General features: G+C 41.1%; 1 protein-coding gene and 2 long non-coding RNA genes across 7 annotated transcripts; all 3 read right to left on the bottom strand.

Annotated features, from left to right (window-relative positions):
- Positions 1-15,278: 15,278 nt before the first annotated feature.
- LOC130931541 (uncharacterized) lies at positions 15,279-32,456 on the bottom strand. Its single transcript, XR_009067242.1, has 3 exons — positions 31,880-32,456; positions 29,203-29,319; positions 15,279-15,971 (listed from the first exon to the last, which is right to left on the bottom strand). It is a non-coding gene; the product is annotated as an uncharacterized LOC130931541 (long non-coding RNA).
- Positions 32,457-35,902: 3,446 nt separating this feature from the next.
- Positions 35,903-153,091, bottom strand: esrrb (estrogen-related receptor beta). 5 transcript variants are annotated; one of them, XM_057859224.1, is made up of 8 exons: positions 138,648-139,089; positions 135,927-135,995; positions 108,534-108,943; positions 89,867-89,983; positions 73,840-73,950; positions 73,360-73,521; positions 49,815-50,084; positions 35,903-39,683 (listed from the first exon to the last, which is right to left on the bottom strand). In XM_057859224.1, exons 1-8 carry the CDS (start codon positions 138,695-138,697, stop codon positions 39,439-39,441), a joined length of 1,434 nt encoding a protein of 477 aa, XP_057715207.1. In that variant the 5' UTR covers positions 138,698-139,089; the 3' UTR covers positions 35,903-39,438. The 5 variants fall into 5 exon arrangements, with proteins under 5 accessions (XP_057715207.1, XP_057715206.1, XP_057715209.1 ...); XM_057859223.1 differs by having other exon boundaries at positions 89,858-89,983; XM_057859226.1 differs by lacking the exons at positions 135,927-135,995; positions 138,648-139,089 and adding an exon at positions 152,991-153,091 and having other exon boundaries at positions 89,858-89,983.
- A 78,548-nt stretch (positions 153,092-231,639) lies between these two features.
- On the bottom strand, positions 231,640-266,091 carry LOC130931180 (uncharacterized). Its single transcript, XR_009067168.1, has 4 exons — positions 265,704-266,091; positions 264,319-264,514; positions 262,974-263,025; positions 231,640-231,831 (listed from the first exon to the last, which is right to left on the bottom strand). It is a non-coding gene; the product is annotated as an uncharacterized LOC130931180 (long non-coding RNA).
- Positions 266,092-288,358: the final 22,267 nt, after the last annotated feature.

A 288,358-nucleotide genomic window follows, 5' to 3' on the forward strand; every position in this document is an offset into this window, starting at 1 on the left:
TTGATCAAATCCAACACATAGAACAGATATGTCATCTTGAAAGGCAATTTAAAATAAAAATGCAATTGAGGACAACATGCTGAATAAGTGTACAGTATGATAATGTTACATCATACATGAACAACGAAATGCAAACGTTGCCGGTATGTTAACGTAACATATATTAAGAGCTATTCAGATAACTATAGCGTAAAGAACATGCTAACAAGTTTACCAAACCATCAGTGTTACTCCAAAACACCAAAATAACATGTGAAATGATATAATAATGTGTGAATAATTTCACACATAAATCGCTCCAGCCAAACTATGAAAAAAAACCTGCGACTCATAGTAAATGCGGTAATTAACCAAAAAAAAAAAAAAAAAAATTGAGCAAATGTGACACACAGAATGGCTTGCTAAAATTTGCTTAAATATATTGTTCTACATAAAGGACGTTAGCAAAGGTCGGCCCCCCACATTTTTACCACACCAAATCTGGCCCCCTTTGCAAAAAGTTTGGACACCCCTGCTTTAAAGGATATTATCAGCTTGTTGAAATACACTACTCCGATGTTACTGCAAAATTATTTGCAGGACGTTATAAGCATGATAAACTGCCCCCACGTTACTCATAAACATATTAGCTTTTCCATAGTTGGAGTATCTAAATAAACGTGTCAAAACGTAAGGTAGATTTGTTCGGCGGACCGCTAGCATCGATAGTCCCCGCCGTCGAGTTAAGCCGCTGTCGACAACGGGGAGGTTACTTCGCAAATGGACAGAACAACGGCTGCCTTCGCCGGTCTCGATGACGCGGGATGCTCCAGACATTCTGAGGGCAAAATCTAAATGCATTCGTAAAGATTGTCCTCAAAGAGGCAGCTCCGCACCGCCGTAAATCTCCACCTCATCCTCAATTCTCTCCCCGCTGACCGCCTCCGGCCTGTCGAGCTTCAGAGGAAGTGTGTGAAAATACAGCGAGGTGAAGCGTGCACAAATGTGCAGCTCAGAGAAAGTAGTCCCCCGTGACCGCATGTGCAGGACTACACGGTCGGAGACGGAGGGGGTCGCGCTGTGCCAAAGGATTTGTTTGTTCTCACACTGAAAACACTTGACCGCTTACGTACAATGAGAAAATATGCGTCCAGAGCCCGCTTTTCTTTTGGAGTTGACGTCAGATTGAAATCCAAATCTCTGAGAGCGTTTCTTTGCGGGGACAGCTGTCCGCTCCCATCCGGCGGAGACCACACAGACAGGGAAGGGAGAGCATTTTCAAAATGTCTCAGTTGCTTGATCACCCACGTCTATTTTTGATTCAAGTGAGTGATTTGCATAGAAAAGTTCATAAGCACGGAACATAAGGATATGGCCGTAAAAGCCGGCGATAAAATCTTTTTTTTTTTTTTTTTTAACTATGACAGAATATTAAAAGTGGCAGTAAATCCCGGCAAAGGCAGCGGGACCGCTAATCTCAGGCTCACTGTACACAGAGAATAAAACATCACCTGCACAGCCCTGACAGATAGGCCGGGCTCTCGCGCTCGCATCCCGGCCGCATTGTTAAGATTTAAGATAATGACACAATGACTTTCACATTGATGCCGACATTGAATCTTTTTTAAGAGGCCTCCCGCCGCGTCGGCAGTGAAAGAGTCGAATGTCGTTCCCCGACGTCGGGAAGAAATTGTTCGTAACGTGGGGCCCTCGCGCTTGTCTCAACTCATTTATTTCAGCCAAGGTCTACGGATATAAATAAAAGGAAATGTTACTGGCGCATTTCAACTCAGCGCCAGCCTTGAGAGCAGTAATGTAACCACATATCATCAAAAGTGCTGAATCTCCTTTTGTCAGCACACATGACGTGCAATTCCTCCAAACATATTCATGCCGCTCGCCATTCCGACAAATAAATAATCACACAGGGCTCGGGACGGACCTTTAACGTCAGCCTCTTCTCAGTGTCCGTCACACTGCCACAAATAAAGTCAAGTCCGAAGCACAAAAGTCGTACAATTTACAAGGTGTGGTTTTGTTTTTCTAGCTTTAGAAAACTGTTTAGAGCAGGGGTGTCCAAACTTTTTGCGAAGGGGGCCAGATTTGGTGTGGTAAAAACGTGGGGGGCCAACCTTGGCTGACGTCCTTTACGTAGAACAATATACTTAAGCAAATTTTAACAAGCCAATCTGTGTGTCACATTTGCTTTATTATTATTTTTTTAATGAATAGTTTCAACAATCTCGCAACCAGCCTTTGTAGCGTTCTCTTTCGACTCTCGGCCTCTTGCGAAATACTGCTGCTGTGAAATTAAACTAGCCTCAAGTTGCTTCAATTTCTTGCTATGTATCTTCCCGGTAATCTTGTTGTACATGTCAGCATGTCTTGTTTGGTAATATCAACTCACATTGAACTCTTTAAAAACAGCGACTGTCTCTTTGCAAATAAGGCAGACACAGTTGTTGAGTATTTTAGTGAAGAAATAGTCCAATTTCCACCTAGCAGTCACCTTTTTTTTGTTAATTGTCGCCATTTTAGAAAATTAGGAATAGAGTGTCACATGGGGTAATGTTGCTTAGAGTGCTGCTGCCTTTTAGTGGGTAAATGAGGAGCAACATTTAGTGTGTAAGCTACTTCATATGCTGGTAGCAGTACTGCTGACCAATTTATTAAGTCTGTGTGAGAGCCAGACGTTATTGATTTTACGACAGAGGCTGCGGGCCGCATTTGGCCCCCGGGCCGGACTTTGGACATGTCTGGTTTAGAGCTTGGGGAAAATAGAGGGAGTTTTAGTGAAATGTGTTTTAGTAATTGGGGAAAAACTATAACAGCAAACTTCAAATGCAAACTCTAACTAACAAGATGTATGTACACCTTCCTAAATACCGTAATTTTCTGACTATAAGCCGCTATTTTTTTCCCTCAGTTTGAATCCTGCGGTTTATAGTCCAGTGCAGCTTATTTGTTGATAAATTTGAGTTTATAGGTAACACTTTATTTGACAGCAAAACTTGACAATCTGTTCTTAGAAATGAAGGCTATTCCATAAGAGAAATTGCCAAGAAATGGAAGATTTCCTATAACGCTGTGTACCACTCCTTTCGGGGAGCAGCACAAACAAGATCTAACCAGAGTAGAAAGAGAAGCCGGAGGCCCCGCCGCACAACCGAGCAAGAAGACAAGTACATAAGAGTCTCTAGTTTGAGAAATAGATTCCTCGCAGGTCCTCATCTAGCAGCTTCATTAAATAGTACCCGTAAAACGCCAGTGTTAATGTCGACAGTGAAGAGACGACTCCGGGATGCAGGTTTTCAGGGCAGCGTGGCAAAGGAAAAAGCTTTATCTGAGACTGGATAATAAAAGGAAACAATTAATATGGGCGAAAGAACACAGACATTGGACAGAGGACTGGACTGAAAAAAAGTGTTATGGACAGACAAATCAAAATTTGAGGTGTTTGGATGAAAGAAAAGAACATTTGTGTCACACAAAACCACTGAAAAGATGCTAGAAGAGTACCTTACCTGATGTCATCTGTCAACAATGGTAAAGGTATTGTGATGGTCTGGGGTTTCTTTGGTGCTATTAAAATGGGAGATTTGTACAAGATCAACGGGATTTTAAATAAAGAAGGCTATCACTCCATTTTGCAACGCCCTGTGGACAACGCTTGATTTGACTCAATTTCATCCTACAACATCAAAGTGAATCAAAGCACGCCTCCAAATTATGCAAGAACTATTTAGGAAAGAAGAAAGCAGCTGATATTCTATCTGTAATGGAGTGGCCAGCACTGTCAACAGATCTCAAACCCACTGAGCTGATGCGGGCGCAGCTTGACCGTATGGTACCCAAGAAGTGCCCATCAAGCCAATCCAACTTGTGGGAGGTGCTTCTGGAAGCGTGAAGTTTCTCTTATCTTCTATCTTCTTCTTCATAATGATATTGACCGGACATGGGGCGTGGAGCTGAATAATAGGGGGCCTGCATTGTTGGCGTGGCCGTCAAAGCTGACCGAGTGGAAAAACAAAGAGCTTTTTTCATTGAAAATTCTTGTGAATAAATGCTTAAATCCCTGAACTATTTATAAATACGGACGTAAAACAGTCTCGATTCCTGGTTAAAAGCAAATTCGTGCAGTTAGCATGTATTTTACATAAATATGTCAAAGTACGATGCGACTATGTTGGTCAATGTGGCGGCCGCCATATGTATTATGTAATATCATTATGACTGAAACAGAAACAAACAGAAAGGTAAAATGATGCACCGAGCTGTCAGGTCCGCGAGAATGTGACGGAGCCCGCGAATAACGGTCCACTACCACCCAAACATCTCCTGTCGGACAGTCCATTCGGGGTTTCCCATTTACGCTCATGTCACCCAGGCCAGGTCACACTTTTTCCGCCACTGTCGTACACCCTCCTAAATACAATTCCAGAAGGAAACACCAAAATGAGACATAAATACTGAAATATATCTAAATTATTTGGACAACATTGTCGGGGGGAAAAGAGAGAAAGAGGATGTAGGCTGCCAGCCAGTCTACTTTTTACTGCTGAAGTGCCCTTGACTCAAGGGATCAAGTGGCCCTGGTTGTGATATTTGAATGTGATTGCAGTTTAACAGGTAGTCCATAGGTGGAGCTCTTCTCATTAGAATATACTGTACTGTACATTAAAAGGCTGCATTCCTGAGCAGCAACTGCCTTGAGCATTCTGTCTTTTTACCCTCTGGCTTTGTGCAGAAAGCAGAGATGGTTGAAGAAAGAAACGTTTTGCCTTTAAATTGCCACTCCCTCAGAAGTCTTGATGTCCATTTGTCTTTCTCTGCCTTTACTTAACAGCGCACGCACCCTGTAAGGGAACCATAAAGCAGCAGGTTCCCTGGAGCGGGATGACTTAATTGAGCTATCCTGGGAAATCTAATTACAATAATGCACTGAGGATTGCGGGCTATTCCCGCGACTGACACCTCTGCATTCGCAAGAGAACGGACAGAGGGTGAAGAGCGTGGCGGTGGAAAGAGGCCCGATGTGCAACAACTGTAAACATTTCATGGGAGATGTTTTAATCACAATTCATGGGCCAGTTAAAAAAAATGTAACAGCAGCACTGTGAGTGAGCTGCCCCGTCAGGTCAAACCTTTTGACGGTGTGTTATTTGATACAAAGAGAAAAGAGAATAAAGCAATGCATTTTCTGTCCTTATTCAACCTCTCAATTCCACCACTATTACAGTAATACGATAACAAATTACAATTTAACAACCTGCAACTATTCCAAATGCATCTGAAACACTTAAGAATCTGTATTTATTCATTAGGGGGTGGGGTGGCTCAGTGGTAGAGTAGTTGTCCCCCAACCCAGAGGTTGTGCGTTCGATTCTCTGCCCTTATGAAGTCGCCTAAGTATCCTTGAGCAAGATACTCAACCCCACATTGCTGCGTCACCAGTAGGTGGATGGCGATTTAGTGTAAAGCGCTTTGAGGGTTTGAAAGGTGGAAAAGCGCTATACAAGTATAACACCATTTACCATTAACGTGTTGAGGAATCTGACCTTTTTGCCAGATTGCCGGATTCACGCCAGCCGGACCGGCGAGACCACGAAAACCCGGCCAAAAGGCCAAACTCCGCGCGTTGTCCTTAATCTTAACTCCTTGCACTGACTCCAAAGGTCACATTCCTTCATATGACACAAAATTAATGCATGACTTTAAAGTGCCTGTGACACGAAAAAGCATGTTTATTTCATAATACACGCGGTATTTTATGCCCCTGAATGATGTGGGCCGCTTGGATGTGTGTGGAAGCGATCGCTATTTTTATTTAGTTTTTTGAATCCCGCGCCATGAAAATGAGTGACTTCCGGCTTCGGTCTTGCATTGAGGAGGAGGGCGCTGTGACGTGTACGGTAGAAGACGTCCTCTTCACGCTACAGTGTACTGTTGTGTATGAGGACGAAGGATTCAGCTGATTTTGCGGATTAATACGTTTATTTTTCGCATCACGCCAGCCAAACGGCTGCAGAAAAATCATTCTGTATGAGGGAGAGGCGTATGCACATTTTTGGAGTTTCAAAAGGTTCCCATTCACCGTGGATATTTACTGTGGGACCATCGGACTTATGAGGAAGTGAGTAAACATCTTGTTTTGTATTATGTCAAACACGAATACAGCGATTACAAAGTAAACACTACAAACTTCCTTTAAATGAAGGACTACTTACGTTTGATCATTGATAGGCATGTATAAAGCTCTCCTAATGCTAATTAGCAGCAGCACGTTAGCTGCACAACAAATCCAGCCACCCTCCTCCGGGGAACGAACTGTGAATTGCTCTCCGCCGGGCGGTTTGCCGATCCACTAAGACAATCGACAACCGGGTCGTCATGTCAAATAATCCAGGATAGTTATGTGTGATTTTCCACTTCGAAGACTTTGAAACATCACTCGGTTCGGGTTAGCATGTCGGCTAGCTGTCACGGCTTCTGGTTTGTTTACATTTTCCGAAGCCGGGGAAGGGAAATGACATACGTCCGATTTAGGTGTCATAAAATATCGTTCGGGAGGTGCGACAGTAAAGGTGAAGTCGACATTTTTGACCATTATGGAGTAATTTTGCCATGTCGTCCTGAATAAATGCATTTTTATTATTTCATATTCCATTCAGCACAAGACTGTTATTTGTCATGAACATGCCATTTATTTAGCAATTGGGGAGAATACTTGGATAAAAAGAATATCCTGTAAAAATATTGAAGTAAAGAGACAGAAAAAATGACATTTTGCCGCTCTCTTCGTCGCGTTTTCCTCGTTGTGAATAGTTCCCCCTCGATGGGCTGACTGGTCCTTCTCAAGCCATTTATATAGCTATTGGGGAAAATACTTGGATAAAAAGAATATCCTGTAAAAATATTGAAGTAAAGAGACAGAAACAATGACATTTTGCGGCTCTCTTCGTCGCGTTTTCCTCGTTCTGAATAATTCCCCCTCAATGGGCTGAATAGTAAAACTGATGAGCCCAGTCTACCGCTGACGTCATCCACCTGTTGGGGACGCTAAAGCCCTATAATGGTAGGCGTGGCTAACCGGCAGATTAAAAAACTAATTTCTCGTCATCTGTGCTTTTCTAAATTGTTGTATATCGTCGAATCGTCTCAAATATGATTCTAATTCACATAACAATGCCATTTAAGACTTTTTTTCTCGTGTCATATGCTCTTTAATTAAGCTTTCACATTAACAGTACTAAGAAAATTTATATACTAATGCAGGCTTGTCAGACTTTGCTGTAATAAGTTGCTTTAACCCGTCAGAGGGTGGGAATCAAAATTGTGACCTGATTGGTTTAAAATAAATATCGGCAACAAATTCTGATGCTGGAGGCCCTGAGCTGATTAGACTGATCTGAAACCTGACTTGACAAAAACAAACAAACTGGAAACGGAGTCCATTAGAGAAACACTACAAAATAAGAGAATGGATTCTTGGGAACCAATGAACATTTGTCAAATAAAAACCATATTAGAATTTAGGTTTGAGATGGAGATCAATTCTTGTGATAGCGTTAAATTAAGCAGAGTAGCTATGGCTTGTCCAGACAGCCAAACAGAGGAACGAAATAGTTTTATTATTTAGTAACGCTTTATTTGACAGTGGCATTATAAGCCTGTCATAAGACCGTCATAATTTTGACATGACACTGTCATGAGTAGGCATCTGCCAATAACCGGTTTCAAGGTATACCATGGTATGAAAACGTCACGGTTTCAAAACCGCAAAAGTTTTCCGTTACAACGTCCCTATGGTATTAGCTATTTTTATGTATCATAAATGCAGGTAGAAATCCCTTGCTTGCAGCTGCTCAGTGTGAGTGAGTCAGCTGTGCTACACTATGGCTGAAGGAGGTGCTGCTCAGTGTGAGTGAGTCAGCTGTGCTACACTATGGCTGAAGGAGGTGAAACTCCTGAATTTTTTCTCCCCATCGAAGAAAACGAAATCGCTGGTATGGGAATACTTCGGCTGCAGAAAAGTTACAGACGGCCGTGGCTTCGAGGAGGAAGGCCAAAGGACATGTTAAACATGTTTGTGGAGGGTGGCTGCTGAGGAGGCAATACCTCCAATATGATTTCGCATTTATACAAAATTAAAGGTTAGTAAACACTGTCATGAATGTTTCCCACCAGCTACGAGAGTTAATTCCAGTGTGTTTAGTGGTGGTAAAACGTGTTTTTTTTTCTCTCTGGCAACTGTCTGTGTTGAGAAAGAGAGTGTGTGTGTATAATGTAAACATGATACAAGTCATATATGCTTTTTATGGAAAATATTTCAATTATTTTTGTTCTGATGATAATAATGTTAAGCTGTGGCTGTGGGTTTACACTCACCTAGAGGACTGCATTTATTTTATTGAACATATTCATTTATTTTAACTTAAAATTATACTTTTGTCATAGACTTCATAATGTGTTGACAGAACACGGGGCACGAGGCTGATAAATAGCCTGCATTGTTGGCGAGGCCGTCAAAGTGGCCGAGTGGAATCACAAACAAAGTGCTTTTTCGTTCAAAATTCTTGCGAATAAATGCTTAAATCCCTTAATTCTTTATAGATATGGACATTTTTGGTTAAAAGCAAAAAAACAAAAAACGTGCAGTTAGCATTTATTGTACGTAAATGTGTTGAAGTACAATGCCAGTCTGTTAGTGAATGTAGCTAGCAGCCGCCTTATGTAAACAGAGCTTTCCTGGTGAAAATTCTTGTGAATAAATGCTTAAATCCCTGAATTCTTTATAGATATGGACGTAAAACAGTATCAAATCTTGGTTAAAAGCGAAAAAAGGTCCAGTTAGCATTTATTTTATGTAAATATTGCAAACTATGATGCCAATGCAGTAGCGGCTAATTTCTCTTTTTGATTTTTTTCACAACATTTCAAAATGCATGCATGGTACAAAAAATATAATAATTACCCTGAATCCTCGAACAAATCACTCCTGAGATAATCCTTCCCGTTTGTATGCGGTACGGCTTTCGTACTTTTTGAACCGAAATCCGGCGTTGGATCGCTGCGTGCGTGTTTGTGAATAGCTCTTCTTGATGTGGGTGGCCCCCTGCTAGAATGCGAGGCGCAGTGCATGACCGATCTGACCCGTCAATACCATTATGAAGTCTATGACTTTTGTTACAACTTGCTAATATGTTGTTGTTTTTTTTAAATCCTGTTCAATGGATTTTCTAAAAATCCATTAATCTCAAAGTAACTTTAGAGCTGTAATTCCAATACCGTGGCACCATGATATTTTTGCTTAAGGTTATCATACCGTCAGAATCTCATACCGGCACATGCCTAGTCTTCAGTGTTAATTAATGCTTATGACAGATGTCATTAAGTGTCATCCGGCAAATTATGTCACTTTTGATGAATGTAAAAGATCCCGACTGGAGATAAATGGAGTGAGTGACAAAATCCCGGGAGGCACTTAATGACATCTGTCATAAGCATTCATTAATGCTCATGACAGCGTCATGTCAAAATTATGACCGTCTTTTGACTTATGACGCGCCTGTCGAATAAAGTGTTACCGTTTTTTTTCACCGAGCCGTGTTTTCATTTTGCTTATAGCTCCTTCCAAAAACCTCCACGAAAAGGCGGACATGTAACAAAGAAAGACACTATAAGTGTGCAAAACACACTCAGTTTGCCATTGCACGTTGCAGCTGGGGAATAATCATTTGCACGTCAGCGTGCGGCGTTATTGAGCAAATCACTTCAATTCAAAGTGACATTTTGCAGTGTGTCACACAAACACACACACGCACTTGGTACACTTACTGGGATTTCTAACTGAATGTATCTGTCCTTTAATCTATGTCTATCTATAATGATATAAATGGAACTTTGTGTGTGTGCGTGTTCATTCCCTATGGACTCCAAAATGGCTCAGCAGATTTTGACGAAATAATCGATGTATAACCTCTGAATCGTAAACAAATCGTGAGGTGCCCCAAGATTCCCACCTCTACATTTCAAGCAGGCAGCGAAACGGCTAACGGCGCGGGCTCGTTATTAGCCTGCTAGCTTATTGAGCAGCATTCGCTCTCACTGATTGATTCTAACCTCTCTTGCCTCAGAATTATTGTGCAACCAGTGTTGTTAATCTTACATTAAAAAAGTAATTAATTACAGTTACAAATTACTTCTCCCAGAAAGTAATTGCGTCAGTAACTCAGTTACCTGAATGTAAAAGTAATCAGTTACTTGGTAAAGTAACTACTGATAATTTTCTTTTTCTTTTTTTTGTCAAAAAAAAAAAAAAAAAAAAAAAAAACAGTTCACACAATGCGAAGTTTAAAGGGTTTTTGGGACAATAGGCCCTCGCCCAATTCTTTACCCTAAATGTAACTAGACACTGGAGGATTGCGGATATTGCGATAACTAGATAGTAACCTTTGCTATGTGTGGAAGTCAATTAATGTTCTGAATCAACCGTTAAAGTTGTTAAAATTGCTCCCGTTTTGCATTAGTTCCCTTCTGTCTACTTTCGACATGTATAAGTTTTAAAACTGTTTCATCATTTAAAAACAGATTTAAGTCAAGATTTTGCCAATTTAGGAGCATTTTAGATAAAAGGTTACTTAGGTTCGCTAGGAAGGTTCTCTACAACAGAGCTTTCCTAAGAGGTCTACTGCTTTAAAATGGTGGCTGTTTACTAACGCATCTAGTTCTTTAGATATGTTGCCAATGCCACTGTGTCAGTGATCTGCATCTAGTTCTATAATATATGATTTCTACAGTAGCATTATGTGAGCGTAGTTTGTAGGCTATCGGCTACAGTCAGGTATTATTGGAGCCACCTAGCATAGCATTTGCAACGGCGTCCCCACTCCTGCTCTGCTCTCTCGCCTCCGTGAGTCCATCTCTCTCAGACTTGTTTCACGTCAACCAACATAGTAACGCAGTGTAACGCATGCCTTTCCCCTCTCAGTAACGGTAATGGCGCTGCCAAGATGAGAAAAGTAATTAATCAGATAACTCACTACTGAAAAAAAATAACGCCGTTTGTAACGCTGTTATATTCTAACGCCGTTATTAACAACACTGTGTGCAGCTATTGAGGTATTGATTTACTTTATAGCATTATTGTATGCTTTTTTGTCATTTATTTTATTTTCTAATTGTGTGTTCATAGTTTGACGGTGAGAAATTAATATACGTCAGTCGTATGAATTATGGTGTACCCTGCCCCGACCCAATCCCATCACGGTGCTGGGTAATGGCTCCCAGTCGGGGATCTGGCAGCCACAGTAATAGGGTGGTAGGTGGGTCCCACACTTTCTCTCGGGTGTGGCCTCCCCTCTGCCTGGGCTGCCGGCCGCGGGAGTGGGGGGAGGTCGGAGCTCCGATCTCGCGTCGCCCCACAGTGGCTCCTCGGCGTTCTCCTGCTTCCGCCTTCCCCTCTCTTCTCTGCCTGAGTATCCGCCCTGCGCTCCGTCACTGGCTGGACGCCGATGTATCAGCTGGACGTCGCCTGCTCTTGCGGGGGACCCTATCCTGGGCTTGGTGGGCCGCTGGGGGTCCCGTGGCGTGTTGTGCCGGTTGGGGGGGCTCTGGCTTGTGGGCCAGGTGGGTGGACCACGGTGGGGTTGGGGGTACGTCCTCTCTTACTATCCCTGATGGGGGCCCTGGGGACCACCCTGGATCCCGGGGGGAGGGGGGGGTGTCCATTGCTGGGCTGCGGGAGTAGGGATGGGCTGCGGTGCCCCGCATCCCCCTGTCTCCCTGGGCTGGCCGGGTGGGGGCCAAGGCCCTGGGTTGGCACCCACGCGCCGTGTCCGCTCATTGGCGTGGCTGTCGCGTGTTTGGTTCGTGTGCAGCTGGATGTGATTGGGCGTGCTCGGGTGGTGGGTCCCGGTGCCGGGTTTGGCGATGGGGCGGCGTAGGGTCGGTTGCCAACAGGCTTACACTCAAAAGGGATTCCCATGATTACTGGGTTCTAGATTACAGAGCTGATTTGTGTACACTCTACCCCTTTCTCCCTCCCTCCTCCCTCCCTCCGTCCCAATCACTTAGCTCATAGACTCGCCCACCTCCTTTCCCTTCTTTCCCTGGTCAACAGGCCCCCCACATGTTGTCAACCGGAAATACATCTAGCTGACGAAAGCACCAACATATTTGTAGTAAGTGGTAGGCGTTCAATGTATTTCTTGTTGTTGTTTGTGTTTCTTTTCTTTCTTTTCTTGTGTTTCTTTTCTTTCTGTTCCCCCATAATCTTTTCCTGTTCACTGCTTTGTCATAATAAATGAGGTATGTTGAATGATCACAATGGGAGTATATCATACTCTCAATGTGAAACATTAAAACAGGACAGGTTTAAAAAAAAAAAAAAAAAAAAAAAAAAAAAGATTATGGTGTGATCGGTGTTACTGGAGGGAAGTAATACCTATCTTCTTTTTTTTTTTTTTTTTACTTTATTAATATGACATAAAATACATGTTTAGGTAGTTATTTTGAGATTCAGGGGGTATTTAAGGGCAGTTAAAGGGTTAATTTCAACTTAGGCGGAAATTGGGGTTGCATCACCAGCGTTGGAACAAACTCGTTCGTAACCTGGCGACTACCCGTATTCTTTTGCCCGGATACTTTTTAAGTTTTACTGGATGACTACTTTTACTTGAGTAATATTTTAATAACGCTACTCTCACTTGAGTCAAATTTTTGGCTACTCTACCCACCTCTGCACAAATCCGAGTAATGCCGACCCATACTGCGAGTGACACCATATACTTAGGTAAGGACAAGAGAGTTTCGTTATCGTTCTAACATTAAGAATACTTTAATGTTAAGAATGCAACATTCGTCTGAGTGAGTTTTCTGTACACTGTGGACAGAAAGAATGTCTTATGCAGTCAATAAGAGCGCATTTGTGTGTTTGTGATTGAGAGCAAGGTCAAAGGGACACCGAGCAAGCTTGCCAATGGGGGAGCGCGGAACGACGAGACGGTGGGGGCTTGGCGTGGGGCTGCGCCCGTGCCCGAGGCCAAAGTCGCACAGACGGACACCATATTGAAATTAGCAAATGGACTGCATAGTGTTGCTTGCTGCCCCATTTGTGTTCGCCTCCTCTGGATGATATACACATGCGCCCAGCCAAGGGATGCCGCACTTTCAAAAGGGCAGCGATGTGTATGGGGGGGAGGGTCGTGGGGTAGCTGTGGGAGTACCTAACCTCCCTCCGTCCTAAAATGAAATGGGTAGGCTCTTATTTATTTACAGCATGTTTTGCACTCATCTCATAACACTGTAAATTACCTGCACGGTCAAGGCTTTACCCTCGCGCTGGAGAGTGAAGGGACACTAAAGCATTTGATCTATATGAAATTTCATTCAGGAATCACACGCGATCCGTCCATTTCCATATATCACATTTTACGAGTCGTATTTTAAATACAAATCAGGTGTATATGAATATAAATGTGTAAATTATGAGCAAGAGCATGTGAGTGTTATATGATGCACAATATGTCTGCGGGCCCGCGACAGTCGGAGCATCTCGCAAATATTTATGGGAGTTGTGCTATATATCTGGGAAAAGGATAAGGGATGTGTGATGTCCCTCAAGCAGTCTTTGGTGTCTGATCAGATATGGAAATTATAGTAACCCAATCTTACTGGTGTTATGACAACTAAGGTTGCCAACTGTCCCTTGAAAAATGGAACCGTCCCGCGTTCAGAAAAAAAACTACGCGTCACTTGTAAGCTAAATACGGGACGCCCTCTTTCCCGTATTATCATGAAAATCGAAAATGGTGTTTTATTTGTAGAACGAAAGAATACTGGTATGGCGCTTTAAAATATATACTAGTATACAGGGAAACACATTCACCAGCCTCTCCTGTTTTCTGACCAATGAGCTGACGGGAACAAAGAAAATCCAGCTTGTTCTTCTCTTGATTTTCACTATTTGTATTTCGTTTGCATTTCAACATTATATTTGGAGTGATCTTTCGCGAAACTGAGGGAAATTTGAACGCACCTTAATTGTTTAATGAATTAATAAACAAGTTTAACTCAGAGTTTATGTTTGCACTTTTTAAATGTTTTTTTTAAGTATTTTGTATTGTTGAAAAAAATGGGGAAAAAAATACACACAAAAAGCTCAGAACCTTAAGGGTAAATTATACCGTTTTAAATGTAGCATGACGGATGTTAACCCCTTAAGGTCCGGCTCAACAGGGCCAAGAACGATAAGTGGATCTTGCCACGTGGCATTTTTTTTGCCTGTGCCAAAATACATTTTGCCATGTGGTATTTTTTTGCATGGTGGCATTTTTTTTTTTTTTTGCCATGTGGCAAAATGGATTTTGCTTTGTGGCATTTTTAGCTATGTAGCATTTTTTTACCATGTGGCAAAATGGATCTTGACAGGTGGCATTTTTTCCCATTGTGGCTTTTTTTTTGCCATGTTGGTTTTGGTCTTGGTGCTATACTTGTTGTGACCGCCTCTGGCCGTTTAATAGTTAATTTTCTGAGAGTCTTCCAGTCAGCTGATCGTCGCCTCCACCAGCTGGCTGCTTCCCCTCCCACTATGACGAAAGCTGATCGACGCTGGACAGACCGACGACGTCGCCGCTGCTGATTGGCCACGAAAAAAGGCGCCAAATTCAAAAACCTGCCGCTGTCAACGCTCTGGGAGGTCGCATTTGACAGCATCCTGCCGTGGTCCTCCTCGCCAGCTGTTTGCTCGCCATTCACTCTCGTTTGCATTTGATCGCTAGTTTAATACTCCAGCTTTTTCGGTGAGGTCTTTTGTGTTTATTCGTTATTGGATCGTTTTTGTTCACCACTGTAAATAAGAGCACTGAAGCAAGTAGGGGTGAGTCGCCATTTATGTTCAACCTTTTTTCTCCTGTTTTGTATAGCGTAGGAAGTTAGGTTAGTGGCTGTCTTTTCTTTGTTCCTTTTACATGATCAGGGTTTAGTTTGCAGGTGGGGTTTATGTGTAGTTCCTTTTGTTTGTTGTTTTGGCCTGGGCTTACCCTGAAGTCACGCTTCTTCGGCATTCTGTATATAGTCATTGCGAGTTTGCTTATTGTAAATAAATTTGTGTCCACTCGTAAATTTGTGTGGCTTGTTTTATGCTACGTCCTTAGCGAGCCGTCCGTGGGACATAACACTTGTATAGCGCTTTTCCACCTTTCAGGGCTCTCAAAGCGCTTGGCAAAATGGATCTTGCCATGTGGCATTTTTTTGCCACGTGGCAAAATGGATTTTTCCATTTGGCATTTTTTGGCATGTGGCAAAATGGATTTCGCCATGTGGATTTTTTTTTTTTTTTTGCGTTGTGGCATTTTTTTTTTCTTTGCTATGTGGCAAAATGAATTTTGCCATGTGGCAAGATTGATTTTGACATTTGGCATTTTTTTGCCAGGTGATAAAATGGATTTTACCATGTGGCATTTTTTGGCATGTGGCAAAATGAATTTTGGTTTGTGGCATTAACTAATTTAGTTTACAGTATAATTGTAACAATCCCTTTTCATATACAAAAAAATGATTAAAGGTAATCGGGCCGGCTGGCTAGACCAATGAGGTGTCTCTTATTTATTTTTCAGGGAGTTGGCAGACCTAATGATGTGGCACACGATGAAAACAAGTTAAAAACAACATACACATAATTTTACATCTTCCAAACTGTGCTTGTCTTGTCTACCATATAAATGTGTGTGAACGCAAAGAGAATTCCATGAGAAGGAATTTTCCCCCGGGGCCGGAATGGCTGGTTTTAGCCGCGAGAGGCAGGGGCCTTCTCCATTATAGCCAGCGAGTGCATTTGTTTTAAGGCCAGTGGAGATTTCTAACCTTTGCTTGACACGCTGCAAAAGGTCAAGCCCATCTGCGGCTTCCCTACGGAGTTGAGCCGGACCATTTCCTCTGAGCACCTTTGGGCCTCGATAAAATCCTGCCGTGAAGGTATCTCAGTTGTGAGTCTGGAAGACATTCGGAAAAGTCCAACACAATTACGGAATGGTGATTTTAAAGAGGGTTTAATACACTATGGTTAGTTTTTGGTAGCGGTCGACCAATATGGGATTTTCCATGGCCGATACCAGTTTTAAAAAAAAATTAATTCACCCGATTTCCAATGTCTAAAGCCGATTTTGCAAGCGGATATTTGAAGCCGAGAGGCTTAAAAAAAAAAAAAAAAAAAAATTGATTATGAATGGTAATTGAAACACTCATATAATGTTCAATAGCGTACCGCAAGAATGATATTGTTAGACCGTGATGTCGCCATTGTAACGAGGAAGTGGGTCGTTATAGACAGGCCCTCGCATACAATCCACAATACAATTTCTGCTTGTTTTCTCCGGTAATCTTTCAAAAAGAACATGCCAATCAAACACTGCTGCTATGGAATTTGTAGAAACGACTCTAGACATTACGACATATGAAGGATGTTTTCTTCATATGTTTGCCGAAACCAAACACTGGGAGGAAAAACTGTGAAGAATGGATCAACTTGCACGGGCGTCCAAAAGACCAGTTTATTGCCAGCAAGGTGAAGCCATTCACATTTTTATATGCAGTAAACATTTTGTTGGGGGCCATGGTCCTTCAGAGGACGAAGAGGCAGGGGCGCTGCTGGGGATTTTGGGCCCCATGAAAAGATATCACTTTGGGCCCCATCACCAGTGCCGAAACACACACACATTTACAGTTTTAGAATGTTCTTCCACCAGTGAATTTGGCACCAGGGCCATCATTTTCGGACAGAATTGGTAGTTTTAGCTCAGTAAACATCTAATTCGTACACTATTTACATGCATCTAGCATGAGGGACAAACGAGAGCGTGCCCCCCCCACCCTCCTTAGCAACAGTTGCTAACATCATGAATATTAATGAGCGGAAGTGACGTGTAGCGTGCGGTACGCTATTGTAATTCTACTTGTCTAACAGTGGCCACTGGGTGGTGCAAAATCGTAATTGACAAAGATCATCACCAGAACACTTAACGTAACAGCTATTTTATTATACAGGTCGTCCGGACTTTCATTATTTTGACTTTACGACGCCAGAGTCTCGTCCGCCATTTTGTCTCCAGTCGTGTTTTTTAATAATGTTTACTTTTGTTTTGTGATGCAAGCTTTAATTTTGGCGCAGGAACACTTGACAACAAACAATTGGTGTTCAAACGTCCATCTACTCTGATCAATATGTAAATTTAGTAGATTATATTAGCCCAGTTTGCCTCACAAAAGTAGGGTGACCAAACGTCCTCTTTTGCCCGGACAAGTCCTACTTTCACGTAGTGTCCTCGTGGTCCGGGCGGGTTTTATAAATTCATAAAAATGTCCGGTTTTTATGATTTTATGATTTTTCACGGGACCAATTTGAAGAGAATCCCTCCGACCGCTGGGTGGCAGCAGTTGACATGTTTCCTACGAGAATGGAGGGAAGTAGTAGTTCTTCTTGTTTTTGTTGGCAGTTTACCCCTATCATGAGGCATTACCGCCATCTACTGGGTTGACGATTTGGCCACAATGCCTGAAGTTTTTTTTGTTTTTTTTAATGATAAATACGTATATAATGGCAACTGTTGACTTCTGTCGGAGCTTTGACTGTAAAATCCCGTTTGGTGTCGCATCGGCGCGCTGACGATGATTGTAAACTTTTATAGCAAAGTTTGATTTTTGCCTCAGCTAGCTATCAGTAAGCTAAACCGCGCTAGGCATTATGGGAAACTGCTACGTTTGGAAACATGCTGATTGAATAGTTTGTCAGTTTATTTCGGTTTTGGTTTGTGTGCAATCTAGAACATTGAATGAGAACATCAATTGAATGGGAATAACAATTTGTCAAGGACAATTGTCGTGATAGTAATTTATAAAAATGTTTAGTTGGCACATAGCCTACTGTGTGTATGTATATATATATATATATATATATTCATTCATTCATTCATTTTCCATGCCGCTTATTCCTCACGAGGGTCGCGGAGGTGCTGGAGCCTATCCCAGCTAACTTCGGGCAGTAGGCAGGGGACACCCTGAATTGGTTGCCAGCCAATCGCAGGGCACAAGGAGACACACAACCATTCACGCACACACTCACACCTATGGACAATTTAGAGTGTTCAATCAGCCTACCATGCATGTTTTTGGGATGTGGGAGGAAACCGGAGTTCCCGGAGGAAACCCACGCAGGCACGGGGAGAACATGCAAACTCCACACAGGAAGGCCGAAGCCCGGGATTGAACCCTTGATCTCAGAACTGTGAGGCAGACGTGCTATGTATATATATATATATATATATATATTTTTTTATTTTTTTTTTTTTATTTTTTTTTTTTAAAGTCATTATTTATTTTTTTTCAAACTGCATTTTTCCATCCAGAGTGAGGGGGCACACTTTAAATATATTAAAGTGATATAGGCATCTTTGAGTGAACTTTGAGTAAAATTCAAGTATCTTGAGGCCGGGCTGAGGCTGGGCTGAGTGTCCTCTTTTTTAGAAATCAAAATATGGTCACCCTACACAAAAGTCCACTGGCTTAATTGCTACGAATGCTAACATATTTACAATTCTCATAATAAATCACTCACATGTAACTCAACAAACTGTAGCTGTAAACCTAATTACAAATGCATACACAAATATATATTAGATGAAACGACTTACAGCCTTATGTGGGCCAAACCAGAGCGCACCTGTCCTTCATTGCCTGGGACGGCCAGACTGTTCTCCCTGTATTTTTTAAACACCAGGAAAACAGTCTGTGACCCAGCTCATCATTGGCCTCTCAAGCCTGAAGGAAAGTAACCGTGCAATCAGATTTGTTTATTTGCGTGACGTGTTAACAAGCAACGTCACTCTTGCGTGTCTGAGGTCGTCTCCACAACAGAACAGATGGCGAACGGGAGAGCCGAGATTATGTACCGATCCGCGGTAAATTCGGTTTCAAATGACTAAAAACACATCGAGTCGCTAAAACCAACAGTCTGTCTCGCGCTAGCCATGGTGAATAAACTCCTCCGCCCTCCTCGTATGTTTATTTCCTCGCGCAAGTTTCTTGTCGCTTTATCAACGTCACGTCCGCCCGTCGCTGATTTGTCCACTCCGCTGTCTGTTTGCTGTGGTTTCCTCCGCACTGGAAGTTTGATCCGCAGGACGGTCGCCAGACTCTATCGCTGGAACAGCATGTCTGGAGTTCCAGGCAACATTGAAACACTCATATAAGGTTCAATTGTTCTTCTACTTGTCTAACAATGGCCACTGGGTGGTGCAAAATCACAACTGACAAAGATCATCACTCAAACAGAACGAACAACGTAACAGCTATTTTATTGCTTATGGGTTTCATGATTTTGTCTTTACGATGCCGGAGACTCGTCCGCCATTTTGTCTCCAGTCGTTTTTTTTTTTTTTTTTTTTTTTTTTTTTTTTAATAATGTTGACTTTTTCTTTGTGTAATGCAAGCTTTTATTTAATTTTAATTAATTTTTATTTATAACGTCCATCTACTCTGATCAATATGCAAATTTAGTAGATTAAACGTATTTACAATTCTCATAGCAAATCACTCACATGTAACTCCACAAACTGTAGATGTAAACCTAATTACAAATGCATACACAAACATGTATTAGCTGAAATGACTTACAGCCTTATGTGGGCCAAACCAGAGCGCAGTTGTCCTTTATCCATGTCAGACAAGAGTCTGCTCCTCAGTCATTAGGGGACAGTCCAGCCAGACCCAACGTTGCCACCAGAGGGCAGCGTATCCTCAATCATTAAAGAAAACAGAATACTTTTGGGCTTTTCGATAGTTATTTTGGGTTATTTAAAGGGTTCATTCCGACTCACGCGGAAATCCAGTGTAAGAACGGAACTCGTTGACTACCTGTATTTTGTTAATTGTAATGTAAACCAGTTGAAAACGGATGAACTGTATGCGAGTCATAATGAATGCAACCACCTAAAATGAATAAAAAAAATAAAAAAAAATCAATGCCCATCAAAGCTGTCATTCTCTTATCTGAAGAAGTACTTGTGATTACAACTGCACTTGAGACAGTAATAAAAACTCCAAACATCAACTGTCCCCAAAAATCAGATAGCTGTGCACTCAGATGAAGCAATAGCCTAATAATGGAGCTGACTCCTTGGTAATAATGCTGCAATGAGCCTGTGTGGCTTTTTCTCCATTTGATGGACGTATCCACACTTATCAGTGCTCCTTATCTCCCTTCATTATTTCCAAAGCAGTGTTTAAATTGGAAAAGCCCATAAGAACGTGTAAATACATGGCAGAGGCAATAAAACATTGAGAGAAGACCCCTCCTCAAAACACACACACAGTGTTCTCTATGGTTGGAGGTAGATACATTGTGTTGATAGTTGGAAATATTTCTGCTACCTCACAGCTTCATCCCACAGATAAAGATACAGAGCGGCGAATAAATCTCAAAGCAAGGAATAAAAACGCTCACATGCAGTTAACGTTAGGGCTACCTGTGTGTCTTTGTGTGTTTATTACCCAGCGGCTTCAGTAAAAGTGAGCCCCAACACAGTTTTGGCTTAAAAGCAGTCATTTCTCAACAAGGTTGGAGAGGCTTTGCAGCCTCTGCTAGTGCATTTGTCTCTCCGAGGGCCTAATTGTTCTTGTGCTTTTAAGTCAAAACCAGTAAGATTTAAAGGGGAAGTTCAGAATTGTTGACATTAGGCTTCATTTTCGAGTTATCGGGGGTGGATTTAGCCGGTGGATTGGTTTCAACAAATCCTGTGCAGTTTGTTAGTTTTTCGTTAATAGCATGGCTCCGGAGTGGCATAGACTTCATAATGTATTGACGGGGGGCGGGGCCAATAAATAGGGCGCCTGCATTGTTGGCGAGGCCGTCAAAGCTGACCGAGTGGAATCACAGACAAAGAGCTTTTTTCAGTGAAAATTCTTGTGAATAAATGCTTAAATCCCCAAATTCTTTATCGATATGGACGTAAAACAGTCTCGATTCTTGGTTAAAAGCAAAAAAAAAAAAAGTGCAGTTAGCGTTTTTTTACATGAATATGTGGAAGTTCAATGCTAGTTTGTCATTGAATGTAGCTAGCGGCCGCCTGATTTAAACACAGCTTTTCCGGTGAAAATTCTTGTGAATAAATGCTTTAACCCCTGAATTCTTTAAGATATGGACATACAGAGGGGCAAAAAAGTATTTAGTCAACCACTAATTGTGTAAGTTCTCCCACTTGACAATATTAGAGAGGGTTGTAATTGTCAACATGGGTAAACCTCAACCGTGAGAGACAGAATGTGGGAAAAAAAAAAAAAAAAACAGAAAATCACATTGTTTGATTTTTAAAGAATTTATTTGCAAATGATGGTGGAAAATAAGTATTTGGTCATTACCAAAAGTTAATCTCAATACTTTGTTATGTACCCTTTGTTGGTAATAACGGTGGCCAAACCTTTTCTGTAACTCTTCACAAGCTTTTCACGCACTGTTGCTGGTATTTTGGCCCATTCCTCCATGCAGATCTCCTCTAGAGCAGTGATGTTTTGGGTCTGTCGTTGGGCAACACGGACTCTCAACTCCTTCCTCACCCCGTGGCATCAAAATGATAACAAGAACGGTGAGCAAAAATCCCAGAACCACACAGGGGGACCTAGTGAATGACCGACAGAGAGCTGGGACCACAGTAACAAAGGTAACACAGTAACACAATGCGCCGCCAGGGACTCAAATCCTGCACTGCCAGACGTGTCCCTCTGCTGAAGAAAGTACACGTCCAGGCCCGTCTGCGGTTCGCTAGAGAGCATTTGGATGATCCAGAAGAGGACTGAGAGAATGTGTTATGGTCAGATGAAACCAAAATATAACTTTTTGGTAGAAACACAGGTTCTCTTGTTTGGAGGAAAAAGAACCCACTGTGAAGCATGAAGGACGACTGATCTGTGTAAAGGAAAGAATGAATGGGGCCATGTATCGAGAGATTTTGAGTGAAAATCTCCTTCCGTCAGCAAGGGCATTGAAGATGAGACGTGGCCGGGTCTTTCAGCATGACAATGATCCCAAACACACAGCCAGGGCAACAAAGGAGTGGCTTCGTAAGAAGCATTTCAAGGTCCTGGAGTGGCCTAGCCAGTCTCCAGGTCTCAAACCCCTGGGAAAATCTGCGGAGGGAGTTGAAAGTCCGTGTTGCCAAACGACAGCCCCAAAACATCACTGCTCTAGTGGAGATCTCCATGGAGGAATGGGCCAAAATACCAGCAAGAGTGTGTGAAAAGCTTGTGAAGAGTTACAGAAAATGTTTGGCCTCCGTTATCGCCAACAAAGGGTACATAACAAAGTATTGAGATTAACTTTTGGTATTGACCAAATACTTATTTTCCACCATGGTTTGCAAATAAATTCTTTAAAAATCAGCTAATGTGATTTTCTGGATTTTTTTCCACATTTTGTCTCTCATTGTTGAGGTTTAACCATGCTGACAATTACAGGCCTCTCTAATATTTTCAAGTGGGAGAACTTGCACAATTAGTGGTTAACTAAATTCTTATTTGCCCCACTGTAAAACAGTTTCGATTCTTGTTTAAAAGCAAAAAAAAAAAAAAAAAAAAGGCAAATAGTGCACAAATAACGAGCTATATATATATTGTTTTTGGCGCCATTTTAAATTATACAAATTAGAAACTAGAATGTATCTTTAAAAAAAAAAATCTCATTTGCAGTGCGTGGCGGCGTGCGACTATCTTCTCCATGTAGGGGAAACACTGTGATCTATAAAGTGTGGAAAATGTTATTGTTGATGAAAATATACGGCAAGTCTGGTGTATTATTTTTTTCATAAACATTTTGACCTAATGGAAGTGGTCACCCCGCTCTGGAGCCCTGCAACTAACAAATAGCTAACAAACTGCACGGAATATGTTTATATCTACTCCAGCGACTAATGAAACCCCCGCTACCTCGGAAACTAAGCCTGTCATTAATTCTGAACTTCCCCTTTAATGATGTGCTTCGGCTAATAGTTTTTCATTTTTTAAAGCATCTCATCCAGATCGTCCCGTGACGCTTGGTTGGGAATTTCAGAGGTACTCGGTGAAGCTCATTGTCTCACCTTTCACTGTAACCGTAGTTGCGTAAGAGTCTGGTGAAAGTCCCGGAGTCGAGCGGGACAAAGGTCTGCTCGTGCGCGCCATTAGGTTTTTCAGGACGGCTGCTCAGCTGTGCATTAAGAGCCGCCGTGTAACCTGATAAATGCACTTAAAAAAGCGAAGATGGACAATGAGAGGGCGAAATCTCAGACGGCTTGCAGTCGCTGCGCCTGCGAGGCACTTTGACAGCCTATCGATCGGCCGGAGGGAGCCGCGGACCGGCTGGGTCAGAGGTGCGGGATGTACGGCTCGTGTGTACTGCTAGTGGAACAGGAACTCAATGGAATTTACTTTTAATGGATCAACATCTATTCTCTCATTGGTTACTAGGGATGTGACAAAATATCGAAATGATGATATATCGTGAGAATTTGTATGCCGAAAGATCGTCGATATGCTCCCGCCAAGAATCGACATATTATTTGAAAATGATGTCACTGTTTATGAGTGACACAACCAGATACTCTTATGATGCAGGCCAACATAAAACCAGGGGTTAATATGTGCCGGATCCTGACAGGAACGAGATCCGGCATCTCTTGATTTAGGCCTCCCTGTGTTCCGGGACTTATTTGGGCAGATCCGGCACCTCTCGTGTATAGAAAATAATAACAATATGTGGACCGGCGATTTCCGTGGCTCGTTCGTCATCGCTCCTACGTCCGGTTCTTCTTTCGGGGAGTTGAAAATATTAATAATATACAAATGTTTTTAAAGCATGTATTGTAATTGCCCTGAATGGGGGGAAAGAAGGAGAGGAGTCGTTGATGGCTCTCTCCACTTTATTGTGGCAACAATAAGAAAACAAACAAAAAACAGCGGACTGCTGCCACATTCGACCCTTAACTTTTGCTTCTCGCCCGTCTCCCTACCTCAAAGCTCTCGAGTCCCAGCATCTCTTAAAAGGGACAGTGCACAGTTACGGACATTTGAGTATGGAACAAAATAATAATATGCAAAAATTCATTTACAGAACAAATCACAAGAATTGCATTGTACGGTCCTCTCCAAGACCTACGGCTCAGTCCTGGCTATATAGCAAGCTAAACTTCCAAATGACGATGCAGGACATCAGTTTGATTTGCTGACTTTATTTTGCCATTGATCTTAAAATACTTTACAAATTGGTGCACGATAATTATTGGTACGATAATTATCGGTCCGATAATAGGAATTATGACGTCATCCCGATAAATCCAATAACATTTATAATAGGACCGATAATATGTACTATTCTAGCTTTGCAGTTTACACAATTGTATGGGAAATCAGCTGACCATTTGCGGGGCATTGCTCCCACCAGCTGGTCAGAATAATTCAATGCACCTATTTTTTGTTACAGTAATTTGGTTCAATCACTTACACATTGCGGTGTCTAGCGGTAGCATTGACAGTCGTGAATGCTTTCTGTTACGTTTCCGCCTCGGAAATATATGTAAGTATTTTATGTTTACTATTACATACGGATGTGCAAAATATGTTTACTTCTGTGATGAAGGGTCATATGTACAGAACTGCATAAGTTGTGTTATAGAAGTCAGCCAATGCTTTAGTAGCTCAAGCTAGTGTGCTATGCTATACATATAATAGTTGTGTATATAAGTGTATTGTGCAGTTTGTTGTATATTGAGTATTGAATATGTGTATTTTTCTGTTGTACTTTCACAATATTAAGATGAGTGTCTTTCCATAAAAGCAAGAAAAGACTAAGCCTTGTGGTTTATGGAAGTGCATTCATTCTTAGCTGGCTGTCGGGCAGTGCAGAAGTGAAACGCACTATTTTGTTCATGTCATTATGAAAAATCTGATGAGATCAAAGGCAAATCTATGTTGAATCCACCACTATTTTTTTTTTAAACCTCTAGGTGTTCAAAAACTCAGGTTACACATTTAAAAAATTATATATTTATTATCGGTTATCGATATCGGTATCGGCTTTGAGGAGCAGGAAGTTATCAATATCGGTTTTAAAAAAAATGGATATTGTGCACCCCTACAAAATGAAACAAGTAAACTTCGTCCACAATCACAAATATGTTCTCATCAATGTAAATAAATGATAATTAGCTGCTAATACAGCAAATACACAAACAGTATGCATTCGCTAGCATCCGCACATCGTTCAAACAACTACACAACTGGCTTTAAGTGTCCAATCGCAAGTGGGAAAAACACAACAACAATACAAAGGATGATACATACAGGCGTTGCCTCTGTAGATATCTTACAAGCATCAAAATTGCACGTAGGCTCGCAGCTGTATTTCCCTCTCTCACTAGTTCACTCACTCGCTCGGTTGCTTCGTATCTGCACGTCTACTTCTGGCGTGTGAGCGCGCGCTTCTTTGCGTGAGCAAGTGCAAGTGCGCCCCCACTTGAGCGTGAAAGCACTATAAACTAAAAGGCATGCATTTCAATATATGAATCAATGGCGTACCGCACGCAGGCTATTTTTAGACCGTGACGTCGCATCGTAAAGCGAGAGTAAAGCCGAAGTGGGACATTATAGACCCGCCCTCGCATAGACCCAACGTAAAAAGTGCTACTTTTCGCCGGTAATCTTTCAAAAACCAACATGCCGATCACGCATTGCTTTTTTGGAACTTGTAGAAACGACTCTAGACATTACGACCATGAAGGATGTTTTCTTCATACGTTCCCGGAAACCAAAAACTCGGGAGGAAAAAATGTGAAGACCGAATCAACTTGCGCGGACTTTAACACCAGCTCGGCGAATTCATTCACGTTTCATATGCAGTAAACATTATGTTGGGTTGGCATGGTCTTTCAGAGGACAATGAGGTAAGCCATTTTTATATTTTTAACTTATTTTTTTAGCGTAAGGTTGTGCCGTACTGCTTCTGTCTGACAATGAATGACCTGAAAAGAATTATAATGGTATCTGACTGCCACTGTTACCGTTTCTGTTATATTTATATATAAAAAAACAACTTTAGTAAGGGGGAGTGTAAATAAATTATAGGATTAAGATGTGTTATCAATGAAAAAATAAAAGTGTTCGTTGGCTGTCACTGAGTAGCATTTGCGATCGCTACACAAAGCTAACTAAATTACCCCCAAGAACGGTAAGAGACGTAGGACAACCAGAGGATATGTAAGAAAGACAGGGCTGATGGTAAAGGATAGCTTGTTGAAACGGGAGAATGTCATTGTCAGTCGCGTCGATAAAAAAGCTAAAGCTATGCTTAGGTCGGCTCGTTTTTTTTCGTCTTTTTCAGCCTTCGACACTAAAGCCATCTCTTTAACTGAATATTTTTATGTTCTTCCACATCTATGCCAGTCAATTTGGCACCAGGCACATCATTTTCGGAGAGAATTGGTAGGTTTAGCGCTGTAAACGTCTCCTTCGTACACAAGTTCCATTCATTTCCTATTAGGGACAAACGATGGCTTGTCCTTGGTTAGCAACGGTAGCTAATGTCATGAATATTAATGAGCGGAAGTGACGTGTTGCTTGCGGTACGCCATTATACAATCTAACTTATGTTGCCAAAGGCAGAACATGCATGTTGTTTCTAAAAATTTAATGTCATTTGAAAAAGTCGGAGATTTGTTGATGCACCGAAAAGCTGGACCAACAAATCACGCACCTGACATAAAGAAAAGAAAAAAAAACCTTGGAAATTTGCAGCATCCGTTTGATCCTGACTGCTTGCTAGCCAGAATCAAACTGTATTTCAATATGCCAAAAAGACAGTTGGATTTACTGTCTTTTTTCAAAAAGAAAGAAGATGGGTCAAAACAAGTCAGAAAAGCAACAACTGGCGATGAGGGCAGCTGCAGCGATCATGCTAACGGAGGAGGCATGCTAACGGAGGAGGCGAGCACCGCAGCAGCTAGCCAGGTTCAAGGACAGCCAGCCAAGCCAGGTCAGGAGGCTGCTACCGTGGCAGACGCCGGTCAGGTTCAGTGCCACCTGGAGTAGGGGCCAGCTACAGCGCCAGCAGTCAGTCAGGTGGACTAGCAACAGGCCAGTACCCTTATGGGAAATTTAGGTTTGGGCTGCACAATTTGTAATGCGGTGGAAACTTTGGGGCCAGAGAAGACGGAGGGGATGAAACTCGCAAAAGAATGGGTTTGTGTTATTTATTGTAATCTCTGATTTTTTTTTATTTTTATATTTTATACGTTAGACTGTACGTTACTGTAAGTCCCACCTGTAGTTATGTGGGCAATTGCCCGTGCTGTGCAGAGTATAGCCTAAATCAGACATGTCCAAAGTCCGGCCCGGGGGCCAAATGCGGCCCGTGATCAAATTTCATCCGGCCCCCAGCCTCTGTCATGAAATCAATAACGTCTGGCCGGCACACCGACTTAATAAATTGGTCAGCAGTACTGCTACCAGCATATGAAGTCGCTTACACACGAAATGCTGCTCCTCATTTACCCACTAAAAGGCACCAGCACTCTAAGCAACATTACCCTGTGTGACCCTTTACTCCCAATTTTCTAAAATGGCGACAATCAACAACAACAAAAGTTGACTGTGACGGCCGAGGCTTCAAGGATAGGTGGAAATTGGATTATTTCTTCACTAAAATACGCAACAACTGTGTCTGCCTCACTTTCAAAAAGACCGTCGCTGTTTTTAAAGAGTTCAATGGGAGGCGATATTACCAAACAAGTACGACAAGATTACAGAGAGGATACGTAGCGAGAAATCGAAGCAACTTGAAGGTAGTTTAATTCTACAGCAGCAGTATTTCGCACGAGCCCGAGAGTCGAAAGAAAACGCCACAAAGGCTAATTGCGAGTTTGTTGAAATTATTAATTAAAAAAGAATGATAAAGCAAATGTGACACACAGATAGGCTTGCTAAAACTGCTTAAATATATTGTTCTACGTAAAGCATGTCAGCCACGGTCGGCCCCCCACATTTTTCCCACACAAAATCTGGCCCCCTTTGCAAAGAGTTTGGACACCCCTGGCCTAAATAATTGTAAATTGTTGTCAAAACATTTATACCATGAATATAATCATTAAATTGAGGCTTGTAAGTCCCACAGCATGGCAAGTGGGCATTTGGCTGTTGTTTTCAGCACCATTTTCTGCGTATGTTCCGGGACTTGTGCCCGTCTCGTCATCCCTGCGCTGTCATATGTACTTTGCGTTCCGGCACCTTATGATTGACAAATTAAGCACTGCATAAAACGTCACACGTTGCGTACATGTGACTGAAACTATTGCATATTTTCGTCTTTTTCTGGTTTCGTCAGGAGAAAAGTGGCATTCGTCTCATGATGTTTTAGTCTCCCAAAACACGTTTTCGTCATTTAACAAAAAATGATTCGTTGACGAAATATTTTCGTTCTAGTCATCGTTGACGAAACAACGCTGGTGCGTACGTGTGTGAGAGTGAAGGTGTTAATGTGGCAGCAGCTCTCTCCTGGGCCTCGGCGTGCTCCGTTTTCAAGCGAAGTGTAATTTGAGCGCGGACTTGATGCAAAGTGTGTGCAGCAGCTCTGTTCAAAGCCAATCACTCACCCTGACGTGTAATCCTTTCCCTCAGCATCATCAGTGTTGCTTCAGGAATAATGAAACGCACTTAGACGACGCCCCGCGGCGAGCGGCGTCGCATTTCGATGAGGCGCTCGGAGGCCAACTGTAGGTGTTTGGACCCCTCGATGCGAGGTGAACGATTACCTCGCTGCACTGTATCTGGCAGCGAAGTATCAAAACCTGCTATGTAGTTTTTATTGAAAGAATAAAACAGCTCTTTATCCTCACTTAATGTGAACAAGAAATTGTATAGTTTGGGCCTCCGTTGTCTTTGTCCTCATCCTTAAACTATACATGATGTTTCCACGTTGGAGGATTATTACAATTTAATTGGCTCGCGAGACATTCTTTCAAAAAGGGAAATTGGCTCATATAATTATATAGAGAAGGGAATACTTCAACTCCCTGGAATATCAGCTTTCTGGAATAATACAGCCCTCCCCGTCTTCATCACAGCTAACATGTTTCCTGTGACGGATGCATTTGCAATGCCTCTGCCGCACTGGCTGATGGTCATAGTGCGGCTGCAATAAATGCCACTTACCGCCCCCCATGTCTGGTCTGCAGGGATGCGCGCTGTCTGTGCTGCTTTTTGTTCTCCTTCTTTGCTCAATTAGCACACCAGAAGATGAATGGTTACACAGGCTGAGTGGATCAAAAGCTGAAATGCAGTGCGCACAACGGTGCCATACATGAAAAGACAAAAAGAAATAATATGAATGAAACACACTAAACATCACGGAGATGCTGATTTTGAAGTGTACTGATTGCTACAGTCACTTTTCCTCTGACTAATCAATCAGGGGCTGAGAAAATGTCAGCGTAAATGCACGCCAGCTCTTCGGCCTTGTGAGGACGATTTTGAAATGCAGAAACATTGCTTAAACAGTTTAAGTTGAATCTAGTGCTGCAACGATTAATCGATTAACTCGAGTATTCGATTACAAAAAAAGGATTCAAATTAAATTTTGCTGCTTCAAGTATTCCCTTAGTTAAAGTGGCGTTGTATTGGTTTGTTTTGAAAGTGTTTGCATTTAGTTTTATTGATTTGGGTGGAAACACTGCCCTCTATTCTGCTTCATTTCATGTGGCTGAATCCAGCTACTCACTGTTAAGACCAACATAGATTAAAATTATTATTATTATTATTTTTTTTTTTTTATGCATTCGTGATTTAGTTTATAGGTATATTTAGTAGGGCTGTCAAATGATTAAAATTTTTAATCGAGTTAATTACAGCTTAAAAATTAATTAATCCCAATTCAAACCATCTATAAAATATGCCATATTTTTCTGTAAATTATTGTTGGAGTGGAAAGATAAGACTCAAGACGGATATATACATTCAACATACAGTACATAAGTACTGTATTTGTTTATTATAACAATAAATCAACAAGATGGCATTAACATTATTAACATTCCCTTAAAGCGATCCATGGATAGAAAGACTTGTAGTTCTTAAAAGATAAATGTTAGTACAAGTTATAGAAATGTTATATTAAAACCCCTCTTAATGTTTTCGTTTCATTAAAATTTGTAAAATTTTCTATCAAAAAATAAACTAGTAGCTCGCCAGTGTTGATGTCAATAATTACACCATGCTCACTCATTGTCCTGGAACCCATAAAATCATTTGGACCCAAGCGCCAGCAGAGGGCGCCAAACACCAAAAAACAAGTAACAAGCGGACATTACACTGCTGTCATTGTAATCTGTTTGAGCGGGGCATGTGCATTAATTGCGTCAAATATTTTCACGTGATTAATTTAAAAAATTAATTACCACCCGTTAACGCGATAATTTTGACAGCCCTAATATTTAGCCATTTTATTGTGGAAATATGTGTCTGAACCATTCGTTAGGAGCATCGAAGAAAAAAAAACGTTAACATATACTTAAGTTAGCTAATTGTTCTTTTGTTGTACATAGATCCTCATTTATTTATTTTCTTTAATACCGTTTGAGGCTCAGCTCAGGTATTTTAATTTTTTATGTTCCTTATCCGATGACTCGATTATTCGAAGTAACCAGTTTATCGATTAATCGACTACTAAAATAATCGATAGCTGCAGCCCTAGTTTAATCAGCCAAGAACTAAAGATTCTGAAGAATAGGCGATTGCTCGAAGACGTCAAGGGATGCTCAGCTTCCCACAAAATAAGTGATCAAATGCATACTGTTGTGTGCACATGTCATTGACTAAATATGCGTTTAGTGCCTCTCTAGTGTGGCTAACTATGCTGAGAGGTGGCTAACCTGAGTTACCTATCACAGTTCAACTATATTACTGTTATCTGTTATATATGGCGGAAAACACAGACAAGGCTGAAAAAGCACCCCTCTTTAAAATAAACTGTTGTATTTTAAGCCAAAGGAATATTTGCGTTAGAACAATATGTCTTTATGCGGCCATAGCAGTTTCATGGCGCATTAAGCCCCCAAACTATTTTCAATTTGTCCGTTTTACCCTGGAGACCCCCGTCTACAGACACTGCACAACCACTTTTATTTCAACCCAGCCAGAAAAAGAAGCCAAGTAATCATATTTATTATCTGAACTGTTCATTTTTAGCTTAGAATCATTCATTGATGTCCAATACTTAGTTGAAAAAAAAAAAGACTTTATAAAATTATTCGCTCACATATTCTAAACTTTTAAACAAATTACGTCACAATGAAAAAAATTGTGCCTGTTAATAGGTGACGGATATCTACCTCATAACTATCGCTTAATTGTATTATTTTTGTTACTGTCGCATTTTCCCCAATATTTTAGATGATAATCGATCCAAAAATTGAAAAGAAAAGAAAAGAAAAGACGTTTAAGAGGGTAAATATTTGAAAAGAAAATCTCTGTCAGTGATTTCTGCATTGCGATCCTTGTTATATTACCGTGTTTCACCCATAAAATCCCCATTCACATGCCATTCACAGCTGTCTTGACACTGGTGAGACATGACATGCTGCACAGTTTTTGGATTATTTTTATAGCTTATAGTATCAAAATGGCAGTAATAACACTTTGTGTAGTAAATTAGATGGAAAGTGGTTGTCAAATAATATCAGATAAATCAGTAAATTAATGTAGGCTTGTTTGATATTCATTTCCATCCAATTTAGGGTCCTGGTTTATTTTATGTCATTCAACACAAAATGTCTTCAAAAGAATGTGTGCAAATGTAAATTTAAAAATCAATTACATTGCAAAACTTTCTTACCTCAGGAGATGAAACCCAAGCAGTGACGGCAGTAAAGAAATCCAGTGACCACTTCGTCATCAGCAGCAAGTGGCTGTGCATAACTATTGTTTTTCCAGTGAACCTTATTTTTGTGACAATTATTGCATACAGCAAAGTCCTTGTTCACCTTACTTCCTTTCTTGTTAGTGTAATATCTAAAGTTTGTCCACACCTGTGATTTGTAGGACTATTTTCTCACTTTTCCCCTCCACCGTTCTCGCTAAACCGTTTTATTTTTTTCATCCCACTTGTAGTTTTCTCTTCTTCTCTAGTCGACCTGTGCGCACGTTACCTTCACCGCCACTCTTGAGCGCCCCTAATGGACCGCACAGGAATTGCTCAACAAACATTGAGCAGTAGATCATCCATACTCAATTGTATGGTCAATATGTCAAATAAAAGTATCGATACTTGGCGGGAGCATATCGATAACCAATTGGTTTGTAAAATATCGTGATATATCGCGGTAGCGAGATATTGTCAAACACTTATTCCCCATCAATAATAATCCACCTATACCTATCTTCTCACTACGATGACTAAGGTACTAAATCCTACAACCCATAGCAAAAAGTATGGAATCACCAGTCTCACTCAGACATTTGATCATGTAGAACAAACTCGGATAATAAGCTTGAAAAAATAATGAATTAATTCATAAGTGCAACTCTTTAGCATTTGAAAACACTAAAAGAAATGAACAAAAAACATTGTGGTGGTCAGAAAATGTTAATTTTATAGAGCAAGTGCAGGGAAATATATATGGAATCATGAGAAACAAACAAAGAAATAACAATCAAAAACCATCTCTAGTATTTAGTAGCACCACCTCTGGCTTTTATGACAGCTTGCAGTTTCTGAGGCATGGACTTGATGAGTGTTCTTCATCAGTTTGGTGCCAACTTGCTTTGATTGCAGTTGCTAGATCATCCTTGCAGGTCGGGAACATTTTTTTTTTCAATTTCCACCACAGTTTCTCAATAGGGTTGAGATCTGGGCTATTTGCAGGCCATGGCATTGACTGGACGATCCTTAACAGTTTTAGCTCTGTGGCATAATGCATTGTCATCTTGGAAATTGACATATTTTCAATTGAAGGGATAAGAAATATGTCAAATTTCAATGTAAACTTGTGCATTTACTGAAGATTTAACCACAGTGCCTTTGTCTGACATGCAGCCTTATATCATCAAGGGCTGGGGGAATTTTGATGTCTTCTTCAGGCAGTCATCTTTGCAAATCTCACTGGATTGGCACCAAACAAAAGTTCCAGCATCATCACCTTGTCGAGAGTCAAGAATCTGCATTACAAAAGGTGAACTAATTCATTATTTTTTTTCAAGCTTTTTATCTGAGTTTGTTCTACATGATAAAATGTCGGCGTGAGTGCTCGTCCGAGACTGGTGATTCCATACTTTTTGCTAGGGGTTGTATAATAAAAATAAACAACTTGCGGTCAACCTTGATGATGTTATGTGTAACATGCGCATCATTTGTCTGTCTTGGGAAAAGATGTACAAAAGAATGCTAGATTTCAGGGAAAATTTAATTCATTGATCCCTTACCTTACTGAAAATCAGAATGGACACAGATACTGACGACTGAATGACACCATTGCAAATGATATATACCACCGTAAATACTCAGAATTGCAGGAGCAGGGCCCTGTCTACAGTCCATCATCGAGAGACCAATTGTGACACAGCATTCAAAAGAAACAGAAAAACATAGCCGCTTAATAATCCTCATGGCAGGTGGGAGGGGCGGAGTCACACCCAGTGATGGCAAAGTCATATGATCGACATGAAGCATGCGTTACCTTTACAAACAGATCAGTGACAGTGAACGGGACGGTCAGTAATTACAGTTCCAAATATATTTGGCAGGAGCGCTGAGGGAGGATAAAAAACATGGCTCAGGTTAGATCACAGTCATGAAAGGATGCTGAATCAGAGAAATATTGACAACATGATAGTGAGGTAGTAGTCAGCAGGGCGCTGCATACTTTATTTCAATGGCAACCTACTGCATTGAAGGCTGATATATTTACACACTTAGCTTGTACTGTAAGACATTTTGATGGTAAAACAGTAAAACAGGACAGGATTAAAAAAACAAACTTTTTGGTGGCTACTCATCCACTACAAATGGTTATTTTTCCAGTTTGTTTTTGTAAAAGATTCCCGTGAAGTGCAGTTGCATTTAAATACGCACAAAGGTTTCTTGCCAGTGAAGCAAAGTCAATTTCATTCTTAATCTGATATACGGGTTACATGTGTTTGAGTAAAAGAACTTCTCTGAGTGAACTGCATGCTTTGAGCACGGTTTCAATCAGAAGTGGTCTCTGTTGTATCGTACGACAACGAGTGGACTAACAGTGTCACTACAATGAAGTCGGGATATTTATTTGCAATGGGCAGGGGGTCTAACTTCATAACCTAGACCCCAGGGTGCAGTGAAACCCGGCCGTTGCTATCGCGAGCACGGCAGCGCCCGTCTCGACTTCTTTGATCACAGTATCATATTTTTGTGACAGCGCCGCCGTTTATCGCATCCTTCAGTGGTGTAAAGCGGCACGTCTCACAAGTAAACCGACGGGAGTTGAGCGCAGAGCAGTGTTGTTTTTGGCAGCCCTTTTGAGTTTCGTCTTAGTCGTTTGGACGATAATACTTATTCGTCTTAGTCAAGGGCGTAGGTTTGGTCTCCATATTGGTAGGGTGGCTACAGTGCTGGCCAAAAGTGTTGGCACCCCTGCAATTCTGTCAGATAATGCTAAATTTCTCTCAGAAAATAATTGCAATTACAAATGCTTTGGTAGTAATCTCTTCATTTATTTTGCTTGCAATGAAAAAACAAAAGAATGAAAAGAATGTGAAAATGTGAAAAAAAGTTAAACCATCATAATTTTTCATGGGGTTGGGCCAAAATATTGAAACTGTGATATATTGTGATACTTTGTATCCCAAAAGGTTATCGATAGAGATGTCCCGATCACGTCATTTTCAAAGTATCGGAAACGGCAAAAAAATAACGGACATGCCTTTTTTTAATATATATACATATATATATATATATATATATATATATATATATATATATATATATATATATATATATATATATATTTTTTTTTTTTTAAATTAAATCGTTTTCTAATTGTATGTAACGTAACAGACATAATGTGTTACACTCATCCTTAGTTTTTAGTTTAAGCTTAAGGTAGGGTTATCAAATTTATCGCGTTAACGGCGAGATTTAATTTTTTTTTTTACATAATATTTAACGCAATTAACGCATGCGCTGCACGACCCACTCACGCATTGTCGCGTTCAATCTATAATGGCACCGTTTTACACATACAGTATATAGAGCTAAAAGGCGGCGTAAAGTGAGTAGCGTGAATTTTGGCAGCCTTTGCAGCCTTTTTTTAATTGGCTAAAGCTTTACAATCCCTCTCCCAACGATTAGAAATATCGTGGGAAGCAATGAGGGGAAGAGAAGTAGTAGTTGATCTTTTTCTTAACACCCTATGTAATTTCCCAACGCAGAGAAGATATATCAATTGGTACCACTACGCACAGTCATGGTTGCACTTCCCATCATGCATTTGGGCAGAACCGTTAAATGGCTACAGTATCATATCATTTACTGAAAGCTCAACAAATACACTAGATGGCAATATTTAGTCACAATATACATGGTCACATTTATCCTTTAAGAATTACAAGTCTTTCTATCTGTGGATCCCTCTCACAGAAGGAATGTTAACAATGTAAATGCCATCTTAAGGATCTAATGTCATAATAAACAAATACAGTACTTATGTACTGTATGCTGAATGTATATATTCATCCGAGTTTTCTTCATTTTTTGCTTAATGCATTGCCAAAATGTATATGATCGGGAAAAATTATCGGGAATGATTGGAACTGAATCGGGAGCAAAAAAAAAAAAAATCAATCGGATCGGGAAATATCGGGATCGGCAGATACTCAAGGATCGGCAGATACTCAAACTAAAACGATCGGGATCGGATCGGGAGCAAAAAAACATGATCAGAACAACCCTAGTTATCAATATGCTCCTGCCTCGAATCGAGGTATTGTTTTAAAAAGGTGTCAATGTTTAAAAAAAAAAAAAAAAAAAAGGAACCAACAAGGTGCTACCAAAATCTTCCACCATAATAGTGTCTGTTAACTCTACAGCTGCCATTGACGGTGCTCGACTCCAATCCATTTAGGCTGGGACGTGCCTTCATTCGAAACCAGAGCATTCACAGTCATTCTGTCCGATTTTCGGGGCATTTACAGGTCATTTTCTGTTCATTTTAAGGCATTTACAGGTCATTTCCTGTTGAGTTTGAGTCACTGCCTATTCATTTGGGTGATTCCCAGGTCACTTCCTGTTCTGTAACTCAAAATATACAGGAAGTGACCCATAAAATACCCCAAAATCAACAGGAAGTAACTGAAAATTAACAGGTAAATGACCTTAAAGGGCCCCAAATGACCTCATTGCCTGGCATTTGGCTCCCACTGACGACCATAGACGTTTAATCCGTTTGAAGTGGGAGGGATTTAAATGGATTGGACGTTTACTAGTAATGAACTCATTCCAATTCACAGCAGAAGCTTGTTTTTCTGTTCATTAGTTGTTTGTAGAATGATTTCCTGACCAATGTATAGATAATCGTTGTATCGGCATATCGTCAGATCATCGTTAACATGAGCTCTGTATTGCAAATCGTATCGTATCGTGAGGAACAAAGAGGTTCCCACTCCTAATTACACAAAACTCCAAAAATGGGCCGGACAAAAGTAATGGCACCCTTTGAAAAATCATGTGATGCTTCTCTAATTTGTGTAATTAACAGCACTTGTTACTTACCTGTGGCACTTAACAGTAGGTGGCAATAACTAAATCAGAATTGCAGCCAGTTAAAATGGATTAAAGATGACTCGACCTCTGTCCTGTGTCCTTGTGTGTACCACATTGAGCATGGAGAAAAGAAAGAAGACCAAAGAACTGTCAGAGGACTTGAGAAGCAAAATTGTGAGGAAGCATGGGCAATCTCAAGAATATAAGTCCATCTCCAAAGACCTGAATGTTCCTATGTCTACCGTGCGCAGTGTCATCAATAAGTGTAAAGCCCACGGCACTGTGGCTAACCTCCCTAGATGTGGACGGAAAAGAAACATTGACGAGGGATTTCCCCGAAATATTGCGCGGATGGTGGATAAAGAACCTCGACGAACATCCAAACAAGTTCAAGCTGTCCCGCCGTCCGAGGGTACAACAGTGTCAACCCATACAATCCGTTGACGTCTGAATGAAAAGGGACCCTACCCAGGAAGACCCCACTTCTGACCCAGAGACATAAAAAAGCCAGGCTGGAGTTTGCCAAAACTTATCTGAGAAAGCCAAAAATGTTTTTGGAGGAATGTTAGAGTTTTTGGGAAAAGAAATCAACGATTTTACAGGGGCTAAAACGAGGCCTTCGAAGAAAAGAACACGGTCCCCAAAGTCAAACATGGCTGATGTTTTGGGGTTGCTATGCTTCCTCTGGCACTGGACTGCTTGACCGTGTGCATGGCATTATGAAGACGACCAACAAATTTTGCAGCATAACGTAGGGCCCAGTGTGAGAAAGCTGGGTCTCCCTCAGAGGTCATGGGTCTTCCAGCAAGACAATGACCCAAAACACACTAGAAAATGGTTTGAGAGAAAGACTTCTAAAGTGGCCAGCAATGAGTCCAGACCTGATTCCTATAGAACACCTGTGGAAAGAACTGAAAATGGCACCCTTCAAATCTCAGAGACCTGGATTAGTTGGCCAAAGAAAAATGGTCTAGTATTGTAAGAAACTCATTGAAGCGGTTGTTCGCAGTTATTTTGTCTTAAGCTTGTGCTACCAAGTATTACACTGAGGGTACCAATACTTTTGCCCGGCCCATTTTTGGAGTTTTGTGTAAAATGATAATGATTTCATTTTTTTGTCCCCGTTGTTTTGTGTTTTTTCATTGCAAGCAAAAATAAATGAAGACATTACTCCCAAAGCATTTGTAATTGCAATCGTTTTCTGGGAAAAATGAAGCATTATCTGACATAATTGCAGAGCTGCTAATACTTTTGGCCAGCACTATATGTCGCATTTTCGTCTCAGCAAGCAAAAACTGGTATTCGTCCGGTTACGCTCTAGTCTCCCGAGCCATGTTTTTAGCTGGTCATCGTCATGAAAAAATTGTTCGTCGACGAAATATTTTCATTATCGACATTGTTGACGAAAACAACACTGGTGCAGACTAATGTGTAACGGCGTAATGGACGTGTTGCAAAAGGGAGGCTGAGATCTACTTCTCCCAGCAGGGATCACACCTTGTGGTGACACATCGTTGGCCTGCGCGGCGCATGCTGACACTTTGTTTCTTGCATAGCTCTGCCATCCCGCCCGCCGAGCGAGCCGCCGGGCGATTGTGTCATTCGGCACGGGCCGCCGTGTCAACGCGAGGGTCAAGAAGCGATCCGCCGCGCGGGCGACGACCTCTGGCAGCGTTAAATATAAAGCCGGTATGAAGTGTCCGCGCACCTGCCGTTCACCTCTATAAATGCCGACGGCTATTTAAAGACGGAAGGTGTCTAAGATGGCGAGAGCAGATGCTAGCCACCTTGCTCCCAGTGTGTGGGATGACTGTGCCGTGGCTTAAAGGGTTCCAAAATAGAGCGCTTTGACATATGGGCCTCTGATTGTTTGAATATGGAATCTCCTGGACTAGCGCCACTCGACAGAAAGCCTTTGATACCGACGATCGGCTTTCACCTGGAGCTTCCATTTCCACCGGCTTAAAAAGGACACGACACGGGGAAGGGTTTGCGCACGTGCGACGGATCCGAGCGAGCGGCGTGAAAAATGAAGGTTGAGCCTGGCGTTCCCGCACCATCATTTATTGCTGAGTCACTACAGAAGAAGACTACCAACTAGTGCAACTGCCTATGCTAGTTTGGTTAAACAAGCCTTCCCATTTGACCCACACTGCTCCCGAGAGGTACTGTACTGGATGTCCGAGGACATTTGAGGTGTTAACAGTTCACATTTAAGCAGTTTTTTTTTTTCCTCCCTTCCCCGCGAGTGAAGGGAGGGAGAAAATGGCCACCGATATCAACAGACTTTAAACTGTACACGCAGTCCTCCGATAATAAATATATACACACACCCCAGATGAAAACACATTGGAGAGAGGGTTGTTGTCGACACCTCCCGATTTTTCTGGCGTCTTAAGTAGCTAAAGGACACCTGGGAGTATGACCACCAACAATTAACAAAAGAAATTATTACTGTACATAGTATTTCTTATATATTTTAAATTATCATTCTTATATTTTATATTAATCACCAAGATTGCTTCTGGTTGTTTTTCTTTTCTTCTTCTTGTTTTGTTTTTTTTAAAGATGGTGTCCCAGTGTTGCAGGAAGAGGAAGCTGATGTCTCCCTCTCCCTTGAAGTCGTGCTTCCAAAAAGTCTCGCCGAGCAGCTCCAAGAATCAGACCTTGGCCTCCAGCATCTCCAGGAAGAGTTTGTGCATGGGAACCTTGCCCTGCACCTTGATGCTATAAAAGTGCTGCACGGCCTTGGTGGCCGTTTGCCGCAGCAAGGGCAGGGTCATGAGCAGTTTTCCCGCCCGCCGCGGGTCCTCCGGGTGCTGGCTGCTCTCGAAGTCCTGCAGGGCTTCGTGCAGAGCGTCCTGCAGCTTCTGGACAGCCTCCATATCCTCTATGTGCATGGAGTCTACGGAGGAGACCAGATTTAGCAAGAGATAGAAACAGATATGCTGATACAGTGGTATAAAAAAGGTATCTGAACCTTTTGTAATTTCTCAAATTTCTGCATAAAATCACCATCAAATGTGATCTGATCTTTGTCAAAATCACACAAATGAAAAAACAGTATCTGCTTTAACTAAGACCATCCAAACATTTATAGATTCTCATATTTTAGTGAGGATACCATGCAAACAATGACAGAAGGGTGGAAAAATAAGAAAGTGAACCATCGCGTTTAATACTTTGTGACCCCCTTTGGCAGCAATAACTTCGACCAGACGCTTCCTGTAGCTGCAGATCAGTCTGGCACATCACTCAGGTTCATTCTTCTCTACAAAACTGCTGTAGTTCAGTCAGATTCATGGGATGTCTGGCATGAATCGCTGTCTCTAGGTCATGCCGCAGCATCTCAATGGGGTTCAAGTCTGGACTTTGGCTAGGCCACTCCAGAATGAGTATTTTGTTCTTTTGAAACTATTCTGATGCTGATTTACTTATGAGTTTTGGATCATTGTCTTGTTGCAGCATCCATCCTCTTTTTAGCTTCGACTCTTTGACAGACGGCCTTAAGTTTTCCTATAAATCTTTTGAAATGTATTCTTCTATTAATGGTTGCAAGTTGTCCAGGCCCTGAAGTAGCAAAACAGCCCCAAATCATAATGCTCCCTCCGCCATGCTTCACGATGGGGATGAGGTGTTGATGTTGGTGAGCTGTTCCATTTTTCCTCCACACATGACGTTGTGTGTTACTTCCAAACAATTCAACTTTGGTTTCATCAGTCCACAAAATATTTTTGTCAAAACTTATGTGGAGTGTCCAAGTCCTTTTTTGCAAACATTAAACAAGCAACAATGTGGTTTTTTTAGACATTGGTTGCTTCCTCTGTGAAGTCCTTCCATGAACACCATTCTTGGCCATACTTTAACATATAGTTCAAATGTGCACAGATATATTGTACTGTGCCAGTGATTTCTGTAAGTATTTAGCAGACACTCTATGGTTCTTGTTTACCTCTCTAAGTATTCTGTGCTGAACTCATCTTTGGTGGATGGCCATTCATTGGGAGAGAAGCAAGAGTGCCATTTCCATTTGTAGACAACTTCTCTGACTGACATCCAGACTTTTAGGGACTGTTTTGTATCCCATCTTTATACAAATCAATAATCAGTCATCAGCCAGCTCTTTTGACCGAGCCATGAGGCACATCAGACAATACTTCTCATCAAGACAATTCTTACCAGGTGTGTGTTTTATAGTGGGCAAGGCAGGTTTAAACCACTCATCAGTGATTGGGCACACACCTGACTTTATTTGCTTGGTAAAAATTGGTTTCAATTGCTCTTTAAGTCTCCGTAGGCAAAGGGGTCACTTTATTTTTTTTCCCCTTATGTCATTGTTTGCATGCTATCCTCATTAAAATAGGAAAACCTAGAAATGTTTGGGTGGTTTTAGTGTGATTTTGACAAAGATCAGATCACATCTGATGGTGATTTTATACAGAAATAAGACAAATTCCAAAAGGCTCAGATACCTTTTCATACCACTGATATAAAAGGAAGGTGTGCGGATTTGTGAAAATGAAAGCTCATGATTGATACCGAGTGCTATCGGTGCAGCGAGGTGAGGTAAAGAACACGTTATCAGCGTATCTCAACCACGGACAGGACAAAGAATGGATCATAAAAAAACAACAACATGTGCTTTGTTTTATTTATTTCCTTTCTAACGCTTTGCGGTGCTGTGCAGCTTATTAAAACGGCCTTTGACCGCCCGCGCTGAAAATCAATGTTATTCCCCGTTACAATGGCGTGAATCGAGGGTTAATAGCAGACATTAAAAAAAGCCGTTTCGGAAAGGCCGACAACTATTAGTAGATAAAATGGTGGCTCCATTAGAGGACTTGGACGTCATGAGAAGTTTGCGAGTAATGTGACATTTTATTTTGCTGCCTCCTACATTTTTATATTATGATGGAAAAACTTAACATGAATGTATATTTTAAATTTATAACTGTCTAGTCTTTTTTATTATAATTAGGACCCGAGCACTAAGTGTGCGAGAGCTCTATTGTAATGCAAAGGATTATTAGGGCCCGAGCACCAACAGGCACGAGGCCCTATTGTTTTCCAAAGGATTATTATTCTTTTTTTTTTTTCATGGCAAATGAAAATGGCCAATTTGGAGGCCCGAACATGCACGAAAACTCACCAAAATTTGCACATTCATGTGACTTCCCATAAATTTCGATAATTTTGCAACGTGGCAAATGAAAATGGCCAATTTAACTCACCAAAATTTGCACATACATACAGTTTTGCGTAAATTTCCATAATTTTGCAATGTTGCGAAAACATGTAACAAAATGGCTTAGTGGCACCCCCTAGAATTTTTTAAATAGGCCTCTGCATTGCTGCTCCAAAAAACCCATATTCCAAACCCAACAGGGAATTGGGTATTTTGGATCGAATGTGAAATTTTTATCGATTTAAAAGGTGCGCATTTGACATCTTGTCGCTGAGGGAGTTAGTTGGATCGTCTTCAAAATTGGTGAGGCTGTTCAGGAGACATATGAGATCTTAAGTTTTCAAAATTGTGAGTTTTAGTTCTAGGGCCTGACCTGGGCGGGGTGCCAAACACCAAATTCAGAAAATGACTAATAACTCCCTGACACAACGTTCAATCTTTTCTGGCATGTATGTGAGGTATCCCAGCCTGAACACGACTGCATTGAAATATTACCAAATGGGCCTGGTGCCCCCTAGTGGGAACGGGAAACGCCCTTTTTTATGAGACAGGCTCCTCCTTTTCCTCGGAAAAAAAAAATCAATTGACCTCAAACCAGGGGAGCCTTAAGACATGTGTTCAGGTGCCTGATGAAAAATATTGAGGTTTGTTTGAAGCAGAGGGGTCCAAACAGGAAAGTGAAAATGACCGTCACTGTTTTGTCTCGCCACAAATTTTGAAAAGTCATAACTTGGCAGACATACAGCACATCTGTACCAAACATCCCGTGCTTGGTAAGAGTTGTACCCTGAAGGGTCCTGTACGGCTTATTTGTATTAATGCTACAGCGCCAACTAGTGGCAACAGAAAGTCACTCATTTTACTTATACATGTCCAGTTATTTTCAGGTTGGTCATTGTAGTTTCAAGACCTTTTGTAATACTACATTTAAGGCTCATGTCCACATGTCTTTGACGCTTTGTTTGTCATTAAAAGGAAGTATATTTTTTCAGGGCCTTAGGCAGCTTATAGAACCATGAAATTTGGCACACAAGAACATCAACAACCCAACTACATGAGCTTGTGACTCCCGCTTTCAGCTAACAAAGAATCTTGTAATTCTGATGCTGACCTCATTTTTGGTTTTTTTCCCCCTAGATCCTTTACTGCTTGCCTGCCAGAACGTCTGCCTGCCCGTTCACCTGTTCCATCACCAAAACTGCCAACCGGATTCTTCAGACACTATTTGCCACTCCCTCTAATCGTCAATAAACTCTTGTTACCACTGCCAGTTTGCCTCCCGGCGCTCTGCGTTTAGGTCCCCCGTTACCCAAAACATTAACAAATACAATATGTTGTTTACAGTCTAAAAATGGGTCATCTTTAATGTAGAGTTGCTTGTTCCAATTAAAATATTTTGTGAAAAAACAATGTAATTATGTGATTCTGCATTAGTATGTCAGCAATAATAAATGGCATGAAAAAGAAGTGTCGTCATTATTGCTTTTTTACAAATTAAACTCCAAATATAAAGTGGAAATGCAAACAAGACTGACAGAATACATAATATAGTACACATTTTGAAAATAAATTACACACTGAAGAACATGAAAACGCCATTTTGAACGTGTTTTTGACTTTTGCTTGACTCAAACCTCTTATTTCCCACACTCTTATATTTTCTTCCGTTTTCCTCATGGCAAACGACAGTCACTCCTTGACCAATGAGGAGTGGGATTGTTATTGTTCTGTCAGCTCATTGGGTAGAATGCTGGAGAGGCGGGTCAATGCATTCCCCTACATCAGTGGTGTCCAAACTATTCCACATAGGGCCGCAGTGGCTGCTGGATTTCATTCCTACACAACAAGACGACATCTTTTCACCAATCTGGTGTCTCACAAGTGTAATCAGTTGATTGCAGTCAGGTGCTGCTTGTTTTAGCACACACTTCATTGGTTAAACTGTCTGTGCTCGATTGGTAGGAACAAAAACCAGGACCCACAGTGGCCCTTGAGGACAGGTTTGGACACCCATGCCCTACATAAAGCACCATACAAGTATTCGTTCATACAACAAATAAAACAGTATTTTCTATTTTCATGATAATACGGGACAAAGATTCAATGTACCCTATTTACAAGTATTGTAACTTAACAGATACGCTAACTTCGGTTAGCCAGTCTATAGCATACTGCATTATATTAGTATTAAATGAGCTGACTTTTGTTCAATAAAATTGTGTGGTTATGTTGTACATTTTCAGGTTTAAAGATACAATCGTTCATTATATTTGAATTTATATCATTTTATTTTAAGTAAAACAGATGGAAGGAGGCACCTTTAACCTCTTATCTAGAGAACAGTTCAGTCAGAGAGTGAGAGGTCTAAAGAATACTTTTGTGTGGGTTCACTGTTCTCAAAAAAAGTCAGCTTTAATGCATAACTGACTTAATTCAAGCCAAATTTTTCATCGACCACCTGTTCAGTCTCGAGTTCACGGACGTGTTGAGTGCATCACGTTACACGCGTCTCTCTCATTGTCGCCTTTTGCTCTGTTGCTATCTGTTCTCCTCGCTAAGGGAGTCTCCGTGGCGGCGGCGGCGGCATCTCTCACTGGCTAAGCGACGTCTGACGCCCCAGAGGCGACGAGTCGTTGCCCGCCTCGCACGTTTCACCTTGGCGCCACGCGTTTGGCCACGTGGGGCCATAAAAAGGCAAAACAGATTTCAAAGTGGGCTCTGTATTCATTGACTGGAACCAGCGTATTCCCAAAACCTTGAGACATTTTTCACCGTGACGGCTTTCCAGCAGTGAAATGAAGTAGGTCGTTTAGAAAAGCGTGGGCAGGGGGAGGGAAAAGAGACGAGAACATAATTATCGTATGCTAGGTTTACACTGAAATAAAAAAAACTGAACGCTAATGAGTACAGTTGTCCCGATCACGTATTTTCTGAGTCAGCTGATTGTAAGGATCTGTCGATACAGAGTACTGATCCGATAGCATGGCAATTTATTAATATTTTTAAAAATAAAAAAACACACTCTTTTGACAATATGTCCATCTTGATTATTTTCTTTGTAGCCATTTAAAAAAAAAAACTTAAAAACGTATGTGCATCTTGATTATTTTCCTTGTAGCCATTTAAAAAAAAAACTTAAAAACGTTTCCCACTCAATTCCTATTCTAAAAATGTTGCATAGTCCAAAACAATACATTGTTTTCGTTCCTTTTGACAAGTTCTTTGTACTTATTCACTCATTTTCTGAGCTGAGTCTTGATACTCTTACTTTGTTGCTCTGTAGCCCTTGAATAAAAACAAATCTTAAAAACCTTTAGTCTTTTTCCACGCGATTCCCATCTTCTAAAAATGAGCCCGATTTCCGATCACGTGATTGGATCGGGGACATTCCTAATCGTTATACCTCTGGTGAGAGCGCATTGTTTCACTATAGCGAAATGAGACGAGTCATTGGCTAATTACGGGGTTTATCCCGCTCATCGTGGCGTCTCTGGGGTCAATGAGCAGTAAGCGGGGCTCAGCTGGCCGGGACCTCTGATTCTCTGCATGATGATAGGATGGTCTGTCTGAGGCCGAACCCCTTTTTGATCGACAACGATATGAGCGATCTTGTCGTCATAACATCCAGGGGAGACATTTTTCAATGTTCATTCTGTTGTTCTGAGATGAACCAGAAACTTTTATAATCATCCCAGCGACACTTGCTTTGTTAAAAACGACTCGCGAAGAATCGAGCTGGTGTTTTTGTTTGGAGACTGACTTCTGGCACTCTAATTTCTTTCCCCACTCGCAGCGGATGCCGCTGTGCCCCTCCACCGTCAAAAAACCCTCAAAGGCGGAAACACTTTGAGCTTCCCCTCAGTAAAAGACCAACAGCCGCCACTGATCCCTTCCAAGTTAGATTTTTTTTGGTACACCATTTAACTAGTATAAAAGTCAGACACATATTCCAGCAATGTTTAGAGGGAACCTCGGACTTAAAGACCTGTAAGCTCTAATAAGCCACAATTGTTCTCTTTTACTGAAATATGTTGTTAGAAACACATAAAATATTGCCATTGATTTAAAAATCTATAATATTTAGTACATGTTTTGACCTACGGAGGGCGGCATGTTTTACAGACGCTCTGGGTGATGACGTAGATTGTCACTGTCACTCGACGAATACTGCCGGGTTACTGCAATTCCTTCTACGTGGTGAGACATCCAACAACTGCGCTCATCGGTTGAAAGCGGCGAGTACTTACTATTTGAGTTTTTATTGAGTCTTTTATGACCTTTTCATTGCCTCATAATACTTTTTGCATGTGTTTCCCTCTTATACTTTTAATCATTGTTGCGTTAGCTATAAAGCAGATTGTTGATCTGTCAGTCAGGTAGCGTATTTAAACGGCCCTTATTTAATATAACAGCGTTAAAGTATTTTCTTAAGGCATCTTTAGTATGTTCTGTCTGTATGCATTTAAACAAAAGTTGAGAGCTCACGGTAGTACTTTGGGTGTCATATTCACCTGTTGTAGGACGTTTCGCCGGTGTAGCACATTTTGGCAGAACACCGGTTTTGTCCTACTCTCGTCTCATCCCGTCTTCCCTTTTCATTTTGCTTTTGCTGCTCGTTTTGTGTAATATCGACTATGCCGTCATTCTAATGAATGTTCCTCTCGGGTTCAAATTGAAAGGGTTGAACAGATGACATGTTTATGTCACTAGAATCATACTGTGGAAGCCCGGCAGCGTAACCATGGGATATGACCGCCATGCGACAACAATAGCGACCAACTGTTTTTACAAATTGTATAAAAACAAAAACATCAAGAGGGGTTTCAATATCAAAAATTATTTTAAATCATAATAACGTTTATCTTTTAAGAACTACAAGCCTTTAAAGATAAAAAACAGTGCTTTAACGTTGAATAGGGATTTTGCTTTAAACATATAATCATTGACGGGGGTTAAAATTCAATTGGAACATCCTGGGAAGAAAAGCTAACGGTGAAACAAAAAAAACAACAACAAAAAATGCTGGTTTAAGTATGAAGAAAGGTCTCCTTGACGTAAGTACTGAAAAGGTAAGAGCAAGCAGCATGTTGCGGGATGGACTTGAAAAACAACTTTGAAGAAACAATTTCCTCGCAATCCATCAATGAGCTTACGTCAATGTGATTGATAAACTGCTAATTACAAAATCGATGGCTATGAATTTTCACAACTGTCAGACAGAGGGGCTCCCAGGAGAATGATTTCCCAGAGACCGTCGCCGCCGACACCCTCCCCTTCTCACCTCGTGACCGACGCTCTGCTGTCTTAAAAGCAAATAGCTTGCATCAGCATTTTCATTTTTCAGCTCGGACAAAACAAGGGGGAGCGGCCCGGTGACCTGAGCGCGCATTGATCGGCGGGGGGAGCGCTCGAGCGGGCGGGTCCTGCCTCCTTAAAAGGAAGCTGTCAATAGCAGCGTGGCATCTTTGCATTGGAACAAACGAGCTCGATCGCGGCCTGATACTCATTCCATTCGACTTAACACATTTTATTGACAGCCACTGTGCTCCTAATGAAATGCTAAATTTATCTCCAGTGGCCGCTGTGCCCTGCAGCTACTGTTATGGAGATAGTGGAGGAGAAATACCACAACTCGCGAGCGGTGGAATTAAAAAGCTCCCTCCCTTCCTTTTTGCGCGCTGCCCTTATCTTCTCCCCATCTGTGCAGCTCGCGCAACAAACTAAAGGTTACACGCTAAAAGTCCTGGAAAAGTGAAAAATGTCATCTTCCAAACTGTTAGACAATACCTCACTTTTATTGTAGGGTCGACATGCTCAATTAAGGAAGGTGGCAAATATAACAAAACGCTAACAAGGTACCCCGAGATTCCGTACACTAAAAATTCATTTTACGAATTTTTTTTCCAGAGTGTTTTCCGAAAGATTATTTGTCATTCAAAAGATAATATTAACTGCAATAGAATATTCCACCTCGTAGCAATGCAATAATGTAACTATGTTTGACTATAAATGTAAACAAAGTAAAGCTGCAACAACTAATCGATTCATAATTTGTTGCCAACAAATTTGATCATCTATTTTTGCCGGCAGCTATGAGCACTCCCGTTTGGGTCTTTGTGTGTACAATGAGGCTGCACGCGTGCGCCCGTAAATAGAGCAAGAGAGAGAGAGAGAGTTCACCGCTACACTCAGCTTGGGTTGCTGAATCAATACTATTACAAAGTGTCAAGAGTTGGATTGTCTTTTGTGTTGTTAGATCCAGTGTGCCTCCCTTTAGGGGTCAGTTGTTGATGAAACATTAATACTTAGCACGGAACGCTTAGCTAGTTAGCGATGATGCATAGACTTCATAATGTATTGACAGGACACGGGGCCGATAAATAGGGGGCCTGTATTGTTGGCAAGGCCATCAAAGCTGACCAAGTGGAATCACAGACAATGACCTTTTTTCATTGAAAATTTTTGTGAATAATTGCTTAAATCCCCGAATTCCTTATAGATATGGATGTAAAACAGTCTCGATTCTTGGTTAAAAGCAAAAAAAAAAAAAACTGTGCAGTTAGTGTTTATTTTAAGTAAATATGTCAAAGTACAATGCTAGTCTGTTAGTCAACGGAGCTAGCAGCCGCCTTATGTAAACAGAGCTTTTCCGGTGAAAATTCTTGTGAATAAATGCTTAAATCTCTGAATTCTTTATAGGTATGGACGTAAAACACTCTCTATTCTTGGTTTAAAGCAAAAAAAAAAAAACCAAACAAAAAACATGCAGTTCGCATTTATTTTATGTAAATATGTCGAAGTACTATGCTAGTCTGTTAGTGAACGTAGCTAGCAGCCGCCTGATGTAAACAGAGCTTTTCCGGTGAAATTTTTTGTGAATAAATGCTTGAATCTCAGAATTCTTTATAGATATGGACATAAAACAGTCTAAATTCTTGGTAAAAGCAAAAAAACAAACAAAAAAATTTTGCAGTTAGAATTTTTTTACGTAAATACTGCGAACTATGATGCCAATGCAGTAGCATTGCAGGAGGCCATGGCACACATGGTAGCTGGACCGAAGGGTCAGCAGTTCGATTCCTGGCTACAACTGCCCACTGTCGAGGTGCCCTTGGGCAAGGCTCTTAACCCTAATTTGTTCCCAATGGGTTGGCAGCGCCTTGCATGGCAGCAGCACCATTGGTGTGTAAATGTGTGCATGAAAGGATAAATGTGTGCTAATGTAAAGTGCTTTGGGCATGATAACCATGTAGTTAAATGTGCTATATAAGTACTCTCCATTTACCATTTCCAGTGTACCTCCCTCAGAGGTCAGTAAAAGAAGCCAATTGGAATACAACAAACAAAAAAAATAACTTTAGCAATGGCTGCTGAAGCTAGCTCGTCCTTTAGCACTCTGTGTTTGCTATGAGCTTGCGTAGTCATGTGATAACATCTGTAGAGCCGGAGCCTAACAAACTAGTGACATTTAAGCCCCACCAGTGAGAGACAAAGCATTACAAATAAAGACAGGCATTCAGAGGACATGACCGCAAATTTAATGTGGTGTTTTTAGTAGAGCTTGGAATGGATGAGGCAATTTACATGTAAAATCCGATTCATTACATAAAAGTATTTTGCGTTAAGTTGAATATATGGCGTAATGAAAGAAGTGAAATGCTAAAATGTTTTGATTTGAGACTAATGTAAAAATGATATTCAAGTGTCTGTGTGTGTGTATTCAAACAACTGTGGCATTAAATGTTAAAAACAAACGTGACAAAATTGGGGGAAAAAAGCTAATGAATTCAAAATGGCTGATGATAAAGAACAACAAAAATACCAGGGGGTTTGTGTTGTTTAACGGCTCACCTGAGTTGGCGAGCGCGATGGCCTTGAGGGTCACAAACTCCTCCTTCTCCACTTTCAGCTTTTTATATTTGCGAACCAGCTGCAGGATGGACACGTAAAGGTCGAGCAGGCCCGTCAGCCGCGAGTGCTCCTCGTCCATAATGTAGTCCTCGGCGTACACCAGCTCGTCCTCGTAAGGTAGCGAACGAAATACGATGCTAAGGATGAGAATCTCCATCCAGGCGCTTTGCAGCAGACTCATCTGGTCTCCCAGCGACAAAGTAGAAAAGCCTGAAAAGACACGGCGGGGTGGAATTGAATGAGAAAAAATACATACATTTTAAGACATAATGATGCTCAGTAGAACGCAACCTCTGCCATTTACTGTGGCAGAAATTTGTATACATGAGTAGTAAGAGTGTAACAGCATTTGCATTCGTCCTGTACGGGCATCACGGTTCGGTGCACACAGTCAGACGCCGTAAATGTTTTGAGTTAATTTTTTTTTTTTTTTAAGTCCATTTTGGAGTTAGTCCTCCTTTACTCCAGGAGGCAGTAGAGGTAAGGCGCCTAAACCACAACTGGCATTATGAGAAAAAGAAGACAAACCAAAACGGACAAAGAAGCTAATCATTGCTCACTACTAGGAAAATTATGTTGAATAAATACAGAGTACACACTATCAAATACAGTACAGTATTATTAATAGTTTTTGAAGTGTTTTTATTTTATATTTTCAAATCAGGAACACTTCATTTTGCTGTAGCCCGAGGCTGAAGTCATTGAAACGAGTATTTCAAGAGATGCTTTTTCAGTTTTGCACATTTTATTTTGGTCAATTTAAAAATATATCTATGTTAGTGGTTTACAGTGTGTAACTATATCTAGAAACATATATATCTTGGACATGCTATTGTTTTACATTTCAAAAACTCTCAGTTGAGGTAAAATCACACACTTTACATTTTCCAAATGACGATCTCAAAAGAAATCATTAAGAAATGCATCCGGAGGAACGCATGGAAAGCACCTGCTTCAATTTAAATGCAAACAGGAAAGTCCTCTTTGAAGCAGGTGTCAGGGTGTTTGAGTGGGCTTTGCGACAGTAAATCGGTACAAAGGTCCGGGACGCACAAAGCCAGGCGGTTACCCCCTTGTATCCTGTCATACTTGTGTTGGTGAGCCGGGGATTAGCGCTAGGACGAGTTCTCGTTGTAGAGGTTGAGGACGTGACACGCACGTGCACAGAGGAGGGGGAAAAAAACGTAAGGAGGAAAATCTTCACAAAGTTACACAAACATACAGTATGTCACCTGGTAAAATAGACACACAGGAAAAACACTCCTGCTAAAATGCCTGCACAAAAGCACATGGTTGAGACAAATCACAGGGTTCTACTCCTACAGCGACTCAGGTGCAGCAAACCACTCCGAACCTAGAATTGCTGTGTGAAAAGAAAAACTGGGAGGACTCCAAAATAAAAAGGCTTTTTGTAAAAAGAAAGATCTAAATGTCTATTTCCCTTGATAGTAGGCAACAATAAACTGTCAAGGCTACAACCCCCATGCGAGCCTCCCTCCCTCCCTCCCTGCATTGTGCCTGCAGGCGCCCCATTCTGACAGCATATTAGGCTCTCCAGCTCCACCAATGATTAACATGATTGCTTTTACAAGTTCGCTGTTGCCATGCCACCTGCCACTGCGTGATTAAGAGGCGATAGATTACAGTATTGACCCGGCCCGCTCAACACATCTATGCCCTTCGTTTTCTTAAAAAAAATACATATGATCACACTTGGGGGCCGCCCCAGTTTTTATCTACTTTTGCCCGGGACAGCAATGAATACACATAGTAATAAATGCTTTGACGGAAAAAGAACCAGAACCTGGCTGAGCGGTACCTGTGTTCAATTCCCCTTATCGTGGTGACGACCACTGCAGGGGGAGAGCTGCGGGATACATTAATTAAGAGATTGTGGTCAGAATGCGCGGGCCTTCACATTTTGAAGGGGAATCAATAGTTAGCGCACTAGAGTGCTAACGGTCCGGCGGGAATGGTCAGGGGCCTGCAGAATTTACACTCATTTTGGTTCGCGGGCCACATTTATGGCAATTAGATGGTAATGTGGGCTGGACTAGCTGCTTTTCGCCATTCGACAGCCAATCTGTTTGAACATCCTACTTCAAACGGATTGGACGTAGGGTGACCAAACATGCTCTTTTGCCCGGACATGTTCACTTTTTACATCCTGTCTGGGGCATCAGGGTGCTGCAGCATCCCATGGTTTGGGGGGGGGGGGGGGGGGGGTGGGGGGTGAAATAAGTGTTTTGGTAGATTTGTGTGTGTGTGTGGGGGGGGGGGTGTTTAAAATAAATAAATAAATAAATACAACATATTGAAACAATAGTATATTTAACTTTGGGAATTATATATACAGTGATTCCTCATTTTTTGCAGTTAATGGGGACCATAACAGATAAGTGAGATATAATGATAAGTGAAAAATAGCCGCAAAATAGCCCCCCAAAAATATATGATTGGAAAAAAACAACAACAACGACAACGGCAAAAACAATGCCACATGGCAAAATTCTTTTTGCCACATGGCAAAATCCATTTTGCCACCTGGTAAAAAAAAAATGCCACATGGCAAAATTACAACATGGAAAAATCAATTTTGCACATGGCAAAAAAAAAATGCCACATGGCAAAATGCCACATGGAAAAATCAATTTTGCCACAAGGCAAAAAAAAAAAAAAATGCCACATGGCAAAATCCATTTTGCCACTAGGCAAAAAAATGCCACATGGCAAAAAAAATGCCACATGGGAAAATCAATTTCGCCACATGGAAAAATCAATTTGGCTACATGGCAAAAAAAATGCCACATGGCAAAATCCATTTTGCCACATGGCAAAAACAATGCCACATGACAAAAAAATGCCACATGGCAAAATCCGTTTTGCCACTAGGCAAAAAAATGCCACATGGCAAAAAAAATGCCACATGGGAAAATCAATTTCGCCACATGGAAAAATTAATTTGGCTACATGGCAAAAAAATGCCACATGGTAAAATCCATTTTGCCACATGGCAAAAACAATGCCACATGACAAAAAAATGCCACATGGAGAAATCCATTTTGCCACTAGGCAAAAAAATGCCACATGGCAAAAAAAAATTCCACATGGGAAAATCAATTTCGCCACATGGAAAAATCAATTTGGCTACATGGCAAAAAAAAAATGCCACATGGCAGAATCCATTTTGCCACATGGCAAAAACAATGCCACATGACAAAAAAAAATGCCACAGAGCAAAATCCATTTTGCCTGAGGAACAAAGTGCAGGGAGACAGAGGGCGCGACAGTGACACTAGGCGACCGGCTCGGGACAGCTCAACTGTTTTTTTTCTTTTTTTAAATTAAAAAGAAATTCAGTGATAGACTAAGGGTGCAAAGTTTGAAGCACGAAGTAGCAAGGGATCACTGTATATGTGGATTTTTGTGTATCTTGACGAGTCTAATCAAATGATGTACAGTAGACGTCCGCACTGTCGCAGACAGCAAGGTGGCTATGAAATTCCGAGCAGTTCTTGAACGCGACACGAGCAATACCTCACACATCTGCATACGACCGCAACCTTCTACCTACTCCTTCCTTTCTACTGCAACTCTGCCCGATGACTTAAAAAAATCATGAGTATCATGAGGTATCCCACCCCTAACGTACAGTATGAATGAGCTAGGCAGAACAACCCTGTTTTTGCCACCCTTAATTTAGACTACACCGACAACTGCTGAAAGCACTCTAAGCACTTCACTATAATCAGTGGAAGCAATAAAGCGTAGTTTGTAAAAGCCTACGCCATTAAAGGTATTTGGAGCGAATGTTAAAATGCTTTGTTGTGTTATTTCCTTGTCTGCATACGTGTCCATTAAGTTAGACCGGCCAGAGAGAAACTGTCATCGGAGCAGAGGCGCCCTCTTGATTGCCGCATCAGGTTGGCATCGCAATCACGGCCGAAGCTCCGTCGAGCCTTTTAATGGCAAAGAGGGCTGAAGCGGAACTAAAGCGGCGCTCCCAATGTGACAGCTCGCGCGGAGGCCTTGTCCGAGTCTCGTCGAAGAGCCTTTAGAGTTTTTCTGACGCGGCGCGCAGCCATATGCACATAGCCTAGCAGCCTACAATTACCTTTGACGCTAAAAGTCCTTAAATTTAATCCGCTGTTGTGAGATGGAGAGGTGGTGTTTTCCCGCCGCTTCATCCCTTCTCTTCAGGGCCTAAATTATCGCTCCAAATGGGATCTGGTGTCGCCGCCTTGCCTTTTTCCACTCAATTTAATCGAGTAATGAAGTGACTTCCCGACTCCGCAGGTCACACGGCGCTCCGGCCGCCGCGCTCCGAAGGTGGCCCGGTTAAGTGCCGGCAGAGCGGGTGATTTCCTCTAATGAAATATCAATATTTACATCTTCATTTCCAGCCCGCTGCCGACGGTGGGGTTTGACCAAACATGACACGATATTGACCAAATCGGAGAGGCCTGTCTGCACATTTCAAGGGCCTTTTCCGCTCTGCCGGCGAGTGCATTTAAAAGTCCCGCACAACCCTAATAATCATGGTGATAACAAAGCAAAGCTTTAGCTTGAGCATTTAACGCTGAAAGGGATTTTCATTTCGGATGCAAAATATTTTCATGACTACCATTGACATATTGACTTTGAAGGGAATAGTATCGTATTTACTGATGGACTGTTTGTATCACGCTAACACACTTAACATGATCCATCAGGGAATAGTATCGTTTCCAGTATTTACTGTTTGTATTACTCTAACCCTCACACCCAATATAAAATACAGTGGTACCTCTACATACGATCACTTCGACACACGATCTTTTCGACATCCGACGTAAAATTTGAGCCGCCATTTGTTTCTACATCCGACGAGTTGCTCGAAATACGACGACATGACAGCACTGCAAACGAACGCACGGTGGATTTTCTTGTGTGAGAAATCAACACAGTTTTCAAAAAAAGTTGATACAGTTGGAGAAACAAGGAAAAAAGTGATGCTTACCTTTGAAATGAAGATGCAAGTTAAAGAAAAATATGAGCTTGGGGTGCGTGTCCCTGAACTGGCTCAACAATACAGCTCCATGGTCCTCTTCCGACCACCGTTCGCCACTATTTATAAGTTAAGGTGACAATTATTATTGTGGTAACATTGCCTAGGAAATCGCCAGCTTCGTCACGTTTTTATCATTTATTTAAGAACTTATCCAACACAAAACGCCCATTGTCTTAAGCAGTTGACTGCTCTCAAGAAAACGAAAGTATTATCTCTACCGCACCGACCTATCTCACTGAGACGTCAGCTTCGCGGTGCGTTCAGGGACAGTAAAAAGTGTCCGCCATATTAGAATCCGATTCGTTACATTATTTACAGGAATAATTATTAATTCTTCTTATTATTATTATATTATTCTGAATTATTTATTTATAACTTATTTGTTTTTCTATGTTTAATTGCCATTTGTAACAGTGCCAGCAGTATTTATTAAGAATTTAGTGTATGTTTTTAGGCTTTGGAACGAATTAATGGAATTATAATGTATTCCTATGGGAAAATCCTGCTCGACATACGACCATTTCGACTTACAAACAAGGTCCTGGAACGAATTAAATTCGTATGTAGAGGTACCACTGTAAATAGCACTAGTATCATAGTTTAAGGAAAACAAGCAGAATATAAGGCATAAGAGATACATGACACCTTCTTATCACAGAAGCCCAACGTGTGCGTCATGCAACTGACTGAGCAAGATTGACGCTGACAAGCCCACGTCTGCACCACCAACTCCCACAGTCAGTTCTCCCGGACACTCCAGAACAAATGGCGGGACGTCCTGTCCCAACATAAGGAACACCGGAGAATGCCCGATATCCAACTGATAGCACGACTGGGACATGACTCCAAGAGCTCCTTTGACGCTGAGGTAGCAAAATCCACAACCCTCGGTGCCCTGACAACGGTAACTCCCGAATCCTCCTGTCCAATCCACAAACAGACAATAATCCTAAACAGAACCCAAGCACACCCTTCTTCTGCCCACAGCCCGCCCCGCGAGAGCCTTCAAAAAGACTCAATGTTTAACTAATAGTTGTCATTTTTCTCAGGAACCTTTTGTTGACTTGTGATATGGTGACCTTGGATCCCCGCCTGGGTCCCTCTGTGTTGTATGATTGCTGTCGACTTAGAATAAATTGTCAACTTGTGTTTCCAAGCCTTTTTCCAGCTTTCAAAATGGAGTCAGTACAAGGGTTTTAGACTAAGGTGATTGCGCGGAATTTGGCCTTTTAGCCGGGTTGTCGGAGTTTCGCCGGCCCGGGTCACTGGAGCTGCGCCAGCGTGAGTTCGGCGATTCGGCTGGCGTGATTCCGGCAGTCTGGCTAAAAGGTCAGATTCCTTCAATTTAGAGTTAGTGTGTATTCACGCCTGCCACGTTTGGTTCGGACCATCGTCGGTTTAAGTCTTTGAAAATATTTCGTCGACAAACAATTTTTTACATGACGATGACGAGCTTAAAACATGTCTTGGGAGACAAAAACATAACGTGCAAATTTCCAACTTTTTTTTCCCCCTTTTCAAATTAGAAGTTCAGGATTTTTGACATGCGGCTCAATCTTCGAGGTGGAAGTGATTCCAACAAATTCCATTTTGTGTGCAAGTTATTTGATAGCACGGTGAGATTTGCTTTCTTAATGAAGGAATACAATCTTTTCTCGTATTTACTGTTTGACTGTTTGTATTCCTCTAACACTCCCAATATAAAATAAATAGTAGTTATATCATGGTTTAAGAAAAAACAAGCAGAATATATTTGATATTATGAACAGTTGTACTCGGGATGATTAGAACTTGCAGCGCCAAGACAACGTGCAGATAAGGATGCCTTCTGACCACGGAAGCCCAACGCGTGTGTCATGCAGCTGACTGAGCAAGATTGACGCTGATTACCAGGTGATAGGCAAGACATCTACAAGCCCACGTCTGCAACACCAAATCCTGCAATCAGCTTTTCAGGACAGTCTAGAACATATGGCAGTACGTCCTGGTCTACCACAACACCTGATAACAAAATCAACTCCCAAGTTTGATACCTCAGCGCCTCTTAGACGGCAAGGCGCGCCGAACCTGCCACCTCAGTTGTCTTATTAACTATGACCCAGCAACGGTGACACACGAACTTGACTACCAAAATCTACAACAAAAAAAGACCCAAACACACCTGCCCAAGGCCCACCCCGCAAGAGCCTTTAAAAAGACTGAATTTTTAACTAGCTGTTGTCATTTTTCTTGGGAGCCTTTTGTTGACTTGTGATATGGTGACCCTGGAACAAGTCTGCCTCCTTGCCTGGGTCTGTTGCTGTTTTTCCTTGCTGTTTGATCGCTGTCGACCTGAATAAATTATCAATTTGTGTTTCGAAGCCTTTTTCCAGCTTTCAAAATTGAGTCAGTAAAATGTCCCCATTCTGTATCGGCAGCTTTAAACTACATTCAATTAATTTAATGTTGTGAAGCAACCGTTAAAGTTGTTAAAATTGCACCCGTTATTAAATAATTTCCCTTCTTTCTACTTTCGACGTGAAAGTTTTAAAACTGTTTCATCATTTAAGGATAGATTCAAGTCAAGATTTTGCCCATTTTTTTTTTTTTTTTTAGATAAAAAGTAATTACCAGTAGGTTCGCTACAACAGAGCCTTCTAGAGAAGTCTACTGCTTTAAGATGGCGCCTGTTTACTAGCACGGGAAAGTCTGTCATTTCACAACTAGTTCTTGGTATAGGTGATATCTACCATAGCTGGGCGCTGTTGGCTGATGGCTGACGGCCGCAGTCAGGTATTATTGGGTTTTTTTTTAATGTTGCGGCATCAGTTGAACATGATATTTACTCTCGGTCCGTTGCTCATTGCGTCCTGAAGACTACGCTGTGTTTTATTTCCGCTTTACCTAGTATAATTCAATAATCCGGATTTGGATGTTTGTGAATCGTTCTAGAATCTTCCACGGCCGAATCGCGAATAATCAAAGAATCGGAAATTTCGCACGCTTCTAGTTAAGACTAAGGTAAACGCGCAGAGTTTGGCCTTTTGGGTTGTCGGGGTTTCGGCGGCCCAGGTCGTTGGAGCCACGCCATTCCAGCAGTCTGGCTAAAGGGTCAGATTACTTCATTAATGAATATATTTTTGATCAATCAAATATTTCTGTATAACATCAATTTAAGTATCCAATATTTAAGATATGGACACCTGCAGCTTATAGTCAGGTATGGCATATATGTGGATTTATTTCTTAAAATTTTGCCGGTTTGGCTTACAGTATAGTCTAGAAATCACAGTAACCAGTAACACTTTATTTGACATCAGTGTCATAAGAGTGTCATAATTATGACATGACACTGTCATAAGCATTCATTCAGACAGATGTCATTTAGTGTCATCTGGCAAATGATCTCACTTTTGAATGGGTGTAAAAGATCTGAGCTAGACATAAATGGAGTTAGTGACAAAATTTTCCAGATGACACCTATTGACATCTGTCATAAGCATTCATTAATACTCATGACAGTGTCATGTCATAATTATGAGTGTCTTACGACAGTCTTTTGACGCCACTGTCAAACAAAGTGTTACCTATTTACCCAAATAAATTCAAAATGAGGGGAAAAAAATAGCGGCTTGTAGTCTGAAAATTACAGTAATTGGATACAACAAATCATTAGCCTGAGTGCAGCACGCTGGAGCTCCTTGATCGTTTACTTCAGTATTTTAACTCGCCCAGACCTTTTCGTCCAACGATTGAACGATGATGGCACATGTGCAGGTTTGTCGTGAAATCCCAGGACTCTTGTGAAAATTGCAATGTGAAAAGGAACCGCACCAAAAGATTTTGGACTGGATCAATGGAAGCAAACGATGGACTTTCCTAATCTTTGCTCAAAAGGTTGGGGATAAGGGCAGTGACGACAAAAGCCAAAGACCATCATCTCTGCCTTTATCTGGCCAGTAAAGAGGGAGGGGGGGGCGGACGAAACCCACCGGCGGCCATCTCGAACCTCTCGGAGATTAATCAGAGCACTGGAGGACAGGATGGCCCAAAATGAAATGCGGGAGATTTCTGTTGAGCTGGAGTTCATATTCTATTAATTTATTATTGTTTCCCTCTCCCTGAGGGCCATTAGCGCGGGTAATAAAAAGAGATGTAATTACGAGGCACGGCGGCCCCCTCCAGCTGCAGCCCCCTCGTAACTCACCCTCAATCAGACAACAGAGAGGAGCGCGGGAGGGAGGAAGGGAAGGTAACAAAAAAATGGCAGCGGAAAAAAAGTGAATTGGAGGATAAAAGAGAAGAAGATACAGGGCAGAGAGGTGCTAGATAAGGATGGGGTGGGGGAAGGCGCCAGAGCATAAAGCGAAAGGGGTCTAGAGTGAGGTGAAAACGGGAGATAGACAGTCATTCCGGCTGGACGGATGCTGATCTTTCATAGCCAGCTATCAGAAGGACAAGCGGGCCCCGAAGACTTGTGCCCAGCAGCAATCTCACCTCAGCCAAGGCAAGTGCTCTCTGGGCTCCAGTTGGAGTCAAACTGCCTCTAACTGGGCCCCAGAGGTTGTGCACATCATTTTTTCTCGCCACTATAACCTCAAACTGAGCAGAAGGATCATGCCGAGAAACCGTTTTTATCAAAGCTTGCCATTTCAAATGATATTCAACCCTTTCATGCATGAATTATGACTTTTTTTTGTTTACTCTTACATGGAACTCATTGGCGATACAAACGTTCATTCGCCCCTCCTAGTCGAAACGGTTTGGACGTTTATAACTGTCAATGGCATGCCATGAGTTAAATATGATGGGGAAAATAATCAACTTAATAGGCCGTATGGTATTTCTTTTTTTTATTCATTTTAATGTCATACATTTCACTTTTATTAACAGAGTATTAATGTATGAATGTATTTATTTATTTTTATTGAATTCTTAGATCTGTGTGCAGACAGAGATGGAACTTGAATTACCATGGCGGCATCAGGATCAATAACAGCCTGCTAATAAAATGTGGCAGATGACAGATATTACTTTATTTATAGTTTACTATATTTTACCAATAGCTGAAATTTTACCTATAGTTCATATAGGTCTTAAATAAGAGTGTAAATGTATTTGAATTCGTCTACAGACATCGGCTCGTTGCACACGGTCAGACGGTGAATACATTTGAGTTATAAAATTTTTTTTAAAAACATGGCGGAGTTAGGCTATTTTTTATTTGTCCGTTTTACCCTAGAGACCCCCGTTTACAGACACTGCACAAGTTTCAACCCAGCCATAAAACAAAGGTAATTAATTATATTTATTATTCAAAATGTCTGTCCTTTTTAGCTTAGAATCATTAATTAATGTCTAATATTTCGTTTAAAAAAAAAAAGAAAAAAAAAACGACTTAAAAAATTGTTCAATCGCATATTTTAAGCTTTTAAACAAATGACGTCACAATAAAAAAAATGGCGTCTGTAAAAAGGTCACGGATATCTACCCCATAACTATCGCTTAATTGTATTTTTTTTTGTGTTACTGTCGCATTTTCTCCAATACGTTAGATGATGAATAATCAATCCAAACAAAGAAAAATTGGGAAAAAAACAAAAAAAAACCTTTAGAAAAGTAAAAATCTCGACCACTCCTTGATGTCGCATCGCAACCCTTGTTATATTACCATGATTCACCCATAAAATCCCCCATAAATCCGGCTGTGGCCATTCACAGCTGTGTCGTGACACTCGGTGATACCTGCTACATAAGTTTTGGATCGGAAATAGGGAGGTAAGCAACAATATTTTGTTAAAATCATGGCGTCTTTATTGTGCTCTTTCATGCTCTCACTTCCAGTTAGGGTTTTGCTGTTTAATTTTTTTTTTTAAATGCCCTACTGTGCAAATTTTTTCTTCCCCCAGAAAATTAAGATTTTAATCTTTCCAATGATGCATATCGGACAATTTTGAAATTTGGCCTAATTGGGGGTCTCAGAGCGGAGCTTCAAGTCACCTGGGTGTTTTCTGCCATATATATGTTGGTATCTGTATCAGCCGATACTGCACAGCCAGGTATCGGTATCAGGACCAAAAAATGGTATCGGTACAACACTAGTGCAGACGCAGATTGAATTTGAATTAATATGGCGACATCAATAACAACTTGAGTAAAATTTGGCAGAGGACAGACATTTTTTTACCTAAAGTTTAACAAGAGTTCCCTGGAAACTGAGCTACAATCATATTGGTTGTAATGGTGTTGTATTTGTGTCATACCGTCTGAAATAATCTGTGTACTGTATAAGAGAGTCAAGGTGATAACCGACAAATCCATTATCCAATTGTATGCATGATATAAAAGAATGACAGCTTTGACCAATATCTTGTGAACATTGTAGGGTTGAAGAATGTTGAACGAATCTTGTTTCATTTTTACCCCAGTCTTTAGCCCTCCCCAGGGTCCTGCAGACCAATCCCAATGTTTGATATTTCTGTGCGACTCCTGAAATAAAATAGCCTTTAATCATTGCCATAATTACACATAATTTATCTCCGCAGTCATGAAGCGGCACAGCTTAATGAGGGATGGAGCCGTGTTGACGGCCTCTTAAAGGCATACCACCGTCACGGTAATTTCTGATGCTTCGAGCACTTTTAACGTGCACTAGGCAGAAAAGGGATTTCCACACTTGCAGAGTTAGAATGATTTAATAGTAATTACCTAATGTAAATAGTGAATTCAAGATGATTTAATACTGTACTTGCATTTTACACAGCAAATGACAGTTTGGTTGTTCCTTTCATTACATGCAGACAGTCAGGTTGTCTTTAATACTGAAGGTAACGCATTTAGTCCTTTAGTCAAACAAATCCATTTTTATTATCATATTTTTATTCCCCCCTTATCCTTATAGAGGACCAAACAGGACAGAACCAAATATATAAATACATCTTTAAATAAATACTTAAATGTATCATTACTTAATTAAAATGGGAATTAAATTGAGAAAAATGTAATTAAATGTATCATTAAGTCTTTAAAATACAAGTTCATTTAATGGTAAAAATAAACAAACAAACCCAAAAAAATTAATTTAATTTATTTCATTATTAACTTTTTCATCATCTTTTTTTTTCTTTTTTTTTTTTTTTTTTTTTCCAACACATCATTTTAAATCGGTATAACGATTCTTGGCGGGAGCATAATGATAGGCTTTCAGGACACAGTAGTATGAAAAAGTTTCTCAGATTTCTGCATAAAATCACCATCAAATGTGATCTGATCCTTGTCAAAATCACACAGATGTAAAAACAATGTCTGCTTATAGGTTTTCATAGTTTAATGAAGATAGCATGCAAACAATGACAGAAGGGGGAAAAAATAAGTAAGTGAACCCTCTTCCCAAGGAGACTTAAAGAGCAATTAAAACACATTTTTACCAAACATTTTAAGTTAGGTGTGTGCCCAATCACTGATGAGTGATTTAAAGCTGCCCTGCCTACTATAAAACACACAGCTAGTAAGAAATGTCTTGAAGAGAAGCATTGTCTGATGTGTGTCATGGAATGGAACAGCTCACCAACATCAACACCTCATCGCCGTCGTAAAGCATGGTGGAGGGAGCATCATGATTTGGGGCTGTTTTGCTGCCTCAGGGCCAGGACAACTTGCAATCACTAATGGAAGAATGAGTTCAAAAGTTTTGCAGGAATACCTAAGGCCTTCTGTCAGGCAGTTGAAGCTAAAAAGAGGATGGATGCTGCAACAAGACAATGATCAAAAAGCCAGAAGTAAATCAACTTCAGAATGGTTTCAGTAGAACAAAATACATGTTCTGGAGTGGCCAAGTCGAAGTCCAGACTTGAACCCCATTGAGATGCTGTGGTATGACATACCAGACGTCGCAGGAATCTGACTGAACTTCAGCAGTTTTGTAGAGAAGAATGGGCCAAGATTAGTCCTGATCAATGTGCCAGACTGATCTGCAGCTGCAGGAAGCGTCTGGTTGAAGTTATTGCTGCCAAAGGGGGGGTCCACAAAATATTAAATGTGATGGTAACGTACTTATATTCCCCCTTTTGTCATTGTTTGCATACTATTCTCATTAAAACACGTAAACCTATAAATGTTTGGGTGGTTTTAGTTAAAACACTGTTTTTTTTTTTTTTTCATCTGTGTGATTTTGACAAAGATCAGATCACATTTGATGGTGATTTTATGCAGAAATCTGAGAAGGTTCAGATACTTTTTCATACCACTGTATTGTCCCACTCCCACGTTTAATCATGGACATTTCCATTTATGTCATTTATATGAGACATTTATTTTCTAGAACTTCAGTTGAAGTTCTTTTCTTACAGTTCACAGAATGTCATTTGGAAAACCTTGAAGTTGTTTCATTTATTATTGTTAAAGCATCCATTGGGGCGTCACACTACAATTAGCAATGACACGTTGAGTGCATGTATCGGGTACAGATTTTTGGAGCCGGGCAATATCTGGATATTGGTTAAAAAGTTATTATCGGACAACTCTTTTTCTTTTTCTTTTTTAAGTAACCTAAAGTAATTACTGTAATATAGTTTATTAAATGTTTGTGTGGGGGTGTTAACATTCATATTTGAAGCATAAATTCACCCTGATCATGAAATGGGGGCTCCAGTTCAAATAACGTATTTCAAAGGTCCAAACAATGACTTCATTCCAGCAGACATTACGATGCGCTGTACCTTCTTATGTGACATATCGCACAGCAATATAAAACCCTCCCCCAACCCACCTGGCAGACCTCCCCATCCTGGCGCTTGATCCTCCTGACTGTCTGCCTGTCTGCGATACGCTGCGTCCTGTCTCAATCTCCATGTAGCCTTTCCACCTTCCAGCAGCTCTTTTCCTGTTCAGGCTTCAGCATGCACTTGATTGCTCAATCTATCTTTATCTCCCGTGCTGAAGCCAACGTCAGTGGGTAAATTGAATATACTAAGAGCTGTCTGTTGATGTCTATATTTCATAAAGTTCACTGATGAGCTACTGATTTATTGCTGGCCAGTATTCACACTCTATTACAAGGAGATTACCAAGCTTGAGTGGGATCAGGCGGGCAACTCGGTAAGTAGATTTCACAATTTAATGGCAAAGAGAAAACAAGATCCCTGTGGGGGAGGAAGGTGGAATTGGTAGTTTTTATGGTGGAGGGCTAACGTGACGTCTCTCTTAGCTGCACGGTAACAACTTACATGCCGGTCAAATTAGGAAGCGAAAAACTGACATTAAATTACCGGGGGTTTTTGGCTATAAAGAAAGACCAGAAGGGTGTTGGATGACCTTCGATCCCAAACTGACTACTTGGCTTTCTCAAACAATAGACCACTCAAACAAGCAATCAAGCAGACCAACCCCCTGATATCGTCCCAATTTTGTCAAATCGTGCACAATTCTTTCACATTAGACCAGTGTTTTTGAACCTTTTCTGAGTCACGGCACGTTATTAAAATGGAAAAAATGGCACACCACAGACCAAAAATGTTCCAAAATTACTTTCTGTACAGTATATTTAATTATATCATTATTTCTCAATATTTATACTTACTCAATGTGAAACTTAAGCCTATGTAGATGAACACAAAGCCAATATCCTGGCAGGAATTGAAGAAAGACACACACAAAGCTCTTCTTTAACTTTTTTTTTAGCAGTTAGGTTTAAAAATCTCAGAATTATCAGACAGGGGGACTTTAGCAATGTCTTTAACCGCATCAGGGCCGAGCATCTCGCTGACAATGGCTTTGCAGACAGGTAGTATTAATGTCCCTGCCTCAGTGTGGGACTTTGCAGATTTAGCAAGAAGTTCAGCAACAAGCTAACTGGCTTTGAGTCCTTTCTTATTTACCTTTGAAGTCCTCAAAAAAGTTGCCTGTGTCTCTGTGTTTTCACGAAGACGAGCAAAATAGTCCATCGACGGGTGTGCCGTTTGGAGATGGCCTTTAAGCTCGCTTGGCACTATGGCGCTGTTGGATAGCTGCTCGTGTCGCTTTCAAGAACTGCTCGGATTTCTAGCCATCAGCCACTTTGCTGTCCTCGACAATGTGTTGGAATAAAATACTAGGGGAGGATTGACGGTCATCACATATGGATAAAATAGAAAGGACACATTCGTTTATATCGACACTTGACAAGTCTAATCAAATGATGTACAGTAGACGGTCCACATTGTTGCGGACAGTAAGGTGGCTAGAAATCCAACTAGTTCTTGAATGCGACACGAGCAATACCTCACTCATCTGCACCTGACCACAACCTTCTACCTACTCCTTCCTTCCTACTGTCACTCCGCCCGACGACAAGGAAAAAAAAATGCAATGTTACATCATTTCTCGCAGCACACCTGACGACCTCTCATGGCACACTAGTGTGCCGTGGCACACTTGTTGAAAAACCCCGCATTAGACATCTATACTGTGCAGGTACCAAACACTAAAACATACGGTGAAAAGGTTGTCCGCCCGATTGCCTGCCTGAGCGGTCCACTGTCCGACAAAGCCAAGGCAGCCCTGCCCTGCAAACACTCGAAATGCTTATTGGAGCAATCCAACACTGTGGTTTTGCAGGTGTGAATGGGAATGACTAATGAGGACCTCAATGCTCACAAAAGATATGCTGATTAGAGTCAGATGACCCTTCTCTGGGTATAAAAGTGATTCGTATCAACTGATCCACCCTTGGTAGTTCTAGTTCAATAATTTGTAGAAGAAGACGAGCATTTCAAAGTACAACAAACGACACCGAGATCAGTGGAATTTGGTGAAATTCAATGAAAAGCATATGCAATTAGTAATTAATACATAATTGTTCTACAAATGAATATATATCTATGGGTCAAATACCAGAGCGAAAATACATTTTATCGTTTAGGAGCAAAGCAGCGGCTGCGGCAGAGTGTCAATATTTGCTTGGCCCTTTAGCCTCCCGAGAATTCCCAGCTGAAAACACAGCGGCCTCGGAAGCCGGGTCGAGAGTCGGCAAACACCAAACAACAAGCCCCTCATGTATAAGTCACACGCACCGCGGCTTTTACATATGAGCACATGACATTCCCACTGTGGGTGGGAAGGAATTCAGAGTGGAACGGGAGGGGTCAGGGGTCACGCTCGCCTCCCGTCACTCTTGAAGAAGGCAGCGACGTCAAAGTAGTAAGCGGCTTCCACCAACCTGTAGCTGTCAATATACCGACTTCTCTGAAACATTAAACCTCTTGGACAAAGTGTAATACATCTTCGCCGGGACAAAATGGGTGCACGGTGGACTACTATGTACTCTACTGTATGTCAAGGATTGTTAGCACCTATAGGGACAAGTAGCCATCTGTCAGCATCCCCCTAACATTGCTACTAATGACCCTGTCACCTTAGGCAACAGCCGTGTTTGACTACCGCATGGTGCTATTTGGAGCACTGAGACTAGTGACAAGAATATCCGGAGCGATTATCAGTTTAATAAAATACACACCCGAAGGTGACGTGGTTCGGAGGCCCCGGGGTGCAGGGGGAAGAAAAAAAAATCATAGCTAATCTGTACCCACATTTTAGCAATGTGGAACCACAGATTACTAAACTGCGAGCACAGGTTTGTAATCTGTACACACATACTGTATTACTAAACTGTACCCACAGATTACTGAACTGTGGGTAAATATTAGCTTTGAATTTTTTTTCTACTCTGGGGCGATGTGGTACGGAACCCCCAGGGAGCTAGGGTAGAAAAATGTATTTTTCATAGCTAATCTGTGCCCACAGTTTAGTAATTTGTGCCCACATATTACAAAACTGTACCCACAGATAACTAAACTGTGGGTCCATATTATTAAACTGTGGGTATAGATTAGCTTTGAAAAATATTTTTTTTTTCTACTTTGCGGAGACGTGGTACGAACTGTACCCGCAGGTTTAGTAAACTGTGTGTACAGGTTAGTAATCTGTACCCACAGATTACGAAACTGTACCCACAGATAACTAAACTGTGGGTACATATTATTAAACTGTGGGTATAGATTAGCTTTGAAAAAGACTTCTTTTTCTACTTTGGACTGGCGTGGTACAGAGGCCCTGGGGTGCTAAGGTAGAAAAACGTATTTTTCATAGCTAATCTGTGCTCACAGTTTAGTAATGCGTGCCCACATATTACAAAACTGTACCCTCAGATTATTAAACTGTACCCACAGGTTTCGTAAACTGTGCGTATTACTAAACTGTACCCACAGATAACTCAACTGTGGGTACAGATTACTTAACTGTAACCACATATAACAAAACCGTGGGTACAGCTGATTAAACCGTGGGTACAGATGATCTTTTTGAAAAATATTTTTTTCTACTTTGGAGTGACATGGTACAGAGCCCCCAGGATGCTAGAGTAGAAACGAAGTTTTTTTTTTCATAGCTAATATGCGCCCACAGTTTACTAATGTGTGCCCACCTATTACAAAACTGTACCCATAGATTATTAAACTGGTTTTGCAAACTGTGCGTAAAGGTTAGTAATCTGTACCGACAGATTAAAAAACTGTGGGTACAGTTTAGTAATCTGTAACTACATATAACTAAACTGTGGATACAGATTATTGGCTGTGGGTACAGATGACTATACCGTACCCACAGATAACTAAACTGTGGGTACAGATTACTAAACTGTAAACACATATAATTTAACTGTGGGTACAGATTAGCTTTGAGAAAATTGTTTTTTTCTAACTTTGCACCCCGGGGCCCCCGTAATGTTGCATTTCATTAAACTGTATTTTTATTATTATTACATTTGTTAAATTGATTGGGTACCTTTAGCAAGTGTTTTGATGATGGAAACGCGCCCTCCAAAAGCATACTGACCACAGTCAAAAATGAATTTTGTGTCTGGTAAAAGATCTTATCTAAAAATGTAGAAAAAGTTAGATAACTTCCGTGTTACTACTTGATTCAACATCAAGAAAAAAAACTATTCAAGAGGCCACGTGCCAGTTATCACGAGTTTTACATTTTTACATTTGGGCTTTAGTCATTGGCCCATCTGTCAGTGGTCTAATCAATATGGTCTAGTTCATAATGAACTGTTAATCATTTTAATTCCATTGCCTACGGCCTCAGAAATCTATCAGAATGCAATCACCCTTCTACCCCTACCCCCCTTCCTTTTTTTGGTCCCGCAGCAGACCGCAGCTCGCTGTAAACGCATGGTACGCTACCCCGAGGTTGCTTTGGTGCATGGAGACTTAGCGCATGGAGTGGCAGAACCACTGAACCGTCTCTGATCAGGTTCAGCCATGTACATCTCAATTATGCTGCTATTTCATGGCCAGAGGACACCTACTGTGCTAATACAGACACCACCAACGTGCCAGACAGAGCACTCAGCTACCAGTCGTCTTTATTTGTGCGATAAAAGCACATACGCTCGCAAACATAAAACAGAAGCCGACTAGTTATTTGAAAAGCGGACCGGAATAATCTGCTTACGCGTCTCCGTACAATACTGCAGGTACTGCACATTGTTTAGCAGAAGACACAATGGCTTACTGCCTTAGGTTTTGGGTTAAATGATCATTACCACCGCATTTGGAATGACACAAATCCCATTAACATTATGCATCTATGCAATATGCAATCTGATTAACACAACACTCGTTCAACACAGCGACATGAAATCCTAGATAAAGTGTTCATGTAACACGGCAATGATGCTTCTCTGGGTAGGGAAAATTTTGAATGGGGATTTTTTGATTTTGAGTGGGGGCGATGAGGGCGAGTATGTGGCTTGAATCAATTTAGTTCATAGAGCCACATCTTCCAGAAACCAGCATTACTCAGGTTTGCGCTAAGCTGCAACTCTTTTTCTTTTTTTGCAGCTGGTCAATGAGAATGTGTGTTACCAGGTCACCTGAGGTCCAGTCCTGAGTAAGCTTCTTGGTTAAACTCTCAGTGTGCTGACCGCGCACGGCGCGCGGGGAGTTATACAAACAGTTTAGATGCATAACGGGCTGGAGCTGAGCCCGAGGGCCAGCGCTAATCTCCTTACTATCAGATCTGTACCTGGTTAATACCAGACCTTCTGAGAAGTACTGTAGAACCTTTTCAGCACAAAAAGCATTCGACATAGCAGACTCGACTCGGAGGAAATAAAGTCAGAACGACTGAAATGTATCTCTTTTCTCAATTTGACAAAAGGTACAATATACAGTAGGGATGTCCCCGATCCGATCACGTGGTCAGAAATCGGTTCACATCGCGTCAATTTTTCAAAATGTACTTGTTTTCTAACTCAATGGCTTCATCATCTCTCAATGTCAGCCTTCTGATTTCAAATAAATTTAAGGCCTATTACTGTCAATGGCAGCGACTGAGTGACAAAATAATCCAGAGGTTTAACAATAAGGGATGTGCCCGATCCGATCACGAGATTGGAAATCGGGGCCGAGCACGTCATTTTTAGAAGATCAGAATTAGGTAGAAAAAGATGGTGTTTTTAAGATTTTATCTAATGGCAATGAGCAACAAAATATCAAAATGGACAAGGATATTGTCAAAAATATACAATTTGTAATACATTGCCGAGGTCTCGGATCGGCACTCGGTATCGGCAGATCCTCAAAATCAGGTGACTCGAACTCGAGTGCAAAAATATGTGATTGAGACATCTGTATTATGGGATATTTACATCAAAAGATATCAACCGGTCACACTTCATTTGTCAGTGGCGTCATGAGACCGTCATAATTGTGACACTGTACTAAGCATTAAAAAATGCTTATGAATGTCAATTAGCAGCAGGGCCAAAAACCAAAAGTGGTAATTGCCATGTCGCAAAATGGATTTTGCCATGCGGCATTTTTTTTGCCATGGGGCAAAATGGATTTTGACAAGACACATTTTATTTTTGGTATATGGCAAAATGGATTTAGGTTTGTCGCATTTTATGGGGGGGAGGGAGACATTTTTTTGGGGTATATGGCAGTTTTGAAGGCCATGCACGTCCATGCCATTGATGGCTATGCATTTCCAAATTTTCTATTAATTTTAAATAGTAGAAAAACATGTTTGACTGTTTGTATTACTCTAACACACCCAATATAAAATAAACAGCGCTTAAACCATAGTTTAAGGAAAAAAGCAGAATACAGGGCATAAGAGATACGTGACGCCTTCTTATCACGGAAGCCCAACTTGTGTGTCATGCAACTGACTGAGCAAGATTGACGCTGACAAGCCCACTTCTGCACCACCAACTGTCACAATCAGTGTTCCTGGACAGTCCGGAACAAAAAGCGGGACACACTGTCCCAACAAAAGGAACACCGGAGAACGCCCGATATCCAACGGATAACACGACTGACAAGACTCCAAGAGCCCCTTTGACGCTGAGGTGGCAAAACCCACAACCCTCGTTGCCCTGACAACAGTAACTCCCAAATCCTCCTGTATAATCCACAAAAAAACAATAATCCTAAACAACGCCCAAACACACCCTTCTTCCTGCCCACAACCCGCCCCGCGAAAGCCTTCAAAAGACTGAATGATTAACTAAGCATTGTCATTTTTTTCTCGAGAAACTTTTGTTGGCTTGTGATATGGTGACCTTGGATCCTCGCCTGGGTTCATCTGTGCTGTACGATTGCTGTCGACTCAGAATAAATTGTCAATTTGTGTTTCGAACCCTTTTTCCAGCTTCCAAAATGGAGTCAGTACAACGGGTTAAGACTAAGGTGAACGTGCAGAGTATGGCCTTTTGGCCGGATTGTCTAGTTCTCGCCGCCCCGGGTCGTTGGGGCCGGGCCAGCGCGGGTCCAGCGGTTCGGCTGTCGTGATTCCAGCGATCTGGCAGTCAGATTCATTCAGAACACACCCTAGAAGGGGGGTTCGGAATCAGCATCTTTTCAAACTAAATTTCTCCAGTCTCTGGGGTCATACAACATTTTGGAAGACATTTGCGTACTTGTGGCAAGGCACCGTATTTTATTTCCACCAGATCGTTAAAAAAAAAAAAAAAAAAAATGGGATATTGTTCAAAAGGTACTGGGAAAACTGTCAAATTAGTTTTAAAAGTCCTTAAAAAGTGCTTGAATTTGGACATGAAAAAGATGTACCATCCCTGGATTAGTGAGGACTGCGCTTGTTGGAATTGTGCTACTAAGAAGAGGTTACGGAAGTGGCAGAGGAGCGCACATTCATTTCGTCTTTTACCCCCTCTGGAACGCAGCTGGGATGTTATAGAGTTATGGGGGTCAAGATCAAGATCAAGGAGAATCTGCCTTGGTGGCAAAAACAAGGGCTAAACAATGTGTTCTTTGTCAAAATGTGCGAAAAAAACACTCTTGCAGGAAGCAAAATCTCTGCTGACGTGAGGTGCGGCGCGTCCTTAATTCAACAGCCTCTTATAACCTAACACCTCGTCTATCAGAATGTCCGAGGGCCGAAGAGGAAACGCGATTATGCCCATCAATAATTCAACGAGTGTGTGCGGCGGTGGGCGTGTGATATGATGTGTTGTTTGAGTGGACAAAAACCCAACTTTACTCTATATCTCCCATGTGATTACAGCACGCACTGGCAGCATATTCCCCTGCCCGTTCAATGACGAGATTTTAGATGCATTTTATTGATTTGTTTCTTGCAGGGCTACGTCCATTTCACACCCTCTCTATGCCACCCGTTGTGAGCATCTGTCAATAATTATCTGTGCCAGTGTGTATTCCAAAAGCATACAACAAAGAACAGGACAAATCAGGCAGCGCTTTTAATATTTGTCTTTTGGACGAAAATAACAACTTTAGCAAAGGTTACTATCTAGTTATCGCAATATCAGCAATAGACCTGTGTCTAGTTAAGGTAAAGAATTGGGCTCGGGCCAATTGTCGTGGGCAGGGCAGCTTCAAACCACTCATCGGTGATTGGGCACACACCTGACTTAAATTGTTTGGTAAAAATTGGTTTCAATTACTCTTTAAGTCTTCTTAGGCCGAGGGTTCCCTTACTTATTTTTCCCACTTCTGTCATTGTTTGTATGCTATCCTCATTAAAATATGAAAACATAAATGTTTGGGTGGTTTTAGTTAAAGCAGACACTTTTTTTCATCTGTGTGATTTTGACAAAGATCAGATCACATTTGATAGTGATTTTATGCAAAAGAAAATTTATAAAAAACATGAAAAGTAACACCAGTAGCTTTGCCAAGTAACTAATTACTCTTACATTCAGGTAACTGAGTTACTTTTTGGGAGGAGTACTATGTGACTGTAATTTTAAAGTAAGATTAACAAAACTGATCGTCATGAAAAAAAAAGTTTGTCGACGAAACCTTTTCGTTATTGTCATTGTTGATGAAAACAACACTGGTGCTTTCCAAGAAAAAGCAAGGAAACGCATTACCGCACCTCTTTTGCTTTTTGACCAATGAGCTGACAGAAGAATGAAAATACGAAATCCCACTCTTCTCATTGGTCGAGGTAATGTCGCTTGCCATGATGATAACGGATGACAACATAAGAGTGTGGGAGATAAGAGGTTTCGGTGAAGCTTGATTTCCAAGCATGTTCAAAATGACAATCATTTGTTAAGTTTTCGTACTGTATTTTGTGTTCTGTCATTTTCATTTCTATTTCCACATTATATTTGGAGTGATCATTTGCGAAAACGTTATTGCTGAAGGGAGTTTGAACACAGCTAAGTTGTTAAGATAAAAACAAAAAGTTAACCTAAGTAAAAGTTTTTTAAACTGCCAAAACACACACACAGACAAAATGAAAGGTTAAGGGCTACAGTTGTCCGTTTATCGGTCGATAAAAGCATTTTGATATCAGATAATATCGAAATCGGTTTTTCATGATCGGTTTTGGGGCCAATATGCATGTTGCCTTCAAAGTGAATGCAGAAGCTTTCTGACTTTGCACAAGGGCTGGTCACAGCTTAGCACAGCTATTATGCTTCATGACCACTAAATGTCTCTAAACTAAGATGCTTGGGATTTGTCATATGAGCAGACTGTTTGCATTCACGGTTCACAAATTATATGAACATAAATGATTGAAAAATAATGAAATTGTGAAGTCTACGACCGCGTATATCGGTATCGGTTTGATATCGGTATCAGATTTTTGGAGTTGGACAACATCGGGATATCGGTTATTGGTTAAAAAGTCATTATCGGACAATTCTACTCTTGACCTAAAGTGTTAAATTATAGATTTAGCAGGACAGATGTTAATTTTATTATAGTATGTTACTGATAATTATAGATTGTCTGTGTGCTTACATCACTCAACCATGTACCTAATTAATTCAGGTTTATAATATTATAATTCTCGATAAAAATCGATTTATATGTAGAAAAAATTAATGAAAGGGTGACGGTTATCCGGCCCGCCGGCTCTACCGAGGAGGTGTCCCTTATGTTTTTTTTCAACACTAAACACAACATAAGATTATACCTGGGATGTGCTTGGCCCAGCCGATGATGACCACCAGCTCGCGGTCAGCGAGGTCGCACAGCGTGGTCAGAGCCTTTATGTCGCTCTCCGGCATTGTAGGGTCTGGCATGGCGTAGATCTTTTCTGGCTCTGCCACCAACAGATGAGATACTATCTTTGTGACTGAGGGTAGAGGAGAAAAGGAGGGCAGACAAAGCAAAAATAGATGTTAAAACGCGTTATCGTAAAACAGACCAAAAAAAACCCCTCCATGAGTTAAAGCAAATCCTGGCGATATGAACGCAAGGTTGAAAATCTCGTCAGATGTACACGTGCAAATTTGTGACATTATCGTCCTTGAGCCACTGGATAATATAGGCCCACCTTTCTGAAGAATAAAATCTGCCTTGCCCAAACATAAGAATTTTGCTTCACCTTTACCTGACTGCTGGGCCGGCAGAAGAGGGGACACGGAGAAGGGAGACAATGGGCAGTACTCACGAGGCTTTTTGGTAGGAGGGGGGAGCGCCAAGCCCAGGTATGGATTGTTTTCAGTGTCCAACCTCCTCTTGTACTTCTGTCTGCCCCCTCGTACACGGTCCAAGCGCACCCCTATGGAGGACAAAGTGAAACAGAGTGGAAACAATAAGTTTCCAGCACATTTACTCGAACTCACTCAATACAAAATAAATAGCATTTAAATCATAGTTAGGGAAAACAAGTAGAATACATTTGAAGTATGAGTAGTTGGAGTGATTGGAATTTGAAGCACCAAGGCAACAGGCCGATGAGGGAGATAAAAACTACAGGAGGATGCCTGTTGACGACCCAAGCAGACCCTGAATCGTGCTGACTGGGAGACCCAATGTGCGTGTCATACAGCTGACTGAGCGTGACAAGCAGGGAATGGCCAAGACATCTCACGAGCCCACGTCTGGACCACCAAATCCCATCACCAGCTCTTCTGAGAACCAACAATGGACAGTCCGGAACAACGGATGGACTTCCTCTCCTCCCTACGAGGAACATCTGATAACGGAGAAACCCCTTGGACACTCAGCACTCACGTGGCGCTGAGGCTGGAGAAAAATCCTCAACTGGCGTTGCCCTGATAGCAGTAACGCACGAACTCTCAATTACCCTAAACAACGCCTGAACACACCCTTCTTATAGCCCGCCCCACAAAAGCCTTCAAAACACGGAATTCTGTAGCTAGCTAATCTTTTGTTGACCCCGGATTCAGCCTTCCTTTTCGTCTGGGTCGGACTGCTGTCGATTTGGAATAAAGTGTCAACTGGTGTTTCGAAGCCTTGTTCCAGCTTTTAAAATAGAGTCAGTACAAGGGGTTAAAACTAAGGTGAACACGTGGAGTTTGGCCTTTTGGCCGGGTTTTTGGGATTGCCCTGGACCGGATCGTTGGAATTGTGCTAGCGCGGTTCTGGCAACCTAGCTAAAAGGTCAAATTCCAACAGTCTCTGGAGATGTTCCTAGATGGGTTTGATCTCTGAAGGTCTCCATGAAGTGTGGAAAATGAATTCGAAACTCTAAAAACCAGCAAGACAGCGCCACCATTTTTTATTGCTTTACGTAAATTGGAACTGATTATTTTAACTGTCTTCATCATTTTGCATCAAATCAATCAAAGGCCTTTGAATCGAATCTTTGCAGAATATTGTAGCATTATTAGAGGTGGGAATCTTGGGGCACCTAACAATTCAATTACGATTCAGAGGCTACAATCTACATTGAATTCATTTATTGTTGTGAATCAACCGTTTAAGTTTTTAGAATTGCTCAAGTTATGCCATAATTTGCCTTTTGTCTACTTTCGACACGTGAATGTTGTAAAACCGTTTCATTATTTAAAGAGAGATTCAAGTCAAAATGTTGGCAATTTAGGAGTATTTTAGATCAAAAGTTAATTAGGTTCGCTCGGAAGGTTCGTTACTACAGCCTTCCAGAGAAGTCTACTGCTTTAAGATGGCAGCTGTTAGTCACACCAGCAAGTCTGTCATTTCGCATCTAGTTTTTTATACATGTGCTAACGCCGCCGGGACTGTCATTTCGCATTGAAGGAGGTGTACCTTTTCTTGTAGGCACCATCTAACTGTTTGCATAATTCTAACACACTCAATATAATAAGAAAGACATTTAACCATAGTTTAATATTATGACAATTATAATATAAATGATAATACACAGACGCACGCCTTACACAGCAGGAGGCCAGCGCTGAGTCATCAGTACATTCCACGTCAGGCCTCGCATGATAAGCAAAGGAAAAGACACCGTCGTCATCTCTTCGGTGGGGCCAAGACACCCTGGCTTACCAAAGCAACACGCGACAACATTAAGAACTACGTTTGATAGCTCGGCGCCTCTCAAACGTCAAGACCAGCCCAACATCCCACCTCAGTTGCCTCATGAACCATGCATGACCCAGCAACGGTGACACACAAACTAAACAGCCCAAACTGCGATAAAAGATGATCCTAAACACACCCTTCTTCTGACGCACAGCCCGCCCCGCTGTTCAAAAGACTGAATATTTAACTAATCGTTGTCATTTTTCTTGGGAATCTTTTGTTGACTTGTTATATGGTGACCTTGGATCCTCACCTGGGTCCCTCTCTGCTGTAAGATTGCTGTTGACTCAACTTGTGTTTCAAAGCCTTTTTCCAGCTTTCAAAATGGAGTCAGTACAAAGTGTTAAGACTAAGGTGAACGCGTGGAGTTTGGCCTTTTGGCCGGGTGGTTGGAGCTGCACCAGCGCGGGTCCAGCGGTTTGGCTGCCGTGATTCCAGCAATCTGGCTAAAAGGTCAGATTCCTTCACAAGTTAACAGTTAGTAAAATACTCAAGTCCCCATTCTGTATCAGCAGCTTTAAACTACATTTAATCAATTTAATGTTGTGAATCAACTATTAGAGTTGTTAAATTTGCTCCCGTTATTCCAAAATTTCCCTTTTGTCTACTTTGGACATGTGAAAGTTTTAAAACTGTTTTAAAGATAGAGTCAAGTCAAGATTTTGCCGATTTAGGAGTATTTTAGATAAAAAAAAAGGAAGGTTTGCTACAACAGCCTTCCAGAAAAGCCTACTGCTTTAAGATGGCGGCTGTTTACTAACGCCGGCGAGTCTGTCATTTCCCATCTAGTTCTTTATACATGTGATATCTACCGTAGCATTATGTGGGCGTAGTTTGTAGCAGCTGTTTGCCGCAGTCAGGTATTATTGTTTTTTATCTAGTGGCACGAGTTGAGCACGATGTTTACTCTCGGTCCGTTCCTCATTGTGTCCCAATGACCGTTGTTACCAATCTGAACTTTTTGGCAATTGCGTTGCTCTCAACTACGAACCGTGGTAGGGAGTGGACCGGCGATTTCCATGGGGAGGCGCCTTAGTGTATAAAAGCACCTGGATGCTTCGGATCCCTTTTGCAGTGGAGACTTTCTTAACAAATAAAACAAACCAGCGGGGGACACAGCCACTTAACACAAGGCTCCCGCGCAACTCTATCAACACCTGCCTCTCTCTCCCCCTCGCTCGTCCACTTCTACGCTAAATGCCGGTTATATCGAAAAGGACAGTGGCCCCTTGGGGATGCCGTTAACACCGCGCTGACTGTGTTTTAGTTCCTCTTTACTTGGCATATTTCAATAATCGGAATTTGGATGTTTGTGAATTATTCTCGAATCATCCACGGCCAAATCGCGAATAATCTAAGAATCGGAAATTTTGCACACCTCTAATCATTACCCAGAAAATACCATCGTGAAATGTTTGCCACCCTGAAAAAATTCCTGCCCAGCTCTCGCCATCCTAAAAATATTTTTCTTGGTCCAGATACCAGGTACTCCAGGTACTCAAGAAAATATTTACAAGTAGTACACGTCAACCCGCGGGACTGATTGGTCTCTAGCTTCTAAATAAACATAAAAGGGCCGTAAAAGTGCACGCGTGTGTGTAAGCACGCAAGCACGCATGTCAGTATGTGGCTATGTCAGAGGAAAGGCTGTCTTCCCGTATGCGGTCCATGCCTGGCCGGTCTACTGTGACACAGCTGAGCCCAGAGCAGGTCTAAACATATGAATATTTAATGCAGGGTCAATGATCTCACAGACTGGCCCTCTAATTATTTAGCTTTTGGGTGAGGCGGACTGCATACTAATTGGCTCTTGTTTTTGCTGGAGTGAGAGCTTTGGTGTGTGTGGTCCTGAAGAAACACGATGTCCCACCCTCCCTCCCTCACACGGCGAACAAAACATCCGCTGTCATACTCCGCGTAGATAACTAGGTATTGCTTCCTCATAAAAGACCCTTATTTCACCCCTCTTTCAACGGAGCCTTATCATCCTCGAGCACACCTAGGGGTCCGGGTTCTACACCGATACTGTAAATGTCAAGCCGGCCTCATCATAACATAAGTTATTTATTATCTCATTATTTGATAAGAATGCTTCTATTTGGATGTCTTTTCTATTCTATTCATTTCCTTCCTAGTTAAAATACTTAATCTTCGCTGTTCTATTCATTTGATAGGACCACGCAGGTATTCACTTATTCAATGCAAATGTATGCAAACCTTTATCCCGCATCCCCATATTTGTACAAGCCTGTCATTGCTTCCATCCAGCCTAAATAGAGCTGATATCTTAATCCTGTCAAGAGGGAAAATCCCTTCAATTTACCTTGTATGCATAAAGCGGCATCCAAACAAATTTAATACTAAAGGGTGGATGAGAAGAGGCTCAATGAAATGCGTTTTTCATTTGTCAGTTTGCCGCGTCCTCGCAGCGAACAACACCACGGACCGGAGCACTTCCTTGATGATTTCATCACTTTATAACAGTGTCAAACCTGGCCATTGTGCGGCCGCCGCAAATGCGCCTAATACAATTTGCCCATCGGTAAATGCTCTCGGAGACGATGAGTTTGGATGTGCTGTATGCACGGGATGGAAAATCAAATGATGTAAAACGAAATTTGACCAAAAAGGCATTCCGGGGTGGATTTATGCAAAGTATATTCTTGATTTCCCACACTTATCTTATACCGTTATATACGTAGCTATAGGCGAGGTCATAAAGTGGACTATCATCTAACTGTAAAATACAGATTTCTTTCACTTATATAAATTATTTGATTCCCTAGGAGCACAAATCTGATTAGGATTGTCTTTCAATTTCCTGACACTGACAACCCACTAACCTAATTACCCCCAATTCCCAACAGAGACTCATCCTTCCCAGCAAGACACAAGGAATAATCTGATGGCAACTATACCTGCACTTTACATGCACACTCACTGATAGCTTTCTCTAAACATCACATACTGCAGACATTTTCATCTCTGACGTGCAGTGTTGGAACCAACGCCCTTACATTCATTAGGTTACAGAACGAAACTGCACTGCTGGCCAAAAGTATTGGCCCCCCTGCAGTTCTGTCAGATAATGCTGAATTTCTCCCAGAAAATGATTGCAATTACAAATCCTTTGGTAGTAATATCTTCATTTTGCTTGCAATGAATTAAAAAAACAAAAAAGAATGGAAAAAAAAAATTCTATCATTATCATTTGACACAAAATGGGCCAGACAAAAGTATTGGCACCCTCAGCCTAATACTTGGTAGCACAACCTTTACTGCAAACCACCGCTTCAGGAATCCATCAATGAGTTTCTTACAATGCTCTGCTTCAATTTCAGACCATCCTTTTTTGGCCAACTGCTCCAGGTCTCAGATTTGAAGGGAGCCTTTTTCAGATCTCTCCACAGGTGTTCTATGGCAGGGGTCCCCATCTGCCGGGCCGCGGACCGATACCGGTCCGTGGTGCAATTGCTACCGGGCCACACAGAAATAACAATTTAATAACGACCGTATTCTGGCCGAATTAACCCTGTGCCCCTGCTTAACACACCAATATGCCTGTCTACTTTAGATATAATACTACGGGATAGATTAGAATGTCGTCATAGAAATCCATTGATTGGACTGCTAGCAGTACATCTTCTTTGTGTATATAATACATCTATGTGCGCTTGTCCTCAATAATAACGTATTACTAGGCCGTGGGCGGAGTACATTTGTTCCCGGAAATAATTAGCCCCCCACACGAGCGAAGATGACTGGAAAACAGACGTCTTTGGAGATATTTTTACGGCGAAAGGGCACCTGACGAGCCTACAACCTCGAAGACCTACGAACTGCGAAGGAGTGGATTCGTGACCCGTTTGTGAATAAACCGAGTGATTCGAGCATGTCTGTGCAACAGGAAGATCAACTTGTAGAGATCGCAAATGACGGCGATCTTAAAAACGTACATTTGAGACAACAACTCTACTGAGGTTCTGGATTAAAGTCATTCCGGAATATCCTGACATCGCTACGAGAGCGGGCTTCTTAATGCTTAACGACAAGGCGAAGTCGTTAATGGTGAGCGCGGTGTGCAGTTATTGTGTGCAGCTAACATGGCAGGATGTATCCGTGGAGAACTTTTCTACAAGTCCTTCCATGATCGAACGTTAATATTCCTTTCTTTCAAGAGAGTTTGTAGTGTTTACGTTTGAATCTCTGCATTTGCACATTTTGCAGCTATGTTTAACGTAACGCGCATGCGCAGAACCGCATCGTTGCAATTTTTGATGGGTTGCAAAATTTGTCAGAAGACCGGTCTGTGGAAAAAAAGACCCAAATAACACCGGTCTGTGGCGCAAAAAAAGGTTGGGGACCCTGTTTTATGGGATTGAGGTCTGGCCACTTTAGAAGTCTCCAGTTCTTTCTTTCAAACCATTTTCTAGTGTGTTTTGGGTCATTGTCCAGCTGGAAGACCCATGACCTCTGAGGGAGACACAGTTTTCTCACACTGGTTCCTAAATTATGCTGCAAAATTTGTTGGTAGTCTTCAGACTTCGTAATGCCATGCACATGGTCAAGCAGTCCAGTGCTAGAGTTAGCAAAGCAACTCCAAAACATCAGGGAACCTCCACCATGTTTGACTGTGGGGACCATGTTCATTTCTTTGAAGGCCTCATTTCCCCCCCTGTGAACTCTATGTTGATGCCTTTTCCCAAAAAGCTGTACTTTTGTCTCATCTGACCAGAGAACATTCTTCCAAAACATTCTCAGGTAAGTTTTGACAAACTCCAGCCTGGCTTTTTTATGTCTCTGGGTCAGAAGCGGGGTCTTCCTGGGTATCCTACCATAGAGTCCCTTTTCATTCAGACGCCGACGGATAGTACGGGTTGACACCGTTGTACCCTCGGACTGCGGGACAACTTGAACTTGTTTGGATGTTAGTCGAGGTTCTTTATCCACTACCCGCACAATCTTTCGTTGAAATCTCTCGTCCATTTTTCCTTTCTGTCCACATCTAGGGAGGAAAGCCACAGTGCCGTGGGCTTTACACTTATTGATGACACTGTGCACGGTAGACAGACTCATTCAGGTCTTTAAAGATCAACTTGTAGCCTTGAGATTGCCCATGCTTCCTCACAATTTTGGTTTTCAAGTCCTCAGACAGTTCTTTGGTCTTCTTTCTTTTCGCCATGCTCAATGTGGTACACACAAGGACACAGGCGGAGTCAACTTTAATCCATTTTAACTGGCTGCAAGAGTGATTTCGTTATTGCCACCTTCTGTTATGTGCCACAAGAAAGTGACAGGTGCTGTTAATTTCACAAATTACAGAAGCATCACATGATTTTTCAAAGGGTGTCAACTTTTGTCCGGCTCATTTTTGGAGTTTTGTGTAAAATAATAATAATTTACCTTATTTTCCTTTGTCTTTTTTTGTTTTTCTTCATTACAAGCAAAATAAATAAGGACACTACCAAACTACTACCAAAGCATTTGTAATTGCAATCATTTACTGGGAGAAATTGAGCATTATTTGACAGAATTGCAGGGGTGCCAATTCTTTTGGCCAGCACTATCTTTAAAGAACTACATGTCTTTCTATCCGTGCTTCCCTTTCATAATTGAATAACTAGTGCGTTTTCAAAGAAGTAACCCTAACTTAACTTCTCAAAAGTAACTTGAACAACACCGCTGACATGTCATTGGAATTGTTAAAAAAACAAAAACCGTACGGTACGTTTAATCCAGCCGATGCCACAGCCATGGAAAATTCCCCACACGGTCCAATGTGATGTCACCGCTTTCTACAGTTTCTTGTGGCTCACCCGATGAACCTGACCGCTGCCAGGTGGCTGCGCTCCCGCTCTCTATGATCCTCTCAACCAGTTGAGTCATGTGGCTGTGTCGTTTGAAGGTAGGTGGGTGCCTCTTTTAATTAGAACAGTCCTGGTCATAATTAACAGATGCTGACAGGAATTAAAACTTGGCATGATTCAGCCTGATTTTACTGTCCGAGAGGCTCGGGGAAGAGAACGGCTATTAAGGAGAGTCTCCTTCACTCTGCAAGGCGATACGAAGCGACCGGACATTATCCTAGCAAGTCCGAGAACCAAAAGTGGTATTTGCCATGTGGTATTTTTGCCACGTGGCATTTTTTGTCCCCATGTGGCAAAATTGATTTTGTCATGTGGCATTTTTTTTTTTTTTTGCATGCGCGCATAGCCGTCAATGGCAAAGCCTGAGTTGGGTGCCAGTTGAATGGCAATGCGCTGGAATGTAAAGTGTATGGTCAAAAATCACAGCCACACGTGTTTTTCCGCCATTTAAAATTAATGAAAAATTTGGACGTGCATAGCCGTCTACGGCATTGACGTTCATTGCCTGCAAAACTGCCATATACCCCCCAAAAATTTCACATACACTCCCAAAAAATACCACATGTCACAATCTATTTTGCTACATGGCAAAAAAAATTCCACATGGCAAAGAAAAAATGCCACATGCCAAATACCACTTTTAGTTCTCGCTGTCCCGCCATTATCGGGCCCTTTGTGAGGTTCATATGTCACCTCGGTGGCCTTCAAAAAAAATGCCGCATGGCAAAGAAAAAATGCCACATACACTCCCAAAAAATGCTACAAACCAAAATCCATTTTGCCACATGGCAAAAAAATGCCACATGTCAAAACCCATTTTGCCATATGGCAAAAAAAATGCCACATGGCAAAATCCATTTTGCAACATGGCAAATACCACTTTTGTTTCTCGCTGTCTCTCCATTATCAGACCCTTTGTGAGGTTCATATGTCCCCTCAGTGGCCCTCATACAAATGCCGCATGGCAAAGAAAAAAATGCCACACGGCAAAAAAAAAAAAAAAAAAGAAAAAAAGCCACATGGCAAAATTCATTTAAAAATGCAAAATGGCAAAATCTATTTTGGACCCATTGCAAAAAAAATCCCACATGGCAAAATCCATTTTGCCACATGGCAAAAAATGCCAAACATTGCAAAAAAAAAATCCCACATGGCAAAATAAATTTTGCCGCATGGCAAAAAAAAAAAAATGCCACATGGCTAAATCCATTTTGCCATATGCCCAAAAAATGCCACAATTAAAAAAAAATTCCACATGGCAAAATCCATTTTGCCACATGGCAAATACCACTTTGGTTCTCACTGTCTCTCCATTATCGGGCCCTTTGTGAGGTTCATATGTCCCCTCGGTGGCCCTCAACTGTAAGTGGTCTGACTCTGCTGAGCTTTCTCCATAGTAAACAGTAGGTGTGTTATAAATGTGCGAAGAGATTTAACTGCCGCCTCATCTGAAGTCATCTCACTCTTTTACGGCCTGCCCGCCCGCCGCACAGCGCTAGCAGAGGTTGAGCGTGGGTATCATCTCTTCAAAGCGGGGTGCTGCGGGGAGAGGGCTTTTGGCCGAGGCGGCTGGCATTTGTGCACGGATTAGCACGGGCTCGGGGGCGGGGGCCGGGGCCAGCTGACCCGCGGCTCCTCTTTCTCTCCAAAAACAATAATAATCCCCTTCCGAGCGCACTCCTACAAAAGAGCCTGTCTTCACTCACTTTGTGCGGCCGGCCGCGATAGGGGCCCTTATTTTGAGTCGCTCACCTGTTCTGTGTCTCTCTCCCTGGGGAAAGTGTCAGGATGTCTGGGATGGTTGGCAATGCCAAGGGGGGCTTAGGCAGACCCTATTTTAGCTGGGAAAATCAGAAGGCCACATGGCAAGGCACGGTGTACCTCGCCTTTCAAGGAAGCCGCCCCGCTAAACCGCCGTCAGCGCTATTTCCACGTCGCACGCTCGTCCGCGTTTTTAATCACGGGCGCTGATGAGAGAAGGAAGGAAGCGCCTCGACCCTTGCGCAAATTCAGGCTGCCACACTGACACCCTCGTAACTAGGGGTGGGGACCTCTGGGTACCTCACGATACGATACGGCTTGCGATACAAGGCTCACGATAATAATCAATACATAGTTCAGAAAATCATTTTACGATCTTCTATAATAAAACAAAGAAACAGAAAAACAAGCTCTTTTCAGCTTTCTGCTGTGATTTTCAACGAGTTTATCACGAGCAAATGTCCAATTCCTTTGAATTGGGAGGTGTGGCAGCGAATGAACGAATGGCATCCCTCCCAGGATTAGACATCTATGGCCGTCACTGCCAGGCAATGAGGTCATTTGGTGGCAATAAAAGTTAATAAATAAGTCAAAAATATATAATACTCATAATAAATAAAAACAATAAATAATAAGTAATCAATAAGTAATAAAAGTGGTCCACACTTAATATAATCAATCAGGGAATGATCTTTACTCGTATTTACTGTTTGTAAGGAAAACAAGCAGAATATAAGGCATAAGAGATACATGACGCCTTCTGGTCACGGACATGTGCGTCATGCAACTGACTGAGCAAGATTGACGCTGACGAGGCAAGACATTTACAAGCCCACGTCTGCACCACCAACTCTCGCAATCAGTTCTTCTGGACTGTCCAGAACAGATGGCAAGACGTCCCGTACCGGAGAACGCCCGATATCCAACTGATAACATGACAGATAAAACTCCAAGAGCCCCTTTCAAGCTGAGGTGGCAAAATCCACAACCCTTGTTGCCCTGACAACAGTAACTCCCGAATCCTCCCGCCCAATCCACAAACAGAAAATAATCCTAAACAGCGCCCAAACACACCCTTCCTCTGCGCACAGCCCACCCAGCGAGAGCCTTTAAAAAGACTGAATGTTTGACTAATCATTGTCATTTTTCTCGGGAACCTTTTGTTGACTTTTGATATTGTGACCTTGGAACGAGTCTGCTTCCTCACCTGAGTCTGTTTAGCCTTGCCGTTTGATTGCTGTCGACCTGAATAAAATGTCAACTTGTGCTTCGAAACAGCTTTCAAAATGGAGTCAAGACTAAGGTGAACGCGTTGAGTTTGGCCTTTTGGCCGGGTTGTGCGCATGTCCGACGGCGTGATTCTGACAATCTGGCTAAAAGGTCAGATTCCTTCACTTTTTAAAAGGATATATCGATTCTTGGCAGGAGCTTATCGATAGGATTAGTTTTCGTCAAAGTATCGCGATAGATTGTCACACCCCTACTCTTCAAGTAGTCCATTTACAGGCTATCTATTCATTCCCTGCCCCTACGGCAGAATGAAAACACTATATAGAATTGGTACTTATATGACACATTACATTAATATAGTCACAGTAAAACTAAGTCAGTGCAAAAATAACTAAAAATGAGAAGTTACTATTACTAGCGCTCATATTTTTTTAATTTATGCAGCAATTACACTCAGTGTCCAGTGTATTAAACATTTTAACTAGGGCTGTCAAACGATTAAAATTTTTAATCGAGTTAATTACAGCTTAAAAATTAATTAATCGTAATTAATCGCAATTAATCGCAATTCAAACCATCTATAAAATATGCCATATTTTTCTGTAAATTATATATATATTCTGTAAAATAAATTGTTGGAATGGAAAGACAAGATGGATATATACATTCAACACACGGTAAATAAGGACTGTAGTGGGCATTTCACTCTACTGTCATTTAAATCTGTCTATGCTGTCCTCACTCCGAAGCGTCTACTTTTTCCAAAGCTAGACAGCTAGTGAACGACGCCTTAATAATCAGACTTCTTCCTTTTTCATCTGATTTATTAATAAAATGTCCTCAAACCACTGTCCTCTTTAGACCGTAGTGAAACTACAAAAAAAAGTACACAAGCATTGCATTAGCAACAACGTTAGCTTAGCACGATATACAGATTCTCTAAACATAAACAAAAAGTGTCTCATACAAAAAATATAACATTTCGCTTACTAACATAATATGTACATTCTTTACAACAACCATACTTACGGACAAATCTTGTCCAAGGATCACATAAGCACAACATTACAATGGAGGCGTCAGCCCGAGACGTCGTGCAGCCATATTGAACTGGCAAGAAAGCAATAAACCACGTCGCAAAGCGACCACAAGAGTTTGCTGTTAGACAGCAGTAAAAACCTTGCTGTAAAACTTACCAAAAGGCAGAATACTGTCTGAGCGGGACATGTGTGTTAATTGCGTCAAATATTTTAACGTGATTAATTAAAAAAATTAATTACCGCACGTTAACGCGATAATTTTGACAGCCCTAATTTTAACACATCAACCTTCCTTCACATCAATTGACTCATGGACAACATTAAATAATAATATGATTTTATCGCGAAAATGTCTGCTTCACTGCAGCAGCCGTTTCTCCTCTAGTGATTATCAAGACTTACATCATATAAAACTATTCATACTTGCATTTCTTGATACATGCATCTGGAATGCTTTGTGGCTATATCGTACGCAACCGTGCACTCTTTCAAAGTGTGCACCAGCAGAGACACTTCAATCGACTAAAAAAATAGGTTTTCTTCTGCTCTCGTGCCTGCGACCTGGCACGTATTGGCATTTGTGTGTGTGAGTAAGTGAGAGAGAAAGGAAGTTGCTGCAAAGAGCAACTGTCACTGAGCGATGTCAATGTAATCTCTCAATAGTATCTTGTCCTCTCCCTTGCTCTAAGCTCTGACCCGTTTCCATTGATCAGAGGAAAAACCTGTAGCCTCTGACATCCGATTCTTCTATTGATCACTTCCTCCTTTATACAGTGAGAGTGAAAGTACAGCGACTCAACACGAGCGCTGTGCAGATCTCCTTTAATCTAACTGATGATTATTTCCACTAGATGCAGACAGAGGTGGGTAGAGTGGCCAACATGAATACTCTAAAAGTGTTGTTACGTCAAATTAAACTGATCTGTGTTAAAAGTTAAAAGTAGTCCTCTGAGTTGAGTAAAGCGAAGTACAGTGGTACCTCGACATACGATCACTTTGACACACAATCTTTTCGACATCCGACGTAAACTTTTTATACGCCATTTGTTTCTATACGACGATTTATGACAGGGCCGCATTTTTTCCCCCCGCAAGACAGACGTACGGCGGATTTTCGTGTGAGAGAAATCAACTTGGGTTCCAACATTGTTAGTGCAGGTGGTGAAAATAAGGTGAGGCTTGCCATTGAAATAAGGATGGAAATGATAGGCTACTAAGGCTAGGGTTCATACCGCAGGTCTTAATGTACAATTCCCATTTTTATACATATTTATATAACTATATATCTATATCTATATATCTACATATCTATATCTATCTATATAACTATATATCATAACGCGAGTACTGTGTTTAACCTGCTGTGAGATGGAGCTTGTTGACTGGACACTCAGCTCTTTGGACAAAATATTTTCTACAATGAGACCTACACCAAACCAACGGCTATGTCCGGCCAACACCTTCACGTCTGGTTACGTGGAGGATGCCTGGGGAAAATGGAGGCCAATAGGGTTAACGTCTCTCCAGATTGAGGACGTCGAGGACCTCTTTATCTTCGGCTCTCAAATGGCGCTCGCCTTCCTGCTGCTTCTTGGTGCCCTCTGGGTACACCGATTCTCGATGAGAATGAAGCGTCAACTCAACGAGGCAATGGAGGATGCTCGTAACAACGGCGACAAATTGTCCCAGGTGATGAAGGAACAAGCAGCGTTAAGTGAAGCCACCGCTCAAATGGTCACGAATATCATCACGGAGCTCCGGGATCATGAAAGGCTCGCTCGCGGGAACCGGGCAAGGGAGGATGATGACGAATCTTCCGAAGCGGATACAGCAGACGTGGGCCTCCATGATACCCCCGGCCATCCCTCCCTACACCAACTTGGACATCAACTGATCCAATGAACCCACTCAAATTGAAAATATGTGAAATTCCAAGGCAATCAATGACTTTTTGAATGATATATGAGTAACTGGACTGTAACACAAACATGCTAGACTGTGCGTCCCGGGCTGTTGGGGGACGGGTATCGATAAGCATTTGCTTTTTCCCGTTTTCCTTTGTCTGTCATCGTCTTTTTTTTCGGGCAAATTATTCCTTAGTATGTGTCAATGTTTCTCCTTTCTGGCCAAAATATCCCACACTCTGAAACTGTCAATGATTCCGATGATGATGACAATGACAATAAATTCATTCATTCATTCATTCATCTGTTCTTTTTTTTTTTTTTTTTTTTTGGCGTGCCCGTTCAGACTGCCTTTGTCCATTGAGCCCGTTCAAGTATTCCGCATGCGCACTTATTCGCAGTCCGAGTGGTGTCGAGCAACTGACCCGCAGGTGCAAGAGCATCAAAACAAATGACTACACACAAATATATGGACAGTTTGCCCCAAATCCCTGCCGTGTAAGCAATCTTGAAATATTGCTCATTTGGAGCAGGAAGAAAAAAGAGCATTTTCAGGCTTGACCCATTTTATTTTTTAATACTGTTGTCAAGCCCGCTCCTTCCCTAAAAGCCGTGTTCAAACTAAGAGCTAACGCTAATAATGCACAGCTGCATTGCAACCGTACCGCCCGGTTTGCAGCCGTAACGGGCGTGGTTGAGCGAGGGGAGGGTCAATTCGAATAGTACGATGATGTGTGGAGCTGTAATATAGTGCTTAAGTGTTCAAATATAACCCCTCGGAGGTTAAACAGAAAGGTAAGATGGTGCCCGAAGCTTGAATGTAGTGTTTAAAATATCTCTAATACACCACCAACCTCCTTGTTTAACTGGCTTTTTGCCTGTAGAAAATCTTACATTAGCACCGCCCCACACATCCGTCAATCATCTTGAATGGCTGCCGAAAGTGTGGAGGGGCACTCGTTCCCCCACCCACCGGACATTAACCGCGGAGGGCCCGTTTTTACTTATTGCACCCGAGCCGGGTCCGGAACATATTTGTTCCGCCACTGTTGCATATCATTGTCTCCACTAACGTTTTTGCTATGCTTTACATACATTTGTCACTTGTAAAACTTATTATTATGTGTCACGTTTCTTCTTTAGCAAAATACAAAGTACAATTGATCGGATCTCAATGTACCATAGTAAATTTAGCAACCCACTTTTGTGTGGTACCTTAGATATGGAATGAACTGTCAACAGTGCCATTCATTTTTGATTTTTTTGTGTTTCTTCTCCAGACAGGCATGGGGCAGCGCTGCCACCTTTGTTAGAGCACTAAAGTTATAATTAGGTGATTTTCCATTGGCACACAATGTGACCTTTCTGCCGTAATGAAAGTAAGTGGCAACCACAGTCACATGAGCGGTAGCCGTTTCCACAGCACGGCGTTGAGCTGACGGCTTTGCACTGACCACGTGTCCCCTATTTCCAACTCATTTTAGGGGCCTCCCAACAAGAAAGTCTTTTGCTAACGAAGGCAATGATGTCATGGTGTTCATAGCGAAACAAGATGTGAAGTATGACCGCCGTAAATGTGTCATTCTTATTCTAAGATTGCATGGAAGTTTGCATTAGAACCCCAGGCTTGGCCCAAGTCTGCATATTCCAGTTTTACGTTCTTTTTACTCTGTCCTGACACTGGTCATTCATCTATAGCCACGACTACATATTTTTGTAGTCTCGTACTCTCCGAGATGATTTATTGGCATCAATTTTTCATCAGATAGTAATGCGATTACTCTGTCTTTCTGGCACTATGGCTTTATCTGGCTGTATGCAGTCCAGGGATTCAGTTTCTGTGCAGGTTACGACTCTGGCTTCAGGTGGCGGCTGGATATATATGCATCTATAAATCCCTCTCTTCGGTGAATAATGGGAGGAATAATGTGGGAATATATACAGCGCCAGTTTGCTAGAGAACGTAAAAGTCGGCAATTTTATGCAGAATTCTATCTGTTCGCGCCTCGATCCGGCAGACTATTCAAAGATAATATTTAAGATTAAAAAATGACTCCCGAAGGACGATATTTACTCGTTTGCATTTTCGAGAAGTAACTTGACGAAAACATCTAATCATCAATCTGCGCATGTCAAAATAATTTGATGTAGCGGAAGGTCCGTTGCAAGAACACACAAATCCTAATCGGATCAATATTTTTAGTGTCCATGAAAACGTCCGATCATAATTTTAATCCAGATTAAGGAAATTTTGTCCACGTACACGTAGCCAATAATAGTTGCATCTATGTCAAAAATACACATCTGTATATTGTATGTATGGGTGCAAGAGGAAGTAAAAATTCTCTTACTCTTCTTACCTTCTTTCAGCATCCCCACTTTCAGGCATTTCATGAAGCGACAAGCCTGACACGATTTGCGTCTCCGTTTTGTGATTTCGCACTCATTCGTGGCAGGACAGCTGTATTCGATGTTGCCTAAGAAAAGAAGTCAACAAGATCAATTAATCAGGTGAAAATGACGCAGAAGAGGAATGGTTAATTCAGTTTTTTTAAACAACTAATGTGCCGTGGAGTAGTGTCTGGTGTGCCGTGGAAAATCGTCTACTTTCACCTCATTAATGTAATACCTAACAAATATGCGGTTGCCGAGTGTCTGTGCTGTACAATCTGTAATCATGCAATATCCTCCCATATCAGTAGGTGTCAATAGGCAGCTAACGACTTTGTTTATTAATGCGTAAGTGGTAAGAGTGGCTACTGGGTTAGCTGCTAGCTAGCGAACTATAACAGTGACAGCGATGGAAAAAGTTTTTAAAAGGAAAGATGCTAACTCAGAACTGGACAAAATTCATTGAATGGCAGTCAAAAGGAAGCAAAGAATGTTTCCTCTCATAGTGTCTCTGGTGTAACACAATAAGCAAAAGCTATCTTTCATTGGGATTTACACTGGACTGTAAAGAAGAACTGAACATCGTGAGATTAACTTTCATTGGGGATACAGTGATCCCTGCTCCCAGGGGTGGAGCTTAACGGGGTGCGGCGTCTAGGGGGCCGGGTTTGCAGGCGTAAAGGTTTGTGTGGTTGGACAAGGGGAGGGTCAAACAGAAAGGTAGGATGATGGGTGGAGCTGTAATATAGTGTTTTAATGTTAAAATACCCTCACGGCCACACCCAAGCCTTTAAGGGGCCCGGTTTGCGGGTGTAAAAAGGGTGTGGCTGGGTGAGGGGTTGGTCAAACAGAACGGTAAGGTGATGCGCAGAGCTGGAATATAGTGTTTAAGTGTAAAAATATCTCAATCCAACCCCCTGCTTGGCTGGTTGTCTGGAGGGGCCTGCAGAAAATTTTCTACTAGCACCGCCCTGTCTTGAAGGGCTCACGAAAATGTGGCGGGGCCTGCGAATAGTTATCCACTAGGACCCTCACCCATCAGAGGTTCACCACAGGTGGCCCGTTTATACCTATCGCACCCAGGCCCTATTTACAAAGCAGGGCCGAGAACAAAAAGTGGTATTTAATACAGTATATGGAAAATAGCTTTTCGCACGTCGCTTTTTTTTTTTTTTTTTTTTTGGGGTATGTGACAAAGTGGAGTTTGGTATCTGGCATGTTTTTTGCCATGTGGCAAAGTGGATTTTAGTATATGGCATTTTTATTTGGCATGTGGTTTTTTTTTTTTTTTCTTTGGTATGTGCAAAATGGATTTGGTATGGCATTTGGTATGTGGCATTTTTTGGCGGGATATGTGGCAAAATGGATTTTGGTATATGGTATTTTTATTTGGTATGTGGCATTTTTCTTGGTATTTGGCAAAATTTATATTTTTTGTGTGTCTTTTTATTTTTTGGTATATGGCAAAATGGATTTTTTTGTGTGTGTCATTTTGTGGTATAAGCCTAAGGCAAAATGGATTTTGGAATATGGCCTTTTTTATACCCCAAAAAATTACCACATAACAAAATCCATTTTGCCATATTACTATTGTCACATACCAAATAAAAATACATGTGGCATTTTTTTGGGGGGGTGGCAAAATGGATTTTTGTATATGGCTTTTTTTTTTTTTTTGGTAAGTGCCATTTTTATTGATACGGGGCTAAATGGATATTTTTTTGTTTTTGTGTGTCATTTTTTTGTATACAGCAAAATGGATTTTGGTATGGCCTTTTTTATACCCCAAAAAATTGCCATATGCCAAAAGCCATTTTGCCATATACCACTTTTCATTCTCGCTGTCTCTCTATTTACACTTGTTCCGCCAATGCCTACTTCAACACAAAAAGCTCAGGTGTCATACTGAGCGAGTAAAAATATGGTCATAAAATGTATTGTTAATGTAATTGGTCAATGCAAGACAGTCCATTAAAACAATGCACACTTGGCAACAATAAATAAATATGGAAACAGTTTTTCCGTATTCTTAGACCCAAAGGAGAAAGCGCTTACACCGGAATGGTAAAGGGTTAGGCTGTGAAGGGATTAAGATAAAACTACAGTTGTACTCTTCTCCAACACTAAATTGGCCTGGTTAATTCTGAGCATGGCCCCTGCAGGCTCCACGGCGCAGGCCGCGTCCCCTCGTGCTCAGTAGCAGGCTAAAGGATCAAACATGCTGCCCCTGACCACTTTTACATAATACTCCTGTAGAGCCAAACCTGTTCTTACCACAGTTGCCACCGTTGACTATTTGCAGACGCCCTATGAATTATTCAATTTCAGCACGATTCCAGAACGGCGTGATGAAAAAGAGTTTCATTTCTCCATAATAAAAAAAGAAAAGGGACAAAAAAACAGTTGTGCTCAACGCTAACGTTGACAGCAGGACGTCGTTCGCCTCGGAGTCCCTATATTTGACCAAATTCAAGGATTTTAAATAAAGGGTTTCAGCGTGTTGAAGGAATTTGAATGCTACTCATTTGAACTGGGCTTTCGTTGCAAAGCTTTTGACATTGGTCACGCTAAACCGCTAAAACGCTTTATCGTCTCTTAGAAATGACTTTACGGTAGTAATAGCGTTATCACTCATTCGCTTAAATACTACTGTTGTCCGATATTGACTTTTTAACCGATATGGTCCAACTCCAAAAATCCGATATCAAATCGGTACCGATGTAGTCGGTCGTGGACTAATCATTTATTGTAGAGCTGAAACGAGTACTCAAGTAACTCGAGTTTAAAAATTGATCCGAGTCATTTTATTCACCACGAGGAATCATTTAATTTTGCCGGCTCTAAGCATCACGTTTCGCCTGGACTACATTTAATGCGGGACAACGCGCTGCCGTCACGTCTTTAGAGGTAGAAGGATTAATTAAACTAGAACTACCAAGGGTGGATCAGTTGATACAAATCACTTTTGTAACCAGAGAAGGGATATCTGACCCTAATCAGCATATCAAATTAGCATCTTGAGTGTTTGCAGGGCAGGGTTGCCTTGGCTTTGTCGGACAGTGGACCGCTCAGGCAGGCAATCGGGCGTACAACCTTTTTACTGTATGTACTGTATACTGAAGCTTGTGTTTGCTGTGACAAAACAGCTGCTTGAGCTGCTGTGGAAAGTTATTTGGTCATTGTGTGCTTCAACATAATAAACTTTGAATCTTGACAAATGAATACTGGAGTTATCAAGACAAAGTAAAGGTGCTTGATGGGATTTGTCCCAGATGTTCTAACACTCAATTTTCAAAAAATGTAGACAGTCTGGTTTAGCTGCAGTTGTGGATGCTAGTCATAGTTTCGTGCCACATGGCCCTTCATCATTTTTACACTAACCCAGGAGTTAACAAGTCTGGATTTGCAAATATTCAAGATGCTAATTGCAGCTATCCAGAGTGAACCACCCCCCTTCACACCGAGGCTGCTTGATTGCTTGTTTGGATGGTCTATTGTTTGACAGAGCCAAGTAGTCACTTTGGTATTAGGGTCATTTGACGCCTTTCTAGTATTTGTTTATAGCCCAGAAAAACCTTGGGACAAACTATGCCAACGTTGCTACAAACTACGCCCACATGATGCTACGGTGTTAGTAGGTAGCCTCTGATGCGTCTCTTAGATATTACAGCCATCTTAAAGCAGTAGACTTCTCAGCGCTAAAGAATAAGATAAACGTTACTGTCCCTTGCTAACGTAACGTTAGCCCTGCAGAGGGCTAGGTTTCTATTAATTATGACTACCGTCGATGCGTGGCTAACGTGTCTTACGTACAAGCTTTATTTAATCAGTAAAAACACAGCACTGTACAGTGATAAGGGTGTAAAATAAAAACATAATAAAGCTAACTGTCAATTTTAGCTCAGTAGTCATTGCTGGATAAAACACCAAGTAGCACTGGTGCCTAATGTGCTCCAATACCGCAGTTTTGAACACTGCAAAAAGTGAAAATCCTATCAGGTCTTACAATTTAGACTAATTTAAAACTTTACTAGAACTTAAAGATAGCATGACACAAATGGAAATTCAATTGAAACACGTGGGAAAAACACCTAACTTTCAAGTGATGCGTTCAAGTGTAATGACATTTTTAGGTAAGAAATAACTTTTTTTTTTTTTTTTTTTTTTTTTGAGTGAAAGCCGTGAATTTGTTGTTTTTATTTCTTTCTAGTGATTTTTGAGATGGAACTGTTGGCTGTTTTCAACAATGTACATAGAAAATAAAGACAACGATAATCTGAAAATGGTTCAATATTACGTGAAATGTCTTGTTTTCTCATGTATATTTATTTTTGCTCTTTACCTAAAAAAAATATGCTTTATCCGATTACTGGATTAAGCGATAGAATTTTCAGTCGAATACTCGATAACTAAAATATTCAATAGCTGCAGCCTTAATTTATTTTTAATTGAATTTTTGCACCATGAATGCAAATGGTCTGCTCACATAACAAATCCCAAGAATCTTAGTTTGGAGACAACTAATGGTCAATTAGCATAGCTGCTGTGCTAAGCTGTGACCAGCCCATGTACCAAGGCAGAAGGCAACACGCATATTGGCCCAAAACCGATCTTGATATTATCCTGTATCATTCGAAAACACCTTTATGAACAACTCTATTAAATACATATTTGAATTAAATATGCATTGATGATGATTTTATGAAAATGCAAAAAACGGTTAATTTTTTAAATTTACAAAGTGAATGCATTTTGTGCCGCATGCATACAGACTCACACATAGCAGCGCTGCCCATATGGAGCTGTGTAATATTCCACTGGCGTTCCTTCACTGGCCCTCTTTGACAACTTATGCAATTATGTTAACATTATTGGACAGATCAAGTCGGGGGTCCCCAGATGTTCTAAATAATTAGAAATTCCTCCTTATATCTGGTTTAGAAATCATTATGCTAATTCCACCCATCTCTTTGGGCTTGGGGGTAAATAAAGGTGTGAGGAAAAGGGCTGATGAGCTCTGATTGTGTTTCCTCACTCTGTTTTCTCTGTTGTCATAGGAGAAGCAGCCCATCATCATCCCTTTTGTGTTCACACATGCCAGGAGGAGGCAATCAGTGCTGCAACCAATTCATTTTCTTTTTAAAATTTCTATCATAATTAATCAGCTAATCTGCCAATTGTAATTATGTATACTATTCATGACCAGGGGTGTGACAAAATAACGAAATGGTGATGTATCGTGATACTTTGTATCCCAAAAGCTTATCGATATGCTCTTGCCTAGAATCGTTATAAAAAGTTGTTTTAAAAAGGTTTCACTGTATGAAAAAAAAGTACTAACAAGTTGCTACCAACATTTTTCACTAGAATAGTGTCTTTAACTCAAGGGCTGCCATTGACCGCGCTAGATGCCCAGTCCACTGGGAGGGGCAAATGAATGGTCATTCATTCGAAACCAGGTCAATCGCAGCCAGTCTTACCGATTTTCAGGCCATTTACAGGTTTTTACAATGTCATTTGGGGAGATTTATAAGTAACCTCCTGTTCTGCAACACAAAATCAACTAGGAGTGGCCTAGAAATGCTCCAAAATCAACATGAAGACATCAAGGAATGCCCCCATATCAACTAGAAGCCCCCCCCTCCACCAAAATCAACAGCAAATGTCCTGAAATGCCCCCAAATGAAACTCATTGGCTGCCACTGATCGACATGGACGTCAAACCCGAAAGATAATCACCCTCCCAATTCAAAGGAATTGGGATGTCTACTAGTGATAAACTCGTTTCGATTCACAGTAGAAGAATAAAAAGAACTTGTTTTTCCCGTTTATTACTTGTATAATAAAACATTGTAGAATTATTTCCTGACCCGTTTATTTATACTTGTTATGAAATCACTGCCCTTTTATCGCAAATTGTATCGTACCGTGAGCTAACCAGAGGTTCCCAACCCTTATTCGTGACTGAAGATGGTTTTGTTTGCGCGGAAAGCCGGGTCGTCGGCACGGGAGCCTCGGGCGGGCCGGCGTGGAGGAGCACGCCGAGGATTATGGACCGAGGTTGTGGGCAGAACAAGTGGCACATGAAATGGAGAAGCTGCAGCACGTGTGCAGGAAATACGGCCCTTACCTGGGCGTCCTCGGTAGCCACCCCCTGGAGGTCCAGGAGAGATGGCCAACCGGGAACCCAGGTAAGGTTATGGGGGGAAAAAACTGGGAAGGGGATGTGGAATGAGGGAGGCATGAAAAAAACAGAGGGTGAAAAAAAGGCATGAAATCTAAATTGGGGTCAGAGAAAAGGTTAACTAAATCGGGGCCTTCGGAATCAGAAAAATCGGAGGAGTAGTAAAAATAGATGAGGAGGCGGGCTGGTGGGTCGGAGATTTCCCGCTGGGTCCTTTAATTGGTTTGGTCATTCTGTCACGACGTGGACCCAAATGCAGGGAGAACAACAGGGAGGCAAGGAAGGGGTGGTGATGAACTCAAAATATGTTTGAACGATAACTAACAAAAACACAAAGTATAAACAAAAGGCATCAAAAAACTAAACAGAGGATGCAGAAACACGAGGACTATGGACTGCGGAATAGATATGAACTCGACAGACCTTGGGATAGACACTTGGATTGACAATGACCCAACCAGAACAGAAAGCGCATGGGGAACTTAAATAAAGACATGGGGTAACGATACAACGAGGCACAGGTGGATGACACTAGAGGCCGCGGACTGGTCAACACACAAGGAGCAGGTGAAATCAATGGGTAATCAATCACAAACCTAACAAACCTTAAGGCATGACACTTGGCATTCCAAAGTAGCACAACATAATGTCAGCCAAGGCCAAACATAAATTTGGACTATTGTGAAAACAATATATGCTGTCTGTCAACTTCTCTGCATATCAAGCCATTGAGCACCATAATTCTACCAGAGGAAAAATTATGACCTGGAACAGATTTGAGGCTCTACCCAAAATTACCTGTGATATTATTTCTTTACGGAAGGAGATAGACGGTGCCTACGAGAAAGGGTAGTCATGTTTGCAATATACTAACACAGTTAAAATAATCAATCAGGGAATAGTATCTTTTCTCCTATTTACCGATCGACTGTTTGTATTACTTTAACACACCCAATATCGAATAAATAGCACTTGTACCATAGTTTGAGGAAAACAAGCAGAATATAGGGCATAACAGATACATGATGTCTTCTTATCACAGAAGCCCAACATGTGCGTCATGCAACTGACTGAGCAAGATTGACACTGACAAGCCCATGTCTGCACCACCAACTCTCGCAATCCGGACAGTCCAGACAAAATGTGCCACCACAAGCAACACCGGAGAACGCCCGATGTCCAACTGTTAACACAACTGATCAGACTCCAAGAGCCCCTTTGACGCAAAATCTCCCACTGCGGTTGCCCCAGTAACTGGGACTCAGGAACAGTGACGCACAAACTAAAACAGCCCAAACTGCTATAGAAGATTATCCTAAACACACCATTCTTTCTGCCCACGGCCAACCCCGCAAAAGCCTTCATAAGACTGAATGTTTAACTAAGCATTGTCATTTTTTTCTCGGGAACCTTTTGTTGACTTGTGATATGGTGACCTTGGATCCTCGCCTGGGTCCCTCTGTGCCGACTCGGAATAAATTGTCAACTTGTGTTTCGAAGCCTTTTTCCCGCTTTCTAAATGGAGTCAGTACAAGGGGTGAAGACTAAGGTGAACGCGCTGTGTTTGGCCTTTTGGCCGGGATCTCGCCGGCCCAGGTTGTTGGAGCCCTGCCAGCGCGGGTGCGGCGGTTTGGCTGGCGTAAATCAATAGCATGATTTTCATGAAGAAACAGTGGCAATAAAGGAAAAAATATACTGGATTTCCAGCAACCAGTACATTTGTAAGTATAATGATATTGTAATTAAGCTTTTTTTTTTTTCTTAAACTCGGCCGACAAAATTAGGAAAGCACACAACCTCGAAACTTGTTTTAGAATTATAGGCAAAAATGAGCTCATTCACATTTTTCACTATTACGTTGACTGTGACACTAATGTTTTTGTCAACAATGACGATAACGTAAATATTTCGTCGACGAACAGTTTTTTCATGACGATGACGAGCTAAAAACAGGGCTCGGGAGACTAGATTATAACGTAAGATTAGTTTTCTTATCTTGGCAAGAGAGTATACGCAATATTGCTTTCGCCTTTAAAGGTCTGTGCTGAGTGCTCATCACAACCTAAATGTAACTCATTGCATTAGCATAGCATTCGCGTTAGCATTAGCATCAACTTTAGAGTGGCGCGCACCCTCGGACAATTCCATTATTTATCTATTCATTTTACATACAGGCCATGGCTTCTTTTGAATTTTACAGACGAAAACGTTCTGAGTAACGGTCGACTAAACTGAGAAAGATTTCATCTTTTGTTAAAATCATTTTTTGAAATACTGAATGCAGTATTTCAATAGCAATGCAGCCCTCGAGTGTGTCAACAAAGAAACACATATGACATATTTCACTTTCACCAACAGAAATGTATGCATTCGAGTCGTTCTTTGCTCAGAGACGTATCTGTTTTTATGGGTTGGTTACGAAAAGCGTTCTAGAGTGAAGGGAGGAGAATAAGATTTTCTCCCTCTCTTGATAAGTATCTCTCAATCTGTTTTATGGCTTTTCAGGACCTGTGCCAGGACAGAGGGGAAAGTCAGGTCTTGTAAGTAAATTACAGTAAAATGGCAGGTATTTCTCATCAAAATCTAAACTGACTTTTACAAGCCTAAAGTCAAGGTCTATGACTTCATATGAAAAGAGGGTCATTGAGTTCAGTTACTTTTACACTTAGAATGAAAATATGGTTCAAAAGGTGACGTTTACAATCCGCACGGTGCCGTGCGTCTTGTAGGGCCACGAGCACAGCAGGACTTAAAGTTCAGCCTGAATCTAACAAGTATATGAAAGTGCGAGTTCATGGAACTTATATAGATGAAAGAAATGGTGACAAAGGGTGGCTGAATACGTAAAAAGGCAAGGGGGGGGGGGGGGGGGGGTGTTGTTTGATTCCCACAAAGTATCTAAACCCCTAAGGTCGTCTGGAACCGATCTGCTGTGTGTTCCAAGAATAAGAAACAAGGAGGGTGAGGTAACATTTAGCAGTGGTGGAATGTAACGAAATAAAAGTACTTAATTAGAACTACCAATAGTGGATCAGTTGATACAAATCACTTTTGTATCAAGAGAAGGGTCATCTGACTCTAATCAGCATATCTTTTGTGAGCATTGAGGTACTCATTAGTCATTCCCATTCACACTCGCAAAACCACAGGGTTGGATTGCTCCAATTAGCATCTTGAGTGTTTGCAAGGTAGGGCTGCCTTGGCTTTGTCGGACAGTGGACCTCTCAGGCAGGCAATCGGGCGGACAACCTTTTTACTGTATGTACTGTATACTGAAGCTTTTGTTTGCCGTGACAAAACAGCTGTTTGAGCTGCTGTGAAAAGTTCTTTGGTCATTGTGTGCTTCAACATAATAAACTGTGAACCTTGACAACTGAATGTTGTCAAGACAAAGTAAAGGCAATTAATGGGATTGTTCCCAGATGTTTTAACACTCAATTTTCTAAAATGTAGACAGTCTGGTTTAGCGACAGTTCTGGATGCTCGTCTCAGGGGCAGTTTACATGGCAACTCATGACTGAGTAGCGGACTTGCCTCGCTGTCTGAAATCTGAATCCTGCCTCCAAAGTGGAAGAATCCAATTGCCTGGGTTTGAGGGGGGCTTCCTCGGCATGCATATCAAAGGCTCCCGCGGCGCGAGTCCGCGGCGTTAACGTCAGCACTCGTACACGTCACGTTGGCCGTGCGCAGCAGTGCTACTAAACATTAAAAACAGCAAACATGGCGGAATGTCGGCTTTAATTTACTGTTTTAATAATATTTTTAAATTAAATATGTTGAATGTTTCAATTCTTGTGCCTTTTTGAACAAAAGAAAAATGCCATTGCTTCGGGTGGGCGGGCATATTTTTTTCCGGGCTGAGGGAGCTTGGTAGGGTCAAAGTGCATCATTCTCTGTCGCCCTGTAAATCTGCACTGCTCCCTAGGGCCTGGCATGAATACTACATCGTTTTCATGCGGAATTGCAACATTGTTCAAATGGAGACGCAAATGCAAATTTGAAATTTTTCGTATTCTCGGAGAGTCACCATGTAAACGGCCCCTTAGTTTCATGCCACATGGCATTTACACTAACCCAGGAGTTAACAGGTCTGGATTTGCAAATATTCAAGATGCTAATTGCAGCTATCCAGAGTCAGTCTGGTATCGGGGTCATTTGATGCCTTTCTGGTATTTCTTTATAGCCCCAAAAAAAAAAAACGCCAGTGTTAATAATAATAATAATAATACATTTGATTTCTACAGCGGTTTTCAAGACAAGCAAAGACTCTCTAAAAGAATGATGGGAACACGATGGCTCAACAGGAATAACAAAACAATCATAAAATTTGATTAAAAGCAGGATATGAGTAAATGAAAAGTTTAAGAGGTCAGGATAAAACCGAAATAAGGATCACGGTGGGTAAGAAAGTGTGAACAGGTCTGTTTTGAGTCTGGATTTGAAAAGTGAGAGGGTAGATATATTGCGAAGATTGAGGGTTAGGGAGTTTCAGAGCTAGAGGCGGGGGGGACGGGACTAAAAACTCTGGAACCGAAGGTGGCGAGATGGACACGGGGGACCGAAAGGTGGAGGATAGAAGAGGAGCGAAGTAAACGGGGGACTGTTAATACACAGGAGATTGCGTAGGTAGGGAGTTGGCAGACCATGGAGTGCATTTAAAGGTAATGACAAGGATCTTGTAATTGATTCTTTAGTATCTGGAGGAACTTATTTGGGAGACCGAATAGCGTTGAGTTACAGTAATCCAGCCGGGAAGTGACTAGACTACAGACAAGAGTGGAAGCGGTATGGCAGGTGAGAGAAGGGAGGAGGCGAGAAATGTTGCGAAGGTGGAAGTAGGCCGCTCTGGTGATGTCGTTAATATGGGAGCGGAAGGAGAGCGTGCTGTCGAGGATGACATTATTGTACTAAAGTACATTTTTGTGTATCTGTACTTTACTTGAGTACAAATATGAAGTCCCGCAGTTCACCGGACAGGAATAATAATCAACTGGAGCGCGAAACCCTAAATAGATGATGATTTTCACCTGTGTTAAAAAACCGAGAGGACCGAAGCATCCATTTTTGTAGTTTTATTTTCGTGGGCCAACACTGTCGAGACTTGCGTTGTCAAAAGATGTTTCAAATGCTTCGATGTACTTCCGGCTACTATATTTGTGTGGACTCAACATGGCGAACGGTGGAGGTGAGAGGGTCCTAGCATAAGTGGATTTTAAGGGGGGCCGAAAAGTAAAAAGAAAAATCAAAGAAAAACAGCTGTCACATGCATTTTTTGAGTTTCAAATTTGTGTTTGCATTCAAATACATGTTTTTATTGTAGCGACTTTTTTCTTGTTTGAAAATATATATTTTGATTGAAGCAACTTTTTTTTTTATTGAAGCAACTTTTTTTGATTGAATAATAAATCTACCTCCATATGGCTCCGCCCAGGGGATACAATTTTTGACTGGGGTAACTACATTGGCACGACACCGGCGGGCGTACCAAATTCAATGGATGACCATCTTGGCAAAAAGTATTGCCTAAGCAGCCTGATTTAGAATTCCCCTCAAGAATGACGGGAAACGAAAAACGCTCATTGTCAACTTATTATTTTAAATATTCTTGTAAGTTAACTTTACTGCTGACACTGTGTTTTGGGCTCATCAACATGTTGTGCCCCCCCTGCCCCAAAAGTCAAACTCCGCCTATGGGTTATAGCCTATGAGGAAATGTACAATTTTCCAGAATATTACTGAAGGACTCATTTCGGCTGGATTTCCGTACTGTAGCGACTGCCGGACACGCCGGGCCCTACTGCTGGTAAATCAATAAAAAAGACCATATTTGTATCTGGTCAAGTGAGGGGAAAAATAGCCTAGCTATGTCACTTGGGGAAAAAAATGCTCGTCTTTGTATCTGCTCAACATACTGTAACACATTCCGAAGACACTGTAACAGGACTTGTAGTTTCTAGTGTTAGGATGGTTGTTAACATCAACTTACAATGCTATTTGCTCCAAGCGCAATAGAACGTAATAAATAGCTGAAAAGGACAGGGTCTTTGTTTTCTTCTCATTAGGGCGAGCCGTCTCACACTCCAACCTTAACTGCCTCGTTATCCCTTTTAATGAATCAGTTCCCATCAACCTCACACGCTTGTTCTTTCAAATGCTGTAAATCCTGCTATTTACCGTTTCCTTGTTCTCCACCTGTACCGCATGTGAATCTATTATGCTTTTGGTGAGCTACCACCTCCCCCAAAAAGCGGGCGCTTTCGGGACCCTTGTCTGATTATTATGCCATTAAGCCTCTCATGTGAAAGAGCAGCAGAGTCCCTCTTCAATCTAAAGAAGTCCAGGGTTTTCTTCCCCTCCTTTCGCTGAAATTACCCGGCGACGCGTGCCTGAGTTTCTAATTGGCATGCTCGTCCCTGGAGACGGCCCCCTCCCTTCTTCCTAATGAAAAGCCTCGGCCTTAATTACACTTTCCAAACGCTGATTGTTATTGACAAAACTCCTGTGGCTCGGACAAACGACGGCAGATTAGCTCCATTACAGGCAGCCCTCCAAGAAGGGAAAGAGAGGGATTTCAAATCGACAATGCAAAGCGGGGGGAGTCGGAGCGGCTGTAGGAGCTTTCAATTTCTTTCTCCGTGTACCTTCCTCTTAATTGTTTAGGCTCCTCTTAAGACATCTCCTTCTTCTCCCTTCCATTGTGTTACTTTAAGTGAGGGGACAAAAGCCTCGCTATGTTACTTGGGGAAAAAATGCTCATCTTTTGTCAACAGACAGGATTGCAGATGGCAGCAATGGTAAACATGTGGATTTGGCCTAATGCTTGTGTTTGCCTGAAAAAGGTACATAGACTGTCTAAAGCTGATAGGGATGCAAGGTCCAAAATCAACACCTCCCATCAAGACGGGCAGCGTAATCATAATGCACGCTGTTCTTTGTTTGCTGGGAGCGAGAGGTGGAATACGTCACGTTCGTTTAACTGATTTTTTGGACTGCAAGGCTACGTTCAGACCGCAGGTCTTAATGCACGAATCTGATTTTTTCACTCGCGTAAACCGAACAAGTCGCATAAAAGTGGACCATTTCAAATACGATGTAGGTCGCTTTCGTATGTGGTTAAAGTCTGATCTGGGCCACATTTTTCCAGAATGTTGCGGCGGTCTGAACTGTCAAGTCTCCCAAATCGGAATTTATGCGGCAATTACGTCAGCAAAGAGTGAGAGCGGCCGGCAGGAGAGCAGCGACGGAGCTGTGCATTAGCGTTAGCGCCTCGCTTCAACTCGGCTTTTAGGGAAGAGGCGGGCTTTGCAACAGTCATAAATATAATAATGGGGGTGGGGGAATAAGCCTGGGAATGCTCAGTTTTCTTTCTGTGCACCAAAGGAAAAGTGCTGTTTCAATATTGCTTACATGGCCGAGAGTCGGGGCAAACTGTTCTATCAATACATACGTATAAACTTTGAATAGAAGCCTAACGGGGATTATTTCTGTCTGTTTTTTGTGTCCTCTTTTTGGAAATCAAAATATAATCACCCTAGAATGACGTACAGCCAGCATGCGTCGTCATTTGTTTTGACGCTTCTGCGCATGCGGGTCAGTTTGCTCAGCGGATGTCAGACTGCAAGTTCAGTGCGCGTGTGTAATGCTTGGACGAGCTCAATGGACAAAGGCAGTCTGAACGGGCACGCCAACAAAACAGATATGACAAAAAATGGGAATTGTGCATTAAGACCTGCGGTATGAACACTGGAGGGACTTATGTGTGAAATTATGAATATTTTATTACATCATTTCACATGTTATTTTGGTGTTAAGGAGTGACACTGATGGTTTGATAAACTTGTTAGCATCAGTGTTTGTTATTATTGGTCATATTTTAGTCATTTCAAAATGTGTTTGTCTTAGTCTAGTTTTTGTTGAGGCAAACTGATTTAGTCGACGTTTGCTCAAAATGTTTTCGTCTGTAAAATTCAAGTTTTACTCCAAAAGTAAATAACTAATTTGAATAAACAACTACAACGCCAACTTGGTGATAATACACAGCACGAAACCAGTACATTATTTTCAATTAATCATGCCCACCTGGACGCCATGAACTGTATGTAAAAAAGTTGTCCGAAAGTTCAAGAGGACACTCACTGTTAGCATTAGCCGAAGGTGAATGCTATGCTAACGTGACGAGTTACATTTAGCGTGTGATGAGCACTCAACACAGACCTTTGAAGGCTAAACCAACATTGCATATTCTCTCTTGCCAAGATACTAAACTAATCCTACAAGCTTACAAGTTTTAAAACAAGCAAGCCTGGACAGGACGCTGGTGGGTTGGGGGGGGTGCAGCATGTCACATGAGTGAGACAACCAGACACTGCTATGATGCAGGCAAACTACACATAAAAATGTCACACATCGTGAACATGTGACGAAAACCATGTCGCATTTTCGTCTTGTCTCGTCCGACTAAAACTGGCATTCGTCTCGTTATGTTTCAATCACCCAAGACACGTTTTTAGCTCATTATTGTCTCGTCATTGTCATGAAAAAAATTGTTCGTCGACAAATATTTGGTTACAGTCTCTGTTGACAAACACAACACCGCTGTTCGGCCATTTCTTACTACGCGGCGAAACGTCCTACACAATGCTCAGTGCGCTTGCGCAACCATCCGCACGCATGCGCACATCGGTTAGAGGCGACGAGTACTCACTATTTTTGTTTTCATTTCGTTTTTTACAACCTTTTAATTGCCTCAAAGATCATTTTTGATTGTATTACCCTCTCATACTTTTAACCATTGTGTTTTTTTGTGTTAGCTTCGAAGCAGCTGACCACACTAGTCACGTACGTATTTAAACCGTCCTTATTTGATATAACTACATTTAAGTATTTTCTTAAGGCATTTTTTAGTACGTTCTGCCTGTATGGATCGAAACAAAACAAGTTTAGAGTGCACGGTAGTACTTTAGGTGTCAAATTTGACTAATTTTTTCGCCGATGTAGGAGATTTTGGCAGAACACCAGTTTGCATGTTCTTTATGCTATAGTTATTTGAATAACTCTTAATAGCTACGTCACGTTAACATACCCGCCATGTTCTCAGTTCGTTCTTTATGCGTAATGTAACGTTAGCCTATTTTTATTCTTAATTGCCTTTTAAGATGACATGTCTGTTCTTGGTGTTGTTTTCTATCAAATTAATTTCCCCCCAAAATGTGAATTCTATGGGGGGGGTTTCCCCCTCTTCATTGCGATTTTTTGGCTGGCGCGACTGAAAAATACGGTACTTAAAACTCCTGAACGTGCTTCAATCTACACTTAATCGTTTTAGCTTATCTAGTTTTCTACTGCATATATTCAAATTTGAAGAGCATTGGTTAAACGCATGGATAGCTATTTTTCCAGGCTGAAAAATGGAGTTAACAGTGCAACATAGAGGTTGAGCATGGGTGCTTCGGTTCTTCTATAATGAGAAGCTGTGATATATCATGCCTGGTAGATGGTTACTTGGTCATATCCTGCCCCCCACACACCAACACACACACATGCAGGGCTGGTATAATAAAGTAAATTCTGGGGAGCATCTGGACAAACCGCCCCCTACACCACCAAATCTGACCACGTAGTCTGAACATCCACAAAAAGCCTCCAACCATGACAGATGACACCATCATACTCGAGACTAGTCTGCTTCCAGCGAAGGTACAGTGATACCTCAAGACACGTTATTAATTAGTTCTGGAGTGCCCTTTTTATGATGATTTTTTTATATAATGAATCGCGTTTTACATGGAACACCAAATTAAATTTGTTGTCATGTCCTCTGATTGCCTGTCTTTATTTGTACAGCTTTGTCACCCCCTAGTGGCGTTTCAATGTAACTGGTTGCTTACATTCCAGCTCATTCTACAGATGTTACCACATGACTACTCAAACTCAGATTAAACGAGGAGCGCTAAAAGACAAACAATTGCTTCACTATTTCCTCTCACTGTTTCTGCCATGAAAAAGTTTTTTCATAGACGCGAGCATTGTGTTGCATATTGTGGTGTGTGTATATTTCGTTCACATTTATACACAAACATAGTTAGATTATTGCATTGGTGCCAACGGGAATGAGCTATTCCAGTTAATATCATCTTTTGTATAATTGTTTGTACTGCGAAGCGAAAAAGCTTTGAAAAACTTGGTAAAATGAATTTTTCATGTAGCAGCTTTTGTATCTTGAGGTGCCGCCGTACGGTATTCATAGTTGAGTATCTCTACTGTCATTGAATTAAGCTTTATTTATATTCTAATAGAGAGTTTTCTATTATGTTAGTTAGTTTTCTATTATGATTTGGTTTTAGTAAGGGTTAGTCACAGATTTCACTATCAGTTGGCGGGCCTATTTTCCAAAACTTAAAATTCAAATATTTTCAAAACCAAAGCCGCTAGCAGCGGCATCAAACAAATTTGAAAGTCGTTCCTGAACCATAATAGCCACTTGTTTTTTATTTTATTTAGTGGAAGTTTTCAACAGCTAATAAATCACTCAATTTTCACATCAGAAACCTAATACATGAGGAAAGCATGCAGAATCATGTTAATTTTACTCAACTAAAGCAAAATGTTCCTTTTTCTATATACAATCACAACTTATTTAGGTTGAATTCCAATGTCACAATTGCCTAAGCACGTCTTTCTAGCTGGCCCTTGTCGTTTTTAGATTGAAATGTTACATAAAATGAAACACGTAAAACCCGTTTTTTTTTTTTTTTTTTTTTTTAGTATTGACGCAGAAATGTCTAAATGACTAGTTTCTTGCAAAAAAACTGGCAGTTGGCCGAATACTACCTGATTATTTAAATGTAAAGTTACGCTATTGTGTATGGATACAAAATCCAACGTGGCGGCCATCACAAAACAAATAACTTTTTAAGTTGAAAACGCTTTGAAATACCGCGTAAATTCCAGAATTTCTATCAATATTGGAGGGAATAGTATCTTTTCTCGTATTTACTGTTTAACTGTTTGTATTACTCTAACACACCCAATATAAAAATAGCACTTATACCATAGTTTAAGGAAAACAAGCAGAATATAGGGCATAAGAGATACATGACGCCTTCTTATCACGGAAGCCCAACGTGTGCGTCATGCAGCTGACTGAGCAAGATTGACGCTGACTACCAGGTGATAGGCAAGACATCTACAAGCCCACGTCTCCACGTCAGTTCAGAACAAATGGCGGGACGTCCTGCCCCAACACAAGGAACACTGGACAACGCCCGATATCCAACTGATAACACGACTGATAAGACTCCAAGAGCCCCTTCTACACTGAAGTGGCAAAATCCACAACCCCCGTTGCCCGGACAACAGTCACTTCCGAATCCTCCTGTCCAATCCACAAAAAGACAATAATCCTAAACAACGCTCTAGCGCACCCTTCTTCTGCCCACAGCCTGCCCCGTGAGAGCGTTCAAAAGACTGAATGTTAATCGCTAATCGTTGCCATTTTTTTTCACGGGAACCTTTTGTTGACTTGTGATATGGTGACCTTGGATTCTCGCCTGGGTCCCTCTGTGCTGTATGATTGCTGTCGACTCAGAATAAAGTGTCAACTTGTGTTTCAAAGCCTTTTTCCAGCTTTCTCAAATGAAGTCAGTACAAGGGGTTAAGACAGAGTTTGGCCTTTTGGCTGGGATCTCGCCGGCCCGCGTCGCTAGAGCTGCGCCAGTGCGGGTCCGGCGGTTCGGCTGGCGTGATTTTGGCGATCTGGCTAAAGGGTCAGATTCCTTCAATATGAATGCAGAACGGTCTAGATTCTTGGTTAAAGTGAAAAACCGGGCAGTTATCATTAATTTTACTTAAATATTTCAAACTAAAGTCGCGCTAATTTTTTTCCCATTCATTTCATTATTTTCACAACGTTTCAATGTACATGCATGGTGCTATTTTATATCATAATTACCTTGACTCCTCGACCAAATCAAGCTTGAAACACACCTTGCCTGCTTGTATGCGCTAAAACTTTGGTCCTGTTTCTGTTTCCACCTAAATTTGGCGTTAGAACGCAGCGTGTGTTTGAGTTTATCGTAGTGAAAGCTACCACGATGCTCTACCAGGCCCGCCCCGCTACGGGAAGCCATGGCACAATGTCTCTTGGACCTTCTCGTCAACTGATAGTGAAGTCTATGGGTTAGTAAAGACTGAAAACTAGATGTTATATATTCAAAATAGGAATTTCAAAGTGAAGAACCCAATCTGGTCATTGTTGTTCACAAAAACATTTAGCGTTTAACCTTTGTTTGAAAAGCAAGTACATCAGTGTTCTAAATATCTGCTATCTTGATGGTGTTGATGACTTGTAGTATCAAAAGTGTTTCGTAAATGTGCTTCTTTTGTGCAAAAAAAAAAAAAGAAATCATTTCAATTCAGCGTGGTTTGCTAGGGGAAGATGAAGAGGAAAATACCTTGTATCGTCCTTTTGAAAAAGGCTTTGCAGGCCTCACAAGAGGCCACGCCGTAGTGATACCCCGAAGCTATATCTCCACAGACCAGGCACAGCCTCTTGGGAAGGGAGTTCAACATGTATTCACACTTAATGGACGAGTCCTCCATGATGGTGCTGGAGCAGTCGTCGTAGCGTTTGCGACAGGTGGCGGCCGCCAGTCCGCCGGGGGTGAACATGGGCGGAGAGTCCAGGCCGTTGGAGTGGCTGTTCATAGTGCTGACATAGCCACCGCTGGCGTCGGAGTTGCCGCTGGGACTGTGGTGGCTGACCGTGTCGATGACTGAGGACGGACTGGACGGTTCCGTTTTAATGTAGGACCCACAGCTGGAGGGAAGGTGCCGGTCATCGGCGGCCATTCTATTCAGCAGCCTGGAAATAGTGTGGTGGGAAATAAAAAGGGAAAGGAAAAATGACAAATTGACGATTAGCAGATGTAGAACAAATATGAATCAGAATGACACAAAAGTGATGACATTAACGTATTTTATTGATCATCTGAGAGTGCAGAAAATATTTTTTCCATCAAGTACAATGCATGCCTATGTCTAAACGCTCATCTCAGTCACATGATGTGAGAAAAATACAACTTTTGAGACAAAGAAAGCCGTAGGAGACAATATCGGCAGTATTGTTATTTGTCTGGCACATGTATCCCGCGCTATATATTATGTTGCTACAGGCTTGCAAATGAGGCAATTAAACCATCCAATCTCCTTTGACTCAGGGAGCTCAAACTACAGTATATGGCTCGAGCACCTAACATTACAAGACAACAAGGTGGCCTTTTATTTATTTTTTATTTTTTAAAAGAACTAAAAATACCTTTGGATGTGCATTGAAGAAATCATTACAAGGCTAATGAGACACATTTATTTCGTTGTCCATTTATAATTATTAGAACTATCAACGATTAAAATTTTTAATCGAGTTAATTACAGCTTAAAAATTAATTCATCGTAATTAATTGCAATTCAAACCATCTATAAAATATGCCATATTTTTCTGTCAATTATTGCTGGAATGGAAAGATAAGACACAAGACGGGATATATACATTCATCATACGGTAGATAAGTACTGTATTTGTTTATTATAACAATAAATCAACAAGATGGCATTAACATTATTAACATTCTCTTAAAACGATCCATGGATAGAAAGACTTGTAGTTCTTAAAAGATAAATCTTAGTGCAAGTTACAGAAATTTTATATTAAAACTCCTCTTAATGTTTTCGTTTTATTAAAATTTGTAACATTTTCAATCAAAAAATAAACCATTGTTGATGTCAATAATTACACCATGCTCACTCATGGTACTAACCCATAAAATCAGTTGGACCCAAGCGCCAGCAGAGAGCGCCAAACACCCAAAAACAAGTAACAAACGGACATTACACTGCTGTCATTTTCATCTGTTTGAGCGGGGCATGAGCGTTAATTGCGTCAAATATTTTAATGATATTAATTTTAAAAAATGAATTAACGCCCGTTAACGCGATCATTTTGACAGCCCTAATCTTTATTTGTTTCTTTCCATCAATCTTTGTAAGAAACCGATCCAATGCCTCAAAATGTTCAGGACCTCTGCTCAAGAAAACAAGTCTTTATGTGCCAGTACTAGGGTTGCCAACCGTCCCCTGAAAAACACAATCGTCCCGTATTCAAAAACAGAAGTATGGGTCCCGTATTGAGCTTTCAGGGGACGCTCTTTGTCCCGCAATGTCATATCTGTTGCCTTCTCAGTTCTTTTTTTTTTTTTTTTTTTCCCATTCCAGCACAGTGGTTCGTAACCTGGGTTCGATCGAACCCCAGGGGTTCGGTGAGTAGGTCGAAGGCAGGGGTCGAGAACCTTTTAGACCGAGAGAGCCAAATCTCAGAGACCTGGAGTAGTTGGCCAAAGAAGAATGGTCTAAAATTCCAGAGCATTGTAAGAAACTCATTGATGGATACCGGAAGCGAATGTTCGCAGTTATTTCGTCTAAAGGTTGCGCTACCAAATATTAAGCTCAGGGTGCCAATACTTTTGTCCGGCCCATTTTTTATTTTCTTTTTTTTCTCATTCTCTTTTGTGTTGTTGTTTTTTTTCATTGCAAGCAAAATAAATTAAGCTATTACTACCTGATATTGCAATCATTTTCTGGAAGAAATTAAGCATCATCTGACAGAATTGCAGGGGTGCCAATAGTGTATGTAAGGTATTGACATGACCTCATGCTGCTGTTGAATCTTTGCTGTACATATGTCCAAAACTGTGTCAATGTTTACACATGGTACTGATGGGTATTTATTTTATGGGGTTGCACTTTGCACTTTACCAACTTAGCTGTATGAGCTGGATGGATGCGCCAAACAAAGTTTCGTTGTGCTTTTTTGTAACAATGACAATAAATATTCTGAATCTGAATCTGAAAAAAATGGCACACACACACGCAAAAAGGCCCAGGAACTTAAAGGTTAAATTACCGTTTTTTTCGGACTATAAGTTGCACCTGAGTATAAGTCGCACCAGCCCAAAAATGTGCTATGAAGAGGAAAAAACAACATATAAGTTGCACCGGAGTATGAGTCCCATTTTTCGGGGAAATTTACTTGATAAAAATCCAACACATAGAACAGATATGTCATCTTGAAAGGTAATATAAAATAAAAATACGATAGAGAACAACATGCTGAATAAGTGAACGGTTATGATCATGTTATATGATGCATGAACAACGATACGCGAACGTGGCCGGTATGTTAACGTAACATAGCTATTAAGAGTTATTCAGATAACTACAGCATAAAAAACAAGCTAACAAATTTACCAAACCATCAGTGTCACTCCAAAACACAAAAAATAAATAATAATATGTTAACAATTCCACAAATAAGTCGCTCCAGAGTATAAGTCGCAACCCCAGCCAAACTATGAAACAAACTGCGACTTTTAGTCCGAAAAATACGGTATACAGTTTTACATTTAGCAGAATTGATGTTAATTTTTATATAGTATTTTTTTGTCTTAAAAATATATTGATCATTATTGTTGTTCCGTGTGCTTATATTACTCAAATATGTACCTAATTTGACTCAAAACTGAATAAATTTTCATTATATTGTATTTATTTATAAAACTCATATTTGACATACAAAAAAAAAAAAAATCCTTTTTTTTCAGGGTGTTGGCAACCCAATGCGCCACTATCCATACTAGAAACATGATCTACATTTACAATGTGTGTTTATGTGTACACAACAATGAAAGCACTCATTTTTTTAGCCCTACCAACTCGCATTTAGGGAGTGGCTGTAAATGAAAGAAGTCTCTACACACAGCAAAAGGGAAACTGGACCTTGGATTGTCTCCTTGAGTTAGCAGTGAAGCAAAGGGAAACACGATGACAACATATCGACTTTTCTCTGCCTGTCTAATAACTGTATTTTGGAGTACATGTAGCGTGTGCAGGATAAAATGCAGCATTTGGGATTTGGAAAGGAGAAATTGCTATGAAATATTCCTCGCGAACAACAACAATAGGCCTCAGGTGACCTTTAACAGTGGACTGAAAAAAAATGAGAGTTGCAACTTTGCTAAACTTTTTATTTTCTCGTTGTAAATAGAGTAAATTCAATAAGTATGCTGGATAATGAGAATAACTCAAGGTATTAGGTGTAACCTGAAGATTTAGTGACTTTTTAGGGTGATGGCAAGGTCATACGCTTGAAAACAGACGCGCCCCCTTTGCTTTAGGTCACTTGCAATTTATTGCATTAACAAAATGGAGTTGTTGTGTGGTGTATACTAATTTTGACATGCGCAGACACACAATAATAGCACAAATGCAGTCAAACTCGGGCCTTAGCTTATTACTCTTATCAGCATATTGTAAATGACTAGTAATGTTTACATATTGGAAATTTTCCGAAGAGCTTTAACACCGCCGGACTCAAGGACTTGGGAGTTAGCTGCTGTCAGTCTTTGAGCTCTTTTGGCTGCGTGTCTCCGTTCGGTTGGCCGGACTGCCTCTCGCTCTCTGAGGATGATTTAATTGCGAAGGTGGGTGACGGAGGGGTTCAGGCTCAGGGGTCGACGGGTCAACCTTATTTTCTCACCCCGGCCCGTGGAGATGGGGGTCAGTGTGTCAAATTAAATCTGATTCCCGGGGTCCTCTCCCTGCCGTCATGTATATTCATCGGAGGGTCCTACTACCACTTCTGGAAATTCAAAAAAAGGTTAACTGCTAAAATAAATAATAAAAATGCCCCTGCTAAAAACCGCTGACCTTGAGGGAGAAGCCCGTTTGCCACCAAACTCAACGTCCGAACTAAGTTTAATATAAAATACAAGCTAATACACATTTTTATTAGGGATGGCATTGTTATTCAGATTTACTGATTAGAAACAATTCCATTTGTTCTCTTAAACGTCCTTGCGGACAGAAATTGAAAGGTGAATCAATTTCATGCCTTTGGAAAATAGAAGTCGCCGCTCTTGATAATGAATGCAGATTGCATCGGCGTAAATGAATGCGTAGCTCTCTGTTCATCTGCTTTATGTTCTCTGTTTCAGATGGATATGTGCACCTGTGCGATAGGGCACCTGCACTTGGCTTATTAAAGGCTATATATTAAAAGGCAGGCGCACGAGATGGCTCCATTTAGCTTTTATTTGGCAAATTCCGAGTAAGCCTAACCCCGGTTCAAAGGCCATTTTCAGGGTGACACTTAGCATAATTGCATAAGTGTCTTAACCGTTTCGCCTCCAGCTCAATGTGGCCATTTATTATAAATGTGCTGGCTAGAACTCATTCCGCTATGACACATTATACCACTGCTATGCGTATGTTTTTAACAAGTCTGCATATACTGACGAATGATACTGAGGGAATACTAACCACTTGAACCTATGGTATTAATCAAACAATCTCAGGGGGATAAAAAAAAAATATATATATATACAGTGTTGTTAATAACGGCGTTACAATATAACGGCGTTACTAACGGCGTTATTTTTTTTCAGTAGTGAGTAATCTAATTAATTACTTTTCTCATCTTGGCAACGCCGTTACCGTTACTGAGGCGGGAAAGGCGTGCGTTACTATGCGTTACTAAGTTGGTTGAATAAAAAAAGTCAGAGAGACGGACTCACGGAGACGAGAGAGCAGAGCAGGAGTGGGGAAGACGCCGTTGCAAACGCGATGCTAGGTGGCTCCAATAATACCTGACTGTAGCCTACAAACTGGTGATATCACATATTATAGAACTAGATGCAAATGACAGACACGGCTGCATTGGCAACATGTTTTAAGGACTACATGCGTTAGTAAACAGCCGCCATCTTAAAGCAGTAGACCTCTAAGGAAGGCTCTGTTGTAGAGATCCTTCCTAGCGAACCTTTTTTTTTTTTTTTTTTTTAAATCTAAAATGGTCCTAAATCGGCAAAATCTTGACTTAAATCTATCTTTAAATGATGAAACAGTTTTAAAACTTACACATGTTGAAAGTAGACAGAAGGGAACTAATGCAATAGCGGGAGCAATTTTAACAACTTTAAATGACTTCGACACACACTGTAGCAAAGGTTACTATCTAGTTATCGCAATACCCTTGTGTCTAGTTAAGTGGGGGGTAAAGAATTGGGCTAGGGCCAATTGTCCCAAAAACCCTTTAAACTTCACATTGTGTGACCTTTTTTTTTTTTTTTTTTTTTTTTTGAGAAAAAACAAAACAAAAAAAACATGAAAATTATCACTAGTTACTTTGCCAAGTAACTAATTACTCTTAAATTCAGGTAACTGAGTTACTAACGCAATTACTTTTTGGGAGAAGTAATTTGTAACTGTAATTAATTACTTTTTTAAAGTAAAATTAACAACACTGTATATATATTATTTCAAAATGGGCGAAAGCTGCTATTTAGCAGGTATGCTGCACAATACCGCTTCAAATTCTATCATTCTGTGTTAAATCCTTCCTCAAGGTAAATACAAGAATTTCATATTAGGGGTGTGACAATATAATGGAAAGGTGATACAGTGGTATGAAAAAGTATCTGAACCATTTGGAATTTCTCACATTCCTGCATAAAATCACATTCAAATGTGATCTGATCTTTGTCAAACTCACACAGATGAAAAAACAGTGTGTTTCATTTAAAACTTCCCAAATATTTATTGTTTTTTATATTTTAATGAGGATAGCCTTCAAACAATGACAGAAGGGGGGAAAATCTGCCTAGGGAGACTTAAAGAGCATTTGAAACAAATTTTTACCAAATGTACTTTTTTAGTTTTACCAAACACTTTTAAGTCAAGTGTGTGCCCAATCACTGAGTTGTGGTTTAAAGCTGACTTAAATATTCTAAAACAACACCCCACCCCGGTAAGAACTGTATTGATGAGAAGCATTGTCTGATGTGCATCATGGCTCGGTCAAAAGAGCTGTTGGAAGACCTGCGATCAAGGATTGTTCATTTGTATAAAGCTGGAAAAGGACACAAAACCATCTCTAAAAGTCTAAATGTTCATCAGTCGACAGTCAGAGAAGTTGTCTACAAATGGAGAGAGTTTGGCACTGTTGCTTCTCTACCAAGGAGTGGACGTCCACCAAAGATGATGCCAACAGTTCACACAGAATACTCAGAGAGATAAAAAAGAACCCGAGAGTGTCTTCTAAAGACTTACAGAAATCACCTGCACAGTCCAATATATCTGTGCACTATGTAAAAATATGGCCAAGAAAGCTCGTTTAATGTTCGCAAAAAGGCACTTGGACACTCCACAGAAGTTTTGGCAAAATATTTTTTGACTGATGAAACCAAAAACCGTCATGTGTGGAGGAAAAACGGAACCGCTCACCAACATCAACACCTCATCCCCACTGTGAAGCATGGTGGAGGGAGCATCACGATTTGGGGCTGTTTTGCTACCTCACGGCCTGGATCACTTGCAATCATTAATGTAAGAATGAATTCAAATGTTTTCCAGGAAAACCTGAGGCCATCTGTCACACAGTTGAAACTAAAAAGAGGATGGATGTTGCAACAAGACAATGAACCAAAACACTGAAGTAAATCAACTTCAGAAGAACAAAATGCACATCCTGGAGTGGCCAAGTCAAAGTCCAGACTTAAACCCCATTGAAATGCTGTGTCATGACCTAAAGATAGCGATTCATGCCAGACATCCCAGGAATCTGACTGAACTACAGCAGTTTTGTAGAAAGGAATGGGCCAAGATTAGTCCTGATCAATGTGCCAGACTGATCTGCAGCTACAGGAAGCGTCTGCTTGACGTCATTGCTGCCTTATTTTTCCCCCTTCTGTCATTGTTAGCATACGATCCTCATCAGAATATGAAAACCTACAAATGTTTGGGTGATTTTAGTTAATTAAAGTAGACACTGTTTTTTCATCTGTGTGATTTTGACAAAGATTAGATCCCATTTGATGGTGATTTTATGCAGAAATGGGAGAAATTCCAAAAGGTTCAGATATTTTTAATATTTCATACCACTGTATATCGGGATACTTTGTAGCCCAAAAGGTTATCAATATGCACTTACCAAGAATTGATATATATTGTTTAGGGCTGTCAAAATTATCGCGTTAACGGGCGTGAATTCATTTCTTTAATTAATCACTTAAAAATATTAGACGCAATTAATGCACATGCCCCGCTCAAACAGATTAAAATGACAGCAGTGTAACGTCCGCTTGTTACTTGTTTTTTGGTGTTTGGCGACCTCTGCTGGCGCTTGGGTCCAAATGATTTTATATGTTTAAGCACAATGAGTGAGCATGGTGTAATTATTGACATCAACAATGGCTACGAGCTACTACTTTATTTTTTGATTGAAAAGCTTACAGATTTTAATAAAAGGAAAACATTAAGAGGGGTTTTAATATAAAATTTCTATAACTTGTACAACATTTATCTTTTAAGAACTACAAGTCTGTCTATCCATGGATCGCTTTAAGAGAATGTTAATAATGTTAATGCCATCTTGTTGATTTATTGTTATAATAAACAAATACAGTACTTATGTACCGTATGTTGAATGTATATATCTGTCTTGTGTCTTATCTTTCCATTCCAACTATAATTTACAGAAAAATATGGCATATTTTATAGATGGTTTGAATTGCGATTAATTACGATTAATTCATTTTTAAGCTGTAATTAACTCAATTAAAAAATTTTAATCGTTTGACAGCCCTAATATTGTTTTAAAGAGGTGTCTTTTTTTCTTTTTTTTTTTTTTTTAAAGAACCAACAGGTTGCTACCAAAATCTTCAATTAGAATACTGTCTACATTAGCTCACTGGCTGCCATTGACAGCGCTGGACATCCAGTTCATTTGGACTGCATTGGACGTTTAGCGCTGTCAATGGCACTGAAACCAGAGCATTTTGTGGGCATTTACAGGTCACTTCCTGTTGATTTTGAGGCACTTCCTATTCATTTGGAGACATTCTTGAGTCACTTCCTTTTTATGCCCCCAAATCAACAGGACGTGACCCATAAATGCCCAAAAAGGAAAAGGAAATGACTGAAAATCAACAGGAAATGACGTGAAATGCCACCAAATTAACTAGTTGCCTGGCATTGGCTGCCACTGACGGTCAAAGAAACATTCCTTCATTCGCTGCCATCCCTACCACTTCAAACGGACTGGACGTGTAGTAGTGATAAACTCACAGCAAAAAGATGGAAATAGTATCGCCATATTGTGAAATCATCGTAATCGTGAGCCTTGAATCGCAAATTGTGAGACACCCAGAGGTTCCCACTCCTGTTTCATATTCTATTGCCTGTCTGCCCAAAGAAGCCCAGCGCTCTTTTTAGATACAGTAATGCTACCTTCCTCATTTTCCTCAATCAAAATTCAAACTGGTTTTGATCGGATTCTACCAAGCAGAATTTTGGCTTTCTAATATCATTCCACTGGTGCTCTTGTGACCAGTGTTGTTAATCCTACTTTAAAAAAGTAATTAATTACAGTTGCAAATTACTTCTCCCAAAAAGTAATTGCGTTGGTAACTCGGTTACCTGAATGTAAGAGTAATTGGTTACTTGGCAAAGTAACTGGTGATAATTTTTTAATGTTGTTGTTTTTTTTCTCAAAAAAACAAAAAAAAAAAAACGGTCACACAATGTGAAGTTTAAAGGGTTTTTTTGGGGGGGACAATTGCCCCTAGCCCAATTATTTACCCTAAACTTAACTAGACACAGGGGTATTGCGGATATTGCGATAACTAGATAGTCACCTTTGCTCTGTGTAGAAGTCATTTAATATTGTGAATCAACTGTTAAAGTTGTTAAAATTGCTCCCGTTATTGCATTTGTTCCCTTCTGTCTGCTTTTGACATGTGTAAGTTTTAAAACTATTTCATCATTTAAAGATAGATTTAAATCAAGATTTTGCCGATTTAGGAGCATTTTAGATAAAAAGTTACCTAGGTTCGCTAGGAAGGTTTTCTACAACAGAGCCTTCCTGAGGAGTCTACTGCTTTAAGATGGTGGCTGTTTACTAACGCATCTAGTTCTTTATTATACATGTTGCTAATGCAGCCGTGTCAGTAATTTGCTTCTAGTTTTGTATATATGTGATATCTACAGAAGCATCATGTGGGCGTAGTTTGTAGGCTATCGACTACAGTCAGGTATTATTGGAGCCACCTAGCATAGTAGTATAGCGTTTGCAACGGCGTCACGCTCCCTTGCCTCCTCCCCACTCCTGCTCTGCTCTCTCATCTCCGTGAGTCTGTCTTTCTCAGACTTTTGTCGCGTCAGTCAACCTACATAGTAACGCACGCCTTTCCCGCCTCAGTAGCGGCGTTGCCAAGATGAGAAAAGTAATTAATTCGATTACTCACTAGTGAAGAAAATAACGCCGTTAGTAACGCTGTTATATTCTAACGCCGTTATTAACAACACTGCTTGTGACAAGCATTAATTGTCTTCATAGCTGGCAACGCTTCTCTAATATTCAGTTTCCGGACATCTGAAAGGAACACGCGTTCCTCCACGTCTTGACACTTCCTACCCCTGCAAGCGAACCTCTGACAAGACCATCTTGAGAACTGTAATTGAGCCAATTTGTCAGTATTTCTATGAGGAACTTCAGGAGGATAGTGACATTCTCCATGGTAGCTTATGACTCATGTATAAAACATGTAAAGCAATGCTAGAGGCTCAGCTCATTACGTAAGTGAGATCTTTTACACCGGCAAGGCCACTAAAAACACATTTTGACCATCTACTAACCTCATCAGAAGGTGTCACATACTTGCAACCTCAAAACTGAGATAGGATGGGCAGTAAAGGTGGGGGTTGACATCTGCAAGCAGTATATCAGATGCCCCAGTAGGGGAAGATCTGTCTAGAGGGTCCCAGGCGATGTGGTCTGATAAGCCACTGGTCCTGGAGTCATGTGCAGGGAGGAAAAACTCAATTAGCTCCTGACAGACCTCCTCTGAGCACAGCTCAGCCTCTTCCAGCAAGAGTCAGAACCTCCTAGCAGCCGCCACCGTGACCTCTTCTCGAAGACCACCCTTTACCGCTTCAACACACAACCAGGGGCTCATTGGAAAAGTGATGCCTGAAGGAGTGTGAGGCAGAACCTCCCAGCCAGAAAAAGACGAATTAAGTTTGCAGGGTGTGTTCACAGGAGGGTAAACAGACAAGGAAAATCTTCATGGATCCGGAAGGACTTGGAACAGCTCTCGGGGTTTAAATATAGCATCGGTTTTGTACCAGGGGCGATTGCTCTAAGACTGCAAGGGAAGCTCAGCTTCCCCTTGAATGTCAAAACAATAAGTGATTAAATGTATACTGTTGTGTGTACATGTCAATGACTAAATATGCGCAACAACACGGTCAACCTTTGTTTAGAATCAGCATCTTATAACTGGTTACGACTGGTTTCTTCTCATTCATTCACGCATCTTCACTGTCGTTTAAACAGCATGGATGGTGCGAGTAGTCTGCAGAGTTTAAAATGGGTTGTTCCAAATCGGAGAAACAAGACGAGACGCTGGATAAACGCATGGGCTCGGTCCGCCCATCTGACGCCAGGCGTCTCCTGGGGCCTATGGGCAGTGCACTACGCACTTTATGCATGATGACTGGATGATCTGTCCAAGACTGAATCCCCGTGGTGGAAACGTTCGTAACAGCATTTTTCAATTTTTATTCTGTTGTTCTGAGCAGGGCCGTGGAGAGACCGATGGAGGGGCAGGTGCTCATAGATCAAAAGGGGTGCATGAACAAATATTTAATACACCTTACAACAACATAACTTCCATTTTAAGGAGCTTTACAATATAATTGGCTGTGACTGTGACCAACTTTAATTGGAAGGGGGGGAATAGTGAACAGAAATCAACACTGTCATCAACACTTTCTGGCCATGACTCAGTCAGTCTTGGCCTATTTTCTTTCTTCAAACTCAACATCAAAACTTCCTTCCTCAACTTGTTGTTTATCTGAGAACAACCCACATCAGATGGTCACCAAGCCACCTTCAGTAGATTTTTTAAAACTACTATTTCATTACTATCCATATTTGACAACTCTAGCACCTAATAATTAATAAGGTAATGACATAAAATGTTATAGAACAATAACATAGTAATTGGGTGTATAATTGTATTTTACTGTATACCTCACTATCCTTGCAAACTGTGTTATTTTTACCAGTTGTGCTATTCACCCAGCTGATGAGGCATCCACTGCCTTTAGCAGCCTCATCCAGCTCCTTTTTTTTTTTTTTTTTTTTTTTTTATCCCTCAACCTCCTTTCCTTACGAGGCATGTCTACAGAATAAAATATAAATCTTAAATTTTAAAAATCTGATTGCTGGTGGCTTTTATTTTTAAAGCATCCTTATTTTCTTTCTCTCTCAATAACTATGAAGGTAGATTTGCATCTTTATTATTCAATCAAAAAAGTTGCTTCAATTTTTTTTTTAATTGCTTCAGTCAAAATATGTTTTCAATAAAAAAATGTGGTTGAATACAAAAAATAAATTTGAGACTCAGAAAGGAACAACACACTGTAGTGCTTCAATCAAAAAAAATATATGCATAAAATATATTTTAAAAAATATTTTTAAATTAGTAAAATTAATAATTTAATTAATTAATTAATAATAAAAAATATTTTTTAAATATTATTTTTATTTGAAATTATTATTGTATTGATTAAAGAGAAAAAGGTTTTGACATCACTTTTTTTTTTTTAAGTGAAAAAGATTTAAATGTACTTTTTTTTTTTTTTTTTTTTTTTTAAATAAAATTGAATCATTCCTAGACAAATGTTTTTAGTGTTCAAGTAAAGTACACGGTGGTGTACCAGCACAGTCGGCCTGCACACATATAGGCACCAAAAAAAAAAAAAAAAAAGTAAAAAAAATAAATATATAAATACAAAGTGCCCCCCCCCCCTCCCCCTGCACGTGCCTGGAACTGGAGATTTATATTATCATATATATATATCTATATATATATATATATATTATTTATATTAGATCATATTAGCGACACCATCTTTGGTAACAAAGACTAGCGAAAAATCTAGCTTATTTCTGGTGTTTTTTTCTATTGTAGCTGCGTGTGTTTGGAGACTTGACTTCTGGCACTCTAGTTTCTTTCCCCACCGAGCTGCCGCTGAGCCCCTCCGCCGTCAAAAAGCACTGACAGCCAGACACAGCTGAGCTTCTCACTGACAGACCAGCATCCGCCACTGGCTTATACGACTAACTGGTCCCGCGTTAATGACCGTCATGGGAATATGGGGTAAAAGTGCTCTCGGGGTAAGTGTTTTTCACCATTGTCGAATGTGCTTTTGTGGTAAATGTGTGTTCTCCAGACCAAATATGAAAGATGGAATACTCTTGTGGTTGCACTCCTCGGGGACGCATTTCAATCAGTCCCCTAATTTTGCAATTCGTTGTCCCGTCGTCAAGAGGGTGAAAAGGCTTATCTTGCAAGAAGTTTTACATTTGAGGTGAAGAAGATGTTAAGACATTATTTGACAGTGGCGTCATAAGACTGCCATAAGACCATCATAATTATGACACGACACTGTCATGAGCATTAACGAATGCGTACGACAGATGTCATTAAGTGTCATCCGGAAAATGATGTCACTTTTGAATGGACATAAAAATGCGGACTGGACATAAATGGAGTTAGTGACAAAATTTGCCGGATGACACTTAATGCAGGGTTTCCCCTACATAGCCACCCTAACCCTAACCCAGTACTTCTCAAATAGTGGGGCGCGCCCAATCTCACTGATAAGCCGCTTGATTGTTTTTCAGCGAAAACGTGCCGAATATTGCCAACAATCGTCCTGCTTTGTCAGTGTTGTATCAGTAAACCAGTGAGCATGTTTAGCATGCTCATTGCAAAATGACTCCACACCATTGCAAAGGAGGTAATACTGAGTATGAGCAGCAAAAATAAAAACTGTCCTTCTGTCCAAGGACACTCTTTTTTTCCTTTATTCATTTTTGTTTTTTCGGTCAAATTTTTTGGCATATTGTCCTCATGAGTGAATGTTTCTAATCAATTTGAATTTGTTATTATTTACTGATTTTATTACATTTTATTTTTCTGTATCAAATGGTCAAAAATCTACCTTGAGTGTATTTTTACAGTTTGAATGTGACTTTTTTTTTTTTTTTTTAAATTCAGGCAAATTGATGCACGTCAAGTCTTCTCTGTTACAAACAAAACAATGTTAATAAAGTTATGCTTTATTATAAGTTGATCTATGTTACTTTTTTTCTTTATTAGAAAAAAAGGACACAATATTAGGCAGATGCGTATTTATAATAGTAATTTTATAGACAAATAATACTATTTACAGTGGCGGCAGAGAGTTTGGGGGGGCGCGAAACATTTACGTCTTGCTTGGGGGGGGCGTAACAGAAAATAATTGAGAAGCACTGCCCTAACCCCACATAGCCTAACCCTAACCCTAAGCGCCACGCCTTGCAAATTAGATGTTTTTTTTTTAAGGCCGTTTCAAACAAGCGGCAGCCTAGTGTGAAGGGTTCAGCGGCAACTTATTCACTGTGTATTGTAATGTCCATAACTACGCGCGGCCCCCTTAAGAGACGATCAGACTGGAGAGCTGTGACATAGAGGGAACCGAGTAGGAAGAATGGGAGAACGGGTGAGATAGCAAGATATAGCTGTCACATGTCGCGGCAGCCCACTGATATTTTGTTATTGTTTTTCTTTATTATTGTTGCCACAATAAAGTGGGTAAGCCAATACCGACTCCTCTCCTTCTTCCCCCACATCTGGGGCATGACAGTATTTTGGATCGGACTTTTCTGCGAAAGTGAGCGGAGGACAGCCGTCTTGGACGGAATGGCAAGTTTGAATGAATTTGCGCCGAGAGGCGGGGCCCAAATTAGAGCCTTGCTTGATTTTCACTTCGACAATGAGGTGCAGGCATACTTATACCTGTGCTATCAGGCTGTTTCGGCAGACGGATATACGCAATCACTGCTGATGAAACCTTGATAAATGCGCTTTTTCTCAAGTTTCGCGAGCTCTGGGACACTCGAAAAATGAATCTCATAACTCTCCTTGCTAAGCTAAATGGTACCTTGACGTGCGTTGATGTGGAAATGTAGTTCACGATCACGAACTACAAAAAAAAACCGTAACCTTCTCACCGAAACTTGTAAAACTCTTTGCACGGCTATTAGAATCCCCCCCACTCCCTGAAATGGGTCCGTTAACAGAAATATTATTATTGTTGTGGTAATTTAATACGTATTCATTTCAATTAATTCGCATACACAATTATATATTCACAAAGTGTACATCATCTCATAATGCTGAGCTAGGATCATGTGTGAGTCAGGTCTCATTAAGAAGCAGCTCAGAGCTTATAGGCAGGAGCCTACGTACATTTAGACAATCATAAGAAAAATTGTAAGAGCAGAAAGGTTAAACTGTTGAATATTATGGTATCCTCATACAATCACATACTGACAAAAAAATAACATTAAACACTAAATACACACCCAAAAGAAATACCTCCCTAGAAGAGGAGAATTTATAACCTATGTATGTTGGAATTTTCATATTTGGCGGAAAACACAGACAAGACTGAAAAAGCAGTTTCTGCTCTTTAAAAGAAACTGCGGTATTTTAAGCCAAAACAGCTGTTGTGTTTGATAGAACAATATGTCTATATGCTGCCATAGCAGATTCAAGGCGCATTAAGCCCCCAAACTATTTTTAACTTGTTCGTTTTACCCTGAAAACCCCCGTTTACAGACGTCGCGCAACCGCATTTGTTTCAACCCAGCTATAAAACGAAGGTAATTAATTATATTTATTATTCAAAATGCCTGTCGTTTTTAGTTTAGAATCATTAACTGATGTCTTATTTCGTTTAAAAAAAAAAAAAGACTTAAAAAAATTATTCACTCACATATTTTAAACTTTTAAACAAATGACGTCACAATAAAAAAAATGGTGTCTGTAAAAAAGTCACGCATATGTACCTCATAACTATTGCCAAATTGTATTTTTTTTTTTTTTGTTACTGTCGCCTTTTCTCCACTATGTCAGATGATAAATAACTGATCCAAACAAAGAAAAATTGGAAAAAAAAAAAAAAAAAAACGTTTAAAAGGGAAAATATATGAAAAAGAAAATCTCGACCACTCCTTGATGTCTGCGATTTCTGCATCGTGACCCTTGTTATAGTACCATGTTTCACCCATAAAATCCCCCAAAAACCCAGCTGTGGCCATTCACAGCAGTGTCTTGACACTCAGTGATACATGCTACATGGAGTTTTTGGATCGTAACAAGGTAAGTACGCGATAATATCTCGTTAAAGTCATGGCGTCTGTAATTCTGCTCTCGCGTGCTCTCACCTCCAGACAGGGTTTAGGGTTTAGCTGTTTAAAAAACATTCTGTTAAAAAAAATGCCCTCCTGTTCAAAATTTTTCATCCCCCAGAAAATTGAGATTTTAAGCTTTCCAATGATGTATATCACACATGCATATCGGACAATTTTGAAAGTTGGTCAAACTGGGGGTCTCAGAGCAGAACTACAAGTCACCTGAGTATTTTCCGCCATTTACTGCTCAGAATGCTTTTTAGCATCGTTTTAAAGGTGGAGATGGATTTCAACACTTTTAGCTTGTCGTCGAGCTCATTCCAAATTAGGGCCAAATAAAAGGAAAAAGAAGGACTGTGACAAAAAAAAAAAAAAGTCTTATTAAAGTATTATTACGTAGGGTAATGTAGCTGTAATCAGCTATACATTTTATGTACATGTACAGTAGCTGGGAGCTACGACATTAGCCTGGCTAATGAAATATTTCAAATAGATCTTTATTAAGGGTGTAACGGTACATGTAATAGTATTGAACCGTTTCGGTACGTGGTAGTCGGTTCGGAACGGACGCGTACCGAACGAGTTTCTGACGTAATATAACTAGGGCTGTCAAAGGATTAAAAATTTTTATTGAGTTAATTACAGCTTAAAAATTAATTAATCGTAATTAATCGCAATTAATCGCAATTCAAACCATCTATAAAATATGCCATATTTTTCTGTATATTATTTTTGGAATGGAAAGACAAGACAAGATGGATATATACATTCAACATACGGTACATAAGGACTGTATTTGTCGTTGTTTTTAAAGAGTTCAATGTGAGGCGATATTAACAAACAAGACACGCTGACATGTACCACAAGATTTCAGGGAAGATATGTAGCGAGAAATTGAAGCAACTTAAAGCTAGTTTAATTTTACAGCAGTAGTATTTCGCAAGAGCCCAAGAGTCGAAAGAGAACGCCACAAAGGCTAGTTGCGAGATTGTTAAAATAAGTAATTTAGGGCTGTCAAACGATTAAAATTTTTAATCGAGTTAATCACAGCTTAAAAATTAATTAAGCGTAATTAATCAAAATTCAAATCATCTATAAAATATGACATATTTTTCTGTAAATTATTGTTGGAATGGAAAGATAAGAAACAAGACGGATATATACATTCAACATACTGTACATAAGTACTGTATTTGTTTATTATAACAATAAATCAACAAGATGACATTAACATTATTAACATTCTGTTAAAGCGATCCATGGATAGAAAGACTTGTAGTTCTTAAAAAAAAATTTTTAGTACAATTTATAGAAATTTTATATTAAACCCCTCTTAATGTTTTCGTTTAATGAAATTTGTAAAATTTTTAATCAAAAAATAAACTAGTAGCCCGCCATTGTTGATGTCAATAATTACTTACACAATGCTCATGGATGGCTGAAGCCTATAAAATCAGTCGCACCCAAGCGCCAGCAGAGGGCGGCAAAACTCCATAAAACACAATTAACAAGTGGTGTTTCACTGTACCGTCATTTAAATCTGTCTGAGCGGGTAATCTGCGTTAAATGCGTCAAATATTTTAACGTGATTAATTTAAAAAATTAATTAACGCCCGTTAACGCGATAATTTTGACAGCCCTAAATATAACCCTTACTTTTCAAGGCTGTGAGTTGATCGGGTTACAGTTTCTTTCTGTAGTGTAGATTATATTTACTGCGTCTTCTCTACTATAATGAGGACCAACACGGTATGACAGTCCAGAAACGTCAACAGCGCGATAACGTGGTGCCGCGAGAACGCAGTGAAACGCGGACGTTAGTCAATCAGCTAATGCACACCAGTCGCAGTGCGGCCGCGTGTTAGATGCGTCCCAGAATCGGCTCAACGCGACGCACCCGAAAAGAACGACAGAGTTTATTATTTGAAGCGAGACGCGGCCCTCCTGCGTCAATACTACTAGCTAGGATCGGACCGGAAGTCACTCGTGTAATAATACGGTGGATCCGGTCGATTTTCAAACTAATATGCAATCGTAACCTACTTTTTGAGTCCATCGGATCTCTTGAGTGGTAGATCGGGCACAGTTGACGTTTTTTTTTTTTTACGGCTGTCTTCTCTGCTATAATAATAACCAACACGGCCCTGTGTTCAGTACAAAGCCCTCCTACCACAATAAAACAAGTAGGAACTAATATTCACATAGGAACTGAAGTTATACAACATAAAATATACAATATAAATGAATACTACATCACATTTGTAAAATATAAACACATAATAAAATAAATAATAGCCCATTTAAATAAAATAAATTGAATTGAGCTAAAACACCTGTAATTAAATAATAAGAATAATACACACATCCTGCTTACACAATTAAATTGATTAATTTCTGTGTGGCGCTTTAACTTGAGAAAATCCACCAATAAAGCTTTTGAAAACCGTTCCTAAGAAAAAAAAATGAGGCATTTCATTTGTAAAATACATGTTAAAATCTTTGTCATTGGGATTGCTTTTCTCTTTAGCACAGGAGTTCTTTTTTCTTCTTTCTTTCAGAAAGAAAGCTGACCAATACGCGGGGTCTGAAAGGCAAATTGTTGTTGGATTATCTTTAAATACCGGCTACTTTTTGAGCAGAGTTCTAGCTTTGTATTGCATATATATTGTTGAAAGCACAAAAGTGTGTAATAAACAACTAGCACATTTATTTTTTTTCATTTTGTTTTTTTACTGTACCGAAAATGAACCGAACCGTGACCTCAAAACCGAGGTACGTACCGAACCGAGATTTTTGTGTACCGTTACACCCCTAATCTTTATAGTTCTTCTTGGGAAAAAATGTCATGATTTGACGCAATTTTGCCGTGGCATGACTGAGGCTTTCTGACTCCGATGCAGCCCAACCCCACAGCTTCAAAAGATCCAAGAGGAAACCCTATAATGACATCTTTGATGAGCATTCTCATGACAGTGTCATGTCATGATTATCTCAAATAAAGAGTTACCAAGAAGATAAAGGAATGTGAGAAAAGCAAAAAGCGAATGATACAAATGACTATTGTCCAATTGCTAGGGGCTAACGCAAGGTTCCTATTGCTCGGACAATGCGGCCTCTACAATTAAGTCTCCGGCCCATGATTATATATTTAGCTGCTCCACAGCAGTGCCGCTATCATCTTTATAAAGGAATGAGCTCACTCCACTATGACAACATGAGCCCCGCGCTTCGGCGGCACCATACGATAGCCCAGACGAGAAGTACTGTAGATCACATCTATTGATCCCCGCCTCCTGCTCCTTCCTGTCGTGGAGATGCTGCGCTTTCCGACTGACGTAAACCGTCTGGGCCGCACGGGGCAGATCTAGTTCTTATAAGTGGCTGAGTTGAGGATGTTGATGGGAGCAAATGGCTGGCGATGGAGATATTGTCAGTGGGGGGAGGCGGCTGACTGACTAAACTTTAGATTATATAGAGCAAAGAAGTAGAATCATCTTCAGAACCCAGTGGGGCGGGGGGCTTCCCTGCAGAATAGAACAGCTCATCATGCCGAATGGGTAAAAAGTAGCTCATGATAAGTCTAGCCCTCAGTACAGTACATTTGGGATTAATTGTCTAATTGTGTCTTTTCATTTGAAAAGATTAGTTCCCATTACATCGGTTCTGTGACATTGTCATGGTATAATTTAACAACATGAAATTACAATGAGCCATGAAATAGAAAAAGTAATTATCATTCTGCTTTGACTACTGGTGCTATTTTAAAAAAATCAAAACGGACAGTCAAAAGTTTTTGGATTAAACATGTTGGATCACTCGCACCTGTGACATTTTGTGGGCTCACATCATACGCTCATATTTGCAACAAGTTAGTTTTGAAAAAAATGACCTATTTTTTCATCGAAAAGTGTCATGGGAAATCATAAAATTTCACTTCATCGCTTACGCCCGACAAAGTGACATTATGCGATTAGTTTATTGACAGGGCCAGATCTAGAAAACTATTTATAGAGTGGTGAGGGGGAACTTTTTGAAAGTGGCAAATATTTCTTGATTATATAATACTGTGGTACCTCTACTTACGAACGTCTCTACATACAGAATTTTAAGGTTAAGACCAGAGGTGGGTAGAGTAGCCAAAAATTTTACTCAAGAGTAGCTTTACTTCTAAATAATATTACTCAAGTAAAAGTAGTCATCCAAAAAATTACTCGAGTACAAGTGAAAAAGTATTAGTTTTATTAATATTAGTTTTTTTCCTCAGCACAACGTCTTCGATATTAACTGATATTATTATTCTTAACCGTATCATAACCTATTACATGACCATATTAGACAAAAATGATGACACAAAAATCATTGAATTCAGACCAGAACAACAATATGAAACATCACCCGTTCAAAGAGCATGAGTGCCCTCTAGTGGAGAAGAAACATTATTAACTCTGATTGGTCTAAAGGAGTCATATTTTTTCGACGTCTCATTGGTGAAACTGAGACAACACGGTCAGCAATAATAAGGTCAATAAGTAGAATAAACACAAAAAAGAAGGAATAACGCTAGTGTAGCCCAAAGTAGTTGAGCAAAGGCTGAGTTATGCTTTTGCGCTGCGGTGACGGCGTAGCGACTACGGCAAGGGAACGCATTGCTCTGTAATTCTGTATTTGTATGGTTTTGGTGAACTCTTGTCGACTTCCTTTAGTTTTCATTCGGTTACACAACAACGCCAGCGGAGATGGAACGCTTGAATGTGGATCTTCAGCTTATCAACATTGAACAACAAATGTTGATCATACAAATGTTGAGGCGCAGGCGACGCAGAAGACGGTTGCGGAGGTGGTCGTTAGAGCAAGAATGTTTGTAAATAGCGGTGATTTCGCGCTGAACCGGAAACAACCGTCTGAGCGGACCAATCACACCCCATTTGCATCACGTCACCACGTGTTGACGCGCCGCGTAATCAGAATTTTGTAGAGCTGCACGTCAGGCTACGGCGGAGGGTCGTAAATCGGGTCTGCCTTGACCGCGCCGGTCTGCCGCAGAAGCATAAATCACCCATAAGAGTAGTGTTTCTTCACAAATCTACTCAAGTAAAACGTATTGCATGGTAAAACTACTCTTGGAAGTACATTTTTCTCAAAAATTTACTGAAGTAACTGAGTAAATGTAATGTGTTACTACCCACCTCTGGTTAAGGCACACCTCAATAGGACAATACGAAAGAAATTTCAGGATACAAAAGGCAAAAATACAACATGGGCTGCTAATCGCAGCTCCCAAATTACTGAACGTAACATACTCATAGCTGCTCTGCCGTTGTGCTATTGCCTATCATTCCTGGCATCCAATTGGCTAAGAGGGACCTCTGCTGTATGTCTATGTGTCTATCCCAGCGTCCTCTTCATTTGCCCCTCGCGTTTCTTCAGCTTTGTATTATATTATATATATATTAACTTTTATTCTTTAGTCTTGTTTTTTTACATTACGCACAACTCTGACTTTATGTGCGTTTATATTGCGTAGTAATCTAACTGTCACATGTATTTGTTACATGTTTTGATGCATTTTTATGCATTATGAAAGATTTAGGTCTGAAATTTGAGGGACTTGGAACAGATAAGGACATTTACATGGAAAACCAATCTCTACTTGCAGAATTTTCACGTTACAAAACTACTTCCAGAACCAATTTATTATGTAAGTATAGGTACCGCTCTACATCGATTCTATGGACAATGAAACAATTTTCTGTGACGATTGGATTCAAGAGCTTTTGATCGATTTAATACAAAATTATGAAGACTTTTAATGAAACCAGTTCCATATACATCCATTTACATGAGACAATAAAAAACAGCAAAAGAAATCAGTTTTGGTGAGTAGGTATTTTTTTTCCCCACAAAACAGCATATCGAAATTAAAATCATTTTGCATTTTAATCGAATTACATTCAGTTGTGCTTAGCAAATCGATATATTGATTCACATCGAATTGCAACACTCCTATCACATATGGAATCGGAATTTGCTAAGAAATCCTATGTAGACAATACAAAAAGGCCCAAGTGATATTTACAAACTGAGAGATCTTTTTTTATATTATTATTATTATAAGGATCCACACTGTCACTACTATTAATTGATGGCAGTAAATGTCAAATTGACTGGAGTTTTGTTTTTTTTGTTTTTTTTCATCGGTGCCAACCAGTGTTGTTTTTGGCAGCCCTTTCATTTTTCGTCTTAGTCTTAGATTTTGGACGACAACACTTATTAGTGTTAGTCATATTTTAGTCATCTCAAAATGTGTTTGTCTTGGTCTAGTTTTTGTTGACGAAAACTAATTTTGTCTAGTTTTAGTCTACGTTTAATAAAAATGTTTTCGTCGGTAAAATGAAAAAAAATTAATTATACCCACCAGAACGCCACGAACTGTATGTAGAAAAAAAAAAAAAAAAAAAAGGTGAGGGTTTAAGAGGACGCTCTCCGTTGGCAATAGTCTGCTGCTAACAAGAACTTGAAGGCTATGCTAATGCTACGAGTTACATTTAGTGTGTGATGATCAGTCAGCACGGAGAGTTTAAGAGGACGCTCGCCGTTAGCATGGCCTGATGCTAATGTGAATGCTATGCTAACACTACGAATTACATTCAGTGTGTGATTATCACTCAGCACAGAGAGTTTAAGAAGATGCTTACCTATAGCAATAGCCTGATGCTAAAGTGAATGCTATGCTAACGCTACGAGTTGAATTTAGTGTGTGATGATCACCCAACACAGAAAGTTTAAGAGGACGCTCGCCTTTAGCAATAGCCTGATGTTAACGTGAATGCTATGCTAACTCTACGAGTTACATTTAGTGTGTGATGATCAATCAGCACAGTTTAAGAAGATGCTTTCCGTTAGCAATAGCCTGATGCTAACGCAAAAGTGAATCCTATGCTAACGCTACGAGTTACATTTAGTGTGTGATGATCACCCAACACAGAGTTTAAGAGGACGCTCGCCAGTAGCAATACCCTGATGCTAACGTGAATGCTATGCTAACGCTATGAGTTACGACTAGTGTTTGATGATCACTCAGCACAGAGTTTAAGAGGATGCTTGCCATTAGCAATAGCGTGATGATAACGTAAATCTATGCTAACGCCACGAGTTACATTTAGTGTGTGATGATCACTCAGCACAGACCTAAAAGGCTAAAGCAACATAGCATATTTTCTCTTCTTGCCAAGAAAACTAGACAAATCTTGTATCTCAAAACAGGCAATGGGAAGACTGGAAAGGACGCGAGCGGGTGAATTGGGGGGGGGGGGGGGCGCAGCACATCACATGAGAGACATAACCAGACACACATTGTGAACATGTGACAAAAACTATGGCGCATTTTCGTCTCGTTCTCATCTTGTTAGACGAAAACTGGCATTCGTGTTGTTATGTTTTAGTCTCGTTATCGTTTTGCCATCGTTATGAAAAAACAATGGTGCCAACTGCGGTAGCCCCTGGGGGTGGACAGCCTGTCTTTAGGGTGGCAAATGCCACCCCATGCCACCCTGGTGATTGAATTACATGGAATATCAAATGCTTTTATTCTGCTGGTACAATAGGAAAAAAAAGTGCAATAGAGAAAAAAATAAGTTTATCGCAGATGCGTTTTGTGACTTTTGTGTGGGTGCAAACAATAATATTATTATAGAAGGGTTAAGGCTATTTAAGTCCAGTGTAGCTCACAGGTTTAGACACAGTGAGTGTGCGTACAGGGGGACAGAGGCATAGCGCCATGCATGAAATTGCTTCATTAATCTTCCTCTGATAGGTTGTTCTTGTTTGGGAGGCAACTCTACCTGCTTGAAACAAAGAGCCTGTCCTGCCTCTACTGTAAACTATAATTCCAATCAAAACAAAAGTACTGAACGATCAGGCTTTGTTTTTTGTGTTTTTAAACATAGTTTGACGTACATATTTTTACAGGTCAGTTGTCAAAAAACAAACATCAGCATCAAATCAGACCTCAGATTCAAATGAATGTAAATTAATTGACGCTACGACGATGTTTGCGGCTGTGGCGGACATCGTCATAGCGATGGCCTCTAGCTTTTTACAAGCTCATCTCCACCAGCTGCCACATATTCCCCATAAATAGTGCCGGTAATAAAAAGGCGGGTGGGCCTTACTGATTTATATGGTAGGGTCCGCCACCACACCATTCAGAAATAATTAAACTTTGGGGATATTTCATGAATTAATGTGTCTCCTTCAGGGGGCAATCTAAACATACATTTCGACGTGCTTCTGGTGCCTCCGGACACTCGGCGAGGAGTGTGTGTGTGTGTGTGTGGGGGGGGGGGGGGGGTGCTCTGACTCCAAGGGGACAGGTTCAACAACCAGCCACTCAACGTAACTATTTGATTGCACTAAGTACTGTCGTTGTGCTATCCTAAGGTGGTGTTTGAACACAAGTGTGTTTTTCGAACGATATCCAAATGAGCCAGAAAAACAAAAACAAAAAACAATCAAACAAGCAGGACCCCTTGAGACCTATTTAACTATACAAGGATCCCTCAATAATCATTGTTAACTGGGACCAGAACATTAAGTGAAAAACCCCAAAGTAGTGTTTTTTTAACATACTTTTGTGTGTGTGTGTGTGTGTGTTTATATATATAATATCAATAAGTGTATATAAAACCCTATTAATGCATATGTTATGATAAGAACATTAGAGAATCATTTGAAGCATATAAATAAAATGAAAATATAAATAAGTCATTACAAAAGTATAAATATTATGTACTGTACATTCTTCTCTCACTCTCATATGATGTGTAAGTGTGCGTAAATACGTAGATGTAAATAAAGCGTACACGAATGTTTTTAGAACTCTTTTACATCATAATGTAATTTTTTTTTTTTTTTAAATCCGCGATTGAACAGGAAGTTAAGCTGCGAAATAGTTAGGGATCACAATACCGTTAGCCTAATAGCATAATTCCCTAACTCATATTTGAATGAATTTCCCGTTTTTCCATAAATGTTTTTTTTTTTGTTTGTTTGTTTACAAACACATTGATATTTTTACGACTACCAGTTTTTGAACAGTTCTTATTGGCTTACGAGAAAAGCAGGATGATGCAGCAGTGATAGGACAGCAACATTATGCACACATCTCAAAATATGACTGAAGCAATTTTGCTTTTAGGCTAACGATATCTAAACTGTAGCAATCCTAGCAATGGATGTCTAATATGATGATTGTTTGGATAACACTACTACCAAGGGCGTAGGTTTGCTCTCAATATCGGTAGGTACAATAGCATAACCTGCATGTACACTTTTTGCTGGGGACGGGACATTAATAGAACCAAACAGATTGGGTGAAGGGGGGGTCAGGGCTACATTTCTCACCAATATGAACCTCATTATTTGATAGGCTAAATGATCAATGCAAAAATAAATCTGCAATGAATTGTACTTTCACACTGCAAATTTATAATGTCTTCATCTAATAATTTTTCTCAAATCTAGTCAAATAATTGTCTCTATTATGTTTTGAGTGTTAAAGACTAGTTAAGAGATTAGTGTAACAGATTAATGGGCCAGATTATTCCATTTATTTTATGGTAAATATTACCAGTTGTTCTAATTAAGCCCATATATCCAAAGGTTGGTCATTTTTCACCAAAATCAAGACAAAAATGCTTTCAAATAATGTTTTGAATAATATCAATGCTTGAATTAAGAACATTTCTGACCCCAAAAACTTTTGGGGGACTAAATATACTCACTTTTTGCTTAAAATAAGTGTTAAAATTATTATATGCTAGCTATTTTTTATTTAGGGTTAGGTTAGGCCCTAACTCATATTTGAATAAATTTCCCGTTTTTTTCAAACACATTGATATTTTTCTGACTACCACTTTTTGAGCAGTTCTTAATGGTTTACAAGAAAAAACAGGATGATGCAGCAGTGAAAGGAGAGTAACATTATGCATACATCTGAAAATTTGACCGAGGCAATTTTGCTGTTAGGCTAACGATATGTAAACTGTAGACTCTAGCAATCATTGCAATGTATGTCAGATATGAATGAAGCTTTATTTTGAGCATGCAAACGAACAGAAATACAGTATAACTCACACTAATTGTTTTCGCTCAAAGGGGATTGGGAAGAAGAAAATTTATTTAATCCCACCCCTGATCTCATCGTCCAGCAGTCTTATTTCGTGGGATACTCCTGTCCTTCGACTTTAACTTCACACAATGAAGAGAGAAAAAAGAACAAAAAGAAACAACAAAAAACAAAACAAGAAAACAAACAAAAACAACTAAACAAATAGACAACCAACTAGACATGCTGATTCTTTGGATAACACTACTAAGATACTTGGCATCAAATCCAATGTAACCAGAATGTTGAAATTGTCCGTAGTTAATTGTGTGTCTGTGTATGTTATATTTGGCCAATATCTCATATTTGTGGAAGACTAGGCCCCGTACTAAATGCTTTAAATTGCTTCCTTTTAGCACATCTAATTGTATAAACATATACCGTATCGGCTTGTATGTACCATGTATTGTATACTTTGAATGATGTGTGACTAAACTCAACTAAATAATGTTTATCTTTTTCAATTTATTCTCCTAATTTAAAAATATATCCTGGAGAATCCTCTATATTTTATGCACACACGACACACGGGCCCGTCATTTGCTCACAGCTTTCCAAAGAAGACCATAAAAAAGCGCTTTGTGAAAAAATCGTAGGCCGGTCCGCCTTCCACAGAGGAGACTTGGTGAAGCTGTCAGTAGAAATGGGAGCTGCCGCTGTGACGGACGGTTCCAATATTGATTCCATAAATAAACAAAGCTAACCATCGATCCTAATGTTATTTTGCATTTCAATTACTGCTCAGAAACATAACCTTCAAACAACGGGCCGCTCAATACCAATAGCCTTCACTGATAAACACCCATATAGTTATCCCCTTACATCATTTTTTTTTCTTTTCAACCAAGTGGGACCCACGTAGCGGGTGTGCAAAGTAAGTTTCCACATATTCAACCTCCTTCCTTGAGCGATTTTAGCGAACTCGCATGAACAATGCGCGTGTTTATGTGGGCAAAAAATGTGTCTGTAAATGAAGAGGAGCCCTCCACTGTTGGAGCAACAGTAAGAAGTGCTGACGCGCCGTGTCAGTGATAGCACTCGGCTGCCACAAGGGCATAAGAGCCCACGTAGGCTAGCATTATCCTTCTAGACTAATGGACCTGGTTATTTTTAAACAGATTCAGTGTCCAAGGTTACCAGAAATCAGTCGGGGAATAAGCTGCTTCTGTTAAACCACATTTGTAAAAGTTGTTTTATGCTGACATATTTGAAGAATGGTGAGCATCCCCATTTGGCCTGGGGACTCACTCCCACCCCACCCCCCTCCCCCCTTCAACTCAATCTGAGTGACACATTTACAGTGAAAGTAATAATACTAGATACCAGAAATGAGAAGGCTCCAGCGCGGCCAGTGGACTCAGGAATCTCTCTAATGAATTGGACAACAAAGCCCTGTTGGTACAAGGAAGAAGTATTTAGAACGGGGTGACAAAGTGAATTTATAGACATCACAATGCCTCCGCTCGGCTTCAGAGGGTGGCCGTTCTCAGCCGGGAGCCTCTTCTTGTAACGTATTCTGAAACCACATTATCGTAAGCTGATCCCATCTGGATAGCGGCTGCTTTGGTTACCCACCATTGCCTCTAACCTGCGATAGCATCTCCATGAAGACAGCAGAAATCTGATTAGCCCCACAACAATGAAACACTTGGTCAAAGAGCAAAGAGCTTTTAACTTAAGATACACTAATGTAATTCCCTCGCCTTGTTTTCGGAAACCTAATAAGAATCTATCGGATGGACTCCGCAGAGCCTTTGCGGGCTCTAGTGCAGCGCAAGAGGGGTCTAATGCCAAATAAATTCAAATCTAATCCATCAATGTGTGCAAACTTATTTGGGTTTCACTAAAACAAATACATTAAAAAAGAAAAAGGTCCAATTTCATGAAAGGGCAGGGTTGGGAAAGCGTAGTTCGCTGGAAAACGAAGAAAATGCAAGGTGTTGATGGAACATTTAAGACCAAAGAGAAGCCACGTGCTGAGTGTTTGAAAGCACCGCTACATGCTGACATTTGACTATTAGCATGAATACTTGACTCTATTTAAGGAAAGATAAAAATGCTTTTTCTTTTTTGTTCATCAAATAAATTAATATTTAGATAATAACAATTAAAGCTGTCGTTAATAATTCATAGTGTTGATATTTTAAAACAAATATCGAACAACCGTTACTTACACAGTCACAGTCAACCCAACTAATCCTCTCAAAGTCCCGTTCAGGTAAAGTGTGTGATTCAAATTATACTTAACAAGATGTAACAAAAATCATTTTAAATATTCAAGAATCATAATAGTTCATCATTTCCCCCCCCTCTATTTTGCTTGGATTCCGGTTGTGTTGGTGGTGGAGGGCAAGGGGATGTGCGTGTGTGTGTGTGTATGGAGGTCATGGGGGGTAATAGTCATGGTTATTCATTTGCTAAGGCAAATATATTTGTTAATTTATCAGCTTGTAAATATGGTGTAATCATTTGTATTTCAATATTTGGGAAATATGCTAACATTTAGCTGATATAACAATTATTGTTTGTACTAAATATGGAGTGAAGTGTGAGTGTGTGTGAAAGTAAGAGTAAAACAAACTTTTCAAGCATTATTTTCAGGTGCAATGTTCTTGTCATGAAGGTTTCTAATTTTAATAACTGAATTCTTGGTCTAACTTTACAGATAATTAACAAGATGTACACAATAAGTATATGTTTTAAGGGTACTCAGGTTTCCTTTTATCAGTCGTCTGAATGGTTCAAAAAATGTGATTGTGTTGGGCCTGACTAACATTTTGTACAGCTTTACATGCTACTTGTCACGGTTTTGGAAGCACTGGTATATGTGCCTTTTAAAAGTGGGTCCACTTGTTATTGTTTTATTATTTTTTTGTTTTGTTTTGTTTTTAAAATATTGCTGCGTTGTGTTGTTGTGATCTGGACGTTGAGTCTGTGAATAAAATCTATCTAATATACCAAAGAACATCGTTTCGAAAAGCTGCTTTGAAATAATAACGCAACTATTTTTAAATACAAGTTTTGTGAAAGTTAATTTTTATACTTCAATTATTACATGTGTGCCATACAGACTTTACTGATAACCTCTTAATCTTTATAAGGCATTGAAAATATAATTTATTAAAAGACTGCATGCAGTTTTAATATTGTCACAAGTTTTAAAAATTGCAGTTATGAAATTATACATGAGGACTTGGAGAAAAGCAACCTTCCAACTCCCTTTACATTTTTTTATACATCTTTCAAACATTTCTAAATGTATAAAGTTACTAAATAAAATGAGCTTTATTAGGCAGGAATTACTAATCATGTCTTTCCATTTTTAGAATTTCATTTGGCTCAAAAATTGACACAATTAAAAGAAGGGCGACCTCATTTCTGAATAAAACTGCAAATGATATTGACGTAATTATTAATGTATTATATATAATTTGTCTTGATTGTACATTTGGACTCAACAACCCTTTGAACTCTACACTTTCCAATGTTTCATTTTTGTTGATTTTGACTACTAGCGACGTTTCAATACTAAAAATACCTTTAAAAAAGTGTTGCACATATATCATTTAAATGCACCAATTGTAGTGATGTCAAATGAGGTGGATCTGAGGTTGAAGCGTGCCGCTGCTAGGACAGGACAGCCTTTTGTTTTTTGTTTTGCCCTGGCCTTTACTGTGCAAATGATCTACTTTGCTGTTATATCAATTTACTTCAAATCCAAAACCTGTCTTGTTGTCACATTTATAAGGTGACCATAGCCAAAATCATCACCTGACATAATTAAAAAGACACTTCCATTAAGGAAGAATAATTGAATTAATCCCACACATGTATGTGCACAACATACAGAGTTTCTCTAGTCCCGTTGCTAGAAACTGTCACTTAAACTCCATCCTAAATGACAGATGCGAGAGTTCCTACGCTAAAAAGCGGAATAGACAAAAAAAGTGCAGGAAAGCGAAACGAGACGTGAGGAATTGAAGCGGGTTAATGATAACAAAGTTCAAAGTGGAAGCAGGGAAGGAAGAAAAAGAGTGCACCTACTGGTTATGATAGCTGAGAGGGTCTGGAAGACAAAGTTCTGAAATGTCCATCAGTCCAGTTTTAGCATTCCAGGAATGAGAGGGAGAGGAAAGAGGAAACAATGGAGAGCCGCGTCTTTCCCCAAATGACAGCAGGGCACCCTCAGAGACGTCGCTGCCGAAACCCCCCTCCGACAGCGCTTCCCCCGGCCTGCGCAGGTATGTTGGACTCTGATGGACTGAGTGACTGTGTGTAAGGGGACATGTGTGTCGTCTATGTGTTTATGCCTAGATGTGTGGCAAGGAGACTGTCTCTGATTGCATGAGAGTGCATGTGTGTGTGTAGGACAGACAGAGAGCCAGAGAGAGAGAGGAGGGGGCAGCAAGAGAGAGCGAGAGAGAGCGAGAGAGGCAGTGGCGGGATGGAGGACTGAGATGGAGAGTGCATGAAAGCGCCAGCGAGAGGAATGACTCTTTCCACAGGCGGGATAGGGCTCTTTAAGACTCAAGGGCTTGATGAATATGGAACAGCTGCTGTTGGCTGGCTCCGAGGGGGAGGACTTAAAGTGACGGAGGCGGTCGGCCCAGAGCCGAGGAGGAGGGATCCCAAACGCTCTTTCCGCGCTTCGCGTGGACACAACGCGCACACGTGTTCACACCGCAACACACGTAACGTTTGGCGCTGGATAAAACTTTCAAAACATAGGCGAGGACTAGATTCAGCAAGCTGCAATAAATGTCATGTGAAACTGTACCTTCAATAAATCGCTGCTTCAGTCATTGAGAAACTAGAGATTAAAATGCTATTTAAAAAAAAAAAAAAAAAAAATCACTTGAAATTTGCACTTGGCGTCCAGATTGAACAGCACGAGAAAATAAGCGTGACAATGTGATGTCTTTTATATAAAATCAGGCAGTAAATGTTTCCAAAAGCATTTTTTTTTTTAGAATGGAAAAACATGGGAGTGTCTGTTTTTGTTTTAAAGCAAACATGTATGATTACTAGGCCTGTTGCAATAACACAATTTTAATAGGAGATATGCAATGTTATTGAAAATTGTTTTAACCAATTGGAACACTAATGTAGTGATAATACACCCTAATGAATTACCCATTCAAATCCATTTATTACATATATCAGGGCCGGCCCAGGCCATTTGGGGGCCCTAAGCAAAATAATGCAAAGGGGCCCATATTTTTGGCCCACCATTTCGTCACAGTGTACTGTGAAACCCATACATGCAATCCAACCCATATGTCCATATTTTGTATATTAATCAGATTGTGTTGCACTGCATACTTCAAACTTCTCACCCCAAATGATTGTCAGTACTTACAGTGGATAGCGCCAAACCTTTTTCTAAAAGAGGGAGGAAAGAAGTTAAGGAAGAACTTTTTCTATTTTCATTTTTTATTTTAAAAAAAATATTTTTTAAGCTTGTAATCAAGTCTCAAAACTCACAAAAGTCAAATAAAGCAAACTGTATTAAACAAAATAGAACACAAATTAAACAATTGCCAGATTGGGGGCCCCCTAGTGGTCAGGGCCCCAAAGCAGGTGCATAGTCAGCGTATAGGCTGGGCCGGCCCTACATATATATATATATACATATTATTCTTAAAACACAAACTATTTTAAGAATAATAAATACTGCATTAAAAAAAACAACAAAAAAACAATGCGTAACGGGTCATTTGAAAGCTAGCTATAGTGGTATGAAAAAGTATCGGAACCTTTTGGAATTTCTCACATTTCTGCATAAAATCACCATCAAATGCGATCTGATCTTAGTCAAAATCACACAGATGAAAATACAGTGTCTGCTTTAACTAAAACCACCAAAACATTTATACGTTTTCATACTTTAACGAGGACAGCATGCAAACAATGACAGAAGGGGGAAAATAAGTAAGTGAACCCTCTGCCTAAGGAGATTTAAAGAGAGATTGTAACCAATTTTTACCAAACATTTTCAGTCAGGTGTGTGCCTGATCATTGATGAGTGGTTTAAAGCTGCCCTGCCCACGATAAAACACACACCTGGTAAGAAATGTCTTGATGAGAAGCATTGTCTGATGTGCATCATGGGTCGGTCAAAAGGAGACCTGCAATCAAGGATTGTTGATTTGCATAAAGCTGGGAAATGATACAAAACCATCTCGAAAAGTCTGGATGTTCATCAATCGACAGTCAGAGAAATTGTCTACAAATGGAGAGAGTTTGGCACCGTTTCTTCTTTCCCAAGGAGTGACCGTCCACCAAAGAGGACGCCAAAGATGACCCTAGAGTGTCTGCTTAAGACTTAAAGAAATCACTGACACAGTCCAATATCTCTGTGCACACATCAACTAGTATATGTGTAAAACTATGGCCAAGAATGGTATTCATGGGAGGACTCCACAGAGAAAGCTACTGCTGTCAAAAAAAAAAAAAAAGTTGCTTGTTTAATATTCGCAAAAAGGGCCTTGGGCACTCCACAGAAGTTTTGACAAAATATTTGGTGGACTGATGGAACCAAAGTTTAATTGTTTGGGAGTAATACACAACATCATATGTGGAGGAAAAATGGAACAGCTCACAAACATCAAAACCTCATCCCCACCGTGAAGCATAGTGGAGGGTTCATCATGATTTGGGGCTGTTTTGCAACCTCAGGGCCTGGACAACTTGCAATCATTAATGGAAGAATGAATTCAAAAGTTTATCAGGATGTTTTTCAGGAAAACCTGAGGCCGTACGTCAGACCGTTGAAGCTAAAAAGAGGATGGGTGCTGCAACAAGACAATGATCCAAAACACAGAAGTAAATCAACTTCAGAATGGTTTCAGAAGAACGTTGTGGAGTGGTCAAGTTAAAGTCCAGACTTGAACCCCACTGAGATGCTATGGCATGACCTAAAGACAGTGATTCATGTCAGACATCCGAAGAATATGACTGAACTATAGCACGTCGTAGAGAAGAATGGGCCAAGATTAGTCCTGATCGATGAGCCAGACTGATCTGCAGCTACAGGAAGCATCTGGTTGAAGTTCTTGCTGCCAAAGGGGGGGTACAAAATATTAAAATGTGATGGTTCACTTACTTATTTTCCCCCCCTTCTGTCATTGTTGGCATTATTATCCTCAATAAAATATGAAAACCTATAAATGTTTGTGTGGTTTTAGTTAAAGCAGACACTGTTTTTTCATCTGTGTGATTTGCATTTGCAAAATGCATTTTCAGCAAGATCCTTCGATGGAGCCCGGAGACAAAGCCATGTTGTGTGTTTTCGAAACCATGGCAACAATCCTCATCTCCGATTGGTGCACGTGACCTAAAACAGCTTCACACAAGGACTATGATCCTCCGCCGTATCAATATCACTGCGCCACAGTCAAAAAAACAGATCGACACAAAAACGCTAATTATTAAAAAATGACAGGAAACCGTGAGTAGAACTTTTTTTGGGGTACTAATTAGTAACGTATATATATTTTATAAAGCAGAGTTCAAGTAGATCCACTTGAGTGGAACGAACCAACACAATTTCACTCAGCCAATACAGCCTATTATACGTACAGTATTAACCTAAATAAATCAACAACTAAGCTGCACTGGGCTATAAAATGCAGGATTCAAAATGAGGGAAAGCGTTGCTTGTGATGAAAAAGTGAAAATTGGCATTTTGTATTGTAATTATTGGAGTTTGGAATTCATTTTACGCGCTAAATGGAGGCCTACAGAGATCAAACCCATCTAAGAACACTCCCTGAAACAAAGTACCACTGTGTAAAATTCGGCACCGATACGCCTATTTTGGGAGTATCCGACAGTACGGATTTGGTCACAAATTCAGATCGTTTGTTTTCAGTACCATCGTGCTTTTCAGCTGCTGTAAATAAAACCACTAGGCAAATATGTCCACTGCTGCTCTTTAGAAACTAATGATAGTAGCAGAGCATCATGCGATATTTGTAAACAGAGCTAAAGAAGAGTACAAAAAAAAAAATCAGCATCAGGACATCCCAAATGATTACTAGTAGAGGTGGGAATCTATGGGCACCTAACGATTCGATTACGATTCAGAGGCTCCTAATCGATTATAAAGCCATTTTTTATGTGCACGCACCCCCCCACCCTTTTAATGTTTTGTACATTGGTTTAAGCCTGTCGCAATATGCAATAATTCCATTTATCGCACGGTGAATAAAAATGAAGGCAGTAATTTTTCCGCTGCGATTTATCGCCTCGCGTGCATGTGCGTGCGGCGTCTTTGTTACCAACTAAACAAAATGCATTAGCGTTCTGGGTCCGGCAAAAAATAGCGCCGGAGCCAATTTGTTCCCATTATATCCTATTGTTCAACGTGTAACGGCCGCATCAGTGCTCCAGATTGACTGTGGACCATCTCCTCATCGCTTGCCGGAGCCCGCCGGATGGTTTAGGCTATTTTTTAATTTTGCCAGAGACGAATCCGTCAAAATGGGCTGGAGTCAACAGCCCAGTTGCTTTTTCACGGTTTAACCAGCGAACATGGACGAAGAACGCTCCATCATGGAGGTGGAAAACCACAAAGTGATTTATAATGTAGCAGATCATCATTAAAAGGACAACAATAAAAAGGCAGCTATATTATGATGTCCTTTTATGTGTGTTTCTCTGGCAATTATATCAAACACATGACGTGCTGACAACTTTGTTTTTTATTAACACACGGCGCTTACAACACTTCAACCTGTGGCTCTCGGCAGGCTGTGTAGAGACACTGCCTCTCTCACTGACGCGTCACATGAACAAAACAACAACACCGTTGCGTGCGCTTCACGGTGCCTCGGAAAACACAATATTACACATGGAACGCCATAGCAGAAGCTATAAGGGGAAAAGTTTTCATTTGCCTGGATGCTCAAGTTACTAAGTGCAATTTTATTTTTTTCTTGAAAAAGAAAAATTACTAAACAGAATCATTTATTCTATGTTTCTGTGTAAAAACATTTTATTTATTCTGTGTTTCTGTGCGGTATTAATATTATTGTCTTTTACTTAAAAGAGGCATGGTCTATTGTTTTTAGTTGTGATTTCTTAAATAGTTTTTTTTAATTTAAGAGTAAACATTTATTGCGTTTAAATGGGTGTACTTGATTTAATAATAATAATAATAATAATAATATACTGTATTCTCACAGTGTTATTGTATATTTGTTTTAAAAAAAAAAAAAAGGGGGGGAGCGCAATAATATTGCATATTGCAATAATTCATTAAATAAATGATCGCACACTAAAATTTGTTATCGCGACAGGCCTATATTGGTTCCAAAATTGTTCAAAAATCCTCTCAGGCTAAACCAAACTACAATATAAAGTTAACAGTTAATAACAGTAAATAAAATACTCAAGTCCCCAAGTCTGTATCAGCAGCTTTAAACTACATTCATTTAATTTAATGTTGTGAATCAACCGTTACAATTGTTAAAATTGCTTCCGTTATTCCATCATTTCCCTTCTGTCTACTTTCGACATGTCAATGTTTTAAAACTGTTTCATCATTTAAAGATGATTCAAGTCAAGATTTTGCCGATTTAGGAGTATTTTAGATAAAAAGTTAATTAGGTTTGGTACAACAGAGCCTTCTAGAGAAGTCTACTGCTTTAAGATGGCGGCTGTTGACTGACGCCGGCAAGTCTGTCATTTGGCATCTACGCCGCCATCGTCTGTCATTTCGCATCTAGTTCTACATATATGTGATCTCTACCGTGGCTGTTTGTGGCCGTATGTTTGTAGCAACTAGCAACCGAGCGTTTTTTGTAGCGGCTGTCAGCCGAAGTCAGGTATTATTGTTACTCTCGGTCCATTCCTCATTGTGTCCCGAAGACTGCGCTGACTGTGTTTTAGTTCCGCTTTACCTGCCTGGTATAATTCAATAATCGGAATTTGGATGTCTTTGAATCATTCTCGAATCTTCCACAGCCGAATCGTAAATATTCTAAGAATCGGAAATTTTGCACGCCTCTAATTACTAGGGGTGTAGTCATACATCAATCTGGATCATTGGTTCATCCAAAAAAATTGATCAAAATGCAAAACATTGGTCGTTTTGCCAAAAGTTCAAATTTTTGCCACAAAATTGTAAAAATGTCATTTTTTTTGTATTGCTTCAGGTTATTAAATCGTATTAAGTCGATTAGAGGCCAAATCGAATTTCGGCAAACTTTGTGATATCGGCAAATATCGTATCAGTATCTTATCGCATCATCCTAAATTTGGTGATTTACACACCTATGATTATGACAGATCGGTGGAAGAACACCGTAAATGTACGTGGTGCGCTTTGTAAAAATCATTGGAGTACACACACATATAGGCATACAGTATTCAGTCAATAGTTATGAAAATTCCTTATGAAAGTAGTGAACGCGTTTAAACTTGACAACTGAAGTCATTTTTAAAAGTATCACCGAATGCGTCTGAACAGAATACCATACAGCCGTACGGATGCAGCGGAGTGCATTTACAGCACTTCAGTTCCAAAAAAGCAAACGCTTTCAAACCACTAAGGACAGTTAATTTATTTATTGAGCTGTGTCGCCGGCTCCATATGCGGATGTTACATGTGCGAGAGCACGGTGAACCTTTCGACACCTGCGAGAGATGATCTCCGGCCATAACTCATGGCGTGCGGGCCCGCGGTCTTCTAAAGCGGCGGAAAATCCAGCTCTGCTCCTCTAACCCTGGCTTGTTGATCAAGCTCAGTAAGAATGCAGAGAATGCAGATAGCGTTTCTCAGTCAGCAAGGGTCGCCGTGTTACTGTATCCTCACATTGTACCGCCATAGATTATAGCATCTTTTTGGAGAAAACCAGTAGATGCGACTTGGCAAAAAGCCCTCCAGAGCTGAGGTGGCTAGTAATGAGTTACATTTAATCTTTTACATTTACTCGAGTAACTTTTTGAGAAAAATGTACTTTAAAGACTAAGTCATACTTTTTACTTGAGTAGATTTGTGAAGAAAAAACACTACTCTTACACCGCTACAATACTAGTCGTTACATTTTTCCATATTAGATACATAATTAGGGCTGTCAAACGATTAAAACTTTTAATCGAGTTAATCACAGCTTAAAGAGTAATTAATCGCAATTCAAACAATCTATATATATATATATGCCATATTTTTCTGTAAATTATTGTTGGAATGGAAAGATAAGACGGATATATACATTCAACATACTGTACATAAGTACTGTATTTGTTTATTATAACAATAAATCAACAAGATGGCATTAACATTATCATTCTGTTAAAGGGATCCATGGATAGAAAGACTTCTTACTCCTTAAAAGATAAATGTTAGTACAAGTTATAGAAATTTTATATTAAACCCCCACTTAATGTTTTCGTTTTAATAAAATCTGTAAAATTTTCAATAAAAAATTAACCAGTAGCTCGCCATTGTTGATGTCAATAATTACACAATTCTCATGGTGCTGAACCCATAAAATCAGTCACACCCCAGCGCCAGCAGAGGGCGACAAAACTCCCAAAAAACACAAGTAACAAGTGCACATCACCCTGTGCTGTCATTTTAATCTGTTTGAGCAGGGCATGTGCGTTAATTGCGTCAAATATTTTAACGTGATTAATTAAAAACAATTCATTACCGCCCATTAACGCGATAATTTTGACAGCCCTATACATAATAGATTTTTTTGTTTGTTTGTTTGTTTTCCACAGACGCCAACAGTGGTTCTACCAGTTTCACCAATGAGATCTTGCAACAGTAATCACAAGGCTCCATTGGACCAATCCAGAGGTGGGTAGAGTAGTCCAAAATTTTACTCAGGTAAGTGAAAAGAATACTCAAGTAATGAGTAACATTTTGAGTAACTGCTTATTAGGGCCCGAGCACTATGTTTGTGAGAGCCCTATTGTAATGCAAAGGGTTATTATTATTTCTTCTCCTTAGCATATGAAAATGGCCAATTTGGAGGCCTGAACATGCTCAAAAACCAAAATTTGCACTTACGTGCGGCTTCGCCTAAATTTCGATAATTTTGCAACGTTGCGAAAAAATGTAACAAAATGGCTCAGTGGCGCTGCCTTGAATTTTTGAAAAAGGCTTCTCCATTTAGGTTTTTTCTTGCCTGGCTCTGCCAGACTATTCTCCCTGTATTTTTCAAACACTGAGAGAAATAGTCTGGGAACCATCCCATTAACGGCCTTTTCCAGCAGGTACAAAATCAATCGACAAATCAGATTCGTTTATTTGCGTGACGTATTCTTCACGCGCAACGTCACTCTTGCGCGCCGAAAGTCGTCTCCACAACACAGATGGTCAACGGGATAACCGAGAACATGTTCCAATCCGCGGTAAATTCTGTTTTAAATGACCAAAAACACAGCGACACGAGTCATTGACAATAGTCTGCCTCGCGCTAGCCATGTTGAATAAACTCCGCTCTCTTCGTATGTTTACTTCTGCGCGCAAGTCCTTCCGTCGTCAGTTAATAACGTCACGTCTGCCCGTCGCTGATTGGTCCACTCCGCTGTCTGTTTGCTGTGGCTTGCTCCGCCCTCGGAATTTGATCCGCCGGACGGTCGCCAGACTCAATCGCTGGAACAGCGGTGAGTCTGGTGTACCAGGCAAGGTTTTTTCAGCATAGAGTGATGAAATTTGGGATTTAGGGTTAGAGTTGATACGTTGCGCAAAACTGCTCCAAAAAGTCTCTGAAATTGATATCGCTTAACAGGGTACACATTTGAGGGAGTTAGTTGGATCCTCCTCAAAATTGGTGAAAATGTTCATGAGACCTATGAGATCTTAAGTTCTAAAAATGGTGAGTTTTCATTCACGGGCCTGACCTAGCTTGCCTGGCACCGCCAGACTATTCTCCCTGTATTTTTCAAACACTGTGAGAAATAGTCTGGGAACCAGCCCATTAACGGCCTCTCGAGAAAGTACAAAATATACCGTCCAATTAGATTCGTTTTATTTGCGTGATGTGTTCTTAACGAGTAACGTCACTCTTGCGCGCCGAAAGTTGTCTCTACAACAACACAGATGGCGAACGGAAGAGCTGAGAATATGTTCCAATCCGCGGTAAAACCAGTTTAAAATGACCAAAACCACATCGACACAAGTCATTGACAACAGTCAACATGGCTCGCGCTAGCCATGTTGAATAGACTTCTCCATTCTCTGCTCACGCTAATTACTTGTCGCTTTAACAACGTCACGTCTGCCTGTCGCTGATTGGGCCACTCCGCTGTCTGTTTGCTGTGACTTGCTCCGCCCTCAGAATTTGATCCGCCGGACGGTCGCCAGACTCAATCGCTGGAACAGCGGTGAGTCTGGTATACCAGGCAATGACCTAGCGGGGGTCCAAATCCGGCCATTTTTTGGGGGGCAACACACCAAATTCAGAAAATGACTAATAACTCCCTGATACAACGTTCAGTCTTTTTCGTATAGGGCACGTATGTGAGGTATCCCAGCCTGAACACGACTGCATTGAAATATTACCCATTAGGCCTGGCCTGGAGTCATGTGATTATTGTTGCGACGTCTCACTGGTGAAATTAGTAGCGCTATTCTTGGCAATATCATCGCTAGCAAAAAAATAAATAAATAAATCTAATTTGTAGAATAAAGAGGACAAATGTAATGACTTGTGTAGCCCAAAGTACTGGAGTAAGAGTAGCGTTTTTTTCTTCACAAATCTACTCAAGTATAAAGTGCGGCTTTGAAAAAGTACACTTACAAGTACATTTTTCTCATATAAAGTTACTCAAGTAAATGTAACGGAGTAGATGTAACACGTTACTACCAACCTCTGGACCAATCAGACTCAAGCTTCAATAACGTGGCGTCTTTAAAGCACCATTAAAAATTAAGTATTTAATGAAGAGCGCTGCCATCGGCATCACTCAAAAGCGCTGATTTTTACCTCTCTCCCAGTTTTTATTTGGCACCGTTTTACCACCGAAAACCGGAGATATGATCCTGTTCATTTCATTATAGGATGTGTGTTTTAGAAGGCACTCATGCTCTTTGGACGAATGTCGCTTCATTTCTACGGATTTTTTTTCTGTCGCCGACATTGGCCTGGCTAATGAAATATTTCAAATAGATCTCGGTGATGGTTCTTCTTAGGGAAAACATGTGAAAAAAAGAATCTCATGGTATAACACAATTTCGCTGTGGCACGACATGCTGAGACTCTCCGACTCTGCTGCAACCCAGCACCACAGCTTCAAAAAAATCCTAGGGGAAACCCTCCGTCTCCTCAAATATATTCTGCAATGCATTAAATGTTCTGGAATCAGAGTACTCAATTATGCTAAATAATCGCTAGCTGCAGCCCTAATAAGCAGTTACTCACAATGTTACCCATGACTTGAGTATACTTTTCACCGTATACTTTATTACTTGTACTTGAGTACATTTTTTTGGATGACTGCTTTGACTTTTGAGTGGTATTATTTTGAAGTAACGCGACTCTTACTCGAGTCGAATTTTTGGCTACGCTGCCCGCCTCTGCTCCTGAGTGACTCAAGTCCCATGCAAGTGGCAGGAAGTTGGAAGTGGGAAAAAAAGAAAAAAGCCAAGTAGATTCATGCTAGATGGAGCAGGAACAGTGTAAGCCCCGGAGAGGAATCGTGTTCCATTCATCGGCTCACGTTTCTATAATCGATGCAAAAACATCACGCAATCCCTATTGATCATCACAAGCCTATTGATGCGCAACAATAGTGTCTCCACAGCGGCACTCGTTTCACAGCATCTGCTCTCTCCTTTTTGGACAAAAACAAATGACTAAATAAATTCAATCCAATTAAGACCAGTGCCAAATCCAGCACCTGTCAGCGGAATAAACGTACTGTTAAACATAGTTACCAGACTTTAATAGGACACGGCGCTGCAGACGGTAATGGAAATAAAAGCAGATGCCTCCCAGTAAGGCTTATGTCGGGATAACCACGGGGGAATCGGAAGAAGCGGTGATACAATGCACGATGGTATTACGCCGGTATCTAACCTGAATGCTACCTTTCACCTTGGTGACTGCCTCCTCGAGACAAATCTCATATCTGCATGTTTTCACGTAGCTTGCCAAATCTTTTAAGTGGCACCCCGACTTGTGTGAGCTATGAAAGAGCCGCCGAAAGCCGCTATCGCTCCTCCTTATCGGCTCCGTTATGAAAAATCACAGCATGTGACAGTTGATTTGACAGAGAAGGATCTGATAGAAATAAAGAATAGAGCCACGTGAGGCCGGCACTCGATCACACCGCATGAAAAGTTAAAGCGGTAACAGGAGTAGGCCAGGGCTGATTATGTCATCTGTTGGAATTGCCGCACGCTTCAACTGAAATTAAGTCTTTTGTCAGGGTGTAAATCAAGTCAACATGGGTTTGTATTGTATGAGCAATTTGCTACGTAAGAAGTGACGCAGAACAGAAGTGACTAAAGTTTACTAACTTAAATGACACTTCAAATTAGAAAATACAATCAGGTGTACTGCTAAACCTTCGAGAGATCTAATACAATTTAGTTGCAGTATGTTTACTACATTCTCTGATTCCCCATGATCATGATGGAAATCATGGTGATGTTGAAAATGATGATTTGAATGCATTTAAGTACTTGAATTAATGAAAGTCTAAAGTAAGGTTTTAGCGAGGGCGTAGGTTTGCTCTCAACAATGGTAGGGATGGTGCGGCAACGATTAATCAAAAAAAGATTCGACTTAAATTTTGCTGCTTCGAGTATTCATTTAATTAAAGTGGCGTTGTAATGGTTTATTTTGAAAGTGTTTGCATTTAGTTTTATTGATTTGGGTGGATACACTGCCCTCTAGTCTGCCTCATTTAACATGGCTTAATCCTGTTGCTCCATGTTAAGACCAACATAAGTTTTTGTTTGAGCTAAAAAGTTTTTTTAAATGCATTCGTAATTTATTTTATAGGTGTATTTAGCCATTTTTTTGTTGAAATATGTGTGAACTATTTGTTAAGAGCATTGTTAAAAAAAAAAAAAAAATGTTAAGTGTTTTATAGCATTTAAGCTAGCAGACGTTTGCTACAGTATGTAAGTTAGCAATTGTTCTTTTGTTGTACATAGATCCTTATCTATATTTTTATATCATTTGAGGCTCAACTCAAGTATTTAAATTTTTCATTTTCTCTATCCGATGACTCGATTATTCGAACTAAATTGTTCATTGATTAATCGACTACTAAAATAATCGATAGCTGCAGGCCTAGATTTGGACGATATACCAATATAACCTGCGTGTACACTTTTTGCTGGGGACGAGACATTCATAATAAATCAATGCAAAATAAATCTGTACTGATTTATACTAACTTTTATGTGTATTGGTTCAGCCTACACTGTTCATTTCAAACTAGTGGTGCAACGATTAATCGATTAACCCGAGTATTCGATTAGAAAAAATGATCCGAATGAAATTTTGCTGCTTCGAGTAGTCGTTTAATTAAAGTGACGTTCTAATGGTTTATTTTGAAAGTGTTTGCATTTAGTTTTATTGATTTGTGTGGATACAATGCCCTCGAGTCTGTCCCATTTCACATGGCTGATTCGAGCTGCTCAATGTTAAGACCAACATAAGCCAAGTTTTTGTTTGAGCAAATGTTTTTTTTAATGCATTTCTACTTTAGTTTATAGGTATATTTAGCCATTTTTTGTGGGAATATGTGTCCAAACCATTTGTTAAGAGCATTGTACAAAAAAACAAAAAAAAAAACTTAGCGTTTTATAACATTTAAGCTAGCGGAACTTCGCTATGTAAGTTAGCCAATTGTTCTTTTGTTGTAATAGATCCTTATTTATGTACGTTTTCATGCCGTATGAGGCTCAGCTCAGGTATTTTAATTTTTCATGTTCCTTATTCGATTACTCAATTATTCAAACTAACTAGTTCATCGATTAATCGACTACTAAAATAATCGATAGCTGCAGCCCTAATTCAAACCTTTGTATTCAAAAACTACTAAAGAAACATTTTTCCAGAAAAAAAATGTCCGGATTTTAATAGCAAATTTAAATTGCATTATTTGAACATAACTTCAATGATATTAACATATAAAATAAATACAAGCTTGTTAATCATCTCTTAATGATCCAGGAATTTTTAAAAAAAAATAAACATTTGTCTTAAGACCACTCAACATTGTCTAAATAAAGAAATTAAATATAACTGAAAAAAATTCTTTGTCAGGGATTAATAAAAAAAAAAATTAATAAAAATGGAGCTGTTCTTCAGGTAAAACACTATTGCTTTTGTTCACAAGCACAGCCAAACTCAACAAAATAACTCATGTGGGCAGCTTTAAGACCACGTAAATAAAATAAAAAGTAAAATTGGGGAGAAGGGGGTAGTCCTCGGTTCACTACATTTCTCACCGTTAATTTGTCATTAACAGTAGAAAACACATACAGGAGGACCCTTCTCTCTTAGCAGCTTCCTACTTGAGTTTTACTGGTTAGCAAGTTCAAAAAGTTTAATGGTATGCTAACTCTGATGCAGGTCAGACTTTCAGTTGCAAAATTAGTGGTGTGTTCCCCACTTCAACAACATTGATGTCTTTTTACATTTCTTACAGTGGCTGCTACTGGCTGGGAAAAAAACGTATAATATCGCTGATATCTAATGCGTGTGTGTGTTTGTTGGAGGGGCCAAGTCATCAGCCAATCAAATAAGCGCTTAGGAGGGAAAACAATGGACTGGCACATTCAGCAAGTGAAGAGGAACATGTAAGTCTGAACATGACAATAATTCACTTAATAATGGTGGTGTCAATTACAACAATTAAAACATATGGGAAGACAATCTAAATGACATATAAGTAAAGTCATTATATAACGCAAATAAGGTTGCTTAAAAGTTGGTGGGGACAATTTGAGCATCCTGAAAAGTTGCTAGTGTTTTGTCCCTACCGTCCATAAGCAAACCTATGCCCTTGTTTTTTTTTTTTTTTTTTTTTTTTTTTTTTAGATTGTGAATTCCGTTCATCTGTGATTGCAGCCTGCTCTGTAAGAATTAGCCAGCACTGCGAAAATAACGAGTTGGGGGTCCAAAAATGAAAACTAAGTGGGATTACAAACTTGTGGTACATCTTTCTGTAAGTTAAATTGACTTCATTTCGATTTTACAGCACCTCAAATTAGGATATAGTAAAAATGGGAGTGATGCTGATGTTATACAGCATAGTATTAAAACAATTCATTTATTCACCTTTAACGTCCCCTGAAAAATGCAACTAGCTAGATTTTCAAAACAAAACAAGGATAAAGTCAGGAAAATAGTTAGACTCAAAAGTGACGAGACGAGAGAAATATTAGCTAACTAACGTATAAAATACCTTTCTACGTCATGTGACTGTCCCAGGCGACTAGCGTACTGTCAAGAGCGTGATGATGTCTGTCGAGTCGCTCACGCTCAGCCTCTGGACGTGCAGGCTACTTCGGTGGGTGGTATGCTGGCTGTGTGTTTCCAGGACGCCCCGTAAAGCTGTCGCACGCCGGAGCCTCACTTGCAACCCCGCCCCCGGCGCGCGCCCCTCTCTTAAAACAAACACCCCCACCTGCAAACTAGGCGGGAGTCACGTCAACTAAAAACAGTGTCACTCACAACAATGTTCCATTTAAATGAACCCTAAAATGCTTTTATCTTTGTGTATTACCAGATTAATTAACTTTATTCGGTGTTGCAGTTTAGTTATTTGCTAAAATGGGTTTATTTGACTCGGCTACATTTAATTGTCCAACTTCAGCTTACTTGCTCACAAATGCAGAGGAAACCGTTTTGGGAGTCATTATTCTCACATCTTTTTGGCTTGACCTAAACAATTTTATCAACTGTAAAGTTGAGCCTTCATTGAAAATAATTTTTAGACATATTTTGTTCGGCTTGTCCAACCTTGAAGAACTAGAAATAGGTAAAAGATATGTTATAAAACTTGTTTTAATTTTGGAAAATTTCCACATTCATAGCATAAAATATGTAAATGAAAAAACACATTTTTATGTTTTTGGGAAGAAAAAAAATTCTTTATACATGGACGGTTTAAGGTTTCTCTTTGAACCCCAAGACTATAAGGATCAATAGACTTTATTTGTAATTTTGCTGACTGTGTGTGAATCGTCCACCCCATGTTTGTATATTTGTATCTGTAGTGAATAAAGTTATATATATATATATATATATATATATATATATATTTTTTTTTTTTTTTTTTTTTTTTTTTTAAGTGCGCAGAAAAAACCAGGGTTCAAGCACTATTTCTTTTTAAAACTAACATTTTTTCTTCGGTTCAAATTAATGCAAATATTATTTCCTCACATTTTTTTAAAACTATGGATATCAGTTTTATTCCTATAAATCTGATAGCTTTACAATTTTTTCAAGGATAAATTCAACAAAGTTAATTGAAAATCACAACGTCCCATGAGATAACTCTTGTCGTCTTTAGGTGACATTTACTTTAAACTATGTTTCCTTTACAATCATACTTATACCGAATACCTCAATTTGAACTTTAGATTGATCATGAAATCAAGGAAATAATTTTATGTGACAGCAGTAATAAACAGAATATACAACAATAAAGGCTCAAATCAGAGACTCGTGCTATTAAGCAATCATTTCCCCCCTTCAGATCTTCAAAGTTTGTACCTCTGACTGCTTCAGCTGCGCGTCCAAGAGCAGTCGGCGTCTCCACTAGAGGGAGGGCTATCTCACAACAAAGCCACAGAGGCGCTATCCAGCAGAGGTGCCTTTATTTATTTTCTTAAAAAAAAAAAAAAAATTAAAAATAAAACAGTGTTATTCACAGGACCGATGAATGACAGCCAGAAGAGTGCCAACAGGCAGGCGCACAATGGACACTCAACTCCTCTGACTTATGAGCACAAAAAGCCTCTCCTTTACAAACACGTAATTACTGTCTCTAATAGATTAATTCATGCTGAAAGATAGAAATTGACTGCAGACTATTGATGGAATCAGTTCAGGGAGGAAATTAAGTGACATTAAAAAAATGATATTGCCACCCGTGAAAGTATCATTGATTCTTTTCAAATGCAATTAAGCGTATTTGAAAATGGGACCTGAACATTGAGCCGTACACTAGGAGCACTGAGGATCACTTCATTTGAGAGAGATATAAAGGCCAAATTAGCCCATCAAAGAGAAAATCTATAAATGTAATGGTGCAGCACTTTAGCACTAAGGAATGACAAAAGGGCCCTATTCAGTTTGGAGCATTAACTACCAGTCACTGGTTACAAAAAAAAAACAACAACAGTGGATATCTTAACTTTGAAACATACCATATTTTTTCTCCTAGACTTAAATGTGAAATCAACATTTAAATTCCATTTATACGAAGAGCAAAACGTGGTGAAGGGAATAGTATCTTTTCTCGTATTTACCGATCAACTGTTTGTATTACTCTAACACACTTAATATGATCAATCAGGGAGTAGTATCTTTACTCGTATTTACTGTTTGACTGTTTGTATTACTCTCACACCCCCGGTATAAAATAAATAGCACTTTTATCACAGTTTCAGGAAAACAAGCAAAATAAATTTGACATAGGGCATAAGAGATACATGATACCTTCTTATCACGGAAACACGACGCGTGTGTCATGCAACTGACTGAGCAAGATCGACGCTAATGAGGTAAGACATCTACAAGCCCACGTCTGCACGACCAACTCCCGCAATCAGTGCTTCCGGACAGTCCAGAACAAATGGCGGGACGTCCTGTCCCAACACAAGGAACACCGGAGAACGTCCGATATCCAATGGATTACACGAGTGATAGGACTCCAAGAGCCCTTTTGACACTGAGGTGGCAAAATCCACAACCCACGTTGCAATACAATAATAATCCCAAACAACGCCCAAACACACCCTTCTTCTGCCCACAGCCCGCTCGCGAGAGCCTTCAAAAAGACAATGTTTAACTAATCGTTGTCAATTTTCTCGGGAACCTTTTTTTGACTTGTGATATGGTGATCCTGAATCCTCGCCTGGGTCCCTCTGTGCTGTGCTGTCGACTCAGAATAAATTGTCAACTTGTGCTTCGAAGCCTTTTCCCAGCTTTCATAATGGAGGCAGTACACGGGGTTAAGACTAAGGTGAACACGCGTAGTTTGGCCTTTTGGCCGGGTTGTCAGGTTACCACCTGTCCGTGTCGGTGGCGCTGCGCCGGCGTGGACCTGGCGGTTCGGCTTGTGTGATTCCAATCTGGCTAACAGATCAGATTCCTTCAGTGGAAAAGCAAACAAACAACAATTAATAGAGTTGTCCGATATTATCGTGTAGCTGATAATATGAATAAAGGCATTTTAAAATGATATAGGTTATTCGTTATCGGTTTTGGGCTCATATGCATGTTGTCATCAAAGTGACTGTAGACGCCTTATGCCTTTGTACAAGGGCTGGACACAGCTTAGCACAGCAGTTATGCTTATTGACCATTAGATGTCTCCAAACTAAGCTGTTTGGGATTTGTTATGTAGGCAGGCCATTTGCATTCATAGTGCATAAATCAAATGAACAATAAATGATTACAAAATATTGAATGATAAACTAATTACATATAATCTTGGGAATAACTCATTGAAAATGCATCGTCTGGACTAAAAACAAATATATCAAATAAAAACACTATTTCATTTAAAAATGTTGAGATAGAAGCATGTATTCATGTACAAATAATTGTTTTTCCTTTATACATATCTAATTTCTAGCATGATTATTACATTGGCAGTGCTTAAAAACTATAAAAATATACATATACTTTTTTTTAATTACAATATTTTGAGGAAAAGCATGTCTTATATGTATACAGTAATACAGTGAAATAACACACACACAAAAAATAATAATAATGTAAATAAGCTTCACCTCTACTTCACGGATTTTAGATTTTTTGGGGCGCTCCCCATTAACGACGAAAAATGAGGGATCACTGTATTGTGGTGAGGGTTACAACCATAATATGTTAAAGTCCACAACCACATGTATCGGTTTGATATCGGTATGTTTCGTAATGTAGTTCCTTTTAAAAGCACGGTAAGCGCCGTGCCCAATGTTGGGGAGCTAAAATTTACTTGAATAAACTACATCCGTAACACATATCATTTTCACCAGTATGCTTGGCATTATGTCTCACCTTTAAATGATTATACTGTTTTGGAAATGAGCACTTTATACAGTATGCAATACTGGATTTGGTAATTTTACTCCCAGTAACTATCAAACTAACACTCGTTTACCGCCTGTAAAAGTGTTTGTATAAGCACAGATACTGTTTAACCAATGCACGTGACACGAGTTTAGCAAATTGCCTGTTGAAAGCAGCCAATTGTTCCTCCCCAAGAGTAACTTAATGGTGTGTACACATGTGGCCTTTCTCAAAGTCATCCTCAATCAAACTGCGATTATCGCTCTCTGCCGCTTGCACTGATGGCCCGACGCTAAACAAGTGAAGTGCTCTAAAAATACATTTTTGAGACAAGTCAAGCTAAAGCACTTTCAAATTAGCAAGGATGAAGAAGCACGCGCACACACACACACACACACACACACACACGCACACAGTGTTTCTCTCTCAAGGACCCATCATTCACGAAACCGGCGTATTACACAATTATTCTGCAACCTGTCCTCAACTCTCTTTAGTCATCTTATAGAAAAGTGAGGTTTTGTTGGCTGTAATTCTGAGAACTTTTAGGAGGAATTGCATCAGTTGTTCGTTGACTTGGCTAATTAACTGGGTGACATTACAGGTAATTCAGTCAAATGAATCTTTTTTTTTTAATGTGTCCTATTCAGTTGCTCGACAGGGAGAATGGCAATTTGAGTGTCCTTTTGGTGTGAACAGTTTTAATTGAAGGAATAGTATCTTTTCTTGTATTTACTGTTTGACTGTTTACTGTATTACTCTAACGTACCCAATACAGTGGGGCAAATAAGTATTCACTCAACCACCAATTGTGCAAGTTCTCCTACTTGAAAAGATTAGAGGCCTGTAATTGTCAACATGGGTAGACCTCAACCATGAGAGACAGAATGTGGAAAAAAAAAAACAGACAATCACATTGTCTGATTTTTAAAGAATTTATTTCCAAATTAGAGTGGAAAATAAGTATTTGGTCACCTACAAACAAGCAACATTTCTGGCTGTCAAAGAGGTCTAACTTCTTCTAACGAGGTCTAACGAGGCTCCACTCGTTATTTGTATTTACTCATTATCGGTGTAAAAGACTCCTGTCCACAACCTTTGTTTCAACAAATTCCGTGCAGTTCATTAGTTGCAGGGTTCTGGAGTGGCTACGCTAGCGCGAGTCAATGGTGCTTGCTAGCACGCCAATAAAAAACAACATATGCACCTATGACAATCACTGATGACCCATGCAATTTTCAGGATAAAGTTATTAAAACTTACCATTACATGTCAATAATTGTAGTATGAAAGGAAACGTTTGTAATCCAGCAGCTCTGCAGGAACAGGCTGTCTAGGCAAGCAGGACAGAGTTTAGAATGAAATGAATTACGGCTGTTTGATCTGACATTGTTTTGGCCGCATCGGCATTTCAAACAATGATCTGCATTTGGAAATCATTTGACTATGTAAGATCTGTTAATATCGTTTGTTTTTTATTAGCGTGCTAGCAAGCACCATTGATTCAGTGACCCTCCCCCCCCTTCACACCTAAGCAGCGACTCATGTGAGCAGCGGCGTGTGTAGGGCGGGTTGCGGATTGCTTGTTTGAGTGGTCTATTGTTTGACAAAGCCTAGTAGTCAGTTTGGTACCGGGATCATCTGAGGCCCTTCTGGTCTTTCAGGTAGTTTGGGAGGTAGAATGATTTGGTCTTCGGGGCAGTTTACATGGCAACTCTGCGACACAAAGACGCAATGACTGAGTAGTGGACTCGCCTCGCGTGCATATGGTGTCGGCGAAGACGGAAGGCGAAGAGGAAAAATTCGGAATCCTGCCTCCAAAGTGGAAGAATCCGATTGCGGGGGGTTGAGGGGGGGCTTCCTCGGCATGCATATCAAAGGCTCCCGCGGCGCGAGACCGCGCCATCAATGTCAGCACTCGTACACGTCACATTGGGCGTGAGCGGCGGTGCTACTAAACATTAAAAACAGCAAAATGTCGGTTTTAATTTACTGTTTTAATAGTATTTTTAAATTAGACATGTTGAATGTTTCAATTTTTGTGCATTTTTGAACAAAAGAAAAATGACATTGCTTCGAGTGGGCGGGCATACTTTTTTCCGGGCTGAGGGAGCTTGGTGGGGTCAAAGTGCATCATTCTCTGTCGCCCTGTAAATCTGCACTGCCCCCTAGGGCCTGGCATGAATACTACATCGTTTTCATGTGGAACTGCGACATTGTTCAAATGGAGACGCAAATGCAAATGCAAATTTGACATTTTTCGTATTCTCGGAGAGTCACCATGTAAACGGCCCCTTCATTTGGTCCTGAAATCTGACATTTTTAAAAACTTCAATAATTCTTTGGAGGAGCAAAATCATATAACTTAGGGCCAATGTGTTAAGTGTGGAACCACTGATTTGGCAGCCAAAAATCATGGGGAAGCCCTAATTTTGAGGTTTCTTATGTGTCTGTTGAACAAATCTTGACCCCAACAACCCAGCACAAGTAGTATGCCTAGCAATGCTGCTAGTGCCAAATAATTCTAACCCAATCATTTTTCTTGCGTTTGCCGTTCAAACTGAATTCGAACCGCCTCTTGCTCTCCAGCTGCTGTCAGCCACCCTCAATCCAGCCCACCCTTAAATTTCATTTAGGAGACATCTTACTCGCTTTCCCCCTGCTCTTTGATGCTCCCCGCGTTGCCATCCCCGCACGCTCTTTAAATTCTGTGCACCGCGGCCCTTAGATTTACTTGCTTAACAAATATGGACAGGGGGCTTAAGTGGTTTTTGAAATCTTCAAATGGACTTTGGACTGCCTGTTTTGTGCTCGGTGGCGAGAGTCCCTCCGTCTCTCTCCCGGCTTCAATCACATGCTGCATGTATCTGCTATTGTGTGTGTTTGCGTGCGCACGCTGGGCGGAGCGGCAGTCTGGAAATGAGATAAGGATGTCTGATTCATAGGATCTGACAGGAAATCTATATCCTGCAATGTTTATAATCCAGCCATTACTACACAGCCAAATGAAAGAACAATAATCCAATCATTTACTCCCATATTTACCTGAGGCACATTCTCAGCTTAAAGGCAAAGAGCGGCGGCGAAATGGGCAAGGGCGTCGAAGGGAGGGGCTGTGAGTTTGGAGAGAGTCGGACACCTTGCAGGGAACATCCTCAAGGGAGGGCAGAAAGCTCTCTATGAGGTCAAAGGTTACTCATTAGTCATCATTAAGGTATCATCGATTCATGTGTAAAAAGGAAGAATTTGAATATCGGAAGCAGGATGATAACATTTCACTCGCACATGTTCCGTTTCTTTCCGAAAGAAGAATTCCTCTTTCTCGCCGTTATCCGTTTGAGAAAAGTCCTTTGAGGCAACGTCTCTGTAAAAACGTGAACGAATTCTCTGGTGGTGGTTTACTTCTTATAGAGTCTTTCATGACAGTATGAGCTGCTCTTCATTGTGCAAGAGGGGGGGAGGTTTATCTTATTTGGAAAAGTGAGGGGGGCCTGCCCTTATCTGTCAATAAACAGTAATTAGATTTTGTGGCCGATAGCGTCGATTGGTTTCTAATCTAGCTGTCGCTCCAGACGTGTGTAATTAAAATCCCGATTGATAAAGGGGGTAAAAGCAAGCCCGCCCACGCTGCCACTTTACCGGGCCCTACCCCCGACCCCTTGAAAGCACAAACAAGGGAGAGATATGAAAGAATGCCTGAGGAGAAAACTGCACTTCTTTATTGATCCGTTCTATCTGCCTTCCTATCGATGCCCTTTTTCCACAATGGAGGGGCTAGTACAAAGGTTGCCGACGTAAAACTTCATGGGTAATCTCCATCCGTCAGATATTATCCCTCTTAATAGTTAATAAATAAATAAATAAACCTTCAAGGCACTTATTGATATTTTGGTAAAACGTGATATCAAATGTCAGCGGTGGTACTATTAGAGTTTAACCTGCAAAGAATTATCGCGATTTTCTACAGCTGCCATTGTGACAGTTGCAGTTGTCGTTTCTATTTTTGATCCTGCATATGGCGGAAAACACAGACAAGGCTGAAAAAGCAGTTTCTGCTCTTTAAAATAAACTTCTGTATTTTAAATCAAAAGAACTGTTGTGCTTGATAGAACAATATGTCTATATGCTGCCATAGCAGATTCTTGTCGCATTAAGCCCCCAAACAATTTTTAATTTGTCCGTTTTACCCTGGAGACCCCCGTTTACAGATGCCGCACAACCGCTTTTGTTTCAACTCAGCCATAAAAAGAAGGTAAGACATTCTATTTATTATTCGAGTTGTCTTTCAGTTTTAGCTTAGAATCATTAATTCATGTCTAAAATTTACTTTAAAAAAAAAAGACTTTAGAAATTTATTCACTTGCATATTTTAAACTTTTAAACAAATGACGTCACAATGAAAAAATTAGCGTCTGTAAATGAGTCACAGATATCTACCTCATAACTCTCGCTTAATTGTATTGGGTTTTTTTTTGTTACTGTCGCATTTTCCCCGATATTTTGGATGATAATCGATCCCAAAATAAAAAGAAAAATTGGAAAAAAAAAAACATTTAAAAAGGTAAATACATGAAAAAGAACATCTCGACCACTCTTTGATGTCTGTGATTTCTGCATCGCTACCCTTGTTATATTACTGTGTTTCACCCATAAAATCCCCCCCCCCCAAAAAAAAATCCGATTGTGGCCATTCACAGCTGTGTCATGACACTCGGTGACATGCTGCATGGAGTTTTTGGATCGAAAAGATGTAAGATAATAACTCGTTAAAATCATGGTGTCTTTAATTATGCTCTCTCATGCTCTGACCTCCAGTTAGGAATTTGCTGTTTATATTTTTTATTTATTTATTTTTTAAAATGCCCTCCTATTCAAAATTTTTCTTCCCCCAGAAAATTGAGATTGTAAGCTTTCCAATAATGTATCACACATGCGTATAGGACAATTTTGAAATTTGGCCAAACTGGGGGTCTCAGAGCCGAACTTCAAGTAACCTGAGAGTTTTCCACCTAATACTTTACATTTAAACTTATGCCAAAAATGTTTGTGGACAATCTCCTAACACACAATGGACCTTTTGCTAAACCACGACCCCAAATGAGAAAACTAGGAGACCAAATGGGAAGAATCCCATTTTTTTGTGTTTTTCCGACTGGAGCGTGGCATTAACTTGACAATCTGAAAGGAACAGCTTGCATAAAAGTGGACCATTTCAAATCTAATCTAGGTCAGTTTCGTATGTGGTTAAAATGTGATCCGGGCCCAATTTTTCAAGAATTTGGATGCGGTCTGAACTGTCAAGTCTCCCTAATTGGAATACATGCAGCAATTACGTCAGCAAAGAGCGAGAGGCATGGAGGACGGCAGCAATGGAGCTGTACATTAGCGCTAGCGCCTAGCTTGAACTCTGCTTTTAGGCAAGAGGCGGAATTGAACACATTCATAAAAAAATTAAATTGTGGGGGGACTGAGAGTGCTCAGTTTTCCTTTTGTGCGCCAAATGAGCAGTACTGTGGTATTTCAATATTGCTTGAATGGCTGAGAGTCGGTGTAAACTCATCGTATGTGATAAGACGATTATGAAATGATTATTAAATATTTGCTTTTACCAATGAAGGCTCACAATAAAGTATAGATTGCAAGAACAGTATGTTCAATGATTGACTGCAGTAAGAGACATTTTCATGATTGATAACTATAGACATGCTCAGCTCTTGATAAAACCGCCTTGTCATTCTGACCGGTTTAAAGCGGCCTAGGTTCTACAGGTAAACTTCAATACATTTAAGGAATCATATTGTTGCATTTTATTACTTACCAAATGCTATTGCTTCATGAAATGTATTTGATGAGACAGTTATTAGAATGTTATTATATATTTGCTTTTATCAATTGCTGCCCGCAATGAAGAAATGCGTCATACCTGCACAGTGCGCGCATGTGTTCTGTCAATCCATCTAAACGTTAGATATGAGACAAACGGAAATTATTTATGTTTTTTAGTTGTGTCATCTTCTTGAAAAACAAAATATGATCACTCTAGAATGACATAGAACCAGCATGCGTAGTCATTTGTTTTAATGCTTCTGTGCATGTGGGGATATAAAGAGATATTGGATTTGTGCGTTAAGACCTGCTGTATTAATCTCACCTTAGAGCTGCAAAGGAATGGACTGTGTGGTCGTGACTTAAAACAGCTTTTTTAAAAACTTTAAAATTGCAAAAACTAGAGCTGTCAAACGATTAAAATTTTAAATCGAGGTAATCACAGCTTAAAAATTCATTAATCGTAATTAATTGTAATTCAAAGCCATATTTTTCTGTAAATTATTGTTGGAATGGAAAGATAAGACACAAGACGGATATATACATTCAACATACTGTACATACTGTAAGTACTGTATTTGTTTATTATAACAATAAATCCACAAGATGGCATTAACATTAACATTCTGTTAAAGTGATCCATGGATAGAAAGACTTGTAGTTCTTAAAAGATAAATGTTAGTACAAGTTATAGAAATTTTATATTAAACCCCCTCTTAATGGTTTCGTTTTACTAAAATTTGTAAAATTTTCAATCAAAAAATAAACTAGAAGCTCGCCATTGTTGATGTCAATAATTACACAATTCTGATGGTGCTGAACCCATAAAATCAGTCGCACCCAGGCGCCAGCAGAGGGCGACAAAACTCCAAAAAACACAAGTAACAAGTGGACATTGCACTGTGCTGTCATTTTAATCTGTTTGAGCGGGGCATGTGCGTTAATTGCATCAAATATTTTAACGTGATTTTGAATTTAAAAAATTAATTACCGGCCGTTAACGCGATAAGTTTGACAGCCCTAGCAAAAACCCGATGGTTAAAACGTTGCGCGTGGGGTACCTGTAATTCCGACACCAGGTACTCTGAAAGATTTGGGGGAGGTATTTTTTGTGCCTTTTTCAAAGCCAAAAAGAAAGTTCGCCAGACGCAAGCGATGGCAAAGGCTCCGTTGTCGACCACATAAACAACTGAATGTCAGGACAATAACCAAGGACACTTCTGTTTGCCCAAAGGAAAGTTAATGATCAATTTAAAAATAACAATATTTGATAGTAGTAGAAATCTTTAGCAGCCACCACCACCCACTACCTGCACACAACGGACAATCGTCTTGAGGGGCCCGCGAATAGTTGTCCACTAGCACCTCCCCCAAACCCCATCGGACGATCCATCCATTTATGCTCATCACACCCAGGCCCTGTTCACATATGTTCCGGCACTGATGCATGCATATCACATAAGCATATACGAGCATTTATCATAATCTAAGTTAAATTGATTGCTCCTACAATTAAAAAGATGTGCTTGTCCATGTTTGAACTACAGTGTATCTTAGTTCAGAGAAGGTTTTCAGGGAAAGAATACCGAATTTCATTGGCAGAACACAGAAATACGTCCAGAACGGAGAAGCTACTGTATGTGAAAATACACACCAGCAATGCAACTGAGAGTACCTTTTAGGGCGCTTTCACATGAGACCAAGAGGACCAGGGTCCAGTTGGAGAGCTACCTCGCAACAACACTTGCAAATGAGTTGCTGAAAAGGTTCAACATTCACACTGCGCCAACTGAACTTTCCAAGTCGCATAAAGTGGACGAAAGGCGGACTCATTGATTGGACAAATAGAAGAGCAAATACCCCCCTCCTGGGAGGGGAGGGAGCATTTAGCGCTGTGACGCTGCATAAATTAAGCCGCCGCTTAGCCAGCGGTTGGGTTGCTCCCTCCCAACTCAATGCCGAGCAAACTGGAGTATATAAAAAAATGCATGTGGAAAATTAAACCGGAAAAGGGTGAAGTGCCCTCTCCGGTTGGGGGATGAGATCCTGCCCCAAGTGGAGGAGTTCAAGTATCTTGGGGTCTTGTTCACGAGTGAGGGTAGGAGGGAGCAGGAGATCGACAGGTGGATTAGTGCAGCATCTGCAGTAATGCGGACATGGCACCGGTCCGTAGTGGTGAAGAAGGAGCTGAGCCAAAAGGCCAAGCTCTCAATTTATCAGGTGATCCACATTCCTACCAAACCTATGGTCATGAGCTGTGGGTCGTGACCGAAAGAACAAGCTTCCGGATACATGCGGCCGAAATGAGTTTTTCTCCACAGGGTGTCCGGGCTTTCCCTTAGAGATAGGTTAAGAAGCTCGGTCATCCGGGAGGGACTTGGCGTCGAGCCGCTACTCCTCCGCGTTGAGAAGAGCCAGCTGAGGTGGCTCTGGCATCTAGTTCGGATGCCTCCTGGACTCCTCCGTGAAGAGGTGTTCCTGGCATGTCCCACCGGCGAGAGGCCCGGTACACGACCCGGGACGCGCTGGAGAGACCATGTCTCTCAGCTGGCCTGGGAACACCTCGGGACCTCGCCGGAGGAGCTGGTTGAAGTGGCTGGAGAAAAGGAAGTCTAGGCTTTCCTTGCTAAAGCTGCTGCCCCCGCGACCCAACCTCGGAGCAAGCGGAAGATGTCGGTATGGTATGGTAAAATTAAACCACGAAAGGGTGGTACCCCAAATCACACAGGCAGGCAATTGTTCTCTCTTTCGTGACTTTTTGGACTGTCAAATTTTCGCCACTTCCAGGAGAACGAGACTTACGAAACCACCTCCCCGAGAGGGTCCGCCTGTCTCGGCCACTGTCACTCTTAAACGGTCCCTTCAGGAACAGCGTGCAAAACACAACCGCCACATTAGTGCCCGATTCTGTGTATCAAATGCAGTTGCTTAGCACAGCACAACAAAAAAGCGCACCCTGCTCCGGTTGCATTCACAAGTGAAGCAGGGTGCGCTTCACCAGCAGACCGAGACCCACGATTCTTTAGCAGACCAGAGTTCGTTTGTTTGTTTGTTTGTTTGTTTGGTCTGAGCTAGAGTTCAGATGCGCGTTCATATTTACAAAACGAACTGGACGATCTAAGAAAAAGAACTCTTGTCCGTTTAAAACGGACTGAACACTGCTGGTGTCAAAGCGCCCTTAGACAGAAGAGTCAAGATCTGGGCTATTCTGCAAACATTTTTTTAAATGTTGCCCAAACGCGCGTTATGAAGTGATGGATCGGACACAAATGTGTGTGGTACTTTGCGAGATTTCAAAGATGTGTAAGCATCATATGACCTTTCCTGTCCGACAGTGGTCACCCGCTGTCACGTCTGACCGCCGACCATCATCACTGAATGATGGCTGCCTTCTGTGCTTCAACCCCCTTCTCACACAAATACACGTATGTTCACAGCGTGTTCCTACAGTGGAACGGATAAAGCAAGCAGAAGCAGTAATACAACCACGCCAAGAACATAATAAATCACACATTAGTGACTGTAGCTCATTGGGGGTGTATGTTCTAGAAAAGCACTGGTCTAGTGGTTAATTTGCTTCTTAATGGGAGGCAACATTTCCAAAGGAAAACTTTCATTGTGCGCCAATGACTTTCCTCAGTTTTCACTTTAGTAACAGCGTGAGAGTGTGATTGATAAATGCTGGCAGTGCAGTGCGTGCCCAAGCATGGCGTACCTCATTTAACGGATTTCTGTAATTTCCCCATAAACAATGATTAATAAATGGCAAGCGGCACAAGTGAATAATAGACAATACAGATACATATTGCTGAGAAAGCTTTTTAACCTGTAATGTGTCAATCAGACGGTGTGCTTGTGTTTAGCATTGTTCATTGAATTCATAAATTGGTGGATCGCCATATTGGAGCAGGGTTTCTCTTTTACCACAGCTTGACCGTGTGCATATTGTGAAATAGCCTTGTCCTCTTTTACGAATAATATAACATCAGATTGCTCATTATAATCTTTTTTTTTTTTAAATGTCTTGTCCCCTGATAATAAGGCCAGATCACCCGTGCGGTGCCGTGTCAGTCGAGTGATCTTGTAACCGAGGTGCCGCAGTGGGGGAGGCCTGGAAGGGGCCTAGGTGGACATATCATTTCCCTGCATGCCTGGCACCCTACCTGCCCTACCTTTCGTTCTCTAAACTGAAAGGAAACAGTATTTTTGCTAACAGGCTAATCGATAATCACAGACATGCCTGCTTCTATTGTTTTAGTACATAATAAAATAAAGATATTACAACCATAAGCCCTTTTCACGCACATATCCAGGAAAATTCCCGTGTAAGGTGACACAGGATTTACTCGCGACATTGCTTTCACACATGTATAGATGACCCGAGAATGATGCAAGTTGGACACTTTCACAGACTTGTCCCGTGTTGCCCACTGACGCTCTCTGTGCGGGGAGGGCGGCTCGCGCGATTTTATAAGGGTTAGGGTTAGGGTTATTACGTCATTTTTGGTTGGCATCGGCTGTCACAATGTTGGAGGGGGGTGGTCCCGATGTCGTAAATGCAGCCAATTCAAGCTCATCAAGACCGTATCTAAGCCCAGGTGATCCAAGAGAAGAGTGGAGGGAAGAATCCCGCTGGCTTTGTTTTGTTGTCTTATCGGCTCTCTGCCTACAGCTTAGGTTAGTATTGATTCCCGTCGACCTACTGTCACGGACCCATTGTAGTATTATAAAAGGTCTTGAAAGTACAGTAACCAACCTGAAAATAACTGGACATGTGTAAGTAAAATGAGTGACTTTCTGTTGCCACTAGTTGGCGCTGTAGCGTTGATGCAAATAAGCCATACAGGACTCTTCAGGGTACGACTCTCACCAAGCAGAGGAGGTTTTGCGCAGATATGTTGTATGTCTGACAAGTTATGACTGTTCAAAATTTGTGGTGAAACAAAACGGCGACGGTCATTTTCACTTTCCTGTTTGGAACCCTCTGCTTTAACCAAACCTCAATATTTCTCATCGGGCACTTGAACACATGTCTTAAGGCTCCCCTGATGAAGGTTTGAGGTCAATTGTTTTTTTTTCCCTTGCAGGAGGGTTAGGGTCTGGTAAAAAAGGGCGTTTCCTGTTTCCACTAGGGGGCATCAGGCCTAATGGGTAATATTTCAATGCAGTCGTGTTCAGGCCGGGATACCTCTCATGCAAGCCAGATTTGAAAAAGATTGCACCCATTTACTGAATTTGGCTGAAAATGGCTGACTTTGGTACCCCGCCCAGGTCAGGCCCGTGAATGAAAACTCACCATTTTGATAACTTAAGATCTTATCTTCTGAGATCTTATCTTAAGGTCTCATGAACAGTCTCACCAATTTTGAAAAGGATCCAACTTCCGAGGAGCACCCTTTAAATCGATCAAAAAAATTCACATTCGTTCCAAAATACCCAATTTCCTGTTAGGTTTGGAATATGGGTGCAAGTTACTTTTTGGAGCAATTTTGCACAAGGTATCGACTCCCCTAAATTTCATCGCGCTACGTTGAAAAAACCTAACAGAACAGGCCTTTTTTAAAAATTCAAATTTTTTCGCAACGTTGCAACATTATCGAAATTTACGCAAAGCCGCATGTTTGTGCAAATTTTGGTGAATTTTCGAGCATGTTCAGGCTTCCAAATTGGCCATTTTCATTTGCCCTGAAAAAAGAATAATAATAATAATCCTTTGCATTACAGAAGGGCTTTCGCGCCAGTCTGTGCTCAGGCCATAATAATTAAAGGGTGACGGTTATTAGGCCGACCAGCTCTACCAATGAGGTATCCCTTATTTATTTATTTATTTATTTGTCAGGGAGTTGGCAACCCTAAGTAGAACCCATGCTTATGCTTCACCGCCTTGGTCTACAAAGGGCGACATAGAATATATAAAAAGTACATATTACTTAGCATGAATGAACAATACGGCCAAAGTAAGGATCAAGAAAAGGAAGCAGTGACGTGAGTTTTGTTTTGTGTATTCACAAGCGAGCCCAGAGATAAAATCAAAAGACAGTTAAGTTAAACACACAGTAATAGATGAGAGCGACCTAGAGGGCCGCTTCTCCGCTGCCATTAAAAATGTATGTTGCCACACGCAGCCTTTGGTGTGGAACTCTCCTGGAAAAGGAGGCGGTTAATATTCAGGCCCATGTCTGGCTAATGTCTTAAAGTGATAAAGAGGAGGGGGTTGCTGCCTTTTGATTGTTCTTCACAGGCAGTCTGGGAGCAGCGGCACAGGGGGATTTAAGGTGGAGGAATCCTCTCAAAGCTCTTCATTCATTCGCTCGCAGACGCCCATCATTAATTGGGCCCGTCATCGACATGGCTCCTCTGTACCCGGGGCCGCTAGCAGCTAGCATGGCGGATGAGCTGTTCAAAAGAGTTCTTGCCTCATAAAAGGCATTCAAATGACGTGTCAAACCTTACAGGCATATTCATACAGTACAATTGGTGTAATGTTCAGTCGTTTGCATATCTGTGTGACGATTTAATCATGCTCTTGGGAACTCGTCACACTGTCAAGCTAGTAGCTTGCTCAAAATTAATACTGTTCTAATAATATGTTTTAAAATGACAAAAGTGAGATACATTTAACATGCAATATTCTATGATTCCTGTAAAAATATTACATATGAAATGTAAGATCATGTGTTACGCAGCGTGCCAACGTTACAAAGTCTGCCACAATTTGATTCGATTGAAGGGCCTTTGATGAGTTTAATACTGTACACACTCAGTTACATTTCACCTAAAGCAATAAAACACATTTGACATTTTTGGCAATTTTAGATACTTGAATGAAAACCTTGACTTCATACCATTTCTTGCATCAGTAATCGATGTATCAATCCATGTTGATGTAAATATTAGTACTAAAATATCCAAAAGAAGCCTAAAACAAAGGTTTGTCAATGAATATACGTCAAATTTCAATTACACCTAGCCATGAGTCGTGTGTCCTGACTTCAGGAAAGCCACTGCCAAAGACAGAGGGCCTCAGAGCTCGGGAAGATTCATACTGTAAAAGAAGTTCTGAGCGACGGGAAGATTCCATACAATTCACACATTTAAAAACAGAACAGTAAGAATCTGAAAAGAGATGAAGGCATAGAGCCAGGCTCCTAATTAGCGGACGGCGGTCCACGACTGGACCACGGGCACATCTCTCTGCGGACCCAGAGCAACTGGCACTTTTCCAAATATACATTTCTATGCATTTTAGGAGTTTTGGGGATGTCCTTTTTTTTCGTCGCCTGTACGGCTTTGGGCGTGAGGGGTAATTGAGTCCCTTATTTCTATTTCTGAAAGATGGCAACTCTACTTTGGAAACAGGTCTCAAATTACTGCGGCATTTCTTTCAGTAAACGACAATAAAGGTAAAGTAGACAAACAGAACTGATCAGGAATTGTTGCTCCCTTTGCTTGTCCGTGGCGCCAAACCCCACAAGACTATAGTGTGAATAGTATCTTTTCTCCTATTTACTGTTTGACTGTTTGTATTACTCCAACACACCCAATATAAAATAAATAGCACTTATACCATAATTGAAGAAAAACAAGCAGAATATAGGGCATAAGAGATACATGACGCCTTCTTATCACGGAAGCCCAACGCGTGCGTCATGCAGCTGACTGAGCAAGATTGACGCTGACTACTAGGTGATAGGCAAGACATCTACAAGCCCACGTCTCCACGCCAGTTTTTCTGGACAGTCCAGAACAACATTGGGACGTCCTGTCCCAACTCAAGGAACACCGGAGAACGCCCGATATTCAACTGATAACACAACTGATAAGACTCCAAGAGCCCCTTTGACGCTGAGCCGGGCATAATCTCCCACTGCCGTTGCCCCAGTAACGGTGACTCAGCAACTGTGAAGCACGAACTAAACAGCCTAAACTGTGATGGAAGATTATCCTAAAAACACCCTTCTTCCTGCCCACGGCCCGCTCCGCAAGAGCCTTTAAAAAACTGGATGTTTAATCAAGCCTCGTCATTTTTCTCGGGAACCTTTTGTTGACTTGTGATATGGTGACCTTGGAACCATTAGCCTGAGTCTGTTTCTGTTTCGCCTTGGTGTATGATCGCTGTCGACCTGAATAAATTGTCTGCTTGTGCTTCGAAGCCTTTTTCCAGGGTTTCAAAATGGAGTCAGTACAAGGGGGTAAGACTAAGGTGAACGTGCGGAGTTTGGCCTTTTGGCTGGATGATGGTGTCTCGCCGGCCCGGGATGCTGGCGCTGCGCCACCGCTGGTCCGGCGGTTCGGCTGGCGTGATTCCGGCAGTCTGGCTAAAGGGTCAGATTCCTTCAGAAGCCACCGGGATAACTCTATCGAGACGTTGTTACTTCACCAATCAGCAGATTGCAAGGCAAGTCTGCTGCATGCTGCCAACTATTGGACGGGAGTAGATGTGCATCCACTGTATTATTTATTTCCACAAAAAACACGCGTGTAAGGGTCAACACAGACGGATTTTGAAATGATACGAGAACTGCGTGACGTAATAGCGCGATACATCTCAGAATCGAATTTTTTTGAGAAACACCCGTAGTTGCTTCTAGCGCTTAATTCATTCACTGCCATTGACAGTTGTAGATTTCAAATCCATTACAACTAGGAAGGCTTTTTTTGAGCGATTGCATTTCGCTGCCATTGCCAAAAAGTTTAGATACCACCTGGAAATGTTTGTCCGTCCATCCATCCATCTACTGCTTGTCATGTACCAAAGATTTGGAAGGACACATAATAGGATAGAATAAGGACGTCTGTTTTTATTATACAAAGTGAAATACTGTGTTTTCCTTTTTGAATGTGTTGGTGGTCTATTCATAATTGGATCCTGCAACACGCCATCGCCATCTCTAATACTGGATTGGGAAATACTAGATATAAGTAAATGCTTCTATTCACAAAGCTCCCTTTATTCCTCGTCTGTTGAAATGACATGGTTTTTAATCAGCCAATCCACAAAATGTCTGACTGCTCCCAAGTCATTAACGCACACCTATCCTGCTCGCTGCCTAGCTATTACAGAGATGGAAGATGATGAACTAAATGAAGCCATTAGTTACGCAAACCTAATGATCATCTTATTTGTGTGTCTAAAGCTGATCCATTTCCCTTGCCGGAGGCAAATATTTCCTCCCCCAAATGATTTTCCAGGAATTGAGTAAAAACAACAGGCACATCAACAACAAAAACAACATCAGGAGCCGTAATGAACGGAGCGCAGAAAAGGCACTCGGGCGATTGCATCCATTACCCCTCTCCGCTATGCGGGCCCCTTCATAGGGATTACCCCTGCTTGCGGAGAGGTTGATTATTAGACGCTCGCAAAGGTTTCGTTTGAATCGCCCCAGTTAAACGAGAAATTGCAGGATGAGGAGAGAGGGTAATAACAGTTATTAACCCCGTGCGGGCGGCGGTGTAAAAAGAGCGCCACAATAACGAGGTGCACCACCAAGGTTTGAGTCGCGCCGCGGCTAGCGCACCCCCGAGGAGAAGCTAACTTATTAAAATAATGAATTAGCCGACCAGATTACTGCAGCCTGCGGCAAAGGCAATTATCCCCCTCCAAATCCCTGGACGGGGCTCCCTAGCGCCACCATAAAACAAGTGCTCGGAAAGCGGGAGCTCTTCCCTTCGCACAAATGAATAGGCTGTTAATTAGTAGCCCTCCCGCTGCGGTTAGCCTTCCCGCTGCCATTGCAGAAGCATGGCGGACAGAGGAGGAGGGGAGCTTTCCCAATGAGCATGTGATTGGGAAAGTATATAAAAATGAGTGATTGGGAAACATCAGCAGGAAGACTTGTTGGAACAGCAATGTGCCTAAATCTGCCATTTCAACATATAAAATACTTTCGTATCTAGAGGTCATATAGCGTAAATGTTGGCTGATGAGAAAGAGCAAGAAACAATCTTGATTCCAAGAATTTTCTGGTTTTATTGCAGTATTAACAGAAATTTGGAGTTCTTGATTGCCATGAACTAAAAGTGTGTTTCTGTTGGATCTATGCACTGCTTTTGATACTGTAGACCACCACACCATTATTTTAATATCTACAGTAATTGTTGCAACTGTGGAAAGTCAGAAAGTGATTTATGTTGCAGCAGATCATTATTATAAGGACAGCATTAAAAAGGAAGCTGCAAGGTGTCCTGTTATCAAACTCGAGACGTGCTGACAACTTTGTTTTTATAACACACTGCGCTAACAACACTTCCTCAATCTGTGGTTCTCCGGAGACTGTCTCTTTCTCGCTCCCGCATCACATGAACAAAACAACATCACCGTAGAATACACTTCAGGGTGCCTCGGAAAACATCCAATCAGAATATTACACATGGAACGCCATAGCAGAAGCTATGAGGATGGACGAGGAGTTTTTATGCAAGTCATGTAATTTAAAACAGTAATTAAATGTGTCGCAAACTCATGGTAAAAGCAAAAAAAAAAAAAAAAAAATCGGGGGAAAAACATGTTCAATCAAATCAAGTCCACCTCTCTCTCTCTCTGATTCTCTGATGAGCACAGACTCCATGTTCTTGTCGTTGCTTTGAATGCCACATTACAACAGGACGGAGTTGGCAGACTGCAGCTGGTATGTTTTGCCTGTTTTTGACGTACTGCGGAGCATGCAGTCAACACAGAGCCGTGCCGGACCCGGAATGAAGATGCTTCTGGTGTATTTGGGCCCTCAGTGAGGAGGATGTGAAGGTCAAAATGAGTGAGTTGTAACACTTTGTGTTGATCTGATCACGCAGTCTCCTCCGTTTTGCGCATGCGCGTCTAGAGTCTGCAGGTGTACGGACCACATGAGTCATATGCAGTGGGCATCGCAGGCGGTCTGCATCGGAGCTGACACGCAGTAAACACAGACCCAGTGGGATTCCCAGGTCTGATTCCCATTCTATGTTGTCAAGCAGCCTAACAGGTCAGGTTTAAAAAAAAAAAAAAAAAAAAAACATTTGAATATAACCTCAAATTTTGGCTAAACCAAACTTTTACCTTTTTAGTGGCTCTTTTTCCATTTAGTTTATACCCAAAGCAACACAAATAAAATGCTTACAAACCAGGAATAGAATTTTTTTTTCCTGTAACATCAGTTCTTTAAATGTTTTATTTATTTACTTACTTACTTTATCTACTTATATTTATTTACTTTATTTAAGACACCAAATCCTAGATTGCAGCTTTAGCAGAACATGAGTTAACATCTGCAGCCAGTCTACGACAGAGAGAGCACAACTGGGTGTTCATTTAAAATTTAAGACTGATTTTATTCTGCACATTAGTATCATGATTATTATTATTTTAAAAAAACAAACAAACTGGTATTTATCACTTGAGGAATTTTACCAGAGTCCACCCCTTGATATCTAAGACCGACAAAGAGATGGAAATTGACTGATTACTCTATGCCAGGGTTCACTAAATCTGAACCTCGGAGCCACCTTTCCTTTCATGTTTTCCTTGTCTCCCTCCTCCAACACACCTGAATCAAATAATCAGGATCATTATCAGGCTTCTGGAGAGGTTGCTGATGACATAACCATTTGATTCAGGTGTGTTAGGGGAGAGAGACGTAGAAAACACGACAGGATTGATGGCATCGAGGTCCAGATTTAGTGAACCCTGCTCTATGCCAGCGGTCCTCAAATACAAATCTTGAAGGTCAACAATTATTTTCTTAAATACAAGCATGGGTCCATTTAATAATGTCAGTCAAGTACAAGGCAAGTCGAAGGTGGTAAAGGTGGTTGTCTTTTGACCAGACAAAAATACAATACGCATTCTGATTAAATAAAAATAAATTCACAAAAAAAAATCACTTTAGTCATTCGCTCTTTTATTATTTCTCCATCAGAGAACGGCTTATTATGTTTGGCCAACACCCACGACACTCTGAGTGAGCGCTCCGTTGCAATTTGTTGTTGTGTCATAGATTTAACAATAACCTTGCTTGACTCTTGATATGACTGCGTCTACCAGTTAATTCCTTGCCTTCTCAATTCTGATTTAGAAGGAAACTTCAAAAGAGCTTTGCTCTTTAGCATAATGGCGTTTCACATTTTCACTTTTTATCAGAGCAACTGTATTGAAGCATATTAGGCACATAGCTTTGGTACTTGCAGTCGGTAAAATGGACGCATATTTGTCAGTCCATTCCTCATTGAAACGACGATTTTCGTTGTCCGCTTTTCTTCTCTTGGTCAACTTTGAGCATGACTTTTTGTTAGATTTGGTCTTCTCCTGGGGGCATGTAAACAAATAGATTGCAAAGTGCCTAGTGCACCTCGTGTTTCGCACTGCTGCGAGTGGTCGATCCACTCGACCTAGCAGCATGCAGGCTCTCTCAGCCAATCAGCACACTATTGTCATAGAGATGACAAAAGAAGTGGGAACATGGAAGTTATTCGACTAAAAATGAAACAGAATTTAACGATAGAATATCAGCCCATAGCGATAGATCGGCAATTCATACAAATAATAAACAGTACGTATACTGTATAAATATATACAGTAGATAGGCCTATACATATATATATATATATATATATATATTCCATATTGGTTCAATAAGGAACAAAACTTTTAATTCCCGATTCGGAACGATTCCATAGTTCAAAGGACGGGTGGCAAGCCTATTCAAAAGTGCTGTAGAAGTATGCTAAGCTAAGTGGTAAAGTGTATGTTGCTGCTGGTGCACAGAGAGGGAGGCTAATAGAGAAACAGGATGCTGTGGTCAATTATTATTATAATTTCATGAAAGTTGCACTGTTTGGCCTTTGAGAGCCAAAACACAGAGTTTAAAAGTTTTTTCAGTTCATTCATTGTATTTGTACTTTCTCACTGTTTGGCTGGTATTATACATGTTTTAATTTCACAAGTTTAGCACTATTTTGGCCTTTGAGAGCCAAAGGTTTATTTAACTATTGTCACCCATACCAGGTATGCAATAAAAAGTTCTACTGGATATATATATATATATATAAATTCAAACGAAGTGGTATCGGTATTGGCTGATACTGCACAGCCAGGTATCGGGGTCAAAAAAATGGTATCAGTCTAACACTAGTGATAACCATTTCAATTCTGAAAAATTGAGAAAATGAACAAATCTACAGCACTCCAGCTGAGAAAAAAGAAAAAAACAGGGAGAGACAGAATAATACATTATGAATGCTTGGTAGGTATTTGGAGGAGATGACGGGCTTCAATTCCCATGCACTAGCCTGGCTTATGTTCTGTGCTGTATGTGAGCTAGTTTAGCTGTCATCATGCAGTTACCTGCTTGTCACAATGAAATGGGCTCCTGGACATTAAAGAGGCTATCTCTTCATCTATATACTTAATCACGGTGGAGTGATACGTCACATGCCTTTCTGTGGAATGGAAAGTGGCTGAGTGGAAAATGTTGCATCGCTCCACGGTCAGTCATATGACTGAAAAACAAACAATCATGTTCTTCCTCATCAACTGGTACAAGCAATTAAGTCAGCTGAACTGTGGTGCAATGTTTATCCAAGAGTGTGATGGTCTATGAATGGCTTTAGTACTTTTATTTGCACTGAAAAGTTTCAAATGCTCTCAGCCGTGCACACACGGTTGTTGATGGTTGTGCTCCATAAAGTCCGCACATGATAGTAAATGACCTGGTTCACTATTAACTATTATCCTCTTAATGTCCTTCCTAGCTCGTAGCATATGTGGTGCTTTGGGCACGTGAGGCCGCCTGGGGCTGGTTGGGGGCCAAGACTTTTCAAAGATCTCTCTGCCATCTGCTAAACCAGCATCTTTGTATCGGGCTGACGTGGCTGCGGCAGAGATGGGGGAGACGGGCGACTGACCCACATCCAGGTGTTCGCCAGAGTGACCTGCGTAGGGATTTCTGGAAGTTATTTGTTATGTTTTCATACAATTTTCATTTTGTGATGAGTTGACTGACTCCTTATTGATCAAACATCACGTGCTTTGAGCAGCCTTTCCAAAATGATGCTGCCACAAGCTATCCTTTTCCCTCGGCCATTCCTTCTTTTATGAATCAGTTTTCGCGACGGAAAATATTGCTTGTGTTTGGGCAATATTCATATGCAGTACATAAAAAATGTTTGATTTGAGCACCTGTGCCTGTCGCCGTGTTGATGCGTTCTCTCTTCACGCTATTCTTAGCCGTGTCTCATGTGTTTCAATTAGAGTTGTCCGATAATGGCTTTTTAACCTATAGCCGATATCCCGATATTGTCCAAATCCAAAATCACGATATCGATGAATGTGATCGTGGACTTACTTTTCATACCACTGAATGTTATTGTAAAAGTAAAAGTAGTGGTAGTAAAAGTATCTAAACTTTTTGGAATTTCTCACATTTCTGCATAAACTCTCTCAGATTTCTCACATTTCTGCATCAAAATCACACCAATGAAAAAACAGTGTCTGCTTTAATGGCGAATGTTTCCGGTCGATACGCAACCCCGACAGCACCGCCGTTTCACGGAGACTCTGCTGGGCAAAAACACTTTTCTAACCCACTTAAGACCGGCTACTAACTGTTTTTATGTTTCTGGTGCTGATTTGATGGGCCAAACGCTTGGTGCTTTACGTTCGTGCTCATACGAGCACATACACCATGCACTAGCTGCAGTTACGCTTTCGGCCGGAGGTGGCAGTCACGAGTAATAAAAGTCACAAACTTAGTAGAGTCCCTATAAATGATAACCGTTTTTACAAATGGGAAAGCTGGTGTGGGGCAGCCAAGGAAGGGACTTTGATTTGTTATTATCTGAGTTGCTGCAAAAATCCGGATTCAGGAAAGTGAATGGGGGAGTTTATTAAAGGGTACCTTGGATAGAAAGACATGTAGTTCTTAAAAGACAAATGTTAGTACAGGTTATAATAATTTGATATTAAAACCCCTCTTGATATTTTCGTTTCAATAATATTTGTATAATTATTTTTACTGGTAGGTCGCCATTGTTGTTGACGTCGCTCGGCGGTGACGTCAAAGGGCCACGCTGCCGTACTTCAGTGTCACGCTAAAAAAAAAAAAAAAAAAAAAAAACATGTCACTCTTTAATTATGTAAGGTAGTGATTTAAATACGCCACAGGGTGTCAATGGCGAATTTTAAATGAATTAGGTATCAAGCCATTGACTGCGTTTTGTCCCTTGACTGACGCAGAAGTTTTCCTTTAATGCACAATGGGGTATAAGGCAGAAAGAGAGTGGACAAGCATTCAGATTCGTAGCTTGGACCGCCCCGTTTATTGGCATAAGCTTTAGCAACTCCTTCACAACAAACATAAGTATTATATAGTGAAAATACAACAAAAATAATATTCATATCTCTAAAAAAAATAATGTTCACAAAAACAAAAGTGCTTCAATGTGTATTAAGGAGGCCCTATTTTCACACAGTTAAACAACAATGCAAAGAGAACTGGCATTCACAAATTCACAATCAAATTATATGCATAATACACATAAAACTTACTCAGAGTTCGGTCAATTTCTATTTAAACATTTTAGCAACTGGTTAAGCTCAACAAATACACTGGATGGCAATATTACGGTAATTCACATTATACAGACTATGATGCTGGGAGCCATTATTAGAAGTCCTCTTTGTTGTGACTGACTCTACTACGGCGTCAGTCGAGGGACAAAACGCAATCATTGTTTTGAGCTCTTATTAATTTAAAATTCGCCAATGACACCTTGTGGTGTATTTAAATCACTACCTTACATAATTAAAGAGTGACAGGTTTTTTTTTCCGTTTTTTTTTTCGGAGTGACACTAATGTACGGCACCGCCGTGCGACGTCAACTGCAATGGCGAGCTACTAGTTTATTTTTTTAATTTTAAATTTTACAAATTTTATTCAAATGAAAACATTAAGAGGGGTTTTAATATCAAATTATTGTAACTCATACTAACATTTATCTTTTAAGAACTACATGTCTTTCTATCTAAGGTACCCTTGAACATGTAAATACGGTAAGCAGACCAATGTCAAATTTAAACGGAAAGCGGTGACCATCATCTACTAACCTGCAACCACACCAGTGGACATATCCTTTTCAAGGGATCTATCAAAGATGTGAAAGACAGAAATTGCTCATTTTTTTGCTGCTATATTGGATTCGGTTAGGTTGTGCAGGTATTTTCCGGTACATCTCGCTCCTACCAAACTGGATTCCGTTGCTTTTTCAGGAGCTGAATTACGTCACAGATGGAATTGCCTTCACCAGCAGTGCCCTCTTCCACATCTGCTGTAAAAATAGCTTGGGAGTGTTGTTCTCATAATGGCAGCACGATCGATATCCAGTCCCATTTTGGCCACCCTGCCCCTTTTGCTCATCCACAACCCCCGGAATGGAACAGCTTGCAAAACTCAAACACCAGGTCAGCTAATCGTACTCCTATCGCTTCAGTTATCCGCACTCCGTCGCCTCAGCTAGGGTTCTTAACCAGGGGGTCAACGGGCCATCCGCCGCGTCTCCTTCCAAACTCCCCTCCTGCCAAGTGGATCAGAAGGAGGCTGACGTGGCTCCTATCTGCTGAGAAAATGAGATCACAACAGCGCAAGTGGGGGGGCTGCCTTTAGCAAATCTTTACAAGATAAAAGCAGAAACTCATTTGCATGTACAACTAACTGAGACAGCATGCTACATCCGCTCAACTTACTGGTGTCTGCTGCCAAATACCTAGTGTATCACAAAAGTGAGTACACCCCTCGCGTTTCTGCAGATATTTAAGTATGTCTTTTCATGGGACAACACTGACAAAAAGGACACTTTGACACAATGAAAAGTAGTCTGTGTGCAGCTTATACAATAGAGTTCATTTATTTTCCCCTCAAAATAACTCAAAATGTAGCCATTAATATCTGAACCCCTGGCAACAAAAGTGAGTACAACTACATACAGTTACATCCCAAAATGTCCAAATTGAGTACTGCTTGTCATTTTCCCTCCAAAATGTCATGTGACTCGTTACAGGTGTGCTGTCAGCATTGCTGCAGAGATTGAAGAGGTGGGGGGTCAGCCTGTTAAAGCTCAGACCATACGCCGCACTCTACATCAAATCGGTGTGCATGGCTGTCACCCCAGGAGGAAGCCTCTTCTGAGGACGGTACACAAGAAATGGTAAGCAGTACTCGATTTGGACATTTAGTGATGTACGAAGTTTCTAAGGGGTGTACTCACTTTTGTTGCCAGGGGTTTAGATATTAATGGATATATTTTGAGGGGAAAATAAATGAACTCTATTACATAAGCTGCACACAGACTACTTTTCATCGTGTCAAAGTGTCATTTTGTCAGTGTTGTCCCATGAAAAGATATACTTAAATATCTGCAGAAATGAGAGGGGTGTACTCACTTTTGTGATACACTGGAGAAGTTCCGCAATAGACCCTACTCACCTACGTCACAAAATGGGCGTGTCGCTGTTTCCGGCCGCCATATTGTACCTCTTTTTCAGACCTATTCCCATTGTTTTCTATTAGTCGAGCAAGTTATAGAGCAATTCATGGAAGCCCCGGTGTTATCTGACGCTGTAAACTCATTGGATCCGTTGCATAAAAGGCGTTACGTGGAAAAGCTTCAGTTTATCCATTCGCCAGATCCGTATTTGATGCCTAAATCGATGTTTTTCGACCCGCTGGCTTCGCCTGACATCTGATACCCACACAAAATCAGCCTATTCTCACGAAAGTTTGAAAAACTTTAAGAGCTTGGAGGCTTATAAATGCTACGTTGCTGGTTAGGTGAAACACGTCCTCGTACACGAAAATTCGGCAGGAATCTTGTGCTCGGAAGGTGAGTTACGAAATTTTCAATTGAAAATCTTTTGTTCTTGCTAACATCCACTGTCAAGTCTAATGTATTTCATGTCATTTGTCAATGGAGCTAGGGCTTTTAATGTTTATATGGTTTAGCGATAGCACTAACTACATACATACGTGTATGTTGTCGGCGATTAGCCTAGCAATGATCTTAATTGTGGTTGTCAGCCCGAAACCCTCTAAATATATATTAAATGCATCTTACCAGATATAAAATGACTACTACATAATCTGTGGTAGTCGTTTGGAGCCCAGTTGTCTCGTCGAATTGCAGCAGTCAATCGCGGCCTCCTCTTCGTGTCTCTCGGAATACGGTAAAAATTCAAGTCTCTCCGTCTATCTTCTCTGTTTTTGCAACCGACCGCCACACACGACTTCACCATTTTGAGTATTAATGTTGACGAGCAGTAAAACGTGCAATAATAGGAAGAATTTACGAAGCGCTAATGCATTTCTATGGCGAGTATGCGGACATCATGGCGCGGGGGCGTGGCTGTGACGTCACGTGAGTAGGGTCTATATATAGAAATGGCTGATATGTAGAATCTAATAGCCAACTTCTAATTTGACTCTAGCAGGCCAGCCACGTACACATGCACACAACAGAGGTGCCAGTTCCAGTAGGGAACTTTGGAGGGCAACATATGATGGCCTGAGGCGAAGTCTCTATGGTTGATGCATCAATCATTTCCCTAAAGGCTGCCAGTGAATACACAAACAAACTGAATCCTTACTTTGCAGGGAAGTATTTGAAGAAATATAGGACAAAATACAGTACCTCCAAAAATTTGTTAGCAAAAAAGCCAGTATTCACGGTGGCAGATTAGGTAGCACGTCCGCCTCAGAGCTCCGAGATCAAGGGTTCAATCCAGGGCTTCGGCCTTCCTGTGTGGAGTTTGCATGTCATCCCCGTGCTGCCGTGGCTTTTCTCCGGGTACTCCGGTCCCCCAACCCCCAAAAAAACATGGATAGTAGGCTGATCGAACTCTTTAATTTGTCCCTAAGTTTGAGTGTGCGCGCGAATGGTTGTCGGTCTCCTTGTGCCCTGCAATTGGCTGGCAACCGATTCAGGGTGTACCCCGCCTACTGCCCAGAGTTAGCTGGGTTTGGCTCCAGCACCCCCGTGACCGTCATGAGGTTAAACTGCTTGGAAAATGAACGAATGAAAAATATGATTGATTTTCAACATAATTGCTCGTACAAAAACGCAATACACTGTGACTCAAATCTTCACTATGCCGCTTCAAAGGGATGAGTATGTAATACACGAGACGGCAGTAGATTGTTTAGGGACCCCTAGGTTGAACGCAGCGGGCTTAACAATGGGGTGTCCTCAGCCACTGCTTGTAATGCTACTGACCCATCAATACCAGTGGCGGATGCTGGTCTTTCAATGAGAGGAAACTCAAAGTGCGTCTGCCTGTGAGAGCTTTGCAACGGTGGAGGGGCTAGGTGGCAGCCATTGCTTGGTAGGGAAAAAAAACTAGGGTGCCAGAAGTCAAGTCTTCAAACACAAGCAGCTACAATTGAAAAAAAAAAACAGCAGAAATAAGCTTGATTTTTTTGATAGTTGTTTTTAACAAAGCAAGGGTCGCTAGAATGATTACGATAGTCTCCGGTTTAACTCAGAACAATTGAATGAAAATTGAAAAATGCCTCCTGCGGATGTTAATGCGACAAGTTCACTGATTTGCTCAGTTCGCTGTCAATCAAAGAGGGATTCAACCTCAGACAGATATATCAAATATCAAATAAATAGCACTTATACCATAGTTTGAGGAAAACAAGCAGAATTTGGGGCATAAGAGATACATGACACCTTCTTATCACGGAAGCCCAAAGTGTGGGTCATGCAATTGACTAAGCAAGCTTGATGCTGACAAGCCCAGGTCTGCACTACCAACTCTCGCAATTAGTTCTCCCAGGCAGTCCAGAACAAATGGCGGTACGCCCTGTCCAAACACAAGAGCCCCTTTGACGCTGAGGTGAAATGCGCAACACAGAATACATATATACATACTAGTATATAAAATTGTGCTGATGCAATCATCTCAAATGTCTATATGTACTGTATGTGAGGCTTCAGTGATGTCTTATTTGTTGAAACTTGGTCAGTGATGTCTTTTCTGTTGAAACTCGGTCAAAATGGCTCTTTGAGTGTTAAAGGTTGCCGACCCCTGCTGTAGCCAGTGACTCATCTCGTTTCGCCGTCGTGAAACAGTGCACTCTCAAGTCTGGAGAAGCCCAGCTTCCACACTTTTAAAGAACTATGAAGCAGCGCAAAACAATGAAAAGCAAGAATAGATGTCCAATTTCACTTATCCTGGAAGGACTTGCAGTGAATGTTCACTAAGAGAGGGGCGATGTTCGTTTGCCGCCCTTCCAGGCAAAGTGGATTGGCCGCCTTGCGACGTCAATGGCAGCCAGTGAGTTAACTTATTTAGCCAGAAATAAACTAGTCTGGCCCACGTGAGCTCTAATGGCCATAGATGTGGCCCGTGAACCAAAAGGAGTTTGACACCCCAGCTTTACGTCAAACGAAAACAACAACATGCGTGACCACTTCACGTAGCTGGTATTTTCTTTGGGAATATGTTATATGATTGTCAGAAGTCCTGACATAGAATCTTTTATGTGTGTGTCTCTCATTGTGTGAAGTCAAGACACATCGATCTGTCCTGCATTACAATTAAAACGTGGTGTCTTCGAGTGATGCGCTTTTCCCTGAAGTATGTTAGATATAATTTATTTCAAAATGTAGTAGAAGGTGCCTAGTAAAAGCTGTCTGACCCTTCCTCTTCCTCCTCAGCAGCTCGTTTCTGCAACAGAAACTGCAAGAGACGCTGTAAAGAATGAAAGGGAGCCATGGATTATCAATAAAGTCAATACGGAGTTGTGTTACATGTGCCCTCTGACCTAAGCAAGCTTGCTAACTGTGATGTCTGCACAACAATGGCAGAAGATTGCTTGAATGTGTCTGCAGTCAGTCGCACGCAGATGATGCCGCAAGCCCGATAATGTTCTAATGAATGAGTGTATCACACAATGGTCGCAACAATTTTTTCTGGGTGTCTCCCCTATCTCAGGGGTGTCAAACGTGTTGTAGCTCATTCATACCGTACATACAGAATCACATGCTCTTATTTGGACATGGCCGCCGTAAAAGCAGACATTTGTGATTTGCGTGATCAAGCACTCCTGCATTCTGTCCATGTGTCCACAATCACATCCGTTCAATCGCCCCACCAGTCCAAATGGTGCTGTCAATAATAATAATGTCAAAATATAACTTAACAGAAACTATTATAATATCCCTTGGACTACTGTCAGTGTTGCAGTGACGTGTCAGCGCGACACTCCTATTGGTGCGTTCGATACGGCAACGCGATGCTCCTATTGGTGGGTTACTACATCGCGATTGTATATAGTTGTGAGGTGCATGAGCTGGGTGGTTGCAGAGAAAAATAAAGAGTGAAAAGTCAGTTAGACCTCTGTGCCCATTTACTCAAGCAACATCCCACTGCCCATTTCTGCAAGCGTTACAGACAGTATTAGTTAATATATCATTTTAGAACTGAATGGGTCATAGAGATGTCCCGATCCGATCACGTGAACGGAAATCGGGCCATTTTTCAGAGGTTCGTCATCGGCTGAAAAGGATCGGGTTTTCAATTAAAGAAATATATGTTTCTCTGCTTCATGCATGTACAGCCTTTTAGTTTAAGATTATTGCGCCCTAAGAAGGGGAAACTTGTCTTACAGCAGGTAATCATACAGATAACAGATAACACAACAACTCATACACATACAATAAAATAACAGACTATAAATTTAAAATGCTATAGACAGTCTTGCATCTAAGTTCAAGAATTGTGCAAATTTAGCAACCAAATTGCATTGGGTAGGAAGGAGTTCTTTGTCCTATTTACCTTAAAACAAGGGACTCTGAATCTCCTGCCTGAAGGGAGGACCTCAAACGAGCAATGAAGGGGATGATGTACACAATTCAGTATGTGTTTTGCCTACCTCATGACCTTACCATTACTCCACCATCACTCTTCCACCTATTGCTTTTCTTGCTCACCAGTGCACTGCAGTTTGCTGCTTGTTAAGGTAGGGTGACCGCAGGGGTCGCGTTAACCGAATATTTTCCGTCGTTGACCGGTTTTTTAAAACGGTGACGGAAAAAACTGAAGTCCGTCCGTCATTTTGACAGGTTGAAATTCACACCCCAGACCACAGGGTGGCGAGTGAGCATATTAATTAGCTATTGTCTCTCTTAATGCATGACGTCGTTGGCTATTCTGTCAGAATATTGTAGCGTCACCTAGGTCTGGCAGCGGCACCGTGATTGACACATCAACACGAGGTTCTTATTGGTGCACCCGGTGTGCCAGCGCGTCGTCCAATTGGTGGACTAGATTGCCGCCTGTGTATAGACCCCAATCACATGACGTCACAATTCCGCCCCCCAGACTGGAGCCGCCATATTGTGTGTCAGCTCGTCGTGTTTACACATTACCGCTACGTACATGCCTCCTATTACGGCGTGTTTTTCTGCTCGTTAACATTAATAATCAAAATGGTGAAGGCGTGTGTGGCGGTTGGTTGCAGTAACAGAGAAGATAGACGGAGAGACTTGAAGTTCTACTGTATTCTGAGAGACCTGAAGAGGAGAGCGAGATGGACTGCTATAATTCGACAAGAAATCTGGGCACCAAACGATCACCACAGACTATGTAGTAGTCATTTTATATCTGGTAAGATGCATTTAATATATATTTAGAAGATTTTGGGCTGACAACCACAATTAAGATCATTGTGTGACGTTGGTGATTGGGGTTTATATAGTTGCCTCTTTTTCTTTGGGGGCGGAGTTGTTGTTTTGTTGGTGTTGTTGGCGGTAGGCAGAGTAAAAAGAGGGAGAAAAATACCACGACTTCCGTGTCCAATTTTTCGCCGCCAAGCAAGCGTTACAATATTCATTAAAAATGAATGAAAACTAAATACTATTGAATATGTCATCATTATCATTTTAAACATTTAATTGACGGGTAAAAATAGATTATGACCGGATTTTTATGACCCTGTCAGTCAAAATGACAGACAACGAAAATGTCTAGCGCAACCTCTGGGTGACCGTATTTTGATTTCCAAAAACAGAGGACACTTGGCCCAGCCACGAGATACTTGAATTTTACTCGAAGTTCACTCAAAGATGCCTATATTACTTTAATATACTGTATTTAAAGTGTGCCTCCTCTGTCTGGATAGAAAAATTCAGTTTTCTTAAAAAAAAAAAAAAAAACTAATTAAAAATGATATTTAAAAAAAAAAAAAATAATAATCTAATGCAGACCGATGGAAATGTAGTCCAGTCAATACAAACACACAGTAGGCCAGTGTTTTTCAACCTTTTCTGAGTCACGGCATGTTTTTACATTGGAAAAAACCTCACGGCACACCACAAACCAAAAATGTTCCAAAATTACTTTCTGTTTACAGTATATTTAATGATAAAATAATTTCAAAATATCTATACTTACTCAGTGTGAAACTTGAGCCTGCTTAGATGAACACAAAGCCGATATCCTGGCAGGAATCTTCAACAGCGCTCAGTCTCTGTTTTTATTTTTTTATAACAGTTAGGCTTGAAAAGCTTAGAATTCTCTGACATGGGGACTTTAGCAATGTCTTTAATCGAATCAGGGCCGAGCATCTCCCTGACAATGACTTTGCAGCCAAGTACTATTAATGTCTCTGCCACAGTGTGGGACTTTTTGGATTTAGCAAGAAGTTCAGCAACAAGGTAACTGGCTTTGAGGGCTTACCTTTGTGGTTTTTCCCCAAAAAGTTGCCTGTTTTGCTATGTTTTCAGAAAAGCAAACAAAATAATGCATCGACTTGTTTTGAGGCGACAGGTGTTTCGTTTGGAGATGATGTTTAAGCATGCTTGACACCATGCCGCTGTTGGATAGCTGCTCGTGACGCGTTCAATAACTGCTTGGATTTCTAGCCATCAGCCACCAGCGGAATAGGAGAATAAGTGGCTGGCATGATACAACATTATTGGTATTCTAGTCACATGTTGTTTCAATGTACTGTAGATACATCCAATACAGTAACACTACACAAGTACAAAAATATGCTACGACTTTAATTCATCCTATGTTTAATTTTTAGCCTCAGTCGCCCAGAGGGACTTCAAGCCTTTCTGCTGTCTCATATTAATCGGACGCATTTTTTTCTCCTCGTTAAATGTTTAACTTAAATTGGGAGCCTCATAAATATTCTAAATCACTGGTACTGTGTTTGATGAGGAAATGAGCTTTGTACCCGCCGTGATTCCCCAGGCGAGAAAAAAAGCCTACAACTTAACTCTTGGAAGCAGACCTCTCTGACAGCCTCCGTTAACGAGCAGCAAATTGTTTTAACAATGCGAGCGACCGCCTTTGAGTCCAGATAATGATGATATCTCTTCCTTTCTGCCACTACATGCTGCTGAAGTAATCATAAAGGTTTCTGCTGTCATGGCTGCGTTTTACAGGCTGAAGCCCAATATCAATCTCGCAACACTGAGAATATTCCAGGTGGAACTGAAAGCTAAATTTAAGTGTTTTTTGTTTTTGTTTTTAATGGAGAAAACTGCACAATATTTTTCGAATCTTATAGTCTCCTGGCAAAGGACAAACATTTCCCAGCGTTGTTTTCTTCAGATGGGTGGTTTGAGAGGTAGCCAAACGTTTCTGCCCGCCTTTTCATCCCTGGGCTCTGTGGTCGTTAATCTTCAGCGCAGGTGCTCAGGACTCCTGACCCTCTGCTCCACTTCCTCCATTAGCGCCATGACAGCTCAACTGGAAGGTTCATATGCGCCGTCTCATTCCCTCCCCTTTTCTCCCACGCCACTTCACCTGAACGGGGGACAGAAGTCCTTAGTGTCCCCTTAACACTCACATGTTCATTTATATTAAAGAGATGCTTCCCTACCAAAATTGAACCTCGAACGAGGAAGAAAAGAGTGACGTGGAAAAGACAGTTTCACGTCAACTTTAAAGAATAGCTTTCGTCTGTCCTCGGATTATTTCCTGGTTTTTTTTTTTTTTTCTTTTTACCTTTCCCATTCTGCTTCCTGTTGATTTTGGGATATTTCCAGGTTAATTCCCTGTTAACTCATTGGCTGCCATTGATAGCACTAAACCAGTGGTTCTTAACCTTGCTAAAGGTACCGAACCCCACGAGTTTCACACGTGCATTAACCAAACCCTTTGGAATGAGAAAAATCCTCTTTTTTCCCCCCCAAATTTAAATTGGATTTATCTAAGTTAGCAAGCTAAAACCCAAATGAATTTCCCTTCAAATTTAGACAGCATGAACTCACGAGGCCAAAATGTATGTTTTTATCTTAATGCCAACAGCATTATCAGACTACTAATCCAAGACTGGCCCAATGCGTATATCTTAGAATTTTTCAATTAAATTTGAGGACTACATCTTATATTGCTCAACATTAAACCTGCTTGGTTGCATTAACCTTGACCGTGCAGGTTATGTCATGTTTACATCTCAAATGATATCAAATATAATGAAAAACTCTGCACAAAATGATTGGCAAATTTTTGCACAAATTCATTATGTTAGAAAAGAAAAAAGAAAATAAACACGAATCTTCTCATAAATCCATTAAACAGTGTGAATTTACAACAAATAATTTGCCTTTTCATTTGCTTTTCACATTGGAAAATGAAATGAAACCAAGGGCGTAGGTTTGCATAGGATGGTAGGGACATAACGCAAGCAACTTTTCAGGATGCTCAAATTGTCCCCACTAACTTTTAAGCAACCGTATTTCATTATATAAAGAGTTCAAATATATAGGTAATTTAGATCGTCTTACCATTTGTTGTAAGGGCAGAATAGACCCTACCATTGTTAAGTGAATTATTTTCATAATGTTCAGACTTACATTTATCCCTTTTCACTTGCTGAATGTGCCGGTCCATTCCCCCCTCAAATGAACGTTTGGTTGGCTGATGGCTTGAAGCGCCTCGTCCCACCTTAAAGACACACACAGACATACTCACACAACCATGGTGATATTAGAAGGTTTTTTTTTTTGGCCTGCAGCAGCCACTGTAGGTCATGTACAAAGATGTCAACGTTGTGGAGGTGGGGGAAACACCACTAATTTTGCTGCTGAAAGTCCGACCTGCAACAGTTAGCATAATGTTAAACTTGCTAACCGCCAAAACTACTGCGGTCATGCCAGCCTCCACAAGGAACAACGAAGTCAAGCTAGTCGTCCCTTATTTGGATCATTGTTTGCATTATGTGCATTACGGTAATATCATCCTTACCAATGTTGAGACCAAACCTACGCCCTGGAACGAAACGATTCGTTTCACACCGTTTCTATTTTTGTTTTCATGTCGACATTCTCATTCAATCACATCCTTGCCGCACATAGTATTTTCATGGTGTAAAAGGTGGCCCAAATGTTGTTTTTGTGTTAACGCATGTGCATGTTACCCGTAGGTTTGTTGTACATCCTCATACCAAGTGAGAGTCAACCTTCCACCGAGCAAACCTGTTTCTCCTCCCATCAGATAGAGGACTAGCAGTTTAAAGAATTGGAATAAAGCCTGAAAATTGGGGACTAACCGGTCCAAAACCTGGTCTAAAACACCACTTTGCCCAGATTTAGTCAGTGTCCAAAAATAGGGCCCTGCGTGTCTTAACCTTCACCAAACCCCTTAGACTGACTCACTGAATCCCAGGGGTCGATCGAACCCCGGTTCGGAACCACTGCACTAAATGTTGAATTTATTTTGACTGAGAGGGGGCAAATGAACGAATGTACAGTAAGTGTAGATCGGAAAGTGAGCCAAGTGCAGTGGTGCACGCGTTCGATCACACAAATCTATGGTTTTACGGCGTCAATTTTCAAATTAAAAGCATTTTGTATGTACAGTATAAATGAGCTACAATATGCCTGAACAACCTGGACATCAGCCGGTGGGCCCCGTGTTTGACCCACCTGATGTAGACAGTGTCTAAATAATTTTTATTTATTTATTTGAATAATTGTGTCCCAGTCTGTGAACACACACACCAGCTGGGCTAACCTGCACCGACACGCACACACAAGTGCGCATATGTGCACATGTTCTCACATCACACAGAAAATAAACAGGCATAATTCATGCAGGCGATTGTTTAACATATGCAGAGGCTGCGTGTGCGGCGCCTGACAGGCCGCCATACGCGCAGGCCCAAGGCAAAGGAGAAGACAAATGTCAGTCAGGATGGGGGAAAGGTTACGGCCGAGCACAGAGATTGATACTGTTAATTTGCTCCCCGGGGTTCATGAAGTCAGCTCGCAGCCTGATCTGACTCCGCCAACTCAAGAGATATATTCAACCGAGCTTTCTGGTCATATGCCAGACAGCGGCAGTTTTATGATAAAGAACTTTGACAACAAGCAGCTTTGCTTTCTATGGAACCACAGTAACACTTAAATTCATATGAGTAGACTTTTTAGTTTAAAAGAAAGATAGTTTACGCTGGTCGCCTCAATTAAAAGTGACATGCCAAATTTAGAGTATGTCCTGTCAGCAACTTCCTGTCAATAATGATAATGATATTAAAGAATGCACCTACGTTTTATTTGATCGTCACACATTTCTAAAAGCTCTGTGAAGTTGGCCCCCCATCAAACACAAATTTATATCAAAATCATGTCAATTGCTTGTGCTACATTTGTGCTGCTATCATTTTTAAGATATTTACAGTTCTTTTATAGGTCAATCAGAGGTCAGTAAATCTATATAAATAGTAAATATATATACACTGCTCAAAAAAAAAAAAAAACACTAACGTAACACATTGTAGATATAAATGAATGACATATTCGTATTAAATACTTTGTTCAATCCATAGTTGAATGTGCTGACACAAAAATGATCAAAGAAAATCAAATGTATCAACCCATGGATGTCTGGATTGGTTATTTATAGTTCAAATAAAAGTGGAAAACCTGATTCAACTTTTATGCAAACAAGTCAAAATGAGGCAAAGTAGTGTGCGTGGCCTCCAAGTGCCTGGATGACCTCCCTGCAACGCCTTGGCATGCTCCTAATGAGAGTGTCCTAGGGAATCTCCTCCCAGATCTGGACCATGGTATCACTGAGCTCCCAGACAGTCTGAGGAGCAACCTGGCTTTGCCAGATGGACCTAAAGAGGTGTTCCATTGGATTTAGGTGAGGCGATCGTGGGGGCCGGTCCATGTTATAAATTCCTTCTTCCTTCAGGAACTGTTGCATACTACAGCCACATGAAGTTGGGCATCGTCGTGGACCAGGAGGAACCCAGGTCCCATAAGCGGATTTTCAGGGGGGGCCAAAAGTGTCATTGCATGTAATTGACTTTCCTATACAGTATATAGTTATAAAATAAAGAATTTTACTGTAAAATATTGTCGATAAAAGATGTAAAGCAATAAAACAAAAAACAAAAAGGAATGAAATGAACAAAAAAAGATACAGTATTTTTATAATGGGTCAAATTTTCAAACAGATTATGTGACTAGCACCTTAGATGGTCATTTGCTCTGCTAAACCAAAACCACCCGAGGACCGAAAAGGCAAGATGGATGTACATACATTTTTTTCAACCCTAAGCTTAAACCTAAAGTGACAACAACTACTGAGCAAGAACCAAGGATTGAAAATGAAACGCTAGAGACCACTGTCAAAATGATGAGCGGGGTTTCAATTTGCCCCACTAAAGACGCTAATTGTACAACAGAGCCACAACCGGTGTCTTGCCAATGTAGTTACCCGTCAAAAATTGTGTCCCCTGGCAGCGGGAGTGCGCACACACACACACACACACACACACGATAGTTATGAGTGGGGCTGTCAAAATTAGCGCGTTAACGGGCGGTAATTAATTTTTTAAATTAATCACGTTAAAATATTTAACGCAATTAACGCACATACCCCGCTCAAACAGATTAAAATGACAGCACAGTGCAATGCCAACTTGTTACTTGTGTTTTTTGGAGTTTTGTCGCCCTCTGTTGGCGCTTGGGTGGGACTGATTTTATGGGCTTAAGCACCCATGAGCATTGAGTAATTATTGACATCATCAATGGCAGGCTACTAGTTTATTTTTTGATTGAAAATTTTACAAATTTTAATAAAACGAAAACATTAAGAGGGGTTTTAATATAAAATTTCTATAACTTATACTAACATTTATCTTTTAAGAACTACAAGTCTTCTATCCATGGATGGCTTTAACAGAATGTTAATAATGTTAATGCCATCTTGTTGATTTATTGTTATAACAAACAAATACAGTACTTATGTACCATATGTTAAATGTATATATCCGTCTTGTGTCTTATCTTTCCATTCCAACAATAATTTACAGAAAAATATGTCATATTTTATAGATGGTTTAAATTGTGATTAATTACGATTAATTAATTTTTAAGCTGTAATTAACTCGATTTAAAAATGTAATCGTTTGCCAGCCCTAGTTATGAGTTATGTCGACCTAAACAATTAATTGAAGCCAGAAAAAAAAAAAAAAACAGTCATAGATTTTGGACATCGATATTTATTAAACTGGAGAAACTCCATACAGGACTTGAATTACAGTAATAACAGTTATAGGTCATTCTACGAGTAAAAAAGTGAAACATTGCCTTTTTTAACGTTCAGTACGTTTTTTAATGGGTGTGCCATGTTTTAAAACCTTGTGAATAACTACATCACCAAAACACGGAAATCAAGCAAATCAGTGCAGTGCAGTGGCTCCACCCAGACTGGGGAAACGACACCAGTGGGCGTACCATATTCAGTGGATGACGATCTTGGCGAAAAGTATAGCCTAAGCAGCCTGATTTTTAGAATTGCCCTTAAGAATGATAGGAAACCAAAAATGCTCATTTTCAACTTATTATTATAAATATTCTTGTAAGTCAATTTTATTGCTGACACTGCGTTTCAGGGTCATCAACCTATTGTGCCGCCCCCGGCCCAAAAGTCCAACTCCGCCTATGCCAGGTCCCACTGCACAAGCGTAGCTTATGACAATGAGTCTACGGATTTCATCCCGATACTTAATAGCAGTCAGGGTGCCTTCATCTAACCTGTAGAGGTCTGTGTGTCCTTCCAGGGATATGCCCCCCCCTGACCATCACTGACCTGCCACCACACCGGTCATGCTGAATGATGTTGCAGGCAGCAGAACGTTCTCCATGGGATCTCCGGACCCTTTCGCGTCTGTCGCATGTGCTCGGGTTGAACCCGCTTTCATGGGTGAAGACCACAGAGCCTGTGGCATAGCTGCAAATTCTGGCGGTCTATGGCAAATGCCAATCAAGCTCTACGGTGATTGGCAGGGAGCACAAGGCTCATTACAGGATGTCAGGCCCTCAGGCCATCCTCATGGAGCCCCTTTCTGATTGTTTGGTCAGAAACATTCACACCAGTGGCCTGCTGGTGGTCATTTTGTAGGGCTCTGGCAGTCTTCATCCTGTTCCTCCTTGAACAAAGGAGTGGATACCGATCCTGCTGAGGGTTTAAGGATCTTCTACGGCCCTGTCCAGCTCTCCTGGAGTAACTACCTGTCTCCTGGAATCTCCTACAGGACGACAGGTCGGTCCTCAGACTGTCCAGGACCTCAGTGATACGCTGGTCCAGATCTGGGTGAAAATCCCTCAGAAGAACATCCGCCACCTCATCACGAGCATGCCCAGGCAAGTATGCAGAGGCCAAACACACTACTAAGCTTCATTTTGACTTGTTTAAAGGACATAACATCAACGTTGGATCAGCCTGTAGTGTGTTTTTCCACTTTGATTTTGAGTATAAATCCAAATCCGGACCTCCATTTCATTTTCATTGTCTGACTTTGCTGTCAGCACGTTCAACTATGAGAGAAAGTATTTCATAAACATATTTTTTTTATTTTTTGGGAGCAGTATGTATGTATAGCATATAATTCTGAACAAAATTTGAGCGAGTTAGAGCGCATATTTAGTCATTGACACGTACACACCACAGTATACATTTAATCACTTATTTTTGGACATTTGGGGGAAGCTCCTTGCAGTCAGTACAGTACAGTACAGTATAGTACAGCTCCACATCCATAATTGTGTCCGTATACACGGCCGGTGGTCCCGCCGTTCTGACTTTCAGCGCAGCCCGGCCCCTCCCTCCCTCCCTCCCTCCCTCGTCTCAGTGGGGTCACCTCGTTGGTATAGCAAGCACAGCAGTCACATTGTGCTTCAATGCAGACAGATTGCTTATAATAACCTTTCATTTTTCCTTGTCAGCAATTTGCAGGATAATTTTGGCACCCTTTAAAGATCCAACTGTCCTAATAAGAGGATAAAAATAAACAAGGCACTATATTGGGATGGCCTAATCCTATTTACAAGTCAGAATGCACTCTGGCCAATAAAATCAAGGTCCCTTCAACAGTATGTGTGGCAATTTTCACCACTCCTAAAACAAGCAATGACGCTTTCAGGCTGTTCAGATTTGATAAAAGGATAAAACGCCACTTTTCAAATGTCATTACTGCAGCCCTACACGGAAAAGGGCTGGCCGTTAAGTCCTGTGTGACAAGCTGTATTTATTTCCGAATCAGCAATTGACCACTTTGGCAACAGATTACGTTATAAGTCTATTAAAATGTACAGTACTCTATTTTTTAATTTTTTAAAAATACAAATAAGTAAATCTCGTAACACGAAAAGTTTGCAGTTGAGCAAACATTCATACAGCAAATGCTGTCAGATTTTCACAGGTTGAGCATATTGATTCCTAACTACAATTACATTCCATTTGAGTTTATAATGGAACAGGCTTCGAGTTGGTTGTGTTTTAAATAAATGACGTCATAAATGTCACGGGACGCGAATGACAGTTTTGTGGAGAGGCAAGGAGTGAGGAAAGAGTGGACCCAAGCAAGGAAGAAAAGCAGTATGCGCCATCAAATTATTAAAAAAAAAAAAAAAAAAAAATCAAACGCAAACAGGGAAAGGGGTGGGGAATAAAAGTACGTAGAAAAGCTAGGAGACAAAAAGAACGGTACTAAGGGAAGGTGACAAGGTAAGAAGTCAAGAACTGTTATTGAAAAGTTGATTTTCTCTCTTTTTTTTTTTTTTTTTACAGGTTCTTTAAAATCTACGGTCAGGGCCTATTTGTCCATTTTAGCATGCCTTTGGTGTAGACAAAGAATTGTTCGCAATGACCTCGTTGGGTTCCCTTTTTCAGGACTTCATAACCTTCATGTCCAAACTGTTGTTTTCTTCACGGACCAATTATAACCAACAATTTGGGCCCAAAAAGACAAAAAAATCCAAAACTTTTTTTCTGTCAAAATTTATAATATTTATAACTTATTGACAACCAAACATGCTCAACCAACTGTCTCGAAACTTCATCATATTTATTCAACTTGCTAAGCTGAACATTCAACAGAGAAAATGAGACTGAAGAGTTTGATAGTTGACAATTCAACAGAAACAGCAAGTATGATCGTTGGCGGTTTTGGCCTTTAAACATACTATGGTCAAAACAGGTTGTATACAGTAGGCCAAGTAGTGCAAAATAGTGGGGGAAAAAATTATATATATCATCTAGGGCTGCAGCTATCGAATATTTTAGTAATCGAGTAATCGACTGAAAATTCTATCAATTAATTGAGTAATCGGATAAAACAAATATATTTTTAGGTGAAGAGCAATTATAAATATACATGAGAAAATAAGACATTTCATCTAATCTTGAACCATTTTCAGTCAATCAATGTCTTTATTTTTGATGTATATTGTTGAAAACAGCCAACAATTGCATCTCAGATGTAACTAGAATTAAAAAAAAAGACTAATTCACTGCTTTCACTCAAAAAACCTTTAGATCTTATTAAAAAAACAAACAAACAAAAAAAATATATATATATACCTAAAAATGCCGTTACGCTTGATAACACACATCACTTAAAAGTTTGGATTTTTTCCTACGTGTTTCAATTGAATTTCTATTTGTGTCAAGCCATTTTTAAGTTAGTCTAAACTGTAAGTCCTGATAGGATTTTGAGTTTTTGCAGTGTTCAAAATAAATGTATGATACAGGCTGTATTGGAGCACATTAGGGACTAGTGCTACTTGGTGTTTTATCCAGCAATGACTACTGAGCTAAAATTGATAGTTAGCATTATTGAGTTTTTATTTTACATCCTCATCACTCCACAACGCTATGTTATGTAAAAGCCTGTATGTAAGACACGTTAGCCACGCATCGAAAGTGGTCATAATTCATAGAAACCTAGCCCTCCGCAGGGCTAACGTTACGTGAGCTAGTGACAAAAATGTTAATCTTATTTATTAGCGCTTAGCGCTCTTTATTGGCACTTAGCGCTCTACTGCTTTAAGATGGCGGCTGTTTACTAACGCTGCCCAGATGCGGCCGAGTCTGTCATTTCGCATCTAGTTCAACATAAACGTGATCTCTATGAGACTCGTCTGACGCTTCCTGCTACCAATGTAGCATCGTGCGGGCTAGTATTTAGCAACGTCGGCGTAAGTTTTTTTTTTTTTTTCTTCTTCTTCCTCTACGGTCCGGCTGGGGTGATTCCGGCAGTTTGGCTGAAAGGTCAGATTCCTTCAAGAGTCACCTGATTTTGAGAATCTGCCGAGTCCTGATACAACACTTTTTTTTTCTTTTAAATTTGAACATGTTACAGTACTGTACCGTTTACAGTACTTCTGCTTTTTCCGGGAATGTTGTGGCGTAGAAAATATATTTTGTTTCTTGTGACAATGTCATTGTATTTCTGGATTATTTTGATACTTTTTAGCGCGCAAAAACGTTTTTTTTTGGGGGGGGGGGTTAAAAACCCGATCCTTTTCACCGGATTGAGATCCTCTGAAAAAAAATGGCGCGATCGGCCCCACTTCCGATCACGTGATCGGCTCAGGAATACCTTAATATGAAGTGAAAGAAAACATGGAAATAAATACAAAGTGAGGAAACAATGAGCAATACCTGGACAAGTTACCAATGAGAAAATTAAAAATGGTAAAGAAAGAGTCATCAACAGCCAAAAGACTTGATGATCAATACACACAAACACACGGTCTGCTGACAAGATCTATCCATGACAGTCGTGAACACATTTAATACAGCATTCTCATTAAAATAAGCCCTTCCCAGTCAAAGATATCATCCCCTCACGCACAGTGTATATAATTCCTACACGAACTGCAGCGTAATCTATGCATTAATAATATGCATAGGGAACCTATAAAACGGTGACTCAAAAATGGGGTTCACGCAGGGGCACTGAGAGGGAGTGAAAAAAAATACATATATAAACGCGTGACATTAACTCGGTGCCTCTATTTATGCCATTTCCCCACTCCCTTTATGTATCTAATATTTCTAATTTAGCACCGTGCGGGAAAAGTGACACAAGGCGCCATAAATTCTCTTCTAATTCCAAATAATTCCGATTACATGGACGAGTAGTTTTCAATCAGAAAGATAATCTGGATGATAGATGGTGGGATAATTGGCTGTCTGTGCCACGTAAATATTGTGTCGTTCTATTAATCTTGCCGAATGAAGTGTCAACCTGTCACTCATTCGTCAAACTGAATTAGGAACTCCGACAAATAAATAAATGCATGCGGCGTGTGTGTGTGTGTGTGTGTGTGTGCCTGCGTGTGTAGTGGAGGGAGATATAAAATGAGCGCAAGCAGCTTTCATGGGCCTGAGTCAACAGGCCAAGCAGAGATGAGTGTTGTGCTTGTTAGAGTATTGATTAAAAAAAAAAATAATAATAATAATGATATATACTGTACACAGTGGTATGAAAAAGTATCTGAAACTTTCGGAATTTCTCACCTTGCTGCTAAGGGTGTAACGGTACATGTATTTGTATTGAACCGTTTCGGTTCGGGGTCCTCGGTTCGGTACGGGGGCGTACCAAACGAGTTCCTGACGAAATGTAAAGTGCTGTCAAATTTAGCGCGTTAACGGGCAGTAATTAATTTTTTTGAATTAATCACGTTAAAATATTTGACGCATTTAAAGCAAGCGCGGAATGCCCGCTCATGCTTCCCATAATCCCACTGTTACGTCCCACGGACGGCTGCTAAGGGCTTAACATAAAACGAGACACGCACACAAGTTGCAAGTGGACACAAATTTATTCGCACAAGTCGAACTCGCAATGAACAAATTATACAAAATGCGGAAGAAGCTGGCTTCAGCGTAAGCCCAGGCCAAAACAACAAACAAAATGAAACTACACTTGAACCCCACCCGCTAAGTAAACCCTGATCGTAAAAAAGAAAAAAACAATACAGCCACTAACCTGGCTTCTACACTAAACAAAACGGGTTGAACGAAAACGGCAGTTTACCTCTACTGCTGCGGTGCTCTTATTTACAGTGGTGAACAAAAACGATCCAATAACGAATGAACACCAAATACCTCACCGAAAAAGCGGGAGTGTAACAAAATGGCGATCAAATGCACAGGTGAATGAATAGCGAGCAAACGGTTGGCGAGGAGGTACGCGGCACATATGCTGTCAAATGCGAAGTTGCGAACTCTGAGTGTTGACTGTAAAATGACGAGCGGTCAGATGACTTTTGTTAATGCTGCCTTTATTTGGTTAACAAGACTCAGGCACAATACAACACACACGCGGGTATGCAAGCTCAAACAACGGCCTAATCGTATTACCCAGAGCCGTATTACCGTGTATCGGATTAGCTGCCGTAAAGCAAGTGTCGTTATTGCCGCAAATGTAAACAAAGCGCTGCATAATGGATACATGTCAGACAGCGGCTAGTTCGGGTGGCCCGTCAGCGGCGGTGACGTCGTCTGCCCGTCCGGCGTCAATCAGAGTACGCCACGTTGGGAGGGGAGGCAGCCAGCTGGCGGACGCGGCGATCAGATGACTGACAGTCTCAAAAAAGATAACAATTAAACGACCAGGGCCGTCACACCATTCAGAAGTGCAGTGAGCAGCGTGGGTAACAGTTAAATGTTAACATGGAAGATGGTTGGCCCTCTGGGTGGGGAATTCAAATTAAAAAAGAATATAGATGGAACAACTCTTTACTTCAGTGTTGCAACTGTTCGATTTTGCACATCAGATATTTATTTTAAAGAAAAAGTCTTGGCCAAAGTTATTTTTATTTTGTTTTTCAAAATATCTACATTTCAGAATATTGTATTTTCTATTTTTGAGCAGAATTCTAGCTTTGTATAGTCTAATGTTCCTATTGTTGAAAGCACAAAAGTGTCATAAACAACTAGCACATTTATATTTTGCATTTTGTTTTCTTACTGTACCGAAAATGAACTGAACCGTGACCTCAAAACCGAGGTACGTACCGAACCGAGATTTTTGTGTACCGTTACACCCCTACTTTCTACATAAAATCACCATCAAATGTTGTTGTCAAAATCACACGGATGAAAAAACTGCCTGCTTTAATTAAAACCACCCAAACATTTACAGGTTTTCATATTTTAATGATGATAGTATGCAAACAATGACAGAAGGGGGGAAATAAGTAAGTGAACCATCACATTTAATATTTTGTGCCACCCCTTTGACAGCAATAACTTCAACCAGACGCTTCCTGTAGCTGCAGATCAGTCTGGCACATCAATCTTGGCCCATTCTTCTCTACAAAACTGCTGTAGTTCAGATTCCTGGGATGTCTGGCATGAATCCCTGTCTTTAGGTCATGCCACAGCATCTCAATGGGGTTCAAGTCTGGACTTTGACTTGGCCACTCCAGGACGTGTATTTTGTTCTTCCGAAATCTTCTGAAGTTTATTTACTTCTGTGTTTTGGATCATTGCCTTGTTGCAACATCCGTCCTCTTTTTTAGCTTCAACTGTCTGACAGACGGCCTCAGGTTTTCCTGCAAAACATCCTGATAAACTTTTGAATTTATTTTTCCATTAATGATTGCAAGTTTTCCACGCCCTGAGGTAGCAAAACAGCCCCAAATCATGATGTTCCTTCCACCATGCTTCACGGTGGGGATGAGGTGTTGATGTTGGTGAGCTGCTACATTTTTCCTCCACACATGACGTTGTGTGTTACGCCCAAACAATTCAACTTTGGTTTCATCAGTTCACAAAATATTTTGCCAAAACCTTTGGGGAGTGTCCAATTGCCTTTTTGCAAACATTAAACAAGCAACAATGTTTTTTTTTTTTTTGACAGCAGTGGCTTCCTCCGTGGAGTCCTCCCATGAACACCATTATTGGCCAAAGTTTTACGTTTGGTTGAAATATTGGACTGTGCCAGTGATTTCTGTAAGTTTTTAGCAGACACTGTAAGGTTCTTTTTTACCTCTCTGATTACTCTGAGCTGAACTCTTGGCATCATCTTTGGTGGACGGCCACTCCTTGGGAGAGAAGCAACAGTGCCAAACTCTCTCCATTTGTAGACAACTTCTCTGACTGTCGATTGATGAACATCCAGACTTTTAGAGATGGTTTTGTATCCTTTCCCAATTTTATACAAATTAATCATCCTTAAACGCAGCTCTTCAGAAAGCTCTTTTGACCGAGCCATGATCCACATCAGACAATGCTTCTCATCAAGACAATTCTTACCAGGTGTGTGTTTTATAGTGGGCAGGGCAGCTATAAACCACTCATCAGTGATTGAGCAAACACCTGACTTAAATTGTTTGGTAAAAATTGGCTTCGAATGCTCTTAGACTCTCCTTTGGCAGAGGGTTCACCTACTTATTTTTTCCCCTTCTGTCATTGTTTGCATGTTTGGGTGGTTTTAGTTAAAGCAGACAATTTTTTCATCTGTATGATTTTGACAAAGATCAGATCACTTTTGATGGCGGTTTTATGCACCAATGTGAGAAATTCCAAAAGGTTCAGATACAGTACTTTTTCATACCGCCGTATCTTATTTTTAATTGGCAAAAAGATCTCTAGCACCTTTTCATTTTTCATAAATTTGATATAACGAAATTCCGTCGTAGTTTTTGTTGTTGTTTTCATCCCGATTAGTCCTTGGAAGTATGGATGCATGTGGAGTACTTACAGTCGTATGTTAGTATTTCATCACAATGAATACTAACAATTACATTTTTTGTCTGTCTTTCATCATTACAAAATTTACTCAACATAGACAACACATTTTTTATTTATAAGTTTAGCAGGAAAAAGCCAAATAGAACATCTTGCAATTAGTATGGAAGGGGCGATATTTTTCCCCATCATTCCAAAGGTGATAAGTATCTTATCTTCTCAATAACCTGTAGGACGAGAAGATAAAAAAAGAAATCAAGCAGTGACATCCTCTTAATTTAATTTATAAAGATCATAATTAACGAGCTGGAAGCTTTGCGAGACTCCATCTGAAAAGGGCTCGGCCAGTAAGCGGAAGACGTTTATACCCAATTGTGAATGAAATCTCAAATATCAGTCATTTCACAGAAAAGGTCAGCCGTAATTGAGTTCCACCCTGCATTCTAATGTCTTACAGCTCTTCTAGCTGTCAGGTAGGTCACTAATTGACACTTGCTAATAAATGAGAGCGTGGCGTGGCGTGCCTGTTTTTAAACGCAAACAAAAAGGCCGGGCCGAGCCGGTCTAAATCATCGGTGCCCTTTGACGTGGTTATTTTCAAGCCCGGCCTTGACGCGAGACAGATTAGATCTCCGGTGAGAATGGGCTGTCCATTTATCTGCCTGATAAACTCGCAGCCTCTCTCCATTTTCAATTGTCAGAACGGAAATGAGATTAACAGTGTAATGATGCCAGCCAGCCAGCAAGGCACCCCTAACGTGCACGTGGAAAGAAAGCCACCATTTATGGCTGCTTTGATTAGGAGCGGAGGATGAAGCATTTGTGACGGATGATTGAATGATCATTGGTGAAACATCAAAAGTTATGTACAGTATCTGTTTCATGCAGGAGTCGCAGTATTTTTTTGCTAACATGCTCATCGAGAATCGTACACATGCCTGCATATATTGCTTTAGTACAAAATAAAGGCATAGTGTAAACGGCGTTAAAATACATCTAAAATATGAATGCATGAGAAAGAACGTGTGCGCTGACTGAAGGAATCTGACCTTTTAGCAAGCTTGCCGGAATCACGGCAGCCGAACCGGACCCGCGCTGGCGCAGCTCCAACGACCCGGCCAAAAGGCAAAACCTCTGCGCGTTCACCTTAGTTTTGACCCCTTGTACTGACTTTATTTTGAATGCTGGAACAGGCTTCGAAACACAAGATGACAATTTATTCTGAGTCGATAGCAATCATACAGCACAGAGGGACCCAGACGACAATTCAGGGTCACCATGTCACAAGTCAACAAAAGGCTACAAAAGAAAAAAATGACAATTCTTAGTTAAACATTCAGTCTTTTTGAAGACTCTCGCGGGGAGGTCGTGGGCAGGAAGAGGTGTGTTTGGCTGTTGTTTAGGATAATCTTCTATTGCAGTTTGGGCTGTTTAGTTCATGCATCACAGTTGCCGAGTCACCGTTACTGGGGCAACCACGGTCGGAGATTTTGCCCGCCTCAGTGTCAAAGGGGCTCTTGGAGTCTTATCAGTCGTGTTATTAGTTGGATATGGGGCTTTCTCCGGTGTTCCTTGTGTTGGGACAGGACGTCCCACCATTTGTTCTGGACTGTCCGGAAGAACTGATTGCGGGAGTTGGTGGTGCAGACGTGGGCTTGTAAATCAATCAATCTTGCTCAGTCAGTTGCATGGTGCACGGGTTTGGCTTCCATGATAAGAAGGCGCCATGTATCTCTTTATGCCCTATGTCATATATATTCTGCTTGTTTTCCTTAAACTATGATGTAAATGCTATTTATTTTATTTTGGGTTTGTTAGAGTAATACAAACAGTCGATTGGTAAGTACGAGAAAAGATACAATTCCCTTCAAGACAAAAGAGCCCTGGATGCAAGAAATGAATGACTAAGGCTAGGTTCATACTGCAGGTCTTAATGTACGAACCCGATTTTTTCGTGTTTTTCCGAATCGAGTGAGGCATTAACTTGACGGTCTGAACGGGACAGGTCGCATAGAAGTGGACCATTTCAAATCCGATCTGGGTCACTTTCTTAGGTGGTTTAAATCTGATCAGGGCCGCATTTTTCCAGAATGTCGCGACCGTCTGAACTGGCAAGTCTCCCAAATCAGAATCCATGCAGCAATTATGTCATCAAAGAGCCAGAGAGACGACGTGCTACGGTAGCGGTGTAGTTGTGCGTTAGCGCCTAGCTTGCCTTGAACACGGCTTTTGGGGAAGGGTCGGGCTTGACAACAGTCATATAAAAATAAAAATCGGTTGAGGATAAGCCTGAGAAAGATCTGTTTTCTCTCTGCTCTATAGGAGCAATGTTTCAAGATTGCTTGCACGGCCGAGAGTCAGGGCAAACTGTCTGTATGTGTGTGCGATATGCATGGACAGTGCGTCCATGCTATCGATCCATATAACCTTTGAAAATAAGCCAAAACAGGGATTATTTATGTCTGTTATTTGTGTCCTCTTTTTTGGAAATCAAAATATCATCGCCCTGGAATGACAGATGACAGCAAGCATGTGTAGTCATTTGTTTTGGTGCTTCTGCGTATGCGGGTCTTCTTGCTCAGCGCATGTGGAACTTGAACGGTCTCAATGGACAAGGGCAGTCTGAACGGGCACGCCAAAAAACAGATATGAAAAAAAATCGGATTTGTGCATCAAGACCTGCGGTATGATCGTAGCCTAAGTGTTATACAAAAGCGGGTTTTTTTCATGTCATGAGTTGAATGTTGTTATGATTTTGCCCTATTGTTTCTTGTCCATGTGATTACCCATTGATTTCACCTGTTGTGGCCTTGTCTCGTTACCCCATGTCTGTATTTAAGTTCCCCATGCGCTGTCTGTTCTGGATCAGTCAATATCTATCCAAGCGTCTGTCCCGTCAACGTTCTTGCCCTTGTTGTTGCTTGATCCCTGCCATTGCCAAGTTTTGATATATTTTGTTTGGTCCTTGTGTTTTTCACCAACTATTAATAAATATTTTTTGAGTTGATCACCACCTGGCCTCGCCTCCCTGTTCTCCTGCATTTGGGTCCACCCTGTCCACGCACCCGTGACATACGGACCGAACCAGAACAGACAGCACGTGGGGAAATGTAATACAGACATGGGGTAACGAGACAATGAGACACAGCTGGTTGATGATACGAGGCAGCGGATTGGTCCAGACAGAAGGAGCAGGCCACAACAGGTGAAATCACTGGGTAATCACATGGACTTGAAAAGCTAGGGCAAAATCCTAACAAAACTCAGGGCATGATAGTTTTAAAATGGTTAACAGTATTAATATTCTTTGAAATCATTTGGAAATAACAAACGATGTGAGATGTGTGCTCTGGTAATTTAGCCTCTGTGAGAGAAGTTACTGGTGATTGACTAGTTGTGTTTGCTGAAACACTGAAGAAGGAAAAGTTCATTTTGATCTCCCTAATCCAGGCTGCAACACCCACAGCCTTCTCTGGTGACTCCAGCAAAACTGAGTGTGGGCATAACTAACATCACATTCGTCCCAAAATGGCAGTGCCCATGAGCAAAGTCATTTTCTGTGTTTAAATGTTTTTTCTTTCGTTATCATAGTTCTAAGAAATTTGTGCTTGGTAAATTTTAGATTCTTTGAGCCACCATTTTTCACACGAGTACCATTTCTGGTAGGTCTTTTCGGTTCCTTGAAATATATGCATTTGTATGGCCGTGCTCCATTTCCTCCTCGTGGGTCAGACCCCTCCTTGGCTGTCCCTGACACGCATAGCAAGCATCCCTGGCTCATCGTAAAGCTGACATCTTCACTAAACTATGCTAACAAGGCCGTAGTGATTTGTATATGCCCGGCACGGTGGCACGAGGCTTTGGAGGGCTGGGGCGGCACTTGAAGAAGACTCGTGACCTCGGGAAGGGTGGAATCTACTTGTGTGGTGAGGGGGCAGCTCATCAAAGCACCGCCACATGCAAAAGGTGCAAACATATGTGCATTTAAGAGATCTGAGGGTTGCTTTGGACCGAGGTGACAAAAAGGCAGCTGCAGGATCCCAGTGAATGTCTTAGACAGTAATTTATCAGCTGAAGGGTGACCAACTCCTCCAGCAAGTGACAACATCTCTGCTCGGCTCATAAAATATTTTACCGAATAGAGCATCAAAATAAATCATCATTTAAGGCTGTCACTAAAAAGGGGAACAGGATTGAATACTTGGACTAGCACAATATCTGACTATATTGACAACTTTATGTTCTTGATACTAAAGAAAAATGAGTTAACAGCATTTTAAATGGACTAAAAGTTTGTGGTTTCCTACTATCCTATGTCTGATGTTTATGAAGTAGTCATGGTGAGACAAAGCCTCATGAAGCATTGATCCAATCGTTCGAGAAAGAGTTCATTCCTTGAAGCTCCAAATGCACCACCCTCTAGCCAGGTGTATAATCCAATTTGTGATGGCATGACGTGACAGGAGGCCAGGTGTATAATTTAGATTCTCTGCATTTCTAAAATTTAAACTATGTGCTAAACTAATTGAATTCTCCCAGGGTCTTCCGAATCACTCATACAACGGAACAGTTCTTTCTCACCAATCAGCTTTCAAATTTATTAGTTGAGTTTTTCTTTTATCCCAGACAATAGTAACAGGTTGCTTTAATTCCCTGACGTTTCGGCCAACACTTCCGCTGTAGGCTCACTATCCTATTCCCCTCACTATCCACTCGCTCTTGCTATATGATTGGCCGAAGAGTCGAAATGCTCTCCCGTGATTGGCCGAAGAGTCGAAATGCTCTCCCGTGAAATGCCTGTTTAAAAATGTTCCCGTTGTTACTTGCGTTCGTTAAAAGTGCTCATTTAAAAAGGAAAATCGATGGATGATACTACACACAGAGCGTATTATTAACAAATGCTAAAGTTGTATATTCATATAGCGAGAATAAGGAACGTCACTGACAAGCGCAGGCCCCCGCGAGTGGATAGTGAGGGGAATAGGATAGTGCGCCTACACCGCCTTCATCAGAGAGTCACTGGTGTTGGTGAGACGCATCTTTATCAGCTGATGGAAACAGATCATTCTATAGCCTTTCTGGAAATAAACATCATACAGACAACAGTGACATTAAAATAAAAGTGCACAGGAAACCCCCACACATCGACCAATGCCTCCTATGGACATCTATCCCTACTATCCATAAACCGTCAGTTGTCAGAACATTAAATGAACGTATGACAATGATCACGGACCCGGATGACAGAACACAGGGGGGAAAACCATATACGACATGGACTAAAAAGGTGTCAGTGTCCACAGTGGGCAATCGCAAAAGGCGCAGGACAGGTTAAACATAAGAACAACACAACACAAAGGGGAAAGAAAAAAACTAACAAAACAACAACACAGAGATATGGTGACGTTGCCGTAGGTGAGCGGAGTCATGGAACGCATCCAAAGAGTCATGAAAACATAAACACACCGGTCAAACCACACACAACACTCCGCCAGATATTGGTCCATCCAAAGGAAAAAATCCACCCAAAAAACAAATGTTACTCCATAAATGAAATTCCATGCAAATCATACATCGGGGAGACAGGGAGGAGCTTTATAACAAGAAAACAGAGCACAAGAAGAAGTGTGAGAAGCAGACAACAATAAAACATACAAGTGCAATAAAATAACAAGCACAACAGGAACATCACAAGTCAGCCAAAAGCCACTTTATGGAGTGGGAAAAGGCCAGAGTCATCCGCACCAAAGAAAACAAACATCAGCGCTGGATCAGGGAGGCCATGGAGCGGGGCCCGAGGATCATCAACAGGGACGAAGGGGCTTACACACTCTCTACTACCTGGACCAGCATCATGGTAGAGTGAATGGTCAGCAGCAGTTTCATCCATCAGCTGATAAAGATGCATCACACGAACACCAGTTACTCTGTGATGAAGGGGGAAGTGTTCGCCGAAACATGTCAGGTAATTAAAACAACCTATACCTATTGTCCAGGATAAAGGAAAAAATAACCTAATCTATAAGTGTAGACAAAATGACTTGAGTAGAACTAGCTTTCAAATTTGTCCTGAGAAAGATTGACGCTGACAAGCCCATGTCTGCAGCACCAACTCTCGCTATCAGTTCTCCCGGACAGTCCAGGACAAATGGCGGGATGCCCTGTCCCAACACAAGGAACACCGGAGAACGCCTGATATCCAACTGATAACACGACTGACAAGACTCCAAGAGCCCCTTTGATGCTGAGGTGGCAAAATCCACAACCCCCGTTGCCCCGACAACAGTAACTCCCGAATCCTTCTGTCCAATCGTCAAACAGACAATAATCCCAAACACACCCTTCTTCCTGCCCCGTGAAAGCTTTAAAAAGACTGAATGTTTAACAAAGCGTTGTCATTTTTTCTTGGGAACGTTTTGTTGACGTGTGATATGGTGACCTTGGAACGAGTTTGCCTCCTCGCCAAAGTCTGTTTTGCCTTGCTGATTGATCACTGTCGACCCCAATAAATTGTCAATTTGTTCTCGGTGAGTCTTCCTTAAGCCTTTCAAAATGGAGTCAGAACAAAGGGTTAAGACTAAGGCGAACGCCCGGGTCGGTCGATCTGTGCCAGCGCGGGTCCGGCGGTTTGGCTGGCGCGATTCCGGCGGTCTGGCTAGAAGGTCAGATACCTTCATTACCCATTGATTTCACCTGTTGTGGACTGCTCCTTGTGTCTTGACTAATCCGCTGCCTCTTGTATCACCTACCTTTGCCTCATTGTCTTGTTACCCCTTGTTTAAGAAGTTTGTATTGGTTCTTACGATCATAGTGACACTCTTTGAATCATTGTATTTTATACTGTATAACTCCCCATACCTGGAATACACAGTGAGCAGCTGTTGCAGACCAGCTGAACTTGGGCTAAGTAGCACACAATCATCTGCGTACATTAGGTGGTTCACCACATGCAGACAGTTTTACACTTCCTTAACAGTTCTGACAGATCGTTCATATAAAATTGGAGGTATTTTTATACTATATATACTGGATATATTATTTGATTTTGTCCGCATCTTTTATAACCATTGAAAAGTGAAATCATTTTCCAGATGACACTTAATAACATCTGCCATAAGCATTCATTAATGCTCATTGTCATGTCAGAATTATGAGGCCACTGTCTTATGAGGTGTTTCCAAAAATCTAATTTTAAAGTCTTGCAGGCCAAGAATTGAGCACAGTAAGAACAGCCTTCATTTAGTGTTGCTTTCTTTAAGTATATTATCCACAAAGCCATAACCCTGAATAATATAGTTATTATCGGTCAGCGTCTAATCGCGGATATTATACGAGCCGTAAACTGACCGCATATTGTTGTTTTACGTCTTAAAGTGCACACATACAGTGAGTTTATGGAATACTGGTGTGCATTTGCACTCCATCTATGAATAGCTGTAGCTGAAGCATTAGATGACAGAATCAAGTCCGCTGCACGCTTATCGGTGATTGAAGGTCCCAACGTGGCTTTTGGTGACCAACAGGTGAGGCGGCTTATTTGGGGCCACCAATGAGCACAGTAGCCCAGTCGTGATGCAGCTGCTGCCAACTTCAGAGGCACACAATTCAAATTAAATTACCTTTCAATAAAACACCTCCCCCCCACTACACAGTCTGTGTTGGATGTGACATTAGGAGTCTGAGGTTTAGTTACTCAAAAAGTAACATCAAGCTACAAAAATTCAATGTACATTGGTGGGAAAAAGTATCTAAACCTTTTAGAATTTCTCACGTTTCTGCATAAAATCCCCATCAAATGTGATCTGATCTTAGTCAAAATCACACAGATGAAAAAACAGTGTCTGCTTTAACTAAAACCACCCAAACATTTATAGGTTTTCATGTTTTAACAAGGATAGTATGCAAATGATGACAGAAGGGGGAAAACAAGTAAGAGAACCATCACATTTAATATTTTGTGGCTCCCCTTTTGGCAGTAATAACTTCAACCAGACGCTTCCTGTAGCTGCAGATCAGTCTGGCACATCGGTCTTGGCCCATTCTTCTCTACAAAACTGCTGTAGTTCAGTCACATTCCTGGGATGTCTGGCACGAATCGCTGTCTTTAGGTCATGCCTCAGCATCCCATTGGGGTTCAAGTCTGGAATTTGACTTTGCCACTCCAGAACGTGTATTTTGTTCTTCTGAAGTTGATTTACTTACTCCCAAACAATTCAACTTTGGTTTCATCAGTCCACAAAATATTTTGCCAAAACTTCTGCTTTTTTTGCGAACATTAAATGAGTTCAGCCATTTAGCACTGAAGGAATCTGACCTTTTAGCTAGAATGCCAGAATCAAGCCAGCCGAACCGCCGGTCCCGCGCTGGCGCAGATCCAACAACCTGGGCGATACTCTGACAACCCGGCCAAACCCCGCGCGTTCACCTTAGTCTTAACCCCTTGCGCTGACTCCATTTTGAAAGCTGGAATAAGGCTTCGAAGCACAAGTTGACAATTTATTCAGGTCGACAGCGATCAAACGGCAAGGCGAAACAGAAACAGACACAGGCAAGGAGGCAGACTTGTTCACAATAGGAATCATTTACAATACATATATTACACAGTGTTATATATCAACGACAAAAATTCTCCTGTTTGAGCCCTCGTCACGATGGGCTACAACATTCTCAGGCATCATGTAACCACTGATAAGACTCGGAAACGCTTCAACAATTAAGGTCACCATATCACACGTCAACAAAAGGTTCCCGAGAAAAATGACAACGATTGGTTAAACATTCAGTCTTTTTGAAGGCTCTCGCGGGGCTGTGGGCAGAAGAAGGGTGTGCTTGGGTGTTTTTTAGAATTATTGTCTGTTTGCGGATTGGACAGGAGGATTCGGGAGTTACTGCTGTCAGGGCAACAAGGGTTGTGGCTTTTGCCACCTCAGCATCAAGGTGGCTCTTGGAGTCTTATCAGTCGTGTTATCATTTGGATATCGGGCGTTCTCCAGTGTTCCTTGTGTTGGGACAGGGCGTCCTACCATTTGCTCTGGACTGTCAGGGAGAACTGATTGCGAGAGTTGATGGTGCAGACGTGGGCTTGACAGCGTCACTCTTGCTCAGTCAGTTGCCTGACGCACACGTTGGGCTTCGGTGATAAGAAGGTGTCATGTATCTCTTATGCCCCATATTCTGCTTGTTTTCCTTAAACTATGCTATAAGTGCTATTTATTTTATATTGGGTGTGTTAGAGTAATAAACAGTAAATACGAGGAAAGATACTATTCCCTGATTGATTATATTAAGTGTGTTAGAGTAATACAAACAGTCGATCGGTAAATACGAGAAAAGATACTTCTCCCTTCAGCAAGTAAAGACTTCAGCAATTCACTAATGCCTAAATGTCGTGGGGGGTGAGACTATTCCGTCGAGACCCGTGATAATAAATTTTGAGCAATTTGACATAAGCGACAGAGAATTGTACAAAATCTTTGCATGGATGTACCAATGCATTTGCAACTTGTTAAAAAAAAACAAAACAACATATATTACTTTTTCGATTTACACATGTGTCACAATGTTATGAACATTGAACGAGTAGTTCTGAGAATTTCAATTCTGTTCTGAGAAATGTACCAAAGTGACTCAGGAAAAACTGCAAGATCCTGAACAGGAAAATTCTGTAAGAAAGAAATGATTCTCGACGAGAATCATCAAGTCAAACTGAATGAGTTCATATCTGTCAATGCCATTGAGTGGGCTTTGGGGCTCCACAGTCACAGGGTGTCAAATTTCCACTGTCCACACTGTCTCACTTGTGCCCATTTGTCAATGGACTCTTTGATGGGACACCTGACATCTCTCCGTGTGGACCTCGCCAGGATACACAAGGTCTTGCGTTTTCTGCAGCGCTCAACACCTGGAGGCATGCGGTCGAGTTGGTAAAGAATATATAAAAAAAAGTCCCCGTGGCTACAATTTGGAACGATTTTCACTTTTTATTTTATCCAAAATACAAATATATCTTACGTGGGAGTGTATGTGCACTGGTAGCGGTTTACAGTTTTCTGTGTGCTATCCAACATTGAAAATTGAAGTATCTTACTTTTATATTTAAAAAATGAAAAAAAAGGAAAGGTGGCCAACTGTCGAGTGCTACCTGGCTTTGACTGTTACCTCAGTCGATCCCTACAAATAGGGTTTGTTGTCTATTTTTGCACATCAACTGTGAAATAAAGAAAGTTAGAACAACAAATACAAATTTATATACAGCAGTACCTCTACTTACGAATGTCTCAACATAGAGAATTTTCAGGTTACGACACGCCTCAACGGGAAATATTGCCTCTTGTTACGAAAGAAATTTCAGGATACGAAAGGAAGAAATACAGTATGGCTGAACGTAACATACTTATAGCCGCTCTGCCATTGGCTATTGCCTAGCATCTTCCTGCCATCCTTTGGCTAAGAGGGACCTCAACTGTATCTGTATGTGTGCATTCCAGCGTCCTCTCCATTCACCCCTTGTGCTCTGACAGCTTTACATAACTTTTATTCATTACTGTATTCTTGGTTTGTTACATGTTGCACAACTGTCATTTTATGTTTATTGTGCAATAATCTAATTGTAACATGTATTTGTTACATGTTTTGATGCCTTTTTATGCATTATAAAAGATTTATGTCTAAATTTGGGGGTGGAAAGGATTATGACATTTTGAAGGAGATAGAAGGTGCCTACGCAAAAAGGTACTAACTGTTTTAACTGATACACAACACCTTCTTATCAAGGAAGCCCAATGTCCTGTCCCAACTCAACGAACACCGGAGAAAGCCAGATATCCAACTGATAACACGACTGACAAGATTCCAAGAGCCCCTTCAACGCTGAGGTGGCAAAATCCTTGTAGCTTGTAGCTACACCTTATAGTGCGGAAAATATGGTACTCGTTCAATATTTCAGCCGTTGGTTGATGGTCTGTCAAGGTTACGCGACGTGAAGAATCAAGTCACCTTGATTGTACACACTAATAGAATTCCAAGAGCAAGGAAAAACATTAGCACTGCTATTAAGAGCTCATGTAGAAAATCATCTGATTTGACTCTCCCTTCTCCAGTTTCTCCAGTTTCCATACACCTGCTTCTCTCTGCCTGTCCTGCCCTTCTAGTCTGCTGCCCCCGTCCCACGGACCCATCCCTCGGGTCATCCTCTTCCTGCCTTATCTGCACTTCAAAGCACATTGACCGAATTATCTTCGGCCCAAAAGAGAAGAAGGAAACAACTGTCGTCGGCCTTCGGTCAGCCGGAAAGAAACTTCACCGACAGCTGGTTGGCTAACTGCTCTTTGCCGCCTAATCCCGGGGTGGAGGGACGGGGAGGTGAGAGTTTAAAGATTCATCACTCGGAGCTCGTGAAGCCCCGCCGCCGCGGACAAACGCATTCAGTGTTTCTTCTCCTAGGGCGGGCGGTGTCATGAGATTTTCCTTCCGAGAAACGACGGAAACTGAGTTCTCAGGTGTGATCGGCCACAGAGACTGCTTGAATCAGGTGTTGAGAGGGGGGATAGGGTGGGGGCGCCAGGCAGCCCACAGAAGGGAGACATGGCTACAGAAACGAGGTGGGCACTTGAGCCTCTTGAACCACAACACATGTGTTAACGTATCAAAGGGAAACGTATACTCGGAGGCCGCAACCTGCTGACCGATGTAGTGAGTTCCGAGAACTGCAAAGATGACTCTGCATCTTTTATCAGACATAAGAGAGTAATGCGGACAACTGTTGTTTACCACAGGGGACAGTACGTACAGACCCACCAATCACAGGTGAAATATCTGAGCCATATAGAGACTGAAGAAGAAAATAGTTGAATTTTTCTTTGAACAATGTCTTTTAGGTCTTAAGACTGGAAGTCCCAGGTTTTCTTTGTGCTATAAAGACCAGAAAGGCGTCAAATGACCCCGTTATCAAACTGAATACTTGGCTTTGTCAAACAATAGACCACTCAAACAAGCAATCCAGCAGACCACACGCCTGTGGAGTCACTGCCTAGCTGTGAAGGGGGGGTTTCAGTCTGGATAGCTGCAATTAGCATCTTGAACATTAGAGAGACGGGTGGACTTCTTGGTGGGTCTTGCAAAGGAAATGGCTCACCCTCATGTGGGCGCAAAGAAGGCGCGGAATAAAAAAATTGCTTCGGCAACAACCTACAACACCTAGCCCCGGGAAAAGGACAAAGTGTCATATGTCACCACATGAAAAACGTTTTGTTTTCTATTACACCGTCCCTTGTACCGTAGGCAAACTGCAGTTTTTTTAATGTAAAAAGGTTGCCCGCCCGATTGCCTGTCTGAGCGGTCCACACTCTGACAAAGTCAAGGCAGCCCTATCCAGCAAACACTCAAGATACTAATGGTAGCAATCAAACCCTGTGGTTTTGCGAGTTTAAAGGACATCAATGCTCACAAAATATATGCTGATTAAGGTCAGATGACCCTTCTCTGGATACAATAGGGATTTGTATCAACTGATCCACCCATGGTAGTTCTATGACCAGATGATGACACACATTTTAGGAGCAAAAAGAAAGCAATACAGTGATCCCTTAAAAAATATTCATCTAAAAATGAAAAAAATATGTGTTGTTTCATTTTGAGGTGCAAGAGACACTGATTCACAGCAAGGCAAACATGACTTGGGGGCTTTGTACATACCCAGGGGAACTCATACAAGGCGTGTGATTGGTGCCTGCTGAAAGATTGACACATGAGTGCATCCTTGCAGGCTCGTCCATTATGATCAACTAACGAGATGGACAATAAGAGTGACTTCATCCCGAGAGCTGATTGGCTGTGCGTCATCGCCACAGGTGGGTGGAGTAGCCAAAAATTTGCAAAATAATATTACTCAAGTAAAAATTGTCATCTAAAAAAATGTACTCAAGTACAAGTAAAAAAGTATCCAGTTAAAAAAACACTCAACTAATGAAAAACATTGTGAGTAGCTGCTTATTTTTGTTTGAAGTTTTTTTTTTTTTAAATGAACTGTTGTTATGACACTGTACAGGAACCCATTACATAACCACAATAAGCAAAAGAAATGCCCCCAAAAAATCATTTACTTCCAGCGAGAGAAAAAAAAAAAGACAGAATTGAAGCATTATTCATTCAAAGCGCATGAGTGCTCTCTACTGGAGAAATACGTCATAGTTTGAAAAGTTCCTTCATAGTTACTATTATGAAATTAAAAGGACCATATCTCCGTTTTTCCGTGGTCATTCGGTGCCAAATAAAAACTGGGAGACAGATTCAAATCTGTGTTTTCGAGTCATGTTGAGGGCAGCGCTCTATGTCAAATACTTCATTTTTTACGATGCTTTAAGGACGCCACACGATTAAACAGGACAACGTGATGAGTAGAACGGAAAGCTTGCGTCTGATTGGTTCAATAGAGTCATGTGATTATTGTTGTGACGTCTCATTGGTGAAATTAGTCGAGCTACTCTTGGCATCGGTCCGTGGTGGTGCAAAAAGGGTTGGGAACCACTGCCCTACAGTACCCCTTGTCCGTAGATTTTATCACACGGAGGAGGGAGCCGTATTTATGAGAGCTGCAAAATATCTGCTCCACAAAGGATAATTCTTGTTTTTTTTCTTTGCAAAATCTTCCATTTTGACACTGTGCATGTGTGTTGGCAACACATAGCTCAAGCTATAACTTCATACCGTTTGGGCAGCTACAGAGAATTGATCTAAAGAAACCTCTAAAGTCCCGCACATATTCACAGAGCTGTCCCCTCTGGCCCTCTCGTTTGTCTTAGCGCTATGGTGCGTGCACAAGGTCATCCCATAGCCAGTCACGACACTCCAATTAAGGCGACTGATGGACGCGGCTAATTGGTGCGATTTATAACCTCCTTTTATTATACTTTATGAGGAAAGCGAGTGGAGGGCATTACCATTTATAGGCCCAAGGCTCCACCCCGGATCGCCGTCATCTGCATCTGTCCGGAGTGACAGCGGAGTGCTGCGGCAGTGCAGCGTACTCGCGGCCGGGGTATCTAATGACGCAGTCAGTTTCCCCTGAATCTTTGCCATTTGAAATTCCCGTTCAAATTGCAGCGTATACATATACAAGCTCAAACTGGAAAAGTGAAAGGAAAATATGGGGAGGGGAAAGGGAGTTTAAGATGCAGCGAGCCAGAGCAGGCTGGCGAAGGCATCCTGTAATGAGTGCGCGGTTATTGATTGTATTGTCAGGGGGGCCGAGCGGGGTCCCGTGTGCGATGGGCCCCAGTCCATCTGTGGACAATGCAGTCAGTTACACTTCAATGCGCCGTCTAATAAAGAACAGGCAGATTGATGTCACCGGTACGGTTGAACTCTGCCTAACACTTGCCAGGCCTCACGCATACACACATGCATTTACAGTAGGTCAGTGTTGAAGCAGTGACTTTTTATGACTTCACAGTATAGGGAAAATTGTTTACGGTTAATCATGTGCATAAAATATCGGTCATTTTCTATACCGCTTATTCTGTTCGGAGTCACGGGTGAGCAGGGGCCGGCTCTAAGCGTGCGACACAACGGGTGCTGGTCACTATCAATTTCAAGCACAATTTAGACACAGACGACACACACACTGAATGAGAATTGAACCCACAAAGACAGAAATGTGCTCCATATCATGTACTTGAGAACACGACTTTCTGGAAACCAGATTCAAGATAAGACTTTTTGGAGAAAAAAAATTGAAATGAAAAAAAGACTACGAAATTTAAGTGCTACAACACCAGTGTCAGAAATTGTTTTGTTGTTTTCAATTGATGGCAGCATTTGTAACATAAGTTGTCGGCAAGACTAAAGCAAGTTTGTGAGCGCTTCCAGTGATACTCTCACAAAGTAGAGAATTTAGTTGATTATACGCCAAGTGTAAGCTATAGTAAGTCTGATAAGGTTTAGTCCAGGGGTCAGCAACCCAAAATGTTGAAAAAGCCATATTGGACCAAAAAGCAAATATGTCCGGCGCAGCAAAAAATTTAAAGCCTTATATAAGCCTTCCAATGAAGTTGGCTACAAATACATAATGAGCCTTAAATGTTTATTTTCCCTGCAATGCATCCTATAGAGCCATGGTCCTCAATTAGTGGACTGCGGTCCACGACCGGACCACGGCACACACCTCTCGGCAAATGGCACTTTACAAAAAAAAAATATATATTCTTTTTTTTTAACATACAGTATATTTGTATGAATCGCCCATCTATCGCTATGCGCTACTATTCTGTTGCTAAATTCTGTTTAATTTTTGTCAAATATCTACCATGTTCCCACTTCTGTTCTGACAACAATGCGCTGATTGGCTGAGAGAGCCTGCATGCTGCGAGCTAGAGTGGACGGACCGCAGCGTGAAACACGAGTCGCACCTGACACTTTACAATATGTTTGTTTGCATGCCACCATTAAAGACCGATTCTAACAAAATGTCATGCTCAAAGTGGACCAAGAGAAAAAAAAGTGGACAATGAAATTGCCGTTTCATCGAGGAATGGACTGACAAATATGCGTTCATTTTACCACCTGCAAGTACCAAACCTAAGTGCTTAATACTATGCTTAAAGACAGTTACTCTGATAAAAAGTGAAAATGCGAAACACCATTATGGTAAAGAGCACAGCTCTTTTGAAGAGAAGTTTCCTCCTAAATCAGAATTGAGAAATGAACAGGTTGAAGCAGTCATATCAATAGTCAAGCAAGGTTATTGTTAAATCTATGACAACAACAAATTGCAACGTGTGCTCACTAGAGAGTGTCGTTTGGCTCAACTTACTGCTGTGAGTCTGCCTTCTCCACAATGAACATTGTGAAGAACAAGTACCGCAGTAAACTTACTAATGAACACTGGCATCAGTGCCATCAGACCATTTGTGCCAAAGTTCAAAGCCTTGGCTTCAAACCTGTAAAACACTGCTCAATGAGAGAAATGGCATTTACATTTCTCTCATTGAGCAGTGTTTTACAGTTAAGGTTACTGTCAATAATCATTTTGACAGAGCTTGTCATTTCTGTTCTGTATATGTGAACATGTACTGTACTACTTGCAGATTTTATTTTTTGTCCAGCAGTGTTGTACAGTTACAAAATGTTTAAAAGATTAGTGTAAATATGTAAACATAGTACTTGCATGGTTTAATCAGAATTTGCATTGTATTTTTGTTTGGTCAAAAAAACAAAACAAAAAAACCCCACCTTTACCACCTTCGACCTGCCTTGTTCTTGACCGGCATTAATAAATGGAGCCATGCTTGTATGGAAAAAAAACAATTGTGGACCTTCAAGATTTGTATTTGAGGACCCCTGCTATAGAGAATGACCACATGACTACTCTGTTGTATGATATTGCCTCAAGTTTAATTTCATTACAAAATTAATAAACTGGAAGAATGTTCGTGTCATGTTTGTCCTCCTACCAAAACCATATTAAAACAAAAAATATATGTCCCTGCCCCATCTTTTTCCAGTTTCAAACATTTTTGAAAAAGCTCTAGGGAGCCACTAGGGCAGCGCTACAGAGCCGCGGGTTCCTAAACCCCCCGGTATAGGCAAAGAATTTACACAAAACTTCAAATATTGGCCAGACAGAAGTATTTGCCCCCTTTCATGTGATTCTTCTCTAATTTGTGTAATTAAGAGCACCTGTTACTTACCTGTGGCACATAACAGAAGGTGGCAACAAGTAAATCATCAATTGCAGCCAGTTAATATGGATTAAAGTTGACTCAACCTCTGTCCTGTGTCCTTGTGTGTGTACCACATTGAGCATGGAGAAAAAAATGAACACCAAAGGACTGTCTGAGGACTTGAGAAGCTAAATCGTGAGGAAGTATGGGCAATTTAAAGGCGACATGTCCATCTCCAAAGACCTGAATGTTCCTGTGGCTACCGTGCGCAGTGTCATCAATAAGTGTAAAGCCTACGGCACTGTGGCTAACCTCCCAAGATGTGGACGGAAAAGAAAAATTGATGAGAGATTTCAACGAAAGACTGTGCGGATGGTGGCTAAAGAACCTCGACTAACATACAAATGAGTTTAAGCTGCCCCGCAGTCCGAGGTTACGACAGCGTCGACCCGTACTATCCGTCGGCGTCTGAATGAAAAGGGATTCTATGGTAGGATACCCAGGAAGACCCCACTTCTGACCCAGAGACATAAAAAAGCCAGGCTGGAGTTTGCCAAAACTTACCTGAGAACGCTAAGAAACGTTTTGGAAGAATGTTCTCTGGTCAGATGAGACAAAAGTAGAGCTTTTTGGGGAAAAAGCATCAACATAGAGTTCACAGGAAAAAAATGAGGCCTTCAAAGACAAGAACACGGTCCCCACAGTCAAACATGGTGGAGGTTCCCTGATGTTTTGGGGTTGCTTTGCTTCCTCTGGCACTGGACTGCTTGACCGTGTGAAGTCTGAAGACTACCAACAAATTTTGCAGCATATTGTAGGGCCCAGTGTGAGAAAGCTGGGTCTCCCTCAGAGGTCATGGGTCTTCCAGCAGGGCAAAGACCCAAAACACACTGTAAAAAGGTTTGAGAGAAAGCACTGGCGACTGGCCAGCAATGAGTCCAGACCTGAATCCCATAGAACACCTGTAGAGAAATCTGAAAATGGCACCCTTCAAACCTCAGAGACCTAGAGCAGTTAGGCAAAGAAGAATGGTCTAAAATTCCAGCAGAGCATTGTAAGAAACTCATTGATGGATACTGGAAGCGGTTGTTTGCAGTTATTTCGTCTAAACGTTGTGCTACCAAGTATTAGGCTGAGGGTGCCAATACTTTTGTCCGGCCCATTTTTGGAGTTATGTGTAAAATGATAATAATAAAAAAAAAATAAAAAAAAATTCTCCATTGTCTTTTGTGTTTTTTCATCGCAAGCAAAATAAATGAAGATATTACTACCAAAACATTTGTAATTGCAATCATTTTATGGGAGAAATTGAACATTATCTGACAGAATTGCATACTTTTGGCCAGCAGTGTAATTCGATCCAGAGTACAAGTCACACCCCCATCCCAACTATGAAAAAAATGACTTCTAGTTCGAAAAATACTGTAAAAGCTGATACACGTATTACAGAAATGATCTTGTATAAACGCAGTAAAACGCTAGTCACAGAACACTGCGGTTGTTAAAAGACATATTTAACCAGCAACACATAAAAATCTTTTGCTGCTGATTGACCAGCGGATAACATCAGCAGCATTTGACAAATACTGTAAATGGTGCAAGAAGTGGAAGTTATCCAGTTAAAGTTGCATCCTTTAGGAGGAAGTCAAAGCGTCGGCCTGCTGAGATGTACCGAATCGGTGTGGCCGCGTGGCGAGCGATTACTCCTGTGCAGCCAGCCAAAACACAAAAATCAATAAACAATCTCAACGTTTCGGAGGGTCTGACTTAATAAATGTCTCAATCCACTCTTATGATTTCATTTTGGTGCATCTTTTGCCGATCAATTAGAGAATGAAGTGCCCCACCTGTCACACCTTCACCCCATCCACAAAGGGGGCACAGTACACGTCAACACATGTCCAAGGTGAGTCTTTATTTTAGTCCTAGATATCAGATACAATACAATTTTTCAAAGCGCTCTTTTAAATGGCCATCCAACCCTTTTAGGATAGCCTCTAGCTCATGTTCATGTGATGGGTAATATCGTTTAATCGTTATCGGAGAAGGGGGTTTTATACTCATCAATAGACCTGTAATAGCGTACCGCACGAATGCTATTTTTAGACCGTGACGTTGCCATCGTAGACCGGAAGTGGGACATTATAGACACGCCCTCGCATACAACTCATGTTATTTCTGCTCGTTTTCTCCGGTATTTTTTCAAAAAAGAACATGCTGATCAAACACTGCTGCTATGGAACTTGTAGAAATGACATTACGACATATGAAGGATGTTTTCTTCATACGTTTCCCCAAACCCAAAAAATGTGACGAACGGATGAACTTGCGCGGAATTCCAAAAAACCAGTTTAACGCCAGCAAGGTGAAGCCATTCACATTTCCTATGCAGTAAACATTTTGTTGGGGGCCATGGTCCTTCAGAGGACGAAGACGTAAGCCATTTTGATATTTTGACTTATTTTTTAGGGTGGCGTTTTGCCGTGCTGCTTCTGTCTGACAATGAATGACCTGAAAAAAATTAAAAATGGTCTGACTGCCACTGCTGTTACTTTTTCTGTATTAAAAACAACTTTAGTAAGGGGGAGGTGTAAATAAATTATAGAATTAAGATTTGTTATTAATGAAAAAAATGACAAGTTTAGCATAACCGAGTAGCATTTGCGATCGCTACACAAAAATAGCAATGTAAATTGCCCCCATGAACGGTCAGAGATGTATGACAACCAGAGGATATAAGAAAGACAGGGCATATGGTGGTAAAGGATAGCTTGATGAAACGGGAGAATGTCATTGTCAGTGGCGTAAGGCAATGCACACAAGAAAACGGTGATGATAAAAAAGCTACCTCTGTATCAGGTCGGCTCTTTTTCAGCCCTAGACACTCAAGCCATCTCTTTAACTCAGTGCTTCTCAATTATTTTCTGTTACGCCCCCCCCAAGCAAGACGTAAATGTTTCGCGCCCCCCCCAAACTCTCCGCCGCCGCTGTAAATAGTATTATTCGTCTATAAAATTACTATTATAAATACGCATCTGCCTAACATTGTGTCCTTTTTTTCTAATAAAGAAAACAAGGAACAGATCAACTTATAATAAAGTATAACTTTATTAACATTGTTTTGTTTGTAACAGAGAAGACTTGACGTGCATCAATTTGCCTGGATTTAAAAAAAAAAAAAAAAGTCACATTCAAACTGTAAAAATACACTCAAGGTATTTTTGACCATTTGATACAGAAAAATGTAATAAAATCCGTAAATAATAACAAATTCAAATTGATTAGAAACATTTACTCATGAGGACAATATGCCAAAAAATTTGACCGAAAAAACAAAAATGAATAAAGGAAAAAAAGAGTGTCCTTGGACAGAAGGACAGTTTTTATTTTTGCTGCTCACACTCAGTAATACCTCCTTTGCAATGGTGTGGAGTCATTATGCAATGAGCATGCTAACAATGCTCACTGGTTTACTGATATAACACTGACAAAGCAGGACTATTGTTGGCAATATTCAGCACGTTTGATTTGATTTGGCTTCTGGCAGTCCGCTATAATTATTTTCAGACACAGTAAACGGTAGTCTTTCCTCATCACCCCACTGTATTAAAAGTCAAAGCTAAAAGGCAAACGGCCCGAAAAAAGCGCATTCTCGGCGGCCGAGGTAGAACCGTAGGTGAGGGCGGTCGTCGTGACGATCCCAAGCCGAAAATGGCACTTCTCGGGCGGCAACGTGAGAACCGGACAAGACAGTGGGTCGCTGCGTGAGTCAGTCCGGTCGGAAAACGGCTTTCGAAAACGGCGGCGGCGCACTGCTCTTCATATCTGTTTTCTGTGTGCTGAGTGCTCTTCCTTAGTTCAAAAATACTGCACGCACTCTGAAAATGAGAGCGCCACTGCCACCCACTGAGTGGATGTGCAAGTACACTTTATTCCAGTCCGGCAAAAAAAAGAAAAAAGCATGTTCCCCGAGGACACATGCGCCCCCCCAGGGGGGCGCGCCCCACTATTTGAGAAGTACTGCTTTAACTGAACAAGTGCATGTTCTTCCACATCTTTACCAGTGAATTTGGCACCTGGAACATCATTCTCAGACAGAATTGGTAAGTTTAGCTCAGTAAACATCTTCTTCGTACACTATTTCCATTCATTTACTATTGGTGACAAACGGGAGGTTGACTCATCTAGCCACAATTGCTAACGTCATGAATGAGCCAAAGTGACGTGTTGCTTGCGGTACGTCATAGCAGTTAATTGTACATGCTCTCACTTTACAACACGTATTATAACAAATTGTTCTGGTAACACTTTATAATAACTATCCATTATAACTACATCATTAAAAAAACTCTGACTAAATGATTTATTGTTGACTTGTTAACAGTTTATTAAGCATTATAATGATGTCTTATAAATAGGGTTAGGTTAGGCATGTGTGTTTCTATGCATTAAACAAAATGTTCAACATTTAATCTGTGGTGCTTCTTTGGTAAAGTACAGTACACAGAAAGGCCTTGATGTACAAAACTTTGATATTTTATATTTCACATCAAATATCCGTACCTTGAACTTTATCAATCTATTTGCTGATCTTCAAAGTTTGGTAGCTGTTTAGCAAATGATCTGTAGAGTGTGAGTACTGTATGTTCCCAGCTGTCAGCGGCCGATGACGAGCACGGCATCTTCCTCCCGGGCTTCTGGGGCTGTCACGGGCCTTAATCCCAACGCTGGAGGGATGACAAGTGAGCCGAGTCAGAGCCTTTGGTCTGTGACTTGAAGCTCCAGGAGAATTTCACGCACAGCGCCCTCTTGTTTCCCATCGATTCTGCCACTTCCCATTATTGTCAATCAGTGCGGGCCATCTCTATCGGAGACGCTGTGGCACACGCGATCGCTAAGTCGGAGGGGATACAGGGAGCTGCGAATGGTCAACACGCCCCGTGATGGATAGCGAATTGCCCTGGGCATTTATTTCTGCGAATTCATTTTTACAGTGAAGACTTTCAGTTCAATGAAAGTCATTAACTGACATCAACAAGCTAGAGGTCCAAATATGAAGTGCCTCATGCAGTTACTACTTTGCAATAGGAGTAGGAACCGCACAATACGATTAGCGATACAAGGCGCACGATAATGATTGTCTCACGATATGGCAATCAAACAATGATCGATAATCAAGAAATCACTACGATATTTTACGTTACAACTAGTCATTTGTTTTGACGCTTCTGCGCATGCAGGTCAGTTTGCTCAGCGCGTGTCAGACTGAGATTTAGTGCGGATGCGTAATACTTGATGGGGCTCAGTGATCAAAGGCAAAGAGAACGGGCACACCAAAAATACAGATATGGCAAAAAAACGTAATTGAAGCATCAGGACCTGCGGTAACCTAGCCTATCTCATTTTAGTTTGCGGACCACATTCTTGGCAATTAGATCTCGGGTTATCCGATATCCAGGACACCAATAATATTGGCCGATAACAGCATTTTAAAATGATATCGGATAATATCGATATCGATTTTTCGTTTTTGGGCGAATGTGTATGTAGCCTACAAACTGAATGTAGAAGCCTTCTGCCTTCGTAGAAGGGCTGGTCATAGCTTAGTACAGCAGTTATGCTTATTGACCATTAGATGTCTCCAAACTAAAATGATTGGGATTAGTTACGTGAGCGTTGTCATAATTAAAGCATCCAGTGGGGCATCACAAAACAATTAGCCATGTTACAGTATGTTAAGTTCACGACTGCATATCGGTTTCGGATTTTTGGAGTTGGGCAATATGGGGATATCGGTGAAAATGTCATTATCAGACAACTCTATTTAGATTTCATGTAGGCCGCACTAGTTTATTTTTGGCCAAATACGTTAACTCACTGGCTGCCATTGACGGCGCTCGCCGTCCAATCCATTTAGACTGAGAGGGAGCAAATGAACAAATGTTCGGTCCCTTTAACATCTGCCATTTCTTGGTTCAAACCGGGCATGTGACAATGTATCGCAATATTTTGTAGCTCAAAAGGTTATCGATACTGCCAAGAATCCATGCTGGATATTGTTTTATATAGGTGTCACTGTTTCATTTGAAAAAAGAACTAAAAGGTTGCTACCAAAATTTTCCTTTAGAATACGCTTTATCAACTCATTGGCTGCCATCGACGGTGCCATTTGTCCAATCTATTTTGAATGGGGGGGCGAATGAACGAACGTTCATTCAGCCAGTCTTCCCAGTTTTGGGGTGTATTTTGAGGTCCCTTCCTGTCCATTTTAGAGCATTCCTGTGTCAATACCTGTTCAGTAACCAAAAATCAACAGGAAGTGGCACTAAAATCAAGAGGAAGTGACCCAAAATCACCAGGAAATGACCTGAAGTGCCCCAAAATCAACTCATCCCATCTGTTTAAAGTGGGGGGTTGCCACCCTACCAGTTCAAATGGATTGGATGTCTACTAGAGATACTTATTTTAATTTACAGCGGAAGAGCTTGTTTTTCTCTTGCTGGCTGTACATCGCTCCAGGGTGATCATATTTTGATTTCCAAAAAGTGGACACATATAACAGACATTAATAATCCCTGTTTAGTCATGTATTCAAAGTTTATATGGATTGATAGAACGCATGCACGCGCTGTGCGTGCATGACGCACACACATAAGCCTCATGTGCGTGTGTCAGTTTGCCCCGACTCGGCCATGCAAGCAAGCAAGAAAACAGAAAGAAAACTGAGCATTATCAGGGTTATCCTTTTCTTAATTTTATTAATTTTTTGACTGTGGTCAAGTCCACCTCCTGCGTAAAAACTAGCTAGGCGCTAACGCTAATGCACAGTTGCCGTCCTGCCTCCCGCTCTCGCTCTTTGCTGACGTAATTGCTGCATGAATTCAGATTTGGGAGACTTGACAGTCCAGACCGCTGTCACATTCTGGCAAAATTTGGCCCAGATCGGATTTAAAGCACATACGAAAGTGACCTAGATCGGATTTGAAATGGTCCACTTCTACGCGACCTGACCCGTTCAGACCGTCAAGTTAATGCCTCTCTTGAGTCGAAAAAAATCGGACTTACGGTCTGAACCTAGCCTTAGAAACCCCTGCAATAGTGGATCATTTGTCAGGAAATTTTGGCAAAATGAGACCCAGATGATAACATTAGCCCACAGTTGCTGTTGACCCTGAGCGGGCGCTTGTTTTGGTGCCGCGCAGGCATCCCGATCAGGCGGGGCAACAAGGCAGCAGCTATAAGCCGTGGAGATTGATGGGAGAGGTTACCTCCCTTCCCGCACTGTAAAAGATTATCCGCTCACCCGCTGGAAACAAAGCTGTGATGGAAATTCGTCTCGCATCATCAGCAACAAAATATCTACACGTCCAAGCGGGAGTCTCTCATTTTTCATGGGCTATATATTAAATAAAAAAAAAAAGGGCATTAAAGAAAAAAAAAAGGAAAGGGGAGTCTGAGTGATAGTGCTGGTTAGTATTTTTTTTTAAATGGGATACTTGAATCAAGGAGATTATAAGGTTTTTATTGGCTGTCAGGAAACACAACTTTCTGCGTACTTCACCCGCTGAAGCTTGTAACGCTCTGATTAGAATGCCAGCCAAAATGAAAAGAGATGGTGCTTGCGCAAAGACACGGGAGGCGAGATGACTCGCCCGCACAAAACAGGCCAGTGTACGCATAGAGGGGAATTGAATAAGCCTGTAAACCAAATTTCCCCGTCAGGTTTGGTGTCGGGATCGGGTTATGCTGTGGCGGGAGACGCTGCTTATTCTGACCCTGACACATGAGACACATCGGGCAGTGTGTTATCTCGCACTAAGTGAATATTGCATTCAGCAGATATGTGATATTTGAATTTGCCATTAGAGCTGTGTGCCTGAATGCGGAGGGGTGGGCGGAATCCCTGTGATGCTTGTTCATTTGACTCCAGAAAGTGAATGGAGTCTTTTTTTCCCCCTCTCTCTCAGGGATAAAGATGGGGAGATTGAGTAGGAGAAGTGTGCTTCACTTCCGTTCTCTATAGGAACACCCACTAATTAATCATAATAATGTTAATTGATCTTTTAAAACAGGAGTGTCAAACTCATTCTGTCACGTGGAGGCAGCATGGTCGTGCAGGGAAATGGGGAGGCGAGGCAACGTGGTGATCAACTCAAAAACACCAAGTACCAACAAAAAGACTGGGAATCAAAAAGGCAAGGTTCAAACAGAAATCAGGAGTACTATTGAAAACTGTGGCTCGAAACTGACTTAATCAAAACAGAGGGCTTGGACAGGATATCGACATAGGATAGACACTTGGATAGGCAATGACCGAACAAGTACAGACAGCACAACTTACAAACATGGAGTAACGAGACAATGAGACACAGGTGCTTGATACAAGAGGCAGCGGATTGGTCCAGACCAGGGGTCGGCAACCCGTGTTTTGAGAGCTGCATGCGGCTCTTTAGCGCTACCCAAGTGGCTCCCTGGAGCGTTTTAAAAAATCTTTGAAAATGGAAAAAGATGGTTAAGGGAAATATGCATACATATAACATACAGACACAACATTATACTTCACAATATTTACATTAAATAATTACTAACTGCCCGTTTTTTTCTTTTAACCAAGAATCAAGACTGTTTTACATCCATATCTATAAAGAATTCGGGGATCTAAGCATTTACTCACAAGAATTTTTAACGGAAAAAGCTCTTTCTTTACATACGGTGGCCGCTAATTTGCTTACTGACTAGCATCACAGTTCGGCATATTTACGTAAAAGAAACGCCAAGTGCCCGTTTTTGTTTTTTTTGCTTTCAATCAAGAATTGAGGCAGTTTTACACCCATATCTATATAGAAGTCAGGGATTTAAGCATTTATTCATAAGAATTTTCAACGGAAAACGCTCTTTGTCTGTGTTTCAACTCAGTCGGAGATAGGCCCCTTATGAATCGGCCCTGCTCCTAGTGTCCCGTCAATACATTATGAAGTCTCACCGTGCTCTGCTGGAGAGTGTTAGAGGAGGGAGACATAAAAAACAAATTGGGTAGTTGCTCTTGAGGACAGGACTTGGGTGTAGAACTTGAAAAGTTACGTAAGTTACTTTACTGAATAACTACAATCAGTCAATCAATCAATCAATCAATCAAATCAAATTTATTTATATAGCCCTTTACAAAACCCGAAAGGTCCCCAAAGTGCTTTACAACAAAGGCAAACATGGCTCATAGTAAATAAAAGGCAGGAAAGTATTATACAATGACCTTAAGAAAGAGAAAAGAAAAGAAAAAACAAAGCATCACGATAAAAGTCAGACATCAAATGAAACAATAAAACAGATAAAATCCGAAAACATTAAAAACCCTTAAGAAATAAAACCAAGCTACAATAATCTGGGGGAAAGGGGAGTCTAAAAAGGTGTGTCTTTCACCAAGATTTAAAAAGGTCAAAATTCTTAGTGGTGCGGATTTCAGGGGGAAGAATATTCCACAACCTGGGGGCAGCAACCGCAAAAGATTGGTCTCCCCACTGTTTGAGTTTGGACCTCGGAATGTGCAAAGGAAGTTGGCCGGTAGAACGAAGAGTCCTGCCAGGATTACGGATGGTTAAAATTTCCGATAAGTATGAAGGAGCCTCCATTAATAGAATTAAAAACAAACAGTAACAGTTTGAAATCAATTCTAAAATGGACTGGAAGCCAGTGGAGTGATGATAGTGTAACCCGAGTCTGTTCTCTGCCGCCCCGCGTTCCGCTCCCACCTCTGACTAGGCTGGGACGCGAACCCGCGCGCCGCGACGCTTCTAGTCGGCAGGCAAGCTCGGTAACCACTGCGCCAATAAAGCTCGAGCCAACGGCGCAGCCGTTAGCGACCTTACATGAAGGAATCGGCGGGGAGGTTTCCACGTGCTACAACGGATACACTTTCTGTGTACCCGTTACACTCTCCCCCCGAAACCTTCGCTGCCGATCCCGGACGAGCCCCCATTTGTAACCCGAGTCTGTTCTGTGCCGCCCCGCGTTCCGCTCCCACCTCTGACTAGGCTGGGACGCGAACCCGCGCGCCGCGACAAATCTAGTCGGCAGGCAAGCTCGGTAACCACTGCGCCAATAAAGCTCGAGCCAACGGCGCAGCCGTACCCGTTACACTCTCCCCCCGATTCCTTCATGTAAGGTCGCTAACGGCTGCGCCGTTGGCTCGAGCTTTATTGGCGCAGTGGTTACCGAGCTTGCCTGCCGACTAGAATCGTCGCGGCGTGCGGGTTCGCGTCCCAGCCTAGTCAGAGGTGGGAGCGGAACGCGGGGCGGCAGAGAAGTGTAACGGGTACACAGAAAGTGTATCCGTTGTAGCACGTGGAAACCTCCCCGCCGATTCCTTCATGTAAGGTCGCTAACGGCTGCGCCATTGGCTCGAGCTTTATTGGCGCAGTGGTTACCGAGCTTGCCTGCCGACTAGAATTCGTCGCGGCGCGCGGGTTCGCGTCCCAGCCTAGTCAGAGGTGGGAGCGGACCGCGGGGCGGCACAGAACAGACTCGGGTTACAATAGCATGGGGGTAATATGTTCATGTCTAGGTGTATCTGTTAAAAATCGAGCAGCAGCATTTTGAACAAGTTGGAGACGAGAAATTGAGGACTTGGAAAGACCAACATAAAGTGCGTTGCAGTAGTCCAGTGAGGTAACCAATGAGGTAACTGAGTTACTAACTCAATAACTTTTTGAGGGAAGTCATTCGCAACTGTAACTAATTCATTTTCCATGCCGCTATTCCTCACGAGGGTCCCAGCTAATTACGGGCAGTAGGCGCGGTACAGCCTGAATTGATTGCGCACACACTCATACCTACGGACAATTTAGAGTGATCAATCAGCCTACCGGAGAAAACCCACGCAGAGAACATGCAGGACTCAGGAAGGAAGGAGCCCGGAATTGAACCCTTGATCTCAGAGCTGTGAGGCGGACGTGCTAACCACTCGTCCATCGTTCCACCACTGTAACCAACAACTTTTTTAAAGTAAGATTAACAACACTGCCATTGACGGCGCTAGACGTCCATTGGATGTCTAGCGCCGTCAATGGCACTGAAAGATGAGCATTCACAGCCAAGCCTCCCAGTTAGAGTGAGTTGGACATGTGTCGTTGTCAATGAGTTAATTTTATGTCACTTCTTTACAAGGTTAGGGCACTGGCGAGTCACTTCCGGTAAAATTGGGACATTTTTGGGTCACTCCCTCGTTAACACACTGACTGCCATTGACGGCGCTCAACTTTTGACTGGGTGGGGCGGATGAACAAACGTTCTTTCGCCCCCTCCCAATTAAGAAAGCCAAACTTAGATGATGAATAAAACGTACTGTATACTCCGTCCAGTACCCAATGACAGAGGCTTCAGAGTGAACGCGTAGTCTTGGGAGGCTCTCGTACTTTCACATCTGTCACTTAGTTTGCGCTGGGCTTTCAATTTCCCATTGAAGAGCAAGAGAAACAGCACGTGACAGAGCTTGCGCTTTGTGACCAGAGGTAGCCATTGATTTTTCCCTCCGTTCCACCATCAATCTGGAAGAAGAGAGGCGACTGTGGGTGCTCAGACAGCTGATGATGTGATTTTTTAACCGTGGACCACCGGTGAGCACAAGGAAAAGCGCAGACAAACGTCTTCAGCATTGAGTGACGAGCTGAACCGACTGCGTATATACCGATAATCTTCACGGGCCTGTGGACAATTGTTCCTTTTACAGCCACGCTTCCATTTGTATCCTAAAAGACAGCTGCCAAAACCCGTCTCATCTCATTGGGAGTATTCATTTACATCTAAAGGACATGATGATGATGATGATGATGATGATGGCAACGTTTGAGTTTCCTGTCCAGGCTCAAAAAATGTACCAGTCCAGACCCGGATGCTAGCAAAATTCTCAAAGTGGTTTGTTAATACGTCTTTGAAAATGAGATGGAGAAAACAATGCTTTTAGTAGTAATTTCACTAAAGGGACTGCACGGGATTTTTAGAGTTCGTTACAGTTCTTTTCTACTGCATATATGCTCCACCAATGCCCTGATACTGTAAATACAGGGAGCTCTGACATTTCAACTGAGACTGCTCAAAAAAGGCCTTTTTTCATACCTTCAATAGAGAGTCTTCGGATCGAATACTCTGGGCGAACACGTGTCCACCTGGCAATGGAGCCATCTCCGCTCGACAAAAGCACTTTTCCGACTCACTTTTCAAAGACTTGCTGCTTACAATAAACAATCACGTTGACCGTTTTTACGTTTCTGGTGCTGATGGGCCACTCGTACAACCATGCGCTTCATTGACGATCTTAACACAGGCTGCAGTTAGGTTTTAGGCCAGAAGCGGAAGTCGTGAGTAAAAAACTGACAAACTTCAAACTTTTTAACTATAGTTCCTAAAAATATGACACAAGAAGGCATGTTTATTTCATATTACAGAATGAAATAGACCGCTTGGGTGTGTGTGGAAGCAATCGATATATTTGTTTAACTTCTAAATCCCGCGCCATGAAAATGAGTGACATCCGGTCGGAGCCTAGGATTGAGTCGGATGTGACGTCAGGGGATGAGATCATCTTCACTATAGAACTATACTATTGTATGCAGAAGGACTGCTGATTAATTCGTTAAGTTTTTGCGTCACCGGCAGCCCAATGTGCTGCAGGCTTTTGCTGCTATACCAAGTAGAGTGGTGTGAGCCTTTTTGGATTTCCAAAAGATTCTGTTCACCGTGAAGAATGGGCAAAACAAGTCCAACAATCGAGAGACCATTGGTCGGACGAGGAAGTGAGTAAGCTACATGTTTTTGATTTTTCCATATACTGGGATTATGGCACATGTTTTAATAAGGAGGTGACAATGCTTGGCCAGTTGGTCCAGTAAAGCAGGGCGCGCTAGCCTTCATAGGTCGGCGAACGTGGCGTGTGACAACCGGCCCAATATGCGTGTGTATTTTTCGACCTTTCGGTTTCTTTTCCAATACTCGGTTTACGGATTCGGCCAAGAATTTTGCTTCCTGTACATCCCAAATATTTTTTTCATCCGTCCATCCATTATCTACCGGTAAATCTGGGGTCGGGTTTTGGGGGCAGCAGCTTTACCAAGGAAGCCCAGACTTCCCTTTCCCCAACCACTTCAACCAGCTTTCCGCGGCCGGATCCCAAGGCCCTCCCAGGCCAGCCGAGAGAGATTGTCTTTCCTAGGTGGTCCCCGGGGCCTCCCGCCAGTAGGGGCAGCCCGGAACACCTCTCCAGGGAGGCGTCCAGGTGGCATCTGAGCCAGATGCCGGAGCCACCTCAGCTGGCTCCTCCCAACACGGAGGAATGGCAGCTCGACCCTTAGTCCCTCCCGGATGATAGAGATCTCCAAGAGCAAGCCCGGACACCCTGTGGAGGAAACTCGTTTCAACCGCTCGTATCAGGGATCTTGTTCTTTTGGTCACGAGCTAGGTGAGGGTAGGAACGCAGATTGATTGGTGAATCGAGAGCTTCGCCTTTTGGCCAAGCTCCCCTTTCACCGCAACAAACCGGTACAGAGTACGCATTACTGCAGACGCTACACCGATCCGCCTGTCAATCTCCGGCTCCCTCCTTTCTTCGCTCGTCAACAAGACTCCAAGATACTTAAACTCCTTCACTTGGGGCAGGATCTCATCCCATATTTTTTCATATTTACTGAAACTGCACAAGTGTCCTGCATAGATGTAATCCTTTATAGATCATTTGCAAGGCAATTACGCATGCCTTCACGACTGTTAAATACAAAGATAAGCGCCATGGAGATAAGATGGTATTTGCACTCCATATTAAATTGCGGTGGCTGCCAAGACGTTCTGCTATCGAGGAAATATATTTAAATCGTTGTAAATTAAAAATGTTTCAAAAAAAGAGACGTACCTGCTGTCTATCATGACTCTTAATTTGTGTCCTCAGATTTAATCCTCAGTTAACTGGCAGCTAATTACACATGGCTTCATTAATAGCACACTTACCCATCGCGATGTTTGATATTGATGTAGACATTGCATTGAACAAGTCAAATATATAAATAGTCGTAGCTGCCGAGAAAGCAGGAGATAATGTAAAGTGCATCGATTTGCACTGGAGCAGCCGCGGGAAACTCCAGAGACCACGTGACTGTACGAGAGAGCGGCGCCCAACACTTTGAAACCCAAAGTGAGTTGAACTAGGTGACCCGCAACACGCATTTGTCAGCAGGAACCAGAGGGCGTCGTTTGCGTGCGTGCGTTTTTTGCGTCGCCACGCACCGCGCTGCCCAACAAACGCATCAGACGAGGAGAAAGGGCACTTAAAAGGAAAATCATTTTGCACTGACCTGACCTGTGACCCCGAGGGACAAAGAGAGGTGGTTCAAACAGAGTTTATGGCAGGATGATCTCTCCTCTTCCTCATCAGCCTTCCACCCACGGGTGGGCGGGCGAACGCACGCGAAGAGCGGCGGTAGCGGAGCAGAGCAGAGCAGAGCAGGCATCACTCATTCACTCACCTCCTAGGTGCCTTTGTCAGGTGATTGCTGGCGGAAAAAGGAAAACAGATCAATACATCTCCCATGGGCCTGACAGGTAATCTTTACCTGGGATGAAATATGAGCCGTACCAGCCTGCTGAATTTCTTAACTGTAACAGGGCAATTGACAGGCTGCATGGAGGCCATTTCCCCACTTCCTGCTGCCCACTGGAAATTCATTTTGGGTTTGGCTAAAAAGTCGTTATTTGGACTGCTAATTAACATGGAGTGGTGAGGTATTTACCCTCCAATTTCTATTGGAACTTTATCTCAACCCATGTGTCTTCCTGTCATGTCAATGTCTTGGCAGCAAACTGATAAGATAAGAGTGAGAAGCTCTTCTCAAAGGGAGCCATGGATAGAAAGACTTGTTCTTAAAAAAAAAAAAAAATTTACGTTAGTTTGGGTTAAAATAATTTAATATTAATTTAAAACCCCTCTTTATGTTTTCGTTTTGATACAGTTTGTAAAATTGGTTCAACTAGTACAAGGGTCGGCAACCCAAAATGTTGAAAGAGCCATATTGGCCCAAAAAAAAAAAAAAAATATGTCTGGAGCCACAAAAACGAAAAAGCCTTAAATAAGCCAATAAAAACATGCTGTATGTATCTGGCTGAGCTATATTAACCTATCAAAATGACTAAGTCGGCTAAAAGTACATAATGAGCCTTCATGATTGAATGTTTATTATCTCTGCAATGCATCCAATGCACCACATGACCACTCTGTTGTATGATGCCACCTCAAGTTTAAATTCATTACAATACTAATGACTTCTTTCATTGCTTTTAAAGGCATAAAAAATGGGTCAGGGGTTAAAAAGATAAGCGTTTGGAGGAAATATGTTCTGGTACGCTGTACAACTAGGGCTGTCCCAAACTGTCAGGGAAGCGGGCAGGCAGGCAGGTTGTGTGGACCCAAATGCAGGGAAAACGAAAAAGGCAGCGAGGCAGGTGGCAGAGAACTCAAAAAATGGTTTTAATTACAACTAACAAAAGCACAAAGTACAAACAAAAACACTAGGGATCAAAAGGCAAGGTTCAAACCAAAACTTACTTAAACAGAGGAACTGGTACACGAGGGCGCGGAAAGGGCTTGAAATTGACGTTGGCATAGACATAGACATTGACGTAGACAATGACGCAACAAGGAGTGACAAGTAACTGGGTCATTATATACACAGACAAGGGGTAACGAGACGAGGAACAGCTGGGTAACACAGGTGGATGCAAATTGCAGGATACACTGGGAAAACACACACAGGTGAGAGCAATGGGTAATCACAGGGACAAGTCACACTAGGAGAAACCAACACAAAACCTAACACAAACGACTAATTTTCTTCCAATTATTCAGCCGACTATTTTTACGATTAGGCGACTTATCTAATAACCCCCCCACCCCTTTTTTTTTTTTTTTTTTTAATTCAGCAGTGACATTTTTGATGATGCTTATTAATTCACAAAACATTTTGGAACACTTGAATTCTTTATTAAAGTACAATAAACACATAAATAACAACAATTAATCACAAATAAACAATGAGGTAAAATGCTTATAGCATTAACTAGTGCAAAAGAATGGAAAGTAAATAGATTCAGAACACTGACTTCGCCTTTCCAACATGATTCAAAACAATTCTTAAAAAATATATCTAGCATTCATATTTATATTATACTACTATACAGTATATGGTAGTATTATAATCATTGCCAATCCAGATTTTTCATAAAGGGTGTCATTTTAAAGCTCACTTAGTGTAGAATCTGAATTCTGAAGTATGTGGGATTAACTCCAGAAATCGTTATTTATATGACTAACATGCTGTGCTTTTATTTTGAAATGTTCACCAGAAGTACGTTCACTAAACCGCTAACAAAAAGAAAGCTCTTTGTCATTGCATGTGGTGTCAGTCATCTTTTTTTTCCCGTTTTCAAATGCTGTTAACCAGCGAATTTTTCATGTTTGAAGTGTCACCTTTTAACCGCAAGTTTGGATTTTGGAGAAGACTTCCAATGTTTTATAGCAGGTTGTAGGTTGTCTATTTTCCCCAATAGCCTCAATGTAGCAATGCCAAACGTTTACAGTGTTTAATATTGATGCGTTTCCTTATTTTGTATGTCTGAGCTTTAATTCTATGGCGTTTTGATGACCAATACACTTCTGTGAAAGGAACTGGAGTCTCATATGCCATCTACACGCACGTGTACGTGCATGCACAAATGTATACACACACGCACGTGGCGATAAAACACAGCCGTGAAAATTACCGCCCTCATTTTTATTTACTGTGCATAAATGGACTCATTGTATATCGCGGCAGGCTTAGCAAATTTAATAAAACATGTTGTTAGTTAGTTAGTTAGTTAGTTGCATACCAAGTGTCTGACATTAAAAAAAAAAATCTCCTGACCCCCCCCCCCTTAAAATTTTTCTCCTCGGATCTACACAATTCACGTAGGTCACCCTTTTATTACTTCAAAATGGTGAACTTCGCCGAAAGGTGAGAGATTTTCATGCCTGTTTTATGAAATTATAGAAATGCAATAAAGAAATCTGATTTTTAATGTCATTTTTATTTTGAAGTTTCAGTAAACAACAAAATGGAACTTGCACGACATGCCCCATATCTGGGCATGTCTTTGTTTTTTTGTTTTTGGTTTTATTATTATCTTGGTTTTGTTTTTGAAGTCTGCAAATAGGTGTTCTGATATGTTGATGAACGTGTCCTTCATGTACTCACCATCTGTGAACGGTTTTCCACGCTTTATTAAAAACACTCGCCCTCACTATCCCCTCGGGGGGCCTGCGCTTGACATGTGAGGTCAGTAACGTTTTGTTATTCACGCTATATGATTCGCTCGAAGAGTCAAAATGCTCTCCAATAAAATGCCTGTGTTAAAAATGGTCCGGTTGTTCTTGAATGAGTTCGCTTAAAAGTGGCTATTTTAAAATGGTTATGTAAAGTGATTGATGATATCACACAAAGAGAGTATTATTAACAAATATTTAAGTTATATAATAGAGCAGATGTGTGCGCACGCATCTGTCTCTCTGAATGTGGGCTTCCATGAGAAGGCGTCATGTATCTCTTATGCCCTATATTCTGCTGGTTTTCTTTAAACTATGGTGTAAGTGCTATTTCTTTTACATCGGGTGTGTTAGGGTATAGACCCTACCCACGTGACGTCACAACTCCTTCCTCCTGACTGGTGCCGCCCACTTGTCCGTCAACACATCATATTTCCCTGTTACGGCTACGTACATTCCTCCTATTTACGACGTGTTTTTCTGCTCGTTAACATTAATAATCAAAATGGTGAAGGCGTGTGTGGCGGTCGGTTGCAATAACAGAGAAGATAGACGGAGAAGACGGAGAGACTTGAAGTTCTACCGGATTCCGAGAGACCCGGAGAGAAGAGAGCGAGATGGGCTGCTGCAATTCGACGAGAAAACTGGGCTCCAAACGATTACCACAGATTATGTAGTAGTCATTTTATATCTGGTAAGATGCATTTAATATATATTTAGAGGGTTTTGGGCTGACAAGCACAATTAAGCTCATTGCTAGGCTAATCGCCGACAACATACACGTATGTATGTAGTGAGAGTGCTATCGCTAAACCATATAAACATTAAAAGCCTTAACTCCATTGACAAACGACATGAAATACATTAGACTTGACAGTGGATGTTAGCAATAACAAAAGATTTTGAATTGAAAATTTCGTAACTCACCTTTCCAAGCACAAGATAGATTATGCCGAATTTTCGTGGACGAGGACCTGTTTCACCCAACCAGCAACGAAGTATTTATAAGCCTCCAAGCTCTTAAAGTTTTTCAAACTTTCGTGAGAATAGGCTGATTTTGTGTGGACAAGATAGTTGTACAGTTCAGGGTAGCTAGCAGATGTCAGGCAAATACGGCGGAGACAGCGGGTCGAAAAACATCGATTTAGGCATTAAATATGGATCTGGCGAATGGATAAACTGAAGCTTTTCCACATAACGCCTTTTATGCAACGCATCAAGTGAGTTTACGGCATCCGAAAGCACCGGGTCTTCCATGAAGTGCATTATAAATTGCTCGATCAATTGAGACCATTGATAATACAGACACAAAATGACGGACAAGTGGGCGGAACCATACAGCGAGCACGTGATTTTGTGACGTCGGTGGGTAGGGTCTATACAAACAGTCGATCGGTAAATCCAAGAAACGATACTATTCCCTTTATTGTAAAAGAGAACAATTGTGGCTTATTAGCGTCTACAGGTCTTTAAGTCTGCAGTTCCATTTAAAACAACACCGGTCAAAAGACAGCAGGCATTAATGTATCCGTCGAGATTTAAAAAAGAAAAAAAATATGATAAACATGCAGGGTGGTCATAGGTGAGATTTGCAAGGGGTCATCCATTTAGACGAATGTGCCAACACAGCATTTGTAAATGTCATCCCTCGCTCACGGAAAGATTTTCCATCAAGATGCACAACTCATTTTAATTGCCAAATTTCATTCAACTAAAAAGCCAACTATTCTTTTCAATGAAGCTTGTGGAAAGATTGCTGCTCTAGTCTAATCATTTCAAATCCCATTTGCTTGTAAAGGTGTGAGGTTTTCAACAGAGGTTTGTCCATAGGGAGACCATGTTCTTGGGAATATGGACTATTTGCCATATACAGTGACATGAAAAAGTGTCTGAACCTTTTGTAATTTTTCACATTACTGCATAAAATCACAATCAAATGTGATCTGCTCTTTGTCAAAATCACACAGATGAAAATACAGTGGTTGCTTTAACTAAAACCAACCAACCATTTATAGGTTTTCATATTTTAATGAGGACAGTATGCAATGACAGAAGGGGAAAAAAATAAGTAAGTTAGCCCTCTGCCTAAGGAGACTTAAAGAGCAATTGAAATCAATTTTTACCAAACATTTAAGTCAGGTGTGTGTGCCCAGTCGCCGATGAGTGGTTTAAAGCTACCCTGCCCACTATAAACCCACACCTGGTAAGAATAGTCCTGATGAGAAGCATTGTCTGTTGTGCATCATGGCTCGGTCAAAAGAGCTGTCTGAAGACCTGCGATCAAGAATTATTCATTTGTATAAAATTGGGAAAGGATGCAAAACCATCTCTAAAAGTCTGATTGTTAATCCATTGACAATCAGAGAAGTTGTCTACAAATGGAGAGAGTTTGGCACTTTTGCTTCTCCCCTTAGGAGTGGCTGTCCACCAAAGATTAGGCCAAGAGTTCAGCACAGAATACTCAGAGGTAAAAAAGAACCCCAGAGTGTCTGCTAAAGACTTACAGAAATCAGTGGCACAGTCCAATATCTTAATTATATGTAAAACTATGGCCAAGAATGGTGTTCATGGGAGGAAACCACTGCTGTCTAAAAACAGTGTTGCTCGTTTAACGTTCGCAAAAACACACTCGGACACTCCACAGAAGTTTTGGCAAAATATTATGTGGACTGATGAAACCAAAGTTGAATTGTTTGGGAGTAACACACAACGTCTTGTGTGGAGGACAAATGGAACTGCTCACCAACATCAACACCTCATCCCCACTGTGAAGCATGGTGGAGGGAGCATCATGATTTGGGGCCATTTTGCAGCCTCACGGCCTGGACAACTTGCAATCATTATTGGAAGAATGAATTCAAAGGTTTATCAGGATTTTTTGCAGGAAAACCTGAGTCCATCTGTCAGACAGTTGAAGCTAAAAAGAGGATGGATGCTGCACCAAGACAATGATCCAAAACACAGAAGCAAATCAACTTCAGAATGGTTTCAGAAGAACAAAATACACGTTCAGGAATGGCCAAGTCAAAGTCCAGACATGAACCCCTCTGAGATGCTGTGGCACAACCTAAAGACAGCAATTCATGCCAGACATCCCAGGAATCTGACTGATTTACAGCAATTTTGTTGAGAAGATAGTCCTGATCGATGTGCCAGACTGATCAGCAGCTACAGGAGGTGTCTGGTTGAACTTATTGATGCCAAAGTGGGGAGCCACAAAATATTAAATGTGATGGTTTACTTACTTATTTTTCCCATTCTGTTACTGTTTGCATACTATCCTCATTAAAATTTGAAAACCGATAAATGTTTGGGTGGTTTTAGTTTAAAGCAAACAGTTTTTTTACCTGTGTGATTTTGACAAAGATCCGATCACATTTGATGGTGATTTTATGCAGAAATGTGAGAAATTCCAAAAGGTGAGATACTTTTCCATACCACTGTATATGTGCTTGCTTAACTTGAGTGGACTTAATATTTGCCAAGTTGTTAAAAAAAAAAAAGACACGAAAACATGAATTACCATTTCCACAGTATGGCCCGGCGTTGCTCGTGTTTGTGTAACGTGAACGCAATCCAACCGAATGGCAGACCAAAAATACTTTTCTTAGAGATGTAGCTGTAATGTATTAATATTAAAAGGACACTAGTAAGGGGTTCATCGCTTTTCCATTACTGTGTACAGTATTCTGGCGAGTGACATGGGAAAGAACGCGAGACAGTTTTAATGTCTCCCACTTGCTGTTCTTGTGTCCCATAGACCACACGACCCCAAGAGACAGCGCCCTTACTGTATGAGTTTGACATCCCTGCTTTATATCCTTCTGGTACACTTTTTTTTACTAGCAGAGTGGTCGGTTCCTGCATTACAACACATCCATAGACTTCATAATGATTGACGGGTCAGATTCCACCTTCACTGTGCAAAGCCTTTAAGTTGTGGGCCGCCCTACAGTCCGCTTCAGTTATTTGCAATCGGTCGCAGAGTCAACACATGCAGTGATCCAACACCTGATTTAGGATTGAAAAAGTACGAAAGCTGTACCGCATACAAACAAGAAGGATTGTCTCAGGAGTGATTTCATTGAGGTTTATTGAAGGTAAATATACTATTTTTCGTACCATGCATGCATTCTGAAACGTTGTGAAAAAATATTTACGTAAAATAAATGCTAACTGTACGGTTTTTTGTTGTTGTTGCTTTTAACCAAGAATCAAGACTCTTTTACGTCAATATCGAATTCTAGGATTTAAGCATTTATTCACAAGAATTTTCAGCTGAAAAAGCTCTTTGTTTACATATGGTGGCTGCTAATTTCCTTACAGTCTAGCGTCATAGTTCACAATATTTACATAAAATAAATGCTACCTGCATGTTTTTTTGCTTTTAACAAAAAATCGAGACTGTTTTACATCCACATTTATAAAGAATTCTGGGATTTAAGCATTTGTTCTTACAAATTTTCACTGGAAATGCTCTGTTTACATATGGCGGCCGCCTCATTGAGTAACAGACAAGCATTGTACTTAGACATATTTATGTAAAATAAATGCTAACTGCACTCTTTTTTGTTGTTGTTGTTGCTGCTTTTAACCGAGAATCGAGACTGTTTTAAGTCCACATCTATAGAGAATTCAGGGATTTAAGCATTTATTCACAAGAATTTTCGCCGGAAAAGCTGTTTACGTAAGGTGGCCACTAGCTATGTTTACTAACAGACTAGCATTGTACTATGACATATTTAAGTAAAATTTTTTTTTTTGCTTTTAACCAAGAATCGACACTGTTTTACGAGCATATCTATAAGGAATTCGGGGATTTAAGTATTAATTCACAAGAATTTTCAACGGAAAAAGCTCTTTGTAATTCCACTCGGTCAGCTTTGGCGGCCTCGCCAACAATGCAGGCCCCCTATTTATCTGCCCCGCGCCCCGTTAATACATTAAGAAATCTATGACACAACAAATATTTTCCCAATGTTATGCATTTGACTCTGCTATTACACTGTACATTTTTTCAGCATATGTTTCTTGTTTACCAGACTGACTGCATCGCCTCTCAACGGAGGCATCCATTGATCTTTTAATGCATCCGATGGCGAGGGAGACAAGGAAACGATATCCTCTGTAAAACGTCTCTTTTCCTTTGGGCTCATGCCGGCCGCACGGCTCCGCGGGCAACAGCTCGGAAAACGGGTCGTTCAAACGCAGTCACATCCGGCCTTGAACTCAAATGCGTTTTGGCCACATTTGAATATGGAAGGTATATTGAAGAGAACAGACACAAGCCTCCGAGGACTATGACTATTGTGCTAATGAGCAGCAAAAAATAAGCCGGTACATTGTGTGGCACTTGAGCCTCTCTGAACCCTGCAGCTACATTGTGAGGGGCAAGGATCGGAAAAGTGTCCCGCTGACAAATGATGTGACACAAGAAGGGACATGATTGTAAAGATGTAACTTTGCAGGTGGTCTTTTTGTGTGAAGCCATAAACTCGAGTCCAGTTAGGAGCACCTTAACAAGCCTTGATTGGGTTTACATTTCTCCCACAAGATAAGAGTCGGGTGTGGCTGCTGACTGAAATGTAATTTTTCTCTTTGAAGTTCTTGTGGGGAAAAAAACTAGCATTTCCACAGGCTCTAATGGCGTCGGTGTCGTTCGTGTTCAGGTATTCATTTTTCTTCAAAGAGAAAGGCAAACCGTCAGGCTCATAGACCAAAACTTCTCTCTGCCGATACTTGATGTCAGATTTGGTATGACGGAGAGCAGGAAAACAAGGCGTGAGCAGGTGCAAAATACATTTTTTTTTTTTTACATTGCTAGCGTGAGATGAGAACGCATAAGTGCACAAAAAAGTCATTTCACGAAATTTTTCGAAGGTTTCATATTATGAAAAATTGTTCATTAAATGAAAGAATACGCACTGTAATAGATCATTTCAACTTGCAGACAAAATGAGGCTATAACTAGCGATACTTTGTCAAAGTGCAAACCGCGAGATGAAATCGCATCTAACGGCTGCCGAATTTAACTCGTCTTTTAGCACTGTTTGGTATGAGCTCGAGTTGTCATGTGATAACGTCTGTAGAATGAGCTCGAGATAAGGAAGCTTTGGAACGCGAAAAAGTCATTTCACGAAAAGTTTTCGAAAGCAATAGACAGACTTCTTATAATCGTAATCACTGGTGGATAGTAACACGTTATAATTTCTTGAGTAAACTTTTAAGAAAAAGTACATTTGTGAAGAAGAAACGCTACTCTTACTTCGCTAATTTGGGCTACACTAGAGTCGTTACATTTTTCTTTTCTTATTCTAAATATTAGGTTTAGTTTTATTTGTGCCATAGATGCCGACAGAGGCCGTCTAATCTTCACCAATGAAGCGTCACAACAACAACCACAAGCTCCATTTTACCATGCGCATGCTTTATGGATGGGTAATGTTTTTTGTTCATTTGGTTTTTTTTTTAATAAAGGGGGGTCAAAACAAAAGAGGTTCAAAATACTGTATCGGCATGGTAATGTGGTCCCGAAAAAGTAATGGTTGACATTGTTATCTCAATACGTCAAAAGATAAAATGATTACGAATGCTTTAGTATTAAAGGACGGGTGATGTTTCAAGTGTTGTTCTGGTCTGAATTTGATGATTTTTGTGTCATCATTTTTGGCCTAATGTGGTCATGTAATAGGTTATAGTACAGTATAATAGCAACGGTTCATATAAATTAAAAAGAATCTACCATTATTAAAAAATCAAGCATTGTAAACAGTTACTCACAATGTTACTCATAACTTGAGTATTCTTTTCAAGGAATACTTTTTGACTTGTACTTGAGTACATTTTTGGATGACTACCTTTACTTGAGTAATTTTTGGAAGTAACGTTCCTCTTACTTGAGTCAAATTTTGGCCTACTCTACCCACCTCTGAATATAATTTGAAAACCACAAAAGAACATTTTCCAGTTGACCATCGCAATGCACAAATGAATTTCATCAGAAGCTATGCATGACGCTCCGTTTTATGTATGTTGAAATCAAACTTTGAAGCACTCCTTTACTAATAGGTTAAGTATTAATGAGGTTTTGGTCAAGTGAGCCAAATCCAATTTGACCCCGTATGACTTGCGGTCATGGTTATTAAAAGGCCAATCTGCACTGCAGCCCGTAGCTTAACTCCCCCTCCTCTAGTTAGGATTTGGAAGGAAAGGAGCTATTTTTTTCCACTTCATCCATCTCACATTCACATATGCCTGACATTGTTTTTTTTTTGGTTCGTTTGTTTGTTTAACAAAGCCTTCTGTCTAGGAAAAAAAAGGCCATTTTAAAAATCTAACCTGCTTTCCTTCTCTTCTACTCCACAGCAATAAATCTTGAGCAATTTCTGTTCCCCCCCAAAATAAAGTTAGCGCGGGTCGGACAAGATATTTGTGAGGCAGGCAGAGAGCAGAGGATAAGCGAACTAGAAGTGACATTGTGGCGGTGGGCTGTCTCAAAGGATTAGGCATTACAGCGTTCACTGGCATGTGCTCGTGCTCGTTCCCATTATATTTGCTTGTGCCTCTTTCCAGATGACTTCTCCCCCAAAGCGATCCGGCGGGCAAGATAATTGATTAATATTACTTGAGGGAACGATGACTAACCGTTGCCGAGGTTCAGCCCAAACACTCGGTTTAAACCAAGTCATGTGGTCAAGCCTCTGGAGCGCTTTTCATATTTTGCAGATACACACAAATGGCTTTAGTCAGTAGTAGAGGCGGGAACCTCTGGGTACCTCACGATACGAAACGGGGATCACGATAAGAACGGTCTCACGATATGGCCATAGAACGATTATCGATACATTATTATTACAAATTATTCTACAATATAAAATTGATTTTTTTTGTCACTTGTTGTTGATTTTGGAACATTTACAGATATCAATAGCTATAAAACCATAGCAGCACAAACAAAATTTTATAGCACAAACGAATGGCACAATTTCGGGTCCATTTTGCAAAAAAATGGGAGGCTGCGTGACACCCCTCTGTTATTTAGAGAGTTGGTGCGCTCCGTCAGCCGCGGGAGTTGGATACAGAAAAGCTGTGAGTGACTTCATCACTGAAAATTTAATATCTCAAAAACGATAGCAGCACAAACACAAATTTTTACAGCACAAACGATTGACATTATTTTTATACAGATTTGTGTCTGATGTGGGGCCAACTTCACGGAGGTGTAAATGTCCTAATTAATGAACATGAAGTGACCTATAAAAGCCCCCAAAATTGGGAAGACTGGCTGTTAATATTTTTTTTTAGTGCCACTGACAGTACTAAACATCCAATCTATCTTTGACCCTCCCTGTCAATACAGATTAGACGTCTAGCGCTGTCAATGGCAGCCAATTAGCATTGCAAGGCCGCCATTGGCGGACACAGACACAATTCTAGTGAAAGATTTTTGGTAGCAACCTGTTGGTTCCTTCATACTGTGAACCCTTCTTAAAACGATATATTGATTCTTATAGATATATGTCCTATAGATAACCTTTTGGGATACAAAGTGTCACGATACATCACCATTTCGATATATTGTCACATCCCTAGTCAGTAAGACGTTACCAGATATACGAGTCCATTTTAGGGATGGACGAAAGCTACGTCAAGATAATTATTCTGGAAAAACCATGATAAAAACTTCTACCATATACCAGAGATAGTATGTACAATATGAGAGAATACAAAAGGACTCTTGTTCATTAGCTAATTAACCATATACATTGCTGGCTACAAGTATTCGTAACCCTGAAATTCTGTCACATAGAAAATGATTGCAATTACAAATGCTTTGGTAGTAATATCTTTATTTAGTTTGCACGCAATGAAAAAACACAAAAGATGATGAAAAAAAAAAAAAAATTTAAATCAAGATGATGAAAAAAAAAAAAACTATTAAATCATGATAATTTTAAACAAAACTCCAAAAATGGGCTGGACAAAAGTATTGGCACCCTCAGCCTAATACTTGGTAGCACAACCTTGAGACAAAAAAATAACTGCTTCCGGTATCCATCAATGAGTTTCTTACAATGCTTTGCTGGAATTTTCTTTGGCCAACTGCTCCATGTCTCTGAGATTTGAAGGGTGCCATTTTCAGATCTATGGGATTCATGTCTGGACTCATTGCTGGCCAACTCAGAAGTCTCCACTGCTTTCTCTCAAACCTTTTTGAAGTGTGTTTTGGGTCATTGTCCTGCTGGAAGACCCATGACCTGAGATAGACCCAGCTTTCTCACACTGGTCCCTAAATGACACATCAAAATTTGTTGATAGTCTTCAGACTTTATAATGCCATGCACACGGTCAAGCAGTCCAGTGCCAGAGGCAGCAAAGCAACCCCCCCAAAAAAATCAGGGAACATCCGCCATTTTTGACTTTGGGGCCCCTGTCCTATTCTTTGAAGGCCAGTTTTTTTCCCTGTAAACTTGGCGAACTCCAGCATGGCTTTTTTATTTCTCTGGGTCAGAAGTGGGGTCTTTCTGGGTATAAAGTCCCTTTTCATTCAGACGCGGACGGATAGTACGGGTTGACACTGTTGTACCCTCGGACCGCGGGACAGCTTGAACTTGTTTGGATGTTAGTCAAGGTTCTTTATCCACCATCCACACTATCTTTTGTTGAAATCTCTCGTCAATTTTTCTTTTCCGTCCACAAGGAGGTTAGCCATGTGCTTGACACCTATTGATGACACTGTGCACGGTAGACACAAAAACATTCAGGTCTTTGGAGATGGACTTGTCGCCTTGAGATTGCCCATGCTTCCTCAAAATTTTGCTTCTCAAGTCCTCAGACAGTTCTTTGGTCTTCTTTCTTTTCTCCATGCTCAATGTGGTTCACACAAGGGCAGAGGTGGAATCAACTTTAATCCATTTTAACTGGCTGCAAGTGTGACTTAGTTATTGCCACCACCTGCTTTGTGCCACAGGTAAGCAGCAGGTGCTGTTAATTACACAAATTAGAAAAGCATCACATGATTTTTGGAGTTTTGTGTAAAATGATAATGGTTTAGTTTTTTCTTTCCATTCTCTTTTGTGTTTTTTTCATTGCAAGCAAAAAATGAAGATATTGCTACCATAGCATTTGTAATTGCAATCATTTTTTGGGGAGAAATTGAGCATTATCTGACAGAATTGCAGGGGTGCCAATACTTTTAGCCAGCAGTATACATGTACAGGAGGAATACTGGACCATTAAAAAGATAAATGTACAGTAGATAATAAACAAGATTATCAACACACTCAACTAGTTTTACATCAAGGTCACTGAAGACACTCTTTTTTTTTTTTTTTTTTGTCAGTAGCTTGAAAATTACCGTACATGCATTTATTGTGGGCGATAATGGGAAGTTGAATGGAACCAAGCTCTCATGTGATGCTCTTTAAAAACAATCATGGAGCACTCGCCTTCCCCCTGTTTATTAATCAGCTAATTACACATTGACAGTCATGGGCTGGCTGATTCCCACACTTAAATGAACGAGTCTCTTTAATGATTAAGCCTTTGTGTGTGGGTCTTTCTTTCGTCTCGCTCTCTCTCTAAAGATCTTGTGCTCTTCCATTTTCCCCTTCTTTTGCTCTCTATTAGACAGTAAAAATATATTTTTTTAAAAACAAATGCTGGGCACTTTATAGAATGAGCTGCTAAAAACAAATATGTCTCCATATACACTCCAGATTGTCATACATAAAACAATCATACTCAAGACTGACTTTAACAATAGCACAGTCACTGATAGAGGTTTTTATCTGAAATTTGTTTTCACAGTCTTTTGTGTCAAGTTGCTATCGGCCACCATCACACAGAAACACATTGAACAATATCAAAAACAGTGCCCCACAAAGTAAGACTTTGTGTTTGGCTAGTAAGATGCAGCCAATTCAGTTGGCCAGCGGTGTACAAGCGGGTCTAAGCACGGACCTCTTCTCAAGAGCAGAACAAGAACCCCTTCGAAAGTTTGCCGAGGCGACGCTGGCGCACGGCGACACGCGGCGTTGAAGGACGCGAGCAGGGAAGCCGGAGAGGGCGAAATAGTGCCGTGGGCTGCATTTCTGTCAGCAGAAGTGATGGCTGAGCACACGCGTTATTTGTCTTGTGCTGCCACGCGGCCCTCGCGCCAGCCCGGGCATTAATGAGAGGAGGCCGGACCGCCGGGTAGGAACACGACGCACCTACCGCGCGGGTGATCTGTCACACGGCCGTCTGGGCTCAGGGAGGAAGGAGAGGCAGCCTGATGGGGCCGCGTGCCACACTGGCAAACACATGTGCCACTTCCCTCGTGTACACAGAAAACATTAAACGACTTCTGCCAAACCAAATAAGTCCATCAAGTAAAATGCAGATTTCAATAGTACCACACCAGTATTGACATCATTGTTAAATTGGGATTACGAAGACTTTTTGGCTACGTTCATACTACAGGTCTTAATGCACGAATCCGATTTTTTCGTGTTTTTCCGACTCGAGTGAGGCATTAACTTGACGGTCTGAGTGTGACAAGTCGCATAGAACGGGACCATTTCAAATCCGATCTGGGTCACTTTCGTATGTGGTCTAAATCCGATCTGGGCCACATTTTCCCAGACTGTCGCGGCGGTCTGTACTGTCCAGTCCCGCAAATCAGATTTAATGCAGCAATTACGTCATCAAATAGCGCGAGAGTCGTTACCATAGCGATGCACCTGTGCGTTATTAGCGCCTAGCTTGCAGTGAACACGGCTTTTGAGGAAGAGCTGAGCTTGACAACAGTCATAAAAAATAAAAATGGGTTGAGGATAAGCCTGAGAATGCTCAGTTTTCTCTCTGTTCCAAGTGAGCAATATTTCAACATTGCCTCCACGGCCGAGAGTCGGGACAAACTGCCCGTATGTGTGTGTGACGTGCACGGACAGTGCGTGCATGCTATCGATCCATATAAACTTTGAATATAAGCCTAAACGGGGATTATTTATGTCTGTTATTTGTGTCCACCTTTTGAAAAGCAAAATATGATATCCCTGGAATGACGGATGACGTCTGTCATTTGTTTTGATGCTTCTGCGCATGCGGGTCTTCTTGCTTAGCGCGTGTCGGACTGCGAATTAGTGCGCATGCGTAATACTTGAGCGGTCTCAATGGATAAAGGCAGTCTGAACGGGCACGGCAAAAAAACGGATATGACAAAAAATCGGATTCGTGCATTAAGACCTGTAGTATGAACGTAGCCTTTGTTGCCATTAGATGCCTTTCCATGTAATCTAGTTCAAAACAACTCTTGACAATAGTGCCTGAACTCTAATATAGGATCTTTTAGTCACACTGGTAACCACTTGGAAAAGCATCAGGGCTGAGAATGAAAAGTGGTATTTGCCATGTGGCAAAATGGATTTTGCCATGTGGTTGTGATGTCACATGGCGACCGTTATATTTCAGATTACGACGTCCTGTCTGCACAGTCCGCCCCAGACCAGTGCGTACCCTATCATTTGGACTGTCAGATTGATGATCCAGGCCGCATCTGGCACACAGGCGTTCAGCGGGGTCGATTGCTATGTGTATCTGGCGAGCTGACACCGGATCTGGCGCACAGTCGCCAGCTATTGGGGGGTTGCGCCAAGGGTGGAATTTAGTAGGGTGCTGGGGGTGCGACCGCATCCGGGCCTTTATGGAGCCCAGAAAAGGTGAGAGAGACAGAAAAGAAGAACAAACGACATCAAAAAATACATTTAGCACCTATGCTAACTATGAAGATAGTAGTGTTATCGCTAGTTAATTGTATTTCCGGTTGACACCATGTGGGGAGCCTGATGACAGAGGAGAAAAAGGAGGGGGATAGAGTCAGAATTCATCTCGATGTTTTTAGTCGGATTTAGATGATTCTGGTATGTTTTTGGCCTAATATGCTCATCCAATAGAAAAATGCTATAGTTTAAAAATAAAATATTATAAGGAATTACTCAGTACTTGAGTAGTTTTTTTATCGAATACTTTTTTACTTGTAAAGGAATACATTTTTTGGATGACTACTTTAACTTGTATGTGAGTAATATCATTTTCAAGTAACGCTACTCTTACATGAGTAATATTTTTGGCTACTCTACCCACCTCTGGCTGTTGTTGGTTAGCATGAGAATAATGGCTGATAAGATATCAAGGAAACGTTGACATGAGTTTTGTTCTATCTCTCATTAAAATTGAGTCGGACGGCTGATTGATGGCTCGAGAAAGTGGAAAATGGTCAATTTGAGCTAGCGAAATGGAGCGGTGACCTAATCCAAACGGATACCTGCTCTAGATGCTCTTTTCGGTTTTTGTTGTTTTTGTTTTTTTTTCCACCCGCAAATTTGGCTCCAGCATTGCTATCAAAGTGCTAAAAGGGTAAAAAAGGAAGACAAAGCAACAGCTGGGTACCGCAGAGGTAATTCCCCACGGAGGCCAGGAAGACACCTCAGGACACAGACCATTTTCACTCTTGATTACAAACGCTCAAATCAAGCAGTAACTCAAACAACAATCCACTTCATGCGGGCCACTCCAACCAACAAAGAGCAGGCTGTTGGCTTCACTAACAGCAACACAAAGCCCTCCTTTCGATTAGCTTGACGAGTTAAATTGTATTTTTTCTTTGTTTTCTAAATTTACATTGAAAAGAAGACACCCAACTATGAAGGTTTGTCAGCACATATTTGCCGGCCGTGCCGAGATTACAGAAGAGCGACACCGTGCAGTGTGCTGCCAGAGTGAGGATTTATGCCGGGCAGTTGCAGCTGCAGAAACTGACATTGGACAGCATGAGATGCTTGATAAATCACGGCGGACAGCGCGGGCGCTCGCCTCAAGAACCAGGAAAACACTGTAAACATGGATGAGTGGGTGGTGTCAGTCAGGGACACACAATTTAGAAAAATGCCTTAACATAGACGATATTTATTGGTAGTTTTTGTCAAAACCAGGGTTCATATATGTTTAAGGTCAATTTCCAACATCTTTTGAAGGGAATACTATCTTTCGTATTTACCGTTTGACTGTTTGTATTACTCTAAAACACTTGATACAATCAATCAGGGAATAGTATCTTTTCTCGTATTCACCGTTTGACTGTTTGTATTACTCTAACGTACCTAATATAAAATAAATAACATTTATATCATAGTTTAAGGAAAACAAGCAGAATATATTTCACATAGGGCATAAGAGATACAGTACATGACACCTTCTGACCACGGAAGCCCAACGCATGCGTCATGCAGCTGACTGAGCAAGATTGACGCTGACTACCTGGTGATAGGCAAGACATCTACAAGCCCACGTCTGCAACACCAAATCCCGCAATCAGCTCTTCAGGACAGTCCAGAACAAAATGACGGAACATCCTGCACTACCACGACACCCGATAACTAAAACAACTCTTAAGTTTGATAGCTCGGCACCTCTTAGACGTCATGGCAGGCCGAATCTCCCATCTCTGTTGCCTCAGTAACCATGACCCAGCAACCAACGGTGACGTACGAACTTGACCGCCCAAATATGCAACAGAAGAATTATCCTATACAACACCCAGGCACATCCATCATCCGGTCCACCTACCGCAGGCTTCAAAAAGACTGAAGGTTTAGCCAACAACTGTCCCTTCTCGGGGACATTCCGATGTGCTCGTCGTTTTGCTGATCCTGGATCCAGAATTTCCTCTCTGTCGGGGACCTGTTTGCTGTTTGATCGCTGTCGATCTAAATAAATGGTCAATTTGTTTCGAAGTGCTCTTCCAGCTTTCAAAATGGAGTCACAAGTACAAGGGGTTAAGACTAAGGTGAACGCGCAGGGTTTGGGCCGGGTTGCCGGGTTTCACCGGCCCGGGTCGTTGGAGCTAAGCCAGTGCGGGTCCAGCAGTTCGGCTGGCGTGATTCCAGCAATCTGTCTAAAAGGTCAGATTTCTTCACTTTCAAATGGCCTCTTTCAAAATACGTATATTCATTGACGTTTTTTTTTTTTTTTTTTTGCCCTCTATATACGGACACATGTATACACACTCCAACTTTAACGGTTGATTCACAACATTAAATGACTTCCAAACAGCTAAATTTACTGTGTTTTTGTTTTTTTATTTTTATTTTGGGGGGAATGACATAAAAAAAAAAAAAAAAAAAAAAAACATGAACGGTAACACCAGTTACTTTACCAATTAACTAATTACTCTTACATTCAGGTAACTGAGTTACTAACTCAATTACTTTTTGGGAGAAGTCATTTGTAACTAATTAATTACTTTTTTAAAATAAGATTAACAACACTGAATACCCCTAAAAATATATAGTCATACCACCCAAAAAAAAAAAAAAAAAAAAAAACCACAAAGCAGCTCAATGCTCAAAGTTGGGATATTTGTTAAGAAATTTTTTTATTTTTAAGGACGCAGATACATATTTTCAATATCTTTAAAGGCAACCCCTGTAACGTTAAGTAACACTTGGATGTAAAAATAGATTGGGAACTCAGACAATTCCTAACTTCCTTACCTATAATGGGTCATTAGTGGGCAGCAGTAATATTTTCTCTCTTTTTTTTTTTTTTTTTTTGCAAGTCTGCAAGTGGTTCTGCACTAAGGAGGTGAAGGGCAGAGTCAATGGCCGTTCCATCACTCAGTGCAATAAATGGATGGGATCTGTAACCAAGTAAAGCTGTGGCTGGTTTTAAATTCCACCTCTTTTATCCAAATGAATGATGGAGCCCAGTACAGTGCACCGCGCAGCAACGTATATTAATAAAGATCGGAGCTCTGCACCCTTCACTAAATCAAGGAACCACCAACATTTTTTATTCAAATGACAAACAGCAATGCTAGATGCTAAGCACGATGTAAAGGACAACTAAACATAGCAATTGTAAATTCAATCCAGCAAATACGCCCAACCTTGAGCTATCAGACTAATGAAACAAGGCAGGTACACCGGCGTCCAAAATCAGACGTTGTTTCAGTGGAACTAAAAAGACACATAACGCTAACTAAATGTAGCAATGAATTCTTCCTCCGAGCCGACCGCGTAAAAGTTTCCAATTGCCAGTTTTTAACTCCAATAATGTCTAAAAGAAGACTTCAATAGGCCACTGATGTATTGGTGGGAGTGAGGTGTTACCTGATGAGGTGATGGATACCGTATTCCTGTTCCCCATGTCAGGACGTGAGTAATGTTAGTCTCAAAACACACGCGTTAGTCACAAATGTAGCTCCCAGCAAACAATGGAAACAAATCTAGTAAGTCACAATTGCAACTATTTAGTAAATATTATGTACCATTTGTCTTCATTAAGGTGTGTTGGGAATACAGAGAACATATTCCATGAATGGCGGCGCTTGTGGGCACGTGCAGAATTCACATTAACAAATTACACCTGCCCTGCGCCTCCTTGTGCCATATGTCAGAAGCCCTGAAATAGGAACCACCCCCCCATCGGCTTAATAGCCCTGACTTCTGAGATGTAAACTTCAGGTCAAGGTCCGTTCCATCACTGGTAGAGGCGGGCGGGTGCGTTGGTCGACTGGGTTACAAGAGGGTGGGGGAAGGGGACACCACTGTGATAGATGTTTGTGTATGGGAGAAGGTGGGCAATAAGGTGAGGGGGCTGCCGTGACATAAAATGAGTGATTAGTTTGTTCCCATACACAACTATAGCGAACCCCCTCCATGTTGCAATGAAGCCTTTCCGACCCTCATCTATTGTTAAATCTAGTACTGTATTGACAGTAGAATCCCAATTTGTACATCAAATAAGGAACATTATTGCACTTTTGGCCTTTTCTTGGACTTGGTAGCGGGGCCGGATATATGGGAGGGCCGGCGTGGGCACGGTCCACCCAGACGTGAGTCGTGCCCACCCAATCAAAATGTCGGGAAAATGTATAGCACTGGATATGGAGAACGCACGGAGAGTTGGTCTCACCTACTTTTTTATTGCAGGATTAACGGTTACTGTTTGCCGCAACCACGCCGAACAAGCAATCACTAAAACAAGCTGTTTTTCCAACCTTGTTTGTTATCCGTGTGCTTCCCCTCTCTCTCTCCTCCAGACACATTCTCGCAGTCGGCATTAATGACGTCACCAGCCACAACAAAGCGTCGCCATATTGAAATGGGGGCAAAACACGAGTCACAAGCAGTTGCTCTGTCATACATTGTAGTACAAACGCGTTGAACTTTTGTCTTATTTGCGGTCTTTTTTTCCCGTCGGAATGATTCAAAGTTGCCGTGTTGCGGGTTGTAACACAAGGAAAAGTTCGGAGTCGCATTTGAAGTTCTTCATTCTTCCTCGTGAAAAGAAAAGGACAAGCAAATGGTTGAAAGCAATCAATGGAGGAACAGTAAAAGAAGACGGTTCCGTAGACCGTTCTCGCCAGTGGGAACCTAAATCCAGGCCCATTTACGTTTGCGGACATTTTATTACTGGTGAGTAAACTTTAATCGTTTTTTTTTTTGTTTTTTGCCCCAATTAGCTGTTAGGATTCAATAGACGAGGCAGTGGTTATTATTACCCTAACCGACAACTCGCAAAGCATTATTTTTCTTTTGCCGTGAACTGCTCTGATCGGTCGATCGGTATATTATTGGCCTGGTGGGGATTGGGTATTTTGCCGTGACGTGTTCACAGCTAAATAACGTTTGGAGGCGAATTACCGGTTACGGCAGAAATAATCACTCCGTGTATACTACCAGTTTTCTTAGTTCCACACAGTACATATTCCACGTAACTGATAAAGGTCAACTTACTGGGTGACTTTATGAGGTAGTTGTAGATGTTTTCAAACTCCACTGCAGGCAATTCCTTTGGATTGTTTATCCAGCTATCAGCTCCGACTTCGTATGGGCAGATTTGCAGACCAATACAGGCTAATTTTAAGTTGTATCACCTCCTCGCGTCTGTCGGCAGTGACTCGTGATAATAAGTCATGTTTAAGAAAGACACAAAACACAGCTGAAATATATGAATTTCAGAAAACGTTTTTCTATGGATGTTTACCTGTGCGTGCCCCCATCTCAAAATAGCGACACGTTGCTATGCGAGATGACGTCATCGTGACATCACGCCGACTGCGAGAATAAGTAGATAGATGAATGAAAAAAAAAATAATAATAATAAACCCCCCCAAAAATTAATGCAGCCTCAACAGGACACAAGCTAATGTCCTTCTTGCGCCGGTCCCAAGCTCGGAGAAATGCAGAGGGTAAAAAAAAAAGCCTGCATTGGGGGTGCCCCCTCAAGATTTCTTAGTGCCTACTCTGGTGGGTAAACCTAGATCCGGGCCTGCTTGGTAGGCTTGCCAGCAAGACAGTATGTATTGATTAATTGAGTCATCATGCAATACAGTCTCGAAAACCGCTTTCCCGGTCATCTGATGTTCCGGCCAATCGGGAGGAAGAGGTGGGAGCTGCAAACGTGAAACTTATTACATGAAAGTGATGCAAAATGACCACACTTATTATATTATAAGGACTGCTTGTGAATGCTCATCTTATCGACTAAACTAGACGTTATCATCATAGTACAACCAGATTTAAAGTGCCTATGACAGCAAAAAGCATGTTTATTTCATATTTCACACGGTATTTTAATGCTCCTGAATGAAATGGACCGCTTGGGTGAGTGTGGAAGTGATCAAATTATTTATTCAATTTTTCGAATCCCGCGCCATGAAAATGAGTGACTTCCAGTCTCAGGTTGAGGACGAAAGCGAATGTGACAACACCCGGGTCAACATCTCACTATACAGTATTGCTTTATAGCATGGACTGCAGATTCAGCTGATTTTGCGGATGAATTCATTTATTTTTCGTATCACGCCAGCCCAATGTGCTGCAGGCTTTTGTTGCTGCACCAGGGAGAAGCGTGTGAGCCTTTTTTGGGTTTCAAAAAGTTCCCGTTCACAACGGAGAATGGCCAAAACAACTCCGACAACTTTGGGACCACTGGACTGACGAGGACGCTAGTAAACTGCGTGTTTTGTATCATGTCAAATACTGCAATCATGGCACACGTTTTAATAAGCAGGTGGCTTGCATTTTGTGGCTGACAATGCTCCTTGTCCACAAACAAGGCCCCAGGCCAACGACCTGTCATACACCATGGTCACTTCCACCCTCTCGGTCCTCTTCGTGAGGCCGCAACCTGCTCCCACGTCGGCCGGTTTGTCCACCGAGAATAGGCTATTTTTGGCGTTCATTCCAAGTGACGAGCACTGCCAGCCCGTCGCAGCCGCAGCAGAACGACGAGCCATAACTCGCTCACCGCCAGGGGCTGGCTGATCGGTGAAGACAATCAACCCTGCCACCATGTGTGACGTGAGTCAGGGTAGTTTTGTGAGATTTTTTTGTTTTCAAAAGGCGAGACTTGGAAAAGCTGCTCGGTTCGGGTTAGCATGTCAGCTAGCTGTCACTCCTCCTGTTTTGTTTACGCTCTTTCCTCCATCTCCGAAGCCGGCGCAGGGAAATGACAAAAGCCGGACTTATTCCAGTGGCATAAAATACCGTTCGGGAGTGGAAGAAGTCGGCGGTTTTGACCATTATGCAGTCATTTTTCCCTGTCATAGCCATCTAAAGTCAGTCTCTAAATCTGCTTATTACCACCTAAAACAACGGTATATTTTCAGGTCTTGATCAAAAATCAATCAGGAAGCTGCAGCTAATACAGAATGCTGCTGCCAGAGTCCTTACAAATACAAGGAAACTAGACCGCAATACACCGGTTTTGAAATTCTTACACTGGCTTCCATTGAGTCAAAGGATACACTATAAAATACTACAAAACACTTAATGGCCTTGGACCAAAATAAATGCTTGATTAGTTGGATCCCTATGAAACATCTAAGGTTGTCTGGAACAGGTCTCCTATATGTTGCAAGAACAAGAACCAAGCAGGGTGAGGCAGCATTTCATTATGATGCTCCTTCCCTCTGGAACAAATTACCGTATTTTCAGACTATAAGTCGCACCTGAGTATAAGTCGCATTTTTGGGGGAAATTTACTTGATAAAATCCAATACATAGAACAGATATGTCATCTTGAAAGGCAATTTAAAATAAAAATACAATAGAAAACATGCTGAAAAAGTGAATAGTATGATAATGTTACATGATACATGAACAACGAAATGCGAACATGGCCGGTATGTTAACATAACATAGCTATTAAGAGTTATCCAGATAACTATAGCATAAACAACATGCTAACAAGTTTACCAAACCATCTGTGTCACTCCAAAACACCAAAACAACATGTGAAATGATATAATAATGTGTTCATAATTCCACACATAAGTCGCTCCAGAGTATAAGTCGCACCCCCAGCCAAACTATGAAAAAAAAACTGCGAAAAATACGGTACCTGAAGGTCTGAAGTGTGCTAAAACTGTTAGCGCCTTTAAATCGGGGCTAATAACACTTTTGTTTACCACAGCATATCCATAACTGCTTTTTATTCCTTTTCTGCTTTATTTCCATTTCTGATTTCAGTTGAATGTGATTTTACTGTATAATTTCATTTCCTGTTTTGATTTCCCGTGTTTTAACATTCTTTTGATTTCCAGTGATTTTATGACCTTCATGTGATGTAAAGCACTTGTGTTGAATTGTGCTATACAAATGGGGTGGCGTGGCTCAGTGGTAGAGTAGGTGTCCCCCAACCGGTAGAATTCTTCGCCCTGATGAATTTGTCTAAGTATCCTTGAGCAAGATACTGAACCCCATGTTGCTCCTGGTGCTGCGTCACCAGTATGTAACGGCGATGTAGTGTATAGCGCTTTGAGGGCCTTGAAAGGTGGAAAGGCGCTATACACGTATAACACCATTTACCAAATAAATTTGCCTTGCCCTGCATTTGGGTCCTCCATGCTGCCAAATCGTAATGTGCACCAAATAAAACAAAAGTTCAACACACAGATTAGGAACAAAATAAATAAGTAACGAGCAGCAAGTGGTTGGGTGGTGGTAATATACCAGTGCACATATGACAATTTACAGTACTCAGACTAGGAGGCAGATAGCAGACTATATATGATGCAAATGACAGATTGTGCATAGACGTTGATATAAGAGTGAAATTGGCGGTGCTCCACATCCAATCCATTTTAATGTTCGTTCATTCGCCCCCTCCCGGTCAAAATGGATTAAACGTCGAGCGCCGTCAATGGCAGCCGGTGAGTAAATGTATTTGTCCAGAAGTAAACTAGTCCAGCCCACATGAGATCCAATTGCCACGAATGTGGCCGGAAAACAAAAATGAGTTTGACACCCCTGCTGTGCTACATTACTTTCTATATAAAGTAATCCCTCGCTACTTCGCGCTTCAAACTTCATGCCCTCAATCCATCACGGATTTATTTCAATTAAAAATAAATACAGTGTTTTATTTAATGTATACGTGTACGAATCATTCTTTTCTTTTATATGTACCTCATTCATATCGTAATTATTACATTTGCAGTGCTTAAAAACCATTTATAAAAACATACATATATATATATATTTTTTTTTTTTTTTTTTTTTTAATTATACTGTGAGGAGGGGGGAGTAATGTATCTCTTTGCAATGCTGCTAAATCTGAATAAGTACTTTTTTTCTTTTTTTATTGTTCAATGTAAATAGGCACTGCCTCTACCTTGCAGATTTACGATTTTGGCGGAGGGTCCCATTAACCGCGAAACACGAGAAATCTTTATACTTGCATTTTTTGGGTGATAAAGACTTTAATAATGTGTTTGAAAAGTGTGCTTCAATACATTTGAATATGTTTGAAGTATGCAGGAGGTATGACTTTTTTTTTTTTTTAATTCATTTTCTTAGCCAACCCTCATTTATCACGGGGAATATTTTCCAGATTCACCAGCAATCAGTGAATACCTTAATGACTAACAAATAGGGGGGAAAAAAATCAAATAAACAGCTGACTGATGGCAGGATGACACACTTTCTCGTTAACCCCTTTGGCTCATCTGAAACCGCAAGGCAACGTCCCCATCGGGCATGTGCTACCGTGAAGGCCTGCCTTTTTAAAAGGCAGCATGTTCCATGACCTCAGCACCCATAAATCACAAGACCGGCACACGGCCACGTGGTGTCGGGAGCCATGCGGCGCTCCCTTTGAGTCTCTAAGTTGTATAATCAATAGATATAAAAATAAATGGCCTGACCGTTATTCTCTCTCTGCTAGCGCACTCTAATAAAATCCCGCTAATGCATATTTCATTTACTTTTATACTTATTGATCACCTGTACTCCAGTTAGTAAATCACGCGCCTATCGATCCCTCAATCGTACCTCTGTCGGACAGCGCATAACCAGCCATTTGCACCTCTGATAAAGAGCTCAGCCACTCAACTCCACACAGTAAATCCCTGCAAACTAACTTTTTAATTCTTTAATCGATCCCTGTTTAAACGTCCCATTATTTCACAAAGCACGATCTCAGTATTAAAAAGAAAATACGGTGGTACCTCAAGATCCAAAATAATTTGTTCCGGAGCGGCTTCCATATCATGACTTCTTTGTATAACAAATCCTGTTTTGCACGTAAATTGTCTAATTTGTTTAAAAAGTTTATTGAAATGCCACATTACATTTGCTGTCATGTTCTCCGACTACTCCGTCTTTATTTGTAATGCTTTGTCACCACCTGCTGTAGAAGCGCTTAGGTGTAATTAGTTTGTTAGCTTCCGTCTTATTCTACAGACGTGATCACATGACTACCTAACACAGCAAGCTAAAAGACGAGCTAAATTTAGCAGCCATTGTTTGCTATTCCATCTCACTGTTTGTGCGTCACATGCAAGTTGTGTTCTTTTATTTCACATACAATTAAATTATTATTATTATTTGTCACCCATACCAGGTATGCAATAAAAAGTTGTACTGGATTAACTTTGTATTAGTCTTTTTCTTGTTTCACAAAGGTAAGCAGCAGCCTGACAAAGCCATGATAGCAATGATTTCACATCCAAAGTATGTAGCTCTTCATATAAACAGTATCATTTCAAACGGTGTGGTATCGGTATCGGCCGATACTGTACAGCCAGGTATCGGTATCAGGGCCAAAAATGGTATTGGTGCAACACTAGTTAGCCAACGATAGCACCACTATGTTCATAGGTAGCATATGGATGTGATGTGATGTGATATGGAAGTGCATTTCTTGTTGTCGCTTGTCCTTCTCTTCTGTGTGCTTCCTTCCTTTCTGTTCCCCCTAAAGGAATCGGACCTTCTAGCCAGACTGCCGGAATCACGCCAGCCGAACCGCTGGACCCACGCTGGCGCAGCTCCAACGACCCGGGCTGGCGAGACCCTAACGATCCGGCCAGAAGGCCAAACTCTGCGCATCCACCTTAGTCTTAACCCTTTGTACTGACTCCATTTTGAAAGGTTTAAAGAAGGCTCTCCGAAAACAAGTTGACAATTTCTCACGTCGACAGCAAGGCAAAACAGAAACAGACTCAGGCGGGGAGGCAAACTCGCTCCAAGGTCACCATATCACACGTCAACAAAAGGTTCCCGGGAAAAACGCTTAGTTAAACATTGTCTTTTGAAGGCTCTCGCGGGGCGGGCTGTGGGCAGGAAGAAAGGTGTGTTTGGTATTATTGTCTGTTTGTGGATTGGACAGGAGGATTTGTGAGTTACTGTTGTCACAGCAACGAGAGTTGTGGATTTTGTAACCTCAGCGTCAAAGGGGCTCTTGGAGTCTTAACAGTCGTGTTATCCGTTGGATATGGGGCTTTCTCCGGTGTTCTTTGTGTTGGGACAGGGCGTCTCGCCATTTGTTTTGGATTGTCCGGGAGAACTGATGGCGAGAGTTGGTGGTCCGGACGTGAGCTTGTCAGCGTCCATCTTGCTCAGTCAGTTGCATGACGCACACGTTGGGCTTCCGTGATAAGATTTACATTTAATGCCCTATATTCTGCTTGTTTTCCTTAAACTATGGTATAAGCGCTATTTATTTTATATTGGGTGTGTTAGAGTAATACAAACAGTCGATTGGTAAATATGAGAAAAGATACTATTCCATGCTTGATTATATTAAGTGTGTTAGAATAATGCAAAAAGTTAGATGGTGCCTACGAGAAAAGGTCTCCTTCACCCCATAACCCCTTCCCGTTTGCTGCTTTCTCTTAAGAAATGAAACACCATGAACAACCGCAATTGGAGTATACCAAACTCACATATGTTAAATCAAAACTTTTCAAACCATAAATACACTCAGATTCATATTCTCTGCTGAATTTAGACAGGTTAAAAAAAAAGAAAAAGATCAACAATGTAGAGATATTTTCTTTAGAAAGAAGAGGGACTCCATGGTGGTTCTTGCCCAGGGCAGCAGGGGTTCCAGAAACACCCCTGGTCATGTGGGTCAACAGCTAAACTTAAAATCAAAACACAAGGACAGAGTTTAAAAACAAAAGCGTGAGATGGATTTCTTTCAGGTCATATGAGACGTCTTAAAGGAGGAGTGTTCCCCGAGGGTGCCGACTAAAAGATCAGTGACAGCGGGTCAATTGCAATTTTGGCGCTCACATCCAAAAGCAAATATATCAATTAAAAAGAATAAAGTGTGAGGTGCGGCGTTTGCAAAATGGCTATCTATTTTCATCAGGGTACACGGCGCTTGGGGTGCAAGCAGGATCTCAAGATTAATAGAGCTATTCAAATGAATCAGAAAGGATTAGGGTCTCCAGGGAACATAATCAATAGCTCCAAATCAATAATCAATAGGCCACTCACACCAATATACTAACCGCTGACACCGAGATCTTACAATTAAAAGGAAAATGGGGAAGGGAGGGACATAGGTCTATGATATATCTCGCCGTGCGAAATGAGTCAATATATATATATATATATATATATATATATATATATATATTAAAAAAAAAAGCCGCTCAGGTGGGAGGCGTCTCGGCGTTGTCAAGTCCCGCTCTGAGGCCAGGATAAGCGGCACGCAAGCTCATCTCAGCCTTCATTGCTTAACGTCAAATCTTCCATTGTTGCCGTCACCCGGCGCCAAACGGGAGATGACAGCTTTTATTAATATAATGTCGTTTCAGCGCGGATGCGGTACAAGATTAATTCTTACATTCGGCCCAGAGGGTAAACACTTTTCTCCCGGGCCTCGGGGTTACAAATCCATCAAGAGATCCTCAAAAGAAATGAAATTTTGAAAAAGAAGGTCATTTAGAGTTTGTTTTATAGCCGGCCTGGGTGATTACAGCTATAGTTTTGTTTGCTAAAGGATGCCGCGTGTGCAAAGGGTCGTGAGGATGGAGGAAGTCACCCCACCGGAGAGTGGATTTGAGAAGCTCGGGGAGACCGATTTAGCCGGCGGGACACATCACAAGCCCCTCTCGCCAATCCCTCCCTCTCCCCTCATCCATTTGGGAGTATGATTTCTACTTTTTGAAGTGAAGGGTCTTGAATCCCACTATAAAGGAATTAAGAGGTCTCCCCCGAGTCTGCCATTCAAATGAGAGCATGGCAGGGATATGAGGGCTTTTTAACACCCAGAAATTAGTATTCACAATGCCTCAAACTGGAATCTGAAGGAACCTTTCAGGTGGAGAAGAAAGAATCTGTTTGGAGAAGAGCGCCCTAAGAAGTCATAGCGCTCGTGTATTTGCCCCTCATCAAGGGGGAGCTTGGGGAAATAAAGGGGGTGGACGGTGTGTGAAAACAAATTAAGAATGCAACGTAGATAGGCAATCAGTCGTTGTCAGGCCAAAGGGGCTTCTCGACGGTCCCGGCGTCGTCTATTCTCGTGCAACAGTTCCTGGAATGACTGGAAGCCATGCGATGCTACAAACCGCTTTCTTACAAACTTTGCAGCCAGAGATGTGTGCTCTTGTATATCAGCTTTACACACATATGGTATTTTGGTACAATGACCTTGAAAACTTTGAATGAAGGCGTCTAAACATTCAAGTTGTTCTCTGTCACCCACTCCTGTCGACTCAGGCATCAGCTTTACAAAACAATGTTTAGCCAGATTGCCGGAATCACGCCAGCCGCACTGCCCAACCCACGCTGGCGCAGCGCCAACGACCCAGGCCATCGAGAGTCCGACAACCCGGCCAAAAGGCCAAACTCCGCGCGCTCACCTTAGTCTTAACCCCTTGTACTGAATCCATTTTGAAAGCTTTTGAAAGGCTTCAAAGCACAAGTTGACAATTTATTCTGAGTCGTCACCATAGGTCAAGGTCACAAAGGTCACCATATCACAAGTCAACAAGGGTTCCCGAGAAAAACATGACAATGCTTAGTTAAACATTGTCTTTTGAAGGCTCTCGCGGGGCGGGCCGTGGGCAGGAAGAAGGGTGTGTTTAGGACAGGGATGGGCAAACTATTCCACAAAGGGCCGCAGTGGGTGCGGGTTTTGGTTGCAACCCATTAAGAGGACACCTTTTCACCAATCTGCTGTTTTACAAGTGCAATCAGTCGATTACTGTCAGGTGCTTCACATTTCTGCTGAAACCGCATTGGTTAAACTATCTGTGCTGGGTCAGTTGGAACAAAGAACAGGACCCACTGCGGCCCTCGAGGACCGGTTTGCCCACCTCTGGTTTAGGATAACCTTCTATTGCAGTTTGGGCTGTTTAGTTCATGCGCAACAGTTGCTGAGTCACCGTTACTGGGGCAACCGCAGTGGGAGATTTTGCCCGCCTCAGCTTCAAAGGGGCTCAGTGGTGTTATCAGTTGGATATCAGGCATTCTCTGGTGCTCCTTGTGTTGGGACAGAATGTCCCGCCATTTCTTCTGGACTGTCCGGAAGAACTGACGTGTACTTGAATTTATTCACGTCCACAGCGATCAAACGGCAAGATGAAACAGACTCAGGGGTGAGGAGGCAGACTTGTTCCAGCAAGGTCACCATATCACAAGTCAACAAAATGTTCCTGAGAAAAATGACAATGATTAGTTAAACATTCAGTCTTTTTGAAGGCGCTTTGCAGGGTGGGCTGTGGGCAGAAGAAGGGTGTGTTTGGGCGTTGTTTAGGATTATTGTCTGTTTGTGGATCGGACAGGAAGTTACTGTTGTCAGGGCCACGAGGGTTGTGGATTTTGCCACCTCAGCGCAACGTGAGTGCTCAGAGTTCACTTCTCGGTTGCGGGCTCCTAATCGAATGTTCCTTGTCAAGACAAGATGTCGCGCCATCTGTTTTGGACCGTCCAGAAGAACTGATTGCAGGAGTTGGTGGTGCAGACGTGGGCTTGTAGATGTCTTGCCTCGTCAGCGTCAATCTTGCTCAGTCAGTTGCATGACGCACGCATTGGACTTCCGTGGTAAGAAGGCGTCATGTATCTCTTATGCCTTATGTCAAATATATTCTGCTTGTTGTCCTTAAACTATGATAGAAGTGCTATTTATTTTATATTGAGTGTGTTAGAGTAATACAAACAGTAAACAAGAGAAAAGATACTATTCCCTTCAGTATTCACATTTATATAATTACTTTTACACTGTTCAACACATAGTTTCTGTAGTTTCACCTTTGCATGACCCAGAGAGGATCTCACAACTTTCGGTCTCAGGCAGCCCTTTTAATTTTCATTTTAGTCTTTTGGACGATAATATCTAATAGTCCTAGTCATATTTAGGTATCTCAAAATGAGTCTTCTTCTATGTTGTATTTAAAACTGTGCTCCTGCCAGTTTCCCAGTGTGCACCTGCTGATGAGAACGAGTGTTTTTAAAAGAGTGTTCATCAATAAAAACCACTTCATTGGAAAAGACTGAACTGTTTCTCCAATAGACTAGTGAGAGGATCGGAAGAAGTCATCAATGACAACACAGAAGGATGGCTGAGCCTCAAGATGGCACTTTCGGACAACCTGCCAATAGGACGTCCCACTAAACAGGGACAAATGCTTCTTATTAGCACTGAAATGATCAATTGTGTTTACCTTTCGTAAACTATGGGGAACAAGTAAGGAAATACGGAAGTTCACCTTTAATTAAAACATCCCTGCGACGGGAAATACGGAAGTTCACCTTTAATTAAAACATCCCTGAAACGAAAGGGGTGCAACTAAAAATGGAAAAAGATTTGCGTGAGAACAAACAAAAAATATACAAAAATATCACAAGAATAATAGTGACCAGCATCATTACGCCAATTTGAAAAGATAGCAATCCATTTGAAACATCTACAGATTACTCGTCATGCAGTCTTTTGATCATGTATTGAGACAGAGCAGCAATAAACTAAAAGTAAGCATGCATGATGAATACAATGAACAAAATGCATCCTTATGCATCACAAATTTAAACAGTAAACATGAATTTATGAACTTACTATCGTCATGTTGAAATTAAAAGGATCATATCTCCGGTTTTCGTTGGTCAATCTGCGCCAAATAAAAACAAGGAGAGAGGTTAAAATCTGCGCTTTCGAGTAATGTTGAGGGTAGCACTCTATATCAAATACTTCATTTTTCACGGTGCTATAAAGAGACCACATGATTGAACAGGCTGGCGTGAAGAGAGAACGGCATGCTTGCGTCTCATTGGTATAATGGAGTCATGCGATTATTGTTGCGACGTCTCATTGGTGAAATCTGTAGAGCTACTCTTAGCATCGCTGGCTAGTAAAATAATAAATCTAATATGTAGACTTAAGAGGGAAAATGTAAAGACTCTTGTGTAGCCCAAAGTAGTGGAGTATGAATGGCATTTTTTTCATCACAAATCTACTCAAGTAAAAAGTATAGCTTAGTAAAACTACTGTTAGAAGTACATTTTTCTCAAAAACTTACGCAGGTAAATGTATTGGAGTACATGTAACACGTTACTACAAACCTCTGGTTGCAACCTCGAAACGTTCCAAGCGAATGCAAACAGTAAGGATGGCTGATCGTGACAAGTTGTTTTTTTATTTTGGCCATCAGAAAACATTTTAAGATCTAGTAAACCTGCCTTCTCGTAAATATACTGCCAAATACATACATACTTTAAGGTATATAAATGGCTTTATTTCTATAACTAAAGAAATATCATTGGATAGGCCTAACTTCATGCAAAGAGATAGCAGCATATCCTCACACAGAGTCAGTAAAAATCATTGTGTTATGGGCAGTTGTTTTGAATGACTTCATTTACTAACAAATACATACAGATAAATACATTTTTATAATCGGGTAATTTATGCTTTACCACTGACAATCTGCTTCTTGACGGGCAGCGCCGTTTGTCGAGTGACGTCCGGTAGAAGCAACTCTGTATTTTTTTGGTCCGGCTAGGACGTCCCAGTTCGAGTGGCGTTCCAATGATATATTTTCTGGTCGCAGGTTGGAAAACTCTGACTACCCACCTTCCTCAGATGCAGCATAACACTAACCGCAATGCCAAATCCACATCCATAATTTTCTAAACAAACATATTTCAGCATGGACAACTGCAACAGTAAGTCATAACTTTTGCCCACGCAACTACATCGAGTGTTTGCACTGGTGGTTCTGAAAGCAGCAAACGAGCGAAGCGGCAAACATAACGCATGAAGCAAAGCGGACAAACAAAGCAAGCAAGCATGGGATCTTATAAAGATAGGCAGCCATAACAAAATAGTTTACCCGTGACGAAAGCTAGTAATTGCTACCGGACCAAAATACTGTACGTTTTTCATTTGTCAACTGAATAGTTACCTGTCAGTGGCAGCCCCGCTCCTAAAGTCCCAGGTAAATCCATCAGTGACCTCCTTTTTGATCTTGTGGAAATGGCCACACTACCAAGAAGCAGTGTTGCCAGCTTGGTGACTTTCTTGCTCTATCTGTCGACTTTCCAAAGCCTCTAGACCAGGGCCTCCTCGAGGGCAGCAGTGGGTCCTGGTGTTTGTTCCGACTGATTCAGAACAGACAGTTTAACCAATGAGATTTCAGCAGAAACAAGAAGCACCTGACTGCAATCAACCGATTGCACTTCTATAAAACCAAATTGGTGAAAATGTGTCCCCTTAAAGAGCATATGACACCAGAAAAAAAGTCTTAAATGGCATTATTATGTGAATTAGAATCATATTTTGAGACGATTCGACTAATGACGAGAAATTAGTCTTTTAATCTGCCGGTTAGCCACGCCTACCATTATAGGGCTTTAGCGTCCCCAACAGGTGGATGACGTCAGCGGTAGACTAGGCTCATCGGTTTTACTATTCAGCCCATTGAGGGGGAATTGTTCAGAACGAGGAAAACGCGACGAAGAGAGCTGCAAAATGTCATTGTTTCAGTCTCTCTACTCCCAATATTTTTACAGGATATTCTTTTTATCCAAGTATTTTTCCCCAATAGCTATGTAAATGGCTTGAGAAGGACCAGTCAGCCCGTCGAGGGGGAACTATTCACAATGAGGAAAACGCGACGAAGAGAGCGGCAAAATGTCATTGTTTCTGTCTCTTTACTTCAATATTTTTACAGGATATTCTTTTTACCCAAGTACTTTCCCCAATTGCTAAATAAATGGCATGGTCATGACAAATAACAATCTTGTGCTAAATGGAATATAAAATAATAAAAATCCATTTATTCAAGACGAAATGGCAAAATTACTCCATAATGGTCAAAACAGTTGACTTCACCTTTACTGTCACACCTCCCGAACGATATTTTATGACACCTAAATCGGACATATGTCATTTCCCTTCCCCGGCTTCGGAGAATGTAAACAGACCAGAAGGAGTGACAGCTAGCCGACATGCTAACCCGAACCGAGGGATGTTTCAAAGTCTTCGAAGTGGAAAATCACACATAACTAGCCTGGATTATTTGACATGACGACCCGGTTGTCGAGTTTCTTTGCGGATCGGCAAACCGCCCAGCGGAGAGCAATTTACAGTTCGTTCCCTGGAGGAGGGTGGCTGGAGTTGTGTAGCTAACGCGCTAACAGCTAACTGCTAATGAGCATGAGGATAGCTTTTTACATGCCTATCAATGATCAAACGTAAGTAGTCCTTTATTTAAAGGAATTTTATAGTGTTTACTTTGTAATCACTGTATTCGTATTTGACATAATACAAAACAAGATGTTTACTCACTTCCTTGTAAGTCCAATGGTCCCACAGTAAATATCCACAGTGAATGGGAACCTTTTGAAACTCCAAAAAGGCGCATACGCCTCTCCCGCATACAGAAAGATTTTTCTGCAGCCGTTTGGCTGGCGTGATGCAAAAAATAAAAGTATTAATCCGCAAAATCAGCTGAATCCTTCGTCCTCATACACAACAGTACACTGTATAGTGAAGAGAACGTCTTCTACCGTACACGTCACAGCGCCCTCCTCCTCAATGCAAGACCGAAGCCGGAAGTCACTCATTTTCATGGCGCGGGATTAAAAAAAACTAAATAAATATAGCGATCGCTTCCACACACATCCAAGCGGTCCATATCATTCAGGGGCATAAAATACCGCGTGTATTATGAAATAAACATGCTTTTTCGTGTCACAGGCACTTTAATGCTTTTAGACAAAAACCCGCACCCACTGTGGGGTATGGCCCTTTGTGAAATAGTTTGCCCACTCCTGCTCTAGGCGACTTTATCAAAAGCGACTAGCATCAAATCTACTGACTTTTTCTGGTGTTTTTTTTTTTGTTTGTTTGTTTTTTAACTTCCCCCACGACGTTATTCCTCTCTCCTCAGGCGTCCATTACAATTACATGAAAATGGGCAATGATGCAAATTAGGTGATGATGTCATGTAGTGACTTTTAGGACAGCCAATGGCTACTTTCCTTACTGTGGCGTTGGCAACACTGCCAAGAAGAGGTGTGAGGGGCAGAGGTGCTAATTTCTGGAATTGTGGTTGGGTAGCTAGTTGCAAATGCAGGATGACAATCATGCAAGTCACCCTCAAAGAACCAGTCACTGTGCTCATCATCGCCTATCATCGCCTGCAAACACGCAAAAAGACAAGTTAGATGTTGCTGCTACTTAATGTTACCTTTTTGCCTGCAAGCATGCTAAACGTTTGTATAACCCCAAGTAATCACAAGCCGTGCATGCTTTACATCGACGCAGAAATCAATATTATGCTATGCTATATTTTTCCTTGTACCCACCATTGTCATTTAAAATATTGTGTTTTGCCATAGCATTTTTTTGCCTGACCACTAAGCAGCGATGTTGTGACGGCGTTGATCGGCGATCTTTCATTTTGATCTTAGTCAAACAAGTGGTTGACCGTTAGCCACTCATGAAAACTAGTCTCTGAATTCTGTGTTGAGACTAGTACGGCCCCATTGAACTGTATGCGGCGGGCCAAAGGAATATATTTTGGGTATGGGGGAGAAACCCAGGGTGCCTGGAAAAAAAATTAAAACTGCGATTTCTTCAGAGGTGGGTAGAGTAGCCAAAATTTCTACTGAAGTATGAGAAGCGTTACTTCAAAATAATATTACTCAAGTAAAAGTTGTCATCCAAAAAATGTACTCAAGTACAAGTAAAAAAAAGTATCCAGAGAAAGAATACTCAAGTAATGAGTAACATTTTGAGTAACTGCTTATTTTTGTTTGATTTTTTTTTTTTTTTTTTTTTTGTTCTCTCAGCACAAACTTATCTATATGAACTATTGTTATTATGGTACTGTACAATAACCCATTACATAACCACATTAAGCCCCCCAAAAAAGATGAGGAAAAAAAACAGTAATGAAGCATTATTCGTCCAAAGAGCAAGAGTGCCCTGCCCTCTGGTGGAGAAAATAGTTCCTCGTTTGGGTAGTAAATACTGTAGTTCCTTCATAGTTACTATTATGAAATTAAAAGGATCGTATCTCCGGTTTTCCGTGGTCAGTCAGTGCCAAATAAAAACTTGGAGAGAGTTTTAAATCCGTGATTTCCATTCATGTTGAGAGCAGCGCTCTATGTCAAATACTTCATTTGTTAAGTCGTGTGATTGAAGAGGCTTGCGTGATCATTAAAAGGGCAAGCTTGCGTCTGATAGGTGTAATGGAGTCATGTGATTATTGCTGCGACGTCTCATTGGTGAAATTAGTAGCGTACTCTTGGCAATAGCATCACTTGAAAAAAAAAAAAAGTAAAATAGAATAAAGATGAAAAATGTAACGACTCTTAGGTAGCTCAAAGTAGCGGAAAAGGAGTATTGTTTTTTTTCCCACAAATCTACTCAAGTAAAAATAAAAAGTATGGCTTAGTAAAACTACTCTTAAAAAGTTACTCAAGTAAATGTAACGGAGTACATGTAACGTGTTACTACCTACCTATCTCTGGATTTCCTAGCTGTGAGACAAAAATAGATAACAATGGATACAAATATCACCCCAAAAATATATTACTATAATATCAAAAGGTTGTGATGATATTGCTGCAACCCCTTGTGTTTGTCAGTACAACAGAGAAATGAGCATTTGTGAGTTAATTACTCCTATATGTAGACAGCACTAGTTTAGTCCCTAGACAGGAGGCTCCTTTCAGACCTGTCAGTCACAGGCAGCATGCCTCTCATAGTCAAGGTGTAGTGACAACTGTTAAATCAGAGGCCGACTGGCCCCGCCATGGCTAATGAGATTAGCAAAGGCTTCAGCGCTCATTAACACGACATGACAACGTCTTATTAGAGTCGCCTGGGTGCCCAACAAACAGTCCGTAAGAGTAAAACAGACGCTTTTGGTGGCCTTAAAATGCTTTTTCTTGGATTTGAATGACTGAAACATATGTGCGGAAGTTCAAGTTGTTGTTTTTCAAATACCTTGTCGGCCTTCATCATTTGTGAAAAGGTCCATATCCCTGCTGCAGGTACTGCTTGTTTCGCTGCAAAAAGAACAGCAAAAACATCAAATGAATAGAGACCCGACCTGACCTGCTTCTTTATCATCAGTGACATTACGAGCCACTGGTTCTGTTCTTAAACCAAATAGGTTCTCAGGTCAAAAAATATTACAAGGTCTGAAAAGTGAACAATGCGACGCAGACATCTGTACATGTGCCCTGTCAAGCCAATATTTAACATCTCGAGATCAATAATAGCAATAAAGTCTGGAGGTCGACATAAAAGGAAGTGGCACAGCACAAAAAGACAGAGCCTGCCACACCGGGATAGCAAACACAAAGGCAAAAGCGGCAACTCTGATCCGAGCCACCGAGTGACATGCACAATCTAATTGAATATCCTCCGCTGTCAGCTCCAATCTAAATCGGGCCGCTGTCGTGGAGGATGACAGCAGAGTGAAAGGCATTCACCGCCCCTCCCTCTGGGTGTGCCCCACACATGCGGAAGCTGCCTCCGCAACTGGCCGACATCTGCTACGTGTTGCCCGCGCTGACCATTCGTCGCCGCGCCTCGGGGCAACCGCGGTGTCTCTGACTAAGTCACACCTCGTACGACTTGATCTGTGACCCCCGGACACGCCAAGGTCATCCGGGGAACCGAAGATCCCAGTCACAGGAGCTGAGATGTTGGAAGAGTACCCACAGAAGGAAATATTCTCTATATTTTACTTGATTAAACTCAGTACTGCCTGTATGTTACATAGTTCAGTATTTTATCAGGTTGAATATGGGGTAGAACGTTCTCACCAACACGCACGAATCTGAAAGCTATAGTAAATGTACTTTACTGCAGGGATGCCCGACCGGCTACCAGGCTGCACAGAAATTAAAAAAAAAAAAAAAAATGTATTAACGACTGTATTCTGGCCGTATTTGCTTTGGCATGTGCTCTTGACACACCAATATTCTTGTCTACTCTATAGATATAATAATAATTAAAAAGCTAGATTGGATGTCGTCATAGAAATCCATTGGAGATAGCATCCATTATATTTATCTGCACGAGTCCTCGATAATGACGTAGTGGCATCAGATTTGTTGCTGGAAATAATAAGCCCAAATGCTAGCGAAAATGACGGATAAATAGACATCTTTGAACAGGTTTTTTTTTTTTTTATACAGGGGAAGAGCCAGTAGAGGAGCTTACAATCTCGAAGAAAACAACAACTTCTTTTAATGGGCCATACCAAGAATCCTACCTAAAATATGTTTTTTTTTGCAGCAAGTGGGCAGCCGTGGCACAGTTGGTAGCTTGAGTTGTCCAGAGGTTCAATTCCTGGCTACGACTGCCCACTGTCGAAGTGCCCTTGGGCAAGGCACTGACACCTAACATGCCCTCCAATAGGTTGGCAGCACCTTGCATGGCAGCAGCACCATTGGTGTGTAAATGCGTGCTTATGTAAAGCGCTTTGGGCATTGTAACAATGTAGATAAATGCACTATATAAGTACTCTCCATGTACCAAGTGACTCTCAGGCACCAAGTCCAATGAAGCCTTCAAAGCTGCTTCGCCACATAAGAGAAGAAGCACGCTGGACTATGTTGGAATTTTTTGAAAGAAAAAAGCACGAGCACGAAGGACAAAAACAATTACATCAAGGAAAGCAAATGCCTCGTGGCAACCCGTATTGCTAAAGCCAAGAAAACTTTCAGGATTGGACAAGAACAAACCAAGCAACCAAGAAACAGGTCTATCTCGTCTCGACGAGCTGATTGAGCATATAAGGCCCACGTCACACCGGTCCGTGGTGCAAAAAAAGCCTGTGGACCCCTGCTTTAGTGGGTTCCATTTCACTGCTGTTTACCATCCTGATCTTGTAAAAAGCTGGAGGATTGAGAGTCCTATGTATATGTGCTGATACATTGCATTGCCATATTGCACACGCCTTCCAGCAATGGCAAGATCAGGAAAAAGGCCCATCTAGTCTACACATCCTCCTGGCCAGATGGTCCTGCATCTTGACCAAAAGAAGCAGATGTGAACGGGTACAGGCCTCTCTGGGGAATCTGGACCATGTCTGGGCCTTTCCAGACTGACTCCCCAGGCCACAGCTCATCTGGAAGCAGCACAGTGGCTGGCAGCTGGAGGACAGTACCATTGCACACGATTAGCACTACCATTAGCGACCATTGTTGCTGTTTATTGCACACGGATCTGCTGTATGAACAAAGTTACTGGTGATTGAGTGCTATTCATTCCATTTTCTTTTAGCGCCACATGCACACTATTGGCAAGACACACATTAGTTCAAAGGAAGCCATGGGATGTCACTTGGAGATCTACGTGAGACCGTTTCCATTAACTGCTGGCTAACTGATGACAATGAATAGTTCATCCACCTATTTTAGACTGCCCGAAGGAAGGCCTTTTAGTCTCACTCCCGTTGCTGTTCTTCTTGGTTAAAGGACATTAAATAAAATGCGTGCAACTCCATTATTTGTGCAGGGGTCCAAATGAAATTTGGTATTACAGCGTTTTATCGGCCCAATTTTTTTATTTCTATTGTTTCAGGGCTGTATAATTAATTGCAGACTTATTGTTGCCTGTGGGTTCCGAGTTGTGCTTTTGATGCCAGATAGGGCAAAATTTGTGTGCAATAATTTCTGATTTGCAAAATTCAACAAAATAATATCAAATATGACAAAACATCACAATGTCTTAGTTTGTTTTGTTGTGTCCCCTGGTTTGTTTCGAATCATTTCCTTGTGACGTCTACTTTTGACACCAATCTCAAGAAATATTTTTCCCGGAATGCACTTCGAATCGGCTCTGGAAAATATTTTCAAAGTCGTACTTTGACAGTCATTTCTATTGACAAACTGGCATTTTTGACATTTGATAATGAATACATACAAAAATAATACAATAACCTTTTCTAAGAAGAACTACGTCACCTATTTTGCTTCTCAGCAACATGATTCCACGACCATGCGTTATCCAATGTTGATTTTTTTTCTGGTTATAACATCAAAATTGATTGAGTTGAATAAGGAAAATATCTTATCTTGAATAAGAGACTCTAATTTGGCCTGGTTTTTATTGAAATAGGTGGGCTGGAGACTTTTTGATCTGGCAACCCCACTCTGCGCTGATGAAACGTTTAGGCTGCTGGGCGGTCATAGTTCAGTTTAAAGTGAAGGAATCCGACCTTATAGCCAGAATGCCGGAATCACGCCAGCCGAACTGCCGGCCCCACACTGGCGCAGCTCCAACGACCGGGGCCTACGAGAGTCCCACAACCCGGCCAAAAGGCCAAACTCCGCGCATTCACCTTAGTCTTAACTTCTTGTAGTGACTCCATTTTGAAAGCTGGAAAAAGGCTTCGAAACACAAGTTGACAATTTATTCTGAGTCGTCACCATAGGTCAAGGTCACCAAAATCACCATATCACAAGTCAACAGAAGGTTCCCGAGAAAAAAATGGCAATGCTAAGTTAAACATTCAGTCTTTTGAAGGCTCTCGCGGGGCGGGCCGTGGGCAGGAAGAAGGGTGTGTTTGGGATAATCTTCTATCGCAGTTTGGGCTGTTTAGTTCATGCGTCACACAGTTACTGGGGCAACTGCAGTGGTTTTGCCCACCTCAGCGTCAAAGGGCTCTTGGAGTCTTAGCAGTCGTGTTATCAGTCGGATATCGGGCGTTCTCCGGTGTTCCTTGTGTTGAGCCAGGACGTCCCACCATTTGTTCCGGACTGTCCATAAGAAATGACGTGGAGACGTGGGCTTGTAGATGTCTCGCCAATCATCTGGTAGTCAGTGTCAATCTTGCGCAGTCAGCCGCATGACTCACACGTTGGGCTTCCGTGATAAGAAAGCGTCATGTCTTATGCCCTATATTCTGCTTGTTTTCCTCAAACTATGGTATAAGTTCTATTTATTTTATATGGAGTACGTTAGACTAATACAAACAGTCAAACAGTAAATATGAGAAAACATACTTTTCCCTGATTGATTATATTAAGTGTGTTAGAGTAATGCAAACAGTTGATATGAGAAAAGATACTATTCCCTTCAGTATTCACATTTATATCATTACTTTTACACTATTTAACACATAGTTTCACCTTTACTTGACCTAGAGAGGATCTCAGAGGATCTTCCCTTCACAAGTTACCAAAGAAACCTTCTTTTTTACCTTTAAAGTGGAATCGACATACATTTCAAGACAACTGTGACTCTAGAAATGGGAGGATATCCAATCGGCTGCACTGTGATCCACCTACTTCTAAATTGCTCTGTAACGGATTATGCATCATAAAAACAAATAAGACTTAATGAGCTAAAATGCCATAAGTCCACAAGGAAACAAAGGCAAGGGCAAAGAAAAAATGGCATCTCAATGTTTTGGTGCTGAACTTAACCCCCTACGGCCCTATTGTCTCCATACAAGGCAAGGAAGTGAGGCAAAAACACAGTATCCAGATGAGCACTAATCATCAAGCTATAATCCACGGCTCCTGGGAGAGGCCGACCAGTTTGCTCAGAGATTACAGGCTAGCTGCCATTTATTGAGCCGGGCTCATTCTGCACAGGCACAGACAGAAGGGAACACAAGACCGATAACAACGGATCCGTGCTCTCTTTAAACAAGCCACCGCAACCCCAATCCATGCCCTCTTCCATGGTTTTCTGATTATAAGGTTATCCCTCCCTCCCCGAGCTGCGGTAATTGGATTAGACTCAGAGATTTATGAAAATTAACTCGGGCAAACGGCACACAGCTTTGCTCAAAACTCCTTGCGGAGTTTTCAAAACGTAAATTCAAGCGAGCAAACAGCTGCATTGTTGTGCTCTCTCTCCTGGCGGCAAGGTGGGAGTCAACCCCGGCGCACATCACGTGTGGCGTCTAACCCACAGGTGAGGCCTGCTCGCGGGTCAGCCGGAGTGCCGGGTGGCCCCGTGGCCCAGCAGGCTGCACCCGTTTCCACCGAGGAGCCGAAACGGAGCTGCCGACATCTGCTTCCCTTCCACTTGGGAGGCTGAATGCGCGTCAGAGGGTGACCTTGAGGAGGAGCACATTTGAGGAGAACGCACAACAAAGGTTAATGGAATGAACGGAGACCAATGGAATCGGAGTGCTTCGAAAGACATTTTTACAATGGAGCGTACACTGTAGGATTATAAATACCTCCGTTGTACCACTGTCAAGCCCTCATCGCTTGTAGCGTTCTTCCAAATGGTTCCCCTCCGCCCGGACGGAACCATTAAGGCCGCTCGGCCCTCCCGTCAGTGTGGCAGTCTACTGAGCGGCAATCAAGAGCTTTGGTGTTGTATAAGTGAGAAATGATTGACAGCGGGCTATGCCGGTCCCATTTATTTCTTCTCCGGAGCTGTTTTCTGTCAAGACGGCTATTGATTTTTCCATAAAGTAAGAAAACAAGTACCGTTTAGGGGCTAGGGAGGTCAGCGCGAATTCAACCACAAGATGTAAAGCCTTCTTCCTGTCCCATTACTGCTCACCAAAATACACTTCATCTGAAATTTTTTTTCAACAATAGTGCAATAATGGCATCATCAAAATGAGGCTCTCCACAGGACCTTGTAACTAGTTTTTTTTTTTATTTTTATTACTTACTTATATCATTGTTAAAAAAAAAAAATATACGTCAGAATTATTCAAATACAGTGGTACGTCTACATACGGATTTAATTTGTTCCAGGACCTGGGTTGTAAGTCGAAATGGTCGTATGTCGAGCGGGATTTTCCCATAAGAATACATTATAATTCCATGAATTCATTCCACAGCCCAAAAACCCGACACAAGCAACAAACACTTTTTTCACGACGATGACGAGACGATAACGAGCTAAAAACGTGTTGCTGGAGACCAAAACATAACGAGAGGAGTGCCAGTATTCGTCTGACGAAACGAGAGCGAGACAAAAATGCGCCGTAGTTTCCGGCACATGTTCACAATGTGTGTCATTTTATGTGTACAGGTAGTCCCCAGTTTACAAACGAGTTCCGTTCCTGCGCTGGCGATGTTACCTGGATTTCCAAGTAAGAAAGAATTTATCCTTTAAATACCTCAAAACACCCTCTAAAAAAAAACTATCCACAAACGTGTATTATACGTCATTGTACTGTCCTCGCCAAGACGTTGGAGCCAAGTCTTAGCTAGACAGTGAGCTAGCGCCGAAATAAGGATGTCAGACGTCTGTGTGGTTTGCTGACTTTATTCAGCTGCTCACGACATCGACACTTGCAGAATGAAAATAAAATGAAATAAGTCTCATCGTCAATAAAAGCAATTCAAATTTGCATTTACAAGTAGCTGCTGATACAGCAATAACAAACGATTAGCATGAATCAGTCAGCATCCGCACATTATCCCAAAAAACAAAACAAAAAAAATCACATAAACTCGTCCCAAGTATTCAACTACAAGTGAAAACGCATAATAAACAGTATAAGAGGGATTATACACAGCTGTCGCCTCCGAATGCTTCACAAGCAACAAATGTGCGCGCAGGTTTTCACCTCTGCCAGTGTGGAGTTGGCGGGCGCGTCTGTATATGTGTTTGTTTTCCTGCGCCAAAATAAAAGCATGCATCACAAAACAAAAGTCAACACACACAAAAAAACGACGAGACCCAGACGTCGTAAAGTCGAAATTGCGTAAGTCAGGTCCATACCTGTGTCTACCTGTAGTTTGCCTGCATCGGAGCAGTGTCTGGTTGTGCCGCGTTCCACCTCATTGCCAGTCCCCCCTCCTCTAAAGGCTTGCACACATGTTTTCTTGTTTGTTTTCTTATCTTGTCCAGAGAGAATAGACAATGTTACTTTAGCCTTCAAAGGTCTGTGCTGAGAGATCATCACACACTAAATGTAACTCGTCACATTAGCATAGCATTCGCGTTAGCATTAGCCTAATGCTAACACGAGCGACCTCTTAAACACTCTACACACAGTTCGTGACTTCTAGGTGGTTATAATTCACTGGAAACAATGTAATGTTTTTGTAATGTTAATGAGTGTGTTTTATCACCAAGTTGCCGTTGTCCTTGTAGATGCTACAATGTGTGCTCAGCTGACAATGTTCATTCGAAATAGTTGGAAACCTTTATTTATTTTTGGAGTAAGTTTTTTTATTTTTCAGACCAAAAACGTTTTTCGTAAATGTTTTCACCAACAAAAACTAGACGATGACAACACATTTTGTGATGACTAAAACAAATATTATCGTCTAAAAGACTAAGCCAGTATTTTAATAAAGGGCTGCCAAAAACAACACTGATCACAAGAATTAAAATGTTTATTCTTAATGTGTCATTTTTATTGTTTAATGTGTCATTTCTATGATTGCACAGTCAATCTCAGCAGGCTTTTGAAATGACTCAAAATAGTTCATGCTAGGACACTAGCACGAGCACACTTTTAATTACAAAGCCTGAAAAAAAAAAAAAAATCATTCATTTCAAAACAAATCAATAACATAGAACAAGTCACTTAACTTATTTGTGACAATATTTCTGGAGAGGAAATAATGAGCCGGCAGATGCCCGGAGGCACAGCTATCAAAGATCCCTCCCTAGTGATCATTTGGGCGATAGGAGATGAGGATGAAGAGGCTCCATCATTCATTTTTAATGTCAATTCAATACTTTGAAGTGGAGCGGCATGATTGCCATACATTTTTGGGAGGGGATTAGTTCAAGACAGAGTGAATATTGACAAGCGGCCAGTTAAAGAGAGACTATAGAAACTTGGGGTGGGAACCTCTGGGTATGATACCATTTGCGATACAAGGCACGCTTACATATGGAGGAAAACACTTGCACCCCTCTTTAATAAACTGCTGTATTTTAAGCCAAAAGAACTGTTGTGTTTCATACAACAATATAGTATGTTTATATGCTGCCATTAAGCCCCCAAACTACAGTGGTACTTCTACATACAAAGTCAATTGGTTCCAGGACATTGTTTGTAAGTCAAAATGGTTGTATGTCGAGCAGGATTTTCCCAGAACAATACATTATAATCAGGAGTGAAAGTGCCTAGAATTTCTTGCCGGAACTCCCCGACGTGAAGGTTGCCAGAGAGCCAGAAATTTTATATATTTATTATTATTTATTTATTTATTTATTCTTTCTTTTTTTTTTTTGTCTTTTTTTTTTTTTTAGGGAGCGGATCAAACCTCTTAATCTACTGAAATGCAAAGAAAACTGTTTTAGCACAGTTGTTTCTATAACACATACAAAAACTGTATTTTTTGAATGATTTGCAAAATAAAAGTTGACAAAAACAGCAATAACCCCAACCTCCATCTCCTAATTTTTATTTTCCCTCATTTCCTCACATACTAAATGCCAAATCTCAATTTTAACTACTCTAAGCACATAGGATGTATATTAAAATTGGAGTAATGTAAAGTGATGTAAACTTTTTTTTTTTTTTTTTTTTTTTAATGATAAAGATATAACATACACTCAGAAAAATAAGTACAAATGACTTATATCATGCAGAGTGAAATGGAATATATTTTGAAGATCGCGCAAACATTGACTTTTTTCAATCATAAGGAAATGAATAAGTAGCCTAACATAAATGAACAAATATAAGTCCAAAGTGCACATTGACAGCTAAAATGTTCTGAACCTCCCCATCAGAGCAAATAAAACTAATTATGATAAATAATCCTCCTCAACTCTTTCGTTGCTCTTAAAGATTTGATCCATTTTATGTTGCATTGCCCTTTTTTTGTCACATCAATTCAACAACCTTTTTTTGCTGTTTCAGAAAACATGCACGTTTGAACCAATCAGAGCTAATTATCTCTGCTGATCACATGCCGTCCGTGGAATAAAACAAATCATAAATATTGGTGGAAACGAATTACGCTACACAAGCAATTTATTACGCTTGTTGTTAACACTTGTGTATGTAAATCTGATGTTGGTAGATTGTTTTCTTCTTGGAGATGAAATGCATGTGTGGTATCTTAGCATTTTTTTTTTGTGTGTTTTTTTTTTTTTACATAAAGTTTTGACAATTGCCGTCATATTTTCGGAATCAAAACACCGTGTACCGGAACAGCATTTTGGCTCTGAATCTTATACCGGAACTGCGTTCCTGACCGTTCTGGCCCACTTCCACCCCGATTAGAATTCCATTTACCATACATTTCGGACTACAAGCCACTACTTTTTTCCCTATTTTGAATCCTGCGGGGTATGCAATGATGCAGCCAATTTATCAATTTTTCTAACAACCGCCAGGAGCGCTCGAGCATAAAAAGTAAGCGTAAGACACGTGGAATATATGTGTCGAGGAAGACGCTAGTTTGCATTCTTACCCGGATTTTAACTTTGTGCTTTGTGCACGAATTAAAGTAGCAGACAATCGGGGGATGGCGTGGCTCAGTGGTAGAGTAGTTGTCCCCCAACCCAGAGGTGGGTTGTGGGTTCAATTAGTGTAAAGCGCTTTGAGCACCTTGAAAGGTGGAAAAGCGCTATGCAAGTATAACACCATTTACTATCTTTGTGCATTAGTATAATTAGCAGACCCGCATCACTGAACATGCTAGAAAAAATGAATATGACGTGCCGAGTTGAATTGAAGGCTTGGATGACCAGCGGCGAGAGATCGTTTACCAAAACTGGCCACATGCGAAGAGCAACTTTTGCACAAGTCTGACAGCGTGGTGCAGTGTGAAAAAAAAAATCCACCATCACCAACGGGTTTCGAAAAGCCGGTATGCTGCGTGACGAAGAAGACAACGCACGCTCGGGAGGGAGCTTGAGGTAAGTGCCGTGTTGCTGGCGCTGTTTGGAGAAAAAAAAGTTAAGGTGTTGTAACGTTGACAAAGAGTCACTCGCTTAGTTAGGTTGCAATTCTTTATTTTGGAAACTCATGGAACAACACACAACTGCTGACTGCAGCAGCCGACGCACACACAGACACACCCGCAACAACAACAGGAAGGCACATCTCTCGCTCTTCTGAATTTCCCTTACCCCCGTAAGTCACGCGCTATATTATAAACCAATTTGTTAAAGTATGTTAAACTTAGAATAGTCTGTGTATTTTTATTTTTTATGGTAGATGGTAAATACTTATATAGCGCATTTAACTACATGGTTAGCATGCCCAAAGCAATTTACATTAGCACACATTTACCCTTTTACGCATATATTCACACACCAATGGTGCTGCTGCCATGCAAGGCGCTGCCAACCCATTGGGGATAAATTAGGGTTCAGTGCCTTGCCCAAGGGCACTTCGACAGTGGGCAGTCATACCTAGGAATCGAACCGCTGACCCTTCGGTCCCAGAAAAACTCTAGCTACCAACTGCGCCACGGCAAATATCTCATGTTACTATGTGGGCACACGCGGCTTCTAGACAGGAGAGGCTTATGTATGTACAAATGGTTTTTCCTTTAAAAATGTACTGGGTGAGACTTGTAATCAGGGGAGCTCAATAGTCTGGAAATTACGGTATTCAAAAATCTACTCTAAATCCTTAATAAATACTGCTGTTACTATTGCAAATAGCAATTACAAAGAGCAAAACAAATCAATTATCAATTGAAATCGGAATAATAGTAATAATAATACCTGTAATAATGTAATCAATCGGGTTCTAATGTGGCGGATGCATTTTGCGTGGTGTACCTGAACACACCGCGTGGCTGACAACAGACTGAGAGAGAGTGTATTAGAGTTTTTACTTTCTTTGTTGTGAAGGCAAGTTCTGAAATAAATGATAAAAAAACCTGACGAAGCTGGCGATTTCTTTGGCGACGTTACAATGATAATAATTATCACCTTAACTTATAAAGACTGGCGAACGGAGGAGGACCGCCGAGCTCGTCGCCATTCTACGGCCGTATTGTCGAGCCACTTTACAGAAGCGGACGCCACGCTCATATTTCCCCATCATTTCAAACTTCCTTTCAATGGTAAGCCTCACCTTTTTCCTTTTTTTTCACCACCTGCACTAACATTGTTGGAACCCATGTTGATTTCTCTCAGAAGAAAATCCACCGTGCATCCGTCTTGTGGGAAAACAAAGACACTGCAGGGCTATCATAAATCGTCGTATTTCGAGCATGCCGTCGGATGTAGAAACAAATGGCGAGTCAAATTTTACGTCGGATTTCGTAAAGATTGTGTGTCGAAGCAATTGTATGTCGAGGTACCACTGTTTTTCAACCACTTTTGTTTCAACCCAGCCATAAAAAAAGAATTATTTTTATCATCAAAATGTCTATCATTTTTATCTTAGAATCATTAATTGATGTCTAATGTTTAGTTTAAATTTTTTTAAATAAAATGATATCACCTTTTCGATATATTGTCAGCCCCCTAATAGAAACCAACTCAATATCCTGTTTAATTTTCTGTTGTGACTCACAGAATGTGGAAAGGACTCACTGCTGCTGCATATCTTGTTTGACACACTCTTCAACCGTTGGCAAACAGAAAACCAAAATACAATGGCAGGAAAATATAAATATGATAATGAGAAATATGAGTCTGACATTACTATACCTCTTTGACATGAGCTCATCTGTAGCATCCGTGTGTTTTGAGGGCTTTACAGAGATCTTTGTTTTCCTCCACTGCATCCCCATCAGCCTCCCTCCATCAACCTGCCCGTTCTTCAATGTTGACTTCGGCCTAGATGGCTTAGAACTCCGTTTCCATTTGGCACAAGAGACCTTGAACTTCTGTCGCAATCGGACCGGGTGTGAGTTCACACGTTTGGCTTTCCTCTTCTTCCTGCGGGGCAGTCCCTGTATATTCTCAGCTTAAGAGTCGGAATCAGGCCAGGAAAGCATTCTAGTCCCGTTTGCCCGTCCAACGAAAGAGCGGTCAGTAAAGGCCGTGTCACCGGATTCACTGCGGTTGGCCACGGAAGCTGTCGAAGTTGGCCGGAACTTTTGAGGAGCTTCTTCTAAACTGGAATCGGATGCTTCTAACCAGAAGAGTCTTAGTTTGGGGACGGTGAAGCGAAGACGCACTGCGGTGCTTACGACCTCTGCGTTGGCGAACCTGACGGCTTTGGTTTAATGGACTCGAGAGCGTTTCCCCCCAGAGCTCCCTAAAATGGTCTGAGGTTTGCTCCAAAGCGAATGCAAGGTCCTGTGCCAGCTCTTCCATCATGATCCTGAAATCGCACAGGACAATCACATACACTGCAGCATTCAGAAAGACAATTTCAGCACACTTGAGTCACGGTCAAGTATTTGACAGTTACAGCGGAAGTTCAGAATTTAAGATGGGAACATTTACTCACACTAGCTTAGCCACTACGGAGCCCTGAAACTAACAGTTAAAGAATTAACTCCGCAGAATTTGTTGAGATCAACTCCACCGACTAACTAAACCCCCGCCAACTCGAAGATTAAGCCTAATGTCAACACTTCTGAACTTCCCATTTCAGGCTGTTTCATACAAGCGGCAGCCCGGTGTGAAAAGCGGCCTACGGCAAGCGCAAAACGGTAGGACGCCCGTAGGCTGGCATAGACACTGCCAGAAAGTGAACTCCAGCAAAATATTTACTATAGTCCCAAGCATTTATTTCTCAATGTCGCACAAGAAAACAGACTTTTCCCATTTCAAGGAGTTGGGGGCATTATAATAGGAGTGAAAAGAGTTTTACTAGTTTCGTGAGAAGGCGATTTTTTTTCCCCCATTTTTTTTTTTTTTACGTATTCGTGAAGTACATTTCCAACCAAACGCACACCCAGGTATCATTTAGCTTAGCGAGTAGAGGTGTGAGAGTCATTTTTCGAGTGTCCCAAAGCTCGCAAAATTTTAAGAAAGCGCATTTATCAAGGTTTTCGTTAGCCGAGATTTGCATGTATCTGTCCGCTGAAGCAGCCCGATAGCACAGCTATCAGTACGCCGGCCCTTCTGCTGTTGGGAGTGTTGTTGACGTCAGCGTGGCAGCGCTGTAAAAATAGAACAGGTTTTTATTTTGGGCCCCACCCCTCCGCGAAAATTCACTCAAGAGTTTCCGCTCCGTCCAAAACGGCCGCTGCTGCTCACTTTCGCTAGGGAGTCACCTCCTACATTCACAATGAACGGGTGGCCGCGCACCCTTTCACATCGGACTGCCACAAGTGTGAAACATTTAGACTGCATTGCGAGATGGATTGAAACCATGTACGGGTGGTAGTTTTACATCAGATATGGACAAGATGCGAGAGACACCAAGAACCAAAAGCCGTATTTGCCATGTGGCAAAATGGATTTTGTCATGAGGCATTTTTTTGTCATGTGGAAATATGGGTTTTGCCATGTGGCAAAATTGTTTTTGCCATGCGGCATTTTTTTGTCATGTGGCAAAATGTATTTTGACATGTGGCATTTTTTGGTATTTGGCAAAATGGATTTGGGTTTGTGGCATTTATTTATTTAGTTTTTTTGGTATGTGGCAATTTTTTGGGGTTGTATAGCATTTTGCAGGCCATGCACGTCCATGTCATTGACGGCTATGCACGTCCAAATTTTCCATTGATTTTAATTGGCAGAAAAACGTGTGGCTGTGATTTTTGACCATCCACTTACCATTACAGCGCACTGACATTCAACTGGCACCCAACTCAGGCTATGCCATTGACGGCTATCCACATCCAAATTTCCCTTTCATATTAGATGGCAGAGAAACAAACAAACACACAAACAAACCAAAATCCATTTTGCCACATGGCAAAAAAAAATGCCACACGGTAAAGAAAAATGCAACATGCCAAAATCACTTTTGCCACATGGCAAATACCACTTTTGGTTCTCGGCTCTGCTGCAAGATGCATCTCAATCTGAACTGCTCAGATGGGTTTTGACTATCCGTGACGTCACTATGCTGGTTGACGGCTTCGTTGCCACAGCAACCTGTCAGGTGTGTCAATAATGTGACCCAGTCTTAAAAGGCACAGATCTGCTTTGGACACTCGCTAAAAATAGTGACAGTCAGTCCTAAAAATCAGATTTGAGGAGGAACCCAATTGGAATCACATATGCTTGGAGTCTGTACGCAGCCAAATTGCACAATGCATTTTCCCAATGTCCACTTGGTTTAACAGCTCGTTTCCAAAATGGTTTTAAGTCATGTGCCCTAAAACTGTTTTCATGTAATGTTGTTGCAGTGCTATTGTTTTTAGTTCTTTTCGTTCCGTGCTCCCAAACCTCATTCCGTCCACTGCATTTCCTATACATACTTTTCATAAAACAAATAGCCACAAAGGAAGTACTTTCACTGTTGCAGAGCAAAACAATAGGCCTAATGCATGACCAAGTAGCCAATCATGAGACATTATTATTTCTAACAAGTTACAGATGTGAGCAATGGATTTCAAATAAAAAAGATGATGTTTCTACACTCACCAACAGCATACTACTCTTCTTGTTTTGTTGTCAACACAACAGTCAGGCGCACTTCAACTTAGCCTCTCAGCCAATCAGAGGAATCCTCTCCGTGCACACTCGCAAAGGCCACGCTTCTCTGCTCTTAAAGATAACAGTTTTACAAATTCTTCAACATTACTGTTACTTGCCATGTTTATGTCGTGAGCTCGAAATCCTACAATTTAGGTTGTCCAAAAAAAATTTTTTTTTTTAAATCTATTTTTCCTAACAAGTGATATTATTTACAAGGAATTTAACGCAAATTCAAATGAGTTTGTGGCCCACTGCAAAACTTTTTATCTGCATTTATCTGTGTGATATTTGCAGGATAATACGTGTCGATGGTGCAGATTCTCCGAGCATGTTATTTAACTATGATCACATTTTAAAAATATATTTAAAGGTTGTAGAAATCATAAAATGTATCATTGAACTCAACAGACCACAAACCCCACAGAGAGTAAAGCCATGTCACACACCACAGAATCTATTTTATTGCCAATGTATCCTTATGTTATTGAGATTTTTTTTTCTCCCCTCACCAATATTAGGTATGTTTGGAGATTGCGAGGTCTTCCTGAGCTCTCGGAGCTTTCCGGTTTTTCGCGCATAACTCGAAACCGGTACATTTTACAAACATACACAACAGGTTAAATCCATCAGTCTTTCTACGCTGAACACGCCGGTCTTAGTCCCGACCTTCCTAGTGGCAAAAAAACGGTTTGAAGAAGTCGACGTTGGTAATATTCGATGCGGAAGGGACATATTTAAGGTACAAAATGTTGTCAAATTTGACCTACGACCTTCCATTCTCGAGTTATTTCAACTTGTACATTATGCACAACCCCTTATTTGACCTAACGATTGTTGTTTTCGTCAGCAATGACGGTAACAAAAAATTAACCAAAAAAGAAAAAAATTAATGGCAACACAAAAACATGACTCGGGAGACTAGAACATAACAAGCCGAATGCCGGTTTTTGTCTGACGAGAGGAAATTGCAACATAGTTTCAGTCGTATGTTCACAACGTGTGACATTTTCATATCGTACGTGGAATACGTTAGCTTGCATCGTAGCAATGTTTGGGTCGTGTCACTCATAAACCCAAAAGGCCCAGTTATGCTTCTGCGGCAGACCTGCGCCATCAAGGCAGACCCAATTTACGAACCTCCGCCGTAGCCTGTCGTGCACTTGAAGAAAATCTTGACTTGTGAGGCGTCAGCTCATGGTGACGTGTCACAAATGAACTGTGATTAGTCCGCTCAGACTGTTGTTTCCGGTTCAGCGCAAAATCACCGCCATTTTCAAACATTGTTTTGCTACACGTAAAAATGGACCAAGCCGACGGGAGTATCATCGAAGAGCAAGTGCGACAACTTGATTGCCAAATGGCAAGGTCAGCGATTGCATAAAAAAATGGAAGTACCATCGAGACAAGTATGTGTGTGTTTGGAAGCGAATGGTCACCCGAAGCAGTGACCCAGTCGGCCAAAAACTACCAGCTTTTTATCACTTTATGTCGTATTTTTTGGGTTGGTGAACTTCATCGTTTATTGTGTACATATGTTTGCTGTGAGTCTGTGACTTATTTACATGTCACACTTCAAGTATATGAAGAATAAAGCACAGGTTTGGTGTCAATAGAGTTGTTTTTATGTTTAATTTTCAACAAGTTCACACAGTTGATATATCATCACTGATTGAGAGCGCCTCGGTGCTTTTATGATAACGTTTTTACCATCGAGGCTTCCAAAGCAGTTTGGGAAGTTCCATAGCCGCCAAAAATCTGCTATGGCTTCCCACTGGCTGGTTCTAGGACTTGGCAACAAAATTGGGCTGAAGGGTTCTCCACAATTCTTTGCAGACCTCGGACAAAACGCTGTACACAGTGCTCGACACCAGTTTGAAGCTAGCGGCCACAGTTTGCCGGCTTCTGCCCGAGGCTAGAAGTCTATGTGCGGCATCAACAGTCAGACAGACCACCTCCGAAACAGTCTTCCGCGTCGCCTGTGCCTCAACATTTGTATGAACAACATTTGTTGTTCAATGTTGATGAGCTGAAGATCCACATTCAAGCGTTCCATCTCCGTTGGTATTGTTGGGGTACCGGAAGAAAACTAGAGGAAGTCGACAAGAGTCCCCCAAAACCCTACAAACACAACGCCACACCCCTATAGCGGCTTGGCGGTGAATTACAGAGCAATGCATTCCCTTGCCGCAGAACTATCGAAAGGTCATTGACGCCATAGTCGCTTTGACATCACCGCAACACAGAAGCATAACTCGGGCTTAACCCTTTAAGTGACAACTTCATTGATTTGGCTTCCTACTGTCTACTGCAAACATTTTAAAACACAGTAAATGGTCTTTCCTCATCCCCCGCTGTATTAAAAGTCAAAGCCAAACACTGACGGAATCTGCCCGTCTAGCCAGCCGAACCGCCGGACCCGGCAATCCAGCCAGAAGGGCAAACTCTGCACGTTCACCTTTGTACTGACTCCATCTTGAAAGATTTAAAGAAGGCTCACTGAAAACAAGTTGACAATTTATGCCGGTCGACAGAGATCAAAACGGCAAGGCGAAACAAACACTCAGGCAAGGAGGCAAAGTCACACTATCATACGTCAACTAAAGGTTCCAGAGAAAAATGACAACGCTTAGTTAAACATGCAGTCTTTTGAAGGCTGTTGCGGGGGCGGGCCGTGGGCAGGAAGAAGGGTGCGTTTGGGATTATTGTCTGTTTATGGATTGGGCAGGATGATTCAGGAGTTACTGTTGTCCAGGCAACTAGAGTCGTGGGTTTTGCCACTTCAGCGTCAAAGGGGCTCTTGGAGGCTTGTCAGTCAGTCAGTATTATCAGTTGGATATCGGGTGTTCTCCTGTGTTCCTTGTGTTAGGACAGACCGTCCCGCCATTTGTTGTGGACTGTCCGGGAGAACTGATTGCAAGACTTAGTGTTGCAGACGTGTGCTTGTCAGCGTCAATCTGGCTCAGTTAGTTGTATGACGCATGTGCTGGGCTTCCGTGATAAGAAGGTGTCTTTTATGCCCTATATTCTGCTTGTTTTCCTTAAACTATGGTATAAGTGCTATTTATTTTATATTGGGTGTGTTAGAGTAATACAAACAGTTAGACGGTGCCTATGAGAAAATCTCCTGCAACACTTCATACGGTTGGTCATATTTCCTTGTAGTAGCTCTTCAAATCTCCACTGCTCTTTGCTGTGTGCTCTTGTTTGGTTCAAAAATACTGACCACTTTGAAAATGAGAGCACCACTGCCACTTACTGAGTGGATGTGCAATTACACTTTATTGTAGTCCAGCAAAAAAGTATGTTACCCGAGGTCACATGCGCAACCGTCGGCATCGCCACACTATTTGAGAAGTGCTGCCCTAACCTAACCCTCTCAAGATAGGGTTGAAACACATTATTAAATCAGGAGAAGAATTAGCCAGAATGAACACGATTGTCATTTTCTTTCATTGTTAATGCACCAACAGGAAGACCTGATACATGTAAAACCCAGCTTTAAACCATGTAAAATATGTCATTAGTTGTAGATTATGAGATTAGAGTCACTCTCTTTTTCCAGCACCTTTTCAAACAAAAGCGGGACTCATGTATGACATGCTCCAGCAACGGTTCACTGCTTCTTCCAGTCAGTCAGTTGCTGAATAAAACCAAAAAGAAAAAGTCATTTATCCCTCTCCCCATATCTGAGTCAATGTGCAGACAAATAATCGAAAAGGAAAAGTGTGTGAAAATGACTACAAAAGCCATTTAATCTCTTTCATCTTCCTCTTAATAACTGCAAATTTCCCCCCGGGCCCCTGGGAGAGAGCCTCTGTGCGCTACCGCCACCTTATCTGTCGCCGCCATATTTCAGAGGGCCGAGTCGCTCCCTCGGCGCGCAGCCGCCGGCCTCCTCTCCTCGGCCCTGCGGGGAACGCGGGCTCCGGGGCCCTTCATTGTTCCGGCCCGGGAGACGGTCCGGAGAGAGTCCCGGAAAGCCTGAGAGTGGAAGTATTAAAATGAAAAAAACTTGCGCCACTGCTTCATTAAGTGAGCGCCTTTCACAAGCAAACATATCAGAAGCAAAGTCCTTTCAGAGACACTAATTAGCAATTTGGAAAGCTTTTCCCCCTCAGGATATACAGTTTCAATTTAGTCAGCAGCTTTAGATTCTCGGTCACTTAATATTCATTGTTTCTGCCATCTTCCCAATTCCTCAATGTCCATTGTCTCGTCTTTCACTGGTGATAAAGTGCTTTATCTTTCGTGTAATTCCTCTTTTCAATGAGCCCTCTGCAAGAGGAGTGACTTTTTTATTCATGCATTTCTAAGGGCCTCGCACATGAGTATGAGGGACGTTGCAAAGTGCTCCTCAGGTGCAGAGTTGACGGCACTTTGGGGCGTGAGCTCTAGTGGTCCTGCCAGTCTGGCCGGCCAGCCGGCTGTTGGAAAAGTTAGAAAGTTGCTCAAAGTTGTCTTTGCATATGAATCATGGCTATGGTCACCATTTACAACACAGCTGTCAAATTTGCAATTCGGAGGGGGGCCCGCCCGATCTGGCCTGCTGGGTTGTTCTGCTTGTCAGAACAAGCATACCTGTCAAGTTGTATGGTTTCAGCGTAATTTGTACAAGTGAGCACTGATTTTTTAAATGTGTACGCCGTACATTCAAATATGTACGTTTTTTTTCTCTGTTCGGATTTTGTCACCGGTTCAGCAACGAGACAATGTGCGTTACCATGCGTTACTACGTTGCTTGAATGACGTGAGAAAAGTCAGAGACACGGAGAAGGAAGAGCGGGAGCGGGAAGAGTGTTGCGATGCTGTTACAAACGCGATGCTAGGCTAGGTGGCTCCAATATTTCCTGACTGCAGCAGACAGCCTACAATCTACGCCCACTTGATGCTACACTAGATATCATATGGAAACAGAACTAGATGTGAAATGACAGACTCGGTGGCGTTCGTAAACAACCGCCATCTTAAAGCAGTAGACTTCTCAGAAAGGTTCTGTTGTAGTGAACCCTCCTAGCCAACCGAAGTAACTTTTTATCTAAAATGCTCCTAAATCGGCAAAATCTTGACTTGAATCTATCTTTAAATGATTAAACAGTTTTAAAACGTTCACATGTTGAAAGTAGACAGAAGGGAATTAATGCAAAAAAACTGGAGCAATTTTAACAACTTTAACAGTTGATTCACAAACACACATAGTAAAGGTTACTATGTTTTTATGTTGCACCAGCTTATATGTGACAATATTACCAAGGAAATCATATTATTTTAAAAATTGAGTTTTTGTTTCATTTTGCATGCTTTATAAAACGTTGTAAGATTAGTCCCCATTTTGTAAGTGCATACATAACTATTTGTAAGATTGCCAAAGGCATCGGGGTTGACAGGTATGGAACAAGTCTCATTCCTTCTGTACATATTAGGGCTGCAGCTATCGATTAATCTATGGATTAGTTAGTTCAAATAATCGGATTGCGAACATTTGATTTTCTGCAGAATACATTTTAGGAGGTGTGAAA

This window comes from Corythoichthys intestinalis, chromosome 15 (assembly GCF_030265065.1).
Source record: "Corythoichthys intestinalis isolate RoL2023-P3 chromosome 15, ASM3026506v1, whole genome shotgun sequence".
In the NCBI taxonomy this organism is placed as follows: Eukaryota; Metazoa; Chordata; class Actinopteri; order Syngnathiformes; family Syngnathidae; genus Corythoichthys; species Corythoichthys intestinalis.

Excerpts from the sequence above, each read along its gene's own strand:
- esrrb (XM_057859223.1), bottom strand. The coding sequence starts at position 138,697 with ATGGACATTTCAGAACTTTGTCTTCCAGACCCTCTCAGCTATCATAAC. Across the intron at positions 135,996-138,647 it reads CCTCTCAGCTATCATAACCA|GGCTTTGTTGTCCAATTCAT; the intron begins GTAGGTGCACTC and ends TTGTACCAACAG. Across the intron at positions 89,984-108,533 it reads TTTCAAAAGGACGATACAAG|GCAACATCGAATACAGCTGT; the intron begins GTATTTTCCTCT and ends TTCTTTTCTTAG.